The sequence below is a fragment of the Barbus barbus genome, assembly GCF_936440315.1.
Source record: "Barbus barbus genome assembly, chromosome: 38".
Classification (NCBI taxonomy): Eukaryota; Metazoa; Chordata; class Actinopteri; order Cypriniformes; family Cyprinidae; genus Barbus; species Barbus barbus.
This window is the reverse complement of record NC_136716.1, coordinates 8,323,582-8,582,080: the sequence shown is the minus strand read 5'-3', so window position 1 is coordinate 8,582,080 and position 258,499 is coordinate 8,323,582. Positions and strand designations below refer to the sequence as shown.

At 38.5% G+C, this 258,499-nt stretch overlaps 12 protein-coding genes across 26 annotated transcripts; 4 read left to right on the top strand and 8 right to left on the bottom strand.

Moving 5' to 3' along the window:
* Positions 1-17,838: 17,838 nt before the first annotated feature.
* On the bottom strand, positions 17,839-41,055 carry LOC306857400 (ribonuclease 3-like). Its single transcript, XM_079397323.1, has 8 exons — positions 40,917-41,055; positions 29,669-29,988; positions 29,354-29,498; positions 28,552-28,712; positions 24,929-25,015; positions 24,746-24,832; positions 18,325-18,371; positions 17,839-18,140 (listed from the first exon to the last, which is right to left on the bottom strand). Exons 2-7 carry the CDS (start codon positions 29,678-29,680, stop codon positions 18,357-18,359), a joined length of 507 nt encoding a protein of 168 aa, XP_079253449.1. The 5' UTR covers positions 29,681-29,988; positions 40,917-41,055; the 3' UTR covers positions 17,839-18,140; positions 18,325-18,356.
* Positions 41,056-41,158: 103 nt separating this feature from the next.
* Positions 41,159-47,042, top strand: LOC306857923 (U6 snRNA-associated Sm-like protein LSm5). The gene is made up of 6 exons (XM_079398202.1): positions 41,159-41,197; positions 42,697-42,770; positions 44,303-44,398; positions 44,695-44,722; positions 45,997-46,069; positions 46,608-47,042. The coding sequence occupies exons 2-6, from the start codon at positions 42,725-42,727 to the stop codon at positions 46,638-46,640; spliced, it is 276 nt and encodes a 91-aa protein (XP_079254328.1). The 5' UTR covers positions 41,159-41,197; positions 42,697-42,724; the 3' UTR covers positions 46,641-47,042.
* A 7-nt stretch (positions 47,043-47,049) lies between these two features.
* On the bottom strand, positions 47,050-50,858 carry psme2 (proteasome activator subunit 2). The gene is made up of 11 exons (XM_079398201.1): positions 50,491-50,858; positions 50,167-50,199; positions 50,011-50,073; positions 49,324-49,410; positions 49,197-49,242; positions 48,526-48,623; positions 48,373-48,441; positions 48,186-48,253; positions 48,008-48,062; positions 47,433-47,519; positions 47,050-47,275 (listed from the first exon to the last, which is right to left on the bottom strand). Exons 1-11 carry the CDS (start codon positions 50,536-50,538, stop codon positions 47,195-47,197), a joined length of 735 nt encoding a protein of 244 aa, XP_079254327.1. The 5' UTR covers positions 50,539-50,858; the 3' UTR covers positions 47,050-47,194.
* A 732-nt stretch (positions 50,859-51,590) lies between these two features.
* On the top strand, positions 51,591-55,323 carry LOC306857438 (ER membrane protein complex subunit 9-like). Of its 2 annotated transcripts, XM_079397383.1 has the most exons (6): positions 51,934-52,106; positions 52,926-53,120; positions 53,924-54,000; positions 54,100-54,169; positions 54,258-54,352; positions 54,430-55,323. In XM_079397383.1, the coding sequence occupies exons 2-6, from the start codon at positions 52,926-52,928 to the stop codon at positions 54,608-54,610; spliced, it is 618 nt and encodes a 205-aa protein (XP_079253509.1). In that variant the 5' UTR covers positions 51,934-52,106; the 3' UTR covers positions 54,611-55,323. The 2 variants fall into 2 exon arrangements, with proteins under 2 accessions (XP_079253510.1, XP_079253509.1); XM_079397384.1 differs by having other exon boundaries at positions 51,591-53,120.
* Positions 55,324-56,910: 1,587 nt separating this feature from the next.
* On the bottom strand, positions 56,911-66,213 carry LOC306857860 (interferon regulatory factor 8-like). 2 transcript variants are annotated; one of them, XR_013783146.1, is made up of 11 exons: positions 66,084-66,204; positions 65,423-65,479; positions 64,457-64,579; positions 64,044-64,224; positions 61,323-61,462; positions 61,009-61,093; positions 60,843-60,893; positions 60,336-60,740; positions 58,634-58,746; positions 57,571-57,975; positions 56,924-57,101 (listed from the first exon to the last, which is right to left on the bottom strand). XR_013783146.1 is itself a non-coding variant. In XM_079398097.1 (10 exons), exons 2-10 carry the CDS (start codon positions 65,477-65,479, stop codon positions 57,880-57,882), a joined length of 1,251 nt encoding a protein of 416 aa, XP_079254223.1. In that variant the 5' UTR covers positions 66,084-66,213; the 3' UTR covers positions 56,911-57,879. The 2 variants fall into 2 exon arrangements, 1 of the variants encoding a protein (XP_079254223.1); XM_079398097.1 differs by having other exon boundaries at positions 56,911-57,975; positions 66,084-66,213.
* A 12,341-nt stretch (positions 66,214-78,554) lies between these two features.
* Positions 78,555-89,888, bottom strand: LOC306857344 (sarcoplasmic/endoplasmic reticulum calcium ATPase 1). Its single transcript, XM_079397250.1, has 23 exons — positions 89,603-89,888; positions 88,702-88,719; positions 88,484-88,566; positions 86,902-87,006; positions 86,643-86,781; positions 86,224-86,304; positions 85,906-85,991; positions 85,343-85,640; positions 84,982-85,148; positions 84,314-84,402; positions 84,108-84,210; positions 83,883-84,014; positions 83,670-83,786; positions 83,227-83,445; positions 82,615-82,726; positions 82,297-82,520; positions 81,976-82,196; positions 81,690-81,892; positions 81,513-81,598; positions 81,295-81,428; positions 80,454-80,571; positions 80,250-80,367; positions 78,555-79,048 (listed from the first exon to the last, which is right to left on the bottom strand). The coding sequence occupies exons 1-23, from the start codon at positions 89,718-89,720 to the stop codon at positions 79,038-79,040; spliced, it is 2,982 nt and encodes a 993-aa protein (XP_079253376.1). The 5' UTR covers positions 89,721-89,888; the 3' UTR covers positions 78,555-79,037.
* A 24,010-nt stretch (positions 89,889-113,898) lies between these two features.
* On the bottom strand, positions 113,899-126,272 carry LOC306857967 (serine/threonine-protein phosphatase PP1-gamma catalytic subunit B-like). 2 transcript variants are annotated; one of them, XM_079398279.1, is made up of 7 exons: positions 125,954-126,272; positions 124,113-124,244; positions 123,781-124,011; positions 120,196-120,300; positions 117,786-118,009; positions 115,874-116,008; positions 113,899-115,560 (listed from the first exon to the last, which is right to left on the bottom strand). In XM_079398279.1, the coding sequence occupies exons 1-7, from the start codon at positions 126,006-126,008 to the stop codon at positions 115,444-115,446; spliced, it is 999 nt and encodes a 332-aa protein (XP_079254405.1). In that variant the 5' UTR covers positions 126,009-126,272; the 3' UTR covers positions 113,899-115,443. The 2 variants fall into 2 exon arrangements, with proteins under 2 accessions (XP_079254405.1, XP_079254404.1); XM_079398278.1 differs by having other exon boundaries at positions 125,945-126,251.
* Positions 126,273-127,663: 1,391 nt separating this feature from the next.
* LOC306857927 (protein pelota homolog) lies at positions 127,664-136,006 on the top strand. Of its 2 annotated transcripts, none has more exons than XM_079398206.1 (14): positions 127,664-127,836; positions 128,136-128,228; positions 128,335-128,485; positions 128,747-128,837; positions 129,657-129,820; positions 130,061-130,121; positions 130,208-130,369; positions 131,572-131,618; positions 131,711-131,784; positions 132,221-132,292; positions 132,390-132,464; positions 132,567-132,598; positions 132,677-132,798; positions 135,004-136,006. In XM_079398206.1, exons 1-13 carry the CDS (start codon positions 127,796-127,798, stop codon positions 132,769-132,771), a joined length of 1,158 nt encoding a protein of 385 aa, XP_079254332.1. In that variant the 5' UTR covers positions 127,664-127,795; the 3' UTR covers positions 132,772-132,798; positions 135,004-136,006. The 2 variants fall into 2 exon arrangements, 1 of the variants encoding a protein (XP_079254332.1); XR_013783152.1 differs by lacking the exon at positions 135,004-136,006 and adding an exon at positions 133,431-134,752 and having other exon boundaries at positions 127,677-127,836; positions 132,677-133,033.
* Positions 134,145-143,648, bottom strand: LOC306857928 (progestin and adipoQ receptor family member 4-like). Of its 3 annotated transcripts, none has more exons than XR_013783153.1 (4): positions 143,292-143,648; positions 137,810-138,028; positions 136,086-136,908; positions 134,145-135,026 (listed from the first exon to the last, which is right to left on the bottom strand). XR_013783153.1 is itself a non-coding variant. In XM_079398207.1 (3 exons), exons 1-3 carry the CDS (start codon positions 143,455-143,457, stop codon positions 136,475-136,477), a joined length of 819 nt encoding a protein of 272 aa, XP_079254333.1. In that variant the 5' UTR covers positions 143,458-143,642; the 3' UTR covers positions 134,146-136,474. The 3 variants fall into 3 exon arrangements, 1 of the variants encoding a protein (XP_079254333.1); XR_013783154.1 differs by having other exon boundaries at positions 136,153-136,908; positions 143,292-143,642; XM_079398207.1 differs by having other exon boundaries at positions 134,146-136,908; positions 143,292-143,642.
* A 30,377-nt stretch (positions 143,649-174,025) lies between these two features.
* LOC306858115 (protein PAT1 homolog 2-like) lies at positions 174,026-186,382 on the bottom strand (the record flags this gene model as incomplete). The annotated part of the gene is made up of 19 exons (XM_079398510.1): positions 174,026-174,619; positions 176,670-176,810; positions 177,266-177,363; positions 177,488-177,628; positions 177,700-177,856; positions 178,120-178,262; positions 179,350-179,400; positions 179,492-179,589; positions 179,672-179,792; positions 179,995-180,118; positions 180,201-180,275; positions 180,451-180,596; positions 182,564-182,641; positions 182,768-182,923; positions 183,003-183,056; positions 183,141-183,206; positions 183,295-183,572; positions 183,813-183,972; positions 186,260-186,382. 19 exons carry the CDS (start codon positions 186,380-186,382, stop codon positions 174,586-174,588), a joined length of 2,244 nt encoding a protein of 747 aa, XP_079254636.1. The 3' UTR covers positions 174,026-174,585.
* An 8,024-nt stretch (positions 186,383-194,406) lies between these two features.
* LOC306857788 (uncharacterized protein) lies at positions 194,407-199,713 on the bottom strand. Of its 9 annotated transcripts, none has more exons than XM_079397938.1 (6): positions 198,644-199,713; positions 198,237-198,386; positions 197,841-197,914; positions 196,486-197,417; positions 195,544-195,642; positions 194,407-195,360 (listed from the first exon to the last, which is right to left on the bottom strand). In XM_079397938.1, the coding sequence occupies exons 4-6, from the start codon at positions 196,714-196,716 to the stop codon at positions 195,064-195,066; spliced, it is 627 nt and encodes a 208-aa protein (XP_079254064.1). In that variant the 5' UTR covers positions 196,717-197,417; positions 197,841-197,914; positions 198,237-198,386; positions 198,644-199,713; the 3' UTR covers positions 194,407-195,063. The 9 variants fall into 9 exon arrangements, with proteins under 9 accessions (XP_079254064.1, XP_079254059.1, XP_079254066.1 ...); XM_079397933.1 differs by having other exon boundaries at positions 198,237-198,306; XM_079397940.1 differs by having other exon boundaries at positions 198,237-198,306; positions 199,335-199,713.
* Positions 199,714-211,843: 12,130 nt separating this feature from the next.
* Positions 211,844-245,458, top strand: LOC306858114 (serine-rich coiled-coil domain-containing protein 2-like; the record flags this gene model as incomplete). Its single annotated transcript, XM_079398509.1, has 4 exons — positions 211,844-211,932; positions 242,305-243,693; positions 244,516-244,700; positions 245,417-245,458. The coding sequence occupies exons 2-4, from the start codon at positions 242,340-242,342 to the stop codon at positions 245,456-245,458; spliced, it is 1,581 nt and encodes a 526-aa protein (XP_079254635.1). The 5' UTR covers positions 211,844-211,932; positions 242,305-242,339.
* Between the last annotated feature and the right edge of the window lie 13,041 nt (positions 245,459-258,499).

Sequence of the window (258,499 nt, the reverse complement as noted above, 5' to 3'; positions counted from 1 at the left end):
TAGTCAGAGACGGATCTCTCCCCCTGTTTGAGATCCGCCAGAATCCGCGCGGCTTCTCTCCCAGCGACCGCGCGGTCAAACACTCTCTTCATCTCGGCGAAGTGTCTGAAACGAGGCGCAGCATGGATCATGGTTCTCCCACACCGCTGTTCCCCATAGTGCTGCTCTCCCAGTCAGCAGCGTGAGCACGAACGCCACCATGGTCTGCTCACTGGCAAAGGTCTTGGGCTGCAGGGAGAAATGCATAGCACAGCGAGTCAGAAAGGCACGGCAAAAGTTTGGCTCACCGCTGTAAAGTTCCGGAGTTGGTAGGCGGGGCTCTGACTGGGAGACACTCTCCGGTGGTACGAAGGGAGCTGGCGGTGTGGGTGGCGCAGCGGGATTTTGCAGATGTTGCATTTGCTGGGTGAGCTCAGACACCTGCGCCACAAGAGCACGAATCGCCTGTCCCGACTCCTTCATGCTCTTTTCCTGGGCATCCATCCGAGAGACGCTGGATCTTAGAAAATCCTCCCGCGAAGAAGTAGTTCCACCTGCTGCTTCCATTGTAGGTCAGATCGTTCTGTCACGATAAGAAGGAGGAAGCAGAGATGCAGGTGAAACAATAGTAAGTATTTATTGATAGTCACATGACAAGAACACAGCACAGTCTCTCGGATGGGTTGGTGGCGCAGGGACACGATGAACAGCGTGCTGGTGACGAGTGACGACGGTGAATCCAGTGCCGGTGAATATCCAACGAGTGATGACGGTGAATCCAGTGCCGGTGAACATCCAGACGAGACGAAACCATAAAATGGAATGGAATGTAATGGAAATCACAACATGGGCTCAGGAATACTTCCAGAAAACATTGTCGGTGAACACAATCCACCGTGCCATTCGCCGTTGCCGGCTAAAACTCTATAGGTCAAAAAAGAAGCCATATCTAAACATGATCCAGAAGCGCAGGCGTTTTCTCTGGGCCAAGGCTTATTTAAAATGGACTGTGGCAAAGTGGAAAACTGTTCTGTGGTCAGACGAATCAAAATTTGAAGTTCTTTTTGGAAAATTGGGACGCCATGTCATCCGGACTAAAGAGGACAAGGACAACCCAAGTTGTTATCAGCGCTCAGTTCAGAAGCCTGCATCTCTGATGGTATGGGGTTGCATGTGTGCGTGTGGCATGGGCAGCTTACACATCTGGAAAGGCACCATCAATGCTGAAAGGTATATCCAAGTTCTAGAACAACATATGCTCCCATCCAGACGTTGTCTCTTTCAGGGAAGACCTTGTATTTTCCAACATGACAACGCCAGAGCACATACTGCATCAATTACAACATCATGGCTGCGTAGAAGGAGGATCCGGGTACTGAAATGGCCAGCCTGCAGTCCAGATCTTTCACCCATAGAAAACATTTGGCGCATCATAAAGAGGAAGATGCGACAAAGAAGACCTAAGACAGTTGAGCAACTAGAAGCCTGTATTAGACAAGAATGGGACAACATTCCTATTCCTAAACTTGAGCAACTTGTCTCCTCAGTCCCCAGACGTTTGCAGACTGTTATAAAAAGAAGAGGGGATGCCACAGAGTGGTAAACATGGCCTTGTCCCAACTTTTTTGAGATGTGTTGATGCCATGAAATTTAAAATAAACTTATTTTTCCCTTAAAATGATACATTTTCTCAGTTTAAACATTTGATATGTCGTCTATGTTGTATTCTGAATAAAATATTGAAATTTGAAACTTCCACATCATTGCATTCTGTTTTTATTCATAATTTGTACAGTGTCCCAACTTTTTTGGAATCGTGTTTGTGTATATATATATATATATATATATATATATATGTAAAAGAGCATAATAGGACCCCTTTAAGCCTCTGCATAGCACAGAGTCTGCTTTATAATGGGTCCTTAATGATACTTTGTTGGCGACTGATTCTGGTGACTCTGTTATCTTAATTCTGTTAGACCTAACCTCGGCTTTTGATACAGTTCATCATAAAATTCTATTATCTCGACTAGAATATTTTGTGGGCATCCAGGGAACTGTTCTTTCAAATCATATTTAATAAATATAAGATTTAATAAAAATATAATATTCTCTGTCAGATTGGGTAATTTTTCTTCGTTGCCTGCTAAACTTTCCTGTGGATTGCCGCAGGGTTCTATTCTCGCACCCTTTTTTTTTTTTACTTTGTATTTACTTCCTTTGGGCTCTATTTTCAGAAAGCATGGTGTTTCGTTTCACTGCTATGCAGATGATACCCAAATTTATCTACCTCTGAAATGAAATAAACATGCTGGTCTGGAATCTCTTTTTGCATGCCTTAATGAAGTGAAAACGTGGTTCTCTCAAAATTGTTTTTTATTTCTGAATGATTCAAAAACCGAGGTTATTGTCTTTGGCCCTATTGAAAATTCAGGGTGCAGAAGTATCGATCTGGACTACTTTGCTCCGTTTACTTCTTCCTGTATCAAGAACCTGGGATTCTGGAATTCGTGTTTTCTGGGATCAGAGTCTTAAATTTGATAAACAAATAATTGTGTTTATTAGTTCCTGATTTTTTTCAGCTATGTCTTCTAAGCCAAAATTAAATCTTTTCTCTCTGTGAAAGTTTTAGAGATTGCTATCCACGTGCTCATTACATCTCGCTTGGACTACTGCAACTCTCTTTATCTTGGCATTTCTAAAACTTCCATCGCTCGTTTCCAATTAGTACAAAACGCCACTGCTAAATTCCTCAAAGCACAACGTAAATTTTATCACGTTACTCCAATTTTGAAATCGTTGCATTGGTTACCTGTGCATCTTAGAATTGAGTTTAAAATTCTTCTCTATGTTTTTAAATCTATAAATAATCTGGCACCGAGCTATCTATCTGATCAACTTTATCCATACAATCCTACACAAAATCTGGGGTCTGGTGATCAAAGACTTCTCTCTGTCCCCAGATCACGGTTAAAGCATAGAGGGGATAGAGCCTTTGCAGTTGCTGGCCCTAGGCTGTGGAACAGCCTTCCAGCCTATATCAGATTGGCACAGTCTTTAACTGTTTTTAAATCATCTCTTAAAACAATCTCTTTCTTTTTTTTTTTTTTTGTGGCTTTTAATTCATTGTGAGTTTATGGAATGAATCTGTGAGTTGCCCTGTGTTCTATGTCTTTGTTTGTTCAGCACTTTGGGTCAGCCATGCTTGCTGCTTTTAAATGTGCTATATAAAAAAAAACTAACTTGAAACAAATTTGAAACTTGGAGTGCTAATCACTCTAATTCAGAGTGTTTCATTCATACTCAAAGCTGGAGGGCGCTTGAAAGTCCAAAACAGATTTATAGAAGTAATTGTTACGGAAGTATACTCGGAACACAGAGACAGCGGTTAACAGGAAGTTTATTGACAACACCGTAGAATGAGCAGGGAATCAGGCGAGTAAACCGAGCAAGGTTTCTTTAGATGAAACAATGAGGAATGTAATGGCAGTCTTTGTCTTACAGGACCAGGAGATCGTGTTTGAATGGAATGGATGGATGAGCATACACACACGTAAATCTTGCAGGTAGTTAAGAGAGACACGGAGACGATGGAGGACAAGGACGATGAGAACACGCTGGAGAAACACTGGATAGTTTCCTTGGAATCGTCGTAGGAGTAGGAAATGAGTCCTAAACGTATAAATGAGACCGGACACTGGAGTGAGGTGATGCGTGTGCTTTTGAAGTCAGCGTGATGAGTGAGCAGATGAGAGGCAGGTGTGTGTGATTAGTATTCTGGTGAGAGGGTGCGCTGAGATTGGCAAGGAAAGGAGACCTGGCTGTTCTGTTTCAAATAACTTGTAAAGTGGCAAAAAATATCTGTAATAACTAAATAAATATACAGTAAGAATAATGCAGTGCTAATTGACAAAGCATGTATTATAGTATAGAAATTATTCTGCCTTATTCTGTGATTAAAAAAGAGAAAAAAAGTGTCTATAGTATAAATCAATCATAAAATTGTCCTTATGAAAATACAGGGAAAATTATAGAATTATTGCTTATTGTCCAGAACTGTATTTGATTTAAGAGATAAGAAAAAATAAAATGTGTCAATTAGACATACACACTTACATAAACAAATAAATTAAAATAAAACAAAATGGTAGGTCTATTACATTTGGCATTACTATCCCTCTTCTAAAATTATGGCTATGCCCCTAATAGTTCCCATTATAATGTCAGGGCACCAGCATCCTGACAGCCCTACAGCGAAATAGCAGTTGTATGGATAGTTAGCTTCACTTCATAGAAAGTGTTACCAGACATATTGTGAAAATCATGATTAAAAACACACCAACAAACATACCTTTTTTCTCTTTCTATACAATTTCTAGAACTGTGATGTAAAACATTTGTTATCTTTGAAAAGCCCAGGATGTCTCTTAATGATAGATTTTTCACATGTATTTTGAATTCCCTATTGACTTCATTATCACATATATATTTACATTTATGCATTAAGCAGATGCTTTTATCAAGGGAATTGAATGCGTGTGCAAGGTACTGTATGTTAGTGTCATGCTCTATGGATGACTCAGCAACAGGAATGTGATGCATATTCCCTATCATCCCCAAAAGCTAAAGCTATCGAAAATGTGTGGGTATAGGTATCCATCACTCTTCACAGAAAGCCAGAAATTTGAGTTCCACAATTGATTTAAGTTGCTGAGATGTAATTATGATTATGTGTGGGCATTCCTTTGCCTTCAAAAGCCATTTTGAAACAAGAGAGGCTAGACTAGAAAACTGCTCAGAGTGCAGAGGTGCTGAGAGATGATCAACAAATGTGACAGCTTTATTTATTAATCTCCTCTAGAACACCAAATTAACAGCCTCCAGAAACCCCCAAAGAATCATTAGCATGCCAAAGCTGACAAATATGACTTACATAAGCTTGGATTTCCATTTATTCACTAAAAAAGTATGGGTATGTACAGGGGCGTAGCCATCATTTCAAAAGTGGGGGGGGCGGAATGTCTAGTGTTATACCTGTTTGTTTGTTTTTCAGTTAACCCTTGTCTAATTGACAGGTTTTATTTTTAATCATACCTTATTGCTTAATATGCTTTATGATTATATTATTATATATGATTATAAAATAGAAGGAAAGAAAGATAGAAAAAAGAAAAAGAAAGAAATACAACAGCTTGTCACTGGGACAGTACCCTTAAAAGCACATCTTTGTACCTTATTTACCCCAAAAAGTTTCATAGTTGTACATTACGGTACACATTGGTACTCTATATGTGCACCTTTTTGAGTATAAGTTACAAAGATGTCCTTATAAGGGTTCTATTGTTTACATATTTCAGATTGTATTTTGTGTGTGTTGTATGTACAGTACACGGCACACAGTAATGGATACTTGCACATTCACATACTTCTTTATTCTGTTCTGTTCTATATTATACATTAGTCTGATTAGTCTAAATATCTTATAGACAATGCTGTAAATAATCTTTACCTCTGAAGCCTCACTGAAACTTTCTGCCTCATTCACTCTCAGCTCTGAATTCACTTCTGCCTCTGTCTACAGCAAATAAAGCAGTGTTTGAAACATGTACATACAGGGAATAGTGACATACAGAAGAAAATAACTAATTAAGTACACTGCTGGACAATAACCAATCATTTGTATCCTATATTAATTTTTAACACTTTAGAATGATAAACACATATTCACTATTAACTATGACTTTTGCCTCAGTAAACTCTTCATTTACTGCTTATTAATAGCTTGTAAGGTAGTCGTTGTAGTTGTTAAGTTTAGGATTATGGGATGCAGAATATGGTTATGAAGAATACAGAATTAATATGTGCTTAAGTGCTAATAAACAACCAATATGCAAGCTAATAATTACATACTGTAGTTAAAAATGATAGCTGAGAAGTTGTTCATCATACTAATGTTATCTTTTTTATTTTTCTATATTTGAATAATTATGTGTTTTCTATGATTGGTCCATATATAATCCTACAAACGCTTGTGTATTAATAGATTTTATACAATATAAAAACAGCCAGGTGTTAAAAGCCACTCTCAGTTCTTCTCAGCTGTGCAGTTTGTTTTTCTTGTGTGTCATCCTGATTCTGTCCTAACAAACCTAGGCTGACTGTTTCTTCTTCATTCTTGACAACACATAAAAACGTAAAATTAGTGCAATAATGACAGAGCAGCCCTAAATGAAGATCGATCCTGTATCAGATCAGTGCTTGCATACTTGATTGAAATACATCATGTAGAATTGGCAGAGTGTCACAATGCTGCAAACGCTGTAAAATCTCAGTTCAACATTATCTTTATTCTTATTTGAAGGGTTCTGATAACATACATATGTGTTAAAATAAAAGACGTTACAAAAGAGTTACGGAAAATTACACTGAAAATAAATAAGTGCATGTTTGTCCAGACAGCTTTTTTTTCTCCATATAATGAACATCAAAACTTGCTAATTATTCAACATGAGCAATAGGCAGAGTCACTCAACATTGTGCAACACTTTTCGGATGCCACATGACAACTTACGTTTCTTGCCTTTTTCGTAAAAGAGGAGTGAAGAGTTTTTTGCCGCTTTGAACTCATCTCGACCGAATGATGGATACAGCGCGGGACCGTGGGCGCGAGCCTGGGCATGTCGTGACGTCACAAACTGAGTGACTGATTGCCATGGAAACGTAAACGTCATTTATATCTTGTCTCTTTGAATTTTAAATCATTCTGCATTTAAATACATTGCTCCATTAAAACCTCAACATGTCGAGAACACAACTGTCCAATGAAAAAGTGCGGGGGACGAATTTACTTTTTATAAAAGTAGGGGGGGGGGGGGGGGGGGACACGTCCCCCGCGTAATCTACGCCCCTGGGTATGTATTTGATACATGAAAATTGCAGTGATTACTGAACTTAACGAACCTTTATAATTACTATTATACTACCCAATGTACTGTATAAAACATGCATTTCTTAACAAAAATCCTTTTGTCAGTTGCAAAACTTAGCAAATCGAGATGCTAATAATATTTATTGTCTCTCCAGTTATACTGTCTTCAAAATAAAAATGGATGATGAAATTAATAATGAAGTTTACCAAAAGTCATGACCATATTTCAGACTTCATGATGCAGTGTTAAAGCACCAATGACCTGCAATTCAATATTGCTACTACCATAAAAATTTAGGCTGATCAGCTATTTAAATGTATTTATTTAGCAAACAATTTATCAAAAGTGACTTACAAAACAAATGCTGAATATAATTAGTTTGACTCTGAGGAAGCAATAACAGAAAGAACTATAAAAGTACCAAATTGTTTTAGAGAAAAAGAGTAAGAAAACTATTTCACTTAGAAACAAATCTGCAAGGCAGTAAAGCCAACATTTCGGAGGAAAATCCTCCATCTGTTCAGATGAGCCAAAGATAATTTCTCTAAGGAATTTCCCAGTATTCCTCACTCACAGAAAGAAATGTGCAACACAGATTGATTCTGAAATCCCTGGAAGCACTTTGCACAGTATCCATTGACAGATGCACTCTTATAAATCCTCCCTGGGTCACTAAAGGATACCCACACTGTGTGCTCAGGACACTCAAACTCGCCTCATTTATACACCAGATGAATCCTATGCAGAATGAGAAAGTTCATTGCAAATGAAAGTTAAAGGCATGACCAAGGTCAGTGTCAAATTAATTTATATAGCACAGTGTGGAGGACTGTGGTGGAGCTGAGGGATTGAAGAATTAGCATCACCCTGATTTTTCCATTGACTTTTGGATAACTGCAGATAACTGAATGCACATCACTGGGCACTTACAGTCAAATGGAATGCACCTAAACACCTTTGGTCCTTGGACCCCTAATAAATTCACAAAAATCACCTACCATTAAACATTAAAAACAATCTGTTAATCTTCCTAACATCTCTAGATGTTTTGCCAATAATTGTTGTTTTTGCAACAAATGGGGGGTTTATTAAAGGCTGTTGTACACACCCTGGCATATTTAGAGAACTATACTTAAACCAAGCCCCCCACACACACACACACCTTTAACTTGAGTATTTGCACATTCCATCCACTGGTAAAATAAAAATTTCTCGCTGGTTCTTGTGGCGGTAAATTTAGCCAGGGTCATTTTTATCAGGGTTTTGTCTAATCACAGAAAGCAACTAGAATAACGCAACCATCAGAAATAGGGCACTGCTAAAAATATTAACCCACATACAGTGAAGAACAGAGGACAGACCTCAGCCAGCAGAAGAACAAGGGCACAAACCTACTGCACACTCATCAAGGTTTCTATGCAATTTCAGAGCATTATTTTTCATCACTATACTGTACAGTCTCTTTGTTCGTGTACTTGTTCTGATTAAAAAATTCAGACAACTCATATTGTAAATCATCTTTATAATCTTAAAAAACAAAAAACAAAACAGATTTCATTCCTACATTTTCGTACGATCTTCATTCGCACCACTGGTGGCTGGATGTGGATTATTTTCCGCTTTCTATATAAAAAAAAATACAACTGTAAAACTGTTTTTGTATGATTTCATATGAAATCGTTGAATAGTCTCATCCCCAAAAAATAATAGTCTTAAATAGTATTATCCACAGAAAAAAAAGAAAAAGAAAAACCCCCCCAAAAAAACAACTTCTGTAGGGAACCTTTATTTATGTCATAAAATCATTTTTAGTTCTATTTGTAAAATGTTTACTAATATAAATTAATTATTATTTACCCAATATTTTTTTCAGACAGAAAACACTGGGACAGGAAGGTTTGAGAAACACTGCAATAAAGCCTTTTTGAATTTGGAATGGATTTTGCACACTCTTGTGGAGTTTGAATGGGTTTACGTTCCACTGGGACATTACAACATCTTTATCAAGAGAGGGCTGACTAACAGCCAATTAAGTATATGATAAAATCGTTTGATATTATCACATTTCTTAAGCTCTCTGCTGCATTTTAAACCAGCACGACTTCCAGTAGCACATTATAGTAATCTAGTCTTGATGACCACATTAATACGTTTTTCAGCATCAGAAGAGACAAGTGTCTTAATAGCAAGGTAAAAAAAAAAGGCTATTCTGCAAACACTGGAAATATGACTGGCAAAGCACAGATTGCTATCAAACATAACACCCAGCTTCTTAAATGTAGAAGACAGCATGAAAGTAATTCCATCCAAAGACAAAATATTCTATCCTCTAAGGGTTTTGATTCAATAACTAATGCTTTCATTTTTCTCAGAATAGAAAGGAAGGTTCTATCCATCCAGTCTTTGATATCACAAATACACTCAGCTAACTTGGCAAGTCTAGTCTGGTGTAAATATAAAGCTGAGTACCATCTGGATAATAGTGAAAACTAATGTCACGGTTCCTTGTAATGTCTCCAAAGGAAAGCATATACAGTACAGTGCAAGGACAGAATTAAAGGACCTAATACTGAGCACTGTGGCACTCCAAAAATTTTACTTTTTTTTGTCTGACACTTCATCATTAACAAAAACTTGTGATTGATACAGTAGATAGGACCATTTTTGTGTCATCATGGCCACAGTTGTGTCTTACAGTAAATTGCAAGTTTTTTCCAAACATGTAACAGATTTTTCTGCCTTACTGAAAGTATATAACTACATTTCTAAATAACCTATTTACCATTCAGGGTAACACTTTAGAACAATTTAGACTGTTCCATCATTAATAAATAACTACAAAGCAGCAAATGAGTAAAACAATATTTATATTATATTCTATACTTAACAAGAAAATCGTATTAACAAATTATTAACTAGCACTCAGTTGAATGCTGTAGTTCACTATTAGATAATCAGTAACTTACTTACTTATGTCATTTAGCAGACGCTTTTGTCCAAAGCGACTTACAAATAAGAAAAAGTAACTAAAACTAAAAAGTTACAACTCTATAAATACTATCTACCCACATATTTAAGAAAATAAAGAAATTAAATAAAATTGACACATGCATATAACAACAACATTTCAATAATAAACATATCAATGAAAAAATTAAATAAAAAGCGATACTACTATCCCTTGCCTTAAGTAAGTAGTAGTTAAGTAATTACTATTTTTCCATACCTCCCAGATAACTACTATACACTACATAGTTTCATAATGTGAAACTAATCCATAAAAAGCAAGATAAAAATTAACCATTATTTTAATGTTATTATTGTTAACAATAACAATTTTATCATTTACATAATCGGTAGTCTATTAAATCACGCCGCCATTAGAAGGAATTACTATCTTACATAAGCCGCAACTGAGGGTTATTACTTACTTATTCATCTGCAGCACATTAGCACAGAGATCTTATAGAGGGAACAAAGACTTCTTAAAGTGAACCATCTCAGTGCCAACTGACCTGTTCAGTTATTTCATGACATGATAAAATACAGCCTCTGATTGACATACAGTGGGGCGAATAAGTATTTCATACACTGCCGTTTTTTCAAGTTTTCCCACTTACAAAGAATGGAGAGATCTGTAATTTTCATCGTAGGTACACCTCAACTGTGAGAGTTGTGATGATACATCTTCTGATGCACCAGGGCACATCATCAGTGATGTATCCTGAGGTCATCGGGTGTTTCGGGTCTCTCGAACATCAGACACCCTCACTCAGGCGACCCAGCTGAGGTTGATCAAGCCTCAGCTTGTGCCCTGGCAGCTCAACCACGGTTCCGCTCTCTTAATCCAGAGCCACCTAGAGGCTTTCTCCGCTGCCTCTGTGCTGTTACAGATAGCTCTTCTCCTCCTTTCGCCTGTGATGCCGAGTGCAGTATATGCCCTGCAGAGGGACTGTCCAGCAAAGCCTCTGCACCCTACCTCTACAGGCAAGCACCTTGCCTTCCAGCCTTGTTCGTGGCAGTCGCTGACTAAGTCCTGATATTTCCCCTTTTTCCGCTCAAAGGCCTCCTCCATTCGCTCCTCCCATGGCACGGTGAGCTCCAGCATGACAACATTTTTTGTTGCCTCAGATACCAGGATGATATCAGGTCTGAGTGAGGTCTTAACTACATGCTGGGGGAACTTGAGCTGCTTGCCCAGGTCTACTGATAGCTGCCAGTCCTGTGCAGTTTGGAGAAGCCCTGATGTTCCTTTCTTTGTTCCTGGCTTTTCTCCGGCTCTAATGAAGCTGATGGTTTGCTTCCTAGGTCTGGATTTTTGGCAGATGGAAACAGCACTAGAGATGCTCTCTGCGATAGTCTTGAGCACCTGATCATGACGCCAGCGGTATCGGCCTTCCCCCAGAGCTTTTGGGCAACAACTCAATACGTGCTCCAGGGTCCCCTTGTTCTTCTGGCAGAGGGGGTATGCTGGTGACTCGGCCAAGCCCCAGCAGTGCAGGTTGGATGGGCTGGGAAGAACATCATAGACCGCCTGGACCAGGAACTTGATGCGGTGTGGTTCTGCCCTCCACAGGTCAGTCCACGAGATCTTCCTCTCCACAACTTGCTCCCATCTAGTCCATGCGCCTTGCTGTCTCATCCCCACCGCTCTGCTGGTCCTCTCCTCCTCCACAGCTGCTCTAACTTCCTTCTGAACCAGTTGCCGCCGCTCCTTCCCCCGCGCTTTGTCATAACGGGGGGCTGCAACGGCTCCTAGTCCAGCCCTTCCTCTGGCCACAGTTCCCACAAGGACTCCATGGCGCAAACGGGACTCTGCCTGCTCCACTGCCACCTCTGCTCTCCACTTCCTGCCAGTCTTGACTACCACCCCTGCCCCAGAGACTTTTGGGTCTGTTGATTCCCGGAACTGCAGCACCTCTCTTGCACGCAAAACCTTGAACTCCTCCTCGATAGATTTCAGAGGTAGTGTCAGTTTGCAGCTGTTTCCATAGAGTGCGATGTTGCTTAAGCTCCGCGGTAGACCCAACCATCTCCTCAGGTAGCGGCTGACTCTCCTCTCCAGGTCTGTAATGGTGGAGATCGGGAATTCATAGAGAAGCAGTGGCCACAGTATCCTCGGCAGAATCCCGTGCTGATAGATCCACGCCTTGAATTTGCCGGGTAGGCCTGTTTTGTCGACACTCTTCAGCCATTTCTCCAACTCCTCACAGGTGTTCTTTATTGAAGCTGTGTCCCTGAGGCTGCTGTCAAAGTACCTCCCCAGGCTTCTCACAGGCTTCTCGGAGATGGTAGGGATCGGTGTTCCTGAGATCGAAAACCGGAACTTATCGACCACTCTGCCCTTCTTCAGGACCAAGGATCTTGACTTTGCTGGCTTAAAAGACATCCTGGCCCATCCCAACAGCCTCTCTAGGCCTCTCAAGATCCATCTGGCTCCAGGCACTGACTCAGTGGTTACTGTCAGGTCGTCCATGAACGCACGGATTGGTGGTTGGCGGATCCCGGACCTGGACTTGGGGCCTCTACACTCTGGTTCAGCAGATTTTACCAACATGTTCATTGCTAGTGCGAACAGGATCACCGAGATAGTGCAGCCTGTGATAATTCCAACCTCCAATCTATGCCACTCTGATGTTACTGACCCTGCTGAGACTCTCAGACTGAACTCGCTGTAATAATCCAGAATGAGGTCTCTGACTGCAGCTGGAACATGGTGCCTCTCCAGTGTTTCCCACACCAGCTTGTGGGGCATAGAGCCATAGGCATTGGCCAGATCTAACCAGAGGACCACCAGATCTCCCTTGTTCTCCCTTGCTTCTCTAAGGAGCTGCTTGACCACGCCTGTGTGTTCTAAACACCCCGGTACACCAGAAATGCCGCCTTTCTGCACTGAGGTGTCGATGTACCCGTTCTTAAGGAAGAAGTCAGCCAGCCGCCTAGCCACAATGCTGAAGAAGATCTTCCCCTCAACACTGAGTAGTGAGATGATTCTGAACTGGCTGATCTCTTTAGCGTCCTCCTCTTTAGGGATCCACACACCCTCAGCAAACCGCCACTGTTGCGCTGCTTTTCCTCTTCTCCAGATGACCTTTAGGATCCTCCAAAGCCGGTGTAGCAACTTGGGACAGTGCTTGTATACCTTGTAAGTGGTTCCACTTGGTCCTGGTGCTGACCCGGTTCTTGCCCTCTTTACCACATCTTGAACTTCTTTCAAGAGGGGTTCCCTCTGGTCAAATGCCACCGTTGGCTCTGGTGGTCTTAACACTGTATCACACTGTCCCAGGTCTTGGTCTCTGGTGGCGTCACTGAAAGTGTTTTGAAGGTGTTGCTCGACATCCTCCTTTGCACAGGCTAAGCGTCCGCTGCGTCTCTGTCCGAGGAGCTGTTTGGTGAACCCGAATGGGTTGCTGATGAAGGCAGTGCGTTTCTGAGCTCTTTCTCTGCGCCGCCTCCTGTGGTATTCCGCCCTGCGCAGGGTAAGGAGTCTCTTCCTGAGCACAGTACGAAGCTCTACCAATGGCGCCCGCTCCTCTTGTCTTGCCACCTTGTACTGTTTGGTCAAGGCTTTCAGCTCTGTCCTGATGTTGTGGATTTTAACCGCCCGCTGGTTCATGCTGTAGGGCTGCCTAGCTCCTCTTTCTTCCTCAACTCCAAACCTTTCCGCAGCCATACTCACTATGATAGTTGTCATAGCCTGCAGTCTCCTCTCCACATCCCCTTCGGCCGTTGTTTCTAGCACTGCATCCACATCCTCGTCGAACTTCTGCCACTCTGATGTTTTAGAGGCTTGAGGCCACTTGATCCTTCTCTTCTCCGATGGCCTGCTTGGAGGGACTAACGGCACCACTTGGAGGCTCTGGGCTCTGTGGGGTGCTTCCGGGCCCTGCTCCTCCTCTGTCTCACCAGGCACTAGTCCTGAGCATTGTGATGGTTGTAGTCAGAATCTAAAAAAAAAAAAAAAAAAATCCAGAAAATCACATTGTATGATTTTTAAATAATTAACTTCCATTTTATTGCATGAAATAAGTATTTGATCACCTACCAACCAGCAATAATTCTGGCTCTCACAGACCTGTTAGTTTGTCTTTAAGAAGCCCTCCTATCCTCCACTCATTACCTGTATTAATTGCACCTGTTTGAACTCGTTACCTGTATAAAAGACACCTGTTCACACACTCAATCAATCAGACTCCAACCTCTCCACTATGGGCAAGACCAAAAAGCTGTCTAAGGACACTAGGGACAAAATTGTAGACCTGCACAAGGCTGGGATGGGCTACAGGACAATAGGCAAACAGCTTGGTGAGAAGGCAACAACTGTTGGCGCAATTATTAGAAAATGGAAGAAATTCAAGATGACTGTCAATCTCCCTCGGACTGGGGCTCCATGCAAGATCTCGCCTCGTGGAGTATCAATGATCCTGAGAAAGGTGAGGGATCAGCCTAGAACAGGGGTGTCAAACTCAGTTCCTGGAGGGCCGGAGCCCTGCAGAGTTTAGCTCCAACCCTAATTAAACACACCTGATCCAGCTAATCAAGTCCTTCAGGCTTATTTCAAAACTACACGGTTTGTGTGTTGGAGCAGGGTTGGAACAAAACTCTGCAGGGCTGCGGCCCTCCAGGAACTGAGTTTGACACCCCTGGCCTAGAACTACATGGGAGGACCTGGTCAATGACCTGAAGAGAGCTGGGACCACAGCCTCAACGGTTACCATTAGTAACGCACTACACCATCATGGATTAAAATCCTGCAGCGTGCGCAAGGTCCCCCTGCTCAAGCCAGCACATGTCCAGGGCGGTCTGAAGTTTGCCAAAGACCATCTGGATGATCCAGAGGAGGCATGGGAGAAGGTCATGTGGTCAGATGAGACCAAAATAGAACGTTTTGGTATAAACTCCACTCGCCATGTTCGGAGGAAGAAGGATGAGTACAATCCCAACTGTGTAGCATGGGGGTGGAAAGATCATGCTTTGGGGGTGCTTTTCTGCAAATGGGGATGGAGGATGGATGGGGCCATGTATCGCGAGATTTTGGGCAAAAAAGTTGTCCCTCAGTATGAGCATTGAAGATGGGTCGTTGCTGGGTCTTCCAGCATGACAATGACCCCAAACACACAGCAAGGGCAACTAAAGAGTGGCTCCGTAAGAATCATTTCAAGGTCCTGGAGTGGCCTAGCCAGTCTCCAGACCTGAACCCAGTAGAAAATCTATGGAGGGAGCTGAAACTCCGTGTTGCCCAGCGACAGCCCCAAAACCTGAAAGATCTGGAGAAGACCTGTATGGAGGAGTGGGCCAAAATCCCTGCTACAGTGTGTGCAAACCTGGTCAAGAACTACAGGAAACGTCTGACCTCTGTAATTGTAAATAAAGGTTTCTGTACCAAATATTAAGTAAAATTTTTCTATTGTATCAAATACTTTATTTCATGCAATAAAATGGAAATTAATTATTCAAATCATACAGTGTGATTTTTTTTCTGGATTTAAAAAAAAAAATATTCTGTCTCTCACAGTTGAGGTGTACCTACGATGAAAATGACAGATCTCTCCATCCTTTGTAAGTGGGGAAAACTTGAAAAATCGGCTGTGTATCAAATACTTATTTGCCCCACTGTATCTGATTCTAACCAAAGAACAGCAATTTTTTTCCTGCATAGTATGGTTAAGCAAGAAGTAACTAGTAAGATGTAAATACTAAGATGACTATGGTCAGACGCTATTTCTAATTAATACAAATCGTTTTGAAACATTGTTTTTGGTCACTGGTATTATCAATATTATCTTTAGTTTTATTACCAAAATTAGCATTTTCTGACCAGGATGAATGTCTTTAAATGTTGTTTTTTGGTTAATTTAAACTGATGTTACAGTAATAATAACAGCAACAGTAGTCACAGCAGAAAATGCACTTTGGCACTAACATCAAAACCTTGATGTAAGATCTATATTGTGATTTCATTGTATTTTATCAATACTTGAAATTTCTGAAATTGTTCAATGATCTTGTGTCTGCAGTATTCTCTCTACGAGTCCGTTTACAATGATATAAATGAATTAATTACTTCAGATGCATTTCTGATCAGTCTGGAAACAGTCATTGATTGTCTCTTCTCAATTGTACTTCATCCTGGTCTGTTATCAAAATTGCAAACACACACTTCGACCATTTGTATTCATCATCTGAGATAAATGACTTACCCTATGAAATGAATTCATAATATTTTATTATTTGATTGTAATAGTAATATAAGCCATTAATGAAGAACATCCAATCTTCCTATATTATAAGAACTACTATCTGTCCTCAGGATTCTACTGGACTTGTCTAATTTGACCTTTGACACTGTAAATCACCAGATGTCTCAGTTCTGGTGACCTGCCCATCACCGGTAGGATACTTTGGTCAGATTTGGCCATGCTGTTTCCAAAGTTTCATTTGCTTTCAAAATATCCAATATGTTTGAATTTGCATATTTTCCAAGGTTATTCCCTTTTGGCAAAACATTATGAATGAAAATTAACTGACAACATCAGATCCTGTATCAACATACCAATGAACAGAAAACCCTGAACTAATGTATAGATGCCAGTACACATCAAGCTCTTCTTGTAATTTTGCAGCCTGTCATGTGTACATGTCTTTTTCAAACTCTAAAAGAGTGTTCAAACCCAGATAACAATACAATTGACGTGCTAACTTATGTAAACTAACTTTTATTTGAAGAATTCTGTTTATAATATTGAGTTTGTACTTATTGGTCTTGCACTGCCTACTGAGGAAGAGGAAATGTAATGTACAATGATCATGCAAGTCAAGCACATCACATGTATATGACATTTTCATTTTCAGCATCATGTATGATTCATAAATTATGTAAGGCGATTTTAAATGGATCGTTAAAAAGAATGTTTTTGCCTGTTTGGGTGATTGTTAGTCTAGTCATCTAGTCAGTTACAAAATTTCCATTCAAACATTAATGAAATTAGTTGTGGCCGGTGTTGGGGAAAGTTACTTTTAAAAGTAATGCATTACAATATTGCGTTACTCCCTAAAAAAAATAACTAATTATGTTGGTTACTCTTTATGGAATGTAATGAGTTACGTTACTTTTGAGTTACTCTTTAAATCTGGGCAGGGCTTGCTTGTTTATTTTTAATATAAAAAAGTTATTTTACAAAAGTAAAAGCCCTTTCACACCAAAAGTGAAATGAATACGCCTCAGGCTGAAGGACGCAACTCATATAAATTGCATGAATAATATGGCGCAGGAGAAGAAAGTTCGACACTATTCAGCAATAACAAAAATTAAACAAATGTAATTTTTGCTTGTTAGTATGGCTGAATTGGATCATCGAAGGTCAGTAGCAAAGACAATGGTCAATAAAATGGGATTAAATACATAAATTATATTTGTCTTAAATTAACATTTAATTATTGCAGGTTTGTCAAATATTCTGTTTGCATTTGGCTGTTTTTTTCATTTTGAGGAACACTGAATCTGTTTTTGTGCAGGTGAAATGAGTAAATGCATGTTGACATTTAGTTTAGAACTTCAGTAACATGTTCACACAGCGCACAACGCCTCTGCACTTCCGTGCACTCTGCATTTCTCTCAACATCCGAACAGGAGAGCTGTCAGTCAAGACATGGGAAACAAAGTAACTGGCATTACTTATTTGAAAAAGTAACTCAGATATTTCCTTCTAAATTAAAAAGCAATGCGTTACTTTACTAGTTACTTTAAAAAAAAGTAATCTGATTACATAACTCGTGTTACTTGTAATGCGTTACCTCCAACACTGGTTGTGGCGCACATCACTAGTATGTAACGGCCATTTCTCAAATCAAATCTGATTAGATTATGATTACTGTTTCATGTTATGATGTGCTCTGTGGTTTGACCAAATTATGTACACAAACAAATTTTGATGGTTTGATTTATTTCACGCAAAGCTTCTCTTTTTAAAACATACCAAATGTATAAAATGGATTAACAAACACAGATTTTTACAGAGATGTATATACAAAACAACAACAAACAGATTCTTGCTTTCTTAAGCTTGCTGTTGTGTGACTCACTTCATGTAACATCCTGCTTTTTCCTTCACTTTCTGCTTTTCTACCCTTCATCACTATCTCTCTCCTGTCGCTCTCTTCTCATCTCCTTCAGTTCTTGTCTGTACTTTCTTTCGATGAAGCGTTTCTGATGAGCCATTTGAGGGAAGTTATCTGCAGAAGACAAGATGGAAAGAGCTTGTAACTTGTAGACTTTCATAACCTTTAGCATTATAATAGCTGCTTCAGAAAACCAAAAAACAGCACTGTAACAAACACACGTACGCCATAACGTGTGAAAATGTTTCTTCTAAAACCATTGGCAGTTTTTTGTGAGAAATGCTACAATGTCACTCACATTTCTCCAATGCATCCATGGCTGCACCCATCTCAGCTTGCTGAATACTGTCGGAATAAAATTAAAAGTTATAAATGTTCAACAACTCAAAATCGTCATGGAGGAGTGGAAGAGGACTCCAGTGGCAACCTGTGAAGCTCTGGTGAACTCACACAAAATATTGACACTTTGGGCCCAATTTGGACATTAATGGTGTAACAGCACGGCCAGGCTCCCCCGTCACTCAACTCCCAAGATCTGCCTCACCTGACTTCTAATCATGCACACCTGCACCTCGTCATCACCCTCATCACAGACACTTCATAAGCACTCACCCCAGCCACCACAGTTGTCCGATCTCGTTGCTACCTGCCGGACTCTACTCTGAAGCTCTCCAGTCGATGAGTATTACCTCTGATTATTTACCTTGTGTACTAACCTGCTGTTCTCCGTCCCGTCTTCCTCTCAGTCTTCAGACCCGTCTGTGTGTGATCATCTGTCTGGGATCCGACTCCTCTCCGATCACGCTCCACCCGCCTGCTAGGCAGCAAGACCCGATTAGCACTATCACCCAACACCTGCAAGATTCACGACCAAGAAGCTACTCACCTTGTCTCACGATCACCAGCACCCAAGTCCTGTAAATAAAGACACATTATTGCACTTACCTTCTGAGTCCGTCTGCATCTGTGACAGAAGATCGGACCAAGACCGTTAACAACATGAGCACGCCTGACCCCTTCCAAGAGCTAGTCGACTTAGTGAAGAGGCTCCTCACACCAGCTACCACCTCTTCACCACCTCCCGTTCCACCGAATCCACCAGCCATCAGCTCTCCTTCTCCGGTAATGTTCGCCAGTCCCATGGCCAGACCAGCGCCCTACTCAGGTGAACCAGAAGAATGCAATGGTTTCATTTTGCAGTGTAATTTCACTATCGATCTTCACCCACAAATGTTCACCTCAGATAAGTCCAAGATAGCGTTCATCATCTCCTCACTCACCGGTCCAGCGCTCAAGTGGGCAGAAACTATTATGTCTCAAGCTGGTCCCGCGACTCACTCCTTCTCCCAGTTTATGAGCCATTTTCGCGAAGTTTTCAGCCACTCACCAGGCGACTCCACAGTTGGCGAACAGCTGTATCGGCTGCGGCAGGGCTCTTTATCCACCCGTGAGTATTCCCTCAAGTTCCGTACCCTCGCGGCTGCGAGCGGATGGAACGAGCCCTCGCTCCTGACTGCCTTCCGCCAGGGCTTAAACCCCTCGGTACGCTTACAACTTGCAGCTTACGATGACAATTTCGGCCTGGAGAAATTTATCCAGCTGGCAGTACGCTGCTCTAACAGAATGCGAGCCTGCAGCCCTGAGTCCCACCAGACCAATAACCCCCGCACTGCATCCACGCTGCCCTCGTCAGAAAGTAACCCACCTGAGCCTATGATCACTGACTCCTATCACCTCACTCCCGGAGAACGCCGAAGACGTCTACAAGGGGGTTTGTGCCTATATTGTGGAAGCAACTCTCACCTCATCCTGGATTGCCCTCTTCGTCCCTCACGGCTGACGGTGAGTGGACTCCGACCTACCTTCCCGAAGATGCAACCTCTTACCACTCAGGCTCAGCTAATCACCGATTCCTTTTCCCTGTCAGTCACCGTCCTCCTCGACACCGGCTCTTCGGGGAACTTCATCTCTGGTCTCCTCTGCAAGCAGCTCCAGCTCCAGACCATCAACACCGAGACAACTTACCAAATCGAAACCATAACAGGTAAAGCCCTTTCCCGTCGTCTGGTGAAACACTGTGTGGGGCCCTTACTACTGCAAGTGGGCAGCCTGCATCAGGAAGAAATTCATTTGCTGGTGATAGAGGAGTCACGGGTGGACATCATCTTGGGTCTCCCCTGGTTCATTCAACATAACCCGACGTTGTCCTGGAGTACCGGTGAGGTTTTAAAATGGGGTAGTTGCTGTTTCCCAAGATGTTTCCCATCATTGCCGTCGCCCACCGCTGAGACCCAAGTTTCTCTTCCCCTCTACTCCACCTCCATAGAGAGCCCTGTCGCCCAGCAGTCTATCGACATCCCAGCCGAATACAGCCAATTTCAGGACGTCTTCTGCCCAAAAAGGGCTTCTCAGCTACCACCGCATCGGCCATGGGACTGTGCAATTGATCTGCTACCGGGTGAGTCAGTACCGCGGGGAAGGATTTATCCTTTGTCACTACCAGAGCAGAAGGCCATGGAGGAGTACATCGAGGAGGCGTTGCGACAAGGTTACATCACACCATCTACCTCCCCTGCTGCGTCCAGCTTTTTCTTCGTGGCCAAGAAGGATGGTGGCCTTCGCCCATGCATCGACTACCGTAAGCTCAATGACATCACAGTCAAGTATCGGTACCCTCTTCCTCTTGTCCCTACGGCCCTGGAACAACTCCGCGGCGCAACTATCTTCACCAAGCTGGACCTCCGCAGCGCCTACAATCTCATTCGGATCCGAGAGGGAGACGAATGGAAGACCGCTTTTGTCACGCCCACCGGCCACTATGAATATAGGGTTATGCCCTATGGACTCGTCAACGCTCCCTCGGTCTTCCAGGGATTCATGAATGAGGTGCTCCGGGAGTACCTCCATCGTTTCGTCATCGTCTATATTGACGATATTTTGATTTACTCCCGGAGCCTGGCCGAACACCGCCAACACGTTGCGGAGGTCCTTCAACAGCTGCGGAGGTTCCATCTCTACCTCAAGGCCGAAAAATGTACCTTTCACCAACCCCGCGTCCACTTCCTGGGCTATATTATAGAAAGGGGTGGTGTCCGCATGGACAGAAAGAAGGTGGAGGCCATCACCTCTTGGCCACAACCGTGTACCATCAAGGAACTGCAACGCTTTCTCGGGTTTTCAAATTTCTACCGTCGTTTCATTGCTCAGTACAGTACCATCACCAGCCCTCTCACAGACCTCCTCAAAGGGGGAACCAAAACTCTTGCATGGAACTCCAGCGCCACAACAGCTTTCCTGAACCTAAAGAAAGCCTTCACAACCGCACCACTCCTAGTTCACCCTGACCCGAATCTGCCATTCGTCGTGGAGGTAGATGCCTCCACCACAGGTGTTGGTGCGGTTTTGTCCCAGCAGCAGGGGACGCCTCCCAAGCTCCATCCATGTGCCTTCTTTTCCCGGAAACTCAGCCCGGCGGAGAGGAACTATGATATCGGGAATCGAGAATTGTTAGCTATCAAGCTCGCCCTGGAGGAATGGAGGCACTGGTTGGAAGGGGCCCTTCATCCCTTCCTGGTTCTGACGGACCACAAAAATCTTCAGTACTTGCGTGAGGCCAAACGGCTGAACCCCCGCCAAGCCAGATGGGCTCTATTCTTTACCCGGTTTAACTTCAAGATTTCCTATCGCCCAGGGCCCCGTAATTTGAAAGCAGACGCTCTCTCTCGAGTCCATGCCCCTGAGGAAGGTCCGGAGGAGCCAGAGGGCATTCTGCCGACGGAGATGTTAATCAGTCCCATCCAATGGTCCTCCCCACCAGTCGCCTCAGAGAACCCTCCTGCCAATCCGCCAGGCTGCCCTCCAGATCGCCAGTATGTACCTAGAACTCAACGAACCCCGCTCATCTTCTCGTCTCATACCTCCCTCGGTACTGGCCACCCCGGGGCCAACGCCACCCTCTCGCTGCTACAAGATCGCTTCTGGTGGCCCAATATGGCCAGGGACGTACGAAGGTTCGTTCAGGGCTGTCCGGACTGTGCCATCTCCAAAACCTCCCGTCACCTCCCCACTGGCAAACTCGTTCCACTTCCCACACCTAACCGCCCATGGTCACACCTAGGAGTGGATTTCATCACCGACCTGCCCGTCTCGGACACTTTCACCTGCATCCTTGTCATCATAGATCGATTTTCCAAGTTCTGCCGCCTAATCCCGCTCACAGGCCTACCCACGGCTCTCCAGACTGCCGAACTACTCTTCAATCATGTATTCCGCCACTATGGCATACCAGAAGATATTGTGTCCGATAGGGGACCCCAGTTCATATCACGTGTGTGGAAGGCCTTCTTCACTCTCCTAGGTGTGACCGTCAGCTTGACATCCGGCTACCATCCGCAGTCTAACGGACAGACTGAACGAAAAATTCAAGACATCAGCCGTTTCCTAAGAACCTTCTGCCATAGCCACCAGAACTCTTGGAACCAGTTCTTGGGCTGGGCCGAGTACGCGCAGAACTCCCTACGCCAAAGCTCTACAGGTCTTACACCCTTCCAGTGCGTACTCGGCTACCAGCCCCCATTGTTCCCGTGGACGGGTATTCCCTCGGATGTTCCTGCAGTAGACCACTGGTTCCGGGAGAGCGAGAGGGTCTGGGACGCGGCACACCACCAGCTGCAGCAGGCAGTGCGCAGGCAGAAGATCCAAGCCGATGCCCACCGCGCTGCCACACCCTCCTACCGCCCCGGACAAAAGGTATGGCTGTCCACTCGGGACATCCGCCTGCGCCTGCCTTGCCGGAAATTGAGTCCCAGATTCGTTGGCCCCTTTACCATCCTAGAGCAGATCAACCCAGTAACATACAAACTTCAACTACCCCCTCAGTATAAAATTCACCCTGTTTTTCACGTGTCCCTGCTAAAACCCTTCTACCCTTCTGTCTCCCCAGAGCCTGGTCCGGTCGAGGAACCCCCTCTCCCTCTCATCGTAGACGAAGGCGCCATCTACAGGGTGCGAGAGATCCTACATTCCCGGCGCCGTGGGGGCAGGTTGGAGTACCTTGTAGATTGGGAGGGCTATGGCCCCGAGGAGCGCTCTTGGGTACCCAGAGAGGATGTTCTCGATCCAACCCTTCTTTCGGACTTCCATGCCGCTCACCCGGAGCTCCCAGCCCCACGTGGTCGGGGTAGGCCACCACGACGCCGGGGTCGGCCTTCAGGAGCAGGCCGTGGAGAGGGGGGTACTGTAACAGCACGGCCAGGCTCCCCCGTCACTCAACTCCCAAGATCTGCCTCACCTGACTTCTAATCATGCACACCTGCACCTCGTCATCACCCTCATCACAGACACTTCATAAGCACTCACCCCAGCCACCACAGTTGTCCGATCTCGTTGCTACCTGCCGGACTCTACTCTGAAGCTCTCCAGTCGATGAGTATTACCTCTGATTATTTACCTTGTGTACTAACCTGCTGTTCTCCGTCCCGTCTTCCTCTCAGTCTTCAGACCCGTCTGTGTGTGATCATCTGTCTGGGATCCGACTCCTCTCCGATCACGCTCCACCCGCCTGCTAGGCAGCAAGACCCGATTAGCACTATCACCCAACACCTGCAAGATTCACGACCAAGAAGCTACTCACCTTGTCTCACGATCACCAGCACCCAAGTCCTGTAAATAAAGACACATTATTGCACTTACCTTCTGAGTCCGTCTGCATCTGTGACAAATGGCTGTGTGTTGAGTTATTTTGAGGGGACAGCAAATTTACACTGTTATACAAGCTGTACACTCACTACTTTACATTGAAGCAAAGTGTCATTTCTTCAGTGTTGTCACATGAAAAGATATAATAAAATGTTTACAAAAATGTGAGGGGTGTACTCACTTCTGTGAGATATTGTAAGTGGTTCAACCATAATTTTATGAAGCTACAACAAAAAGTATTCTCGTAGCTTCATAAAATTACGATTAAACCACTGTTGTCTACACAGAAGAAAACAAGTCATATTGGTTTGGAACTACAGAGGTTTGTGAATGACAAATTTCACAATAAGGATCAGATTTACTAAACAGGGCAAATTAGCTTGAAACCACAATCCCATAAAAGCACTAATGGGAGTGGAAAGTTCTGCGGATGATCTACTGACAGCGTGCAAATTAAAGAACACAGACAACACATTTCCATAATGACTGACTATATTAGCCATATCGAGGGCAAAATGGGCGAAAACATTTTTGGGAGTTAAATAATGGCGCAAATACTAGTACATTGACTAAAGCAAAACTTAGTAAATGATAAATGTTGCGTCTGAAAGGGAAACTCCTACAAACGCATATGCGATAAGGACAGTCAACTGTTAGTGTCCATGCATTTTCTTTGCTAATTTTTCACTGCATACCTTTAGTAAATCCTGACAGTGTTTGTGCTGGCACAAGCTGTTAGTAAATCTGAACGCAAAAGTATAAATTGTTCTTTTAGCTGTTGAACTACTGTTATAAGCAGCTTCTGGTTATGTGCTGCTGATATAATTCTTATGAGTGGAGTTTATTTTATGAACAGTTACACCATGTCTTGTCTGCTGTTCTTTTCTACAAGTTAAAGCAGACAAGTTTGGATTAGTTATAAACAGTTTTTTTTTAATTGTTGTTTATTCACAAAAACTAAGGACCATGTAATAATCTAGTTATTAGGTTTGACTGCAACCATGCAGAAATCACATGCTTACATTAGTAAGTGGTGTGTGAGAGAAGCAGGAAAAGCCCTCAAACAGGTACTCATGGTCGTCATACTCGATAACCGTGGGTCTATCTGTCTGAGAGAGAGAGAGCACCAATTATATTCATAGCCAGAAACAATATAAGATCAGAAAACAAAAAAATCATATGCATAAAATGGCACAGAAACCTACTAGGAAGTTGGTGGGTGGGGACATAGTTATTCTGTAGTGGAACAGTTTGCCGGCATTGTTATTCATCGGCCGACATGATTTCACTGGCTATAAGAGAAAGAAAAAGTTGCTGACCAATCCAATAAGTCTGACAACCCAAACAGATTTATAACAATCAAAATCTTGCAATGGAAATGCTGGGTTTAAATAACTTTTCAAAAAAAGCATAAACGCAACATTTTGCTCAGAGAATAAAACTGAATTCCTAGTAATTCACAATTATAATAACGCTGATATCGCTACTATATTGATTAGAACAATTTGAAAATAGTAATTTCGTGTTGGGCAACCACATATCTAACACAAACTAAGAATTTTTTCAGAATTATTTCTGCTTTATACAGCAGTAAAAATCAAGGCAACAAAATTAGACATTAACAAAAAACAAAATAGCAAAAATTCTGTCACACCCTTCAAATAAACGAAGAACAAATAAAAAGCCTTTTAGACCAAATGTGACACAATGCACAAAAACAAAACAAATCAACGATGAGTGGTCCATTCACATAAGGAATGCACTTTCAGTAGGTGCTACAGCTTGGCTAAAATATTAAGTATACACCTCTTATAGCAGCCTATCAACCTAACTCTCCTTTTGGTCTAAGTGGGAGAACAAAAAGAGAACAGTGTCCACTTTCAACAGTTTTCCACTGACATGGGTGAGGTGTTAGTCTCAGGCACATTGGTTCAACTCTGGCCCTAAAAATGTGCTGGAACAGAATTTGACACACCTGACTCAGACCCACAGTCCACTATCTTTCTTTGGCACCTGCACTCCTCGACCACGCTATCCACTCCATAATGGCTCAATTACCTGCAGTTGAAAAATACTGTAATCTAGGCCTATACTTCTTTCATCACCACTCCAGTCAGACAAACCAACTTCAGAGTCCCTGCTCCTCAAATCTCCCATCTAAAGTTTTGTGTCAGATTGGTCCTCCCAGGCTTTGTTGATGCAAAGAAGCTCTAGATATCTTCTTGCTAATTAGGTACAAAATGGCTCAGGGCAGAGCAGGTGGGAGAACTTTGAATTCTGGGGAACTAACATCCAGAAAAAACATCCTACACAGACCCCAAATGACAGACGTCTTGGTGCATTCGTTTCAGTGATTGTTGTACAGTTAAAAATTAATCTTTGAGAAAAATGCATAATGAGATTAACAGATTTACTTCCATTACTCCAAATCTTTTGTTCTGTGTGAATGTCCCCTAATGCAGCACTTGGCTCACATAACACTTGTCAATGCAGAGTTTGAGTTCAACTGGAGCGCCACATGTGCAAATATTTACTATCCTCACCTCGCTATCCTAGGCCCATAAGAGCCTTCCATTTAGCCCATTCATGCAAAAATGTAAATACTTATCAGGAATATTCTGGGATTATACAGATTTTTTTAAACCCTTAATATTTCAAACTCAACATGGGCTTCCAAAGCTTCTCTCCTTCTGTTTGTGCTTTTCATATTGTACAGAATAAGTGTTTTTCCACCAGTTGTCTTATTAATTACAAATTTCAGATACTTTTACATTTCAAATGTTTGCATATAACAGTGTATAAGCAAATACAAATCTAAATATGGTTCTAAAACAGATCAAGTGATTGAATGAATACACGTATTCCTGTTCACCCGGATAAATACTGTGTCGGATTCCAGTTCGCCTGGCTTTGGCACTGCACTTGCATAACGGTCCATCGTTCATCTGAGTTTTAAACACAAGAATAACTGTAACTTTATATTAAGCCATAAAAATACACACATAAATCAAACAGTTAACTTAAGCAATTGTCATCATTTCAGAACTAATGGTTAATTTTAGGAACTCTTTTTTTCCCTCTTCAGATTTTTAAATCAGTTCTAAAAAGCATCACTGGATGTGACGATAAGTACTGCTGCTGAAAGAGAACGTTGCCAAACAAGTCAGTTAAAAGTAAGTTAAACTGTTGGCATGTTTATAGCTAGCTACAAGAATAACACATCTGGTTTAAGTGCCAGTTCACCCAAAAAATAAAAAATAAATAAATAAAAACTTACCTTACCTTCTCATTCCAAACATAAAACTTAAATGTTATTACTTTTTTTAAATAAAGCTCCTAATTTAGCTTACAAATGTCTAACTAGGGCCCGGTTTCACAGACGGGGCTTAGCTTAAGCCAGGACTAGGCCTTAGTTAAATGAAGACATTTAAGCAGCTTTTATAAAAATGCCTTGGAAGAAAATGTGACAGGTGTGCATCTTGAGACAGAACAATGTGACTGGCATGTTTTAAGATATGTCAGAGCAAGATATTTTTAGTTGAGACAGCTCATGCATTTTAGTCTAGGACTAGCCTTAAGCCTTGTCTGTGAAACCAGGGGTAGGAGTCTTAGCTTAAAAGTTATTCAGGACCAATCTGAGAGCAACTCTGAGCGAAGAAAATAACTTTTATCTTTGTGAGGAGGCGGGGCTGACCCCGTTGCTAGCTATGACACAGTCTTTTGAAGACTGTGATTGATTGGTTGTCCAAGAAGGAAATAAAAGAGCGCTTTTAAGAGTAGGGTCTATTATAAACCTTCACTTTGAAATTACAGGCATAATTTTTCCTGTTTTACCGTACTCTCTCTCTCTCTCTCTCTCTCTCACACACACACACACACACACACACACACACACACACACACACACATTATATATGTAGCCTATTATATACATTATTTTTTATTTACCATGCTGTCATACTTAACATTTTATAGGAAATGAACAATAAGGTTCTGAAAGTGCTGTAATTGTTTGTGTGATCACTTTACTTATAGAAGGTTGTGACAGACCCAAATCATCACTGCTGCACAGTTGCATTTTTCCAGTTGCCAAATATGTTAATGTAGTGATTACTTCCATTTTTGGCACTATGGCATTTCTGCACGGTGTTGGAGATGTTAACTTGTCTCTAATAAGATCGGTCACAAACATGATCCCTGCACGATCTAATGTGTAATTAACTCACTGTCATGCATTGTGTGCAACACATTTCTTCTCCCTATTCATGTTTCGTCCATTTTATCCACTGATAAAGAAACTCTTAAGCCTCTTAAAATTCCTCGTCCATACCCCTAACCATTTTGGACCTTAAGACCTCTTTTAAGGGTTAAGATGTGTTCTGATTGACTTTTTCTTTACTAGGATCTTTTCTTTAACTTCAAGAGGAAACAGCCACATTTCTAATAATTTTCTTAGAATTTTGTTACTAGGAGCAACACTTAGCACCAAGCTTTTTCATGAATACAGGCCCTTGAAGATTAATCAAATTCTTATGAGTTTCAAATGACATGAGGATGAGTATATGATGACAGAATTTTCATTTGTGGGTGATCTATCCCTTTACTACCACAAGCATTTTAACATTATTGTCCCCATTATTTGTCTGTGCCACAGCAATGCAAGAAATGCAGGTACAAAAGTCTTATAATAATATGATTTAGTTATTACAAATTTTAAATTAGCATCTCTGGATTTGTTTTTTTTTGGGCCTATAGGGTCCAGAATTGACTAATTTTGGATATTTTTATGTAAACAACCATAATTTCTCAGCAAAATGGTGAAGCGCACCTGTCCGGGGTCATTGTACCACAGCTCCTCGTGGAGGCGGTCAGGATGAGCTTTCTTTCTCTTGATCTCAGCAATGACATCAAACACCTCAGAGTCAGAGCTGCTGGAGCAGCTGCTACCGCCTCCATCAGAATCACATTCAGATTCGCTGGAGCTCTCATCTGCACAACACACAGCAAATTCATCTTTCTTTTAGAGTTAGGGTTGAGTGATATAGCTAACACTATTTGTGTATTTGCTTATTTTTATGCTCTGAAATTAAAACTAAATCAAAGGAACATTAACTTTCTACACTTTGAACGCAAACACAAAACTGATGATTAAATAAAACCACCTTGTCATGTCTTTAACCCTTCACTTGTACAACATTGCCCACCTCCACCCAACACTAAAATATTGTTAGAGAAACAGTATACATGCATCTAGAGTTGCGGACTGCCTTAAAAAAGTATTGATTAAAAAAAAAAAAAAATTGTCATCCATGTAAACAAAGAATGATTTATTTAATTTTCATTTCTACACAGAACTAAAATGAGCCCGTTTGTTCTAGTCCTCTAACCTGTCTGGCCCACAGACAGTCAGGTAACAAATATTTGTCATTAAATAGTTACATTTAAAAATGGACTTTTCACACTTTTGAGCCATATTCTGTACTATCGAAAAGCACAAGCAATTTTGTCATTGCAAAGAGATAAGATACATATAACAGATTAATGACTTCACTACATGATGTATGTCTTCATAATGTTGCAAATTTTATAAAATACACCGTACATATTTGAAATAGTAAAATACACAATACCTTGATCCTGGTCCAGTTTGGTCAGTTTGGGTGGTTCCCATTTAGGTCTACTGGATTTGGCCCGCTCCTGCCTCCGACCAAGCTCTTCCTCAAAGCGCTCATACAGATCTCTCAACTTACTGGTTCCCACGACTGTAGAATCACCCTACAGATGAATAAAAACACATGGAAGGTGAGAAACAGTTTCTGAGTATATGATATGGTTGGTCATGACACCTTCGCAATATTTAGTACAAAACTATATTTTAAAAGGAGAGTATAGTAAGTAAGGAGACTATCTGCTTGTCTGCAATTTGTGTGCATTACTGTAGTTACCACTTGGTCCATGGGATCATTGGAGTAGTAGTTCTCGGCATGTGTACAGCGGATCCAGGCAGGTTTGAGTAACTCCTCCTCTTCTTTCTCCTCCTCATGTCGGTCAGTGGACGTCTCCTCTGCATCTCTAGTCCTGCTGTAGTTCACCGATCTCTCTCGACTGCTTGAGCCGCTGTCTGTTCTCCTCTCTTTCTCCTCCTCCACACGTCGGCGCTTTCTCTCTCGACTGCCTGAGCGATTGCGAATGTGTTTCCTGTGTCTGTCTGAAGGGGGTGAACCTGCCTCTAGACCCTATTGCATCTCTATGCCGATAGCGTTCTCTGGGGGATGGAGGCAATATTATACGCTGTAACAGGCAACCCAGCAAAATAACTTACTGAACTCTATAAAGGTCTATGTGTGTTTGAAGTAGCGATGTAACGTATAAAAATTTCTTATCACGATTATAGTAACCTAAATTATCACGGTTATCAATATTATTCTGTCACTGATGGAGTTTTGGTTCCTTGCCGCTGTTGCCTCTGGCTTGCTTAGTTGGGGACACTTCATTTCAAGCGATATCGTCGACCTGATTGCACAGATACTATTTAAACTGAACTGAACTGGATGATTACATCATTGAATTCAATAATGAAATGCCTTTAACTGAAAATTGAGTGTTTAATCTAGGCATTTTACATTATTGACACTATTTTCCTATTTTGAAATTGGAAAGTTGCTTTGACACAATCTGTATTGTTAAAAGCGCTATATAAATAAAGGTGACTTGACTTGACTTGATTATCACGATGTTGTTAAAAGGCGCTGGAAATGTTCAAAAAGCACTGACACATAAATCATTTAACCAAGTTTTATATTTAAAATCAACAAACAACAAGTAAAATTACTTTTTATTACTGAAAGGAGTCATAATGAGTCATTTATTTTTCTTTTCTTTTTCTATGACTTTTTTCTATTTCTTAATGTGCCATACCATAGAAGTCAGTGGCTACAGCCAAATGTTTGGCTACCAACATTCTTCAAAATATATTTTGTGCTCATCAAAAGAAAGAAACTCATACAGTTTTGGAACAACATGAGGGTGAGTAAATGACGACAGCCTTTTAAATTTTTGGGTTAACTATCCTTTGAAGTGACATCATATTCAGCGATTATAAAGGGAAAGCTCTTTAAAGCTGTATAACCTATTCTATTCTGTATAACCTATTAATATTGTCAATAAAGTTTTATTTTTCTTTCTGCCAAATGAACATAAATTTTGGGAGAGCCAACCATATTTAAATGTGGAATTGAATCTGAAGTCATTATGATTAAAATTATGATTGCTACAGTCAACTGCTGTCAGAAGAGATCTGTGTATTAAATCTTGCCATTTAAGTGCAACACACATGCCATTTTTAATACTATATGCAACATTTTTTTGTAGTTGTTGTTATGATCTTTTTTTTTTTTTCTTTTTGCAAATTCTACTTAATTGAACCGTATTTACTTGCTATATGCTTTTTAATGTATTATTATTATTATTGTTAACATTAATAACTTAATTTAACATCAGTTTTTATCATATAGTTAAATTTTCAAAAATTTAATAACTTTTGATATGTTATTGAAATTGGTACAGTAAATCATGAAAGTTTAATGGTATTTGTACAGATTACTGAAATTTTGCTATCGTGTTAATTTATTATGTAAGGAATAATTGACAATGGACCGTTAAATTATTAGAAAAATAATGCTCACCTGGGGTGGTGATAAGGCCACGATGCCTTAGAACGTTCTTCATCCAATCAGATTCAAGAATTCAATGGCCCCATGTGTATAATTTATAGTTTCATCAAGACAGATAAATTTGTTGTGTTGCATGGTAAAGCTTTTCCTAAAATCTGGATCTGTGTGAACTAGCCCAGAGCAACACATTTAATGTCACCACTTGCACAATGAAAAAATATTAGGGGTTAAAGGATTAGTTCACTTTAAAAAAAAACGTTTGCTGATAATTTACTCACCCCCATGTCATCCAAGATGTCCATGTCTTTCTTTCTTCAGCCGAAAAGAAATTAAGGTTTTTGATGAAAACATTTCTCAATAAAATGGACTTCATTGGGACCCAAACGGTTCAAGGTCCAAATGACAGTTTCAGTGCAGCTTCAAAGGGCTTTAAACGATACCAGACGATGAATAAGGGTCTTATCTAGCGAAACGATCGGTCATTTCAAAAATAAATTAAAAAGTTTAAGTTTTATAAGCACAAATGCTCGCCTTGCTCTGTTCTGTGATGCGCGTTCATGACGTCAGGTAATACGCAATGACGTTGAAAAGGTCATGGTTGACTTAGGTGGAAGTACCGAGTCAGTGTTTACAAATGTGCGGAAGGAGGACCATATACACATATTCAAATGTCTTTGTGTCAGTGTGTGTATCCTGGGTGTTTTAATATTAAAAAGCCTACTGACTCGGTTGGATGCCTACAATGCCCGCTCACTACCGGCTTTTGGCAAATCGGACCATGCCACAATTTTTCTAACACCGGAATACAAACAAAGGCTCGTTCAGGAACCTCCGGTGCAGAGAGTAGTGACGCGCTGGTCCTCCCACTCAGAGACTATAGGCTTGTTTGAGATGAGCAAAATCTGCGCAGAACCGATCACCGGTGATCAGCGCGAGATGCATGCCGGTTAGAAATGTGTCCGAGTGCGGTCCGCCTTGCTCTGATGTCATGCTGACGTATGTCAAAAATCTCTCGCGAGCGCAAGGCGCACGTGTCGGATTCTGCAGTCGAGCGCAGTTGCTCTCCACCAACTGCGCTGATCAAAAGCATCATGGGAAACGACTTGCTGACGACACAGCTTAATGCTCATTGGCTGCGAATGTCATCTGATATATTTTCCCCTTAATCCTAAGAAGTCCATTAGCTATAGCCTAATACTATTTACTTTTTCTATAGTAATTTATTAGTAATTAGGACATGTGCTTTATTTATTTGCCCTTTTATTTTTATTTTCTTGGTTTGTTGTAATTTTCTCTTTATGTATTGTATGCTGGTGTTAATTTTGTACATTTACATTTTTGTACAACATTATTCCATTAAATAAATTAGTCAATACATCAATACATGCATGCATAGGCTACATCTAATGTGATGGTTTTGCAATTAGGCCTCATGTTTGTGTGTTTTTATCTGAGATCTTTATCTGGGTATGTCTTATTTCAGGAGTGCAGTAAACAAAGCCCACACATGCATGCTAATTTCTTAATTTAGAATGTGTTTTTGTTTCATATTAATTTTGAATGATAATTAGCTGTACACACTTTTCCAATCATTAAACATGAAATTCAAATTTACATTAAGGTGACAAACAATTGTGTAATATATTTATATGGAATATGTTTCATGTAAAAAAGGGATAGTTCACCCAAAGATTTTTTTTGGGGGGGGGGGGGGGGGGGGGTAAACTGTCCCTTAAGTAGGATACACATAATTAGGTTAATCAGCTGTGCCATATCCCACTCTGAAATGTTTAACCCATAACAGTGCAAATTTAGTGCAGCATCTGTGTGCTCTTCATTTCTCATTATGGCTTTGATTATAAAAGGCATCCACAAAGTGCGATAAAGAACGCGAACGCGATCTCTTCCATTGCTGACGTTTGCAGTCCAACAACACAACGAGATTCAGGAAGTGTCCGGCTTGCCTGCACTTTTTTCACTCCTCCCCTCACTGCAGCCGCCTACTCTCGACTAAATTACAGGCGAGTCAAGGCGCATCTCAAACAAGCCTAATGCTGCAGGCGGCGCTTGATGACGTCGACTGGGACATGTTCCGGGCGAGTTCTTCTGACGTCAGCGAGTTCACGGTTGTAGCATTAAGTTTTGTAAACACGCTAACCGAGCAAGCTACAGAAACAATAACGATAAGGACATTCTCCAATCAGAAACCGTGGGTGGACAGAACAATCCGTGCCGCGGTTAACACACGCACTGCCGCTTACAATGAGGCTCTTCTGTCTGGGAATACGAGCGAGTACAAAGCATCGTGCTATGCTCTCCGACGCGCAGTAAGAGCCGCTAAACACAGATACAGAGAGAGAATTGAGTCTCATTTCCAGCTCAACGACTCTCGACGGATGTGGCAGGGACTGAGGACCATCTGTGACTTCGGAAACAAATCCTCCGCGGAGGTGAGAGCAGATCCGTTGCTGGCCGACGAGTTAAACATCTTCTACAGCCGCTTCGATGGCAACGGCGGCGGCGCGTCAGGAAGCAGCAGGCAGAGCAGCGATGATCCTGTAATCACCGTATCGGAGGATGAGGTTCGGAGGGCGTTAAAGAGAGTGAACGTCAGGAAAGCAGCCGGTCCTGATGGGATAACCGGCCGTGTTCTGAGGTCCTGCGCCGATCAGCTCGCTGGTTTGTTCACTTCCATTTTTAATGAGTCCCTTGCTACCTCCGTGGTTCCCACTTCATTCAAAAAATCCATCATTATCCCTGTGCCAAAGAACAATAAACCCTCTTGCCTGAATGACTATCGCCCAGTTGCCCTCACATCTATAGTCATGAAGGTTTTTGAGAGACTTGTAAAGAGCCACATCTGCTCATCCATCCCTGATACTTTGGACCCTCTTCAGTTTGCCCAAATAGATCCACGGACGATGCCATTTCTCACGTTCTCCACTCTTCCCTCACACACTTGGACAGCAACAATGGGAATTATGTAAGGCTGCTATTCATTGACTATAGCTCAGCTTTCAACACTCGGCCTAAACTCCTCACTCTGTGACTGGATTCAAGACTTCCTCACCGGCAGACCTCAAGTGGTGAAAGTTGGCCAGTTCACCTCAAACTCCATCACTCTGAACATAGGAGCCCCACAGGGCTGTGTCCTGAGTCCCCTGCTCTACTCTCTCTACACGCATGACTGCGTGTCCTCTCACAGCTCCACATCCATTGTCAAATTCGCTGATGACACTGTGGTTCTGGGCCTCATCTCCAACAACGATGAGACCGCATACTTGGATGAGGTAGAGAGACTCTCATCATGGTGCCAGGACAACTGTCTCTCTCTGAATGTGGGGAAAACTAAAGAGCTGATCATGGACTTTAGGAAGAGACAGCAGCAGCCCTACTCTCCTCTCAGGATCAGTGGGACCCCTGTGGAGAGGGTGAGTAGCTTCAAGTACCTCGGTGTAAACATCTCCGAGAACCTGACTTGGACTACACATATCCAAACACAGGTTAAGAAAGCCAGGCAAAGACTGTACTATCTGCGACAGCTGAGGAAATTCAGGGTCTCACCAGCAATCCTGAAAACTTTCTATTCAGGGACCATAGAAAGTGTATTGACTCAGTGCATCTCAGTGTGGTATGGAAACAGCTCCAATCAGGACTGCAAAGCACTACAGAGAGTTGTGCGCTTAGCTGAGCGCATCTCAGGGTCTGCTCTCCCCTCTCTGCAGGACATCTACCTCAAACGCTGCAAAAATAGAGCTGTCAAAATTATCAAGGACTCGAATCACCCTGGTAACCGACTATTCACTTTACTTCCATCTGGTAAGCGCTTCCGTAGCCTGAAGGCAAAAACTGAGAGACTTAGGAGGAGCTTCTTCCCCCAGGCCATCAGGCTCCTAAACTCTAACTCTGTGTCATAATATCACTTGACTCCATGTAATATCACCATATCAATAAGTTATTCATAATTTTTCTCCATGTAAATATCATATATCAATAAGCTATTCATAATGTTTCTCTACCTCATATTGCTGCTATTCAAATACCCTGTACAACTTTTTGCACATTATTTTTTGCACATTCCTCTCATTACTATTTGTCAACAACATACTGACCTGCACATTTATATTTATATTTTTTTTTATCTTATCTTATTTTATCTTATCTTTTATTTTATTTTATGTTTGTACTTCTTCTTAATATTTGTATTCTTTATAATTGCACTGTCCTTGGAGCGGACCTGACCTACATTTCACTGCTGGTTATACTCTGTATAATTGTGTATGTGACAAATAAAACTCTTGAATCTTGAATCTTGATGTCAAACCCAAATGTTTACAGTCTACAGCAAAAATAAAGGAATTGGCCTTACTGTTCCAATACTTTTGGAGGACACTGTATATATATACACACACACACAGGTGCATCTCAATAAATTAGAACGTTGTGGAAAAGTTCATTTATTTCAGTAATTCAACTCAAATTCCTGAATGAATCAACCAAAATAAAGGTGCCTATTTATACTACAGATATCGATATTTTACGAGTGGCATCGATGCATCGTATCGTCAGACATCGAGGGATTCGTCAGACCAGCACCAAAAATAGAAAGGCAAGATTATAGTTTGCAAAAAAGCAAAAAGGTGACCTAGAAGAGTTTTGGAACTGTGTTTATGGACCGATGAGACAAAGATGAACCTTTATCTAAGTGATGGGAAAGCAAAAATGTGGAGAAAAAAAGGGAACTGCAATGATATCAAGCATACAGCCTCATCTGTAAAGCATGGTGGAGGTGGTGTCATGGCATGGGCATGCATGGCTGCTTCTGGAACAGGCCCTCTCAACTTTACTGATGACTTACTGTATGATGACAGTAGCAGAATGAATTTGGAAGGGTACAAAATCATCTTGCCTACCAATACATGTGCATTTTAATAAATTACAATGTTGTGGAAAAGTTCATTTATTTCATTAATTCAACTCAAATTGCGAAACTCGTGTAATAAATTCTGTGCACACAGACTGAAGTAGTTTAAGTCTTTGGTTCTTTTAATTGTGATGATTTAGGCTCACATTTAACAAAAACCCACCAATTCACAATCTCAACAAATTAGAATACTTCATAAGACCAATAAAAAAACATTTTTAGTGAATTGTTGGCCTTCTGGAAAGTATGTTCATTTACTGTATATGTACTGAATACTTGGTAGGGGCTCCTTTTGCTTTAATTATTGCCTCCATTCTGCGTGGCATGGAGGTGATCAGTTTGTGGCACTGCTGAGGTGGTATGGAAGCCCAGGTTGCTTTGATAGCGGCCTTCAGGTTATCTGCATTGTTGGGTCTGGTGTCTCTCATCTTCCTCTTGACAATACCCCATAGGTTCTCTATGGGGTTCAGGTCAGGCGAGTTTGCTGGCCAATCAAGCACAGTAAAACCATGGTCATTGAACCAGCTTTTGGTACCTTTGGCAGTGTGGGCAGGTGTCAAGTCCTGCTGGAAAATGAAATAAGCATCTCCATAAAGCTTGTCAGCAGAAGGAAGCATGAAGTGCTCAAAAATTTCCTGGTAGATGGCTCCGTTGACTGTGGACTTCAGAAAACACAGTGGACCAACACCAGCAGATGACATGGTAGCCCAAATCATCACTGACTGTGGAAACTTCACACTGGTCAGCAGTCTTCTCCATTATTGTGGTTTCAAAGAACAAGAGATACTCAGAATTTGTACTGTAGGGATGGTCATTAATTGAAACTCAAATGTAAATATTCTAATATTTTGAGATACAGATTTTTGACTTTCATGAGCTTTAAGTTCTAATCATCAAAATTAAAACAAAAAAACATTTGAAATGTTTTACTTTACATGCAATTAATCTAAAATATATGAAAGTTTCACTTTTTGAAATAACTTACAAGAAAAAATGTACTTTTTCACAACATTCTAATTTATTGAGATGCACCTGTTTTCAAGAAAATGCCACCAGATTCATTGGGAAGTGCTTCATATTGCATCAGGGCAATGACCCAAAACACCCTGCCAGTTCAGTCAAGGAATTTATAAGGGCAAAGAAATGGAAAGTCTTAGATTGCCCAAGTCAATCTCCAGATTTAAATCTGATTGAACATGAATTTCACCAGCTGGAGAGGAGAGTAAAGGCAGAAACTCCCCAAAACAAGCAACAGTTGTAATTGGCTGCAATAAAGGCTGGGAAAGCATTTCAAAAGATGAGACCAAGAGTCTGGTGATGTCTATGGGTCACAGACTCACTGCTGTGATTGTGCGCAAGGGATCTGCAACTAAATAATAGCTTTTAATCTTTTATATCTGCCTTATGTTAAACTGTCCCAATACTTATATGCTCCCATCAATGAGTGGGATAAACTCAAAAAGTGCTGTTCTTTTTATTTGGTAAAACACATATGTGTTGAAACGACTAATAATAAAATGTGAAATTATGTAGTTGTGTCTCATATTCATCTTTTAATCATATTTGCAAATGTCTTGACTCCACAGCCAACAGAGCAATTTTGTCTTTACTTTTCCAATACTTTTGGAGGGCACTATATATATACACAAACATATATCTATATACATATATATATATATATATATATATATTTATTCTGTCATCATTTACTCACCCTTATATATCGTTATATAATGTATGTTTTTTTCCCTGTGGAACATAAAGGAAGACATTTTGAGATGTCAAGCCAGCCGCAGTTCAGAAAAACACGGTCAAGCCAGCCGCGATTGAAATTAGATGCGCGCGTATTACTATACTTACGGTAATTGCAGGACCAACACAGAGGGAACGCGCATTCAAAGCGCTTTTCATTCTAGACGCCCAGAACTGAGATATAATGACATTTTCCGTTATTTTTTCTGTTTGTTTTATGTACATCTGCTTAATATTCGTGTTATTTATTGCTGTCTTTGTATCTGTATTAGGCCTACTATATTCTTCTACCTGCATTTCATTGCAAGATTAGTAGAAAAGGAGATGTGGGACATTAATCTATTTAGAGGGGTATTACGACCCCATTTCTAATAAGTACAAGAAATGAATGGTCAGTTCTTATATGGGACGTCCCATACTATATGTACACCTCATTTGAAACCATTTTACTGCAGCGTTTTCAAGATATGGGACATTATTACATTTAGAGGGGTATACAGACACCATTTCTTATAAGTAGAAAAAAGCAATAGTCGAGTCTTTTACGAGACGTCCCATACTATATGCACACCCCATATTAATCATTTTTACTACACCATTTTGAAGAAATGTTGCATTATTCAACTTCAGAGGGCATCTAATCTAAAAAAAAAAGATCAGTTCATATACAAGACGTCTCATGCTGTCTACATACCTCATATGAAACCTTTTTACTGCAGAGTAATGTGCTATTGTCTCGTTTCAGTGTCCCGAAAACACCCCATTTCTAATAAGAAGAAATGAACGATCAGTTCTTATATGGGACATCCCATATTTCATGCACCCCTCATATGAAAACAGCTTGCTGCAGAATTTTAGAGATATGTAATATTACAACACTTTAGAGGGCTACAAAGGGCCACTCATGACTTTTGGCTAAGTCGAAGTCATGAGTGGTCAGTTGTTATATGAAGCTATTTTGCTGAGACGCTTTAGAGAAAGGTAACACTTTAGAGTAGGGAACACTTGTTCACTATTAACTATGACTTTTCCCTCAATAAATTCCTAATTTGCTGCTTATTAATAGTTAGTAAGGTAGTTTTTAAATTTAGGTATTTGGTAGGATTATGAATGTAGAATAAGGTATTGTAGAATAAGGCATTAATATGTGCTTAATTAATACTAATAAATGGCTAATATTCTAGTAATATGCATGCTAATAAGCAGCAACTTAAGAGACCCTAAAATAAAGTGTTACCTAGAGAAATGTACCATTATATTTTACTTCAAAGTCTTATAGAGAGGTCTAATCCACGTGTAATCTAAGTACAAAAACAGTTGATTCTTATAAATCATTTCCCATTTTCTATACATACATCAGAGGAAAACATTTTACTATATAATTTTTAAAGTGCATGCTATTATTTCAATTATATAATTATACAACTGTACATGTATGCTTTCTAATAAGTACAAAAAATCAACAACCAAATCTTATAATGGACCTCCCATACTATCTTCACCCTTTATATTAAAAAAATTTTACTGTAGCAATTTGGAGTTCAAAGTCAAGAAAATTCTCAGACATTGCACAATTTGTCCAGTATTGAAAACTAGAAATATTATTTCAAATGAGTAAAAAAAATGCTATTTCTTCAAAAGTACCTCCTACTTTTTCAAATGAGAAGTCTGTGTACTGTGGCAGTTTGAAGTTGCATACATCCAAATTCAACAAAGTTCTTAAAGACAGTACATTATTTCTCCAATTTTGAGGCTTATAGAAACATCAATATAAATATGTAGATAAAAATAATGGCCTTTGCATGCAAGGTACCTCCTATTCTATCAGCACAGCTAAAATGAAGTCACACACTGGCAGAAATGTCACACTATACCTCACAGTTTCAGAACACTTAATATGGAGTCTTTGCTCTGTAGCAAGTATTATACTACGGGGCCGTTGAATGCTTGAATCTGATTGGCTGACGAACGTTCTGAGGTGTGCAATTATTTTCAGGGAAACGCACGGCGAACGTAGTTCCAGGCAGCTTTCTTGACCGCATTACAGTTCCATATCACTTCGCATCGTTGTCAGCGCTGCCCTGACGATTTTATCAGTTAGCCTAGTGTAGCAACTTAAAGGCTACACATGACATTTCTCACTAGCGAGGTAATAACAGCGCTGCATCTTAAAGCAGACTTACAGTTTAGAGACGGTGCTTCAGAACACTGTTGAGGGACACACAGAGGTAGCCTAATTCATACAAGCTCTCTCTCTCTCTCTCTCTCTTCTATGTGTCTTTCGTCGTGGCCGCATCACCACCTCGGGTGTGCATTATTTTTCTAATAATTCAACGGCCCGTCGTCAATTATTCCTTACTTATTTAGTTGCAGATCCCCCAGATAATTTCAATCGCGGCTGGCTTGACCGCGGTGAATTTCTATGAGAAGTTATTTTATTCCTTTACGAGTATACCGAAACATAATAACATTTATTTAGTCATAGTTGCAGTTTGTAATTATGAGGCCAAAAGACAACGGCGTTTCTAATGTCTTGGAAGCCGCGATTTACATAAGAAATTATTATTTTATGCTGTAACGTTAGTCAGTGAAAATTCTGACACGGCATTTAAAAATCTAAACCACTGGCCTTGCAAGCCTGCTTCGTTATACAGGTCTTTGGCCCATTCGTCGTCTCAAATCAGTGTTTTATCCCTCTCAAATGCATCTTGTATTTCCAAACGGCGTTTAAAAACTAAAAAAATCACCACTCTAAAACTGATATAACGTTACAGTTTCTGCAACAAACAGAACACGACTTTTATTATGAAGTCAAACATTTTATTCCTGAAGAATACAACTTACCTTTAGGAGGCTTTTCTAACGCTTGGAAGCTAAGCAAATAACCCACTGATGCTGTTTATTGTGTTTTTATGTTTACTGCGATAAAAAATGGTCAGTTTATGATGCAGCGCTTTAGCTCGTTCACGACGCGGTGTGTGCTGCAGCCAATCAGAATGAAGCTGTATGATATGTAGCCAATCAGAATGAAGCTGTATGACATGTAGCCAATCAGAACGCGAGAAATAGACCTCTTCTGTCCCTGCATCACTGCCACCAACTGAGCTGGAGAGGTCATTCAAAAGGTCAACACTTACTTTACTTGATCATTCTAGTAAATGATTACTTTGTCAACAATTTTTCTGTGTACACCAAACTTTATATGTAATAAAACTAATTCATTATTAACTTCAACCATTGCTTCCAGCTGTAATATGATGTTATGTTTGTCGTCAGAGTTTTATAGTAACATAGCATATCAACATGATGATGATGAATTTGTAAGTAAATGTAATTAACATCTAAATAAATTCACAAGAGCAAGTATATTGTTTGCACATGTTTATTTATATTAAAGGCAAAATAACTGAAATAATAAGAGCACACGTATAGATCTGGAACTTATTTAAGTCTGTCTAAATATCAATGTCGTCTGGTCCATATCCTTTCCCCAGGAAGGTGTGCTAGACACTGATTAATGTAATATAAAAATACTATACATATTTATATATTTTGCTATTGTATTGTGGAGTGACACTTTCATAAACTTTTCTATGCTCCTCTGATTATATAATGGTAAATATTACAATATCATAGCACAACAACAGTGATCAGCAATAATGATAAGCCTAATACTGACAATAAAAATAATAAGGTCATATAGATCTGAAGTGGATTATCCTTCACCTGAAATGTTTGTCTTTTCATCCTGAAATGAGGCAAATGTTGGATCTCAATAAGTAGGAACCACAGTTTCCACAAATCCCTTCACTCGATTGGGATCTCTTTTATTCTGGACGGCAGTGACTGTAACATCGAGCGTATTTTGCAGCATTCAAAATTTATTTAACGTTATACCGATTTTATCAGGCTCCGGAAATTCTTCAAAAAGAACACAAAGAATGGCCTTCTCAGCTGCCGTAGTTGCAACACTTGTGTCATCAGAACAAGGTGTTCAACGAACCACCGTTTCCGTTTAATAAACGTTTTGCACCGTTTTTTTCGGGGCTGACCGTGGCCCAGCAGCCTCCTGTGTTTATATAGCCATCGATGGCTTCTAATATCGATTTCTCTACAAGGGAAAGTGGGTGAAATAAGAAATGCAGGAAAAAATAGAAAAGATGAAATAATAATATCAAGATTGAGATTTGGGCATACAAGATTAAATAGCACACTTCATAAAATGGGTAAACATGAAACGGGGAGGTGTGAGTTTTGTGGACAGGAAGAGACCGTAGAACATGTCATACAGTATTGCCAGAAATATGACAATGAGAGGAGAATTTTAATACAAGAATTAGGTAATAGGAAAATACAATTTATAATAAGATATATTTTACAAAATAATTCGAATAATGAATGTTTTAGTCTAGTTTTGAAGTTCCTTAAAAAAACTAAATTGTGGGATAGAATATAAATATACATTTAAATAAAAAGGGGGAGGGAGAAACTCATTTTGATTCACACTCCATACCAGTAGGTGGCGGAAATACACCATTAAGTTGTTTGTCAACCGCCAATAAAATCACATGAAGAAGAAGAAGAATATCGATTTCTCATGTCTGTTTTTGTTTTGTTTTTTCAGTGGTCGATTACTAAGATCTGTTTTCAAAATGGCGGCAATCGCGGCAACGAATCCCTCACAGCTTTTACCTCTCGGTATGTGCGACTTTCGTTTTAATAGATTATTTAATTTACTAATTAAACATTTGTAGTTTTTGTAATGGGGCATAGAGTTCCCAGTTCCCACTGAGTCCCATTCAAATCTCAGTTCGTTTTATTATTTTTATTTTTATATTATTGGACACACGTGTATACTAAATGTATAGGTCTAATCATTTTTTAAATAAGTGGTTCAAGATATAAATGTAAGTCCGTTCCTGCAGTCAGTATGGGCGAATTCTGTTACAGTGAGCATTACTCCATAACGTTATATCTGTTCAATTCTATTGTCATTCCCTTCCCTTCATTAGTTCACTAATGTTGTGTCATCTTCAGTTATAGTCAGAAATCTCGTAATTACAAGTTACAAACACACGAAAGACCAAGTCATTTTAAAAGTGGAAACCCCAGAATTTTAGATGATAGAATTGCTGAGTTTAGATGTTGCGTGTCGATTTAAATTATATATGAATGGTAATGAATTATTTTAATTTGACATGCTGTATTTCAATCATTGTGAAGACGGGGACAGCTTATAGATAAAGTTAATCACTTAACCTTAAAATATACTTACCTACCTGAAAGAAATGAATAATTTTCATAATTTTTTAATTTAGAAGTACTTATTTTGGTTTATTGCTCATAATCATTTTGTGTTGTTTAGCCTACTTATGTTTTATGTTTCTTACTTAAGTGCGGGGGACATAAATGTCGACACAGGGCCTGTCCCAACTGGAACCCTAAAAGCCCAAAGTATATTTAAGTTTTACACGTACACTACTAGAGTACGTTGCGCGTGATGTGAATTGTGTCTCTACAACAAAGATAAAACTTGATATACTCATTTAAGTTTTGTTTTGTTCTTCAGTCAGGGGTAAAAAAAAGAACTTTGCTTTACCTGATGAATGACATACACAGGAATTCAGAATTTCACTTATAAGTACAACTTTAATTGAAAGAAACTCTCCAGTGTGTTCATGTTTTTTATGTTTGACCTCGACAGAATAATTGTTAAAAATGAAATTGAAAATATTTGACTTCAAATAAGGTAAAGCCTCAAAGCACACCCAACTGCCACATAATCATCATGGACCAATTACAGACTTAAGTTGTTAAACAGTTTCATGGAAAGTTCACTCTGGCAAGCTTTTTCAAACAACCAAAACATACTCCAATAGAACTTCATTTTGGCCAGATTTAGTTTGAAATTACGTCACATCTGTTCTTTGATTTAAAGTTTGAAGTATATCTAAACCTTAATATTCATTTGACTCTTAGCTAACTGGCAAGCTTCAGTTTTAACAAAATAATCTATCTTGAAATATGTAAAACTTGAGTTTCAAATGTTTTTTGTCACTTCTGCTTCATTCGCCACATTTATTTGGAGTGTCAAGCACATTGTACTGTATGTGTGCTGTAATCTGGAACATTTAGTAGATTTCACACTGTCCACACCATGTATACTTCAGGCATGAACAGCCTCAGTTGTTTTTGGTTGTGTTTGTCATGGCTTCTGTGATGTCTTTCAGAGCTGGTGGATAAATGCATTGGCTCACGGATTCACATCGTCATGAAGAACGATAAAGAGATTGTGGGAACTCTACTCGGATTTGATGACTTTGTCAGTATCCTTTTACGTTCTGGAAAAACCCTGGCTGGCACATATTTGTGATGGTTAATGTTTTAGGATTAGATTCAGTTTTATTTTACAATATACAGGTATAGAGCCGATGACACTGTTACACATTCACTCCTCTGGACATAGTAACACCTTACAATCATTTATTTGTACTATGAATGTAAGAGACTCTTTGTTATAATACCATTATTACAGTTTTATTTCACATGATGTAAAGAAAGAGAATTATATTCAAAAAGTGTGACAGGACTACACATACATTTTCTTGACTGTTTTAATCAGACATGGTTCTTGAGGATGTGACAGAGTTGTAAGTATATGTTTCTACCTAAAAATATGCTTATTAATTTCTTTATATCTTTACCTGATGTATGCATCCATCTGCTTTGACTTTAACTTCTCCTCAAACTTATGACTAAATATATATGGGACACGTGAATATGTATTTATACTCTAATATAGAATTAGTTTTTTTTACTGGGATCTAGACACCATGGTGTGCTTGCTATTAACAAGGTTCATACAGAATTTGCAATGTGTCTTAATTTTATATTTCCTTAAAACATCTAGGTCCAGTTTCACAGACAGGGCTTAGACTAAGCCAGGATTAGGCCATAGTTTATTCAATTAGGACATTTAAGTGATTTTTATAAACATGCTTAGAAAAAAAAAACAATAAAAAAAATATTACTGGTACTTAATATTACTTAAGACAAAACAAAGACACTGATATATTTTAAGATCAGTCAGTGCAAGTTTATTTCAGTTGAAACAGCTAAGACTTACATTTTAGTCTAGGACTAGGCTTAAGCCTTGACTGTGAAACCAGGGTCTAATGTTATAAAAGTTCAAAATAATTGAACATTTGAAATCAAAAGAAATGGCATCAATGTGTCCTGTCAAGATGCCAGATGTTCAATAGCATAAGTATTGCAAAAACTGTAAATAAAGCAGCCTTTCCATTCGATGTGTTCGATTAGATTTTTTATTCCAGATCAAATGGAGTAACCCCATGGGAACTTCATTATTATAGTTTATGATGTCATAAATTGATGATAATGTAATTTAATAATGTTTAAAAAATTACTTAAACAGTTCTGAATTGTACACTCATGTATTCAAGGTGTAAGGAAAATATTTTATAACTTTTTACGTGGCTCCACCACGTTTTGTCAAACCGGAAATCTGAATATATTGAAATTGAATTCTGAAATCAATTATATGTTTGGAAAAACATTTTACAAAAATGTTTGATATCAACATGAATGTGAGATTACCTTTCAGAAACATAATTTCTGAGGTTTCACAGACGAGGCTTAAGCCTAGTCCTAGACTAAAATGTAAGTCTTAGCTGTTTCAACTGAAATAAACTTGCACTGACTGATATATCAGTACCTCGGTTTTGTTTCAAGATGCACACCAGTAATGTTTTTCTCTAAGCATGTTTATAAAAAATTACTTAAATGTCCTAATTGAACTATGGCCTAATCCTGGCTTAGTCTAAACCCTGTCTGTGAAACCGGGCCAATGCTTCTTCATCTCAGATATCACTGAGCCATAACAACAGTTATTTTTGTGTCTCAGTGAAATCACTCCAGAAGGAAGAAGAATCACAAAGCTGGATCAGATTCTACTCAATGGCAATAACATCACAATGGTATGATCAATTATTGAGTTCACCTTTAATCACCAACAATCAACTATATATATATATCACGCTTAATGAATTGACAACTTTTGCTTCTAGATTAGTTTAGTGTATGAATATGAGTAAAGCTCTTATGTAAGTTTATTGTTTTAGCCAGTGTTTTATGAAAATCGCAATGCTGTACATCTACCAACCCAACTGTTAGGATTCAGTAAAGTTGGGTCATATCGAAAGTTGTCTCAACATTTTTTTTTTCAGTATTTTGACTACAACTTTTTACTTTATTTTACTAAAACTTAAAAAACAAAAACTTTTTTTTTTTCTAAATCTGTCATTTTTACTGCTGTTCTTTAATACAGACTCTTAAAACGTCAAACTAAGAAATTAGGAGGAAGCCCACAGATCTAAAAACATGCCTTAACATCCCAGCCTATATTAATCCATTTCAAATATTACCAAACTGTCATTGCGTTAATAGATGAATGCTAATCAAAATGACATTACTTTGTCAAATGCAATGAAATCATGTGTTTGTTTGTTTTTTCAGTTGATTCCAGGAGGAGAAGGACCAGAAGTGTGAAATATGTAGCACCTTCCACAAAATAAATAGACAATTTATGTTCCTGTTTCATGAAAGAAACCTGAAAATTGATCACTTATTGTTTTCAAACATTCATTTTCCTTTTATGAGAGGAGTTTTTCCACATTAGTTCTTTCTATTCTTTAAGTGATCCAAAAAGTTTTTGTAAACATTTGTTGCTTGTTACAATGAAATAAATAAAATGAATTGGACTGAGTTGTAATTATGTTATAATAGCATTTGGTGTGATAGACTCCTGAAGTGTGAATGTCATCATTTTTGGTTTTAATGTGGTTCTTTGCTATAAGAAAATGTCACATTCGTGAATTTGTGCGTTTTCCTGATTTATTTTGTATATGCTGAAATAAATGTACATTTATTTGAACTCATCATTTGTACCACAACACACTGTATGTTTATGACTGATTTAATAAGTTTCCTAACAAGCCACTTTAAAGATGTATCTGTAGAGTGTCAAAAATCATGTGAAGAAAAGAGAAATTCTGAAAACTGGTCTAGTTGTAGAACTGCGCTGGTCTCAGTAAGCATCTGTCTCAGTACATGGAGGGCTTCTCTTCTCCTTTAGGATTCGTCACTTTCTCCAGGTTCTTGCTGATGACATCATAGAGTTCAGCCTGAGAAACAACAGACATCTGAATCTTCAGCCGTACAGTTGTGTCCACAATTATCATGATTAATTCGTAAAGGCCATATCTCCAGGATTAATAACTTGTGTGGTAGCATTTCTTATTTAGAAGCTGTTTGCTGAATGAATAAATGTAAGCAACTCACATAGAAACCGCGTATATCGAGCATAATCACTCTAATCTCAGAATATGCTGCTTCATCCTTCTCATGCACCAGAGAACGATAATCCATCTGCCAAAATAACATTTTTATTATTACACAAAAAAAAGGGTATGAAAGTATATTTCGGAACTATAAGAGTGAATTGAAACTAGACTAAATGTTTCTGAAGTGTATGAGGTCAGTGTAAATCTGTTTAAAATCACCAAACTGTTAAATATGTAATAATAATTAATATTTAAATGCATTTAATAGCTTTGCTCTTGCCTGTTCATATTATTAAAAAAGGTGGGGGATGTTTATTATGCCTGAACATTGCAAAAATGTGAATTTCTGAAATAATTTCATTGTTGAGGGCTACAGAATGCTCAGAGTTGTACAACTTTTGTTTGCACAGAGTACTCTAATGACTTTTTAACTCATGAATCAAAGGGTTGAATGGCAAAAACCGAGAACATGGTATTGAAAGCTCTATTTAATAACTTAATATTAATATTTAATAACTTTGGCTATACAAAAAAGTAATGAAACTAATAGTTGATTTGACAGGTCATACTCACCACGTGTGTGTCTTTGGAAGCTTTTGCCACTGCATCTCCCCTCTCTGAGAAGTACCTGCAGATAAACACAACTTTATTACTAACATGACAAAATGAATAAATGTGGGGAGTGTAAAATATACTGCAGTTTTACAATCTTCAGTAAACATAATCAATGTACTGAAATAGTTGGTCATACTTGTTAATGTTGGTCTGAAAACCCTCCACCTTGGTCTTCACAGCAGTAATTCTCTCAAGGATTTTTTCCTAAAATATCAATATCAGTCATGTTCACTGCTGCTTATCTTTGAGATTCAGAATCAAAAACATTATGTGGTATAAAGCATGCATTTAGAAGCAGTCTGAGCCTTTTAAGGTTTAATAACCTGAATTGCAACTCCAAAATCATTTCCATCCTCTATTTTTGGAATTAGATGAGAAATCCAGCAAGAAACCTGAAAAAAATAAAAGAATAAATCTGTCACTACTGCATTTCTGGGAAAATTCTGAAAACTTATGAGTTATTTTTTCTCACTTACAGTGATGCAGGTCTCCTTCAGAGCCATTATCTCTGGTTTTACAATATCCAGCAACTTCACAATCCTCTCATTTCCTTTGATAAAGCCACACTTGGGAGCTGGCACAAGAAACATGTAACATTGCAAAAACATGCCATATTCCATATCACAACAATATATCACAGTTATGGTTTGGTGCACATATATAACTTTAGAGCAGTTTTATCCACATTTCTTCTTTAAATCACTAGTAAACATTCATCTTCATTTAATCTGTTCATAACAATTTTGTCTGAAGTACATTTAGCTCCTGTTCTAATTTAATAATTATTTTAGTTAAGTTTTTAATTTACAGATCAACATATTTATAGATCAGTGTTTATATCGTGTTTCAGATAAACGTGCCTTTCTCAAAATCAGTTATTTGTGTGTCATCTTTACAAATTTCCCATTCATAAACAACTTTACTCATGATTGCATGAGGAAATCCCCATGAGGAACACAGCTTATACTGTAAATCATACATAATTCAGTTTTTGAAAATCTAAAAATGTTTTGCATTGGGGTGGGGTAAGGGGATAGAAAATGCCGTTTGTACAGTATGAAAATCATTATGTCTATGGAATGTCCCCATAAAACATGGAAACCCAAAGTGTGTGTGTGTGTGTGTGTGTGTGTGTGTGAGAAATTACCTTTCTTCTTTTTCTCATCATCTTCATTTTTATCTGTCTCCATCTCCTGTTAAAATATTTAAATACACGTTTTAAATCTTTTTAATTAATACATTTTTTTTAAATTCTACCCCCCCTGGATGCCAACCTCATCTTCTGGAGCAGGGGGGTCCGGAATGGGAATGTCCAGGGGTGCATGGAGAGATGAGAGGTCAGTGATACTGAAGTCATCCCCCTAAAACCATAAAAGAAAAGTATTTAAATTCAGTTGTCACTGAAGCCAAGGTATTGCTCAAATGTGACCCTGGAGCACAAAACCAGTCATAAGTAGCACGGGTATATTTGTAGCAATAGCCAACAATACATTGTAGGGCTCAAAATGATAGATTTTTCTTTTATGCCAAAAATTATTAGGATATTAATGATCATGTTCCAAGAAGATATTTTGTGAATTTCCTACCATAAATATATCAAAACTTAATTTTTGATTAGTAATATGCATTGCTAAGAACTTTGGACAAGTTTAAAGGTGATTTTCTCAATATTTCGATTTTTTTTTTTTTTTGCACCTTTAGATTCCAGATTTCCAAATAGTTGTATCTCAGCCAAATATTGTCCTATCCTAACAAACCATACTTCAATGGAAAGCATATTTATTCAACTTTCAGGTAATGTACAAATCTCAATTTCAAAGAAATTACCCTTATGACTGGTTTTGTGGTCCTGGGTCACAAATGGTAACCTGGGCAGCAGAAACAAGGCCGCAAGTTCATTTCCCAAGGACACACATACATGAATACTCAGATGTATTGATATACCAAATGAACAAAGGTACCTTCAGCAGGTTGTCAAGCTGTGAGATCTTCAGAGGTATGTGATTGGAGAACAGCTCTTCTGCCTGTCAACGCAATGAATATTGTCAACACAAACAACCATAATGCAACGATCTCAAATTTAGCCTGTGTTTGTATTATTTCAGTTGAATTCATACCTGCTTATACAGTGACTGGCGGTAGTTTTCTATCTGGATGAAGGCAATACAAATATACAATTACAATTCAAACACCATGAACATGATCGCGCCTTCCGTGCTTACTTTCACTTTCAGCATTCGTGGAGGATGAGGAAGTGTGACTCAGGATATTTTTTTTTTAGCAGAGGTCGCCAACAACGTTTTATGTTCAATACTACCAAACAAACAACACAAACCCTTTAAAACTTCACCGAGGAGCCAACAGTCGCAAACGCGTTTACTTTTACTGCACTCTGTAGAGAGTGGAAATACTTAGTACAAATTCTACAGAGACGAACTTACCCTCACTGCATTATCAGAGTTTATCTTCAGTACTTTAGTTTTGGACATAATGAATGTAAATGTTGGTTATTTCCAGACAAAGAGCTCGAGGTACTGTGAGCAGCAGACGTTCAGGTGCCTCGCGCTCTAGCTTCTCTTAACAATACTTTCGATTTCTCGAAGACGCCCACAATCCCCGAAAACATCCAATGACTGCTTTATGTTTTAGATCACTGCACATTACTCTTTCATTCGCCGCGTCAACCTATTATTTCTGTTATTATATTAACAGCTTTTCTTTTCTAAAATGCAAAAATATGATTATTTCATTTAAACACTGGCAGTGGCAAAAATGGCCACCTATTGTCCTAAGTAACAATAGAGGACGCAGTCAGGCAGATATCAGCATTAGAGAGAATTAAACCTCCCGGATTTCATCAAAATATCTTAATTTGTGTTCCGAAGATGAATGAAGGCCGTACGGTTTAATTAATGACAGAATGTGCATTTTTGGGTGAACTATCCCTTTAACATTGATTGCAACAGTATTTATTGAATTGCAGTTTAAGCCTTTGAAAACAGGATATGTTTGTCCACCATGAAAAGTTAAAGGGATAGTTAAAAACAAAAACAATTGATTATGGATGTGTTCCACTAAGAACCTGCAGGAAAATAAGTAAGGTTTTAATTGGTAGTGATTCATTATCAGCACTGTACAGTCTCAGGACAGGTATGTCCAATATAGCAATATATGCAAGAGTAAAGGAAAAAGGCAATGAGATTCAATTGATTTGGACCCCAGCTCATGTAGGCATTTTGGGCAATGAGAGAGTGGATAATTTAAACAAGCAATTAAAAAAGAGAATATTGAAGCAAATATAAAAATATCAAAATCTGAAGGGAAGAGTATTGTCTGGAAAGAAGCAGTTCGAGAATGGCAGCGTAAGTGGGACAGGGAAGCTAAAGGAAGACATTTGCATGCTATTCAAAATAAAGTTGGTACATTGAGGAACTGGGGAGGGACTAGGAGAGAAGAAATAGTGATGACAAGATTAAGAATAGGACACAGTAATTTAAATAGTACATTACACATTATAGGGAAGCACCCTACTGGTTTGTGCGAGTACTGTCAGTCATTAGAAACCATAGAACACGTACTTATAAGTTGCAGAAGGTATGAAGAACAGAGGAGAATTATGATGGATGAATTAATAAGAGATGGGTTGACAGGGGCAGGTATAAAAGATATACTGCAAAATGGTGTAATTAAGCAAGGCAAGAAAAATATTTGTAATTTTTTAATTAGAGCAGGTTTGATGAAGAGAATATGATCGCGGAAAACAAGCTGGAGGGAATAAGCTGGAGTAACATCGCAAGAAAGAAGATGGCGGTAATGCAACGCTCATGGATGCAAGCCGCCGTTAAACCTCAAAGAAGAAGAAGAAGAAAGAACCTGCAGGCGGCAGTAACGTGCGACATATGCAAGTGCACCGTCGCCACGAAGAAAAATACGCTGCAGTTCTCCTCATGTCCGTTTCTTTCGAGTTCTTATGAAGTCAGATATTATTGTTTTAATGTGTTTGATTTAATTATTGGGATTTCGTATTTGATAACTGAAAAAGGAAAAACACACAACGGTAAGTGTATTCTTCTTTGGATTTCTGTGAACATGGTGAATAAAGCGGCTGTGATCAACGATTCATAGATTAAATGTTTATCACTCAATCGTTTATCGTCATATCACGCGATTTTAATCCCGTACTCACGTTTCTTCATAGTGTGGAAAGGCTTGGTTGAAATCCAGCTGGAAACCCTTTAGTGGCAGATCTGCACATTTAAAGACCACGCCTGTTTGAATGAAATGTTATCTTCAGATGATATCAAGGCGAGCAGCCGACTAGCCGTTCACACACGAGAAGTGTTTAAACTGTTTCTACTTTCATAAGCAGGTCATTCCTTTGCTGGCCATATATTTTGAGGATTGCAGTATCAAAATCTAGAAAGACATCTTCCTGGATTGATTTAGTGGGCAGTTTGTTTTGATTTGCTTGGACTTTACATGTTGTCATGTTGCATCCTTTCACTCTTTCCCAAACAAACTGCTTGTTCAATGTTTAGTAGCAGGGATGCTGGAGTATCTCGGGCCGAAGGCAGGGAAACACCCTGGAAAGATGGCCAGTCCATCACAGGGCTAACACACATTTTCACTCACACTCTTACTGTATTCAATTTCATCTATCCTTTGTCATTGGATTGTGGTGTTAAACTTATTAACCCAGCGCTAGGTTGCTAAATAACTCAAGTTGGGTTGTTTTTAACCTAGCATTTTAGTGTATATTTACATGCACAAAAATATTCCTTAAATGACCCGGGTAACCACACCTGCTTGCAAGTAATAGTTATGACCTAATAAAATGATGACCTCTTTTCTACCACACTGTGGGGGTTTTTTTCAGATGGGTGAGGTGGAGTTGTCCTGTCTGGCTTACGCCAAAATGTACCTACATGCAAGTCAGTTTCCTCGCTGCAGTGTGAACGGCCTGCTGTTGTCCTCCAGTCCAGCAGGCGCAGCTGTATGTATCACAGACTGTGTGCCGCTGCTCCACTCGCACTTGTCTCTGGCTCCAATCACACAGCTGGCGCTTACACAGGTGACTGCACCTTTAATAAATATATGCAGTTGGAAAATGGTCATGCTGCTGCACTTAACTCCACGAATGCCATTCAAGTATTGCAACAATTGTTGTTTTTATCTCTATGATTTTTCATTGCAGAACTACAAACATAGGGAATCAGTATAAGAATGTCATTGTGTCATTAGCTTTAAGATTTAAAAAGGTTTGTGAAAGCAAAATCGTTCAGTGAGAGAGTAGGTGAGACATTTGGGACTAAATAATTTTGCTTTGGTGACCATATCCATTAAAGGGCTAGTTCACCCAAAAATGAAATCTGTCATAATTTACTCACACTTATGTTCTTCTAAACGTGTATGACTTTTTTGTTAGCTGTATTTGAAATCTTCAGGGCGAGGGATGCAGTGTCACTTGCTGGTCACAAATTGTTAAAAAAAAAAAAAAAAGGTCTAAAACTCAGGCTCATTTAATGGGCTAATACTAGTTTTGTTAGGTAGTGACTTTTTTTTTTCAAATCGTTTAGCCACTTCCTTATAGAAATAACTGTATAAATGATGGTTTAATATTTTGCTTATTATTATCTGTTAATGATTTTGGTTCAAGTAGATTTACATATTCTTGTGAAATATCCAATGTTTACAGTATATTTGCAGTTTGAAAGAATTGAATATAGAATAATCTATATTATAGCAGACCGCATGACATTGAATTCCTCATTTGTAAGTCTCTTTGGATAAAAGCCCCTGCTAAATGATTAAATGTAAAAATAATGAAATTTAAATGCTTTTTTATAGAATACATGTCAATTTTTCCTGTTGTAGGTCGACGTTTGGTGTTCACAAACGCAGCAAAGGATTGTGGGATATTATCAAGCCAATGCTTGTGTCTCAGACAGCAGGTACTCCTCCATCTTTTTTCATCTTACTGCCCGAGTCCCTTATTTTCTCTGCATTTTACTTTTCTCTTACTGTTTTTTTTGTTTGTTTGTTTTTTCCAGCCCTACTCCATGTGCGTTGAAGATTGCAGAGAAGATCTTTGAGCAGTGTAACAATGCTGTTTTGCTTATGGTAATTTAGAAAATGTCACCTTGGTACAAAAGTTTATTGGAAAAGTCATTTTTTTTTTAATGGGAAATAAATGTTCCCCCTGTCTCAGATTGATGGTGAAAAGATGTTTCCAGGCTGCCGTGTTCCTCCAATCGTGATGTATGAGCGTAAAGATGCCCGCTGGGCTCTCAAAGACAAACACACGTAAGACAAATCTCAAAAAATGTGTTGATGATGATAACGCTGCAGTGTAGTTAATTAATGACATGTGTATTCCTTAGAATAATGCTTCGACAGTGGGAAGAAAGCTGTTCCATAGTTAATCAGCTGTTCAGCTCTGGTGATCAGATGCTATTGGTGGACTTTGACAGCCATTTGGATGACATCACAAAAGATTGGACCAATCAGAAACTCAATGCCAAGATCATGGAGCTGATCTCCCCAGCCAATGGAAGTGTTTAACTATATATAGACTAAATCTTCTCACATCATAGTTTTCTTCCCCTCTAATTGTGTTTTTAAGATTATTGGACTCATTTATATGATATAAATGATGTCCTCAGATATGCAAAAAGAAACATTTTCTTTTGTTTGGCGTGATTTTGTGCTTTGACCCTAAAAATAAACAAACTTGCATTAAGGTGGACTCGTAATACAAGCAGCATATTTTTTCTTACTTTGATAACTTTAATCACCTGTTATATTTTAGTAATTTAACAATAAGCTATTAATTGGTTTGTTTTTTAAGATCCATCTCAACATTAAAGTAATCTGTAATAAAACTATGTATGGTTGTTCAGGTGCTGTCATAACATGGGGTTCTCCATTTTACAGACTTCATACGGGAAAAAAATGTGAAGAAAAAAAAGAGATTTTGTTGTCATGAAGTAGTCTAGTATTTAGCTTTAACTATATGAAGGTTAGAAGTCTCTAATAATTTAGATGATTCCTTCCAGCAAAGAGTAGTGTTAGTGTATGGTTCATGTGAGGTGTGTCCCACAATATGTGGATCTTCAGGTCTGTCTGTAGCTTGTATTTGTTCTGATGCCTTTTTCCCCCACTGCAGCACTACTAACCTGTACGAATGACTTTCTTCTGTGGAACATAAAAGTAAATATTTAGAAAAATTTCTCAGTGATTTAATTTTTTTGTCCATGCAATGAAAGTCAACTGGCAATGACACGGTTTGGTTAATAGCATTTTTTAAATGACACCCCCCAAATTTGGTTGATTCAAGTAAAACCAAAGTGTTGTTTTGGAACCAATAGCCTCAAGTAAGTTTATTTTAATCAAATTGCAGTTCAATCATTTCAGCGTTACTGTCACAATAAATTAAGCCTGCTTTAATGGGGGCATTAAATCACAAACATAACATTATTGAGGCCTTATAGGTTCAGTTCTGATGCAACTTGGAGTGTGTCCTCAGAATGTCCTGTGGTCTATGTATGTCAAGTTTTAAGTTTCTATGTTGAAGTCAGGAGATTCAACATCGCTTTGACAAATCAGTAACTTTTTGATAACTTGTTGACTGTCGTAAGCTACTGTGCGTGAAATTTGGTGAAGATCAGATCAAGGGCCTAGGAGGAGTTTGAAAAAGTGGGTTTTTCAGTAAATTGAAAATGGCTGAATAATTTTATAGACGGAAGTGTAATTGGAGGTATACTGGTAAGATATTTGGTAGGGCTTGACTCAAGGATTCACGGGAAATTTGTTTATATTCTTTAGGGTTCCAGAGTTATGAACCAAAACATAAACTGCCTTAATCACTACTGCGCTCTAAGTATTTTTTGTAGGGGAACCCGAAAGTTGCCTGGTTCCTTGATTAAAAACCCAATAGGATGCTTCCATGGGCTGTTAGATTATTGCATAAAATTAGTTTTTGTGGCCAGCAAAAATGACTGATTCTTGCATGTTTTGTTCATCATGATAATCTTCACAAATTAACACAACTTTTACGAATTTTGACATGTAAATACAATTGGCTATAAATATACTACAGTACCATCAGAAGACTACAGTGTCACCATCACTTAACTTCAGACAATTCTTTCAGTCTTTATTTTAAAAAGTTTCCCTTTTGAGTTGGAATAGTTTGCTAGTGCACAATTATAAACACCTGGCACTGGTGGTGATTGAGGAAAGACCCCCCATATGATTGTAAAATCGCTTTGAGTGTACAGCAATACACAAAGCGCTATATAACTGCATCATTCATTCATGATGACGTTTAATGTCCCAACTACCTCTAGTCCCGTTTAACCACTTATTATCAATTGCCTTTTTGCATGACATATGAAAGAATAAATCATAACTGGGTTATTCATATATTTTATGCCATATATTAAAACTTGATAATATCTTGAGCTTGTTTTGACCAAAGATCTTATTTCCGCTATATAGCCAAAAATAAATAAATAAAAATGAAACATCCACTGATTTCAGAACTATGTAGCTGGAAGTGCTAAAATACTCCTTTCCAGGTTATGGCCTACACAAATATTTCATCTTTACAGGTCTCTATAGCGCCACCTACTGTCACAGATGTGTTTCTATGAGCCTGCGCAGATGCATATGATTGGGACCATCCTTTCATGTTACACCCCTGATACCTGCATGGTAATTGTGTTTGCATGACTAGTGGTGACAAAATTCTTAAACAAGTAGCCTCAAACTAATTTTTCATGGATAGAATGCAAGAAAAGTGAAGTTCTTGGTATCTGCCATTATGACTGAGACAGGCAACAACAGAGAACAAGGCAAGTGACGACATCATTAATTGCCATTGATTAATTTATTTCATAAAACAAGTGATGAATTGAGTGAAACATTAGCGTTGGATGAAAATGTACAGGGTAATTTAACAATCCGCTTGTAGATAACCATGTACATTGTTAATGCATTTAATGATTTTGAAAATCTTTACTCAGACTCCCCCAGGTGAAAAACAAGTGCACTTCCATAATGTACTTAAAGTGCTCTATTTTCACGCACTAATTTTGTACTTATACTAAAAAACATTCTTTAGTACTTCTTAAAATAAACCTAAGATCATGTACGTGTACTCAACTGTGCAATTTTGGAATGCTATGAATATGAACTTAAATGCACTTTTAACATACTATCTCTGTTTTTAAAAAATGTATTTAGTTACCACTTGTAGTACACTTGAACCATCTTTCGTACACTAGAACACTCAAGTGCACTAAAAGTGGTGACTAAATACATTTTTAAGTACAGAGATAGTATGTTAAAAGTGCATTTTAGTTCATATTCATGGCTTTCCAAAATAGCACAGTTGAGTACACTTAGATGATCTTAAGTAGAAGTACTAAATAATCATTTTTAGTATATTAAGTACAAAATTGGTATGCGAGAATAGAGCACTTTAAGTACATTATGGAAGTGTACTTTTTTTAGGGCACAACTAGAGCAGTAAAAATGACAATATTTTGTGTTCTTACACATTTTGCTGTGAAACAAACAAAGCTATATTGACTAAAGACATTTTATTTTACATATAAATATGTGCATTTAACTAATATATGGCTACATATTTTAAGCATTTGAAGCAACTAATACCATGCATTACCTACAAGAAAGTGTTTATACAAGTTGTCTCAAGTCATGTCATATATAGTTGTTTTTCTTCATTTTGATCCTTAATGTCAAGAATGCAGTAAGTGTTATCTTAGAGGTTTGTTACTGCTGCAATACTTCAACCATGTTTAGCGTCACTGCCCCTGTAGGAGACTGGCTGGCCAAACTTTTGCAACTCTTGCAAGTGTCTTGACCTCATCTATCTGCGACTCAACCCAGGGGATAGAGATCTGAAGAAAAAAAAAAGAAAACTATAAGAATAGTGCACCCAAAAATAACAATTCTGGTGGAAATGTAAATGTTTTCTGTCTATCCGTATCTCAAAAACTCTTATTCATGCTTCTGCCCAATTCAAAACATTCAAATATATTGCAACACAAAAGGTCTCAATATGCAAGATCCAAGTGTCAAGGTGGCAAGTTTTCTTATGTACTAGTGTGAATAAGATGATATGTTCATATAATTTAAACTCTTTTGTTGTTATAACACTTTTTTTTGTTTGTTTTACCTGTATTTTCAATTTTGAACTTGCGTTGTGTTTTAGGGTTAACAGAAATGTCTATAAAATTACTGGACAATGTTCTGGCAGAAAATTACCAGTACATTTTCCATTATTTTGTGTATGATTTGAAGATTCAAATCTGCTGTCATACTTGCAGCTGCTTTTATTTATTTTTTGGAAATTACTTTCATGGTCTCACAGAAGTAGCCTGGACATTATGCAAAGCATTTTTTGTGTTTGAAACGACATAAGGATAAAAAAAAATGGCTGAATTAACCTTTCACAGCTGCTAAAGTAGCAAAGGTTGCATCCACATATAGCACAAATGTAGCATAGCATTTGATCCACATACAAAATTGATTGCTGCATTGACATCAGGTCTGTACCTTAATGATGATGTGTTTATCATCGATGTTATCTCCATCATACAGCTCTTCTCCAAAACACAGCGTGGTCTCACTTTGAGGTTGTTTTCCTCCACTGCGGAAAGCGTCCAACTCTGAAAGGAACAAAGAAACTTTAAAACTAATGCTGTTATCAATTTTAAAAAACTTTTTTCAACTTTAGGTGTAAAGATCATTTAGTAAACTTTAAAACGGTTTGTCATTCCTTGCCACAGTCACCTCTGGCCTGCTCATTGGGGGGCTAAAAGACTAACGAATTATGGAATAACTTTCTAGAAGAGAGGTGAGCATTATGACCAAAATCTTGTGCCATGAGATGGGTCATCTTCTATCATGGTAAGGAAATAAATTAAATGATTCTGCTGACTTCAATATGTATCAATCACTATTCTCACATTTTTTCTTTTCATTTTTTGTAACAGTTTCCACACAATGATGCAAACACAAAGAAATTGTTAAAAATATGAATAAAAAGGAATTTATCACTGTAATCAATAGTGCACTCAGACAGCATCCAATTCCCATGTACTGACTGTTACACACACGGTACACACATTTTTATACAATCTACAAATGCACACTTCAGGGCATCTCGCAGCTGGGTTTGCTGAAGTTTGTGCAATTAAATGTTTATTAAATATTCAAAGACTTGCATATTTGCTGAAAGCTGACTGTAGGTAATTAAGTATTATAGCATTTGCCTTTCAATGGCCAAACAGAAAAATGCATCAGTCAATGTTGATAATTAAAAAATGCAGATATATCGGTCAACCACTATTTAGGACCTATTATTACATTTGTGCCCTAAATTTTAGCACAGCTAAATCTTTCATTAAAGGGGTCATCGGATGCCCATTTTCCACAAGTTGATATGATTCTTTAGGGTCTTAATGAAAAGTCTATAAAATACTTTGGTTAAAATTTCTCAATGGTAATGTAAAAACACCTTTACCCTGTCAAAATCAGCTCTGTTTGTAACACGCTGTTCTAGATCATGTTGCTTTAAATCCTAGTGAACTCTGCGGACTTTGCCCCTCTCTTCCGTGGAGTGACGTGCAGACCATAAATATGTGTAGATTCCCTATTCGACCGCTCGAGATACGTTGACGCGTTAGCCATCTGGCATTCACCATTATAATCAATGAATATTCTAAGATATAAAAGCGTATAACTTGCTGTTGTAGACGTACAAAGTCAATGCGCTCAACGATTCGCAGACCGTTCCAAAAATGGCAGATGGCTTATGTATCGTGGCCCATAGAAACAGTCCATAATGAGGAATCTAGGTATATATATCTATGAAGCCAGGACTATGTCATTTCGACAGGGCTCTCAGAACAGCCTGATTTGAGAAAGGGGATTTTAAAATAGGGATTTAAAAAAAAAAACACTGGGTGGATTTTTATTATTATAAGATGGATGTGTACACACACTTCCAACACACATTTATGTTCAGACAACTTGAAAAGTGAATTTTGCATCCAATGACCCCTTAAGGATTTAACATTCAGTCTTATTAGCTAAAATCATATGGATTCAACAAGTTTCTAGATATTTCTGGTATTTTGTCCGGTACTAATCCGTTTTAAATGAACATTCAAGTCAAAGAACTATATAAAGCATAGAAATTTGAATGACCAGTTTTATTTATACAGTGCACAAAATAAGCTTGTGAAACACTTACCCTGTTTGAATATATCCTTGCTGAACAGCTGGGTGGGCTCACTTGCTCTTTCCATTTTATAGGGTCCTGTGGTGGATTTATGTGGTCCTCTCCAGAACACCGGTCCCTGACAGAAGTGCTTGGCATACATGCCTCCTCCTGTCGAGGTCAGGACTATTCCACTCTCTATGAAGGGCAGCAATTTGTTTAGAGCGGTCAAACGTGGGGCGAGGCTGGGGTCGGAGCTCATGTCTGATGTGGGGTCTGGGAGAGGGATTCGATGGAAGCCAGTGGGGTTTAGAGATGGTGGAGATGGAGGGACAGGTGAGGGAGGCAGGTAAGCGATCCGAACATCGTTACCCATTATTTCTCGCCGCAGAACCTCCTGACCAATGTAGTGCACGGTTATGTGGAAAGAATGCAGCACTGAAAGAACAAGAACAATAGAGTTTTAGGAAACCGTTTGGCAAGAGTTTGGAGAAATTGGATTATTTTCTAATCAATAAATAAAATGTTATTTTTAATCACCTTTCTTCTCAACAGCTTCAATGGTGACGTTTACCTGGATATCTTCAGTGACTCAAGAAAGAGAAGAACGATAATAAATCATTCACCCATTGCATTATCAGCATCAAAAAGAGCCATGCAAGTTGCACATCAGGGTCAAATTCATAGAGCAAAATTCGATCATTACTGTTGTCAGTCTTTAAGGGGTTTGTCTCCACGTCTGCTTGGAGTGTGATCTCTCTTCCTATGTGTAGGATGATGTCCTGTGCGCTCTGTAAAAATAGTGCCCAATTAATTGTAGACTCATACAGTACTTTACACTGCAAAACCAAGCTGTGGAATGCATATGTCTCTTAATGCATGTTCTTGACTCAGTGTTTACATAATGCTTTTGTAACACAGGCTTTCACTATTTACATGCATGCTGCAAACTGCAATTTAATTAAAGTATGAACAGCATAGCTCCTCAATGATTAGTTATGATGTGCTGGATTTTTTTACCATGTTGATGGACTGAGGCACAGTAACCTCCTCTTTGATCTTTTTGCATGCAATCTGCGCCTCATCTTGCTCGGATTCACTGCGTCTCCTTCTGCTGCTCCTCGCTGGCTTTTGTCCATTCTCTTTTTTCACTTTCACCACTATGGTGAGAGAAAATTAACTAAATTACAAAACGTAATTCCTTTACATATTCACTGCAGTCATCACAGACATTTTGCTGGTAATAAATGAATAAAAATAAAAATACTATTTCTGCATTCAATAAATCAATCAATCAATCAATCAATCAATAAAAATAGTTATTAATGTTTTAGGGAGTGACTAACAGAATGTAAACAACAAACAACAGAATCCAGAAAGACACCTTGCAAACAAAGCCAACGTAGACATCTCTAGTAAGTGTCTTAAGAGTCATATTGGATTGACTGTATCAGGGTTGCCAACTTTGGTTGCCAGGCTGGATTTTGATGACATGGACTGAATCGGACAGTTTTTTTTTAAGGTTTTGATTATACAAAAATATCATTTTTACTCATTGTTTTACAGTAGCTTTTCTTCGAGCTATGAGTTTCCGGCTTTAAAAAAAACAGTCTAATAAATTACTAACTGTTTTTCTTAAATTATTGCTTTTATCATTTTATTTTTGTGCACACTCTGAAGGGGAACCCCCAGCATGAGGGGGATTTTTCTATGCAATGTACAAATTGTGCAAACTGCTTAAAGATCGAAGATTTGAGATAAGACTGCTTGTGTAACAATTCCTCCCATGACCGTGTAGACCAATGAGAGGGACTGAAAAGCAATTGTTACTTGAAGAATATGAGAAATTTAAATCCTACAGGGTATCACATAATTTTACAAACTCTATTATGACAAACTCATCTGTGAAATGTAAATATTTATATAAGAGTAATGTACTGCTTGCTCTCTTGTATTGTCCTGTCCTCTTAAGAGACTCTCGCTGCACTATTTGCAAAACCGAAATTATGGATCTGATCAACTGGTCTCTAAATGCAATTGACACCATCTTCTCGACTAGGAAAGCGGGATCTGGAGAACCGGAATGTCCCGCTGGGACGTTTGCTGCTGGCTACACGATGGACGCATGGGAGAGATGGCGGGTCGTGTGTCTAGCGGCTCTCTCCGTGGAGGACATTGAAGACATCTTCTTATTCGGAACAATGATAACTGGGTTTCTGCTATTTGGATTAGGCGTTGCCCTAAATTATCAGAAAATTAAGGAGACGGGACTGGCTGTCCAAAACCTCTCACGGCTGCCCGTCATGATGGAGTCTGTGGGCAGAGCGGTCGCCTCGGAGACTGAGGCGATTAACCGCAATATGGATTCAATCACGGCTAAGCTCTCGGCTTTGGAAAGAAAAATCGACGGACATGGAGATCAGAATGGACAATGAGAATTAGCTGTGAAACTGGAAGACAGCTGTTCGCACTAAGACAAAACAATCTTATCTCTTTCCGGCTTCCCACAACAGATCGGCTTGGCAAGGCCGCTCTGGTATCAACTCTCCGGTGAATACTGCAGGGAGACGCTCTTTCTTCCATTCCCTCCTCCCAAAAACACCTTGTTATTGTCGGGCGCTTGTGCTCTGTCCAAGGACGTTTCCATGGCAATTGCTATGTCGCATCACAACCTGCGAACTGAGTCGACTGGTTTGGAGTGCTGGCGAAACGGATTTCAAGACATACGAACTCACACGAACTTACACATACACAAACTCATACACCTCCCTAACCCCATCCCACGCCTTCGTCGCTTCATCCTGTCAGGCGTTAACGGGTCCGTGGGTTTGCGCTGTACTGGCGGCTGGCCGGATGGCTGTTTCGTCTGAACTAGGATTACTATGCAAGTTATGTTCCTGTGTTGATTGTGCTTTATGCTGAGGTTTTTTGTCTGTTCTCGCGCTGTGTTCTCTTCCAAGAACGCAGTGCGAGGACACTTTTTTTTCTCCTCTCCTTCCTCATGTTATGCTGTATTTCTTCTTCTCTATTGCATTTCGTTGCCTTGTACCTACATGTGCAATGACAATAAATTGAATCCAATCCAATCCAATCCAATCCAAGAGTAATGTAATTTATGCGCTGAAGGAAAGAATCTCTCAAGCGCATGAAACAGCACAAGTACTGTTTTGGGTACCTGATGTAGTAAGCAGCCCAAATTAAACCTATTTGAGGTTCAAGACAACTTGGATTATATCTCAATGCGATTAGCTCTGTGGCCTCTTGTCATTTTTTTCAAATGTGTCTTTTATCATACTAACACGTTTTTCACTACTATAAGTGACATAACTGAGGTTTTTCATGCCACAGCGCACATATTCAACAAATCAAAAATACTCATCCACCAGAGTGGCCTGTAACATTGTGAAATTTACAGACCACACAGAACATGCAAACTGTGTTTGGTGACACCTAGACAGCTAGCTCTTTAATGGTTACCTTGTGAAGAGTGGGGAAAAGTTTCACTGGTGGAATATAGCTACTTTAGACCAGAATATCTGTTGTAGACCAATCAAGCCACATGCTAGTGGGGAAAATGCTATGAGCAGAGTTAGGGATTTATTTTGTGTCATTTTGTTAATTGTCAAGAAGTTTAGAGCCTGAAGAGGCGTGAGAAAGAGCCTGAAAGCGTGACTCGTGCCAAATGCATGAAAGTTAGCAAACTTGCTAATATCCATATATTTTTCCACATCCCTTGGTTACCTTGTTCTTCTAGTGGTACGAGGCGGTACACCTTGTAGGGTTCGGAGATGTCTAGCTGTGACCTTTCAGTGACCTCACAAAACTCTGGACTTTTGTTGAGGGCACAGCGAAGGCGAGTTTTCCAGTTTGCAGGGTCTGAATTTCCATTCTCCAAAAGCTTCCCTTTAAACTCTGCCCAAGCCTTAAATGAAAACATTTCAAATGAACAATTTTCAAATGGAACTCTAATTCATTCTGAATATAAATGTGTAAATTATTTATCATCAATAGAAGTCTAGAAAACATTGCTTGAGTTTGCAAATGACTGCACTAAGTGTTGAGTGCACTAGGTAACACTCGCACTTGGGAAGTTGTTCATTGTGTAAAAACTAAGAAACAAGGACACAGAGAGAAAGATAAAGACACATTTGGACCTTGAAAATAGCTGCATCCTCCTCAGTTCGGAAATCTTGTTTTCCAGCATGCTTCCATGGGATACGAAACATGGTTTTCTCAGGGTTGTCCCAGACTAGGCCATTATACATCCCACTGTTAACCTACATCCCAAAGCACACACACAATAGAGAAACAAACCAAAAGTCATCAACAACAAACAACAACATACCATGAAGCACTGGAGATTGTTATTAGATAAAACATTTGAAAGAGAGCAAACTGCAGCAGAAAAAGTGAATGTCTCAAAACATGAGAGGTTTACAAGAAATGCGTTGCATGATTTCTTTCAACTGGTCACCTCAAACATCCATTCATCTATCAAGAAATGTTCAGACTTCATGGATTCAATTTAAGACTTTAGAAAAATTATGAACGGGAGAGTGCACCTAGTACAACATTAAACCATAAAGGATGCATACCTCCAACATCGAAAGAGCATAATCTGCCTCCTTCAGTTTAAGAAAGTCTGTGCCTATGGCTAAACTACTCTCTAGGTAGGCAGCTCACTAGATTTGGAGCCAGTGGATCTCATAGCATGAATGGCTCTTCCATATGATCTTCTGCATTCATACAACTCCATAAATTTAGATCTTCCGAAATACTCAACATACTGCGCACACACACACACACACACGTTGGTTTTTGTGGTTTATGGGGACTCTCCATAGGCGTAATGGTTTTTATACTGAAAAAACTGTGTGTGCTATTGCCCTACACCAACCCTACACCTAAACTAAGCCCTCACAGGAGACTTTGTGCATTTTTAGATTTTCAAAAAAACACCATTTAGTATGTTTTTTAAGCCTTTTGAATTACGGGGACATAGGCAGTGTCCTCATAAACCACATTCATATTGTAATACCCCTGTCATACCCATGTCATTATACAAATTTGTGTCCTCATAAACCACATAAACATACACACACACACACAGACACACACACCTGTTCCACTATCCAGGAACGCAGGCGACGCGTGGAACGAATCCTTCCAGATGCCATCTGAAAAACACATTGATTGTCAGCTGCTGATTTGTCTTAAGAAAGTCAGGCATATCATACATTGACAGTTCAGGGATGTGAGTAATTGTTAAAAATTCACTAATAAAAGTACCATGTTTTGATGTATTTAAATGTAAAATGAATAAATACTCTAATTTTGATAATTTTTTTGATTGGTCAGCCAAACTAATTACAGAACTGCTAAACAAACTGAAACAAAAGTGGATTGTAGTTCTAATGTTTGACATTTTCAGCACCGATTCAGCAGTAACTAAACATGAACCATAACCAAACATACTGATCAGCCTCTGGGTGTTTCTTTAATCTGGCCATGGTCCCTTTGACCTGTTCTTTTATTTTACCTTATGAAAGTCCACAATCTCAATGACTCTGTGTTCTCTGGCAGGACATCTATCAGGACTCTTTATTTCACTTCTGTCACATCGTATTTAATAATGTAGCCTACAACGATTTCTTCTAAAATCACCCTCTCCAAATCAATGTAGCATAATAGCTGTGTGTTTAAATAAATTCGCGCATAAAACAGTATTTTTGTTCAAACTTTGTGAAAATCCTCATGTAGTTTGTTTGTAGTTTCGATTACCTTAGTTTCGGTCCTGTACACTGTCAGCTGTGGAGCGATAAATAAATGCTACATCTGCAGGAGGCGCTCGGCGGCTCACAGCGCCGAATTATCACAGCATATCAATTAGTTTATATCATATTTCTTTTTCCTACAGAAAATACAGCATATTCTTGAATTTGTAAATTATTTATGAAATATGTAAATATATATGCATAAGGCCAAGGCGTTCTATAAAAATATTGGCAAAGTTTACTGTAAAATAATCTTAAATCCTCTCCCTTCGTCCACCCTAAACGATAGGGATTGGGTCGCCTTCACCAGCGATGAGAAAAGTCTTACGTACCACGTGACGTTATTTATAGCCCACTTTCTGCGTAATCTACGCCACTTTCAGGAAATAATGTTTATTATTTACTACAACATGAGTAGGTGTTATGTGAGCCATCACAGCATAGTAAATGCAAGTAACGATAAACCCCTCCCACTTTGGTATTTTGATCCAGCCAATTTCCCTTCTGCCAGTTTCAAACATTTCAACTAAAGAGCTGCGCTTCCCAGAAATCACGTGATAAAACGGAGATCTCATTTAAGGCAAAAAACAAGCAAACAAAAACCCTGATAGACTGTAGAAATTTGTTCATATTCTATTAAATGTGATGCATTGTCCACAACATGTAGTAGAAAAATAAGCAAAAAATAATGGAAGTCTCAACTGAAACACTATACGTCTTGATACAGTTTTGATATTTTTGAACCTATAGAATTTTGACAATAATAGTGTCATCATAACACACACACACACACACACACTGTTTGTTTCTGTGAATTGTGGGGACTTTCCATTGACTTCTATTACTTTTATAGGCTACTGACCAAACAATATTTTCAAGTCAAGTCACCTTTATTTATATAGTGCTTAACAATACAAATTGTGTCAAAGCAACTGCACAATATCAAATTAGGAAAATAGTGTGCCAATAATGTAAAATGACCAGATTAAACTCAATTTTCAGTTAAAGGCATTTCATTATTGAATTCAGTGATGTCATCGTCCAGCTCAGTTCAGTTAAAGGCAGGCCCGGAGCTGTGGGTGGGCCTGGACGGGCCTGGGCACGCCCACATTGACAGCTGGCCCGCCCAATCAGAAATAAAAAAATAAAATACTACTCTGTATTGTTGAACATGGATACTACTTTATGTGGTGTATTTCATCTATAATATGTTATGTTAAAAACAGTAAAATTATAAGCAAGCCTGATAACTTTAAAATTTAAATGTGTTGGTGACGTGTTTTCATTGGTCAATGCAACATCAACGTAGCACGCTCTATTGTAATCTGGCGCGAACCATCTATGACGCGAACAACCAACGGTTATAACGTTCGCTAGAAGTTTACGGTATCTTGATTTTTCTTAGTATGGCCAAACAAGTCACCCTCATTTTTTTTAAAAACCTCGTATTGAGATTAATAATTATTTGGAGGACCAATCTGTGGATCGTAATGGAACAACCGCTGGCTCTGAGAATGGAGCGGAGATTAACTCCGAACCGACAACCTCCACTGATGCTAACCGGCAAGCAGATCTGCCTATGGCTAATCGACGATCACTGCTACACTTAATTGCACCATCGGATCTGTCAGCTCTGGGGGAACCTGCTACCCAACCTCATCTACAGGCATTCCCGAGTACCATAATTGATGGGAAATATCGAAGCTTCAACGCCAAGTGGTATGAAAGGTTCAACTGGATTGAATATAGCCAGTCGAAAGACCTGATTTTTTGTAAAGCCTGTCGGCATTTTCCTGAACAGCACACTGAGGGGACTTTTACTAAAGAGGGTTTCAAAAATTGGAAACGTATTGGCCAGGTCTGTGAGAAGCATCAGTCTAGCAAGCTACATGCTTCTGCACTTGTAAAATTACTCTCCTACAAACAAAGTCATGCGCAACAAGGCAGCGGTACTGTATTAAATCAGATGCACGGAGATTCCATTTCGTTCATTGAACGTAATCGACAGCACGTCAAAGTTGTGCTGGATGTTGTCATGCAGTGTGCCAAAATGGAGATACCCCTGAGAGGGCACCGGGAAACTCAGGAAGCGTTAAACAAGGGGAATTTTTTGGAGCTATTCGAGTTTATATCGAAGTACGACCCAGAAATAAAAAAAAAAACTTGTTGAACTGCCACGAAATGCTACACTCATGTCCCACCACATTCAGGACGAGCTGCTTGAGGCTGCCGCTTCACTTCTACTCAGGAAGATAAAAACGGAGATGCAAGGACAGCCTAGGCCCACATATTTTGCCATACTTGCAGATGAGTTTAAAGATGTTTCGAAACGCGAGCTAGTTGCTGTCTGTATTTGATTTATCCATAGTGGGACAATCAAAGAACGAGCGCTGGGCTTTGTCAAAACAGCTGACCTGTCTGCTCAAGGAATATCGCAGAGGATCCTTGAAATTCTAGAACCACTTGGTTTGGACCCTTCTCTCTGTGTCGAGTTCTGTTTTGATGGGGCATCGGTCATGTCTGGGCACAGAGGAGGCGTTCAATCTATCTTAAAAGAGACATTTCCCAAAGCTGTGTATGTACACTGTAATTCCCACAGAATTTTGTGCTTTGTGCTGCTGCGGAATCATCTGGACACGTCAGTACTTTTTTCACTGTCATCAATCAGATACACAACTTCTTCACTGGGGCCCAGAGGCACGCTCGGTTTGTGGAACTTCAGAAGGAAATGCATCCAGAACGCCCATGCAAGGAACTGGAAAGGTCATGTGACACCAGGTGGAGCTCTAAATCAGGATCTGTTCATAAAGTTTTAGAAATGCTAGACGTGTTACTTGAGACTCTTGCTGAGTATTCTGAGACAAGCGGACTGACAAAACTAGATGCAGATAACCTATTACAACAGATGCAAACAAAAAAAGTTCATTTTCATGCTTGTTGTGTTTTGCAAGTTGTTTCAGTGTAGCGATTTTGCCACAAAGGGGCTGCAAAGTCCAGCAATCTGTGTGACAGACTGCATCTCCTTAATTGAAACATTGAAAGCCACCCTTGCCACTTTTCGAGATGATTCAGATGGTGACTTTGACAAAGTTCTCAGATTGACGGAGGAGTTGATGGATAAATACGAGATAGCATGCTGGGATCTGATAATGTCTCGTGAGCAAAAGCTGCCTGCAAAGTTTAGTCAGTCTATTGTCACCACAACATTGGGAAAAACATCCGCTATCAAGAATAATGGTGATCTGAGAGCCCTCTGGAACTGTATTCTGGATAACGAGATTTAAAGACGACACCTACGGAATAATGCGAGCTTCAGCTGCCCTCATCCCAGGATCCACCACTTTTGGCACACAAGAACTGATCAAATCTCCTTGCAGCTTGTATGGGATAACAGTCTGTGATGCGGAATTTGCCTTTTTTACCCAATTCATCAAGGGCAAAGCTGACAAAGACAAAATGCCCTCACTAATTGAATTGTTGGATGCCTGCGCTGCTGATATTTTCCCCGGAATGAACCGTCTGTTAAGGGCCATCATCACACTACCCATGACGTCCTGCAGTGTTGAAAGACTTTTCTCCGCTACTCACAGGATCAACACTCGCTTGAGAGCATCAATGGTGACTGAATGCTTGAACAATTTGACCCTGTTATCTTTCGAAAGAGAACTGACAAGGTAAGGTATAGGCCATGGTTTTCTTTACATGTAGGCTGTGGCTTGATAGCAGGATGAGACTATTAAGTAGGCTACTTTGAGCCTCTGAGCTCAAATAATGTTGATTTTTTAGAAAGCTAAACGTGTACGTGGGGGTTGACCTCAGCCTCTTGTTCAGGGCCTAAATATTCGTTCAGTTAACATGTCATTACTTTAAATGTTCACTGAATAGAGTGTTATGTTGTGGTTGTTTTTTTGTTATTTTGTTAGAGCTACGTGCTCTCTAATTGATCTTCCCTAAGCACTATCACAATGTTGCCTTTTTGTGAATGATATATTCCTGGCTCGATAGCCATAGCCTATGTTATATAGGCTTATGTATTTAGCTCAGTTTTGACAGTAGATTAAATTTAAATTACAAAATAAGTAGGCTAATAAACTATTTTTGTACCATTATAAAGCAGTTTGAATGTTTCATTGTGTTACAGTATGGTTCTAATGAGAAAAGTATTCCCGAGCAGCTTTCAGCTATGATCACTTTGAGAACTTTTCTTGCAAGCACCCTGAACTAGACAAGTGGAAAACGTATTTTGAATAACACCATGTTATAACCTTAATTTTTTTTCGTTTTGAATTATTTTGTTTAAAGACATTTCAAGCTTTGTGCATTTGATGTATTTCTCATGTCTGTGTGTGGCATACACTGAGTTTCGTTAAGTTAGGATGAGATGCGCTCCAGTTAACGTGCAGTGCAAGTGACCGCGCGGGCGCCTCCATGATTATATTGTCTGGTATATTTGCTTCTTATTCATTAAATCCAGGCAATTGGTTGATGAAAAATTGATTAAAATTAAGATACAATTTATACAAAACGAAATTCACTTTAAAGAAAGTCTTTCTACAAAACAAACCTATGAAGTGGTCATAATCATGTCTGACCATGTCATATTGCGCCTCTTATAATGCTGTTCAGTGTTCACTTTTCATAACCAAAATAGATTAAATAAATAAAAACATATATTATAATATTGAACATATATATGAACCTAAATACGTTTTATTTAATGGCTACAGCACCTAGTAACGTCAGAGGACTCAAGGTTTCAGCGTTTCCCGAAACCTTCTTATTTAGGCTACACTTTTTTTTTTTTTACTGAAATGCTGGAAAGTATTTACAAGAACAATATTTCATCGCAGCTTCATCACAACAAACAAAAAATGTAAACTAGAAGAAAGCACGTAAAAAATTTAAATGGTTATTGTGGCAGCAATATATGATACAATTTTAAAATATGTAGGCTAGACTATCCTAATACATGCAATTTCAACTATTTCTGAAGTGATTATTTTATAAAGAACACCGCTTTCTCACATAATGCAGTGAAGCAGCCCGTGCATCAGAGAATAATTGATTCTGGAGCCGTGGAATCGATATCAACCAATTCAGCACTATCACCACGGACAGCACTTGGTAGAGTCGCACGTAAGAAGGTATATATCTTAAGCAGCTTCCTAATGTATTGTTCGGGGAACACGCCTAGAAATGGTATGCCTTTATAAGTTATACCTTAAGAGTCTTCGTAGCGCGCTAAGAGACAACGTTATCGGGAAACCCAGCCTTGATTTCGGAACACCCATAGATTCAGGCCCACCTCGACTTAATCCAGGCCCACCCATCTGTCACGTTCTGCATCCGCCACTGGTTAAAGGGGTCATATGATGCTTTTTTTAAAGATCATTATTTTGTGTATTTGGTGTAACAGAGTATGTTGATATGCTTTAATGATCAAAAACCACATTATTTTTCAAATACTTTGCATTATTGTAGGTCCTCATGCTTCTCTCAAACGCATAGTTTTCTACAAAGTCCCTCCTTCCGACAAGCACAGTCTGCTCTGATTGGCCAAATGGCACAGTGCATTGTGATTGGCCGAACACCACAAGCCGCGTCAGAAATGTAACGCCCCTTTCCATAATTGCGAGCTTTAGCTTTCAAAATAAATGTAAAGACCGGGGCTGTATCCGAAATTGCCTCCTAAATGGACAGCCATTTTAAGTGGTGTTCGAAACCATAGTGGATGTTCTCGAGTGCACTCATTTAATCCCACAATGCACTGCAAAAACGAGTGTACAACCGATGTACACTGAACGGCTAGAGAATCTCCAGAATGCACTGTGAGAGTCGCGCGCCGAATGAATTCCCGCGTCTCGCCAGAAGATGGCGCCCGCAGCTGAATCATCCATCCATTAATTTTAGAAGCGCTTGTCCATGGCGTAATACAGCATAATACAACACAGGTACAAATTAATTGTAAATTGACTATTAGGGTTTATACATAATTTCCGTGACAGAGTTCAAAATCAATCCTTCAATCTTACTACTGGAGCTGCCCGTTTCAAATGATTATTTAACAGCAAGTAAACTATGCAAAAGCGGCAGTCCTTCCAGTGCACCGAGTGTCCAAATTCACTCACTCGTTTTCATTCACTCCTTCAAGTGAACTGTATGAGTGGACTAATGTAGGGAATATTGAATGAGGGTATAGGGGGCTATTTCGAATACAGCCCGGGTGTGCCTCACTCGTACTGGAAAGTGAAGCTGCGGGCACTTTGATCGCCCCCTGGTGGCTGGCTGCAGTACAGGTCATAAACCCCGCACTCTCCATGTAAACGAATGGGACTTGAGTCATAACAAAAAATTTAATTACACTTCCAATACGATTTTCCAAAATCTGATTTTGGTCATTTAAGGTAGTTGTTATCACGCTGATATATGTTCAATTGTTCGTTTTTGTGGTAAGTTTGATTTTAGCTAGTAATTTGATGCTATAAAAACAGGGCATGTCGTTATGGTTGATTTGGTCTGCGGGAGTTTGATTCCGCAGCTCGACCTCACGACTTGGGCTCCAAATGAATCTCTACTGCGCAGACTCTGGCTCCAAATGAATCTCTACTGCGCAGACTCTGGCTCCAAATGACGTCATTTGCTCACGATGGCAGCGGCCATACTGAGATGTTTTGGCTTCACTTTTCTATAGTGGAAGGAAGCAGAGACGCATCGTCCATCTTTTTTTACAGTCTATGGTAAGAGAGTTAATAATGTCCTTTGTTTTATCATCAGTTCAAGCTCGAGAGGGGAACAGAGTCGTGTGACAGACACAGTGATGACGCTTGTATATGTTTGCAAACAAGCCGCGATTAAGACTATTTCTGATGGGCTATACACTCTGCTGTGATGCGACTGTGTGTGTGTGTGTGTGTGTGTGTGTGTGTGTGTGACCTGGTCTCCCTCGCTCACACACGCGAGCACACACACACACACACGACGAGAAAAACTCCGCATTTGAACAGACAATAGCAAATTCAGAAGTGACAGATTGTCATAGCAGAGTCAGAATTATCTCCTCTCCTAGGTTCACGAAACTGTCCTCCATAAAATGCGTTGCTGTTCTGTTGCATCTACTTTTGGAAGGCCAAATAAAGTGCTTTTGCTTTCGCCTAGAAACACACAGCTTCTCCCCGTCTTGGCTGCATCAACACCTCTGCAGTTACTGAAACCACGCCTTATGCAAATATTTCCACATTGTGACGTAGACATGTGGGGGCGTGTTTGAATGAGCCGTTTTAGGGGGGCGTGGCAGAGTCTTAACTTTGATAAAGAACGTCTCTTTGGTTTTGTCTCTTTTCTAAGAATGTCTCTTTGGAGATCTTATCTATGCACAATCAGCTTGTAACACTCCAAAGAGATCGTCATCTCGCATCATATGACCCTTTTAAAATAGTGTCTGTGCAATCAGGTCGACGATATCGCTGGAAATTAAGTGTCCCCAACTAAACAAGCCAGAGGCGACAGCGGCAAGGAACCAAAACTCCATCAGTGACAGAATGGAGAAAAAAACCTTGGGAGAAACCAGGCTCAGTCGGGGGGCCAGTTCTCCTCTGGCCAAACGAACCAGCAGTTCAATTCCAACTGCAGCAAATTCAGATTGTAAGGGCTCAACTGGTTCCAGTGGTCTTTTCCCGATGGCTGTCTAAGTGGTGGGGTCCTCACTAGGGATCTGTCGCTGGCTCTCATCTCAGTGTCCTGGTCTCCGCTGACGTTCAGGGCTGTAGAGGTCGTCACTGGGTGCTGATCCACCATCTGATCTGGATACGAACTGGAACTGGATCTGGTGACTGCAGTGACCATCTGGGCTGGATACGGACCGGATCGCTACGGTGACTGGGGATATGACCCCAGGGCTCATCCAGGTGTCCGCCCTCTGCCGATGATCAGGGCCACATACATCTCCCGGTGCCGATCCACCATCTGATCCGGACACGGACTGAGAAACAGAATAGAAACAGACAAATATTAGCGTAGATGCCATTCTTCTTATGATGTAACGAGTACATCATGTGTTATGGGGAGTGTTCCCGGTTCCGGGTGATCTAATTAATGCAGCCTAACAATCCTTTAATGGATTTGAATAATAGAAGTGTATTAGTGTGTTATGTGTGAGCCAGGTTAAAGAAATGTGTCTTTAATCTAGATTTAAACTAAAAGAGTGTGTCTGCTTCCCGAACAGTATTAGGTAGATTGTTCCAGATTTTGGGAGCTAAACAAGAAATGGCTTTCAAATGAAAGATTGCTATAAAACAGCACACCTAGGTTCCTAACTGATGAAGAAGAATTGACAGAGCAGCCGTCAAGTGTTAGATAGTGTTCTAGATTATTACATGTGGGGTTTTTAGGTCTGATAATTAACACCTCTGTTTTTTCAGAATTTAGCAGTAAGAAGTTACTCGTCATCCAGTTTTTTATATCGACTATGCATTCCGTTAGTTTCTCAATTTGGTGTGTTTCACTGGGCCGCGAAGAAATATAGAGCTGAGTATCATCAGCATAACAGTGAAAGCTAACACCATGTCTCCTGATAATATCTCCCAAGGGTAACATGTAAAGCGTGAAAAGTAACGGCCCTAGTACTGAGCCTTGAGGTACTCCGTACTGCACTTGTGATCAATATGATATCTCTTCATTCACTGCTACGAACTGATGCCGTTCAGATAAGTACTATTTAAAAGAATGTTGTGGTCGATAGTGTTGAACGCAGCGCTAAGATCCAGTAGAACTAATAAAGAGATACAACCACGATCAGATGATAGAAGTAGGTCATTTGTAACTCTAATGAGAGCAGTCTCAGTACTATGATACGGTCTAAATCCTGACTGGAATTCCTCACAAATACTTTTTTTTCTATAAGAAGGAATATAATTGCGAGGATACTACCTTTTCTAGTATCTTTTACAGAAAAGGGAGATTTGAGATCGGTCTGTAATTAACTAAATCTTTGGGGTCAAGTTGTGTTTTTTTAATGAGAGGCTTAATAGCAGCCAATTTGATGGTTTTGGGGACATATCCTAATGACAGTGATGAATTAATAATAGCCAAAATTGCATCTATGACTTCTGGAAGCAGCTCTTTTAGTAGTTTAGATGGAATAGGGTCTAACATACATGTTGTTGGTTTAGATGATTTAACAAGTTTATACAATTCTTCCTCTCCTATAGTAGAGAATTAGTGGAATTGTTCCTCAGTGGATCTATATCTGATGCGATATTGTAGCTGACGGCTGCATGGTTACAATTTTATCTCTGATAGAATCGATCTTGGAAGTAAAGTAGTTCATAAAGTCATTATTGCTGTGCTTTCGGGAAATGCCAACACCTGTTGATGCTTTATTTTTTGTTAATTTAGTGACTGTATTGAATAAATACCGGGGGTTATGTTTGTTTTCTTCTAGAAGAGACGAAAAGTAATCAGATCTAGCAGTTTTTAATGCTTTTCTGTAGGATAGGGTATTTTCCCGCCAGGCTATACGAAATACCTCTAGTTTTGTTTTCTTCCATCTGCGCTCCATTTTCTGGGCTGCTCTCGTTAAGATGCGAGTGTGCTCATTATACCACGGAGTCAAACTGTTTTCTTTGATCTTCCTTAAGCGTAAAGCAGCAACTGTATCTAAAGTGCTAGAAAAGAGAGAGTCCATCGTTTCTGTTTCATCATCAAGTTTTTCTGCGCTGTTGGATATGCTGAGGAATTGATCAGGAAGATTATTTACAAAGCAGTCTTTTGTGGTAGAGGTGATGGTTCTACCATACTTGTAACAAGGAGTAGAATTTACAATTTTAGCTATATGGAGTTTACACAAGACTAGATAATGATCTGAGATATCATCGCTTTGCTGCAGAATTTCAACACCACTAACATCAATTCCATGTGACAGTATTAAATCTAGAGTATGATTTCGACAATGAGTAGGTCCGGAAACGTGTTGTCTAACCCCAATAGAGTTCAGAATGTCTATGAATGCTGATCCTAATGCATCTTTTTCATTATCGACATGGATATTAAAATCGCCAACAATTAAGACTTTATCTGCAGCCAGTACTAACTCAGATAGAAAATCAGAAAATTCTTTATTAAAGTCTGTGTGGTGCCCTGGTGGCCTGTATACAGTAGCCAGTACAAACATCACAGGGGATTTATCACTAACACGTGTTTCTCTAGATAATGTTATACGCAGCACCATAACTTCAAACGAGTTATACTTAAAGCCTGCCCTCTGAGAAATACTGAGAATATTGCTATAAATTGTAGCAACACCTCCCCCTTTACCTTTTGGACATGGCTAATTTTTATAGCTGTAATCTTGGGGGGGGGGGGGGGGGGGGTGGACTCATTTAAAGTAGTGTATTCATCTGGTTTTAGCCATGTTTCTGTCAAACAGAGCAAATCTAGATTATTATCATTGATCAAATCATTTACAAAAAGTGCTTTTGTAGAAAGGGACCTGATATTCAGTAAGCCAAGCTTTATCAATTGTTTATCTGTATTGTAAACATTTTTTATTTGTTGAACATCAATTAAATTGTTACTCTTAATTTGGTTTGGACGTTTTCTGTATTTTCTAGTTCGGGGAACAGACACAGTCTCTATAGTGTGATATCTGGGTGAAGGAGTCTCTATGTGCTGAAAATTAACTGACTTCTGTGACGTAAGGCGGCTAGCAGACAGTTGGTTTAGCCAGTCTGTCTGCTTCCTGACCTGGGCCCCAGTTAGTCAAGTACGAACTCTAAGACTATGTGCCATATTTCTAGAGAGAAGAGCGGCACCACCCCAGGAGGGATGAACACCATCTCTTTTCAACAGGTCAGGTCTGCCCCAAAAACTCGTCCAATTGTCTATAAAGTCTATGTTATTCTGCGGGCACCACTTAGACATCCAGCCATTGAGTAATGTCAGTCTGCTATGAATCTCGTCAAGCAGGGAGCCGACCAGAGCATATTATAGTGTCTAACATCGTACTTGCAAGTTCACACACCTCTTTAACATTATTTTTAGTGATCTCCGACTGGCGAAGTCGAACATCATTAGCATCGATGTGGATAACAATCTTACTGAATTTACGTTTAGCATTAGCCAGCACTTTTAAATTTGCCAAGATGTCAGGCGCTCTGGCTCCCGGTAAACATTGGACTATGGTGGCTGGTGTCTCTATTTTCACGTTCCGTACAATAGAATCACCAATAACCAGAGCACTTTCATCAGGTTTCTCAGTGGGTGCGTCACTGAGTGGGGAGAACCTGTTTGATGTTCTGATCGGAACGGAAGAGCGGTGTTTTGACCCGCGATTAGGCCGCCTTACACTCACCCAGCTGCCCTGCTGCACGGCCTCTACCGGAACCGAACAATGTACAGGACTCCCTGAGCTAGTCGCATCCAAAGCAGTATCTACAGCCCTCACATTCTTACTATCCTCAACTAAAATTTGGATGCATGTCTCTAATTCTGAAACCTCTGTCAGCCTAACTATTTCCCTGCATTTATCACATGTGAATCCCTCGTCGCCGACAGAGACAGATTATACATGTCATTATACAACTATAGCAGGAGAAGAAGCCATTACTCACATGCAGTGACTGATGAATGATACCAACTTAACTTAACACTTACCACTGTTGTTTGATGAACTCGTGAAAAACGGAGCGAGAGAGAAATGAAAACGAAGCGAGAAAATAGAAAACAATAACAGGCACGAATAGAAACGCGAATGGAACCGCGAGTAACAAGCTAACCAGCTGATGCGCTGTTTTAAAAAGCGAACGATCAAATTAGTTAGATTAGTTTGATAGATAATACCAGAAAGATGGTGGGAATTAAGTTATATATTATCACTGTAAACAACAGAGAGTGAAAGTAAGGTAAAGATTAAATAAAAAAGCGGAGCTACAAACGCAAACCTCTCAGCAGCACAACAGACAGGAACAGACTGAAGCAATCGAAAGTATCACTGGTAACACCTGCTGACTTTTGAAAATTTACCACTTGGAATACTGTGGGAGAGAGGAAAGAGGTGGAAGACAGAAACGAAAAGAAAGTGGAGGTGAAACGGAAAAAGAAGGGGAATTTTGATCCTGATGAAATATGAAGCATTCTAGGTGATCATGTTCTTGTGCAAGGACCATGACAGAAGCAGCTCATTCTAGTTCAGATGGATGTGAGCAGTTTGTACATTCAATACATGTAGTTGTAGAAATATTGATTTGTAGCCAAATATTTCTATTATGTAGTTTTATGCTAATGCAAAGGTTTCATGAACTACATCCATTTTAATTTTATTATGCCATTTCTTGGGTCCAAAAATAGGATTGAAGTTAACAGGTTAATGTGTAAAGTGATTTGTTTTTTTTTAATGCAACACCTTCACTTCACCAATGAAGCAAAGGCATGTAAATCAATTTGTGTGTAAACAACTGCATCGTCCATGAAGAGAATTCATATCAAATATTAAATCCAATTAAATTACTTTTATTGATTAACAAGTAATTGTTATGTTCATGACTTAATTGGGGGAAATGCCTCTATGAGGTAATTAAGGAATGGAATTAAAAACACAAACCTGTGCAGGTATGTATATGTAGAGATAGAATGAAGAGAAATAAATGGAGACTGTAAAATGGTATACAATTTTAACAAAAAATGTTTAATTCACTTATTAGTCCATTCATAAAACAATTTGGCATTCAAACACTAATTTGTAAGGGCTGACCTATATATTCATCTCTGTTACTAAACTTAGTTTTTCTGTGTTTTTTATTTGTGGGGGGGATTTTGTGCTCTCCATTCTGCAGATGGGCTCATGAGAGCTTCTGTCTCAGCGGATATAAATACTCTCTTCTCCCATTCTTCCTCATTCATTCTCTTGCTGTTCTCTTCTTCTTTATCTCCTGTTTTTTTTTCACTCCCACGTTGTTGTCTCTAAATTTCACGCTTTAGCTGGGAATCACAAAAAGATGAGTTTTAATAAACATAAGAACACTGAGCAAATGTTAAGCAGCACTAAACATGATTTTTTAAACCCTGTTTTGGGTATCAGCAGGACTGTGTATTGTCCACTACCTCACAACATGTGTGTATCTTAATAAATGTCACTTTACAATATTGCGATATTTAGCAAAGCATCATATTATTTTTGCATTGCAAATAATAATAAAAAAAAAAATTTTTTTTTATTTTTATAAAATTGGTCTTTAAAAAATGACTATGTCCACAATTGCATCTGTTTGTTAAGTAACCGTTTCATCTTTATTGGAGCTTAACATCCACATTTCCTTAAATTACAATACATAGTATTGTAATATAAACTAATGTATTAATTCACAACACTGTATCTTGAAACTTCAAGAAAATAATGTATTTGTGTTAACTTGATTTACACAAGCAGAGCATGTTCTTGAAACATGATTTACCCAAACAGGACATTCCTGGATCATCCTTAATGGTTCTGGAACAACATTCCTCTATCTACAATAAATATTCACCATGCACTTTAGCAAGAAGTTAGTTTATATCATATAAAATAAAATGTCTCCAGTAGTAGAAATAAGCCAGTTTTTCTATTGGGCTGACAATACAAGGGAAGACAAGAAGAAAGTTCATCATAAATTTCACTGGAGCTCCATGCATGCATGGCTGAATCACAGACAAGTTTAAGACCACATGTTCTCTCAAAGCAACACCAACCAAAACAGTAAACATGCAAAAGGATAGAGACATGTAGACATCCATAAAGACAGGTACAGCACGGCTATTATTGGATACCTTGCTTCTGTTACTTGAAAACTGGGAGGTGAGGACTGTTTAGGCTAGAAAATAATATAGTAGGTTAGTGTGAAATAAATGAAATTAGCGTGAGAGATAAGAGAAAGGTAGGAAGAGTGTGGAATTAAAAAATAACTTTTTAGTGCAAACAAGTTATATGAAGAAAAATATTAAATGCAATTAATCTATAAGAAATAGAAAAATGTAAGTTTAATGAAGAAATTATATTAAGTTTCATTCATAGAAACAAGTCAGCAAGTTTTTAATAGAGTATAAGTATGAATGTAGTTTGACAATGAAAACTGTGTTTACTTAAATGCATGCTATTTTATAATTATGTAAATACATGCATATTTACATATGTTTGAGAACTCACCCTCTAGGTAGTTGCGGGCAACAAACTTCAGCACTTCATCAATGAGGATAACAGGGAAAGAAAGCTTCAGCACCACCATCCACTGTTCCACGTTCAAGTGAGTTAGTTTGAAAACCATCTGTAATAGGAAAAGAAAAGTTGTAGCCAGTGTAAAAGATATAGTCAAATATAAAGAACAGGATGAAATAAAGATGAGAGACTTACGGGCAGGGGGTCCACATAGATGATCATGAAGTGGAGGGACATGGAGAGGGTCATGGCAGACACTAGCCAGAAATTGCTCCATGGAGGCATGCGCACCAAGGACTGATTCTCAGACAAGCTATTGAGAAATACATAGAAATCAGTGTCGGGGTAAAATTAGCTCAGTTGCATAACCTGACAGTATTGTATGGCATCACTGGCCTCAATTACACCTGTCAAAAACGTGTCCCCTCTGATCACCTGGGATTGTATTTCGATTCTGAAGTATTTTAAAATTTTAGGAACTGATTTTTTCCCTTTTTGTCTTAGGAACTGTTTTTCTTTTTAAATTCTGTGTTTTCATGTATTCAGTAAATACGCACAGTAAATACACTTAGTTCCAGATGTATAACATAGATAAATGTTAAAAAATTTAACTGCTAATTTGTAGGTGGTGTGTTGTGGTGGCCTCAAAAATGGGTGTTGTTTTAGGCACTGTTTTAAGATGCAATTTTTTCGCCAAATTCTAAGGCTGTGATGTATTGTATCTTCCACAGAAATATAAAAAAATAATGATTTAAGATGCTAGACAGAGTTAAGGGAAATTGTAATTACACGGTACATACACTTCACAAGTTACTATTTTAGTGATACATATAGGTTACTGTTAAGAAAGTTGCTCTCAGTGAAGAACGTTACAAATCAGTTACAGTTACTATAGGGAAAAGTTTGGTTAACATACTGCCTTAGACTTTAGATTAGTAAGGCGGTTCCCTAGATTTTGGAATATAACTGTTGAGTTACAAGAGCTGCAACTTCAAGACAAAATCATGTATGACAAAAACGGCAGTTAAGATGTAACCTGTTGAGAGCGTTGAACATCTCAATTGTGACCAGGACAGAAAGGGCCATGGTCATGGGTGGAGCAGCCTCAAACACCTCACACTCAATGCCAGTGAAGTCCTCGTTCTCCTCGTGGCACTGCATGAAGTGAGACTACAGCAGGAAGAGAATTTAGCAGGTGAGAACAGATGTGCTAAATACAATAATAAATAATAATATGATGGAGATATTACTTACCAGCTGGTAGTAGGTGACATGAGGACCCTCCTCATCATACAGGAACCAGTGGGCAGCGCCAGCCACAGTAGCAGCACCCACATAACCTGAGGACGGTCAATTCATTAGACTAACACCAAAACTCACATAGAGAATTTGAGTAAGCTGACATCCCACAGAAATAACAAGGATACCAACCACCAATGGCCATGTATCTGAAGAACAGCCAGCCAGAGATCAGGGGCTCTTTGGCAGAGCGAGGAGGCTTGCCCATGATATCAAGATCAGGGGGGTTGAAGCCCAGGGCAGTGGCGGGAAGACCATCAGTCACCAAGTTCACCCACAGCAGTTGGACTGGGATTAGAGCCTCAGGCAGACCGAGAGCAGCAGTCAGGAAAATACTATGAGAAAAGAAGAGAATGTCAAGCGTGAACATACTGTACTGTACATTAAACATACATTAAACAAGGCCATGGATTCTCACCAGACGACCTCCCCAACATTGGAAGAAATCAGGTAACGGATAAACTGCTTCATGTTGTTATAAATTGCTCTGCCTTCCTCAACAGCAGCCACAATAGAAGAGAAGTTGTCATCGGCCAGGACCATCTCAGAGGCTGACTTGGCAACGGCAGTGCCAGAGCCCATGGCAATGCCAATTTCTGCCTTCTTCAAGGCAGGGGCATCGTTGACACCATCACCAGTCTAAAGGAAAGATAACAGCATTACTATATCATCTTAAAGGCAGGGTTTCATGTGATATGGTGTTGTGGAAGCTGGCTTGTAAATTGTATTTATGTCTCACCATAGCAGTAATCTCATCGTGGCTCTGCAGGAACTCAACAATCTTAGACTTGTGGGAGGGCTCAACACGGGCAAAGCAGCATGCCTTACAGACAGCTTCGCTCTGTTCACTACGGGGCAGGTCATCAAACTCTCGGCCGGTGTAAGCCCTGCCAGTTACATCCTCATCCTCAGTAAAGATGCCAATACGACGGCAGATGGCCACAGCAGTGCCCTTGTTGTCACCTGAGGGTTTTTGTGGACAGGTGTCAGGTTTGCAACAATAAAAGATTAAAAGGTTGAGGAAGATGACTCATGAAAGGATGGATAAAAAGCATACCAGTGATCATGATAACACGAATGCCAGCAGCCCTGCACAGTTCAATGGAGCCAGTAACTTCTTTACGGGGGGGATCCAACATACCGACACAGCCAACAAAGGTCAAGTCAGTCTGAACAAGACAGGAAAGTAATAAGACAAAGATTTTATGTAGCTTAGCATTTATTAAACCTTATCCATTATCAATGCTGTACCACCATAGCTGGAGCATATCATCGCTGTTGAATATCTCCATATTTTGCTATTATCCATACTGATATTATAATAGTGATTGTTTGGATACAGTCTATGCTTTGAGTGAGTACAGCATTTTCTGTACTCTAGAAACCAGAGAATAGTGCAGCATTTACGCTAGCATTTGCCATCTAGTCTTAACATTGTCTTAAATAGCCTATGAATAGTACAATTTTTAACATGAAATTCTGGCCAAATTTATTCAACAAGAGGAAACGCTGAGCATCCACATCTAAAGTTTCCGATATGGAATGTTTTGGATGCCGGTTTCTAGCATGGGCTGACAGCCTTACTGATTAGTTTAACTAGTAAGACTTGCTGGGCAATATGCTTTACCAGCCAGACATGGGAGAATGGAGAGATGTTTTTCATATTCACCTCATAGTCACCAAATTTAGTAGAGTCCTCAAGGTTCATTTCTTCAACCTTCAGGGGATTGTCTCGGGTGGCAAGTGCCAGGCAACGCAGAGTGTCACGGCCAGTACCCCACTCCTTGATGACGGACATGATCTTATCTTTTACAACGCCAGTCAGGGGTAGCCGAGTAGAACCAACACGTACATAGGAACACCTGTCAATCACACCCTCTGGAGCGCCCTATATTAACAAAATGAGGAGTCATGAAATGCATCTATTATTTTTTTGAAGAACCCCATCAATATTAACATTTTTTGTGATCATTTACGTCTGAAATCCTTACAAATAACGTTGTGACAGTACCATGGTACAATGATGCACTAGATAACATATACTTTCACATACCATGTTATTTTCAAGGAACTTCCAAGAAACCATGTTACTATTTTGAGTGGGACACATACCTTCACAAACATTTTGCAGCCTGCATCACCCTTGGTAGGGCTACAGTACACAGACATGGATTTCCTGTCACGGGAGAACTCCAGAGTGAAGTTCTTCTTCATTAGCTGCTTCACAACCTACACAGGATAAAGATGGAAACAAATTTGAGTTACAGAGCTATCAGTGCCAAGCTACATTACTGATGTTTTAAGAAGGTTTACATTTCTACTTACACTACAGCAGGCATTTGCTCTCTCAATCTTGGACAGGTTGTTGATATTGCTCTTAAAAACATTCATCTTCTCAACCAAGCAGCACAAAGCAGTTTCAGTGGCCTCACCGACCTTCTCATAGATCTTCTTGGACTGTAACACAGAGGTAGATGACAGTTATTGTCTTCAGACAAACATAGAAAAGAGAACAAAAGAATGAAGTATAAAAGAGTATGTATCTCTCACCTCATTGTAGTCAAGGGAGGAATCGTTGCAGAGGGCGCAGATGGTGGCCAACTCAACTAAACCATCATACTGACTGCAGTCAACACGAGCACCCAACTTTGTGCTAAGAGAAAGATGCCACTCAGATTACATTTGTGACTTTAACATGCTGATAGCCTGATAATAAAAAGGAGCATTTTAGGGGAAGTGTTTTATTGTGTACTTACACCTCACCCTCGGGTGTGTACTTGGAGCCAGAGATATCAAAGGATTCAAGTTCAACGTGATCACCATCAACTCTATCAATGATGAACATCTGTAATAATACACAATTTCATCTTAGTGTACAATTAAAAATATGCCATTATTAATATAAATGTATACATGCACAATACTTTTTCCAAACACACCTACTTCCCCCTCCATTCTGCCATTTAAAAAATAAATAAATAAAAATAGTCCTTCCCCAAACTCTCAAACTTGGTTGATCTTGGTTGATAGTGCGCAGCAGTATATATATAGATATAGCAGAATCTGTCCTAATGGCGACCCGAGTTTGATTCCCGTCTCTAGGTCCTTTGCCGATCCCGCCCCCCTCTCTCCACCCAATACTTTCCTGTCTGCACTCCACTGTCCTATTTAATAATAAAAGGCATACCCCCCCCCCCCCCCCCCCCCCCAAAAAAAGCAATTATTATTTTATCTTATCCAAGTGAACTCTGAAAGTCAGCCTACCGATGGCTTACAGTTGTTTCAGCAGATTAAACTGGGAGAAGAGTATTTCCTCGGTGAAATAATTACACACTTCACCTTTAGGATTACAGTATATCAGTATTAGCAATAGCTTTATTATTTCTTAGTTGACGTGTGTACATAAAGATAGCTGAACACTTACTTTGGTCACACACATCTGATTGGTGGTCAGGGTGCCAGTCTTGTCGGAGCAGATGACAGAAGTACAGCCCAGGGTCTCCACAGAGGGCAGTGAACGGACAATGGCATTTTTCTTGGCCATACGTCTGGTACCAAGAGCCAGACAGGTAGTGATGACAGCAGGCAGACCTGATGAGAGTAGAGTTTATGGTTGGATTAATATCTTTTAATAATATTGATAATCTCAAAAGGTTAGATAATATGCTTTATGTAAAGTATAGATAAAGGTCAAGCTTTCAGCCCTGTTCTGGACATAATGTGGTGTGTAGTGGGAATTACATAATTAACTTTGGGAGATGTGTTGCACATGTTATCATGCTCACCCTCAGGGATAGCAGCTACAGCCAAAGCAACAGCGATCTTGAAGTAGTAGACAGCGCCACGGATCCAGGATCCACCATGGACGGGGTCATTGAAGTGGCCGATGTTGATCATCCAGACAGCGACGCAGATCAGAGAGATAACCTTAGAGAGCTGCTCACCAAACTCATCCAGTTTCTGCTGCAGAGGGGTCTTCTCCTGCTCTGTGGCGGCCATCTGGTCACGGATCTTACCAATCTCAGTGGATACACCAGTAGCGACAGCAATGCCAATAGCCTTGCCAGCAGCAATGTTTGTGCCCTATAGGTGGGAAAGGAAACTTAAACTACTTCTTGTTCTTGGAACAATACTTCTTTCTACCATGAAGACTTTATGATCAGGCTGGAGTTGGGGTTAATGGTTAGGTTTATGATTACGTTTGTTGTTCCAGTACCAAAAACCATTAGAGCTAAGGTTAGAGCTATCATTATCTGATAGGAACTTTCTTCCAGAAACTTGTGTGTATTGAGGTACGAGTAGAAACCAACTGATGAGTAGTTGGAGGAGTTTGTGGATGAAAACTCACAGAGAAAAGCATGTTCTTTTTGTCCTGATTGACAGCTCTAGGGTCGGGGACAGGCTCGGTGTGCTTGATCACACTGACAGACTCACCTGTACAAAGGTTTAACCTTATTTATATACAATTACAATAAAATATAATACACAATAAATATACACAGGAGAAGAGAGTGCTGCTGCTTCACAAATTAATTTTAATTAAAAAGAAACCACTTGTCATATTTGCAGCATTTGTATAGTTTTAATGTTCTAATAATTTATATATCAGTTTTAACGATCATTGTTTGAGTAAAGAGTAGAGGTGAACACTGTTAAAAGCACTAACCAGTCAGGATGGACTGGTCAACACGAAGGGTGGTGGAACGGATAGCAGTAATCCTGATGTCAGCAGGAACTTTATCTCCAACTAGGAAAGAGGAAAGAATGAGTGAGCAGTATACCAAAACACTAGTGACTCATGACCAGTGCTACAACAAAAAGAACCTGAACAAAAATCAGACCTACAGTAAACTTACAAAATATATTTAGCTATGGACCCAAGATTATAGTGTATGTGGTGGGTATAGTATTCTATGCAATGTGCTCTGTTGTATTACTGCACATAGCGACAAAAAAAAGTAGGTCACCATGGGACTTCTGTATATCTGTATAGAAAATTAATATGTTTATTAAAAAATACTAAGTATTTCTATAAGCTATTGCAAAATGAATAGACTAAAAAAAGAGCAGGTGAAAAAGACGTACCGGACACCTCCACAATGTCACCGGGGACAATCTCTCTGGCCTTGATCATCTGGACGTTCTTTCTGTCAGAACGGTAGACCTTACCCATCTCAGGCTCATACTCCTTCAGAGCCTCAATGGCGCTCTCAGCATTACGCTCCTGAATGACAGACAGCCATTTGCTTGGTTTACATAACAGATGCAAGTGAGTTATGCATTCACATAATTTACTTTATGAAAACAGTAAAATCTACATTTATCTGTGTATTTGGTGCATTACCTGCCACACACCGACGATGGCATTGGCAATGAGAATGAGCAAAATGACAAAAGGCTCAACAAAGGCAGTGACGGTCTCGTCACCTTCCTCAAACCAGGCCAGGACCTAAAGGCACACAAAGAGAGAAATTAGAGACCAGCACAAGGTACATATTGCTCTTCATTCCATTCAGGATATATATTAAAACAAATATAAATACTTATTAAGACTTGACATCTTTGCTGTATCCTTTGAATTTTCTATGAATTATTTATGAAGAAAAATATGTTATATATATCTATATATATATATATATATATATATATATATATATATATATATATATATATTAATCTGATTTATGTATCATCCATGAAAGATATTAAAAAAGGTGCTTAAAATAATTTCAGAATGTACTTCAATACAGAGTTTTGTACTTCAGTATACAGTTCTGCTAAATAATGTGTTATCACACTCAGTAGTGTTTTATGAGAGGATGAGAGGAAACACAAAGTAATCTGAAGTTAAATCTTACAAAATGTAGAAAAATGTATAGGCAATTACACCATTAATATAAAGATTTTAGAGACTTTAAAGATTTTTTCCAACTACTTTCGAATACACTTTTTTAATTTATTTATCAGTGGAAGGCTTAGAGGCTTACTGGGCCCACCTTAAATATTACTTCTGAAATTCATGATGCTATTGGTCTGGTTGCTTAATTTCTTCTCTTGTGCAATACATGCATATAAAAACCGGTCAAAACATTATTTCACAATATTGTTGCACAACAGTCCTGCTGTTATAACTACTTTCGCTGGTGCTTTCTCTCATGCATCTCTCCTGACCTTTCAAAAGGATAGAGTTTCTGTCTTCAACTTGAGTCCTTCTTAAAATAACCCCTGCTCCCTCACTCACTTCTTCTGAGCCCCTTAATATTTTCCTTCTAAGGCTATTGGAACAGCTGGTTGAGGCACAGTGTGGAGGGTGGCAGACATTAATATCCCCCCATGTTCACCTCTAACCTCCCAATACCCGCTGAACCCCCTAAACATCCACCTTACGGAGTCTTTCCTGCTTAGAAAGCTGTGAGATAAATAACACCATTTATATGGCTTCCTGACACAATAAATTAAGATCAATCAGCTCTATAGGATACTATTTGATTCTACATTGCAGTAGGTAATACTGCCAACATCATAATGCTGATGCTGTACTCTTCTCAGTACTATGTAGACTTTTGCACATAACCATAACGCTAAAATAAATGTCAAATTAACATATGTACCTTGTTGCATAACACCATAAATGGTCGTGGTGTATGTTACAGCATGAAGTGCAGTATGGCAACCTATACTGTCACAACAGCTGTTCATACAACACACTGCTAAAGTTCAAAGGGTATGTTTAAAAGTATGTGACATGCTATATCTATATGCTGACAGGTTCACTTTATGCGTGTTTACAATTATTATTATATTAATATTTATATTCAGTAAATATCAACATTTAGATGAACACCTCAAACGTGTTTATTGATTTTTCTCTGTAGTTGCAAACTATCTGCAGTGTTTTCTGAATTGTCCACTTGTTAGTAACTTACGAAAGAGATGCAGGCAGCAAGCAGCAAAATTCTGACCAACAGATCTTCAAACTGCTCAATGATCAGGTCCCAGATGGATTTTCCTAAAAGGAATGGGAATTTAGTTCAATCCTTACCAGATTTAAAGATTCTATTGATACCATAGTGGCTGGTGAATATGGACTTAATTTATTTCCCATGATGTCACTTTTTTTTTTTTGCAATATGTTTGTACTTACCCTCCTCAGCTGGCAGCTCTGAGAAACAAAGTATAGAGTGAGAGACGAGGAAAAAAGAAAGAAAGAAAGAAAGAAAGAAAGAAAGAAAGAAAATGAACAACTGACCAGAATTCAAGACAGCACAACAACATTACCCTGGCCAGTCTTTCATTGTACCTCAGAGGCGCTATTAAGCCATAACATTTCCAACTGATTTTTATTTGACACATATGAAAAAGGAAGTTGAGGCATTTTAAGAACTTTGCAGATGACTTACTTATTAGTAAAAAGGAACATGTTCAGTCTCACAGAAACAGCTATACAGACATTGTGCACTGTATTTATCAATTTTGAATGAACATTTATAAAATATGAACGGTTTACAATACTAAACATCTACAGTCCCAGCTTCAATATTCAGGAAAGTTTCGGGAACACTTCGGATCATTACATTTGAGTTTTTTAAAGACTTGTGCATGCCAAGTTCTCTCTGTTCAAGAGGGCCTGTTTTGAATATCATTACTTGGTAATCAGCCAGAACCTAAGAATCTCCCTCCCCCATCTGCTTGAAATACTGCTAATCTAATAAGACCTCTCATATAACCAAGCAAGGCCACTGTGCCATCACCTGTCTTTCTTCCCTTTTCCCCCTCCGCCAAAGTCTATTTTCAGTACCAGCCTCTGCACTACAACCTGTTGTTGTCCCTTGAAATGCCACTGAAGAGTCTGAACATTTGAGAAAATTCTAAACCATCTATGCAATTGCATCTTCTGTTTTCACAATTTAAAAGTTTAACCCAAAATCACTATTGTAATGCTATCTCCGTGCTTTCCTAAAAAGAGACATTTCCACCAGTCAGAGTGTTTGGTTGTCTTTCTATGAAACCCCACATGCGTCTTCAAGACATCTCATGAATCTCACCATTGTAGCCGTACTTAGCCAGGTTCTTCTTGACCTGATCCGGGGAAAGACCTGTGGCTTCACTAACTGAGAAGTAGGCCAGACATTCGGCCGGCTTCTTCATATGGGAGTCCTCCATCCTGTCAAGGGTGAAGGATCTTCAGAAGTGGCAAAAGCTTAGTTAAACAGGTCTATCCGTGCCTTTTATTGATTGTCCCTATTGCTCTTGTTGCTCTCTGTACTACAAAATCTGCCCCCCGTTACTTGGACCCCCTCCTCACAGGAGTGATGGACTGACAGAAAGAGCAAATAAATTCACACATGTGCAGTGTTTTATACTGCTGCCAGCTGCCCTATTGGTCAAAGTTGCATTCGCCACACCCCAAAATTCCAATTAGTTGCGTATGGCTCTGCAGGGCCGAGTTATAGTCTAGGGGTTGAATGTCTTCGGCATCTCAGACTTGAGGATGTGGGGGGTTATTTGGTGGGCAAGGAGCATAAGGTATTAGCATACATAGGGGGTAGCACTGAAATTAAAAGTTGATCTGTTTTTGGAACATGCATGGTCAGTGGAATAAGGAGAGTGGAGAAGGTGAGAGAGCTAGAGTGAGTGATGGGCCAAGTGGCATCTGATGGGAGGGGGCAGTTAAAGGAGTGCTGGAAGGTTAATTTGGAACAAGTATTAGAGGAGTGTGGTCACATGGGAGGCTTGAAGTGTCACTCTGACATCCACACATTGGTTTGTCATGAACAAGAACACAATCATTTCCTATGATCCTTTTCAGATGTGTCTTAGCATTAAAATCTGATTATGAAACTAATGATGTAGTCCACCACTAGGTATTTTAGCCAAGTATCCATGGCTAATTACTAAAAATATATTTACAGTATTTCATGTAGAATAATTTATATGAATTCATATATGGTCTCATATATAGTCTCATTTGTTTTCTTACCATCTGGTTATGCGCCACTGACAGTTAGGTTTAAGGGTGGGCCTTAATTCTTACTTTTTGAATTACATTATACAAATTCGTATGAAATTGCCAAGTCATCAAATAGTTATGTTTCTCATTAGATTGGGATACCATGCCAAAGAGGCACAAAATCACTTTCACAGACTTTCACAATAACTGTTCCCTCCTGGTGGAATGACCTGGCCAACTCAATTCAAGCAGCTGAGTCCCAAGCCATCTTCAAGAAACGGCTAAACCACATCTCTTCTATCTTTATTTGACCCTCTAACTTTAGCACTCTCTATTCTAATTCTAATTTATCTATTTGTTTTCTTTCTTTAAAAAACAAACAAACACTTGACCCTCTAACACTTGCACTCTCTATTCGTTTTCTAAATGCTTGTTTTCTTTATAAAAAGGCCTCTAACACTAGCTTTCTCTCTTCTTATTCTATTCTATCTACGTCTTCTTTCTATTATATATATATATATATATATATATATATACATATATATATATACAGTGTCTCACAGAAGTGAGTACACCCCTCACATTTTTGTAAATATTTTATTATATATTTTCATGTGACAACACTGAAGAAATGACACTTTGCTACAATGTAAAGTAGTGAGTGTACAGCTTGTATAACAGTGTAAATTTACTGTCCCCTCAAAATAACTCAACACACAGCCATTAATGTCTAAATTGCTGGCCATAAAAGTGAGTACACCCCTAAGTGAAAATATCCAAATTGGGCCCAATTAGCCATTTCCTCTCCCCGGTGTCATGTGTCTTGTTAGTGTTACAAGGTCTCAGGTGTGAATGGGGAGCAGGTTAAATTTGTTAAATTTGGTGTTATTGCTCTCACGTCCTCATACTGGTCACTGCAAGTTCAACATGGCACCTCATGGCAAAGAACTCTCTGAGGATCTGAAAAAAAGAAATGTTGCTCTACATAAAGATGGCGTAGGCTATAAGAAAATTGCCAAGACCCTGAAACTGAGCTGCAGCACGGTGGCCAAGACCATACAGCGGTTTAACAGGACAGGTTCCACTCAGAACAGGCCTCGCCATGGTCGACCAAAGAAGTTGAGTGCACGTGCTCAGCGTCATATCCAGAGGTTGTGTTTGGGAAATAGACGTATGAGTGCTGCCAGCATTGCTGCAGAGGTTGAAGGGGTGGGGGGTCAGCCTGTCAGTGCTCAGACCATACGCCGCACAATGCATCAAATTGGTCTGCATGGCTGTCATCCCAGAAGGAAGCCTCTTCTAAAGATGAAAGAAAGCCCGCAAACAGTTTGGTAAGGACAAGCAGACTAAGGAGATGGATTACTGGAACCATGTCCTGTGGTCTGATGAGACCAAGATAAACTTATTTGGTTCAGACGGTGTCAAGCGTGTGTGGCAGCAACCAGGTGAGGACTACAAAGACAAGTGTGTCTTGCCTACAGTCAAGCATGGTGGTAGGAGTGTCATGGTCTGGGGCTGCATGAGTGCTACCGGTACTGGGGAACTACAGTTCATTGAGGGAACCATGAATTCCAGCATGTACTGTGACATACTGAAGCAGAGTATGATCCCCTCCCTTCGGAGACTGGGTCGCAGGGCAGTATTCCAACATGATAATGACCCCAAACACACCTCCAAGACGCTGAAGATAAAGGTGTTGGACTGGCCAAGCATGTCTCCAGACCTAAACGCTATTGAGCATCTGTGGGGCATCCTCAAACAGAAGGTGGAGGAGCAGAAGGTCTCTAACATCCACCAGCTCCGTGATGTCGTCATGGAGGAGTGGAAGAGGACTCCAGTGGCAACCTGTGAAGCTCTGGTGAACTCCATGCCCAAGAGGGTTAAGGCAGTGCTGGAAAATAATGGTGGCCACACAAAATATTGACACTTTGGGCCCAGTTTGGACATTTTCACTTAGGGGTGTACTCACCTTTTGTGGCCAGCGGTTTAGACATTAATGGCTGTGTGTTGAGTTATTTTGAGGGGACAGCAAATTTACACTGTTATACAAGCTGTACACTCACTACTTTACATTGTAGCAAAGTGTCATTTCTTCAGTGTTGTCACATGAAAAGGTATAATCAAATTTTTATAAAAATGTGAGGGGTGTATTCACTTCTGTGAGATACTGTGTATATATATATATGTGTGTGTGTGTGTATGTATGTATACAGTGCCCTCCACTAATATTGGCACCCTTGATAAATATGAGCAAAGGCAGCGGTGAAAATAAATCCGCATTGTTTATCCTTTTGATCTTTCATTCAAAAAATTCTAACCTATCATTGAAGTAAAATAATTGAAAGTGGGGGGGGGGGGGGGGGGGGGGGGTCTCATTGTGAAATAAATGCTTTCTCTAGTTCATGTTGGCCCCCAGTTATTGCAACGTCCATTTCCCAAGATAGCAGCTCTGAGTTTTCTCCTATAATGCCTGAAGAGTTTAGAGAACACCTAACAAGATATCAGAGACCATTCCTTCATACAGAATCTCTCTAGATCCTTCAGATTCACAGCTCCATGTTGGTGCTTCTTCTCTTCAGTTTACCCCACTCATTTTCTACAGGGTTCAGGTCAGAGAACTGGGGCAGCCATGTCAAAAGCTTCATTTGGTGCTCGGTGACACATTTTTGTGTTGATTTTGATGTTTGTTTTGGATTATTGCCCTGATGGAAGATCCAACCATGGCTCATCATTAGATTTCTAACAGAGGCAGTCAGGTTAAGATTTTTTATCTGTTGTTATTTGATAGAATCCATGATGCCATGCATCTGAACAAGATGTCCAGGACCTCCGGCAGAAAAACAGGCCCACAGCATTAAAGATCCTGCAGTATATTTAACTGTGGACATGGGGTACTTTTATCCCCATTTGTACAAAACCCATCTGGTGGGTTTGCCGCCAAAAAGCTCTTAGTTTCATCTGACCATAGAAGCCAGTGCCATTTGAAGTTCCAATCGTGTCTGACAACTAAATATGCTGGAGTTGTTTTTTGGATGAGCAAGGTAAATTTTCTTGAAACCCTCCCGAACAACATGTGTCTCGTATGGGAACGACGGAGACGTGGATCAAAGGAACAGTATTTATTAGGATCCAGCAGACAGGGTAATCCACACTTGGAACGGCAAATAACACATGTATAAGACGAAGTAGACCCAACAAAGACAGACAACACAGACTGGGACTTAAATACATGGGGTAATGTACATTGGGGCTGGACTTGTGAACGGGAGCCCTCTAAGGGCCTAATTTAGGAACGGGAGCCCTCTCTGAGCTAAACTCAGGAACAGAAACTCTCTCTGGACCAATCTTGGAAACGGAAGCCCTCTCTGGGCTGAACTTGGTAACAGGAGCCCTCTCTGGGCTAAACTCAGGAACAGGAGCCCTCTCTGGGCCTAATTCAGGAACAGGAGCCCTCTCTGGGCTAAACTCAGGAACAGGAGCCCTCTCAGGGCCGATCTTGGGAACGAAATCCCTCTCTGGGCTGAACTTGGGAACGGAAGCCCTCTCTGGGCCAAACTTGGGAACGGAAGCCCTCTCTGGGCCAAACTTGGGAACGGAAGCCCTCTATGGGCCAAACTCGGGAACAGGAGCCCTCTCTGGGCTAAACTCGGGAACAGGAGCCCTCTCTGGGCCTAATTCGGGAACAGGAGCCCTCTCCGGGTCAGACTCTGGAACAGAATCTCTTTCTGGGCTGGATGGGGAAATAGGAGCCCTCTCTGGGTTTGACGTGGGGACAGGACTGACAGAAGGCTCCGACGAAGGAAGGAGGAGAGAGGGCAAGTCGGCCCATAAATCCAATTTGGGATCCCCTTCTGTGGTCCACAGTCCCTGATCCAAAAAAAGCTCACCCTCAGCCATGGTGCGGTGGGCGGAGCTCCTCTCCGCGCTCTCGCTGTCCGTGGCAATGGCTGGTCAGTCACGACGGTTTCATACTCTCCATCAATGGTGGGCTCGGGCTTGAGCTCCGCGCAGCGGGGTGACAGTGGGCAGGGCTCTGGGTCTGGAGTGGAACTGGTGAGATCATCCTCAGAACAGATGGTGAACGGAGATCCATTTCTCACCAGAATCCACTCCACAAAGGCAGCAAAATCTGCTCAAGGGCCATCTTCAGACGACAGCACTCTGCGTCGTCTGGGTTACTAGTGAGATGAGCGATGAGCGATGTCCAGAAACTTTGTATGGCCCTCGAGCGATCTTTCCCCCAGCTCCAGCAGGATGAGGAGGTATCCCGGACGGAATAAGGGGTCGAAGGGATCCATGGGGGAAAAGGGAGGAGAAAAAAAACACTGAACGAGCCACGGAAGTGGATCAAAGGAACAGTACTTATTAGAATCCAGCACACAGGGTAATCCACACTTGGAACGGCAAATGACACGTATAAGATGAAGTAGACCCGACAAAGACAGACAGCACAGACTGAGACTTAAATACATGGGGTAACGAGGGTAATTACAAGACACACCTGGATGACATGAACACAATCATGCAAGGGAGAAACTGGGTCACGGAGCACATGAAAACACAACAAAACAGGTCCATATTCCTGACAGTGGTGATGTAGGAGCTCTTTGATATTTTTTTTAGACTTTCTGAGCCCAAGACTAAACTAATCTCTGCAATTCTCCAGCTGTGATCCTTGGAGAGTCTTTGGTCACTCAAACTCTCCTCCTCACCATGCATTAGGATGATATATAGACAGGTCCTCTTCCAGGCAGATTTGTAACATCTTTAGTTGAAACTTGGAACCTCTTAATTATTGCCCTGATGATGGAAATTGGGATTTTTAATTCTTTAGCTCTTTTCTTACAGCCACTTTCTATTTTGTGAAGCTCAACAATCTTGTTCTGAACACCAGAACTATATTTTTTGGTTTTACTCCTTGTGTTGGATGATTAAGAGAATTTGGCCTTTGTGTTCCTCATATTTATAATCCTGTGGAACAGGAAGTCATGGCTGGACAATTTCATGCTCCTAGTCACCCTGATGTGCTAAAAAATGTAAAAATGAATGGAAATATACTTCTGAGATATTTTACTCAACATTATTTCTAGGGGTGCCATTAATTGTGGCCAACATGCATTGGAGAAAAACATTTATTTAATTATGGGATTTTCTCCCCACTTTCAAATGTTTTACTTTAATGAAAGGTTAGAATTTTGTGATTTTTTTTTATGAAAGATCAAAAGAATAAATGATGCAGATTTATTTTCACATCCGCCTTTGCTTATATTTACCAAGGGTGCCAATATTAGTGGAGGGCACTGTACTTGCTATGTGTACAGCGTTAGGCTAACTGAGACTTTTCATAGCACTGGCACATTATTGCTCTTTTGTTGGTTATGATCACTTCTATTATCCTCATTCGTAAGTTGCTTTGGATAAAAGAGTCTGCTAAATGACAAAGTAAATGTCTACAGAACCTAATTCTCTGAGATCATTTTTTTTTTTTTTTCATTTTGATTTCTGGAGATGTAAGAAATAATGTTTCTTTCAATTACACTGCCTCTAATAAGAAGCCAGGGCCTAACGTTTAAAAACAGGATACTCAAATGCTAGAGACTAATAGTTATAGAGAGCTTAAGATGGACAGGAAACAAAAATAAGAAGAACGGGAGTGAGCTTGCATAATATTTGATATATGTTCACGACAGACATACTAATAGAACATAGCCATGGAGTGAGAAAAGGATGGGAAGAAATGCAGATTCCAGCTATAACAAAGGCGATGCTTTTTCCATGTAGCAAAAAGGAGAATAATATTGGGGTAAATTCAGTGAAGCACAGTTGGACACTCAATGCATCTCAATTGATCAGACTGCTATAGGCCACATAAGTATGTCTCTGTAAACCTACATCAGGGATCTCTACCCTGCTCATAGAAAGCTACCATCAGACATCAGTTCTAATCCTGCTCCAACAAATAGACCTACAGTGCCCTCCAGAAGTATTGGAACCGTAAGGCCAATTCCTTTATTTTTGCTGTAGACTGTAAACATTTGGGTTTGACATCAAAAGATGAATATGAGATGAGATATTAACATTTCAGCTTTTATTTACATCTGGATCTGATACACAACTTAGAAGATAGCACCTTTTGTTTGAACCCACCCATTTTTCATGTTACCAAAAGTATTGGAACATGTGACTCACAGGTGTGTTTTGTTGCCCTGGTGTGTCCTATTAATTGATTATTCAAACAATAAATAGCACTGAATGTCTGCGCTCAAGTTTCAGATCCGTGCAGACTGCATTTATAATTAGTTAGACGTGTAACCAACATGAAAACCAGAGAGGTGTCTATGGGTGAAAAACAAGCAATTGTGAAGCTGAGAGAAGATGAAAAATCAATCAAACCATTGCACAAACACTGGCAATAGCAAGTACAACCATTTGGAATCTCCTGAGGAAGAAAAAAAAAACACTGGTGTAGTGGTGTACTAAATAACACACCTCAAACGGGTAGAACAAGGAAAACATCTGCAGTTGATGACAGAAACATTGTGACAGCTGTAAAGAAAGACCCTAAAACAACTGTTAGTGACATCAGCAACAACCTCCAGAGGGCAGGAGGGAAGGTATCACAATCTACTGTTCGCAGAAGACTTCATGAACTAAAGTACAGAGGCTACACCAGAAGATGCAAACCACTCATTCGCAAGAGGAATAGGAGACGAGCCTCAAAAATTCTGGGACAAGGTTTTATGGACTGATTTTATGGACCAAAGTGATGGAAAGGCTAAAGTTTGGACAAAGAAAGGATCTGCTCATGATCCCAAACATACAAGCTTATCTGAAACACAGTGTACACAGGTGTACATTATAGTACACATTACACAAGTAATGTAATGGCTTGGGCTTTCATCGCTTCTTCTGGGACAGGCTCATTAATCTTCATTAATGATGTAACACATGATGGCAGCAGCAAAATTAACTCAGAAGTCTACAGAAATATTTTGTCAGACAATTTACAGAAAGATGCAACCCAACTGATTGGGAGATCCTTCATCATGCAGCAAGATAATGACCCAAAACATTAGTGCCAAAACAACAAAGGAGTTCATCAGGGGCAAGAAGTGGAAGGTTTTAGACTGGCCAAGTCAATCTCCACACTTAAACCCTGTAGAGTATGCATTTTACCTGCTGAAGAAGAGACTGAAGGGAGTAACCCCCCAAAACTGAAAGAGGCTGCGGTGAAAGCCTGGAAAATCATCACAAAAGAAGAATGCAAAAGTTTGGTGATGTCAATGGGTCACAGGCTTGATGCGGTTATTGAAAGCAAAGGATTTTCAACTAAATATTAAGTCATTTTCACTTTAATATATGTTAATTCTATCTGTTCCGATACTTTTGGTAACATGAAAAATGGGTGGGTTCAAAGAAAAGGTGCTATTTTCTAAGTTGTGTATCAGATCCAGGTGAAAATACATAAATAAAATACTATTAAATAAAAGCTGAAATGTTAATCTCTCATCTCATATTCATCTTTTGATGTCAAATCCAAATGTTTTCAGTCTACAGCAAAAATAAAGGAATTGGCCTTACTGTTCCAATACTTTTGGAGGGCACTGTATATAGTTCTGAGTTGCCCTCTTTACTCTATATGTTCTCACTGACTGGATGACTATCTGGGGTGCGTTTCTCAAAAGCAACTAAACTAGTCACAAGTTCTGTTGATGTCAACAGAGTTCAATGGAACTTGCGACCATAGTTGGTTAATGTTTTTGGGAAACGCACCACTGATCTGTAGCCCTCCACAGCAAGAGCATAAACAAGTAATAATAGGTGCATGTCCAAGTACACTGTTTTTTGGAAAAAGCTGATCACTTATGAATGAATTTATAGTCTGACTGCTACTTTCGGATGTGTTGAGACACAAGTCATGATAAAATAGCTAAACGACTTGTAGAAGCAAGTTAAAGTTGTATCAGCATATCTCACAATTCTTTCAGTTAGGTTTAGATTAGGGTTTGGTTTAGCATAAATGGTAAATTATTTTCAAATACGATAAAACTTTAAACTTTTAGCTCTAAAACATGGCCAGATTCACATTTATCTGTTTTGGATAAAACCGAATGTGCTTCTTGTGCTGCTCACTGGATATTTCACCTTGAATGTGTTGCGAATTGTGCTAGAAGCCACATAATATAATTTTGTAGAAATTTCACCATGGGTATGTTTTTCCAATGAGCCTGGATTGGTTATATTAGGCGTTCATAACAGATTAATAGCTAACATGCTTATTTATCAGCTCTGTACATTCTCTCTTATAACTAACTTCATGATGTGCATCCTCATTTGTTTTTTAAAAGGCATTCTAAACATAGGTTCAGGAGGAGCGAGTCATCTAATTTTTCAATATACTGTAGTATATAAGCTGATAAGTGTGAGTTGATTCAGCCAGCTAATCAAGGTGTTCAGGTTAACTTGAAAATAACTAGTAGGTGTTTTGGAACAGGGTTGGAGCTGAAGTCTGCACGAGGAGAACCAGGAGCAGGATTGCCTATACCCCTGTTTTAGGAATTTTGCTTAGGTATTTTGCTCTACCCTCCTTGCAAAAAGCATGCCAAACACACTTACCTCAACCACAATCACTTAAAGATTATATGCGTAAATTAATTCATGAAACAATATTAGTGGACCTCCCATGTATGATGCACACATGATGCATTTACACTTCTGCAGGCTATGTTGAGCATCTTGCTCTTGTCGTATTCAGTTTCTGTGCCATGCGTTCTTTTATCAGTCCTATGCTTTGGTATGCTTCTCTGTGTGATGTGGTCTGTCTGTCCCCTGCTGGGTTTGAAACCAGACCCTACGTTTATCTGATTGTTTGTTACCTCACCTGTCTGCTTCTTGACTTCTGTCTCCATTTAATCTCCATGTGTGCTCTGTCTTATGTGATTTTATTTGAGTTATTACCCTTTTGATATGGTAATTTAACTCTGCATCCCCCTCACTCTTCTTGACTGCATGTAACAGAACAAACTGGCCCTAAAGAGGATTTTAGAGAATGCAGAATCTTCCTTCTTCCATTTCCCAGCTTGTCTAGCTTTATAACAACCGTCAAAGAAAGGCTGAGGGACATTTGTTGCCTGGCCATGTGCTCTCCTCTTGGTTCTGTTGAAAATCTTGTTCTTTTCTCTGTGTGGCATCTGGCTCAGTTTCTTTGCAATGTGCCTTTTTTTTTAGTCATGTGTTCAGAACATGGCATCCGGATCTTGACACTTCTGTTATAGCTGAGGACCTGTTGCTGGATCCCGACACTCATGCTCCATGTTGTGGGTCTCTGTTGTGAGTGCATGGCTTCATTTCCGTTAACTTGTTTGTCACCTTTTTTTCAGTTTGAGCACATGGCTTATTCATTTTTCTTTGCCATGTGCTCTTCTGTCTTGTCTCAGTGTTGGTTTGAGCATGTGGCTTTTGTTAGTGTCACACTGTTTGTTCCCCAATGCATCTGAAACCCCAATCCCTTATTGACCAGTTATCTGTCTAGTTACTTCACCTGTCTGCCTCATTTGACTCTTGAGTTCTGCTTCTGTTCAACCTGTCTATGTGGATCTTGTGCCAGCTCATTTTGGCTTTTACTCAGAGTGTTTTTTCCTGTGTGTCTTCTTTTGCTCCAGACCATCGGTGCAAGTCCTGGTCCTGGGACTGAGTTCTGCTTTTCAGGTAACTTTTTGTTTGTTTAATAGATACAATTCAATATATTTGTTAGATTTGACCAATGACATTTAATCCAAATCTTGTGCACACAAACCTTTTTACATATAGATTTTACACTGTCAGATGTGGTCTAGGAGAAAAAGCACTCAGATGCAGAGTTAAATGAACAGTTTATTTAGGTCAACCATAAACTTTAAGCAATTTAATGCATTAAAAAATATACATATTACTCTTTGGTGGTCTAGAGCTGAGTTTGGTGAAGATCTAATGAAATTCTGAGGAGTATGAAAAAGTAGTTTTATCAGAAAATTAGAATGGCGATTAATAAAACTTGATACACACAGATGCACACCAAGCTGCATCATAATTTTAAAACTTTAAAAAAAAAATCTATTATAAATCTATTATCTATAATCATATATATATTTTTTAAGTATTGGGTTTAGGAGATATAGATACATTTGTAAAACAATAACAACAAAAAACAATTCCAGATGGTTGATAGCTAACATAGCTAACAAGATTTGCTTAAATATCTTCACAATGCTGAAATAATAATAATAATAATAATAATTAAATCAAATAAAGATGCTATTTGCAAAATTTTGTGATAATAAAACCAATGGCCTAGTAGGCATTTGAAATAGGCGGTGTGTCCGATAAAAAATGCGTCCCGGGCCCCCTCTCCCTTGGAATCATCCTAACCTTGCCCCCCATTATGGCGAATCTGATTAGGGTTAGGATTAGGGTTTGGTTTAGGGGTACTTGCATGTAATTATGCATAATTTATTGTTATTATAATAGTAAGTACATGTACAACAAAGAACCTTAAAATAAAGTGTTATTGAATGTTTATATATTTAAACTGGAAAAAAAAGACAAAATACTAAGGAAGGGGTTTGGGGTTTTTCTGAATTTTGAGAATGTGAAGGACAATCATATGCTGACACCATACCATGGCCAATTCATTTTTTAAGCAAGCATAAAAATCAAGAACATGAATTCAAATGCCGTAACCTGCAAGTTATTTGATGTATCTTAAGTATTCTCTACTTTGATGAGAAAGCAAGGAAAGTTTATACTATGCATGGTTTAACAGATTACTTTCACCCAACCTGACATGAGCCTCGAGTTCCTCTCACGTTCATAAACATGAAACTTGTAATATGGCCTTTAGTGGGAGGTATGCGTGAACAACTGCGCCAACTGGTGCAGACTTTAAATAAATAAATAAAAGTATCTACAAAAAGCTGGAATGCAACAGTCTCCTATGACATCTAAGATCCATGGTACAGTGTTTACTAAATCATAATAGAAACCTGTATTAATTAAATAAACAGAAAACTGCATCCTTGCATGGACCTATCCAGCTAATATTTAAATTATTGTTTTAAGTGATGTATTTTATTCTGAGTAAAAGTGAAAGAATAGATTCTACATTGTGAATATCAGGTGATTTTTAGTTAAACACCAATACAAGTGTCACAAATGTAGCCATTACCACTATTTTAACTATTCTTGGAGTTTCCTTGATCCACAGCCTTCACAATGCCGCTAATTATATAATAATCCTGTGGATATGTCAGATTACAACGATGTCTACAAATGTAAAACTGGTCATGTTTGAAAGAGTTTTTAAGAACTTCAGAATGATAAATATGAGAGCATAGCTCTGTGTCCTGTCAGAATGTATATGTGTAGCCCAGCTGTTCTAAGTCAGCAGAAACAGGGAACACCAGCTTAAGCAACTCTAAATGTGTCTGTGTCAAGTTGTAGAAGGTGAAACAAGACAAGATCATGGTGTCCTCACTCAATATGAATTCAATGAATTATTTAGAAGCCTGTCTAGAACATGTCCAGGTCATGTTACACCCCAAACCAAATAAGGCAGAAAGAAGAGAGAGAGAGAAAGAGAGATTATATTTTGTAATTAATAAAATAATAAGATCATCTCAGGTACTCAGAAACAAAGTGTCAATGTTTGATTCTGTAATTAAAAGTAGATTACATTTAACTTTGTGTGTGTTTAAACTTATCAAGAGGAAAATACTGGAATAAAATAATAAAGAACATAATAAAGAATAAGGTGTACTCTGTTCATGTAAGTGTGAAAGAGTAAAGTAAGTTTGATGGATTGGTTACAGCTAATCCCCTGTGCTGTGAATGCTAGGCAAGGAAGAGGATAGTCTGTCCTGTGAGATATTGAGTTAAATGTCATTGGGTTCTCGCAGGAAGGCTACAGGAGAGTGTGTTGCTCTTACATCATAGAAAGCATAGACACATATAAGACTCCAAAGGCCTTTTCACACTGCACTTAACCCTGTGTTATGGGCTTTTAAAGTTTTTTTTAACCCTGGGTAAAACATTTTTTCACACATATCATTTTGAAAGGGGTTTAACCCAGGGTTATGACCTAAATTGTGTGGTCTTAATCCCACATTACAGTATCAAAGCTATACAATGTGAAACGATGCAGTGTTAAAATTTAACAAGCACTTCTTATTTAGCAAAAACAAACAAAAAAGCCAAACCAAACCATACAGTGTTTGCTTCATTAAACATTATATGCTTTGTACATGCTGTATTTGACAAATTCATTGAGTGTCTGAAGAAAAAAAATGTAAACGTCAAACGGTAACATGTTAATGGGAATGGAGCAGGAATCTATAAACTCAAATGATGCTCAATAGATATCACTACAGAAATAAGTGACCTTGTCTGGAAAAATGCAATCAAAGCTCATTGGTAAAAAAGCCTTTTAACTAAATTTTTGCAAAACTCCAAATACTTTCATTGCAGATTCCAGCTGAAATAAAACATCTGGGGCAGTAAAACCCCAACGACTTTCCTTCCATTTTACACAAATTATGATTATAGAGGCAGATGATCAATTATAATTATAATAAATGCACAGTTCTTTGTGCAATACTATGTTATGGCCTCAAAACACTTACATAAGTGTATGTGAACTAACAAATTTTGATGGTTGCGTAACATCACCAGCCCCATATATTGCTTTTCTGACATAAAGTACACTTGCATGGCTACTCAAGTGGTACAGCATTGCACATGAGATGTGGACTGCTTGAGTATGAGTCCAGTGAAACATGAGTCACGATAAAAGAGCTCGAAGACTTGTACAGGCAAGTTAAAATAGCATAGTTGTCTCAGCAAATGCGGTTTTATCTCATGTCTGCATTTGTTTTGTTTTAATGTAGGTAGTAGGTTATTTTCAAATGCAGTGAACCATTCATTTTGTAGCACCACTCACTGGACATTTAATTTATGAGCGCCCACAATATGTAAAACAAACAACATAATAAAAAGTTGCCAGAATCACATTCATTAGTTTAGGATCAAATTGAACATGCTGGACATGCACAGATTGCACATGCAGTCTGCACAGGACAAATTTATTTCATTTTTGTGCATTTTGTACTAAGCACAAATACCTCAATTAATCAGGAAAATAATCATGATTATGATTACAACTGTTGCAATTACCTAATCATGAAAAGTGTCAATTTACTCATGTTGCATCACTCTTTTTGCAAGAGTGCAGAACTCAGTGAGGTGATATACAACTGAAGTGATTTACATCTTCAGTGATTATAGAGTGACAAAATACTTAAGTGCTTTTTAAAAAAACATAGCACTTTACTGTCAGGTAGAAGTCTGGCATAGAGCTTGTCTCATTGTGGGCTTGGCAGAAATGTGCACTGAGGGGGCGGCCATGAACACACTTCTGAATTTTAAAATGACAAATGGGACACCAAATGGTAGGGGTTCCCAACTCTGGCCCTCAAGGTCCACTTTCCTGCAGAGTTTAGCTTTAATCAAATCACTTTCCTGTAACTTCTGCTGCTTTCAAATGCATTTGGAAGATTCATACCTTTGTTGGGTTTTTTTATGACACGTCACACATTCAAGTGGATACCATAACATGGGAGTAGTCTGAACAAAGATTTATCATGTGAACAATAAACCCAAATAACTACATCCGAATTAAAAATGATGAAACAAAAAATTACTTCTATTTCTTATTTCTGCATGGTAAGTAGGGCTGGGTATTGACACAGACTTTTTAATCGATTGATCGACAGTGGTCTGGTACAGAACCGTTACTGTCAATGCTGCCCCACAACTTTTATTAATAAAATAGATTTGCTAATGCAAATCTTTATTTTTCAGCAACTAGAGAGTACCATTGCTGATTTTTAAAGTAATTAATCTCATGTCTTTAGAGAGATGTTCAGAGGACAGTCTCTCTCTCTCCCTCCCTCTCTCTAGTTCTTTATATTTCCGGAGTTATTAGCAAAAACAAATTTGATTATTATAGCCACACTTTGTTGTTAATTCTTACAAAACTGAGTGAAAACTAGCACTGGTTCATTTAGGTAATAGTCATGTATATTCAGAATCTAACTTACTATTAATTTTAATTGGTTGTTGGAAGTTATTTAGTTGATTTGTTTTATTATTTTATTACAAGCCAGGGGTCTCCAACTCCACTAAAATCCAGATGTTGGAGTGAGTTGGAACTGTAGTCTGCAAGAAGGTGGTTTGCAAGAGCAGGGTTAGAGACATATACGCTTAAAAAATGCCACAAAAGAATCTGCAGGTACGTGCTTTAAAAAAAATAGTTTTATACATCATCAAAGCTGAATAGATAAGCTTCCCATTGAAGTATGGTTTGTTAGGATAGGACAATATTTGGCTGAGATACAACTATTTGAATATCTGGAATCTGAGGATGTAAAGAAACAAAAAAACAAATCAAAATATTTAGAAAATCACCTTTAAAGTTCTTAGGAATGCATATTACTAATCAAAAAATAAGTTTTGATATATTTACGGTAGGAAATTTACAAATTATCTTCATGGAACATGATCTTTACTTCATATCCTAATGATTTTTTGGCACAGAAGAAAAATCGATAATTTTGACCCATACAATGTATTGTTGGCTATTGCTACAAATATACCACAGCTACTTATGACTGGTTTTGTGCTCCAGAGTCACATCCAAACACACTGTTAGGTTTGACTCAAGGATTCAGAGAAAAAAATCTGGATAAAGAGGTCGGGCAGGACCAAGTGTTATAACAGCGCCACCTAGTGTAAGACAGTGTATGTACAGCTGAGTAAGGGGCAAGGGGATTTGGGACCATTCTATTGTATGGGGTCCCTGCATGCATGTTCTCTGGATGCCCAAACAGTTTTAAGGCATACTACTACTACTACTAATAATAATATAAATACCACTAATAGCCTAATAATCCTAACAAAGACAATAGGGTAGAGCACCTTGGACTTCTTATGATCCACATAACATATGAAGTGCAAAGAAAGTAACATTAAATATAAACTATTGTGAATGTTGGAAACAGTAATGAGGGAAGCAAAAGAGATATAAATGAACAAAGTGGCGTATTGTGTACAGCAGTATAAGCAGTGTGAGGGGTAAGCTAAATAAAGTATGATTTGTTTACAATTTTTAAAACTTGTATTGAGTTTGAGACATAAAATGTAGCACTGGCTTTCTCGTGTTTCTAACAAAAACAAAATCCTTGCATGTGACACATGCATTTCTGTAAAGAAATATGGGGTTAGTTCAGGTTAATTGTGACATTTTCAAAGATATCTCAGCTGTAAAATATGTCTCAATTTACCTGCACAGGCCGCCTAAGTGTGCCCAAGAGTATTTTAGAAGATTTTTTTTTCTACAATGCATTTTAGCAAAGGCTATAAAATACTCTTAAAGTAAGTCTTAAAGAGACTTTGATTTTAGGTGCTTACTTTGTGCCTAGTAGGGAGTTTAGTGTTATCAGCAGTGTTTACAGTGTGTTTTCAGTTGTTGATAGTGATTTATCATGTTGATTATGGCCAGAGCTGGGTAGATTACTTATAAATTGTAATCTGTTACTGATTCCAAATTACATGACAAAAATTGTAGTTAGTACCGTAATCCATTGCATCACACATTTTAGGTAATATAATTAGACTACTTTTAGATTATTTTCAGATTACTTTTGACCAATCTCGTTTATAGCATTTGATTTAAATAGGATAATATTGTACCATAATGATATAAAAATACAAACAGTAAGAAAATATATTCCATTAGCAACATGAAGTGTATTAAACATTATATTACATCTAGGTTTCCCATGGGGTTTGTGAAGGAACTGCAGGGGGTTAATGAGATTAATAAAAAGCTAATAATTAATCAATTCATAAAAATGTAAAATTACAATAAATCATTTTAAAATCAATAAAAAAACTGTGACCATAACCAACGTGAGAGAACCAATGAACATGCAAATGTGATACTTAAAGTTGCAATAGGTGATTGTCTTCAGAAACATTTTGTTTGTTATTCTGGTTGAAATTCTCTTCACATCCCTATAGCAATCATTAAGTTAAGCGGTCTAAATTTATTTATCTGTATTTATATACTCTGTGGAAGGTGTAGGACCAAGAAATGTTCGTCCAATCAAAACGCTCGGTCCAAGCGTTTTAATTGTCTTTCCTACCTGCCTGTCAACGTATGTATTTGCATATATCTGTGCACCCTGTTCGTGCAGACACGATACGTCATCAATTCGTTCACGTACGCTGTGCAGACAGAGCGAGAATGGCAGGCAAACATCAACAACCCAATCTTCCTTCCTGGTATTGTAGTACTTTTACTAACTGTGCTATAAAGTTTTCTCACTGGTTAATGACACATGATGTAGCCCAGCGGTTCCCAATTCCAGTCTTCGCGCCACCCGTAAAGACTGTAATTGGGAACCTTTGATGTATTTTTGATGAATTGGACGTTGCATACGTATGATGGCACACTATCCACGCCCCTGCACTTTTCCAGCATTTTTCAAATATTGCCAGTGGGTGGAGTTAGGCTCTGACCAGGGGTTTAGTTACCCTTTAATATACCATATTTGCTGCTGGAAATATTATTTTAGCAAAAAGATGGCGGTAGGATACTGTGCTCCGTCTTTGAAGGCACCCGTTGTGAGGACAGCCTTTAGGTGGCTGTAAAATTCACAGCAAAGATGAGCAAGGTGCAGGACCCCTGCAAAGAACAAGATGGGGCCCCTCCTACCAGCATTGATGTCATGTATGAAAATGTATTGTGCACCTGCTTCCAGATACTACCGAGTCTACACTAAATGATAAGTCTATAATTTTAATGGTAGATTTATTTGAACAGTGAGAGATAGAATAACAACAACAACAAAATTGCAAATCAATTTATAACTTTTTTGAAATGCGTTCTTCTGGATTTTTTTGTTGTTATTCGGTCTCTCATTGTTAAAATTAACCTACCATTAAAATTATAGACTGATCATTTCTTTTTCAGTGGGCAAACGTATAAAATCAGTAGGGGATCAAATAATTTTTTCCCTCACTGTAACGGAATTAATAGTAATGAATGTGGTGAATTTTCATTGCATTGATGCAGTTGATGTTATTATTATTTAGGGGTGGTTGTACACCCTTTTTAGGTGGGCTTCGGCCCCCTTTTCTGTCATCTCAGCCCCCCCTAAAACTATAATCAGCTAGAATGATCGGGCCGGTGCTGCTTACTCAAGAAAGTTTGTCATTTGACGTGATTTAAGTCTTTTCAGTTTAAAGTCCACTGTGATGGATCGTTTCTGTGCTCACACAGAAAGACGCAGCTCATACAGCAAGCGAATACCAAATGAGTTCTGTTTCATGTGTTCTTGAGCAAATACACACAAAAATATGTCAGAATGGCTGTCTTGACGATTATCCATGTAAATACAGTCGGTTACGTCTTACTTTGTATCTTTGTATCTAATGGTCTCTGAGGGCTAATCCCCTCTGAGGAAGAAATCAGAACCACCCCTGCTGAAATAAATATTTAGTCAATGAATGTGGAGGCAAGACTAAATGTAAGGATAAGAACAGGTAGAACATAACAATTGCATGTTACAACTTTTTGCAGTGGGAGGTAAACACTTAACATAAAACCTAGCACTTTGTGTCCATATTCTGGACTCTTCTGCAGAATTAGAGTTGTTCAATAACACTGTCTAATGCATAAGCCACGTTAACTATAGTTTTAGAACATTAAGCCACGTTAAGAGATTTTCATGTGCTTTTCCACTCCACTGCACACCTTTGCGCTCATGTCTTGCGCCTTCAAAAGAAGTTTGAAAAAGAGTGTTTTTTTCCAAATTCCACTGCGCTTTCAAAGCAAAAACAGGTTCTGTGTGATTTGTGAATGCCTTTTGGAATGTCCTGCAATGGGGCCCACTAAAGGGGTGGGGACACAGCTGCGGGGGTGTCCCATATGCCACTGCCAACGTGCCATACAAAGGCCAGAGTAATATGACAGAGTACAAATATTTCAATAGACAAACAGTCTTCCTGCCCTCCAGCTGCATTTCACACCACAGCAATGACGTCATGTGCAAACAACATACAGAGCTGCTGGACTGGAAGGACCATCCCGACCAGTACATCATGGTCCTAGAGCACCCCTCTCCCTGCATGGATATGTACCAATTTTGGCAGCATTATGACAGCCTCTTCAGTGAGGAGATGCCACGGGACTGATGCTGCTGCCATTTCCTGAGACCTTGGATTTCAAGTTGTTTGATTTTAGCTGCAGGAACCTTCTGAAAAGCTTGTCCCATAACACCTATAATGGTATGTATTATTTTTCAAACATGTAGTTTTGGACCTGTTAATTAAATAATTAGACCTAATTAGACGGGACAGAACGAGATATTAACAATGCACTAACAACATTCTCAGAAGAAGAAAAGCGAATCATATTGTTTTTGTTGAATAAAATGAAATGACATTTCAAAGTAAAGTGAGAAAAACATGCGGTGCTAAAGCAATCCAGGGACAAGTAAAGTCCTGAGTGTTATTGTCCCTAAGTACTTTGAGAGTACCATGCGAAGCTTCCAACTGGGGTTCTAAGTTAGGTACAGCGCAATCCAATCATATTTTTTAATAATGGATTCACTCAGGACTCCTAGTCAACCTTCCCCACAAGTTCCTCTCACTGCCACCCCAGAGGTCCCTGTAATGGCTCGTTTCCACTGAGCGGTACGGTTCGGTACAGTATGCAATTATTTCCATTTCCACTGTCAGAAGTTGTGAATGGTACCAAAATAGCAAACCGTACTATGGAGTCAAAACAATGCCGCATATATTTGAAGAGAATTGAAGTATTGAAAAAAATAATAAAGTTTTGCAAACGAAAAGTGTTGAGATAAAATAATGTACTTTTTGTAAACAAAAATAAAGAATTGCAAAAGAAAATTAAGTATTGTGAGAAAAAAATAAGTTTTGCAAATAAAAACAAAGATTGCAAAATTGCAAAATATAAATGAAACAGAGCAAAAGCAATGATTTTGCAATACATATTTTCCATGGCCATATCTACTAATTTATTTGCAAAGCTGCTTTTATTTTGCGCGTCAGTCAAGTTTGAGCTTGCGATACCGTTTTCCCCTTTGCGCTTCAAGTTTCTCGCGTCTCACAATAGGTGCGTTCGACTTGAAGCACGGCTACAGACGGCGATCAACGAGAGTAGCCGCTTGCAGTCAGGGGCAGAGTTGAAAACGGATGTGTCAAGCTGGACACTTTCTGCTCCCGTTAGTGACACTCACGTGGTGTTTGCATACTCTATCAAAGATGAAGTGAATAAAATGCAATATTTGTCAAATACACAGACGTTTCAGAAACGTTTTCATGAGCAACAGAAACACTTTTTATATACTGCTTAATACAGTGCCATCTGCTCAAGAATAAAGTTCAACGTAAACTATTTAAATACTAATAAAGTGGGGGTATGTATGCTTTCATCAGTGTTTTATGATAAACGTGACTCAATATAACATTGCGACTACAGTAAAAAAGCTTTTACTGCTCTAAAAACAGATTTGTGAGCTGTATTAGATTTGAAGACGTTAGAAACACATATCATTGTTGTCATGTGGTGAATTTGGCCAATCATGAAACAGCTGTGTCGTCATCAGCGCTCCCGCAGTCGCTCTGGAGAAATTGCGCCGGCTGAGTCAGCCGGCTGCTCTCGAAACGCTATCGCGGTACTTTGATGCCACACGTGACAGTGACGTGTGGTCGGCGCCGGTTCAAGTCGGACTAAATTTCTAACCGGCATGCACTGCTTCAAGTCAGCCGCCGATCGGTCTGCTAAGTGCTGCATGAAGTCGAACGCACCTTTTGTGGCACTGTTTTGACATGGGGGTGGAGTCAAGGGACGGAGGCGTGTCCAACAGGCCTGGGCATGCCTCCCTGGAAGTGACGTCTTGGACCCGAGACACAGATCACAGTTGATCCAGACACCGTCATTGAGCAGAGGCATGCGGGTGGATCGTTTCCTTTTATTTACTACCTTGAAAACAAACATGCATGTTTTCATTTTATTAACAAATGTATATGTGTATTAGCAGCGTTTGCTCAAGTTAAAGAAGTTGTTAATATGAATTTCTCTCAATGTGCACACTTTTATAGCATTAAAATGTGTATTGTTTCATTTGGTTAACTAAAAGTGTACTAACAGTGCTTGTTTAAAATCTCTTAACCTGTGGGAGGAAGCCAGAGCACAGCGTTAGTTCAGAGTCTGCTAGTTTTAATGTACAAGAATGCAATTAACTTCATAAACTATACATCATTAAAAAGGTCCAAGACTCGAGCTTCATATTGATCTCGACTTCATTTTTATTTTACATAACTCTTGGCATAAATTAAGAAATCACTGGAAGATTAAAAAACGAAGCTTGAGTCTTTTTGGTTTAGTTTTGTTGTGGCCACGAGATATTAATGGGTAAACAAACCCGCGTGACCATAGCAACCTGGGATTATCAGAGATGTATTTATTAATATTTTATTTTGAATTAATAAATTATAAATTAAAAAAATATATATTACATTATTAAATTATTATATTAACACCACCACGGGGTAATTTTACCCATGGCTGTTTTTCAAATAGGCTACATAATATATTTTACTTTTACTTTTGTCATTTAGCAGACGCTTTTGTCCAAAGCGACTTACAAATAAGAAAAAGTAACTAAAACTAAAAGTTACAACTCTATAAATACTATATACCCACATATTTAAGAAAATAAAGAAATTAAATAAAATTGACACATGCATATAACAACATTTCAATAATAATATAAATGAATAAACTAAAATAAAAAGCGATACTTCTATCCCTTGCCTGTGTCCCTGCCCGGTGGAGTCGCACGGTAGAGTCGATGGTCTTTACACTCTTTACTTTTTACTTCTGTCATTTAGCAGATGCTTTTGTCCAAAAATATTTTCAATAAAAAAATATCCAAGTCTTACAGTCATTGACTTTTACTAAAATTGTGTTATTTACAATCCCCTGTTGTTAAAAAAAAATTGTTTAGATAACAAACCAGAATAAAAATGGGGCATTCATACCTATAAGCGCCATCGGGACAAATTTACGCATAATTCCCTTATCGTTGCGCTGCCATTGTACGTGTTACACACATTCAAATGAAGATGTTTTAGATGTTTATTCTTCTACTCATACATGTTCAAACTTTGGATTAATAATTCATTTTTGTTTTGCAATTGTTTATTGTTTGCTACTGTGTTGCTTATTTATTCCTGAAAAAAATAAATCTGAATTATGATGTAATGAATAAAGCAATTTTTTTGATTACCCGAAGTTTATTGGTGTTGTTCTCTTATTCAAATGATAAATTATATAACTAAACAAATAATTAATTAGGTGAATGTGTGCTTGAATTTGTCATTGTTTCATACATTCTTTGCAGTGTGGTGAATTACATAATAGTCTATTTAGGGTATTTTAGTAATTTAAATAACATGGATTATCTTAAAATATTTTATTAGCTATAATATTACACTATCCATATGTATTTATTTCTTTGCAATTCTCGTTGTCATTGCAGGCTGGTTTATATTCATCATTAAGAAAAGTGATTAGTATAACCTGCTTAAAAATAGCTGTGAACTTAAAACAACAGGACAAAAACATAGCTGATGACTAAAAATAATCATTTTATGACTCTAGACATTGCGAAGACAGTGGCATAATACAGTGACATAATACTTTTTAGCCATATCAAAACAGTAGTCATGGCATAGGTCAATTTTCCCCGCTGGCGCTTTTAGGTATACAGCGACCTCTGGTGGTTGAAGTGTTAACCGTAGGCTACCGGAGTCTATCAAAGACTATAGAATATTTACATTTGAGTTTCTATTAAACGACCATCCCTACAGTACAAATTCCGGGAAGACGAAGACTACTGACTTGGCAGTGATCCAGAAGACGAACATTGACGCCCTCCACAAAGAGGGTAAGTCACAGAGGTTCATTACTGAAATGTATGGCTGTTTATGGGTAGGAAAAGGTGCACAAGTAACAGGGATGACCGCAAGCTTGAGAATACTGTCAAGCAAAGCTGATTCAAACACTTGGGAGAGCTTCACAAGGAGTGGACTGAAGCTGGAGTCAGTGCATCAAGAGTCACCACACTCAGACGTCTTCGGGAAAAGGGCTACCAAGCCACTTCTGAACCAGAGACAACGTCAGAAGCGTCTTACCTGAGCTGTGGAGAAAAAGTTCTGGACTGTTGCTCAGTGGTCCAAAGTCCTCTTTTCAGATGAAAGTAAATTTTGCATTTCATTTGGAAATCAAGGTCCCAGAGTCTGGAGGAAGAGTGGAGAGGCACAGAATCCATGTTGCTTGAAGTTTCCAGTCTGTGATGATTTGGGCTGCCATGTCATCTGCTGGTGTTGGTCCACTGTGTTTTCTGATGTCCACAGTCAACTCAGCCATCTACCAGGAAATTTTAGAGCACTTCATGCTTCCTTCTGCTGACAAGCTTTATGGAGATGCTGATTTAATTTTCCAGCAGGACTTGGCACCTGCACACACTGCCAAAGGTACCAAAAGCTGGTTCAATGACCATGGTGCTACTGTGCTTGACTGGCCAGCAAACTCGCCTGACCTGAACCCCATAGAGAATCTATGGAGTATTGTCAAGAGGAAGATGAGAGACACCAGACCCAACATTGCAGATGACCTGAAGACCGCTATCAAAGCAACCTGGGCTTCCATTACACCTGAGCAGTGCCACAGATGCCGCATTGATGCAGTAATTCATGCAAAAGGAGGCCCAACCAAGTATTTAGTGCAGAAATGAACATACTTTTCAGAAGCCTGACATTTCTGTTTAAAATATCTTTTTTTTAATTCATCTTATGTAATATTCTAACTTTCTGAGACACAGAATTTTGGGTTTTCATTATCTGTAAGCCATAATCATCAAAATTTCAAGAAATAAAGGCTTGAAATATTTCACTCTGTGTAATGAATCTATATATGGGTTTCACTTTCTGAAATGAGTAACAAAATTGACCTTTTTCACGATGTTCTAATTTTTTTAGATGTACCTGTATGTTCTGATCTAGAAGATCCCCCAGGCCACCATCTGCAATCTCATCAAGAGCATGATTAGACATTGACATTATTGACTTACATCGAGTTGCTTCGATTAAATGTATGCAGCCCGTAATTCTATTTATTTTACTTTGATTTTCAGGTTGATGATTTTGGAATCCATTGACCATTGTCACCATTTTATTCTCAATGAATTAAACAATGAACGCAAGTAAAGATTTTCAACTTTAATATTTTGTTCATCGAGATCCAATGTGTGATTTAAGTGTCCATTTATCTTTTCTTGAGCGGTGTCCTGTTCAGTCTTGATTTAAATCTCATTGAAAATATTTGGTGGACTTTAAAGCAAGCAGCAGCAGCAATGTGGAAGCCAACAATGATCAGTTTTTTAAGCAAGGAATGGGCCAAGATTGTAGTAGAGAGGTGACAGAAGCTTCTAAGCACTTACAGGTCGTGTTAATTGGCGGTTATAAAGAATAAGATTCAGCACAAAATTTTACTTTTGTGGGTTGAATAAATTTGTACATTAATAATTTAGAACCAATTTGATTTTTTCCCCATCAACTTTACATTATCAAAATTATTCAAATGTGTTTTAATAAACTTTCTATAATAGTTTACAGGTGCCTTTGTTCGATTGGTTTCTTGACATTTTGATTACAACTGTACCTCTGTCCTGGGAATTAACTTTCCATCATAATTGATGAGTAAGATGGCCAATCAGAACGAACTGTCCTAAACTCTGGAAATTCTGTCCTCATCTAAACATTTACAGATAGAAAAAAATAAACAAGATAAATTTGCACCAGATTCTCACTTTATTGGCTAAATTAATGACTACTTTAAAAAAAACAAGTCATTTTAACAGAAAAAGGTGAGCTTTGCAGTTTACAAAGTGGCACACAGCCACAATCACTCGAAAAAAGAAAAGAAAAAGGGAACAGTGCATTTCTGTGCAAACTGAAACAGCGATGGCACCCACTTTGCAGACATTCGCACTTGGTTTTCTTTGCACACCATACATGATTTTAATAATAAAAAAAAAAGCTAGCGAAAAATTAAACAACCAAATTTCCACAGGCCAGGCTAAATACTACCTGAGTGTGCAGTTTGAAGAAGCAAAGGATGCGCCAAATTAGGTATATGACCAAATGTGCAGGATGCCGTCAATAACTACTGTAAACAGACACGCACTTGGATGAAGTTTCACATTAAAGAGACTGGCAGTGATTTGCACAGGTTCAAGAGCACAATCACCTCCTTTCAGATTGCTTTAGAGCTAAAGGGGAATGGAAAAGTCTGTCCCCACAGCGGGGATCAAAAGCTGGACCCTGAGGCTTGGTCTGAAGAGAAGGGCATCACATAGGTCCAATAAATGGCCTAAAAAGGATTATCACGTTATGGCTGAAGACATGAAGATATATTAGAAGGAAATCAACCAGAACATCTAAAAACGCAGTAAAAGGTGCGCAATTACCAAAGAAAGAGAGAGAGAGAAAAAAAGAAAAGAATCCCTCACACACAAACTCACAACAAAACCATTTTCTACAAATACACACTTTGTTTCACATACAAAAACCAACACTCTACAAGGGCATTTCAGTCAAGCACACACATGACCGCTCAGATTCCCAGCAGTCTCGTCTTGATGGAGACAGCTAAAAAAAGCCCTGCACTGATTTGGTGTTTGGAGTTGAAGAGGAGAAGGAGAGGTAGAATGATGGAGAGGATGTATAAGCGTGTTGCAGTAGTTGATGTTATTTCTTTGCTTTGCCGCCCTTGGCTGCGTTTCGTGGAGGAGTTACAGGTCTACCAGACCCAAATCCTACTGCACCACCATATGACAGCATCTTCTTCTCCGCTGGTTTCAGAATCTAACAGAAACAGAGAGCCTTAAAAACCATTCATCAGGTACACTGCATAACGAGGCTAGGCTTAGGAAATCTAAATATTTAGTAGATTTAATATTTTGTTGCCAATGTAAATAAATCAAGATTGCAAATATTCAACCCAATCTTGTCATTTGGCAAATACTTTATACATTAAACTCACATTTACAGTACATGGCATTCAGTATAGAGTTAAATTGATTTTCTGTAGGAAACTTTTTGCTTTCCAAACTGTGAATTTTGCCCAAAAGGCGAGCAATTTGCACCCCTAATAGCTACTAAAAGAGCACATACAAACCTGAAATGAGCACATCAGAGTCTCATCAACACTCATCATAGCACCTGCGTTGTCAAACTCTCCGCAGTAGTTAGGAGCTGAGAAAAGTGTGACTAACTGCCTCTTAGCGAAGAACTCATAGCCATCCTCCACCACCTGTTCAGAGAGCAGAAGATTGTGTCACAAATGCTGCACAACAAAATAACATGTGATAAGCACTTTCAAAACGCTGCTTCATGAAGCTTAGAAACCTCTGCGACTCATGTTTTGAACACACATCAAAATTAAATCAGTCTTTAATGCCATGTCAGCATCTGAGATGGCAACTGGTTTGTAAAAAGGTATCTTTAATGCATACTGTATTTGGACTGAGTTTTCACTGCATTTACACTCTTCTAATCAGCAATCTTCACCAGAGTGTGGCATTCAGAGTGCTTCGAAACAGTGAATCATTTTGTGAAGCAATTGGTTCAACTGATTCAAAGTTTTCACAATCAGATTTATTGCCAGGTATGTTTGCACTTACAAGGAATTTGCTTTAGTGACAGAAGCTCCACAGTGCAACAGAATGACAGTAACAAGACACAGACAATAAAAAGAATAATATACAAATATACAAAACAGACAATGTACAAAATAGCAAAAAAAAAAAACACAGACAATTATGTATGTACAGGCATGCTATGTGCAAATTTGAAATGTAAATAAGTATGCATCTTAAATAATGTATAATAATGTTGTGTGTTCCACGTTATTGTCAAGTGTTCATGAAATGGATTGCCTGAGGGAAGAAACCGTTCCTGTGCCTGGCCGTTTTGGTGCTCAGTGCTCTGTAGCGTTGACCAGACGGCAACAGTTCAGAGATTGTGCAGGATGTGAGGGGTCCAGAGTGATTTTGCCAGCCCTTTTGCTCACTCTGGATGAGCACAGTTCTTGGAGAGTGGGGAGGGTTTGGTCGGATTTGGTAGCTGAGCTGAACCAGACAGTTATTGAAGTGCAGAGGATGGATTCAATGATGGCAGAGTAGAACTGTTTCAGCAACTAGATTAGATTAGATTAGATTCAACTTTATTGTCATTTATGCAGAGTACAAGTACAGAGCTAATGAAATGCAGTAACCAGGTAAATTAACACTATTTTCCAAAATCTGGTAAGACGCTGAGCCTCGCGATGTGTTCGCGCCGCCATCTTGTCTATCCTTGTCTAACTACTGTGGCAGGTTGAACTTCCTCAGCTGGCGAAGGAAGCACAACATCTGCTGGAACTTTTTAACAATGGACTCAATGTGAATATTCCACTTCAGGTCCTGAGAGATTGTGGTGCCCAGGACTCCTCTGTTGTTACAGTGCTGCTCATGATAGAGAGTGAGAGGAGTGCTGGGGGGTTCCTCCAGAAATCTACAATCATCTCCACTGTTTTGAGCGTGTTGAGCTCTAGGTTGTTAAGACTACACCAGACAGCCAGCTCTTTAAACTCCTGTCTGTAGGCAGACTCGTCACCATCCTTAATGAGGCCGATCAGTGTGGTGTCGTCTGCAGACTTTAGGAGCTTGACAGAGGCGTCTTTAGATGTGCAGTCATTGGTGTTCAGGGAGAAGAGTAGCGGGGAGAGGACGCAACCCTGAGGAGCTCCAGTGCTGTTCGTACGGGTGCTGGATGAGAAGTTTTGAAAATCTTTTCTACCATCACCGTTTACCATAACTGGTGAATAATAAAGACGCATGATAAACAAGAATGCATCCTTCTAAATCAACGAAAAGAAAATCATGATATTTCTGGTTTGTCACATCGATCACAGCTTATTAGGCAAACCAAACAAATTTATCTGAACTGAAAATGTTAAAAACCTTTTCAATCCAGATATGGTGCTTTTGACTACACAGATACATATACGCAATGCGATGACACTACATTCAATAAACTACATTACGTACCTGGTGGGCCCTACATATGAGGTCCATATCGTGTTTGTGGAGGAACTTGGCCACAACATCAGACCCAAAGGTGAAAGAGACACCACGGTCGTTCTCTCCCCAGCCCATGACATCTTTATCTGGGTCAGCCCAAAGCAGATCACACAGCAGACCCTGGTCTGGGACGTCTGTGGGCCTCATCACACGGCGAATCTGTTCCATAGACTGCAGGTCTGGAGAAAGACCTGGGTAAAGGATCATTCAACTGCAGTTTAGAAAGAATATTTTGAATTCATCCACACTTGTAAGCACATCAAGAACGTCATGTCCACCATTCCCTGACTACAAACCTGCCCATGGGATAAATGCACATTTTTCAAGAAAATAAGATAGTATGCTTACAACACTGCAGACCTTAAAGTGCCCCTATTATGGATTTTTGAAAAATACCATTCATGCAGTGTGTAACAGCTCTAAGTGAATGAAATTATCCTGCAAAGTTTTAAATCTGAAAGTGCACCGTGTTTAAAGTTATTGTCTAACAAAGAGTCGAATCTGAATCATTAAAATCATTCGTTTTTAAAACGAATCCCAAGCCATTTCATGTTGATGTTAACATGAAACATTAGCATATTGCCTGCCCACTTGTTGCGTGCTCAGACCTGCGAAAACTTTATTTTGGTCTGAATGAAAATGCAAATTCATTCTTTGCCACCAGGTGCCGCTTTTGGAGCAAAAATAGCTGTTTCCCCAGTAACGGCTGTACACAAAGTAGCACTGTGCTCACAAACACTGCTTTAAATGAAATCGACCAATTGACCTATCAGTAAGCCCCGCCCCCCCTTAGTTACTGCTGCTCCCTCAGACAAACAAACGGAGTTGCTCACTGTCTAAGAAAGACCGTGATGGTCTAGGGAGGAATAAAACCTCCCACAATGTTTTACCCAATTTTGGACACAGAAGGCCACCAAATGGGAATTAAATATTCCATGGAGTGATTTATAAAATATTTAAAAATGAGTACGGTGTGTAAACTGGAAGCGAGGGTTTACAGATCACAATGCAAGTGGAAGAAGTCTCACGATCGCAGATGACAACAAGCAGTATCAACACTGTTCATGTATCGCAGGGTACGATTAAATTAATGTACATTTAACGTTAACCAGTTTAATATGGAGAGGCACTGAAATGTAAACTTTACATTTACTTTTTTCACTGTACAAGACGCGAGAACAGCCCGCTATTTAGGTTTGTACATTAGCATGGACTCACTAACTTTAACGTTAGCTAGTTTTAGCCAGAGATACCTTGCTAAAGCACAAGATAACATTAATGTTCTGCTTGGAATCAGTGTTACAAGTACCCCAGGCACATAATTTTTCCATTTTTGGAGGCATAAACGTATTGCAGATGAGCAAACACCCTAAAGAATACGTCTTGCATATGTAAATGCAGACATCAAATAGACATCTCCGAGATGTACATGTGCGTTAGGGCGAGTGCTTTACTGTCAGGTGCTGGTGCCCCCTTCTGTAGAACTTAATGGCACTGGTGTCCTCAAATGTTAGTCTGGAGCCCTACGAGGGTTCTCGAAGTCAGAAAAGTTATAACAATGTTAGAAGAATGTTGCCCATGGTATATTTTCACTGCAAAACAATAAGAAAAGCCGCAAATATCAGCCGCAGCAAAATCAGAAAAAAATCCTCCAAAACTTTGCTTCAAGAATGAGCCACACTGCTGACGTGATCTAATCACTAGCACACCCTGAGCACATGCGAGTTAATGTATTCCTCTTATCGGCAAGACATATCAGCACAATTTTTCATATCAGGCCGATGCTTACATTTAAAGCCATTATCGGCCGATTCCAATATCAGTCCGATAACATCGTGCATCCCTAACGTAAATTGTAATGCACAGATCGAAGGTGGATTTCCCTCATATATGAGTGAGAGAGAGAGAGATCTTTCTTTAGATATTACAAGTGCGCGTTATGCAGTGTGGGCACAGAAACATAAATCTGCACCTATGGCATGGACGACGAAACACAACCTTGTCAGAGCCGTAATGCGCCGTAGAAGTGTGCTTGCTGTACGTCTACATTTGAAATAACGAACTTGAGCACGCAAAAGATGCGATGCGAATATAAGTCCTTTTAATAAGTCCAACAAAAAAATTATTTACTTAACATTTTAAATTTGATTTAAAGAAATTTTTGTGCTGTTTTCTAACAGTTAGGCATTTTGTTTTCATAGATATCGTGATGTATCATTATAAGATTGTCTAGCAATATATCGATTATCGCAGAATAGCTGTATTCGTGATATTATCATATCGTGTGATATTATCGTATCGTGAGGTACCCTGCGATTCCCACCCCTAATCTTGTAACAGTCTGTGTAAAGAAGACATTCCAGAAAACTTGACTTACCTCCATGACAACAAAAAATCTTCTCATCCACAATAGCAGCTACTGGTAAGCAATTGAAACAGTCTGTGAATGTCTTCCAAAGCTTGATGTTATACCGCCTTTTACCTGCCAAAAAACATGCATGTTCAGATTGCCAAACGGTAACATTCATTCAGGCATATGCCTCACACTTCTATCTTGGTTCTTTTGTTCTGTACAAAAAAACAAAACAAAAAACAAATGGGGGAGGAAAAAAAAAAGAAAAGAAAAAAAAAAAGTTAATATTTTGTCATGGAACTTCCCGAATATCCAAAACAATGCTGTGTGTTCGGCTAAGTGCACTCATTGGGCCTCATTCATGAAACATTCGTAAATATGGGAGTAAATTCTGAGTAATTTGTGTGCAAAACGTACCTTCCCGAAAACTCTCCTACGGATTCACAAACACTTCGTAAACTTCCGATTTGATAGTTAAACATGCGTATGCTAATGAATTTCCAATCATTCGTAAATAGGGTACTTGTGCACGCTCATTCACAATTGGCATGATCCCTGCCTATCAATTACAGCATGTCCAGGAACACAGTGGAATATTCTGGTCTACTTTCTCAGGTTTGGCTCCAGTATATTGCACAAATGCAAAAAAAGACTAATATGCCATATGTCTAACACATCAATATTTATTGTTAGATATATATATATATATATATATATATTTTAATACAGAGCAAACGAACTTGTAAAATATTATGATGGCAGTGCATCAAAATTCAGTGTCATCAGTTTGCCAAAAAGAACACAGAACCATTTACCAACTAGCATTTTGAAAATACAAACACTTATGAATCCGAAAATTTACGTCAGAACAGCTTTACGAACGATTTATACAATTCATTCTGCTCGTGTTTTATGAAAGAGGCCCATTGTATGTGCGTACATGTGGTATTTTTATTAGCACAAAGCTTAGAAAATGTGTTAAGGAGTCAAAACAGTGGCAGGAATTTCTCTGTTGCACACAAATGAAGATGCAAGATGTGTTCTTCTGACACCTGTACTGAACTTTAAATGGACAACATTGCAACTATGACTGGTAGAACCAGGTATACTTAATTCCGGTTTTCGATATTGTTTAGATGTCTTTGGTCCATGCTGCATTCATATTTGAATCGAACCACATTTTCAGCAGTCTTGGTCCGCTTGTTTGGTGCGCACCAGAGCATCAATTGGCAGCATTCACACTCTCTCAAATAAGGTTTTGCTGAAATCAAACCAAACCTGACAAATGTGAACGCACCTTAATTCATCTCTTATTCTTGTGGTTATTCTCCATTTAGTCTGTCTGCAAGTTGCATTCCTAAATGCATCCACTCACAGCACATGCAGAGATGGAGGTTGCTGGAAGTCGTGGCCTAATGGTTAGAGAGTTGGACTCGTAATCCAAAGATTGTGGGTTCGAGTCTCGGACCGGCAGGGACTGAGGTGCCCTTGAGCAAGGCATCGAACCCTCAACTGCTCCCCGGGCGGCGCAGCATAAATGGCTGCCCACTGCTCCGGGTGTGTGTTCACGGTGTGTGTGTGTGTGTATGTGTTCACTGCTGTGTGTGTGCACGTTGGATGGGTTAAATGCAGAGCACGAATTCCGAGTATGGGTCACCATAGTTGGCAGTATGTCACTTCACTTCATTAATTGTGAACTGAGCAGCCCTGAGACACTGAAAACACCAGATCGCAATCTGCTCTGCTCGGATGAGACAGTATCCCCTCCTCTCACACACTCCCCCCATTTAACATGGTAAACGTGCTGAATAATAAATTAAATATATATATATATATATATATATGTGTGTGTATATATATATATATATATACACATACACACACAGTGAGGTCAATAAGTATTTGATCACCCTGTGATTTTGCAAGTTCTCTTACTTCTAAATCATGGAGGGGTCTACAATTTTCAGCATAGGTGCATTTCCACTGTGAGAGACAGAATCTAAAAATAAAAATCCGGAAATCACATTGTATGATTTTTTAACAATTTATTTGTGAATTACTGTGTCAAATAAGTATTTGATCACTTGAGTCAAAATTTTTTAATATTTGGTACAGAAGCCTTTGTTAACAATTACAGAGGTCAAACGGTTCCTGTAGTTCTTCACCAGGTTTGCACACACTGCAGGAGGGATTTTGGCCCACTCCTCCATACAGATATTCTCTAGATCTGTCAGGTTTCGGGGCTGTTGCTGAGCAACACGGAGTTTCAGCTCCCTCCAAAGATTTTCTATTGGATTTAGGTCTGGAGACTGGCTAGGCCACTCCAGAACCTCGATATGCTTCTTATGGAGCCACTCCTTGGCTTTCCTGGCTGTGCGCTTTGGGTCATTGTCATGTTGGAAGACCCAGTCATGACCCATCTTTAATGCTCTGACTGAGGGAAGGAGGTTTTTGCCCAATATGTCACAATACATGGCCCCGTTCATCCTCTCCTTAATACAGTGCAGTCGTACTGTCCCCTGTGCAGAAAAACACCCCCAGAGCATGATGCTTTCAGCCCCATGCTTCACTGTAGGTATGGTATTATTGGGATGATACTCATCATTCTTCTTCCTCCAAACACGGCGAATGGAGTTAAGACCAAAAAGTTCTACTTTGGTCTCATCTGACCACAGGACTTTCTCCCATGACTCCTCTGGATCATCCAGATGGTCCCTGGCAAACTTCAGACGGGCCTGGACATGGGCTGACTTAAGCAGGGGAACCTTCCTTGCGATGCAAGATTTTAAACCATGACGTCTTAGTGTATTACTGATAGTAGCCTTGGAAACGATGGCCCCAGCTCTCTTCAAGGCATTGACCAGCTCCTCCCGTGTAGTTCTGGGCTGATTCTTCACCATTCTTAGCATCATTGATACCCCACGAGGAGAGATCTTCCGTGGGGCCCCAGTCCGAGGGACATTGACAGTCATCATTAGCCTCTTCCATTTTCTTACAATTGCTCCAATAGTTGTTCTTTTTTCACCAAGCTGCTTGGCAATTGCCCCGTAGCCCTTTCCAGCTTTGTGAAGGTCTACAATTTTGTCTCTTGTGTCTTTTGACAGCTCTTTGGTTTTGCCCATGTTGCTACTTAGACTTTGGCTGATTGTGGGGTGCACAGGTGTCTTTATGACAGCTAACGACCTCAAACAGTTGCTACTAATTTAGAATCATGAGCAGAGTGTAGCTGGACTATTTAAAAGCAAAATAACAGGTCTTTGAGGGTCAGAAATCTGGCGGATAAGCAAGTGATCAAATACTTATTTGACACAGTAATTCACAAATAAATTGTTAAAAAAAATCATACAATGTGATTTCCGGATTTTTATTTTTAGATTCTGTCTCTCACAGTGGAAATGCACCTATGCTGAACATTGTAGACCCCTCCATGATTTCTAAGTAAGAGAACTTGCAAAATCACAGGGTGATCAAATACTTATTGACCTCACTGTATATATAAAAAAAATGCTTCAACTTAAGCAAAACATAGACTTAATAAATGGTCATACACAGTCAGACCATGACCTAAGCTTTTGGTCATACTATCCACCCCCATATAAGCATACTCACATTCATCATAAAATCCATATATCCTGTTGATGGAGGCACATTCATGGTTTCCTCTGAGAAGAAAGAAGTTCTCTGGATATTTGACCTTGTAGGCAAGCAGCAGGCAGATAGTCTCCAGTGACTGCTTGCCTCTGTCTACATAGTCTCCCAGAAACAGGTAGTTACTCTCTGGAGGATATCCTCCATACTCAAAAAGCCTGAGCAGGTCATAGTACTGACCATGAACATCACCTGCAGAAAGCAATAGAGTTAAATTATTTTTTATTACTTTAACTAGCTTTTTCAGAACCATTTAAAATAAAAATGGAGCATAATGGTTATCAGAACTTTACCACAAATCTTGAGTGGGGCCTCCAGTTCCAGCAGTATCGGCTGACTAAGGAAGATTTCCCGAGATTTCAGACACAATCCACGAATCTCTTGTTCAGTTAACTGAACATTTTTACCAGGTCTGGAGCCCTTCACTGAAAATTGAGACAGAAATGCATTCATAAAAGAATTACGAATACACATACATATGTGTATATATCTGTATGTGTTTAAAAAACAGTGTTGTGTTGTGAGGTCTGCTGTTGCCTGACAAAAAACAGACAACAGGGCCATGAAACAGTAGCTCTCTCATCCGCTTACAAGACTGATGTAATAATAAAATAAAATATTAAACAAATGTGGTGTAACACTAGGCCTATACTAATCTAATGCAGTATTTTAGATTAACTAAACAAGCATGTTATTTTTTTGATGCTACAGAATTTTTATTAATATTTTTGCAGTGCTTAATAATTTAAAACCATTAATATTCTTGTACGAATGAGTAAAAACATTAGGCTAATTCTCCACATCTAGCCGACATAATCTAAAAACCTATATATAAAAAAAGGTCAGCAAATAGCATGTAACTTATGTATGAACTTAAATCATTCTTCTGCAGACAGCTACATGTCCGTCTATAGATAATACATTTATATACACGTACAGACTGGGTTGTGCTTGCAGGTGTAATTGAAGTCACCATGAAATCCCCATTGCATGAATTTTCAAAGGCGCGACTTGAGAGAAGAGCTAATAAATCACAGTTGCCCGAGAGATATTTAGCAAGTTAAATATCCAGACCTGTCTGTGATCTAGCATCTACAATGGCTAGTACTAGAATATAGCTTTATGACACTGAGCTTTATGAGTTTGAATTCCTTTACTTAGTTATTTACAGAATGTGCCCATTATTACTAATCACATTTGACATTTTCAGCTTCACCACAATAATTACAATCCATTTGGATGTTTTAACATAGATTTGCATTGAATCCTAAATATGCATAGTCTGGTTATAATTTTTTCTCTTCTTCCTAGTAATACTGTGTCATCTTACTACATAGTACAGAACCTATTTTCCCTTGTATATTAGCCTCTTTGCCTACCCCTTTGTTACCCTCCACTAGACTGATTATTTAATCTGTAATAACACCTAACATATTTTTTATGTTATATGCCTTGTTTTATATACACATATTTCATATACCATGGGCAGCAGCGAGCCTGCACATATTACTCCTATCTCAATGTTTACCTCCTCCAACCACTGAAGAGACAGATAAATTGCAATAACTGACATAATACTCTCTTTCTTGTGATAGCCTTTTGGTATATTTTTGTTTGATATATTTATTAACGATATATTTACCGGAAAGATTTTTATTTCCCTTAATTTGAACTAATAGGCTTGTGGCAATGTTGGACATTGAGGAACGCAGGCAATGGCACTTTGGTTGTATTTCCTATCATCAAGACTGTTGTTGATGTATTACTGTCAGAGGCATTTCTCCCTCCCCTAACGTTCCCTCTCAATCGAGTATGAGCCTCAAAGAAGGGGTAATAATCAAGGAGTCAAAATTTGGCACAACTGTGACATCTTCCTGGTGGCATTCTCTATTTCCGAACGAGACGACTGATGCACTGCGCATGCGCTGAAGTTTTGTTCGGATTTACAATTAAATAAACATGCGAATGAACATTTGAATAGGATTGAGTGTTACGTTTTTACACCCAATGCTACATATACGTTCGACTACAGATGAAATGAACACGATTAAAATCATACATTTTCAGTCGTATAATCACTATTTAACACGATAAAACGGCACAGTATGTAATAAGAAAGAATAACCTTTATTACCCTCCAAAAGGCGCTGGATGATCGAATCGATGTTTAGCTTGTCCGAATCAGCCATTTTGTCGCTCGCTGGAGATTAGCCGGCTAACAGAGACAGGAACAAGACGACCCAGGAAACCGCCCAATACAATTACACGACAATAACTTAAAAACTAACCTCTGTTTTAAAAAGTCACACTACTGATAATATTCCTGAGTTCAGATTATGAAATTATTGCCGCGAAAGGTCCCTTCAGTAGCTCGTTGTTTTAGATAAACTAGCACCACGACCGCAGACGGTTGTAGGAAACGCCGAAGGGGCGGGGCAGACACTAAAGCGCGCATCTGATTGGTTATTCTCAGTTTATGACTTCAAATGCAGATCCGAAAAGCCAATAGGATATTTTTGTGTCAATCTTTTCTATATTTAATTGTTAACAAGCAAATTAAAACCACATTCATCAGTGTGTAATCTCAAATTCACCATATAAACGCGAAACACTGTTAACCCTCGTTATTATAGCGATGTAAAACATTTCTCAGGTTGGATGGTTTATATACTATATTAACAACGATTGCTAATTATTAATAAAATGTACTGTTAAAGAATACATTCGAAATATAAATGAAATATAATGTATTCGTTCTTCCAACTTTTTTTTTTAAATGCTTTATTGATTCAATGCCACAAAAACAAGAGGTATTACATATTCACATAATCAAATTAACATTAGCTGCCAGAGAGAGAGGAAAATAAAGGAAGAAAATTACATACATTTTAGTACTTTCAGAGCATTACATGTTTTCAATGCTTTTTTTTTTTGTTCCAAGAGATTTACATATGATTTAAAGTCATTTATAAAATGTGCAAATTTGGTTTACATTGAGCCCACTTCTTATGTATATGGAATTTTCCTAACATAATAAACAAATGTATAATATGTTGTTCTTTACCATCCAAATTTTCATTTTCTGTATAAAAAGTACATAAAATATACAAATTTCTATAATACACTCCATTTTTCTAGTCATATAGAATTCCAAATCCTTCCAAAATAATCTTGAGTAAATACAATGGGGGAAAAAGAGGCAAAATAGTTTCTTTTTATTGACCACAAAATTCACAGGAATACGAAATATTAAGCTTAAATCTTTCCAAAACGTGCTTAGAAGGATAAATTCTATGAAGTATTTTGTAAGACACTTCCTTAATTTTGTTATTGATACACAATTTATTTGTCAGTTTCCATGCTTTAACCCAAGATATATTACCAAATAAAGAAGACCAAAAACATCTTGCTGCCGATAAGGACACAGAACAAAGAGCATTCCTTATAATCTTATTGCTACACTGTTTTAAAACATCAACATTTTCACAAGGATTAACCATGTTGATTTCTTCTGAGATACAGTTTTTTAAAAGTAACATTACACTCTTTGGAACTGCTTTAAAAACAATAGCAAATTCTCTTGGTTTAACTGGTAATTCAGTAGAAATTCAGTATATAACAAGCACCCATGGGAATTAACTAAAAATAATACCTTCCTTGAACCAAGTATGATAGAATAAAGATTTGTTTTTAAATAATATGTCCTTGTTATTCCATATGAAATAGTTGTGGGGTGAAAAATTGTGCTTATACCCAATTTCCATGCTAACAGGGCTTGTCTGTGAAAACAGGCCTCGTTCTTCCGACCTACGGAAGTAACCAAAGAAAGAAATGACGTAATGTCGCAATCTCTCAGCTATCTGACGCGATCAGAAAGCGACGTCTGATTCATTCTAAAGAACAGAATGCGCCACTGCTGATGCGGAACTCACAATTAAATATGCATTTTGTTTTTGAATAGCAAACCTCTTTGACCATGAAGTTGGTTCATAAAGACATCGAAAAGGATAATACCGGGTGAGTGCTTTCTGTAACGTTACACCACTTTTGGACACCGTGTGCGCATTCTGAGTTCTGTTAAAGTACCATGATGCAGTGCTGGTTTCATACGACAAAACTGGGTACTTTGGTATGAATAAAATTACGTTAGTGTAAAAATTTCTTCGAACTGACTTGAAAAGCGCCTGTTATAACGTTACCTCAGATGCCGTCACTGTCAACCCAGAGCTTTGTAGGCAAACTTGGCATGATTGAGCAAAGTAGGCAACACAAAAGTGAATATTTATGTCTTTTGTTTCTGTTTATTTATTTTTCAGTCAGGTGACACTAATACCTGAGGAAGCAGAGGATATGTGGCACACCTACAATCTGCTGCAGGTGGGCGACAGCCTAAGAGCCTCAACCATCAGGTCTGTTTTTTTGTGCCATACTGACCACCATCTTTTTCCAGTTTTGTTTTATCACACTTATTATCTGAGATTGTTCTACTCAATGAAAACAATCTGTCACAAACAGGAAAGTGCAGACAGAGTCCGCCACAGGAAGTGTGGGCAGTTCACGTGTGCGCACCACACTGACTTTATGTGTGGAGACGATAGACTTTGATTCCCAGGCCTGTCAGCTCAGAGTCAAAGGAACAAACATCCAGGAGAACCAGTATGTGAAGGTCAGAGTGCATTTAGAATTGTATAGAGTGCTTTTTAGAATATTTAACTTCAACTTTTTTCATATTTCAAAAGTGTTGCACGCATGACATGTGAATGTATGTAAAATGTATGATATAAATAGTGTTGACATTTGTGCCAACTTTACACCTAAAATAGAATATATATTTTATAAATTTGAATATTAAGTATAGTAATTTGTAATATTCCGTATGTTAATTTAGCCTAAATGTGAATGCTTTTTTCTCTTGTGTCATATGTAGATGGGTGCCTATCATACCATTGAACTGGAGCTCAACAGGAAGTTCACTCTCGCCAAAAAAGTCTGGGACAGCGTGGTGTTGGACAGAATTGGTAATGTGTTGGTGTTTTTTTAGTATATTTTCTGACTAAAAGTAGCTTTTCTGGCTAATAACAATTTCACATACTGTGTAACAAAATGTAAAAAAAATGATCAATGACATTAATCTTTATTTTTTATTATTTTATAATATTTATTAGATTTTTATAATTTAATGCTGGCAGCCAGGTTTGAAAACAGGAATTTATTTTTTTCTTTGAAACACAAAAAGATATATTTTGCAAATAAATCACACTGCTTTCTTCTTTCATGCAGTGAAAATGGATGTTGATCACCTATATTAAGCTCAATTTTTAATTTTTTTTTGTAACTTGTCCCATCTGTTTATAATTACTTAAGACACATCTCGTATCTGGGATCTTTACAATAATTTCCCACCCAAACTAGATAAATACATAAAAAAAATAGATTATTAAAATAGATAAAAACGTGCAAGTGACTTTTTACAGCTGCCATGGTAAAAAGTATGGTTTAATGCTTTCCATATTGGTCTGACGAGAAGTGTGGGTAAGACCTAGAAGGCAAGTAGGTACTTTTTATTATTATTGTTATTATGAGTTATGTTAGCATTTACAGGCACTTCAGCTTCATAAGGACGCTATGTAAAGAAACATGATGTGTGTCTTCACATTACTGTGTGAGAAACAGAGCTGAATTTTGTAGTTGTACTTCATCTTAATGGCTTGACAGCTGCAGTCACCATTCAATTTCACTGCATGGCAGAGAGCAGGCATGAACATACTAAAATGTTAATGAATCTGATCCAGATCATCGCTAGGTTATTTGAACCCTGATTCTTCATTCATCTATAGAGCAGGCATGTGACCCCGCTCAGAAAGCAGATGTTGCTGCTGTTGTGATGCAGGAAGGTCTGGCCAATCTGGTTCTCGTGACTCCAGCCATGACCTTACTAAGGGCAAAGGTTGAGGTCACCATCCCCCGCAAGAGGAAAGGCAGTTGTACTCAACATGACAAGGTGAGCCAATAAAACCTTGTGACGATGCATTTAAGTGTTTATCAACATATTGAGCAAATAACAATGATTGTTACCAATATATGTATCTCTTTACTGTAATCCATCAATGCAATCCATTAGAAATACAATAGATATACAGTAGATGCAACTATTGTTTCTGCATGTGCTGCAATAGATGCTTCTCAGCTGCTGCATGTATATTTCAAAATATTCATACAGTGACACTGTGTTCTCTTTCAGGCATTGGAGAGATTTTATGAGGCTGTCATGCAGGGCATTCTTAGACACTTCAGTTTTGATGGTACGTTTTTTTTTTTAAATTCAGATAATAAGGATGGACAATGAACAAATAAATACTGATATTTTTGTTGCATTTGTGTTTTTCAGTGGTGAAGTGTATTCTGGTGGCCAGTCCTGGATTTGTGAAAGATCAGTTCATCTCATACCTGTTTAAAGAGGCTGTGAGGCAAGACTGTAAAATTCTCCTGGAGAACAGATCCAAATTCATGGTGGTGCACTCCTCATCTGGACACAAGTATTCACTCAAAGGTCAATACTCTGTTCACTTTTCAAAAGTAAAGATGTGCAAAACTTTCATAATTGACTAGTAGGCTTGCCAGATTTTACTGGGATAGGGGAAAACATGAATAAAATGTACAGTTCCTCAAGGAATAGAACAGCGTTACATAATGTAAAGTCACCTAATGAAAAATTTGTGACTCATAAAACTAAAAAATAACTAAACATTACAATTAATCTGCTTTTCAAAGTCAGGACTATTATCGGATGAAAAGAAGAGATCTCTCTTTTGCAAGACGGCTGACGTCTAGTGAACAATACACAATTTGATCTTATCAGTTTAATCTTTGTTTCATTTTTAGTTAATAAAAACTACATTTTCAAAGTTTCAAAAATTAAGCTGTCTTTTGTCATGTAGGCTCTTGGGCAATTAATATTTTCCTTGTAGCACCATCTTGCGTTCAACCTTTGGTATGACCGCCGGTATATTTGGCTTGAACATGGGTACTGTACCAGCTATATATGGCAAAATATAATGCTAAGTGTTGTTTTAATATGATAACTAACAGATATTATGCAAATAACTAAGCAAAATTATTTGTATTATTTGTTACGTAAAACATTCATATGTTCTTATTTAAATGACGCTTCAATACAGTGGTGCAAAATCATGGAATATGTTTCATTTCGACTGCATCTATTTTTTTAAATGCTCTTCTATTTGACAGACACCAAGTGAGCAAATAACACTACATCATTCATGCCACAGAACTGTGGATTCAGCATTGAAACACTAAAAATTGGTGAAATTGGTCTCATTCACTAAACAAGTGCAAGCGCAGATTTGTGTATGATCTATATACTTTGCTGTAAATTTATGAAACTATAGGAACAACTGAAACTGCTCATTGGCAAAAAAAAACAACACATTCTCGTGGTGCCTTTATAAATGTTACAATTATGATTTTATGCATAGATATTAAATCTTACATATATCACTGTGGCAACCCCTTGTATGGATATAATTTGTACACATTTTATGTGAATTATTAACATTAGGCATGTATGAAAATATTTAATATGCTTAATATGCAATTGAAAGAGCAAAAAAAGTACATACTGAGAGGGCAATTATCATAATTTAACATTTACATTTTTGTATCTGCATTAGTTTTTTTCCCCTCATTGTTGTTTTAATGTGACAATATAAATGTGAGATATTAATTCTACAGAAGTGCTGTGTGATCCAGCAGTCACGGCCCGATTGTCTGACACCAAGGTGACTAAATTTGGATTTATACATTTGCACATATAGCTTGTAGCATTGCCATCACAGTTGATGTTTAATGCTGTGTGATGTATTTTTTTTAGGCAGCTGGAGAAGTTAAGGCTTTGGAAGATTTTTACAAGATGCTTCAACAGGAGCCTGATCGAGCTTTCTATGGGTGATCAGAATCACTACTATTTAAATGAGTCATTCCTTTCAGTATCACACACCATTTCTCAATGAGAAAAAACAACAGTCATAACACTTTATTTTGATAGTGCACTTTAGACATTCTACTAACTGTAAGCAACTTTGCAACTATGCGTCAACTACCAGTCAGAGTATTAGAAGACTGTCTGTGTAATATCTGTTAACACTTTATTTTGATGGTCCTCCAACAGATATTCTACTAACTGTGAGTAACTTTGCAAATATTTGTAACAGTCTATTAATACTCCAATGAGTTAGTTGACATGTAGTAGCAGAGTTATTACTATAGTTAGTAGAATGTCCGAAGTGGATTTTGACATAAATTGTAACCAAAACATGTAACACATTCTTGATCATTTATAACAGGTATTTGCATCTATTAAAAAAGCTTTTGCTCTGTACAGATTGGCTCATTTGGAAAGAGCGAGTGAAGCTTTAGCCGTTGACATCCTGCTGATCAGTGACAAGTTATTTAGGTACATTTAAAAAGTAATCAAATCCATATGTAATGCTCTATCCTGTATTAATTGTGTACTTCATATAAAAATATTTATTTTTTCTTCTCCATGACAGACATCAAGACATAGCCACTCGCAGCCGATATGTTAGGCTTGTAGACAATGTGAAGGAAAATGGAGGAAATGTCAGGTATTCAAATGATTGTGTATGGTCATATTCGTACGTTATCTGTGTTATGCAAATTATTTAGCTCTTATTTTTTTTTTTTTTTCTTCTGTTTAATATTTTTAGAATATTCTCAAGCCTACACGTATCTGGAGAACGTAAGTTTATTTTCTATAGTCTTTGTTTCAGAGAATTATTTTTGATCGGACTTGTGACTGACATGGTGTGATTTGTAGAGTTGAATCAGTTGAGTGGTGTGGCGGCCATCCTGAGGTTCCCCATCGCTGACGTGTCTGAAGCTGAGGAGGACAGCAGCTCTGATGAAGACTAACATTATGCTCTCACTCAAAAGGATTTGGTATGAAAGAACGGAAATGATTCAGAGTTAGGACTAAATGGAATGACACTCTTTTATGGCCTTAATAAAGGATTTGAAATCAGTTGAAACATCACAAAACACCAGGATAATTATGATTATTTGAAATGATTATTAAGCATAAAAGCAGAGCTCTGAAGAATGTTAAAAAGTATTGAACATCATTATTAATCCTCGTGTGCTGTCTTATCAAAGATGCATAATAATCTGCAGAGCTGTGGATGATTTGCATAGGTTGGACACAGGTACTTAAACTGCAATGCATTCTTGCAGTGCACCCTTTTTAGAGAAGAGTATTTGTAAATGAAAAACCAACCAAACTAAGCAAGAAAATGTGCAGGTTATGATAACAAACACTCCCAACAAGCCAGGTTTGAAAACTCCCCTTAGTGAATGTTCAACTGTTTTTCCTGTATGCACTACTCCGAACACCCATTAGTTCCAATTTTGAAATTCGTTCTCGGAGGTGTTTGGAGTGTATTTAGAAATTGGTATGCATATTTGACCAATCATCAACGTCACCTTTTGTATTTAAAATTCTACATGAATTTAGTCATGTAGTTCATAAATCTTTCCTATATGACTTGAACACACAAGTTATCTCAAAAAAGAAGCTACTTTAAGTCTAAACTACATATTGTCTGGAAGCTGCTCCTGCATGGCTAGGTAACTTGTATTTGTATTAGATATTTAGATATTAGATATTTTCCCCAAATCGCACACACACTAGGGCTGTGCGATTTGGGGAAAATATCTAATACAAATACAAGTTACCTAGCCATGCAGGAGCAGCTTCCAGACAATATGTAGCTTAGACTTAAAGTAGCTTCTTTTTTGAGAGGACTTGTGTGTTCAAGTCATGTAGGAAAGATTTATGAATTTAATGCACATAAATGGCACCACAAAGCCCTGCATTTTCAAGTTGGTGAAAAAATTTAGAATACAATAGATGCGGCATCTATACTGACTACAGTTATTTCATTACAATAAAAATAGCAATGGTGCATGCAAAAAATATGATTGTACTGTGCAATTACGATAGAATATATAATATTCAATTTACAGCATCTTCATAACTGAACAAAACCATAAAAAAAGCAAAAATAGACCTGGCGTGCAATATTCATTTAGCACTTTGTAGTCTAGTTAATAAATCTTGCTTAATTGTTTTGTAGATAGGGTTCATTGCTATATTGCGCCAATCAAAGTGACTTGATTGCACCAGGCATCGTAATTACAACTTCCCAGGAGGACTTGAACACATCATTACACAGTACTGTCATGGCAGTAGCTCTGATCACAATAAACAGGTTGCCATGCAAATGTTTAAATAAGACATCTCTCACAAATCAGTTTATTTATATAGTCTATACGCGTAGTTGCAGTTTCACTACAGTAGCAGGCTAATAGCACAGACAGTGGACAAAGAAGATACTTTCTAGTGGGCATGTGTTCACTTGCATTGTGTTTACTTGGATCAGTTGGAGTATACTTTAAATGGCTGTGCATTTGGCTGTAGTCTAGCATTTGTGTCAAAACTGAAGTATACTTAAACTGGGCATAAAGTGGTGCCTACATTGAGTAGTCTCTTATAACATACATGAATTAAAGCTAAACCTCAAATTACATCTGAATTTAGTCATGTTTACTGAACATAAAATGTGTTTAACTGTCACTGCCATAAAATCATGGTCCAAAGGACCTCTTTTTTATTTTAAGGAATGTGCGATTAGTTGACTTCATTATTTTGTGCTTCTTCACAAATGACTGAATTTCAAAAGTGTTTGATTGTTATGTTCATAGCTCATTTTTCATTTTATGTACATGTCAGGAGGGTGAATTTGACTGTCGGCCTCCTGTGAAAGTGTCACCACTGTGATGCTAAAATGTTCCCGGGTGACTAAATGATTAAAAGAGCAGATACTCCGATCTTGACATATGGCATGGGTACCACTTTATTTTATTTTTTCAATGTGTTGTCAGATTTTACAGTGTTGAAAATTTAAAATATAAATGCTTACTCTCAAATGTAAACTGATTTCCCCACGTGTGCCCAGATGGTATACTTCAGTGATTTACAGAGAAAGACTTTCAAAAACCTTCAAGTCCAGCTTGTTTAATTCAAGTAATATTTTATGCTGATATACATTTCAAATTTGACATACATTGCCAAATTTTTGTCTACAGGAAAGACAAAATTGCTCTGTTGACTGTGGAGTCAAGACATTTACAAATATGATTAAAAGATTAATATGAGATACAACTACAGAATGTAGAAGACATTCTACAGAAGACCTGATCGGCTGAGAAAACAGCAGTAGTTGATGACAGAGAAATCATAAAAGCTGGGAAAATGAATCCTAAAAGACATGTCTGTAAAATCACCAACAACTTCCAGAAAGCTGGGGTGATGCTCTGACAATTTACTGTCCTCAGGAGACTTTGACACAGAATTACAGATGCTACACAGCAAGATGCAAACCTCTGACCAGCACCAAAAATAGAAAGGCAAGATTAGAGTTAGCAAAAAAGCACAAAGGTGAGCCAGAAGAGTTTTGGAACTGTGTTTATGGCCCTTTATGTTTATACAGCCTCATCTGTAAAGCATGGTGGAGGTGGTGTCATGGCATGGGCATGCATGGCTGCCTCTGGAACAGGCCCTCTCAACTTTACTGATGACTTAATGCATGATGACAGTAGCAGAATGAATTTGGAAGGGTACAAAACCATCTTGCCTATCAATATTCAAGAAAATGCCACCAGATTCATTGGGAAGTGCTTCATATTGCATCAGGACAATGACCCAAAACACCCTGCCAGTTCAGTCAAGGAATTTATAAGGGCAAAGAAATGGAAAGTCTTAGATTGCCCAAGTCAATCTCCAGATTTAAATCCGATTGAACATGAATTTCACCAGCTGGAGAGGAGAGTAAAGGTAGAAACTCCCCAAAACAAGCAACAGTTGGAATTGGCTGCATTAAAGGCTGGGAAAAGCACAGACTCACAGCTGTGATTGTGCGCAAGGGATCTGCAACTAAATAACAGCTTTTAATCTTTTATATCTGCCTTATGTTCAACTGTCCCAATACTTACATCAATGAGTGGGATGAACTCTAAAGTGCTGTTTTTTTATTTATTTGGTAAAACAAATATTTGTTGAAACGGCTAATAATAAAATGTGACATTCTGTAGTTTTGTCTCATATTCATCTTTTAATCATATTTGCAAATGTTTTAACTCCACAGCCAACAGAGCAATTTTGTCTTTACTGTTCCAATACTTATGGAGGGCACTGTATGTAGCACCATGTAAGTAGAAAGAACCAGATTTGTTAACAGTAGTGCCATCCAGAATACAATCATCTGGATCTGATTTCCGAAATTTAAGTGCATTATAATAGTAAAATATTAGATTATCAACCTTTAAAAGCTAATAGACTCCTTCCCAATCTTTTGTTGTTGACATCCAAGGTTGTGTGCAATTAACATTTGTAGTGCAAATTCATGTCTCTTGGTAGCTGTAAATGATACATTTCAAAGAAAGTATCATTGCATTAACAAGTGATATCACCACTTTACCATAGTACACTCACACTTTGGGTTTACAACAATGACCCTGCAGTTCTTCAAATATCATGATGAATTATCAGTCTCAAAGTTTATTCATCGGGACAGTGATATCCCTTTAACCATGTTAAATCCTCCAGCATGCCCCAGTGTAAGTACATAATGGACAGGATGACCATGATGTGCATAATCTGGTGACTATTAAACCAGAAGTCAAACCGCCCAGGGCTGAAGCGCTCTGGCAGGCGGGAAATATTGACTAGTCCTCCTAGCAATGCAAGAATATCCATGGTGAAGTAGAGGCGAAGGGAAGCGGGGCTTCCTCTGCCTGCCCCAGTCAGACGCAACATAAAGAGAATGAAGCGGAACATTGCCTGCCAAGCGAAAGATTGCAGGCGGAGCACGTTATTCTGTGCAGTGACAGCGCAGTGAACGCCATAGCCAGAGAGGAGGAGATATGCCAACATCGCCACACGGCGGGAGGATGGGTAACACAACAAAGTTATGTGAATGATTGGCAGAGCACCTGCAAAAAGAAAAGTACATGGAATTCATTGAACCCTGGCCCTTGAAAGAAGCAACAATCAGTGTCCCCTGCTGGAAAAAAACAACCAAAAAAAAGTTAAAACCATCCTAAGTTGGTTGCTTTTAGCTGGTCTCCCAGCCTGGCTGAGCTGGTCAAGCTGGTTTTAGTTGGTTGGTCAGCTAGTCTCCCAACCAGAAGTGGCCAAAAGCCTTTTAAAACCAAAGGTGACTCCCCCTCTAGAAATACAAATACTTACTTTACTTGGTATATTCATGCAATACCTTGAATGAGAAAATGTATTTAAAATCTACAGCGTACTGTAAAAGTCCATCATACAGTTTCATTCCTACTTGTGGCATATATTAATTTTCTTTAAAAAATCTAGGTTATATAATCTGAAGATGTGTTAAAGTCGGCATGAAATGAAAAGCAAACTATTTTGTTATAAACATGCAAGTGTTTGTATTGTTTGTATCTTGAACAAATGTTTATGGTTTTATTTTATAGATTTTTTTAGCTTGACCATCATGTCCTGGTGAAAACAACAGACTTCTCTCTGGTGATGTGTGAGACTTTTTTGATCATGCGCTGCACTTGTATTTTCATGTCACAATACAGAAGAAAATATCTTCAACATTTTTGTTGATTCATATTTAACTGATTCATATTCATGACTGTCCAGGGAGTTTCCCTACCTTCAGCCAGAGATAATAGGATAGGCTTCAACATTCCTGCAACCCTACATAGGACAAGCTGTTTGGAAAATAGATAGATGATGGATGGATATATATGTAGCTGTATTGCATGAATATATCTGTGTAAGGAACCATAATTCTTATAGGCTCATCAATATAGTGAATATAACAGGAATATCTGTATAGTCCTAAATTTCATAGCTTACCCAGAGTGTTGACGAGACAGACGCCAAACATATCGAAGCTCAGCAGTATGTCATAAATTGGTGCTCCACCCTCATGGTTCATGAAGAGATGGTAAAAGACTGAAAAAACAGTGGGAGACAGACAAGCCAAATAATGCACCACCCCTATCCACCACTCATCGACTTCAGCCCATGGGATACTCAAAGGCAAAAACAGCAAAAAACAGATGAAGGGGATACCTGATGGACAAAACACAGAAGAGAATGTGTTACAATTTGAGACTGGTTTGATATGAAATTAATTACTGTGGTAAGAGTTAATACAACGAGCAAGCCAAATGTGTTCACCAACATTCTTAATACTAGTGTTTTCAACCAAGTGTCTCCTGTAAATTGGAGAAGTACAGATTACGGACATTTAACATTTCTTGATAATATTCCATTAATATTCTATGCTACTGCGATGGGATGCCACAATTTGCAAAAGTTTGTGAAATTTTATCCCTGCTAGATATTCCATGGTCAAGTCCAGAGAGGGATGACCGGGTGCTGGAGAGCATGGTGCGAAAAAGTTGCTAATGCTCTGCTGATTCAATAGCTGAAGAGTTCCAAACTTACACTGGCATTAATATCAGAAAAAAAAGTGGGAGCTTCATGGAATGGATTTCCATAACTGAGCAACTACATGCAGACTTCGCATCAACAAGTAGCCTACAATGGCAAGCGTTGAATGAAGTAGACTTAGAAGCAGAGGAAATGAGTTCTGTGGAGTGTGAATCATGCTTTTCTGTTTGGCAGATTGATGGGTGACTCCAGGTTTGGTGGATTCAAGGAGAATGTTACCTGCCTGACTGCACTGTGCTAACTGTAAAGTTTGTTGGAGAAGGGAAAATTGTATGGGGCTGTATCAGGGCCGGCGCCAAGCGGGGGCACTCGCGGGCCGTGCCCCCCCCAAACGAGTTGCTGTGTCCCCCCAAACGAGTTACTGTGTCCCCCCCAAACGAGTTACTGTGCCCCACCACTTTCCATCCTCCCTCCTCCTTGCTGAACGCGATCGATTTTGAAAGCGAAAGTACTGATAAAACAGCGCACATAAGATAGTGTGCGCTGTTTTAGCACTGTGCGGTGTTCCATCCCCACCCCGGGAGAGACATCGTGACTGCGTGATTTGTGCCCCCCCTAGAAATTGAATTGCCCTCCCGACGGAGGTGACCTGGCGCCGGCTCTGGGCTGTATTTTAGGGGTTGGTCTAGGCCTCTTAGTTCCAGTGAAGGGAAATCTTAATGCTTCAGCATACCAAGATATATTGCACAATCCCATGCTTATGGGAACAGTTTAGGGAAAGCCCTTTTCTACTTCAGCATGACTGCACCTCAGTGCACAAAGTAAGGTCTAGGTTACGTCTCGTCTAGATTACTGCAATTCTTTATACTGCGGTATATCAAAGTGTCAAAATGCACGTCTTGAGCTTGTTGAGAATGCTGCGGCCAGACTGCTTTTAAAGTGTCGTAAACATGAACACATCACCCCAGTTCTTAAATCCTTACAATGGTTGCCAGTTTGTCAGAGAATAGACTTTAAAATTCTCCTCTTTGTATATAAATCCCTACACAACCTAGCCCCTGTCTACCTCTCTGAACTTCTTCATCTCTACACTCCGTCCAGAAGCCTACGATCCTGTGACCAGGCTTTGTTGGTAGTCCCTCACGTTAGGCTTAAGCGTAGAGGTGAGCGTGCAATTGCAGTGGCAGGGCCTCGAGTTTGGAATGCCCTGCCTCTAGAGATTAGAATGGCCCCTTCACTGTCTGTTTTTAAGTCCCTGCTAAAAACGTATTTGTTTTCCTTAGTGTATTGACTACTGTGATATGGCCATTTTTTATTTTTAATCGGGTTGTATTAAATTTTGTCTGGTCTGTTTTCTGTGTATGTGGTATAATCTGTAAAGCACTTTGGTCAGCCTGGTGGCTGTTGTATATACAGGTCCTTTTCAAAAAATTTGCATATTGTGATAAAGTTCATTATTCTCTGTAATGTACTGATAAACATTAGACTTTCATATATTTTAGATTCATTACAACACAACTGAAGTAGTTCAAGCCTTTTATTGTTTTAATATTGATGATTTTGGCATACAGCTCATGAAAACCCAAAATTCCTATCTCAAAAAATTAGCATATTTCATCCGACCAATAAAAGAAAAGTGTTTTTAATACAAAAAAAGTCAACCTTCAAATAATTATGTTCAGTTATGCACTCAATACTTGGTCGGGAATCCTTTTGCAGAAATGACTGCTTCAATGCAGCGTGGCATGGAGGCAATCAGCCTGTGGCACTGCTGAGGTGTTATGGAGGCCCAGGATGCTTCGATAGCGGCCTTAAGCTCATCCAGAGTGTTGGGTCTTGCGTCTCTCAACTTTCTCTTCACAATATCCCACAGATTCTCTATGGGGTTCAGGTCAGGAGAGTTGGCAGGCCAATTGAGCACAGTAATACCATGGTCAGTAAACCATTTACCAGTGGTTTTGGCACTGTGAGCAGGTGCCAGGTCGTGCTGAAAAATGAAATCTTCATCTCCATAAAGCTTTTCAGCAGATGGAAGCATGAAGTGCTCCAAAATCTCCTGATAGCTAGCTGCATTGACCCTGCCCTTGATAAAACAGTGGACCAACACCAGCATCACTGACTGTGGGTACTTGACACTGGACTTCAGGCATTTTGGCATTTCCCTCTCCCCAGTCTTCCTCCAGACTCTGGCACCTTGATTTCCGAATGACATGCAAAATTTGCTACTACTTTGGACCACTGAGCAACAGTCCAGTGCTGCTTCTCTGTAGCCCAGGTCAGGCGCTTCTGCCGCTGTTTCTGGTTCAAAAGTGGCTTGACCTGGGGAATGCGGCACCTGTAGCCCATTTCCTGCACACGCCTGTACACGGTGGCTCTGGATGTTTCTACTCCAGACTCAGTCCACTGCTTCCGCAGGTCCCCCAAGGTCTGGAATCGGTCCTTCTCCACAATCTTCCTCAGGGTCCGGTCACCTCTTCTCGTTGTGCTGCGTTTTCTGCCACACTTTTTCCTTCCCACAGACTTCCCACTGAGGTGCCTTGATACAGCACTCTGGGAACAGCCTATTCGTTCAGAAATTTCTTTCTGTGTCTTACCCTCTTGCTTGAGGGTGTCAATGATGGCCTTCTGGACAGCAGTCAGGTCGGCAGTCTTACTCATGATTGCGGTTTTGAGTAATGAACCAGGCTGGGAGTTTTTAAAAGCCTCAGGAATCTTTTGCAGGTGTTTAGAGTTAATTAGTTGATTCAGATGATTAGGTTAATAGCTCGTTTAGAGAACCTTTTCATGATATGCTAATTTTTTGAGATAGGAATTTTGGGTTTTCATGAGCTGTATGCCAAAATCATCAATATTAAAACAATAAAAGGCTTGAACTACTTTAGTTGTGTTGTAATGAATCTAAAATATATGAAAGTCTAATGTTTATCAGTACATTACAGAAAATAATGAACTTTATCACAATATGCTAATTTTTTTAAAAGGACCTGTATGCTATACAAATACATTGAAAAGGCATGGTTGGATGAGTTTGAGGTGGAAAAACTTGACTGGTCCAAACAGAGCCCTGAACTCAAACACATCAAGCACCTTTGGGATGAACTGAAATGGTTCATCCCAAAGCTAGGCTCTCTCATTCAAAATCAATGCCTGACCCCACAAATGCATGGGCAAAATAAAAAATCCCACTTCTTTCAAAATCTTGTTGAAAGCCTCCCCAAAAGAGTGTAAAAAGTTATAAAATCCCTGTTGGTGTAAGAGTCAGGAGTCCCAATACTTTTGACCATATAGTTAACTTGATACATCAGGCATTTTTGGCGTATATAGTAGAATATGGAGATCAATAATTTAGAAATGTAGACTTAAACATTCCCCAGCCTGATGTATCATATTTGATACATTTTAAAATTATTAAAAAATGTATGGATCATCAGGGATATCTTAAGTTGCTTCAGTCCAGTAAGTGTTCATCTTATATTACTAACAATATAAAAGTTATGGTCCCACTTTATATTAAGTGTCCCTAAAACCTGTGTACTTGCATAGTAGATGTGTACGTAGTATGTAACAGTGTAAGTACACATTGGTACATAGTATCTACAGCTCTAATGTTTGTGTAACTACACATATGTAACAACCCACTGAATGGTATGTGTAAGTACAAATGTGTAACAGGACATTGGTAACAACACTTTTTGGTAATGAAAGTACAAATGTGTAACAGGACTAACAGCACTTTTTGGTAAAGAAAGTGTTACACTTTATATTAAGTAGACAATTCCTATGGATTTACCATGTAATTATTTTGATGTTACACAGCAGCGGCCAGTAAGTTATGCTTTTCATATAAATTGTGGTTGGTGTCCAGAATGTTACACTTTATATTAAGTGGACAGTTCCTGAGGAGTTACCATGCAAGTACACGGGTATTACAGTGGTGCACCAACTCGAGATCCAACTCCTCCTGCTTTACATATCCCTAAACCTACCCGTTTCCACCCCCTGGATCAAATTGTTCAAATTACTCTTTTACATAGTTGCTACAAAATGTAGTTATATAATTCCTGTTACACGAGTACTTAGTGAAGTGAAAGTGTTGTTACCAATGTCCTGTTACACATTTGTACTTATACCATTTTGAAGGTTGTTATATGTGTGTAGTTACAGAAATATTACAGCTGTAGATACTATGTACCAATGTATACTTACACTGTGGTTACATACTACGTACACATCTAGTTACTATGTAAGTACACAGGTATTATGGACACAATATAAAGTGGGACCAAAGTTATTTTTAAGTTTACTAGGATTTCACTGCAAAAAGACACATGCACCACAACCTGAATGGAGACGTTTTTAGAACTACACTAAAATTTGTGTATCAAATATGATACAGTAGGCTTCAGGGTTAACATGACTTTTTAACACTGAGACATGCCTCAAAAATCCCAAAGAAAATCTATTACATTTTTTTTTTCAAAAACTTCCAAAATATTGGTCTCTAGAATCTTTACTGCACTTTTACCAGTCACAGCAATTACACAGCATCACTTCCAAGACAGCAATTCCCTAACGAGGATTAGATGTAATCTCATGTAATGCTATTTACATGCACTTCTGAAGAGTGTCACTGGGTGAATAGAGGAGAAAGTAGCCCCAAATTACATATTCAGAAGCTTCCCCTCTGTAAGTGACGTGACATACGGCCAAGTATGGTAACCCATACTCGGAATTCATGGTCTGCATTTTATCCCATCCAAAGTGCACCCACACAGCAGAGAACACTAAGGTAACCACTGGATTTCCTTGTTTCCCATTAGTGGAATAATGCAGGCATTCTAAATGTAATTTTTACATCCATATAATTCATTTACAGCAGATAGTATGTTAAACAAATTCCAGCTGTTACAGTGCAAATTATGGAGAATACTTTTCATACCATGTGTATAGATGTTCCCAAATTCATTGTGCAGATAGAACAAACTTCGCAGACAGTCTCTGTAAGTGGATATAGGCCGGTATCCTGTCAGGACATACTTGTTGAACTGAAGATGTGGCGGTGAATTCTTAAAATCCAGAAGTTTTGGCCCAGTAAAATAATCCATTGCAGGAAATGTAAAATATGCTCAGGTCTCCTTGACCACCTTCCTCACCTTCCCTTGGGAGGAAAGTCTGTAGTCTCTTCAAATGCTTTAAATCAAGCTATAAATACATATTTTCTAAGAACATTAGCAAAAGTTGTAACTCTAGGAAATACTCGCGTGTAGAACTGCAGCAACTTGTTGCTTGCAAAGAAGCTGTGGGCCAATTTACTGCTACTTAGTGTCTTAGCCAATCAGCAGGCAGCAGTCAGACTCAGCAGAGGTCAGCTCATGGAAGATTACAGTTCCTTAAGTACAAACGCTTACCTACTGGCAGACTTCGACACATGCTTTTTGTTTCTTATTCAAATATTGATATGATAATCCTAGTACATCTTTTGGTGCTATAAAGCTTTAAAGATTTAAACAAAGCTTAGATTTAGAGTTTATTTGTATTTATTCAAAACATACATAGCATTGCCACAGGACATTAAAAAGAAATAAATAACAATGAGTTCTAGAAACAAAATAACACACATCTACACTGAAATTAAAATTACATAAAACAAAATACATTTTTGTATTTCAAAATTATGGACAAATATGGAATTTAAATGAACATTGAAAAGAAAGAAAGATGCATAAGCTATAATGATTTATAAAGTAAAATGTCTTAATTTTTACAGCCAGCTATTTAATTTCAAGCAGGGTAACAAACATTAAAAAACAAAACTAGAGGTTGAGAACAAAAGACACAAATAAAACCATAGAAAATTTACAACATTCACAGAAACATTAAGTGTCAAGAGAAATCGAGTGAACATCATTTCTGCAATATGAACCTCCACTTCCAAATTATCCTGAAAAAAAAAAAAAGGTATTAGTTGGAAAAAGCCATAATATAATAGCCACATTGCTATTATATGATTTAATTTGTATTAATGTTAAATGTATATATGTATTATCCATACCTTGGTATTTATTTCCAAAGAATCCATTCAATTTGTATTTGCCTTCATTTCCTGTTAAAAAGAACCAACTTTTAATGTACAAAGTTTGGAAATTTTGCAAAATTTAAATTTTTAGGTTATTTTTGTTTGTTTTATTTTGATAGAAAAGGCATTAAGCATTCAATTGTTGGAAAGTGTTAAGTAATGTGTGTAGTATATCAGAGACCGAATCAGACAAAGTTAAGATTCGATCAGAACATCGAAACATGAGAAGCTGAAATTCCAGAGAGGCCCAAGAAAACAGGAAAATGTCGTAAATCAGATCCCTAGCTTCAACTAGTCTGAAGCAAGAACTAACCAACTCTTTCCCAAAACAGCTTGCAACATTGAGACAAAAGAACACATTGATAATTCCAATTCAGGAAGGAGACCGTCAGATTTGGGGCAAGTAATCAAGACTGGTGGTCAAAGAGATGGCTATCACATGGGTTAGACTGACTTCTCCCCCGCATAGAGGACAGACCAAACCGAAATTCCTTTGTCTAAAGAACATTCCTTCGTTCTCCATAGAACTACACAAAGACTTTCTTTTTCATATGCACATAAAATCATCCTAAAAGGACATTTCTATGCCGAACCCCATTTTATGTTTGTAACCCACATATTAGACTATCATGTTTTAATCAAATATTATGAATGTCTTTTTAATCATTGTTTAATAGCGGAGGGATTTATATGCGTGTTTGGTATGTATGAGTTTGAAAAATCATGCTTTAAATGTTTCTTCCAATCAATTATTTGTCAAATGCATCATAGTCTTGTAATAGAAATCATGTTCAAAAGTATACTTTGCAAGAGCCTGTAAAGTTCGGACCTCTGAATGAACAGATAACATGTTGATTTATTGATTGGATGGAGGAACAGAGCAACACCCCAAGCAAGGACAGTATCTAATTGGTCAAGACATCCAGATGGGATGCTCTGAAAGCCGAGTTTAAAAACTCAGGACACAAACTTTTTTTCTCTCTCTCCTTTTTGCTTCGCTTTTGCCACCGTGTTTTGACACTGCTCTTTGAGCGTGCTCTGGTCCACGTGCCAGCTGCTACCATAATGAGAAGAAAAACCACCTAGTCTCGTTATATCCTTTTATTCTTATTCTTTTTACTTTAGTTTCTTTTCTTTCTGTGGAGTTTCGTGTTCTAATGTAAGTTGCTGCAAAGTTCAGCTCTGACTGCACTCGCTTCAAACTTCAACCAGACCAACTCCGCATTTTCAGCCAACGCCCAAGATGTCACTTCAAAGACTATTGAACTTCCAGCCAATCAGCAACTTCGGGGAACCCCCTGTCTGCAACGACGACGACACAAAGGAAACCCCTTAACGCAGGCAATGCAAGCAAGTAACACCTCCAGGTTCTAACTGAATTGGTGTATTTAATATCAATTTTAGCCTCATTGAGAAACTCAATGCGAGGGTTAATTAAGTGATTGATGGTTGTTAAGGTCTATGCAATTGCACATATTGCTGTAAACTTGGGATTTCACATTTTCATTCTCTTAAACTCATCCTTTCCTTACTTTCTCTCTTTCTGCAACGTGTGAATGTGTGAATGCTTGTGTTCATGTGTTAGATTAGTTTATGTCTTAGGTTTATATAAATAAAATCTTATTTATATTGAAAAGAGAAGTATCTTGTGTTTTGTGCTTACAAGTTAATGTCTTAATCTGCCGATCTTGTTACGGTGCTATTTACTGTGCTAATAGTTTTCACTATGTTTTGGATTTTAATATCCAGTGCAGAGTTTGTTATACGGCTAGTTCAATGAATCGCCGTAACAGTGAGTCTGTTCAAATTCCCTATAAAATCATAAAATGATTCCCTTTGAGCTAAATTAAACTATTTCTTTAAATTACATATTAATATTACGTTACATGTGATAAATAATGGATAATAGTTGCATATTTATAATGTGAATAAGAAATTATTCTAAAAAAAATTATATCTTTCAATATAGTCCAGCTGTTTTCAATTGCAAATCAACACAATTGTGTTACACAAGTCTTCAAGTCATCACAAGTCTATTAGCATTATACCTGTCTGGGAGTTGCCCTGTGGGTGGAAGTGGAACTTGAGGTGCTGCTGGATCTGGATCTGTTGTGGTGGTGCTGGCTGCTGCTTTAGAGCGGGCAGCTCAGGCTGAGGGAATGTGGGTGAGGCAGGCACCTCGGAAACAGCAGACACATCAGGCACAGGGGCCAGGGAGGAACCGTCCAGTGTGGTGTCATATGAGCTGACAGCAGGGATGTGAGGAGCGGGGCCCACAGTGGGAACACCAGGGAAAGAGACAACTGCAGGGCAGTCAAGAAAAAGTTGGTGGAATGATTGGATTTGACTCATCTCTCAATTTATTTAGAATAGAAGAATATGGGGCAAGGGGTGGAAATTAATGGAAAATCAAGACAAGGGGGCAAAAAAAATGAAGTCGGTACGCCCCTACAAAACGTCGGTAAATACTGAATGTATAACATTCATAGAAATATTTATTTTACCTTCTGGTTGTACTCTTCCATCGGTATAATCACCCGTTCCTTAACAAAGAGGGTGAAATGTGAGGGATATTTAAATGCATATTTATACACTGTATTCCTGTAGATACATTTAGTGTCGACAAATGCTTGTACCGTATTTGTCTATGTATTGTGTATTCGCCTCTCCAGCTCCTGGAGTATCAGGATGGGCTGGAACCTCTCCATCCCCTGAATCAAGATACACAGAAATACTCAAAGAACTAGCTATGTGTACAAGAATTAATTATTTTTGTCACGCCTGTTTACATTCATATAAGACATTTACATTAATCCCTGCCCAAACTAGAAGGACTGTATGGTGACCACTTGCAGTGACCCTCTGGTTTTGAATGGGTGTAAATAAAATTTATTATAATTCACATCAAATGGTTATTTAACCTTAATTTACACCAGATGTAATTATCCCACTTACACCATGACCACTGACCAGTATGGACAAGTTAAAGCTGCAAAACTTGACAGAACAGATCATTTAAAAAAAATAAAAATAAATGTATTCCCGGTATGGAATTATCGTTGTAGGTAAATGCATTGCCCTCACCTTGCAGTGGCTTGGAATGGCCAATCGGTTATATGTTTATACATGGGTCACATGTCCAGATATCGGATATGTATCTAATTTAAAACCACATTTGGAAGTGGCTCAGAATGAAAATTACTGAATCTCACATAGATTTTTGTGTTTGCATTTAATTTACATTTAATCATTTAGCAGACGCTTTTTTCCAAAGTGACTTACAAATGAGGACATTAGAAGCATATTGTGTATGTTCTGTCAGATATAAAAACTTACTTGAACAGAGATACACATATCTGAAAGAGCATAGACAAACATGACTAACCAAACTGGTCAATGGATTTCTGTCCATCAATCTCAGGACCTTGGTGCAAAGCTTCCAGGCTTCTGTTTTCTGTTTAAACGAGAAAAAAAGGATGACAGAATTATGACTTTCATGAGTTTAAATTCAAATGATCAATCTTTTTCTCTTTCGCTAAATAAAACTTTTCTAATGAAGAAAAAGTTTCTTCATTAAACAATAGACAATAATGTAATACCAAAATAGTATTTCAATAGTTCTTGCTCGATTAACAATTGGTATACTAAAAAGATGATGTACCTTCAACAGATTGGCCATCAGTCACAGGGCCGAGGAGCTCATATGACACTGCTGGATTACCTGAAGGCCATGTAAACAAAGTCAGAATATCATGCATTATATACTGTGTATTACAGTGATTTTACCATGGTCAGTACAAAACAATTATTAGCCTAACTGTATGCTATGTGACATGATTCATGTACAGAGGAATAATAAACAGGGTCTTTAAACTTAAGTATGAATGAATAAAGAAACAAGTGGCACCATATTTAGCTGGTTTGGCATCGCCACTGAGAGATTCTGGATTATACAAGGATTCTGGAGAACCTACAGAAAGAGGAGAGGAGGTACGTACTTATCAGTACAATATTTTTTTATATAGTTTTGGCATTGTCGTGCAACTTCTGTACAAAACATTGGCTTTTACCATATTTCCCAGACATAGCATCAGGCCTGAGATCAAATGGCTGACCACCATAATGAAGACCCTTTTGTCCTGAGAGAGTATTTCAGAAAAAAAAATAATAATAATTCACTTTTAGAATTTGTAGAAATAACAATTAAAAAATATTAATAATAATAAATAACAATCACCATTTTTTCCAGACAACTTGTCACCACCATATCCAAGTGGCTGACCATTGTAGGGTAACCCTCCAAAGTCTGAAAATACAGAAACTCATATTTTAAAATACCTTCAAAACAGATGTGCGGTATGACCAGTCAAAATGCTTTATTAACTCACCATATTTACCAGGTGATATGGCAACAGATTCCGGTAGAAGAGGTTGAGAGTTGTACGGTAAACTACCATATCCTATTTTGAGGTCAGAGTACAGTGGTATTAGATAAAGAAATACACAATATGTATTAAACAGCATTTTAGATAATGCTTTAAGATCCAAGGGCTAGGCATCCCATCAATTATTTATTTGAAGTTTAATATTATTTCACAACCACATATTTTAGTGAAAATAAATAACAAAAAATTGTAGGGAATTATCAAAGCATTTAATGAAATCTTCACCGTGTTTTCCCAGTGCTTGAGGATTGTAGGGTTTGGCTCCATAGCGCTGACCTTCATTACCTATAGGAAAGACATATAAATCAGTGTGTCCATTTAGGGCTGCTGTTGTGGTCAACATTAACCCTAAATATTACAGTATGAAGATGATAACTTGCCATATTGTCCAGAGGGGTTGGTTTGATATCCATTAGGGGAACCAAATGGAAGTCCACCAATTCCTGACAAAATAAAACTGCAGTTATGAAAACTGAGTAAAGGACAACGTGCAGCAATTGGACACTATTTGATGAGTTCTTATGAAATTAGTACATAGGATTTTTCTCAGACTAACCATATTTTGCTTGAGATTTTCCCTTAGATCCGAATCCTATTGGCTGCACACCTTGTGGTCCAGCTATCAGAAAGTAAATGAATGAATGAATGAAAAAAAAAAACAACAACTACAAACACATTCAATTAAACAGGTAAATAAAACAATACCATTTTATCAAAAAGTCATATGTCATTGATGTCTGTATAATTACTACATTTTAGAATTTATTTACAATCAAAACATGATAAAAACATTTATATCCAAATTGAAAAATGTGGAAAAAATAACACTGGTTTGAATGATTTACTCTATTATTTATTTACTTGTAGGTAGCATGGGTATGATCTTGCACTAATAGGCTAAATCTTGGACTATTGACACCCCAGCATACAAAAACATCAGATTAAATATTTATTAAATGTACATGTGAATTGTGTCTATGTCAACAAATGATATAAGAAATATTTTCCTACCTGGCTTATTGAATTTGTTTCCATACCCTTCATAACAACAGAAAACAAAAATCCAACTTTTAGACAAGTAGCTTGATCTAAAATTGTTTTCCAAAACAAATAAATAAATTATAAAGCTGAAGCCAAATAATAAGTGATGTAAATTACAATAAAATAGTTTTAAAAAAATGACCTGCTTTGTAGCCATTGTTAATGCCATGAGCTGGATAAGCACCAATTCCTGCTCCAAAGCCTAGGGACAGAATTAAGACATAATAATCTTATGCACAACATAAAGAAATGTAATATGTACTCCTTTTGTTTTGTTGTATAGGCGTAAACAGTTCTATATTTTTTTTACCCAAAGTAACTTTGTATCCTTTGTATTAAAATGCTATGTACTGGATGCATGGATGGAGTTAATATTTATTTTACTTTACCTGGTTGTGATGACACTTCTCCTTTTCCGTTGGGGTACCCTGACCCTGCAAACCATATTTTGTGTTTTAGTCTGACTGCTGTCTTCATAAAAATTATGGAGTCAATGCTAAAAATATAGACTAAACTTCAAAATTATCTTATTTATATTTAATTGTGCCTTTTAAACATCAAGCTTTTGGTAAGCATGACATGAGTTTGGTCAGTCTTTTTAATTGTTTATATGACAGCAAACAAGTGGGGAAAAAACTTAGAGCTCACCAGGACTTGGAAGTTTGACCCATTGTCCATTTGGTCGTCCACCAGGTCCACAATCTAAAAAACAAATAGTAATATATATAAATGTAAACATTTTGTAATAAACCAAAACTTAGTTTTAAGTTACAATAGAACATATAATTTAAATATGATTTAATGTTATATTAGATGAATTATTATTTATATTTTACCAGGCTTTGAAGGTATGGCTCCCTGCACCTGTCCATTAGGTTGTCCTAGACCAGTGAATTCTGCAGAACACAAATTCTTTTTTAATTATTAAATCTCTTAAAAATAAAGGTTCTTTATTTGCATCTGTGGTTACCTTTAAGATCTATGAAACTTTTTCAATGCAGGATTTATTTATTTTAAGAGTGCAGTCAAATCTTTAAAGATCTGCTGTTGCACTTTAGTGGTGGAAGGTAAATCAGCACATTGTACTAAATCAGTACTATAGAGGTTTACCGGGATTTGCTTTTGTTGGATTCTTCATTTGAGGAACAGCTGCATTTGGCCCCAGAGGCACCTGTGAAAAAAAACTGCCTTGTGGCGTAATTGGCTGTGGTATCACTGGAGTGACGGTTTGTTCCTGTGACAGGACTTGTCCCTGCTCTAGTGCAGCTGTCTGTGATGTTTGAGGAGAACCCGTCTGAGGAATGGGAGCTAATTCTGGTGCAGGATTTGCTTGAGGGGCTGCTGGTGCAGCTGGTTTTGGAGCTTTGTTTTGTGGAATTACAGCTGTGGGTGGTTTATACGCTTTACTAGGTTTATAAAAACCTGGACCTTGCATAAATGGCTTTGCAGCAGGCTGAGGTCGCATAGAGTTGGGGTCTTTGCCCTGTTGAAGTGGTGCATTAAGACTTTGTCCTTTCGTTTGTTGCAGGACCGGTGGAAGGTCTTTAGTTTGTTCTGGAAGCAATCCTGTATTTGGCACACGCTCAGATAGTGGTAAAACACCCTTGGTGTTAGAGGTTAGCGGGAGATGACTTGGTGCGTCAGGCCTTAAAATCTTCCCTTTAGGTCCTTTTCCACTGGGAACACTCTCTTTCCCAGCTGTTACAGGCATATATCCTAGAAGCCAAAGCAGTTTTACTACACACTTTCACAAACCAAAATGACAAATTCACATGCAGAGACATACATGTATTTTTGAATGACAGATTATAAAACTACATCTATTCATGTCATGTGGAAGAAGTAAATAAAATTACTTGCAGTACTTTCAATATGATTTACCTGAATTAGCTGCTTTATAAGGTCCTTCTGACATATGTCCAGGAACACCGTAACCTACAGATAGAGTTTATTTAAAAAAGCTACCCACAAATGAATGGTAAAATTCTGTACACACTGGAAAAAAATGCAAAATTTTAGAAATCACAACAGGTGCCAACTGACCTGCTTTACTACTAATAAACATCTCCTCAACCAGTATCATGGTTTATTTAATTTAAATGGGGCCACACTACAATTGGAGTTATTAAAAAATAAGTTATTCAAACAGTTTTTAGAGTCAATATGTGACCCTGGACCACAAAACCAGTCAATGGGTCAATGTTTTGAAACTGAGATTTAAACTGAAAGCTAAATAAGAATAAATAAGCTTTCCATCGATGTGTGCTTTGTTCGGATAGGACAATATTTGCCCGAGATATAACTATTTGAAAATCTGGAATCAGGGTGCAAAAGAAATCCTAATATTGAAAAAATGACCTTTAAAGTTGTCCAAATGAAGTCCTTAGCAATGCAAATTACTAATAAAAAATTAAGTTTTTATATATTTACAGTAATAAATTTATATATTATCTTCATGAAACATGATCTTTGTTTAATATCCTAATGATTTGTGCCATAAAAGAAAAATCTATAATTTTGACCCATACAATGTATTGTTGGCTATTACTACAAATATACCCCTGCTACTTATGACTGGTTTTGTGGTCCAGGGTCACATATATGTTTCATAATTGTAATAATCACATGCTATTTACCAGGCTTGGCTCCTTGTCCATTTGAGGGTCCAACTTTAGCACCATATCCTAAAGCAGAACCAACATACATTCAAATGATATGGAAAAATCAGACAAAGGAAAAAGAAACACACACCATATGCATTACACAAAGTTTACTTGGTTTAGGTCCTTTAGTTCCACCATTAGGATACCCCATATATTGAAGAAAAGAGCCTAATTAGAGAAAAATACTTCAGATCAGTGTAATATCCACAGTTCTTTTCAGAATTCAGTATTATCCACAATGTAATAATTACACTGTAGAATCTAATTTAACAAAAAAAGATGACATCCAATATATTACCTGTATTAGGTTGCCTAGCTGCTCCTCCATTAGCATATCCTCCATATCCTGAACAAAACCAATCCCAAATCAGGGATTTAGAGATGATTCAGTTACTTAACCCCATAACTGTCATCCCCATTTTTTTAAATTCTTTTTTTGAAATACTTGAAATACTTCATGAATGCTTTTGAATACAGACAGGTTGGTCTCTTTTTAAAGAAGACAATTAGCAGATTATTAAAGAAGTGAAATCATTTAATAAAAATAAAGTATTAAAAAGTTATAGACGTTTAAATTTACTGTAAAACAAATGTATTATACTATTTTTATTTTATTTTATATAAAATAAATATTAAAGAAAATAGTTAAAAACTTAAAAAATAATACCACATGCATTACACAGAAAAGAAGTTTACCTGGCTTAGGCCCCTTGGTTCCACTATTGGGATACCCCATATTTTGAAAAGAGCCTAATTAGAGAAACATACTTCAGACCAGTGTAATATCCTCAGTTATTTTCAGAATCCAGTATTTCACAATGTAATTACACTGTAGAAACACACACATATATACACACACACACACACACATATACATATACTTATATATATATATATATATATATATATACACACACACTGAACAAAATTATAAACGCAACACTTTTGTTTTTGCCCCCATTTTTCATGAGCTGAACTCAAAGATCTTTTTCTATGTAGACAAAAGGCCTATTTCTCTCAAATATTGTTTTGAGTGGCCTTTTATTGTGGCCAGCCTAAGGCACACCTGTAAAATAATCAGGCTGTCTAATCAGCATCTTGATATGCCACACCTGTGAGGTGGATGGATTATCTCGGCAAAGGAGAAGTGCTCACTAACACAGATTTAGACAGATTTGTCAACAATATTTGAGAGAAATAGGCCTTTTGTGCACATAGAAAAAGTCTTAGATCTTTGAGTTCAGCTCATGAAAAATGGGGGCAAAAACAAAAGTGTTGCGTTTATAATTTTGTTCAATGCACAATATTGTCAAAACATAGGCCAAAAATATCAGCACCCTTGGTAAATATGATCAAAGAAGGCTGTGAAAATTAATCTGCATTGTTAATCATTTTGATCTTTTATTAAAAACATTAACAAAAATCTAACCTTTCATTGGATAATAAGAATTTAAAATGGGGGCAAATATCATTATGAAATAAATGTTTTTCTCTAATACACATTGGCCACAATTAACGGCACCCGTTTATTCAATACTTTTTGAAACCTCCATTTGCCAGTTTAACAGCTCTAAATTTCTCCTATAATGCCTGATGAGGTTAGAGAACACCTGACAAGAGATCAGAGACCATTCCTTCATCCAGAATCTCTCCAGACCCTTTAGATTCCCAGCTCCATGACGGTGCTTCTTCTCTTCAGTTCACCCCACTCATTTTCTACAGGGTTCAGGTCAGAGGACTGGAATGGTCATAGCAGAAGCTTGGTTTTGTGCCCAGTGACCCATTTTTGAGGTTTGTGTTTGGATTATTGTCCGGTTGGAAGATCCAAACATGACCCATTATAAGATTTCTAACAGAGTCAGATTTTTTATCTGTTGGTATTTGAATCCATGATGCCATGTGTCTAAAAAAGATGTCCAGGACCTCCAGCAGAAATATAGGCCCACAACATCAAAAATACAGCAATATATTTCATTGTACACCTGGGGTACTTTTTATCCCTATGTTCACCAAACCCATCTTGAGTGTTTGCTGCTAAAAAGCTAATTTTTTTAGTTTCATCTGACCATAGAAGCCAGTCCCATTTGAAGTTCCAGTCCTGTCTGATAACTGAATATGCTGGAGTTTGTTTTTGGATGAGCTAGGAACAATTTTCTTGAAACCCTCCCAAACAACATGTGGTGATGTAGCTGCTGTTTGACAATTTGTTTTTTAGGTTTTCTGACCCTGAGACTCAACTATTTTCTGCAATTCTCCAGCTGTGGTCCTTGGAGAGTCTTTAGCCACTCAAACTCTCCTTCTCACCGTGCATTAGGACGATATACATCACACATCCTCTTCCAGGCAGTTTTGTAGCATTTTATGTTGATTAGAAATTCTTAATTATTGCCCTGATGGTGGAAATGGGAATTTTCACTGCTCTAGCTCTTTTCTTAAAGCCACTTCACTAATTTGGGAAGCTCAATTATCTTTTGCTGCACATCAAAAATATATTATTTGTTTTTTCTCATTGCGATGAATGAAAAGGAGAAAATTTAGAGCTGTTAAATTGGCAAATGGAGGTTTCAAAAAGTGTTGAATAAAAGGGTGCCGTTAATTGTGTCCAACGTGTATTTGAGAAAAACATTTATTTCATAATGATATTTCCCCCCTCCATTTTAAATTCTTATTATCCAATGAAAGGTTAGATTTTTGTGATTTTTTTAAATAAAAGATCAAAAGGATTAACAATGCAGATTAATTTTCACAGCCTTCTTTGATCATATTTACCAAGGGTGCTGATATTTTTGGCCATGACTGTATAAAAAAGCTGGTGACATTTAATGTACTACCTGTGTTAGGTTGCCTAGCAGCACCTCCGCTTGCATATCCTCCATATCCTGGACAAAACCAGTCCCAAATCAGTTCAGAGGTGCTCTTTCACAGTACAGACTTTCAGTGTTTTACTCCTAATAAACAATTCCTCCACCAATCATATAGATTATTAATTTAAATGGGGCAACACTACAGATGGTGTATTAATATAGATTTCAATTAAGGTGCAATCAAAGGTGTGCATATATCATAGATTTTACAGTGGGTTTAAACGTGGACAATCAAACTATATTTTAGAGCCCTAAACTATATGTTTTATAATCATATGATGTTTAGCATTAGGCTTGGCTCCTTGACCATTTGGAAGTCCAGCTTTAACACCATTTTCATTGAAGAAGACTGAACACACACATGATTCAAATGATAAGGAAAAACTAGACAAAGGAACAAGTAATACCGTATGCATAACAGAAAAAAAGTGTTTACCTGGTTTAGGTCCTTTGTTTCCTCCATTGGGATACCTCATATTTTGAAGAGAAGAGCCTAATTAGAGAAAAAAATACTTTAGACCAGTGTAATATCCCAGTTCTTTTCACAAAGTTGGTGACATCCAATATATTACCTGTATTAGGTTGCTTAGCTGCACCTCCGTTAGCATAACCTCCATATCCTGAACAAAATCAATCCCAAATCAGACCAGAGGTGCTCCAGTTACTTCAGTTTACAAAACAGACCCTGCTTTACCCCATCAAAGAACTTGTCCACCCATAATGTACATTATTAATATAAATAGGGCTACACTAGAATTGGTGTTCAAGTCAATAAATGTACAAAGATGTGAGTATAGTATACCTATATTTTACAGTGGACTTGTGTGTGGAATATCAAATATTATTTTAAAGCCAAAAACTATGTTTTCTAAAAGTAATGATCACATGCTATTTACCATTAGGCTTGGCTCCTTGTCCGTTTGAGGGTCCAGCTTTAGCACCATATCCTGTAAATCAGACCAAACAGATAAGATTTATATATGGAAAAGCTAAGACAAAGGAAAACACACCATGCATTCCACACACACGCACACACGCACAATTTACCTGGTTTATGAGAGCTTTCCATAGGTTTTAATGGTTTTTATACTGTAAAAACTGTATAACCAATGCCCTAACCCCACCACTAAACATAACCCTGGAAGAAAACATCTGACATTTTTTAAAGCCATTAGGTTTACGAGGACACAAAAAGTCATTACACACCTTTGTATTTAAGTACACACACCCCCCCCCCCCCCCCCCCCCCCCCCCACACACACACACACAATTTACCTGGTTTAGGGCCCTTGGTTCCACCATTGGGATACCCCATATTTTGAAGAGTAGAGCCTAATAAGAGACAAATACTTTTGACTATCCTCACTTCTTTTCAGAATTCAGTACTTCCAATATTTGTAATAATTATACTGTAGAATCAAATATATATATAAAATTCCTAGTAACATCCAATATTTTCAGGTAGTATTAGGTTGCGTGTTTGCACCTCCATTAGGATATCCTCTATATTCTGAACAAAATCAATCCCAAATCAGTTTAGAGGTGCTCCAGTTACTTCAGCTTACAATGAACTTTAGTGCTTCACCCTTACTAAACAACTCCACCAATAATACAGATTATCAAACTGAGGCTACACTATTTGATGTATTAATGCAGAATTCAATTAATGTGCAATCGAAGATGTGTTTATATCATGTGTATTTGAATGCATCATATTGAACCTGATTTTAGAGCCAAAAATGATGTTTTATAATAGTAATAATCACATGCTATTTACCATTAGGCTTGTCATCTTGTCCATTTGAGGGTCCAGCTTTAGCACCATATCCTTTTGAAGAAGAGCCAATACAAATAAGATACAAATGACATGGAAAAACACACCATATGCATAACACACACACACACACACACATTTTACCTGCTTTAGGTCCTTTGGCTCCACCATTGAGATACCCCATATTTTGAAGAGAAGAGCCTAATTAGAGAAAAATACATTGAAGGGGTCATGAACCGAGAAACCAAAATTCCCTTGATCTTTTCTCTTTTGGAAGTGCACTGGCATGGTTCAAATCGTACTTATCTGACCGCCATCCATTTGTGGCAGTAAATGAAGAGGTATCATATCAATCACAAGTGCAGTATGGAGTACCTCAAGGCTCAGTACTTGGCCCCTTACTTTTCATGCTTTACATGTTACCCTTGGGAGATATCATTAGGAAACACGGTGTTAGCTTTCACTGTTGTGCTGATGATACCCAGCTCTATATTTCTTCGCGACCTGATGAAACGTACCAATTTGCAAAACTAACGGAATGTATAGTTGATATCAAAAACTGGATGACTAGCAATTTCTTACTGCTAAATTCTGAAAAAAACAGAGGAGTTAATTATTGGACCAAACATTTTTGCATGTAATAACCTAGATCACTGTCTAATACTTGATGGCTGCTCTGTAAATTCTTCGTCCTCAGCTAGGAATCTAGGCGTACTTTTTGATAGCAATCTTTCCTTCGAAAAACATGTTTCTAGCATTTGTAAAGCTGCATTTTTCCATCTTAAAAATATATCTAAATTACGACCTATGCTCTCAATGTCAAATGCAGAAACATTAATTCATGCATTCATGACCTTGAGGCTAGATTATTGTAATGCTTTATTGGGTGGTTGCTCTGCACGTTTAATAAACAAACTCCAGCTGGTTCAAAATGCAGCAGCTAGAGTTCTTACTAGAACCAGGAAGTATGACCACATTAGCCCGGTTCTGTCAACACTGCACTGACTCCTTATTAAACATCGTATACATTTTAAGATCTTGCTAATTGCCTATAAAGCCCTGAGTGGTTTGGTACCTCAGTATTTGAGTGAGCTCTTATCGCATTATAGTCCTTCACGTCCTCTGCGATCTCAAAACTCTGGCCATTTGATAATCATATATAATATAATAATATCAAAATCAACTGCGGGCAAGAGATCGTTTTCCTATTTAGCTCCCAAACTCTGGAACAATCTACCTAACACTGTTCGGGAAGCAGACACACTCTGTCAGTTTAAATCTAGATTAAAGACCCATCTCTTTAACCTGGCTTACACATAATACACTATCGCATTTCTATAATTCAAATCCGTTAAAGGATTGTTAGGCTGCATTAATTAGGTCAGCCGGAAGGTGTTTTCCCAAAACACCTGATGTACTTGTTACATTGTTAGAAGAATGGCATCTACGCTAATATTGGTCTGTTTCTTTCCTATTCCGAGGTCACTGTAGCCACCCAGATCCAGACAGTATCCAGATCAGATGGTGGATCAGCACCTAGAGATGACCTCTACAGCCAGGACACCTAGATGAGCCCCAGAGACTGATCCCCAGTGAAGACCCTGTCTCCAAGGCGGACAAGACCACAGGAACTAGATGAGTCCTTTGCACAATCTGATTCTGCTTTAGCCTAGATTTAAACTGCTTTTGTCTGGCCAGAGGAGAATGACAATATTTCGACAAACTATTTCCCCGTCTAAATACTGTAAAGCTGATATAAAGCCACCCAGCTTTATATCAAGCCGATGTAAAGCTGCTTTGACACAATTTGCATTGTTAAAAGCACTATACAAATAATATTGACTTGACTTTTTTTAAAAGAGGTCATTGTACTATAAAAAACATCCTGTAAGTTTCAAAACTCAAAACTTTCTCATTAGTCTAAAAACATCTTATATTGAAGCCAGTCTGCCAAAACGATAGCTTGTGGAACTCCTCCACCGCCGAAGAATGTTTGGGTGTCATCTTCGATAGTACTTTGTCATACAAATCACATATAAATAATGTTGTTCGTTAGGCATATTTCCACATAAGTAATATTAATCCACTTCGCCACATTACTCCATTATTACAACACTTCCATTGGCTCCCATTGGATCCAATAGTAATGTCACAACACACAAGTGTGAGCAACTGTTTTTATTACATGATCACTATTGCTTTGTCGGTTAAACAGATCATTTGATATGAGTATTTATGCGGTTTCCACACCACTGCCACCACCACATTCCTTGGCTACAACATTAGTCAAAAAGGAGTGAAAGATAGACCAAACCAAAGTAAAAGCATCACAGATTGGCCAATTCCCAAAGTTGTCAAGGATCTCCAAAGATTTCTTGGACTTGACTTTTTTATAGAAGATTCATCAGGAATTTCTGCACCGTTGCATCTCTTATTACCTTTCTACTCAAGACTATGTGCATGACAGCCCCAATACTCAAACATTCAAGTTCTCCTTTTGTTTTTGAAGTGGATGCTTCTGATTGTGGCACTGTAGCAGTTTTCTCTCAGAGATATGGTACTCCAGGTAAACGTCAACCTTGTGCTTTCTTTTCCAGGAAGCTTTCTCTTGCCTATAATAAGGATCTACAATGTTGGCAATAAGGATTCTTTTATCCAACAAGGCTATGTTAGAAGAATGGAGGCGCTGGTTGAAAGTAGCTCACCACCCATTCTAGATGATCACAGAACATAATAAATTAGAGCCTATCTAGCTTCTGGATTCAAGAGGAGAGGAAACCAAATGCAATACCAAATGGATCGGGAGGGATAGGGTCCAGAGGTGAGATCATGGATTGCAGCCAAGGACATTTTGGATCCATTACTCATTAGAGACCACATCATTGATACCATCCAGATCATCTGGCACCCAGACCTAATGGACGACCTAGCAAAAGAACACCAGGAAGTGTTCCTAGGAAGAGAGATTCTGCAACATCTAAGGCTATGGACCATACATCCAGCCAAAAGAGAGAGGTATCACCTGAATTCTAGTTCAGTTTCACTTCAGGGTTCATGTGTTACATTTCTTATGATTCTGTTTTGTCTCATGTATATGTGTAATCTGGATTATGTTTTGTGTCATCTTTTCCTTTCAATAAACTTCAGCAATGTGCAATCAAATGTGTGCGTATAGTGCTGCTTGAAAGTTTATGAACCTTTTCGAATTTTCTATATTTCTGCATAAATATTAATAATTAAATTACTAAACAATTATTATTAAATTAAATCAACAAATCCATCTTATTTGACCCTCTAACTCTAGCACTCTCTATTTTAATTCAATTTTATCTATTGGTCTTCTTTTTATAAAAAAAACAAACAAACACACACACTTGATCCTCTATCAATTGCATATTTATTCTCTAACTGCTAGCTTTTCTTGAAAAACTAACACTAGCTTACTTTTTTTCTTAAAAAAAAAAAAACCTTGTTACATGTATTGCGTTAGGAGACTTGTCATAGCACTTGCATGTTGTTGCTCTTTTGTTGGTTTTGATTGCTTCTGTTGTCCTCATTTGTAAGTCTGCTAAATGACCAAATGTAATGTAAATGTAATAAATATGACCCAAAACATAGTCAGATTTTGATATAAGTCCTGAAAGTAGACAAAGAGAACCGAATCAAACAAGTGAGAGAAAATTATCCAGTGTTACATATCTGTGCATTGCAAAAGTATGTGAACCTTTGCTTTCAGTATCTGGTGGGACCCCCTTTTGCTCCATTAACTGAAGGTAAAGTTTCTTGTAAATGCTGATCAGTCCTGCACAATAACATGTAGGAGTATTAGCCCATTCCTTAGTGCAGAACCACTTAAACTCTGTGATGTTGGTGGGTTTCCTCCAATGAACTGCTTGCTTAGGTCCTTCCACAATATTTTAATTGGATTAAGGTATGGACTTTGACTCAGCCATTCCAAAACATTAACTTTGTTCTTCTTAAACCATTCTTTGATAGAATGACTTGTGTGCTTGGGGTTGTTGTCTTGCTGCATGACTCACATTCTCTTGATGTTTTCCTTTAGAATTCAGAATTCATTGTTCCATCAATGACGGCAGGCTTTCCTGGCCAAGATGCAGCAATACAGGCCCAAGCCGTGATACTACCACCACCATGTTTCACAGATGGGATAAGATTCTTAAGCTGTAATGCAGTGTGTTCTTTTCTCCGAACATAATAGCTTATCATTTAAACCAATAAGTTCTATTTTGGTTTCATCCATCAATTCAACCTTTCTCCAATAGTCCTCTGGCTCGTCCACATGATCTTTAGCAAGCAATTTTCTTTTTGGAGAACAGTGGCTTTCTTCTTGCAACTCTCCCATGCAAACCATGGTTGCTCAGTGTTCTCCTGATGGTGGGCTCATGAACATTAACATTAGCCAATGTGAGAAAGGCCTTTAGTTGCTTAGAAGTTACCCTGGGAATTTTTGCAACCTTCCAGACTATTACACGTTCTGCTTTGGAGTGATCTTTGTTGGTCGACCACTTCTCGGGAAGGTAACAGTGGTGTTGAATTTCCTCCATTTGTACACAATCTGTCTGACTGTGGATTTGTGGAGTCCAAACTCTTTAGAGATGGTTTTGTAACCTTTTCTAGCCTGATGAGCAACAACTCTTTTTCTGAGGTCCTCAGTAATCTCCTTTGTTCGTAACATGATTCACTTCCACAAACATGATCAGACTTTGATAAATCCCTGTTCTTTGAATAAAACAGGTCACGTATTGACATTTGATTGGTATTGCACTGACTGTAAACACCTCTGCTCAGATGTACTCTAATTTCAACTTTAAATTAACTGCTAATCCAAGAGATACACATACTTTTGCAATGCACAGATATGTAACACTGGATCATTTTCTCAATAAAAATATGACAAAGAAAATATTATTCTCTCGCTTGTTTGATTCGGTTCTCTTTGTCTACTTTCAGGACTTGAAAATATGAAAATCTGATGATGTTTTGGGTCATATTTATGCAGAAATGTAGAAAATTCTAAAGGGTTCACAAACATTCAAGCAGCACTTTATATCATATATTTTACAGTGGATTTTAACATGGCTTATTCAAACAGATTTTAGAGCTAACTATGTTTTATGTTATACTAAAAACTGTTTTATAATAATGTTTTTTAATAGTAATAATCACATGTTATTTACCATTAGGCATGGCTCCTTGTCCATTTGAGTATCCAGCTTTAGCACCAAATGCTGTAATGCAAACCCAACACATTAAATTCAAAATCAGACAAGGGAAAAATAAATACACAACATACAAATTACACAAAAAGTTTACCTGGCTTAGGTCCCTTGGGTCCACCATTGGGATACCCCGTATTTTGAAGAGAAGAGCCTAATAAAAAAAAAGGAAAAAATATTTTAAACCAGTGTAATACCCTCATTTTATTTCAGAGTTTAGTATTATATATACTATAATAATATACAGTATAATTAATTTAAATGTAAAAAAACTATAAATAAATAAAAATGGTGACATTCAATATATTACCTGTATTAGGTTGCTTAGCTGCACCTCCGTTTGCATAACCTCCATATCCTGAACAAAACCAATCCCAAATCAGTTTAGAGATGGTCCAGTCACCTCAACTTACAATACAGAAGTTTGGTGCTTTACCATGTGTGTGTGTGTATTACAGTGACGACATATCCAACCAGATTTTAAAGCCAAATTACATAATAATCGCATGCTATTTACCATTAGGCTTGGCTCCTTGTCCATTTGAGGGTCCAGCTTTAGCACCATATCCTTTGAACCAGACCCAACACATATAAGATTCAAATTATTTTTTTAAATTAAGGCAAAGAAAAAATAAATAAACACCAAGCGCATTACACAGAAAAAGTTTACCCGGCTTAGGTCCCTTGGGTCCACCATTGGGATACCCCATATTTTGAAGAGAAGAGCCTAATTTTTTTTTTAAAGAAAAAAAATATTTGAAACCAGTCTAATACCCTCATTTTATTTCTGAGTTTAGTATTATCCACACTGTAATAATTACACTGTATAATTAATTGAAATAAAAAAATATATAAAAATAAAAAAATAAATAAAATGAATTCTATTTAATTTCTTTTTATTTATTATACAATTAACAAAAGCAAAAAAGGCCTCTTGCTCTGTTCTTTTTCTATTTTGTTTTCTTTTTATTATATAATTTATAAAAAGCCTTGCTACGTGTACTACGTTAAGATAACTGAGACTTGTTATAGCACTTGCATATCATTGTTCTTTTGTTGATTTTGATTGTCCTCATTTGTAAATTGCTTTGATAACTAAATGGAAATAGAAATGCATTACACACAGAAAAAGTTTACCTGGATTAGGTCCCTTGGTTCCACCATTAGGATACCCCATATTTTGAAGAGAAGCGCCTAATTAGGGAAAAATACTTTAGATTTGTGTAATATCCTCAGTTTAGTATTATACACACTCTAATAAATACACCGTGAAATCACATTTAAACATCCAACATATTACCTGTATTAGGTTTCTGAGCTCCATTAGCATATCCTCCATATCCTAACCAAAACCAATCCCAAATCAGTTTATAAGTGCAGTTTAAAATACAGAAAAGGTAGCAGAAGGAAGTTGACTAAATAGAATTATTACGTACCTTGTTGTGCCTTGGTCGCCCCACCATTGGTGTAACCTGCAGAGACGACATATTCTGTAAATTAGATGAAAATGAATTTTTCACTCAAACCAGGGCCCTGTTCTTCGTACCAATACATTATATCATATAGGCCTATGTCAGACCTTCTAACATGAGTTACATAATCAGATTACTTTATTAAGTAACTAGTAAAGTAACACATTAATTTTTAACTTAGAAGGAAATACTCCAGTTTTGATTCCTATGCATTAGGGGCAGTTGTGGCCTAATGGATAGAGAGTTGGACTTGTAACCCGAAGGTTGTGGGTTCGAGTCTCAGGTCCGGCAGGGATTGTAGGTGGGGGAGTGACTCTCTCCACCTTCAATACCACGACTGAGGTTGGAGAGAGTCATTGGCTGCCCACTGCGGTTGGAGAGAGATTGGCTGCCCACTGCTCTGGGTGTATGTTCACTACTGTGTGTACACTTGGATGGGTTAAATGCAGAGCACAAATTCTGAGTATGGGTCACCATACATGGCCATACACCACTTCCCCCCTTTGACTGACAGCTCTTGTGGTGCCATGTTGAGAAAAAAGTGCAGAGGCGTGCTGTGTGAACATGATGCTTACTATAGTTCTCTAGACTAAATATAAACATGTATTTACTCATCTCACCTGCACAAAAACAGATTCAGTATTCCTCAAAATGAATAAAAACAGTCAAATGTTATTTGAATACCTCAGAATATTATACCTATTATAGAACTTTTTTATATTAAAAACAAAAAAGCAAGCCCGGATTTAAAAAGTAACTCAAAACGTAACATTACTTTCTATAAAAAGTAAAAAAAAAAAAAAAAGGTAACATAATAAGTTACTTTTTTAGGGAGTAACACAACATTGTTATGCATTACTTTTAAAAATAACTTTCCCCAACACTGATTATTAATTTTGAGATAATACAGATTGTTTCAGTACGACTCTGCTTAAAGACCTGCAATCTATTCCTGTTCACGTGAATAAATTGTGCTTAGGCTACTGAATTGTTGCCAATTGCCATGAGTCTGATGAGTTTCAAAAAACATTCCAGGATTGACTGAAATCATCAACAACTAAATCTAGATAACCAAGCAATCCTTGTACAAAGAACAGAACACGATAATATTACAACAAATATTATAATGATAATATTATAACTTTCCTAGTAAAACTAGATGTTACTATTAATTTCGGGTCCATTAAAAGTACCAGCCCATTTCCTGACAATGAAAGAAAAACTGGATTATTTTTTCCCCGCCATATTGGCTTCTGTGATAACATTTTCTTTAATGTAATAAAAATCATTAAAATGATCTGTAAATGCTATATACAGAAAGAATTTACCTCCAGATTTTAAGCCTTGACCCTTTGTAGCTGCAGACCCAGCACCTAGTGAACATAGTAAACCAAACACTCTTAATGCAAATACAGTGCAAATACCAATGTGGTTAAAGGATTGTTATGCATTTTTTTCATCTCTTTAGCAATATCAAATGATAACTAACTGCCAGATGTTGTATTAGATTATCCACTTCAATATGTAAATCATCAGTTTCTCTAATATCTAAATCTCCACATTTAATTTCAAACTGACTTTCTATTGAGAAACACAAACATGACATTTTGAATAATACACTGCTCTTTTTAATGTGATTAAAGTGAATTTTAGACAATAAAAATACAGTTGCAAGAAATATTTGTGAATGTTTTGGAATAACTTGGATTTCTGCATTGCATAACATTTCAAGTCCTCTTCAGTTTCTGGTCAGGTCATATTATGGTCAGGACTCTGGCTTGACCATTCCAATATACAGTATATATATATTATACAGAAAAAATATTTAACAGACTCACCTAGACTAACTCCTTTTTGGGGATGAGCACCCATTAAATTGCTGTAGCCTTCGAACAACATTAAACAGACAGTGAAAGACAATTTTAATGAAAGTAAATACAAAATGTCACTAATGGTATTTGTACACATTCTTAAAAAGAACATTTTATACAAATCTGTACTACAGTAACTTTAACAACTCTTGACATTAAACTCACCCCCATACGATGGAGCTCTATAGCCATTACCATTTCCATAGCCTGGAAAGACAAATGATAGGAATTTAGTATAATTAGAAAGCTTTGCACAAAAAAGTCTAAATAAGTGATAGCCACATGGAAAAAGAACAGGCTTTTAAGTCTGTAACACAGTGTTGTTTTGAAATCCCTAAACTGTGTAAATGAGCATACAAAGTGTTGAAGGCCAGTTTTTTGAGGGGGAAAAATCTAAATGGTCAATTATGCACTACTACTACTACTAATAATAAACATTTTTTTGTTTTTTTTGTTTCGGTGTACATTAGGTCACATACCTCCCCTCTGCTTCAATGCATGTTGGTTCATCATTCCCATGCCTGTTCCACCTGATAACAATCAAAAACAAGTTAAAATAGAAAAACTTGATTATTTGATTATGTGCATATTCTACAAGCAAAGTAAACTCATACCATATGGGGGACGACCTCCGTATGCAGGCTTATTTTGTGCACTCCCATAGGCACCTGAAATACAGCACACAGCTGTATGATGATTCAAATTTTAAGATATGATTCACTACATGATATCGTATATTACATATTACATGGTGTGGTTGCTTTTCTCAAGCGGGGCTTACCTGTACCTTTGTTAACAGGATAACCTGATAATGAAGAAAAACGTTCAAGTTAAGAATTATCTTTCATTATCCATCCATCCATCCATCCATCCAAATCATCGTTACAAGAAATTTCTAAAATAAATAAATATACTTACAACAAATACAACTGCTGTCCAAGCACAGAAATATGCTAAATATAAAAATACTTTAACTAAGCAAAATAAAATAACTTGTGAATAAAAAGCAATGATTTATTTGACCACATTTCATTGTTAATATTTAATGAGTGAAGTGATGAGTGAAATGAGTGAAAATGTGGCTTCAGTACTGAACAATGCTTGTTAGCAGTTGAAAAAAACTGTAATACCTCTATTGTTTCAAAGCATTGTTCAGAACTGAAGCCACATTTTCAAAACTGTTCACACAAGATGTCTATGCGGACCAAACTGTGAATCATTTTTCATTGCTTTCAGACAAAATGCTTGCAATGACCACATTATTAAAAATCCACAAACACTTTTGTCATACATACTCCACAACTGGCAAAACACTATAGATTTTCAGCACATTTTACAAATACACTGCTTTCAAAACTGATAAAAGCACATTCAAATCAGAACAGCAATGGCAAACTCTGTCCATTTCTGCAGGAATTATAATTATTCCAAACACAACTAAATCCAATTTCAGCTGAAAGGCAAGCCAGATGTCCTAGTCTTGTTTCTTTCTTTCTGCTTATCTTTTGATAAATGGATGGCTTTGGAATGATTTTGTTTGGAAACATGGATCAAGAAGACACATTGGTGGGGGAAAAAAAGAATGGCAGAGAGAGGGAGGACTAGAACCCTCACAGCACTGAACATCCATCCGTCCATCCATCTATTCCATACATTTTCCCTAGCGTTTGTCATAGGGTCATGAGGCTGGAGCCTTTCCTGTGTCATAGGCAGGACAAGCCCCTGGACAGATGGCCAGTCCGGCACACACTCACTACAGTCTCCAGTTCACCTGTCCTGTATGTCTTTAGATTGTGGGAGAGAGGAAACCAACGGCAACATGGAGAGAACATAAAGTCCACATAGAAAGACTCCTGGAGCAGCTGGGACTCCAATACTGCACATACAGCAACTCATTATACTAGACTGATGTTTTATTTTATTTTTTGTAATTATTGCTTCAGAATTCATAATTTTTTTTATATGTATATTTCTTTCTCAACTTTTTATATTTATTTGTATGTGTTTTTATTTTTCACAAGTAAATGTTGATGGGTTTTTTGTTTTGGTATGTAAAGAAATAAGGGGGAAATGCTGCTTTTCTCCTTCATTCTTTGTGCTGTAATACAGTCAGTAAAATGAAAAGATGTTATTCTTATCCTATAATGAAATACTTATGTGATAAATCATTCAAACTTCAAATAAAAAAGTTAATCATTATGTAATGCTTCCTGATGTTAGTATTTTTTAGATCAGTGTGTTATGAATGAAATGTATGTTTTCTGAATGAGAATTGTTCCCAGTGTTATGATGAAACAAGCTTATTTTGAGACCTAAATGAAATGTTTTGTTAGTCTGAGTGAGTTTTGGAGGTGAGGTCAACTGTTTGGCCAAGTTACATGTTGGTAATGCAGACTGTATGAACAGTTTTGAAAATGTGGCTTCAGTATAGAACAATGCTTGTTAGCAATTGAAAAAACCTGTAACACTGTTTTAGAGAGGAATTGAATACTTTCAATTTATTTTTAAGGTGAAGAAGAAATAAAACCAGTCCAAAAGATCAAAAACCATGCATATTAATGTAAATTCTGTTCTTGCTCACCGTTTCCATTCATATTTGCTGAGTTGCTGTTTGGACCCAAACCATAATCTGAAAATAACAGATGTATTAAGCTATGTATTTCTCTAAGATGAACATTCACAATACCAGAAAATCAAATTATATATTTCATGACTATTAATAAAAAAAAATAAAAAAAAGTTCCAAATAACTCATGCATATAACCCTGCATTGAAACGGTTAAACATCAATATAGAAAAAATCACAATACCTCTTGGTGACATTTGTGCTGCACCACCATTTGGATGTTGAGGTTTGTACCCTTAAATAACAATGGAAACAAATCCTGTCAGTGGATAAGCTACTGTACACAAACTTACAGAATCACAAAAATCAAAGAAAAAAATATATAAATATAGCTGAGGTTTATGGACGCTCCATTGCTGATTAAGAATGAAAAAACAGACACATTTGTCACATGTTCAATACAGCATTGCTATATACAATAACTATAAAATGCTTTATACCTGTAGCTACTTTTATCATGAAAAGTTCATTATGGATCTATTATGAATTTCCATGAATGATTTTCACAGGTAACTGTGAAATTGCTGCATAATACAGTGGTGTGAAAAAATGTTGGCCCCCTTCCTGATTTTTTTGTTTTTTTGCATGTTTGTCACACTTTAATGTTTCAGATCATCAAAGAAAAGTAAATATTAATCAAAGATAACACAAGTAAACACAACATGCAGTTTTTGAATGAAGTTTTTTATTATGAAGGGAAAACAAAATCCAAACCCACATGGCCCTGTGTGAAAAAGTGCTTGCCCCCTAAACCTATTAACTGGTTGGGCCACCCTTAGCAGCAACAACTGCAATCAAGCGTTTGCGATAACAAGCAATGAGTCTGTTACAGCGCTGTGGAGGAATTTTGGCCCACTCATCTTGGCAGAATTGTTGTAATTCAGCCACATTGGAGGGTTTTCGAGCATGAACCGCCTTTTTAAGGTCATGCCACAACATCTCAATAGGATTCAGGTCAGGACTTTGACTAGGCCACTCCAAAGTCTTCATTTTGTTTTTCTTCAGCCATTCAGAGGTGGATTTGCTGGTGTGTTTTGGATCATTGTCCTGCTGCAGAACCCAAGTGCGCTTCAGCTTGAGGTCACGAACAGATGGCCGGACATTGTCCTTCAGGATTTTTTGGTAGACAGCTGAATTCATGGTTCCATTGATCACAGCAAGTCTTCCAGGTCCTGAAGCAGCAAAACAGCCCCAGACCATCACACTACCTCCACCATATTTTACTGTCGGTATGATGTTCTTTTTCTGAAATGCTGTGTTACTTTTACACCAGATGTAATGGGACACACACCTTCCAAAAACTTTTGTCTTGTCAAACACTTTTTCACACAGGGCCATGTGGGTTTGGATTTTGTTTTCACTTAATAAAAAAACCCTTCATTTAAAAACTGCATGTTGTGTTTACTTGTGTTATCTTTGATTAATATTTAAATTAGTTTGATGATCTGAAACATTAAAGTGTGACAAACATGCAATAAAATAAAAAATCAGGAAGGGGGTCAACACTTTTTCACACCACTGTATATACTGCATATTACAGTACTGTACTTTTAAAATATAAGATATAATAATATTAAATATTTAAAAAAGAAAAAGTTGCCACATTCAGAAAAAAAACATTGCCTCAATGAGCACAAATTCTTTTACCTGTTCTCATAAATATGTAGATTACACACCTCTGTGCATACTGTATGTGCCAGGGACTTCTGAATCTTAATAAGAAGCTAGTCTGATTCAAAGGTTTATGTGATCAATATTTTCCTATTTAAAATATTATTTACAATCTATACTATTTCTTTTGATCTGAACAAAAATGTCTAAAGACAGTAGTGATGTCCGATGTCACTTCCTATCCCCCTTTATACTGCACTATATTGGATGTTTATTGTTTATCATTTTGTGGTGATGTCTGAATTCTAATTTGGTGTTTCATGAACCTGTCACACAGGTGAGACACAGCTCTGGAGCATTTCTCATTTCCTAAATTGTGTGTCCGTGTTTCGTGTCTTCAAGCCTGTGAGCTGGAAGTCATGATAGACACATCAGTTCATCGTGATCTTACTGCACCATGAAGAGCCATGGATTTAGGACAGAGAAAACTGGTTGAAAGCTAAACAACTTTCATGCACCAAGAATTACTGAATGAATAAATAAATGAACACAGAAGTCATCCTGAATGATTCAGTGTTTTTAAAGAAATCACTAGTTAAAACTTGATTAATTGGTTAATATTAAGTTCCCTTACTCTGTATAGATCTAACAGGAAACTGCACACAATTTTACAGTTCTTGGAAGTGAATTAGAGACTTAAAAAAAGTAAACAGACATCTCCCCCCCAACCCCCCTTGTAAATTATGTACATGAGGGTTTTATGTTACAATTTATAACTGATTCATCATGTGGCTTTCGCTTTACTCACTGCGTTTTTAAGTTGGTTATCAGTATATTATAAAGGAAAAACAGACTTTAGTAATTTGGTATATCAACAATATTTCAGCTAATGACATTTTTTAACTAAATTTAAGAACAATCTGCTACTAAACTACCACAAACTACTGTTTTTGACATTTTTATGAAATGCTTATATCACTGTTACTGTTTATGACGCTGGTTACCAGTTGGTTTACAAAATGGCAATCCAGTAAAAAAAAAAAAGAAAAACTATATTTGAACATATTGCTACCATCACAACTCAACTATGCACGCTATATCCACATGCCTTAAGCTACAACATTAAATTAGTACTTTTTCTGGTCATTTCTGGACAGTGTTGAATCTCTGCTAACATCTCAAAAGTCAAAGAGCTCTACACCATGGACAACACATAAGACCGGAAACACAGTTTGTCTCACAACAACTTGAGGGAAAAACTCCTGTAATTCTGTTCTTGGAAGGTTCAGCTACAAAGTACTGCATCCAAATCCCCAAACAGATTTATGAGCATTGTTTTCTTATCAGCATGCTTACCTGTGCCGCCCTGAAGTGTTACGCTTGTCATCCAGAGGAATAACATCATCCTTAGAAGCATCCATCTAAACATTGTAGATATACCTAGAGGGGGAAAACAGAAAGACAAAGAAAAGCCAACCTAATGTGCACAGGGAATAGCTCATAGACAGAAGACACATAAGCTGTCCGCTGAGTTTTTAAACCATTTTGTGAGCAGTGGCACCTCCTCTTGTGGGGTCATCCACAAAAAAACCAACAAAAAAGCGTTCATTTCCCTCCTGTGGGGCCCCATAAAACTTTATGTACCTCACCACATGTGCTAAATAGCTGCATTGTAGATATTGACTGAGACGCGCTGATTTGATATTAGTTTAATATTGATTTATTAGTGAAGTGGTTTCAGCGTAATTTCACATTTGCATAGATAGCTATCAGCTGTAATAAAAGTTACAATCATATTTTACTAAAAATGCATTTTAACCATTTGCCTGTTTTAACATTTATTGCCTGTGCCGTGTATAAGACAGAGTCAGGTCCTTGTTTATTAGGGAAGCATCTAATGTCAAAAAGGTTGATTATTAAGATGAAGCTAAAGCAAGTACCAACATGGTGACCAGAGAATATCTCTATGTGAATGTTAAACAAAGCAAAAATACATTCATCCAAATAGCAGTTCACTGTATGCTATTCAAATAAACCATCATATCTGCACTAGCTAGTGAAAAGACTTATGTCTGGCAAAGAGTTTGAAGAGACACTGTTTATAGGTTTGACTTGCAGACGCAGAATAAAACCAGCTGACAGTCAGACACTATGTAAACTATGAGTCTTGTCACTCAAACGCTAATACACTTGAAACACAATGCACAAACACACAGGGTCAATAACAAGTCAATAACATTACGCAATAGCAGCTCTGTTCAACGCAAGTAATCTGAAGTGCAATATCCAGAAGAAAAAAGGTAATATGATATAACTAAAAAAAGTTTATATGTTGGAACTATAAAATGTTTCATGATACTGGATGATTACAAAATATATTTTAATTCATATTTCTATAACCTAATATAAACCTTTCAGTAAGGCTAAGAGATATAGTTATAGCCTTTTCACAATATTCATTCTAAATCATAAATCTATACAATACAAATGTGTTTGTTGTAAAATGGTTCCAAACACCCTGTTTTCGTTTGAAAAGTCAATATTAAAGAAATATTTGGCGACGCCAGGAATCTCCAAGTGGGTGAACCTTTGTGACATAGCCTGGATTTCTATTCTTGTCTATATCTAATTACACTATAAATTTATCAGTTTTATTTTTTTGTGAATTTAATGAATGAAAAATCCCAATCAGGACAACAACTTCAAAATTCAAAATAAATAAAAAGCGATAAAATATTCATATTAAATATATAGTCTATATAACTGAGGCAAAACTACACTAATAAACAAACAAATCAATTAATAAATTCAATATAATGACTTGATCAGATTCCAACGTCTGCTTTAGATGAATCAATTCACAAGAAAAAAAAGTAAAAAATTACATTTCCACAGCTACATATGAAAGAGGGGTCTGTTTAGGATGAACCGATTCACTGGAATGAATCATTTTCCAACACTACATATAAGTAGATAAGTTTAGGACAAAATTATTTACTACACTGAATCCAACTTTTAAAGGTTGGCTGCATTGGAGAGACTGAGATTAACCAAATTAAGTTTAATTGCCAATAAGCGTACACACTGGATAGCTTCTTTCCAAAAACAGCTTGAGTGAACATCCTTTCAATATGCAAAGACAGCTCATGAGAAAGTAAAACAATGTGGGTGCAGTAAAAGCAAAAAAAATCCTCAGTGTCTCACTTCAGGCTGACATTCCACACACAGGACCAAAATCCTCATGTCAAGAGGTGAAGGGGAGTTGAAAGCTTGACCTTTAACCCCAGAGCCTACTCTTTTCCGATACACATACACTGATATGTCAAATTACATCACCCTGACTCACCCCAAAACAAACACACACAAAAGACTTCTGTTAGTTAGAAAGTGAATGATCTGAAACCATAGGATGATCACTTCATGTCTTAGTTTAGTAAAAGAAAGTAGACAGTAAAAGTTTATCAGGCATTACAAATAAGCTTTACGTTACAGCCTACGACAAATTAATAATAATAAATTCATATTAATGTTCACATTAATACAAAGTGTGGCAGGGCACTCTCTCTTTCAATACATTTCTGTACATAAGCTACACTGTTTATTTAGAGTGCCGTTTAGGGATGTGAAGAGTGGGAATTAAATCGAACACTTTTTAATTGAACTTTACCACCAGTGACAACCATGTTTCTTTTTGTCAGACAAGTAAAAGAACACTCTACAACTCACGAGTATCAGTGCAAGTTACAAAAACTCAGAGACAATGATGTTGATAGACAGCGGGACAGTGTCTAACGCCATTGTAACATTCACAGATTTGCTTAATGATAATATGCCCAAAAGCATTTACCTTTAAGTGGCACTCAAGGCCATGCTATATTATGAATAGCACAAATCAAAAGATAAAGTCCAAAAACAAAGTGGGTTTCACATCTTTGATTTAGGCAATCTACATAGTTCCTTTCACAAATTTTTATTTTTATTGTTTTTTTATTTGCATGTGCTCTGCAACAGTGAAAAGTACATATTCGATATGACACTGATTGAACAGTTACAAAAATAAAACAAATGAAACCATACCGCAAAAACCATTTCATACAAACATACATATTTTGAAATTAACAGTTATCCAAATTAACGCCCAAAACCTTTCTTTGAAAGACATAGTTGGATTCAAAACAAAAGATGTTTCTATAAATCACAAATTAAACCAAACACCTTTAGTGCAACTGTATAATTACATCAACCCCAACAGCTCGCTCTGAAGACCACAAATCTAACATGATCAGCTTTATCTGCGAAACACTTCATATAAGGTTTTATATGGTCATTATTAATGACTGAATATCAGCCACGTCAAAAAAGTGCCAATTAGTGTGCAAATCTGACCTCGATAGGACTTAACGACTAAGAATTAGGAGAAAAGAAGTTTAGGGTGATAGAAAGAATACAGATTTGGATGAACGTGGTCGGTCACAAAATCCAGTTTAATTTAGGCTTAGCGTCGTCCTACGTTTCAGGTCAGTGTAGAGAGAGGTCATAGGGTCAGTGCTCCTTTATGATGCTACAGCCAGATATCCAGTAGCCGATCTGAAATTAGAGAAAAAAAAAAAGAAAAAAAAAAGAAAAAAAATGAAAACTACACACTTGGGTTTTATCTCTAAAAGAACTCTGACATTAAAAGTTCAAGTAAGCCATGTGTAGATTGATATACTGAATCCATCTAAACATTGTGATGAAAAAATATTACCAAAATATATCTACTAAAATTGGGGCAAAAGGACACCCATTTAGTAAAAAAAAAAAAAAAAAAAAAAAAAAGCATTTAAGACCATAAAAGCATTTAGTCCTCAATCTGGATACATTGATACAATCTGCTAAAAGATTAGATTTTACTGCAATTCACCACACTAAAGTTTTAGTATTTTTCACGTAAAGTTACTTTTAGGATACTATACAAAGTTTCTTTAACAACAGCCAAAAGTTATAAGAGTTTTGGAAGTGGGAAATAAGAACTATTACAAACATGACTGCCATTAAACCACATGTAAATGAGTATGAGGACCATATTCACAATGGTAAAATTATTCATACCCCAGATTTGCAGAGTGTTGGCTTCTCCAATCATCTGCATGTAGAGTTCAAATGTTTTTGATTCTGCATCTTTTCTAGTCTCACTTTATAGAGTGGTCAGAGCTGCTGAGTTTAGCGAGTCACATGCTAAATAATAGTAAATGAACTAGGTGCATTAAGATTTTCATTTCCTGAAGTGCTAAAACCATTTAAACTCAAACAACATCAATTCATACAAAGCATGCAAAAGTTTAGATGAAAAAGGTTCTGCTTCTCACTAGGACAAACTGCACATTTGGAGAGTTGATAAAATTGTCTGCACTGCATTTAATTTTTCAAAAGGACATTTTCCCCAAATTGGAGTAATTTATTTACCCTCACATTGCTGCAAACCTGCATGACATTCTTAGGTGAATCACCAAAATGTTCGCCCATACAAAGTACATCAATGGCCTTCAACATTGTTTGGACCTCAGTGTGTTCTCAAATGTGTTGTGGTTTTTCCACACCTGGTTTGGAGCATTTGTTTAATAACCTAATGCATTTTGTCCATTAGATTGGTTTGTTCAGGCATAAGGACACACATTGTGTAAAAATAATTGGTCCAAAACCCCCTCAACGAAGTGGTTCCAGCCAGATTAAAAATAAAACACTGGAGCAGTTGACTTGTAGTGAAATATTATATAAGAAATGCGGCTAAATACAGCGTTCTGGCATGAAACTAGACTGCACAGTCCAATAGGTATAACTCAATCTGACCTAATGACATCATTATCACATGGCAAAGCTAATTGGTTCTCTCCTGTATCAGTAGCCAATGAGTTCTCTGCTCAACATTCAAATGTATGACTAGTGCTCGTTTTAGCAGTTCGCAGCGTGCTTCAGAAACCCTCCACCTTCCCCAGCTCCACCTGTATATTTCTGCTACGAGGTGATTCAAGCACGCTATATTTGCAGCAGCAGTATTTCTTATATGCTCACAGCAGGATGTTGTGGATGTATTGGCAGTAGCAAGTCTCAGTACTTGCTCTGCTACAGCAGCATAGCAGATCTATTCCGCCAAGACCAAATACATTAATATTGTCATATACATTACCTTGCCAATCCCTCCGAGAGTTGTCATGACAGACTACAGGTATTCTACTGATCACTTCATCTTAATGGATGACAGCTATGAGAGCAATCCCAGAACATAAACAGGTGCACTCTGACCAAAGAGAGGATTGTTTTCTCACACAACTTACATAAATTGATAAGCTTTAAAATGTTGCCTTGTGAAAGCAAACTGAACCAAGGAGAAAAATGCAACACTGTACCAATTAAAGTCCCTGTTTTGTGAAAAAACGCAATCTACAGGTCTGAAAATGTCCTAAGACGGGGTGCCCAAAGCTGTTCCTGGAAGGCCAATGTCTTGCAGAGTTTGGCTCCAACACACTTGTTTGGAATTTTCTAGTGAATCTGAAGAGATTAGCTGCAGGACAATGGCCTTCCATATGAACGTGTTTGGACACCCTGGTCTTAAAAGAAAAGCCAAGTGCAAAGTACTGAGTGGCGCATTTGGACTCACTCCATGTTGTTCTTTAGTTGGTGTACCGTTCGCTTGTCCAGATATCGACAGAACAGTGTTAGCAGGTTGGAGGGCAGAAGAAGTGGCTCAACAAGTGTTGTCTGGGATAACTGCCTGGCCACATGGAATACGGTGTCCGTCCTGAATGGGTGCCAAAGAAACCGTTTACATTAACATACCATTGAATTAAAAACAAAAGGAACAAATTTGTTGCCATTCACGGAACACGTATAGATTTCAAACTAAATAAATTTGAAAACTATGAAATCTTAAATATTACCGGTTCTCATTCAGTATCTACAGAACTCTATATTTTCAATTACACACTGTAGTTCTTAAAGTTGGGTCCATTTCTCATAAAGCTACCATATAATTTTTAGAGACTTTCAAAATCGTGTACATGATATGAAATACATTTATATTACTTTTTTGTCATTAACAAGAGGCTGCCAAGCTCCAGTAAAGTCTACTTTCATTGCATGAAAAAACAGCAGTATAAACATTCTGCTGAATATCTTTCACAGAAAGTGAGTGAGATAAGTGGGGGAACTTCATAGTGTTTTTTCAAGCAATTTGAGGGCAAGCACAAAAAATACCAGGTCTCAAAATCGCCAATGCTTGGCTCCATGGGAAGGTCAGACGATAAAAGCCTTTCTCCCTGCGAGAGCAGAGCATACAACAGCGACAGACCAAACTGCAAACAAAGAGTTCATTTAACATAGCAATACAACTAGGCAACCCTGAGAAAATGTAAAGCTGTTAAAGATCCAAATATCATCTAACCGTCGTCATAATAAAACAACGGTGTAAAACCTGACCTTGTTTTGGCAGGCCAATGTTAACCGCGTGTCTTTTGAGTCAGGCAGTGATGCTGTGAAATCTTTGAGAATTCCGATTAGTTGACTGAATGCAAGTCGATCAACCACAGCACGGAGAGATGGATACAGAACAAGCAGAGCCTGTGAAGAGGTTAGAGCTTGATCACATATTCAAGATATATACAGATAAAACAAAATTACATGTTCCAGACCTGATCTGTATCTTTGCTCATCAGTACTGGGAGGTTTTTGGTCATCACGCTCAGGATATGCAGTGATGCATCATGTGACAGGAAGGGGAGGAGTCTGGCCAGCATCCTCTTTCCTTTTGATATTAGTAGACAGGAAAGAAATTCCTCTCCAGAGTTCCTGTGATATGGTACACCATAGGAGTATATCAGATCAGAATCTTACACCGTACACTCACAACTGCCTAGATTTAAACTGCTGATTTTGTCTGGCCAGAGGAAAATTACAATTTCGACAAACTATTTCCCCATCAAAATACTGTAAAGATGATATAAAGCCACCCAGCTTTATATCAAGCCGATGTAAAGCTGCTTTGACACAATTTGCATTGTTAAAAGCGCTATACAAATATTGACTTGACAACAAAGTTCAGAGTTTCTTACAATAGATTAGTGCACCGCAGCTCATTGTAAAGCTGATCCACCTTCTTCTTAATGTTCTGCATCAACCGCCTTTCCTCATCTTTGTCAGACACTGTTGTCTTCATCTTGTTTGCCTCTTCCACTTCTATCAAAACTATGTACAACTAAGAAAGCAAAAGGGTTGAACAAAATCATATAGGGTTCACACTAAATCTTACAAATTACCTAATTGTTGGGTACTTAATACATTGTGTTAAAATGAAAGACAGTAGTAGTGCATTGGCACTTTCGAAGTACTGCTAATTAATTGGTTTTTAATCAGTGATTTGGAGCACTTATCAAACTGCCAGAGTCACATGATTTCAGTAAACCAGGCTTCATGTCAATTTTGAAACTGCAGTGGTTAGCCCCTAGGGAGCAACCTCTGTAAACCTATTAATCTCAGATTAGCGTCATTCATTTGTAGTTTCATTTTTAGTTAGTCTCTTATTTACCCTTTTTTAGCCAAGCCCCCCCATAAAACAAAACAAGCCTGGCAAATTAATACAAGAACTCATTGTACAGACACTCATAAATGGTATTTGATTTGTAATTTATCAAATTACACTTTCAACATACATACATACACATACTACACACACACACAAAAAAAAAGTTTGCGCACTCCTCTGATTCTGGGCTGTTGCTGGTCACATGGCAAAAACATAATTTGGTGGAAGGAGTTTTTGTAATTCTTCCCCCACATTATGGAATTCTACTCCAACACATTTGTGATTTAATACAGAATTTCAAAACCCACATTAAACCATCTTTTTTCTTTTTGTTTCTCTGATCCCTAACTATAATCAGTTTCATGTGATGTATTTTTTTCTACGCTCAGTGTAACTATTGAGTCTCTGCCTGTTGTCGTGTTTACTTCATATTTTGTAAAGCAACCTTAAGTTTGCAGAAACAAAAAATAGCATACAAAATATGCTGCGATCCTAAATACTTCACTCTAAATGATCAATTCAGCATTCATTGAGTGGTAAGATTTAATTAGATTTCAGCAGAGTTGCACCCCTAGAGCTAGGGCATTTTCAGGCGTTTCTTGGTTGCAGACACCTTACAGTAAAGGAACGAAGAACGTTGTTTGGCGTGACAATATTTCTAGTTAGGACACCATAAGAGTGCAAATTTACAGCCCAATCCAAAAATAACTTTACGATTCAAAAATAAACTGGAATCAAATAAAACAAGCGTTTACGATACCTTCTCGATTGTGCTCAACACCTCCAACCTTTGCTGTCTAGTGTCTTTGTGATCCTGCCACAAAAAAAAAAAAAAAAAAAGTCGTCATTTAAAGTCTAAAATTACTAATTATTATTGCAGCCTCAAAGAAATCAAGTCTCACCTCATCAGATGTGTTTGCATGAACAGCATCAATTGCTCGTCTAGGAGAGAAACAAGTAGACACTGCAACCTGCCCGAGCGAACCTTCAATGTGGACAACTGAAGTAATGCAAGAATTACTGTCAACTATTAATACTGTAAATTTATAAAATGGGTATTAAATTAGCTCAATGCACCACACCTGGGATATACGAGAGTGCTTTGGTAACATAAGGGGTTGTGAGTTTAGGTGGTTCCTTCTTTAACCGGTCACCCAAAAACTCCTCTTCAGCAAGTTTGGCATCCATCCTCTGATAGAACTCCTGCAGAGATGAACAACTATGCTTGACATCCAACCGTTTCTCTTTGTCTTATCCTTCAAACATTTGCAAAATTATCAAATACACTTAAACATTAAAAAAATAAACGTACCATTTAAAGCAAATACAGCCACTGGGATCATGTTGTGAAAAAAGCAGTTAAACCTAGCTAAGGATGGCTAAGCAGTTCAGAACTGATACAGACCTGGTAATAGTAGTCATCCAGATGTGGATTTTCACTCTGCAGCTGAATCATCTGCAACCGGATTATCCATTCCTTCTCTTTATCAGTCATGATTTGGGAATATGAGTCCCCGCTCACTGGCTTTCTGTGAATTACATCTAAATTCAGATAAATAAAACTTAGATTTCCAAGTGGAGAAAAAAAAAAGCAATGCTCTTTGCCCTCACTGGTGAGGTCTCTGCTGTCGTTGACTCAAAAGCCGCTTATGCTGGGGATGGAACTGGGCAACAGGACCTGGTGCTCTAAAAGTTGACAAAGAAAACTATTGTCGGAACAGACCATACAATAACTAGTAAAGTCTATATTATGAGATTATACTTTTTTTTTTTTTATAAAAATCTCCTTTGTGTTTCATAGAAGGGTTTGTAACAAAAGGGGAACATTAAATCTTATTCCTTTATGAAGTAGATCACTAACCTGAACCCCTGCGTGATGTTGACAGATGGGCTATAGAATGGAGCAGGCCTGGGGGAGTCAGTCCCAAACTGCAGATGCATGAGTTTGGGGGTGTGGGGCATTGGTGTAGAGAGAGGAGGACGGGAAGGTGAAAGAAAACCTCCAGGCTGGAAAAGTAACAGAACAAACAAACATAAGCCACTGGAACAAAAAGGCTTTATTCAGGAACAGAACCTTCCAAATTAGCAGTTGTGGTACAGTATCTCATAGAAGTGAGTACACCCCTCACATTTTTGTAAATATTTTATTATATCTTTTCATGTGACAACACTGAAGAAATGACACTTTGCTACAATGTAAAGTAGAAATAACTCAAACAGCCATTAATGTCTAAACCGCTGGCCACAAAAGTGAGTACACCCCAAGTGAAAATGTCCAAATTGGGCCCCAAAGTGTCAATATTTTGTGTGGCCACCATTCAGCAGCAGCTCGCCCATAGAGGGCGCTGGGGCGCCGACCTCCCTGCCAGTTTTTTTATTTTTATTTATTTTTTTATTTAATAATAAGAAGTTTTTAATAATCTCTCATTTTGAAAAATTATCTGTGTTAATGACATGCTATTAATGGTTTTACTTTAGAATGCGTTTAGAACTCTCCAGAATGATATTTGCATTCACTTCATGTTGGTGTAGTAGTAGCCAATAGGCTGTCTTCCCTGGGCTCCACTTCGCTCAGCCCTACAGTGCTGGAATTTAATTGGCAGCGCCGGCGAGTAGCATTAATGTAAAAAGAAAAAAAAGAAAGAATCCTTAATTCAGATATTTTTGTTTAAAAACATTTTTTGTAAATTTTACTCATTTTAAATGGTTAACTTAAGGAATTAATTAGATTAATTACTCAATTCTAATTTGTTAAATGTATTTAATAATATTGCTTGTAATCTGTTGCCACAATTTTGAGTGAATATAGCGTATTCATTTTTATGCTGTCATTCTCTTACTCAGTCTCTCTCTCTCACAGTCACACACCACGTTTCACACACATTTGCCATTAAAATAGTGATCTCAATAGGAATGTAACTATGTTTGCTTTGCTTTTTCTGTTTCGAAGTTCTGAGCTGGATTACTGTGTTTCATACTAGTTAAAATAATTTTTCTTCTCATACTTTGTGTTCTTCAAGAATGTTGTCCCACCCTTTCTTTGAGAGCCTTCTCTCTTTCTCTAGTATCAACACAGACTGTTATCCATTATCCAATTTGTCTACAGTGAACTTTAAAGATATGTAGTCTACAGCTGGGGATTGATTAAAGAACTAGATTGTTTTATTATATGGGAATTATATGGGAGAGCCGATTAGTCACCAGAAGAGACGGACTACAGCTGCGTAAGTGTTTTGAATAACTTGGTTGCAGTTCTGTTGTTTAAATAATTTACTTGCTACTAGGAAGGAATAGTTCGTTTCCTACCTATTTCTACTCACCATTCCTGGCTGGTGGAATAATCTTCCCACCCCTATCCGGAACGCCGGATCCCTGGCAACCTTCAAGCAACAACTGAAAACTCATCTCTTTCAGCAGTACTTGACTTCATCCTAAACGCAAAAAAAAAAAAAAAAAAAAAAAAAAAAAAAAAAAAAAAAACTTTCCCTCTATCTTTCTCTCCACCTACTAGCTTGTACTTATTTGAACAAAGACTGAGACTTGGTGTTACGAGCACTTCCTCTGTCTGACTGCCTCTTCAAGATGAATCGCTTTTTGTATTCCCCAATTGTAAGTCGCTTTGGATAAAAGCGTCTGCCAAATGACTAAATGTAAATGTAAATGTAACACTAACGAGTCACATGACACCAGGGAGAGAAAATGGCTAATTGGGCCTAATTTGAACATTTTCACTTAGGGGTGTACTCACTTTTGTGGCCAGTGATTTATACATTAATGGCTGTGTGTTGAATTATTTTGAGGGGATAGCAAATTTTATACAAGCTGTACACTCCCTACTTTACATTGTAGCAAAGTGTCATTTCTTCAGTGTTGTCACATGAAAATATATAATAAAATATTTACAAAAATGTGAGGGGTGTACTCACTTCTGTAAGATACTGTATGAACGGGGAGGGGGGGGGGGGGGGTGTCACCTGGTTGTATTGTTGCTGGGGTGAAAAGAGTCTTTGGGGACGAAAGGGAGAGCAAGGAACCATGGGATTCTCTTGTACCTAAACAAGAAAGAATGGATACATTTAACACTCTGGTGTTGTCACAGCTGGCTTTGCATAGACCAACACCACTCATTTACAGAATGTAAAATGTTTACAGTCTCCATATATTAGAAACCCCACTACCTGATAATGACATCTCTGATTGAAGGACCCAACAAAAGGATGTCCTCTCCTGCCCCGGCTAGTGGAAAAAGGTCTCATAGGAGATAGAAAGTTTGGCGAAACTGGCGGAACCCTGCCATGTCTTGATCCATCAATGAATCCCACAATTGCCTGGTCCTAATTGGTAAAAAGATCAAAGTGATCAACAGCTGTGTTGCATAACTGCAAGATATACATTTGAGATTTGCTTGAGCACCTGAAGTATAGATGCCGCAGGTGGCCTACTGGACTTTTGAGGTGCTATCATCCACTGTGAGAAAGATGAATATTACATCCCAGGCCAAACCAAAAAAGCTAAATATTGCTAAATACTGAAGCAAAAGAAATTACACACTGTATTTGAATTGAGGTCCTCCCAGTAGGAGCTGAGGCTGCAATCCACAATGGCACTATCAAGACTCTAGAAAAACACCCAGTTCAAAAATGCTGGTTAACACTCAATTTAATTTCCCACCAACATTTCTGAAATAGATATCAGGCACATAAACCTTTAGGCTCGGTCGTCCTTCCACAGTCTTCACCACAGCTGGGTCATCAAACAGCTGCCCTCGACCTGCTCTCCCTCTCTGAGGCCGGCCTGTTGGAGTGTGGGGCCAAATGCGAGATCCCAGTTTGGAGGGTGAATGGGAACTGTGAGGGGAAGGTGATATGGGACGTGGAGGTGGTAGAGGAGGTGGTGAAGACTGTGGTGTTGGGGAGTTGTCGCTACACAGCAGCAGGAGATCCATAGGGTCAGCATCTGGATTATCACCACTTGTGGCTTCATCTGGGTTATTTTTTTTGCATAATGAGTGTATAAAGTGTTAGTTAAAAAAAAAAAAAAATGCAGTGAAAATGCTTCAAGGATTAAAATCCACCTAACAAATTCTCATCTCCCATACCCATCCCAGAAAAAAAAAGATACACAGGAAACTTTCTGCTTCAAATGTATTATCTATTGGATTCCAAACCAGTCACAATTTGTCATCCAATTCCAGTAAGCTCACGTATTTTTATAATATAATACCCAAGCCAAATGTCTCCTCATTGTAGAGATCAATCTCCTCATCCTCTTCAGCCATTTCCTGCAGTAGTCCACATTCATCATCCTCTTCTTCTCCTCCGTCACTCCACTGATCCCCATTCTCTGGCCAACTGGCATCAGGAACAGATTCCCCGGTTTTCTCCTGATAACACAGAGAGCAAAATAAAATGCATAACAAAACATTGCTAACAATACCCAAGTCAGTGTAAACACAGCATGACCTGCTATTCTCCAGAAACATCTTATAAGAGATACATATTAAACTGTTTAACATACAAATATTAAAACATTTAAATTACTATCAGTATTAAAATAGACATTTATCTGAACCTTTTTACACCCATTTAGTTACGGTGCATATAATCTTTTAGTAATTAATTACCAAGTTTGTTTTTGTAACGTAGAAATAAATTTAAGTACAAATAGAGCATTTAAGTAAACTGCACCAAGGCTACAGATTACAATCACGTTAACAAAGGGTAAAAACTAATTGTAACCAGTGACATACAAATATACACTCGTATAAATACATACATTTTCACCTAAAATGTCACATGAACACCTCTTTTTTTGTCAGCTATAAAGCTGAAAGCTACGGAGCCCTTTATGTGACATGGTGGTGAGAAAAATTTGGGGTGGGAAGAAAAAAAAAATATTCTCAAATGTTTGGCGTCTTCTCTCGCAAAACTTTTGCGTTCTCTCGCAAGTTCGGACTAACTCTTCCTGTTTCCTTTACAGCTTGCAGTGGTTCATACAGCTCCTTATGTTTACAATGGAGCGGTTCATAGAGTTTTATTTTGAACTTGGACTCAAAGAAATATGTCAGTGTTTAATTCAAGGCACGGTTTTGGTACATTCTATGCTTAATGCTTTAAAACAGTGATATTGGACGACCAAATTTGATAAAAAAAAAAAAAAAAAAAAAACAAGCTGATAAAATGATTAGGCTAATATTAATAACCTTATTAGTAATATTACGAAGCAGAATAGCCCAGAATATGAACGCAAGGCCCTGCACGTAAGCCTTTTCTCCCCAATAATACTAGGTATATTAGGTAGGCTAATGAATGAAAACGGTGATTTAAAATCCGTTGCATTCATATTCTGGGCTATTCTTTATTAATAGTAATATTATTAATATTAGCCTAATAATTGTATTACTATTTATCATCATCAAATTTGGTACTCCAATGTCACTAATACATAGTTTCTCGAGAGAACGCAAAACATTTGAAAAATATTTTTTCCTCCCACCCCGAATTTGTCCCACCACCGTGTTGCGTAAAGGGCTCCGTAGAAAGCCAATACCAGAATTGTATTTCTTAAATTGCATACAAAGAAAAAAACAACAACACTTTACACTTAATTAACATCAGTCAACTACATTAGTTAACAAACTACACTTCTGAAGGATCTATTAAAACTAATTTAAACATCAACAAATTAGTCACAACATTAACACGTAATTAAATTAAAAAAAAAACTGTATATGTTAATGCTATTTAATGTGTCTGAGAAAACATGAACCACAGCAGCACATTTTTAATCAACTAACGATAGCAAAGACTTATACTGTAACAGATGTATTGAGCTTTTTTTTTTAGTTATTGTTAGTAAATGCATTAACCAGCACTAACAAAGAGTACTACCGAAAATATTACGTGAATGCGTAAACGTGGCTTTCCTAACCAAAAATGTTCAATCAATTCACAGTGTTATTGCTTCATGTACTTACGGGATGTTCCGAATCATCCATTTAAATATGTCAGTATTTCAGAATTTTGTGAAATATTTCGTTAAGCTTCCACACTCGCTGAACGTCTACAACTACCAGTTCTGTTCCACGTGCTTATCAGTGTTTGGAAATGAACACACCTGCGTGCTTGGAGGTGGTGCTTTACGCAAGGGCGTAACTACCATAGATAGTTGCCAAGTCAATTGATTTTGGGTTTATTTCCAAAATACAGTTATGTATGGTCATTTTGGCACTTGAATAACATAACATGGGTATTTTGTGAATGGGATGGAGTTTAATGGTTTACAGAATAAGGTCAATGTTTTGGCGGAACAAAATCCCTTTTAAAGGCGTGCCTATGGAGTCAAAACAATGCCGCATATATTTGCAAGAGAATTGAAGTATTGCAAAAGAAAATGAAAGTATTGAGAAAAAATAATGTGCTTTTCGTAAACAAAAATAAAGAATTGCAAAAAAAAAATGAAGTATTGTGAGAAAAAAATAAGTTTTGCAAACAAAAATAAAGAATTGCAAAATATAAATGAAACAGAGCAAAAGCAATGATTTTGCAATGCATATTTTCCATGGCCATATCTACTAATTTATTTGCAACGCTGCTTTTATTTTGCGCTTCAGTCAAGTTTGAGCTTGCGATACCGTTTTCCCCTTTGGCTTCAAGTTTCTCGCGTCTCACTTTGTGGCACTGTTTTGACATGGGGGTGGAGTCAATGGACGGGGGCGTGTCCAACAGGCCTGGGCATGCCTCCTTGGAAGTGACGTCTTGGACCCGAGACACAGGCTGTGTTCGAAATGGCATACTTGCTTACTGCATACTGCTTACTGCTCAGTATACAGTGTATACTGCCTACTATTTTTTAAAGAATAGTGTGTGAAACAGTATACAGTAAGCAACAAATGTTTCAGAGTAGTATGCTTAATTGTCACATGACAAACACAAACAATAGGTGCGTTCGACTTGAAGCACGGCTACAGACGGTGGTCAACGAGAGTAGCCGCTTGCAGTCAGGGGCAGAGTTGAAAACGGTGTCGTCAAGTCGGACACTTCGGGGCTCTCGTAGTTTGCTGCATCTACCTCAGTCATGGCAGATCACGTGGCGTTTGCTTGCTTTATTGCAGACGAACTGGAAGCTATAGAAATGCTGTTATTGTTGTATGAAATTGAGCACAATGAGCAACGAAAGTGAGTAAAGGTTCAATGTAATAAGTATTGTTTTTATATATCCAAAGGGACATGGGACCATACCCAACACCAGTGTGACTCGTTATTTCTAATACTAACCAATCAATGCAATTACACTTAACAATTTTCATTAGAAGTGATTCTTTTTTTATTACTATGTTGGTTTATGTTTTAATAAACCTTTAAGATGTATGTAATATTTTGAAAGGGTGTCATCACGACAGAAACAAGTTTTAAGTAAATAAACAGAACATATTGAAAATTTGACTTGTGCAGTATGATTCATTATGTGTGTTTTTGCTACTGCAACTTAATAAAAATAATCTATGAAGATAATAATTGTATGTACTAAATGTGGTTTTCATTACAGATAAAAGAATTAGGATGTTACATATTTGTTTACTTATTTTACTATTTCTCCAGTTAGGTAAGCACATTTTAGTAAGACAAAACACCATGAACATTCATACGTGAACACCATGAACAGGCCTACGGATAAACCCAATTTATTTGCCTTTCTATTATGATTTATACAAGCTTATGAAAGTGATCTGAATGTTGTATTAAGTTGACATCCAGCCAGAGTTGTTGGCAGTAATCACATGCAAGTGAAGATGGATGAACCCAGCAACTAGACAATTAGTAGCCTATCAATCAGAATACATGATGACCACATTATATTAAAAGTCTGTAAGATTGACATTTGATTTATTCCATAAAAAAATGATTATCTAAATAGGTTATGCAGCTTAATACTGTAAAGGGTCTGTATGAAAAAGGTCCAAAATAAACCTATGCACAAAACCTATATAAACAAATTAACAAAAAAGTGATTGCAGTAAAAATAATTGTAATCTTTTAATAAACATGATTTACGAGATGAAGATGACATGAAAAGTTAATTTATTTTTATTTTTATTTTTTTGAAAGTCCATATATGAGCATTAGTGGGACTGAAGTTGTCAGAATAAACCCGAAATACACATCGTTGTTGTCATGTGGTGAATTTGGCCAATCGTGAAACAGCTGTGTCGTCATCAGCGCTCCCGCAGTTGCTCTGGAGAAATTGCGCCGGCTGAGTCAGCCGTCTGCTCTCGAAACGCTATCGCGGTACTTTGATGCCACACGTGACAGTGACGTGTGGTCGGCGCCGGTTCAAGTCGGACTAAATTTCTAACCGGCATGCACTGCTTCAAGTCAGCCGCCGATCGGTCTGCTAAGTGCTGCATGAAGTCGAACGCACCTATTAATTCAGCACAGCTGTGAAGGTTGTTACTTTAAATGTGCTAACTAGTCTTTTTACAAAGGCTTGTTATTAAGGCTTCATACTAGTAAACAATATTGGCCAATTGAACTCATTTCATAATTGAATAACTTTACATAGGCTATGGACTGAACTGAATGAGCTGTCTTAAACTGAACAATATTTTTGGCAGTTACACTACGTGGAAAAAGTGATATAATCTAATTACACTAAGTGCAAATAATGATAAATTATGTTTACAATAAAATAGCAGCATTTTCTTTAGCAACAGGTGTGTAAAGAGTAGTTAGGTGGCAGATATTTATACTGTAGTACATTATAAAACAGTATGCAATAACATATTAGACAACAACATTTTAGTGTAAATTGTCATAAATTTTATTTGATGAACACCACTTTATTGGGACAAAAACCTACTAACAGCTAAGCACACTGTATTATTAATGAGGTGTTTAATCTCCACTTTTCAAATATTTACTGAATTTTTTTATTGAAAATAAATGCCTTTCTGATCTGGTATGTGATGGGAAAAGGAGTTGCACGAGTTTGACAAAAGCTGAAATCGAACTCGGATCACTCGTATCAACAGCAGCTCGTATCTGTTACTCTCTCCGCCACTGATTCTACAGAAATACACGTGTCTTCTGCAGAGCTGTTTATCACAGGCAGGCATTGGTGGGCGGAGTTAATGTAAATAGCCTCTGACAACAAATTGGCCTATTTGTCCTTAGAGTAAATACATTCCATTTCTTTTTAGAGCTGTTTGCATCTGAATTTAATTCTGTTTGCTTAATTGAAATATTAATTCTAGTTATATATATATAATTTATTTATATATTATATTACTGCAATATTAATAGTATTATGTAATATCTTTGAAACAATAGGCTTGTTTGAGATGCACCTTGCCTCGCCTGTAATTTAGTCGAGAGTAGGCGGCTGCAGTGAGGGGAGGAGTGAAAAAAGTGCAGGCAAGCCGGACACTTCCTGAATCTCGTTGTGTCCTTGGACTGCAAACGTCAGCAATGGAAGAGATCGCGTTCGCGTTCTTTATCGCACTTTGTGGATGCCTTTTATAATCAAAGCCATAATGAGAAATGAGGAGCACACAGATGCTGCACTAAATTTACACTGTTATCCCTAATTATGGGTTAAACATTTCAGAGTGGAATATGGCACAGCTGATTAACCTAATTATGTGTATCCTACTTAAGGGACAGTTTACCCCCCCCAAAAAATCTTTGGGTGAACTATCCCTTTTTTACATGAAACATATTTCATATAAATATATTACACAATTGTTTGTCACCTTAATGTAAATTTGAATTTCATGTTTAATGATTAGGAAAAGTGTGTACAGCAAATTATTATTCAAAATTAATATGAAACAAAAACACATTTTAAATTAAGAAATTAGCATGCATGTGTGGGCTTTGTTTACTGCACTCCTGAAATAAGACATACCCAGATAAAGATCTCAGATAAAAACACACAAACATGAGGCCTAATTGCAAAACCGTCACATTAGATGTAGCCTATGCATGCATGTATTGATGGATTGACTCATTTATTTAATGGAATAATGTTGTACAAAAATGTAAATGTACAAAATTAACACCAGCATACAATACATAAAGAGAAAATTACAACAAACAGGACTTCAAACCAAGAAAATAAAATAAAAGGGCAAATAAATAAAGCACGTGTCCTAATTACTAATAAATTACTATAGAAAAAGTAAATAGTATTAGGCTACAGGTAATGGACTTCTTAGGATTAAGGGGAAAAAATATCAGCTGACATTCGCAGCCAATGAGCATTAAGCTGTGTCGTCAGCAAGTCGTTTCCCATGATGCTTTTGATCAGCGCAGTTGGTGGAGAGCAACTGCGCTCGACTGCAGAATCCGACACGTGCGCCTTGCGCTCGCGAGAGATTTTTGACATACGTCAGCATGACATCAGAGCAAGGCGGACCGCACTCGGACACATTTCTAACCGGCATGCATCTCGCGCTGATCACCGGTGATCGGTTCTGCGCAGATTTTGCTCATCTCAAACAAGCCTATTGTTTTTTTTTTTTTTTTTTTATGAAATTCTTGCTCAGAAATACAAATGTAACAGAACATATGCCAAGGCAAACATCCAGGGGTTCAAGGGTAGCCAAACAATACATAGCGATTACAAATCATAAGAGAAAGAATAAAGAAAAAAAGTAAAAATAAATGAAAAATAAATAAAGGAGATAAATAAATGAGAAAAAATAAGACATAAAATAGATAAACAGATCACATAACAACTAATATACTCTTTTCTCACAACATAAATAAACAAATACAAATTATACAAAAACACCAAAAAGTGAGCATACATTTAAAGTTTTAATTGCCTTTTTGTTATAGGAGGTAGATAAAGATTTAATATAAATTTTAATATCTTCTTGAAAATAAGAAAAGTTTGGGGTAACTTTCATGACCTTGCATTTGTGGATAAAAAACTTTGCAAGCAAAATAATTAAATTGCAGAGAAAGTAAGCATTTCTATATTGCTTCTCAAAAGTGAAAATTCCAAACAAAACATCCTTAAAGAAAAGCTCAAAGTCATTGTGTATGAAATTTACAATGAACTGGCAAATGTCTTGCCAAAGTTTTCTTGTATGAACACAATGCCAAAAAAGATGCAAGACAGTCTCTGGTTGCGAGTCACAAAAAGTACAGTTCACATCTATGCTTAGATTGAATTTTGACACAATAAAGGTTTTAACAGGATAGTACTGATGAATAAGCTTAAAAGAAATCTCTTTAATCTTATTTACCAATAAATACTTGTTAGGAAGCGTCCAAACCTTTTTCCACAAAATATTTTCCACTGATCTATTCCATTTTGAAACAGCTTGAGGAGTGGAAACAAAATCATTAAGAAAAAGAAAGCGAATATTTCTGTTATTTTTCAAAGTAGATTTAAAACATATCCCACCTACGTACGCGTCAACTGGGTTTGGAAGAGGCATTTCAGAACTTGTCAAAGCACTGTTATAGCCCTTAAATAACATAATTACACCATTCGGAATAGCACCAAATACAGTGGCAAACTGTTTTGGCGTAACAGGAAAATTATAGTGAGAAAGAAATTCTTGATAAGTAAACAAGTAACCATTCTGATGAAATAACTGACTAACCCGATTGATACCATTCTTAAACCAGTTCTCAAAAAATAGGGACTTATGCTTATAACATATATTCTAATTATTCCAAATGAAGTAACTAGTTGGAGAAAAATTGTGCTTGAAAATCATAGACCATGCTAAAAGTGCTTGTTTGTGGAAATTAGAAAGAGCAACAGGGATCTTCTCAATACTGTAGTTACATAGCAATAGAAATTTCAAGCCTCCCAACTGTGAAAAGACATAATCTGGTATAATATTCCAAATACTGGATGTGTTTTTCAAGTAATTCCTCAACCAGTTAATCTTAAAGGTATTATTTAACGTTGCAAAATCAACAAAATTAAGACCACCGTTACTATAACTGTTGGATAAAACAGATTTCTTGACATAATGAGTCTTATTTTTCCATACAAAGTTACATAATTGTTGATCAATCTTTTTACATATTACTTTATCAGGTTCTAAAGAGATGGCTGCATATGTTAGACGTGAAATGCCTTCAGCCTTAGAGAGGAGAATCCTTCCTTTTAGAGATAAGTCTCTCTGAAGCCACTGATTGAATTTTCTTTTAGTTTTCTCTAAGATAGACAAGAAGTTTAAATTGCACCTAAGTTTTGGATTTTTGGATATTACTATTCCAAGGTAGGTAATTGTCTCTTTGACTTGGATATTACATACACTGGAAAGAGAGAGTTGTTTAACTGGCAATAATTCACATTTGTGCAAATTAAGAAGAAGCCCAGAAGCATTGGAGAACAATTTAATAGTATTAAGAGCTAAGGGAATCTGGTCTGAATTTTTAAGGAAAAGGGTAGTATCATCAGCCAATTGGCTGATGATGATCTCCTTTCCCATGACACTAATCCCTTGCAAAGTACTATTCTTAATGTGATTGGCTAATAATTGAGTAGTCAAAAGAAATAAATATGGCGAAATGGGGCAGCCCTGGCGTATTCCCCGTTGCAGATCAAATCTTGGAGAGGTACCGTATTTAAGCTTAATTGAGGAATTACCACGAGCATATAAAGTTTTAACAGTTTTAATGAACAGGTCTCCAAAACCAAATTTTTCTAACGTTTTGAATATAAAGCCATGTTCTATAGAATCGAAGGCTTTGTAAAAGTCCAGAAAAAGCATATAACTGTCATCCTTCACTAACTCTGAATAATCTAACAAATCAAGAACCAACCGAATATTGTTTGAGATGTGTCTGTTTTTTAGAAAGCCTGATTGTGTTTCATCTATTATGTCCTGTAAAATAATTTTTAAACGTTTTGCAAAGATTGTAGCAATAATTTTATAGTCGCAATTTAAAAGACTGATTGGACGCCAATTGTCTATTAGTAATAAGTCTTTTTTAGGCTTGGGGATGAGAGTTATTAAACTTTGAGTTAGGGTAGGTGGGAGAGACTCCACCCTAATGCTTTCGTATATAACTTCTAATAAAAAAGGGGCCAAATCTTTTGCAAATTTTTGGTAAAATTCCGAAGTAAGGCCGTCTATGCCTGGCGATTTATTAACCTTTAAAAATTGGATTGATTCAAGGACCTCAGCTAATGTGATGGGACGATCACAAAAATCTTTATCAGGATCACTAATATAGTTTATATTATCTATAGAGTCCATAAAGGATATAGTGCTGTCATAAGAGAACTGACTGCTATAAAGATTCTTATAGAATTCAGAACAATGTTTGGCAATTTCTTTTGGGTCTTCAGAGATAGAGTTACCTATTTTCAACTGATGTATATTATTTTTAGTTAGAGATTTTTCCAACCTAAAAAAGTAAGCCGAATTTTGTTCTCCTTCTTCAAGCCAGCGTCTTCTGGACCTTACAAAAGCACCTTCAGCTTTTAGTTTATAAAGTTCATCCAATTTGTACTGACACTCAACAAGACTGTTACTTTCTTCCACAGATAAGCTATCAGGACTTTTAGATGACAGGTATGCAATGGTGGAAATTATGTTCTCTTCTTGTGCTCTGTTGAGTTTAGCAATATTACTACAATAACTTCGGAAAAACTTGCCCAATTCAAATTTAAGCAACTCCCAATGTTTCCCATAAATCCTTTCTGCTTTAGCTTTAGTCCAGAATAAATTAATTAACTCCTTTACCTTAAGAGTAACAGTTTCATGCTTAAGTACAGAGCTATTAAGTTTCCAGTAAGAGTTATGAATTTTAGAAGTAGACATTGGTAGTAAATCAATATGGATACGTATTGCTTTGTGATCAGTTAACGGGGTAGATAAAATATCAGTATTCAGATTGTCTTCAAGTGTACGGGAAACTAACCATAAATCTATTCTCGATTGCTTAGACCTTGAGTTATTACACCAGGTAAAGGCTCTGGTGTGAGGATGCTTAACTCTCCATGCATCAATCAGATCAAATCTTTGCATTAACATTTTTAGCTTTATATTCGTATTAGTACAAGAACCAGGAGGCCATCTGTCAATCAAATTATCTAATGTGATATTAAAGTCACCACCTAAGAGTATATGTGCATCAGGGTATTTAGCTAACCAATGAACAATTTTTTCTTCTAACTTATCAAAAAGAACATCATTCTCTGTTTTTAAATTGTACCCATAGATATTCATAACAATGAAATTAAAGTTCTGAATTTGAATAACATGACAAATAAAATGTCCATTGGTATCAAAGTCTGTATAAGGAAGTTTGCCAGCAAATAAGTTTTTGAGTGTACAAACACCTGCTGACCGTTGAGAAGCATGAGAACAAAAAATGTCATTTCCCCACTGCACTGTAAAAAGTAATACCTAGATCTAACTTATAAAAAGTGAGGCAAGTGGCTGCATTGGATGTTTTAAGTTGAGTCAACTTGCAGCCTTTTTTAAGTATCATAAACACTGCAATATTACTTAATACAAACGCAACAAAATCAAGTTGAGTTAACTAATAGTACTAGTATTACTCAGTTAGATAAACCTACTTTTCTTGGTACAGGTAACTTATTTATGGGTTGCTACAAGTAACCTATACTCATTTTAATTAGGTTTTATGAACTTTATGTTCTTAGTAAAATTAACCTAATCATATGAATAAACATTTTAATTGAGTCCTGGCTATAACCTCAGAAAAGAAATCTAAATATATATATATTCTAAGCACTACAGTAATTAACTTTACATAAACACTTTGTCAATAACAATTACAAATTCCTTTGAAGAAGAAAAAGATGGGAAGATAGATTGAAGACAATAACATTTATTCAATGTCAACCAGCGTCACTTTTAACAGTGACTACGAAACATGTACACAATAATATAAAACAAACACTGTATAAGTGTATTTTCAACCTGTTCAGAACAGTAAAGTGAAATATTTATACTGTCCAATCTGCAATGTTTAGATAAAGGTAAATGTGAGCCATAATATCACATTGTATCACAGTGGCACTGCAATGTCAAAAATGATTATTTCCATATTTTGAACAACTGTTATTTTTAAGAACTCCCAAATTGTGCACACAACACTGTTGAGTATATACCTCATGAGGTAAGGATCGGCACAGAACACAGTCCAAAGTCCACATTAATTAAGGCACTGAACAATGAACACAAAAGGAAAATGCCATGGAAATTATATTACCTGAGCAACTTGTACCTGTCTTAAGGTCCAAAAAAAAAAGAAAAAAAAGAAAAAAGAAAAAAAAAATCTGTAAGACCAATTATTTTAAATCAAAATACTGGTAAAATTCCGAGACAAATATTTATATCACCCTGAAGATTGTCAAATTATCTGATTATGTTACAGTATGTTTAAGTTTGTATTTGGTAAACTCGCCTACCAAAGATTGCATTTTTTCAAATGATGGCAAACAATGCCAGATGCCATTGAGAAATCATCTAAGACAACTTGGTGAGGAGATTTGCATACTTGGATGATGGTTTAGGACACATGGGGTCCAATCCCACAAAGAGCCTCTGATATATCTCAAAAGTATACACCAGTTTGGAGGGATACTTGAGGTCGAGGGCATAGGTAAGTCCAAACAGGAGGCAGCATGCTTTCGACAGGTTTGGGAGACCTCTGACCACGGGCTGTCCTTCTATGATAATCCCAATCGTGTTGGGTTGATGGCACATGTAAATTTTCAGTGGGCAACTGCCAAGCTCAGCGTGCACCTCTGTTTCATCACGACTCTATTGGTGGAGACAAAAAAGAAAAAAGTGTCCTTGCCTGTACCTGATTGGTCATCACATTATTGTTTATTAAGCTACAGTGTTTAAATATTTTTCAAGAGCAAATGTAATTATCCCATATCATCACAATATTCATACATACAGACAGAAAAATAGACAAGTAGCTTTAAGCCCAATACATACGTGGTGGACACTGATGAGGTCTTCCTGTCTCTCCCCCATGTACTCAATTAGGCATCTCAGGACCACTTCTCTCCTTTTGTCCACAGAGGCAGATGGATCCTGTCAAAAAGTAAAATCTGATCAAAATTCACAGCCTGATGACAGTAGCACAAACCACAGAACCTCTTTATTTCAACCATTCAATTGCTGTAAAAGGTCCTACTATACATACACCACTGTACTACAAGATCTCATAATATCACCAGCATCCCAGCATGTTGTTTACACAAAAACGTTAAGGGGGACAGTTCACAAAATTGAGATTTAACTGTCCAAGTAGGCTGTGTTCATCAGTATGAATCAAGCTTCTATTAGTACACTGTCTATTTCTCACCTCAAATACTTTCTTACACATGTTTTAGTGGACCTTTTATGTGTAAAGAGACTGCTTAAGAGCAAGGCACACTCTTGGAAAACGGTGATGAGGGAATTGCATCACTTATACACTTACATACATATGCAGCCAACATTTCTATTAACAAAAAGAACAGTCTTGGAGTACACAGAAGAAGTGTAACTTCACTGAATGTTCGGGCATACATTCTCACACTAGATCATAAAAATAGCAATGTCATGTTAACGCACTGTCGCTAACTTTGGGGCTAACTATCCCTTTAAACTACGCTACTCTTAGAACAGTGCCTTACATGTAGTTTTCCTTTAAAGAATGAGGGTGGTGGGGGGTTCTGACAATGTAGGGTGTTATGGTCTCTGGGTAGTATGAATGTGCTCACTATGTGTCATAACAACTGGCTCAGTAGATTTCAACATATGCTGCAGATACACCATCCTTCCCATTAGGAACACGGTGAAATATTGATATGATCGTATTGATATCAGAACATTATAGAGAATACATTTTGGATGGAAAATGCTTTACATAAGACCATTTTTTCCTCTTACCTGGATGAGTATCATCATTTGGGACTTGATTCTTTGACCGACGGCTCCTCCTTTTGCGTTGAAAAGTGACAACAGCTTTGGAGTGTGCCTGTCCAACCGAGACATAAATGTCGACTCAAGTGATATGCTACTGATTCTCAGGAACTCTTCACAGATCTGTAAAGAGAAGCATACCATCTTAGTTACATACCAGAAGTGATATGTTTGTTTTTTCTGTGAATTAAACCACATGAGAGTTTTGGATACAAATTAGTTTTCAATCAAATGAAAATCATGGACGGTGTCAAGCAGTAAAGGAATATATTCACTTTATAGTTATTTTTAAGTATGAAAAATGCAAGAATTAAATTTAATCTTTAGTCAAGTTTGTTGCCTTATGTGCCCCGACTTCACAACTATGGGCCATTTACCATAATTGAGCAATGCGAAATTCAGCTGAATGTGGCACAGCATAAAAGAAACAGAGTCTGATGGTGAAGAAAGTTTTGTGAATTATAATTTGAAAAAGATACTGTTGACAGTACTGTTGCATACTGCACTGTATTTTTTTAGCCATACCAGTAGATGACAAAGAATTGGATTTTAGCTAGTCAACTTTGCTGAGTTTACCTTACCTGTGATGGTTCAAAGAGGGCAGGCCATCTCTCTAGAAGATCTGCAACACTTGGGGCTTGACCTACTATCTCCTGTCTTCTCAAACTGAAGGTTCTTGACATCATCTCATTTATAACTCTGCCATTATTCTTTTTCTTTGTCTCAGAAATTAACTCCAGCCTGTTACTCTCAAGCGAATCTTCTGTTTGAATTGTTTGCAATTTTACCTATGTTTTACTTACCTGGGAATAGTTATAGCTGCAATTGTATCTATTCTGAAGTTTTTTCTTACCTGAATGTGAAGCTTAAGACCCCGGGAAACAAAAGTGCTTGGGTATCTAAAGATAAGGAAAATGCATGTTAGAATAAGGTTAAAAATCAATGGTAAATGTAACTTATTTAAGTAATAGGTTAGAAATAGTTTTAGGGTTTTTTCAACCCAAAATCTGTCATCAATTGACTATGCAGTATTAAAAAACATGGATCAAATTTCTAAAATCAGACAGACTACTAAGCATACATCTCTACATTCAAATATGTGCATCTGCTTTAGTAATGCTAAAGTATACTAATTATTATTTATTTTTTATCTGTTAGGTGTGCAGATACCTTAACACTGTGCAGCCAACTTAGCTTGCTATGTGTGCAGGATAGCTAGCTATACAGTACAATTTGCAAACCTAACCTCATCTCCTTAGTGGAGTAAGCGATTTCGCGTGACTTTACATCACCAATAATTAGGCTAAATTTGCTTAACTTACCGTGTTAATCAGTCACTGAAATTCAGATCCGCTGGAACGAACAAACAGTTGAAGTGCCGAGGAAGATGCTGCATCTGCCCGGGAAAGTCCCCACCAGTGAAAAAGGGATAATGCCAACTTAAATATTTTAAAATATTTACGTTTGATGAACACACCTGCCACATCTACAGCTACTCTAATAAATTGTGTATGTGTCAACTCACTTTTATAACATTTCTTGGACACAACATCCACATACAAATAAACTACCCAAATAAACTGCAATAGTTTTATTTAAAATATATTGTTATATAAAAACTGACATATTTTAAGTAAAGAGGAAGTATATTGATACTTTTTAGTATAAAACAAATAAAATAGACTAGATTACAACTATTTAAATTATATAAAACCTACTCTGTGGCTGTAGCACTTTTTACAGTGTGGGATTTCCAAAAAGGCACATCCTCAGAGATGCTGTGAGTCTCTTGAAGAAAACAAAAGTCTGTTTTATATTGTTTGGCAAATAAAAAAATGGCTTTCCGTTTTAAACTGTTCCTTAGTCCCCTGGCATTGAGAGAAGTTATAGATAAAGACATCAAAATAACAAGATTTGGAAAAAATAAAAAAATAAATCACTTGAACAAGTTCCTTAGAACAAAAGCTTAAAGACAGCTATAAACTGTGGTGAGAACATAGTGCTGCGTCAACTATGACTGCTTTGGACATTAACGGACGAAGAGCCCAAGAAATAAACTATTTGTTTCTAAAGAAAAAAAAAAAGTATATATATATATATATATATACTATGTATATATACGTACATAAACATGAAACCTTATTTCAAAAATGAGATTAATCAGCCTGATGGAAAAATCTCCTTTTTCTCCACGAAAGCACGACCGGCTACAAAATAGGCAATTTTTCCTGCTTTACGTGCCTCATCTACTAGTGGCCACAACTTCATCCTGCTTTCTCTGTCGGCCTTACAGAGATCCTCTCTGAAACGCAGACCTTTTTCCCGTAGATATGCGGAATTTTTGGCTGCCGCCCATACTGCTGCTCGGAGTGTACGCGAGGAGAACTGGATGATTATACCACGGGTATAATTCACTTTCTTCATTCCAACACGATGCACTGTGTCAATCACATCCGGAAGACGATCACTGTGTTCTGGCAGTAAATTCTGACAGATGCGAATCACTTCTTTCCTCACATTCTTCTCATCGATGTTTTCTGGCACGCCCTGTAATTTCAGATTCCAGCGTCTAGAGTACCGCTCCAATTCAGTGATGCGTGACTCCAAGACGTCGATTCGATTACTCTCCTTCAAAAGTGATGACTCGACCTGGGAAACTTTGGTCTTCACTTCATTCACATCTTCACATACAGAGTTCAGCTTTTCTTTCAAACCAGCAATGTGAGAAGTATTCGCCGCAACCATTGACTCCAGTTTATCAGACCTCATGTTGATTAGCTCAGAAAGTTTCGTGATAATGTCGTCAGCGGACTCACCACGTCCTTTTTTGTGAGGAGGCTTCAGAGGAGTTGAAGGAAGCGAGGGAAAATCTTCTACTGACAACACCGAAATTTCCATCTTCTCTTCAGACTTATAGTAGTCGTGACAACTGTCAATTAAAACGTTGCAGGCAGTTTCAGAGTTAGCTCTCGTCTCCTTGTCAGCAGCCATTTCTTTCTTCTTCGTCACAGAATTCTTTCTTTTCTTATCAGCTGACATGTTTCTGAACAGAGTGTGGTACACGAGTAACACTTAACATCCAAATAAAGCGTAAATTGATAAAGAAATGTCCGTTTTATTCCTCAGATTCAACTTTGTTGATGAGCGCTATAACTCAACACCTGTGCTCACGGCGCCATCTTGCGCGCCCGCCCCTTTGAAACAATGTATAAAGCGCTATAGAGCTAAAGGTGACGTCATTTGACTTGATCGCCGTAGAGATTAAAGTACAATTTATGTCCTACTACAAATGATATTGTTTTTAAATGCACAACGATAGTTTGTAGATTACATGTATATGTATAAACGTGCATATACAAGTGTAACATTTATAATTATTATTCCCCGCCTCCAGTTCACTTACGCGTTTGAAGATGAAAGGTCACATGGAGCGCATTGCATTCTGGGAAACAGTACCCCACGCAGCGTCTTCAGATGCATACATCAAATTTCAGCAAATGTAGCACGTAATCCGGGCATTCCATGCATACAGAACATTCACATATTATTCACAGTATTCACACAGCATACTGCAGTATAGTAGGAGTTGTATGATAGTATGCCATTTAGAACACAGCTTCTGTACTGATTTCAGTATACTTGAGTTATATTTAGCAGATTCTGGCAAATATAGTAGGTCATCCGGGTATTTCATGCATACAGCAAATGTGCATACTATGAGCAGTATACATACTGGATGCTGCAGAAATAGTAAGAGTAGTATGATAGTATGGCATTTCGAACACAGCCACAGATCACAGTTGATCCAGGCACCTTCATTGAGCAGAGGCATGCGGGTGGATCGTTTCCTTTATTTACTAGCTTTAAAACAAACATGTATGTTTTCATTTTATTAACAAATGTATATGTGTATTAGTAGCATTTGCTCAAGTTAAAGAAGTCGTTAATATGAATTTCTCTCAATGTGCACACTTTTATAGCATTAAAATGTGTATTGTTTCATTTGGTTAACTAAAAGTGTATTAACAGTGCTTGTTTAAAATCTCTTAACCTGTGGGAGGAAGCCAGAGCACAGCGTTAGTTCAGAGTCTGCTAGTTTTAATGTACAAGAATGCAATTAACTTCATAAACTATACATCATTAAAAAGGTCCAAGACTCGAGCTTCATATTGATCTCGACTTCATTTTTCATTTACATAACTCCTGGCATTTAAGAAATGACTGTCACTGGAAGATAAAAAAAAAACGAAGCTTTGGTGTTTTTGGTTTAGTTTTGTCGTGGCCACAAGATATTAAGACGTGGGAACCTGATAATACTGTGTCGTGGCAATGAGGGAACATACATTTTTCGTGGCGACCAGTTTAATCATGCCCCAGATAGCAAAATTTGTCTGGCCCATCTCTGGGCCACAACCGGTATGTTGGCCGGGTCCCCAGACTAAAACTGGTCTACACACTGAAAACCGGCTCAAATAATTTCCTCTGGCCCAGATGCGGCCCACGCCCTGTAAAATGACCATTATGTATTGATGTGGCCCAGATCTGGCCCGACATACTGTAGAGTGACTTCTATTATTTTATGTGGCCCAGGTCTGGCCCAGACAACTTTAAGCCAGATCTGGCTGAGACTCGGCTTGGTCCCCGGGCCAATTGTGGCCCAGAAACTGCTAAATGTAATTCAGCAGTGAAACACAAATTTGACCATTTAAAAACATTAAAAAGGCTTTAATTATAAAAGTACCAAATACTTTAATATAAATATTAACAATGAACAAATGCACTACAGTATAAACATTAACCCACTTTTTAAACCACAAAGTAACAGGTAAATTATATTTACTGTATATTATATATATATATATATATATATATTAGGGCTGCCACTAACAACTATTTTTATTTTGATTAATCTATCGACTAATTTATCGATTAATCTAAACGATTCATTTCCCACAAAAAAATCTACAATTTTACTTAATATTTTATTAAACCAAATGAAATCCAAATTTCTATGAAATCCTTTTTTTAAAGCAAAAGTAAAGTGCAACATAGAGTGAAAGAAGCAAGTGTCCATCTCAGTCCAAATCACTGAAATCAAAGTTCAGTATTATAGTGTAAGAATGACAACATATCCACGTGTTCTAGTCTACTAATAATGAAATTATAATCAAAAAACACTTTTTAAAGGAGTATTTACCAGAATTTATTTAGGTGAAAAAAGTAAATGTGCAGTTCAAAAAAAAAAAAAAAAAAACTTAAAATTAATAAAATCAATTAATTGGAGATGCTTTTGGTTATTAAAATTTAATGGAACCATTAAAATGGAATCCAGAAAATAATGGAAAACAGAATTTGGTAAAGATAAAACTGTAAAACTTAATTAATTAGACAGGCGTTTTGATTAATATTGACCAAGCACCATTTAATTCAAATGTCCACTTAACCTTTAATATTGGGCCATTTCTTTAGGACAGAAATGCTACAGCTGCTGTAATTACATGAATATGTGGACATGAAACCGTGTAAATTCAGAGTGAGGGGTTGAGCATTTATTTTGAAATTGTGATGTATTCTCCTGTTTGTGTAGATTTATAAATTATTTACCTTACAAACCTGATAAAATGGCGCGCGTTGCATTCCCAGATGAGCGTTATAATAAACACAAACTCACAACAGCATGCAGAGATGAGTTTGAGTCGCTCCACATGTAAATGATAACAGTTTCTGTGGAGCTACTGTGAATGGAGCGCTGTGAGACGCACGATCTTAACTACATGCATGTAAATAATTAAAGACCACATAATTATTTAATTAAATCATAGCGTTTGTGAATTCACAATTATGCTTAATTATGATTTTTAAATGGGTTTAATATATCATGCAGCCTTGGAAAATAGTCTAATAATGTGTTTTATGGATTCTCGTCCGTTAAATGCGCCACTTCCGGTATTTTGCCGGTTAGTCAACACGAGCAAAATGAAGTCGACGATTTTTAAAAATCGACTAGTCGACTAAAATCGACGAATCGCCACAGCCCTAATATATATATATATATATATATATATATATATATATATATATATAACATTGTGTGTCATAATTCAGTTCAGTTCATCAAATGGCGTCAGTGCAGTCAAGTGAATAATATTGCTGAATAATAAGTGTCTTAAACTAAGCAAGACAAAAGGCAACAATGACAAGGAACCCAAACAAGACTAGACTCAGTCAGGAAACCATGTTCTCCTCTGACTAAATGAACGAATGTGGTTTGATTATTCCAGGCTGCATCACAAGTCAGATTGTGAATTGATATCATTCAGAATATTTCATACAACAACATCTGCTTGAAGAAACATCATGCCAGTAGGTGAAGCTGGTAAAAAGGGGCTGTGCAGAGGGCTTGTCTGGTTCTCGTAGTCTTTGCTGAGGATCTGTGCTGGGGCCATCAATGAGCTCTTAACAGGGATCTGTCATCTAGTTGACATGGTCTCCGCTGACATTCAGGGATGTGTTGTGGTTGTTCCTGGGTGCAGGTCCACCATCTGGTCTGGATACCGACTGGATCATCTGATTACTAGGGATTAGGGTGAGACAGTACAAGCAACTAATATAAGCATTGATGTCATTCTTCTTACAAATTAACATTAGTACATTAGATATTATGGGAAGTGTTGCTGCTTACCCTAATTGGTGCAGCATAAAAATCCTTTAAGGGATTTGAATTATACAAATGTGATATTGTGTCATGTGTATGGAAGGTTAAAGAGATGGGACTTTTAAACTCAGAGTGTGCCTGCCTCCTGAAGATCTGCCAGCTGGAGCCACCTCTTCATAGTCCCCTCGACCTCCATTTCAGCAGCATCAGCTTGAAAGGTTTTCCAAATTGCAGCCTTACTCAGTTTGATTCACAAACAAATGACTAATTTGAATGGTTAAGTGAATCAAATCAGAGTCACACGTATAGAGATTTACTCCTATGATTCAATAGCAATCACTCGTTGAAAAAGACGATCGAATGAATTCTAGCAAACAAAATTGAATTTAACTCCTTAAAATTTAATTAGCTAACATTATCGTGCACTGGATACAGCTAATCAGTTTTTTTATATTAAAAAAATCACATATTATTTTTTCTAAAGAGACCGCGCCAACAGGCCTCATCAACACAATATATCTGGGACCGAATGGTTTTTCTGACTCGGTTATCATAGCAAACCATCTAATAGAAACCATCTAAAAACTATTCTTCGTGGCATTTATAACATCAAACAACACGAGATTGAACAGTAAATAAATTAAATAACTTACCTTTTTGCAGCTGAAGTATTCCTCTTGAGAACTGTGTCCACCGAAATCTCCTGGTTTAACCACCAGACCTTTCTCTCAGGCGCTGATCTCCTTCATTCTACCAGCGGCCCTCCGGAGATCGGCCCCAATAGAAAAAGCCGTCTGTCAGCCAGAAGTATTTGGTAGAGTCGGCACGGCTCTGGCCCATTATCTTCTCACCGATGTCGAGATTGAGCCGACAGTGCCTCATTTCAGCCAGAATCGGCCCGAGTGTGCTTTTTATCTAAACAAACCCGCGTGACCATAGCAACCTGGGATTATCAGATTGATCAAATATATTAATCCATCCCACAGTCCGTTTATCGTGTCTTTTTATGTAATATATGTGTATATTAGGCTATTATTATTATTATTATACAGCCTTGAACGTTAAGAGATCGAAATGAAGGGAAAATAAATCAAATACATAACAACAAATATAAAAAAATATTACAAACAATAATAATAATAAAATACATGGACTTACAAGACTTGTGGGATGGATAAAATGTTCTTGTCAGCCTATTTTATTAGCTTACTTTTTGTAACATTTATTCATAATAAACTTAATTCGAATGCTGTCTACATTGCGTCCGGTCATACAGTCCGGTAGCCTACGGTTAACACTTCAACCACCAGAGGTCGCTGTATACCTAAAAGCGCCAGCGGGGAAAATTGACCCATGCCATGACTACTGTTTTGATATGGCTAAAAACGTATTATGTCACTGTATTATGCCACTGTCTTCGCAATGTCTAGAGTCATAAAATGATTATATTTAGTTATCAGCTATGTTTTTGTCCTGTTGTTTTAAGTTCACAGCTATTTTTAGCAGGTTATACTAATCACTTTTCTTAATGATGAATATAAACCAGCCTGCAATGACAACGAGAATTACAAGGAAATAAATACATATTTGGGTCGTGCAATATTATAGCTAATACAATATTTTTGTTATTTAAATTAAATTACTAAAATACCCTAAATAGACTATTATTAGTAATCGATCACCACACTGCAAAGAATGTATGAAACAATGACAAATTCAAGCACACAGCTTCACCTAATTAATTTGTTTAATTATATAATTTATCATTTGAATAAGAGAACAACACCAATAAACTTGGGGTAATTATATAATTCAGATTTGTTTTTTTCAGGAATAAATAAGCAACACAGTAGCAAACCATAAACAATTGCAAAACAAAAATAATTATTAATCCAAAGTTTGAACATGTATGAGTAGAAGAATAAACATCTAAAACATCTTCATTTGAATGTGTGTAACACGTACAATGGCAGCGCAACAATAAGGGAATTATGCGTAAATTTGTCCCGATGGCGCTTATAGGTATGAATGCCCCATTTTTATTCTGGTTTTATCTAAACAATTGTTTTTAACAACAGGGGATTGTAAATAACACAATTTTAGGTCAAGCCAATGACTGTAAGACTTATACATTTTTTTATTGAAAATATATTATGTAGCCTATTTGAAAAACAGCCATGGGTAAAATTACCCCGTGGTGGTGTTAATATAATAATTTAATATATTTTTTTAATTTATAATTTCTTAATTCAAAATAAAATATTAATAAATACATCTCTGATAATCCCAGGTTGCTATGGGTTTGTTTACCCATTAATATCTTAGTTGAAACCTAGTTGAATGGCGACATACCTGACAGCGCGATCCATCTGCCTAATTACCAGCTGATAAGAGCAGATCGGGACACAGAATCAACGGGGAAATCGCGCGGCGGCGGGACATGCTTTTACATCAATGAGAGGTGGTGTACAGATGTAACTGTGTTAAAGAAGATGTGCCGTTCAGATCTAGAAACGCTCTTCATTAACTGCAAGCCGTTCTATTCGCCGCGGGAGTTCTGCTCGTTCATTCTCGTGAGTGTTTACATTCCACCGCAAGCGCACGTGAGCACAGCTCTACAGAAACTCGCTGATCTGATCACAGAGAGTGAACAACAACACCCGGACTCTGTTTTAATCATTCTCGGGGACTTTAATAAAGCAAATCTCTCCCGTGAACTGCCAAAATACAGACAGCACATCACATGTCCCACCAGAGACAGTAATATATTGGATCACTGTTACACAACAATAAAGGACGCATATCACTCGGTTCCACGAGCAGCTTTAGGACTCTCTGATCACTGTTTGGTTCATCTTATTCCATCCTACAGGCAGAAACTTAAGTCTGCGAAGCCTGTATTAAGATCTGTTAAAAGATGGACTAAAGAAACAGAGAAGGATTTACAAGCCTGTTTCGACCTCACTGATTGGACTGTTTTTGAAGCTGCTGCAAATGACCTGGACGAGCTCACAGAGACTGTAACATCTTATATCAGTTTCTGTGAGGACATGTGCATTCCTACCAGGACTCATCTATTCTACAACAATGACAAACCATGGTTCACTGCCAAACTCAGACAGCTCCGTCAGGCCAAAGAAGATGCTCACAGAAAGGGGGATAAAGTCTTGTACAAACAGGCCAAATACACACTGGAAAAGGAGATCAGAGTGGCAAAGAGGAATTATTCTGACAAGCTCAGGAACAAATTCTCTTCCAGCGATCCGGCTTCAGTATGGCTAGGATTAAAGCTACAAAACACCACCCCCCAGCACTCTGGAGAATCAACACCTGGCAGACGACTTAAACGAGTTCTTTTGTCGTTTTGAACGATCACCCCACACCCGCCCAGAACACCCCTCCACACAACCATTCACACCTCCAGCAACCCCTCTCTCCCCCACACCTACAATTCAAATCAGCGAAGACGATGTGTGCCAGGTCTTCAGGAAGAACAAAAGAAGGAAAGCACCTGGTCCAGATGGTGTGTCACCAGCCTGCCTAAAAATCTGTGCTGAGCAGCTGGCCCCCATCTTCACACAGATCTTCAATAGATCACTGGAGCTGTGTGAAGTCCCCTCATGCTTCAAACGCTCCACCATCATCCCCGTCCCAAAGAAACACAAAATTACTGGACTTAATGACTACAGACCTGTGGCACTAACGTCTGTAGCCATGAAATCATTCGAAAGACTGGTTCTGGCTCATCTGAAGGACATCACTGGACCCTTACTGGACCCCCTGCAGTTTGCCTACAGAGCAAACAGGTCTGTGGATGATGCAGTCAACATGGGACTGCACTTCATCCTGCAGCATCTGGACAGACCAGGGACTTATGTGAGGATCCTGTTTGTGGACTTCAGCTCTGCTTTTAACACCATTATCCCGGAAACCCTTCAAAATAAACTAACTCAGCTCTCCGTCCCCACCTCCGTCTGCCAGTGGATCAACAGCTTCCTGACAGACAGACAGCAGTTAGTAAAGCTTGGCAAATTCACATCCAGCACTCGAACCATCAGCACTGGAGCTCCTCAGGGCTGCGTACTCTCCCCACTGCTCTTCTCCCTCTACACCAACGACTGCACATCTAAAGACCCCTCTGTCAAGCTCCTGAAGTTCGCAGACGACACCACACTGATCGGCCTCATCCAGGACGGTGACGAGTCTGCTTACAGACAGGAGGTTAAGGAGCCGGCTGTCTGGTGCAGTCTCAACAACCTGGAGCTTAACACGCTCAAAACGGTGGAGATGATCGTGGACTTCAGGAGAAACCCCCCTGCTCTCCCCCCACTCACCATCATGAACAGCACCGTGACTGCAGTGGAGTCATTCAGATTCCTGGGCACCACCATCTCTCAGGACCTGAAGTGGGATATTCACATTGACTCCATTGTCAGGAAGGCCCAGCAGAGGTTGTACTTTCTTCGCCAGCTGAGGAAGTTCAACCTGCCACGGGACTTACTGAAACAGTTCTACTCTGCCATCATTGAATCCATCCTCTGCACCTCAATAACTGTCTGGTTCAGCTCAGCTACCAAATCTGACCTCAGAAGACTACGGAGGGTAGTCCGGACTGCTGAGCGAATCATTGGTACAACCCTCCCCACTCTCCAAGAACTGTACTTATCCAGAGTGAGCAAAAAGGCTGGTAAAATCACTCTGGACCCCTCACATCCAGCACACAACCTCTTTGAACTTTAACCATCTGGTCGACGCTACAGAGCTCTGAGCACCAGAACGACCAGACACAGGAACAGTTTCTTCCCTCAGTCAATACATCTCATGAACACTCAATAAATAAACGTAGAACACACAACTAATACATTATCCATTCACCACACTCACTTATTTTATTTTCTCATTTCTAATTTGCACATACTTGACCTGTACATACATAGTCGCCTATATTATATATTATATATTGTGTATTTTTTATTTTTTTTGCTGCTTTGTACATTGGTCATTGGCTATTTCCTGTTATTTTGTTTCATTACCTGTGTCCTGTCCTGTTACTGTCCCTCTGTTGCACTGTGGAGCTTCTGTCACTACAACAAATTCCTTGTATGTGTAAACATACTTGGCCAATAAAGCTCATTCTGATTCTGATTCTGATATCTTGTGGCCACAACAAAACTAAACCAAAAAGACTAAAGATTTGTTTTTTTAATCTTCCAGTGACAGTCATTTCTTAATTTATGCCAAGAGTTATGAACAGATAAGTTGTGAGTGACTCTTGAAGAACCAGCATCACATCCTCTTGAACCACTGTTTGAAGAATTTATCTTCCAGAATCTGGCAGTAAGTTTTGGGAGCTCATTTTAGTTCATCCTGAAAAGTCTGTCTTGCAGGATTGATTAAAAATGAGCTCCATGTATTTCACAACACTTCAGCATGTTATTCTTATTAAGTGAGGGCCATATTAAAGAATTTTTTACCCAAGCAAAGTCTCTGAGAACCTGACACATTGCACTTGTGGAGACTCCAGGAAGGTTGCAGTTCTGGAAAATGATGGTGCTGAAGACTAAATGGTTCCTGATGGTTTCTCACCTAATTCTTCACATTAATTCTTAATTCTTTTGCAGTTAACGTGTCTTTTCTTCTCCACCTGTTTTTTTCTGACCGTGCTGACCCAATGAGCATTTCGCTATCCAATGGTCATGCCTTAACTTTGCTAATTCTATTATTGCATTAGTATTGCATCCTTCTAATGGCCATTTAATTTTTTTTTTTGTTAACTTTTATTCTTGAGTTCAATCTCTTTTTGGCTCATTTTATCTGTAAAAGAAAACATGCCTAATAATTCTGCACACCTGAAACAAGGAGTTTTTGACTTTCAGCCTTTTTGGACAATTATATATCACTTATAAATGATTAAATACAAAATCAATAGTAGTTATTAAGATTGATGTGGTTTGGAACTGGTAAAATGTTATTGGAAAAAAAATATGACCAGAATATCAACTTGCCTAATAATTCTGCACACACTGTAGTGGTAGGCTTATACAATCTATATTGGGATCAGAAGGATATGGGTGGGCAAGTAATGCCAGTGTTAAGTGATGCCACAACACTTTGGTGTTTCTTCTCACAAAATCAATGTAATGGCAAAATTCCATCCGTTGAATGTAAGCTTTTCCATATTCCAAGCCTGCTTGCTGCTCTGGTGATTTCATGTGTTTATGAGTCACGAAAATAATGAAAATAAATCTAGGAATTATTGGATTGTTGGACTTCAAATCAGTAGGGGTTGAGGTATCAAAAGTGAGTAACTAACTAGCTGTTTTATGGATGGTAACTGTAATATTAATACTGAAATCCTATTAGTAATTAGTTACACTACTAGTTACTGCACAAAGTAATATCATTACTGTAGTTACTATTAGGTTACTGCCCAGCACTAAAATACTTTCAATGTAAGTAGGCCTATGATTAGTCAAAATATATATATATTTTTTTTTTGCAGATATATCTTCAGTGTACATTATGACTAGCCAAAATAACATATAGAATATCTTAATGCCAATTATGATGAGTCAAAATATCAAAATAGGTATTTGGAATCAGAATTTTCTAACTACTCAAACTAAATTACAAATTGTAGAACTAGGGACATTAAATGTTAAAGAGATATGCTCTTCAGCATGAGTAGGGCATGATATCAGCTTTTGAATCTTGAATCAATTGAACCAAATGGTTCACAAAATGATTCACTCTTTCGAAGCACTCGAAACACTGCATGCTGGCGACACCTGCTGTTCGAGAGGCAAATGTAGGCCTGCAGCACATTCAGTCCCACGTGTTTTGCATCCTTATTGTAAAATTATTAGAGAAAATTCACACCAATCTACACTCCATACCCCTAATGACAAAGCAAAAAACGTGATAACTATTAAGCCTCTCAACGCAGTACTTATTTGAGGCTCCTTTGGTGTCGATTACAGACTTTTTGGCTATAATGAGTATTTAATGTGTCCTTTTAGGTATAACGTGACAAGCTTTGCACATCTGGATTTTTTTGCCATTCTTCTCTGCATTCTGAAGCTCAGGACGGATGGGGACTGCTGATAGACAGTTGTTTTCAGGTCTTTCATTGTAAATGTATGGACAAATACAGACAAAATTAAGTGAAAAAAAAAATTGTCAACGGAAGAAAAATTATAATTTGGAATTACATGAAAGTGTGTACTTAACAGAATTAATGAGAAAGCACAAATTGCGATCAACAGCAAATTAAAGAAGTAACAACTTAACAAATTTTAAGCTTCCGAGCTTTCAAGTCCATAAGGAGATAAGGCACCACTTTTGGATCCGAGATTTAAGACTTTAGCTTTTGGTCTTAATGCCAAAGCTGATGCTGCGCCCGCAGTCAAGAACTGAATAGGTTATTTTCTTAATGCGGAGCACAGACCCATACCATCTACATTGCTAAAACCAGAATCACCCTAAACACTTAATTAAGAAGACAGGAGAGAAGACAGTCTACTAACTGAATAAATGTAAAAAAATAATAATAGGACTAATAGATGAGATACAAAGAGTCCACTGTGCCACAGTTCTTGGAGTATAATAGTATGTTTTTGGTGATAATTTAAATTATACTTCATCATCTGGTCCAACTAATAAATGCCTTTCAATTCCTGCAGTTTGTTTCATGTGAAATAATATTTCAGCCTCCCAAGCTGAGGTTATGAATATGAATAAACACAGGAACGATAGATTTTCTTTAAACATTTATAATCACACTACTTTTGTCTGCTAGTTTTAACGATCGACGTGCATAATAAGAAAGAGTGAACTAATTGACTCTAACTAGCCTGATTAGCCAAGCTCTCCCTAAAAATAGCTAGCCTACATGAAACCAGCACTAAATTAATAAAAGAACACATTATGTGAAAACATGAATTAGTTAAAAGTTGTCACCGAGCACTTTTTTTTGACCAGCGTAGAGTCAGAGAACGGTGTTTACCAGCAGCACTGGTTCTCCAGCGCTCAGAAATAGTGAATTGCTTAAAAAAAAAAAAGAAAAGTTAATTTTATTGCTTTTGAGTTTCTAAAAGCACTGTTTCTCCACTAAGTAGGTACTTCCCTGACCGTTGCCAGACGGGGGCACGTACTTGCAACCAAATGCGGTCTCTTCTTATGATAAAGATAGGCCCAAAATCAGAAACGACGTCCGCGCAGTGTTGCCAACTTCTTTCGATGGAAAGTAGCTAAATGTCGCCAGATGACGTCATGCGCTAATTACCATATTAATGACGTCATCGCGTCATATTGCCTTTTACATTTGTCTCTCTGTGCTCATACTGTATTTTAATGCAGCCAAATTCTCAATACAACTGTTTTCCTTTATATATTTTACTGTTTATGTTGTCAGTCAATGGGATGAAATATGAAATAGTGACTGAAACGCAGCCCTTTAAGAATACATAACCAGCTCTCCCTTCCAAGAAGTTAGTCTGCACAAAAATCCTAATTTATAATCGAGCCGTCGTCTGATGAAATCAAATAATACACACAAGATATGATTAGACAATTCCTGTGCTGTGGTTTCGGCTATATTTGCATGTAAAATTAGAGAAGCAACATAATATCTATTTGAACTGAACGCGCTGCTCCTCTCAGCCGCTCACTGAACAGAGAGAGAGAGAGAGAGAGAGAGGTGCGTGCGCGCTGACCTCGCGCCGTTGCGGCAGTACCAGCGATCACAGAGACTCGCTAAGGTTTGTCAAAGCAGTCGCTAGATTTGTCGTTAGTCGCTTAAAAAAAAAAAAAAAAGTCGCTAGGGGGGTCTGAAAAGTCACTAAATCTAGCGACAAAGTCGCTAAATTGGCAACACTGCGTCCGCGCCGCTAAGCCACGCCCATTTCCGGGTATACACGCAGTATGAGGAATGCTGACGTCAGTGTCAGCTGTTTTCATACAACATGCTCTCATGCCGGTAGGACGTTACTTCACAATAACATAGGATGCGATGAGAAGAGCTAGTCTTCCTATCTATGCATGGACAACTGTATATCCCGACTAATCGGCGGATCAGGTGGAAGCAGTAAACGGGCTTGACTCCTGTGGTGGATTTCCACGCCCAGCTGTATTCGCCTTCAGTCGGATGAAATCGTGCAGGCGGCCACTCAGATAAGGTGTGGGTTTCCTTCTGACTGTGCGTTTTTATCATTTTTCTGTTGTTCTTATTACGCTACGTTGACTATAGTTTTCTCACAGTGGTTTGATCACGTGAGTTGACGTGCTTTTGACTTTGTTTACATTCCCCGGTCACTCTACACTTGCAGTGGAAGATGCGGTCACTTACATTATTATGAAAAAAACCTCGCTTTTGAGCACACGAACGCGTTTACCTTAAGTTTGCAATTATAATCTTGTTTTTTTATTTAGTTATCATTTAATCATTGAAAGTCACTTATGAAGATAATGTAGCCTAAATATGTATTTTTCTTTTAATTCAGCAAAGCACACATTTTGCCAGTTAAACTTCTGTTGTGATAGTATATAAATAGTGTATTTGACTAAAATGAAATAAGTGAAAAGTGAAATGTCTAAAACTTAAAACAATTTACATATAAACGTTCTGTATGAAATATACTTTTTAAATAATCATTTTGTATTTTCAGTTACTCTGTTATTTGGTTGTTAATCAAAATGTTGTGTTCTGAAACAAGAACACCATGTAAACCACTTACCAAATAATGTGACAGCCATTTATTGATATATTAAGCAACTGAAAACCCTACAATTATTTAGTTTGACATCAAAAAGATTTATTAATATAGCAGGATAGATTTTACTTTATCATCATTATTTTAATGGGGGAATATATATATACAGGTCCTTTTCAAAAAATTAGCATATTGTGATAAAGTTCATTATTTTCTGTAATGTACTGATAAACATTAGACTTTCATATATTTTAGATTCATTACAACACAACTGAAGTAGTTCAAGCCTTTTATTGTTTTAATATTGATGATTTTGGCATACAGCTCATGAAAACCCAAAATTCCTATCTCAAAAAATTAGCATATTTCATCCGACCAATAAAAGAAAAGTGTTTTTAATACAAAAAAAAAAGTAAACCTTCAAATAATTATGTTCAGTTATGCACTCAATACTTGGTCGGGAATCCTTTGGCAGAAATGACTGCTTCAATGCGGCGTGGCATGGAGGCAATCAGCCTGTGGCACTGCTGAGGTGTTATGGAGGCCCAGGATGCTTCGATAGCGGCCTTAAGCTCATCCAGAGTGTTGGGTCTTGCGTCTCTCAACTTTCTCTTCACAATATCCCACAGATTCTCTATGGGGTTCAGGTCAGGAGAGTTGGCAGGCCAATTGAGCGCAGTAATACCATGGTCAGTAAACCATTTACCAGTGGTTTTGGCACTGTGAGCAGGTGCCAGGTCGTGCTGAAAAATGAAATCATCTCCATAAAGCTTTTCAGCAGATGGAAGCATGAAGTGCTCCAAAATCTCCTGATAGCTAGCTGCATTGACCCTGCCCTTGATAAAACACAGTGGACCAACACCAGCATCACTGACTGTGGGTACTTGACACTGGACTTCAGGCATTTTGGCATTTCCCTCTCCCCAGTCTTCCTCCAGACTCTGGCACCTTGATTTCCGAATGACGTGCAAAATTTGCTTTCATCTGAAAAAAGTACTTTGGACCACTGAGCAACAGTCCAGTGCTGCTTCTCTTGTAGCCCAGGTCAGGCGCTTCTGCCGCTGTTTCTGGTTCAAAAGTGGCTTGACCTGGGGAATGCGGCACCTGTAGCCCATTTCCTGCACACGCCTGTACACGGTGGCTCTGGATGTTTCTACTCCAGACTCAGTCCACTGCTTCCGCAGGTCCCCCAAGGTCTGGAATCGGTCCTTCTCCACAATCTTCCTCAGGGTCCGGTCACCTCTTCTCGTTGTGCTGCGTTTTCTGCCACACTTTTTCCTTCCCACAGACTTCCCACTGAGGTGCCTTGATACAGCACTCTGGGAACAGCCTATTCGTTCAGAAATTTCTTTCTGTGTCTTACCCTCTTGCTTGAGGGTGTCAATGATGGCCTTCTGGACAGCAGTCAGGTCGGCAGTCTTACCCATGATTGCGGTTTTGAGTAATGAACCAGGCTGGGAGTTTTTAAAAGCCTCAGGAATCTTTTGCAGGTGTTTAGAGTTAATTAGTTGATTCAGATGATTAGGTTAATAGCTCATTTAGAGAACCTTTTCATGATATGCTAATTTTTTGAGATAGGAATTTTGGGTTTTCATGAGCTGTATGCCAAAATCATCAATATTAAAACAATAAAAGGCTTGAACTACTTCAGTTGTGTTGTAATGAATCTAAAATATATGAAAGTCTAATGTTTATCAGTACATTACAGAAAATAATGAACTTTATCACAATATGCTAATTTTTTTAAAAGGACCTGTATATATATATATATATATATATATATATATATATATATATATATATATTTATTTATAACAATTGTAGAATGACCCTCCTAGTCTGTCAGAGAATTAATCCATTACTCATTATATGTCTGGCAATTCAACTCTTTGTATATTTTAATTTAATTATCCATCCCTTTTTAAGTTGGGTGCTTATTTCTTATTAAACTTTTTGATGTTTTGTTCTTTCGATATGCTTAATTTTCCCCTGATTAAAAAAAAAAAGTGATTAAGTGGCTGCATGAAATTTAACGCATCTTTTGAAGGATTTTCTAGGTAAAGTATGTCAATTGATTGTTCCAAAGAGCAACAACAACAAACCAATTAATGTTATTTCAGCATTTCTGCAATGCAACTTGTCAGTGTGATAAGAGCGATTCCAGTAGATGATGTAAACACTTTTGGGGTGTTTCGAAAGGTCAGACAGGTAATGTGACACTACCTCACTACAAAAAGACTAATACTGATGTGGCCAAAATCTTGAGGGCAATAATGATCTTTCATAATCTTTAATGATCCATGAGCTCTTGCATAATGAACTTAGATGACTTTTAGTCTTGTCTGTGTGATACAAATAATGACCATGCTGATCTTTGCTTACTCTTTCACATAGCTTTCAGGATAAGAAGGGGATTAGACCGGTTTTTGTCTACTATGATTAGTCAATTATTTAAACTTAACTGATACTAGTTAATAAAGTGCTTCAGTTTTGTTTGCTGTGGTTCAGAACATACAGGATAAAAAGATCCATGTGCTAAATATAATTACAATGTGTTCCCCCCCGCCAATATAAACTCTTCTCTGTGCTGTTCTTGGCTTTCTCCGATATCTGATCTCCATAGATAATTCATGCTTTGACCTCTCTGGCAGGGTTTGTGATGGTTGGGTGTGGTTTGTGCAGTCTGGGCAAGCCAGAGGATGTCTGTGCATAGTGAAGAAATGTACTTGTAATATCAGTGGATAGATGCTCCAGTGTGTGGACTGCTCCGGGTGTGTGTTCATGGTGTGTGTGTGTGTTCACTGCTGTGTGTGTGCACGATGGATGGGTTAAATGCAGAGCACGAATTCCTGCAGAGCACGAATTCCGAGTATGGGTCACCATACTTGGCCGTATGTCACTTCACTTTTCACTTTTTTCACTCACTTTAGATACATGCATCTTATATCACATTGTATATTATTGACATGATATACTGTTTTACAGTTCTCAAAGACATAAATAAATGAACCACAAGAAACTTTAGCAGCATTGTTCAAGAAAGAAATTCAAGATGCAATCAAATGTAAAATAAAACATTGTATAGTCTATGAATTAAAATGAATTGAAAGTTATTCAATCAAGACTCAAGTCACCTTTATTTATATAGCGCTTTTATCAATGTAAATTGTGTCAAAGCAACTGCACAATATCAAAAACGGAAAATAGTGTGTCAATAATGTAAAATGAAAAGATTTTCAGTTAAAAACATTTCATTATTGAATTCAGTGATGTCATCATCCAGCTCAGTTTAGATTTAAATGGTGTCTTTGCAATCAGGTCGACAATATCGCTGGAAATGAAGTGTCCCCAACTAAGCAAGCCAGAGGCGACAGCGGCAAGGAACCAAAACTCCATCGGTGACAGAATGGAGAAAAAAACCTTGGGAGAAACCAGGCTCAGTCGGGGGTCCAGTTCTCTTCTGGCAAACGAATCAGCAGTTCAATTCCAACTGCAGCAAAGTCAGATTGCAAGGGCTCAACTGGTTCCAGTGGTCTTTCCCGATGGCTGTCTAGGTGGCGGGGTCCTCACTGGGGATCTGTCTCTGGCGCTCATCTCGGTGTCCTGGTCTCTGCTGACAGTCAGGTCTGTAGAGATCATCTCTCGGTGCTGATCCACCATCTGATCTGGATACGGACTGGATCTGGTGACTGCAGTGACCATCTGGGCTGGATACGGACCGGATCGGGTGGCTACGGTGACTGGGGATATGTCCCTGGGGCTCATCCAGGTGTCCGGCCTCCACCGACGATCAGGGCCACATACATTATCTCCCGGCGCCGATCCACCATCTGATCTGGACATGGACTGAGAAACAGAATAGAAACAAATATTAGCGTAGATGCCATTCTTCTTATGATGTAATGAGTACATCATGTGTTATGGGGAGTGGTCCCGGTTCCGGTTGATCTAATTAATGCAGCCTAACAATCCTTTAACGGATTTGAATAATAGAAGTGTATTAGTGTGTAGGGCTGTCGCGATTCGTCGCGACTAGTCGATTATTAAAAATCGACTTAATTTTGCTTGTGTCGACTAACCGGCAAAATACCGGAAGTGGCGCATTTCACGGACGAAAATCCATAAAACACATTATTAGACTATTTTCCAAGGCTGCATGATATATTAAACCCATTTAAAAATCATAATTAAGCATTTTGTCAAATTCACAAACACTATGATTTAATTAAATAATTATATGCGATGCAGTTCTAACACAGTATATGTGTCACGAATCCTGGCCATGCACTTCCACTCATTCACCACCAGAGGTCACCCGTTCACCACATGGACTTTTCACACTACACAGCACATTGGACTCCATTTCCCATAATCCATTGCACTGACGAAACACGCACAGCTGTTCACAATTATCACGCCCACACCTGATATCCATCTCGCAATCACCATCACCCAATCACTCACTATTTAAGGCTGGTTCTTGCTCTCTGCCGAGTATTGTTAGCCTAGTCTGCATACAAAGCGTTTCCTTAGTAGTCTTGTCTGGTTTATCTTGCCGTGTCTGACCCTGCCCGTGTTTTTGGATTATTCTCTCTGCCTTGCCCTGTCTGGATTAGGTACGCCGATCGTCGACCCACGCTTGCTCCACGGATTGCTCTGTCTTGCCTCTGCCATACCTGTTTGCTGTCTCTCGACCCTGCCATCCATACCGAACTTCGGTCAGGTATGGATGTAGCCTTCTTATTATTGACCCTTAAGCAAGGCACACGATCCCTAGAGCATTACATCGCTGAGTATTTGGCTTTGGCTAATGACTCACATCTACCGGACTATCTGTTAATAGATTTTTTTTGTGAGGGCATTAATCAGCCACTCAAACAGCAGTTAATCCGTGAGGGTCCTCGTGCTTCACTCACTCAATTTATGGACTATGCTTTGCTGTGTGTGGGCTCTTCAATGTCCAGCGCTCTCTCCACCCTCAATACCACGACTGAGGTGCCCTTGAGCAAGGCACCGAACCCCCAATTGCTCCCCGGGCGCTGCAGCATGGCTGCCCACTGCTCCGGGTGTGTGTTCACGGTGTGTGTGTGTGTGTGTGTGTGTGTGTGCATTTGTTCACTACTCACTGCTGTGTGTGTGCACTTGGATGGGTTAAACGCAGAGCACCAATTTCGAGTATGGGTCACCATACTTGACAATACGTCACGACTTTGACTTTGACTTCATTCACTGTAGGTGTCGCAGAGGAACTCAACACCGCACTCACTCGCAAACTAGCGGCCACAACACCACCCTGTAGCATCATTTCTGCCAGTCACGAGCCAAGTCGAGTCCCAGCCTACTTCAAAGAGCCAAGTCAAGCCACAGCCTGTGTTAACCAGCCAGAGTCTGCTCACGTCATGCCTGCCAAGCCAGAGTCTGCTCACGTCATGCCTGCCAAGCCAGAGTCTGCTCACGTCATGCCTGCCAAGCCAGAGTCTGCTCACGTCATGCCTGCCAAGCCAGAGTCTGCTCACGCCTCCGCCGAACTGCCAGAGGCTGTTACCACAGATTCAAGGTCAGTCCTTCGAGTTCTGATATCCAGTGTGATGGACCCACCTCTGATGTCGGTGCGAGTAGCTGGCATTCCCAGGGCCTCAACCCTGGCTGTTACAGAGACTGTTCCCCTGACCTCAGTGCTTCCCGTTATGTGTGGGCTGCACACTGTGCTCCTGAGGACTCTCCTGTCCACGAGTCTGTTCCTGAGGTCTCTCCTGTTCACGAGTCTGCTCCAGTGCCTCCAGAGGTGGCGGCTTCGGCTGCAGAACCTCTCGAAGTGGTGGCACCTACACCCGTATCCCGAGAATCCAGTTCTCAAGTCACGGCCAGGAGTGCCGATCCCGTATCGCGAGAATCCAGTTCTCCAGTCACGGCCGGAAGTGCCGATCCAGATACCCGAGAATCCTGTTCTCCAGTCACGGCCAGGAGTGCTGTTCCCGATCCTCAAGCGTCCGCGCTGCAAGAGCGCCCTCAAGCGTCCGCGCTGCAAGAGCGCCCTCAAGCGTCCGCGCTGCAAGAGCGCCCTCAAGCGCCCGCTCCTCCTGAGCGCCCCACAGAGGCCACTCCAGAACTTCCGGTAGCTCAAGTCACGACTAAAGTGGCCGTCTGTGAACTCACGCCCTGTCCTGTCACGGCTAAAGAGGCCGTCTGTAACTCCTTGCCCTGCCCTGTCACGGCCAAAGAGGCCGCCTGTGAACTCACGCCCTGTCCTGTCACGGCCAAAGAGGCCGCCTGTGAACTCACGCCCTGTCCTGTCACGGCCAAAGAGGCCGCCTGTGAACTCACGCCCTGTCCTGTCACGGCCAAAGAGGCCGTCTGTAACTCCTCGCCCTGCCCAGTCACGGCTATGGAGGCCGTCTGCGAATCCTCGCCCTGCCCAGTCACGGCTATGGAGGCCATCTGCATATCCTCCTCCTGTCCTGCCACAGCCATAGAGACCGTGTACGAGCTCTCGACCTGCCCGGTCCCAGCTCCTGAGACCATGAGGACTCTCTGTGTTGTCTGTCTCTGTTCTCCCCAGATCCCTGATCCTGCCCTGGCTTCCTGGCCAGTCCACTCTACCGTGGAGATTCTCTACCCAGTCTACGTCACACTGGTGGGCTCTGGCTTTGTCTGTTCAGCGGTGGTGGTCAGCTGTCTGGTTCTGGGGGTCTCCTGCTTTGCCCAGGTGCACTCTGGTCCCGTCCTGCCCTGCAACAAGGACTCTCTCTGTGTTGTCTGTCCCTGCTCTCTCTGTGTTATCTGTCCTTGTTCTCCCCAGATCCCAGTCTCTGTCATGGGTTCCTGCCCTGTCTGCCTCCCTGTGGTGGTCCTCTGCCCTGCCATGGGGGTTTTCTGCTCGGGTCTGGTGGTTGTCTGCCCCGCCGTGGTGGTCTTATGCTCGGGTCTGGTGGTCATCTGCTCCGCCGTGGCGGTCCTCTGCTCCGCCCTGGTGGGCTCCTGTTCCGCCTGCTCCGCCCTGGTGGGCTCCTGTTCCGCCTGCTCCGCCCTGGTGGGCTCCTGGTCCGTCTGCTCCGCCCTGGTGGGCTCTTGCTCTGTCCTGGTCTCCGGTTCCGCCGGGGTGTCCTGCTCTGCCGGTTCTGCCTCAGTCCCCGGTCTTCCCACTTCCTCACGAACCTGGCCCTCCATCCCTCCCCCTGTTCCGCCTCCGCTCCACCGCCCTCCTGGACTATAGAGGAGCGTCTGGAAGCCGCTCCTTGGGGGGGGGCTATGTCACGAATCCTGGCCATGCACTTCCACTCATTCACCACCAGAGGTCACCCGTTCACCACATGGACTTTTCACACTACACAGCACATTGGACTCCATTTCCCATAATCCATTGCACTGACAACACACGCACAGCTGTTCACAATTATCACGCCCACACCTGATATCCATCTCGCAATCACCATCACCCAATCACTCACTATTTAAGCCTGGGACTTGCTCTTGCTCTCTGCCGAGTATTGTTAGCCTAGTCTGCATACAAAGCGTTCCCTTAGTAGTCTTGTCTGGTTTATCTTGCCGTGTCTGACCCTGCCCGTGTTTTTGGATTATTCTCTCTGCCTTGCCCTGTCTGGATTTGGTACGCCAATCGTCGACCCACGCTTGCTCCACGGATTGCTCTGTCTTGCCTCTGCCATACCTGTTTGCTGTCTCTCGACCCTGCCTGTATGACCACGTCTTTTAATAAAGCTTCGCAAATGGATCCGCACGTCTCGTCACTCCCGTAACAGAATGGTATTTAATTATTTACATGCGTGTAGTTAAGATCGTGCATCTCACAGCGGCTCCGTTCACAGTAGCTCCACAGAAACCGTTATCATTTACATGTGGAGCGACTCAAACTCATCTCTGCATGCTGTTGTGAGTTTGGGTTTATTATAACGTTCATCTGGGAACGCAACATGCGCCATTTCATCAGATTTGTAAGGTAAATAATTTATAAATCTACACAAACAGGAGAATACATTGAGATTTCAAAATAAAAGCTCAACCGCTCACTCTGAGTTTATATGGTTTGATGTCCACATATTCATGTAATTACAGCGGCTGTAGCCTTTCTGTCCTAAAGAAATGGCCCAATATTAAAGATTAAGTGTACGTTTGAATTAAATGGTGCTTGGTCAATATTAAACAGTAATGCGTAAAAATAATCATCAGGCCGTCGGTGCCTCCTGTAGGCCTTTGTTGTAATGAATGATCTACATTAGCTCTATTGTTTAAAATACATTATGTATTTTAACAGTTTAGTTCAATAAAACCATATGATTTCTTGCTTTTGATACTTTATTTGAACTAATTATTATTGCAGCATTGCTATTATATATGTATAAGTCATTTTAAAAGCTATTGTTCACTTAAATCCATTTTTATTACCACACACACAAAAAATATATATATATATAATTATATGGCCCTATGAAATCCATTTTATTTCCAAATTCAGTTTTGTTAAATTTTATTAATCAAAAAGCCTGTCTAATTAATTTAGAGTTTTACAGTTTTATCTGTGCCCAATTCTGTTTTCCATTATTTTCTGGATTCCATTTTAATTGTTCCATTAAATTTTAATAATAAAAAGCATATCCAATTAATTGATTTTATATTAAAAAAAAGTATTTTTTCAGAAATACTGCACATTTACATTTTTCACCTAAATAAATTCTGGTAAATAATATTTCTGGTAAATACTTCTTTAAAAGGTGTTTTTTGATTATAATTTTATTATTAGACTAGAACACGTGGATATGTTGTCATTCTTACACTATAATACTGAACTTTGATTTCAGTGATTTGGACTATGAGATGGACACTTGCTTCTTGCACTCTGTGTTGCACTTCACTTTTGCTTTAAAAAAGGATTTCATTTGGTTTAATAAAATATTTTTAAGTAAAATTGTTTATTTTTTGCGGGAAATTAGTCGTTTAGATTAATCGATTAATAAAAAAATTTGTCGTTCGATTAATCAAAATAAAAATAGTCGTTAGTGGCAGCCCTATTAGTGTGTTATGTGCAAGCCAGGTTAAAGAAATGTGTCTTTAATCTAGATTTGAATTTACAGAGTGTGTCTGCCTCCCGAACAGTATTAGGCAGATTGTTCCAGATTTTGGGTGCTAAATAGGAAAAGGATCTGCCGCCCACAGTCGATTTTGATATTCTAGGTATTATCAAATGGCCAGAGTTTTGAGAACGCAGCAGACGTGGAGGACTATAATGTGATAAGAGCTCGCTCAAGTACTGAGGAGCTAAACCATTCAGGGCTTTATAAGTAATTAACAAGATTTTAAAATCTATACGATGTTTGATGGGGAGCCAATGCAGTGTTGACAGAACCGGGCTAATATGGTCGTACTTCCTGGTTCTAGTAAGGACTCTAGCTGCCATTTTGGACCAACTGTAATTTGTTGATCAAGCGTGCTGAACAACCACCCAATAAAGCATTACAATAGTCTAACCTTGAGGTCATAAACGCATTAATTAGTATTTCTGCATTTGACATTGAGAGTATTTCGCAATTTAGATATGTTTTTGAGATGGAAAAATACAGTTTTACAGATGCTAGAAACATGGTGTGGCGAAACGTAACGTGTAGCCACTAATTAACTGGTTGTCTTGACAGCAAATTGACATTGACTGTTTAAAAGGGGAATGGAGAAGTGACGAAGAGATGTGACGACAGCAGAGGTGGTGCGAGTGCGTTTCCAGCGCACCTGATGTGAGAGCGTGGCTCGTTATGAGAGGTGGCGTAAGAGACTGTGGGTGGCTGTGTGCTCTATTGCTGTGTGCTCTTTTGCTGTGATCTGCCGATGCACAAGTGAATTCGTTCTGCTACGGAGATCGAAAAGGGGAAACAAGTAGCAGTGAACGGAACAGGTGGTTTGATTTCCTGAAGCGGACAACGAAGCCGGAGTATGAGTGGCTGATATGGTTACATGCCGTATCTCTGGTCCAGCTGCCGGCACGGGTTTGTGCTTCCAAGGGTTTGACGCCACAGTGATCGTTCTGGGATCTATTGCGCAAACAAAAGGTACTCTCCAGAAAAATCCGGGAATTTCGAGCGAAGACGAAGTCCAGGAAAACGTGGTACAAATCCCATGCACTCACCCCAAACACAAACGCCATACATGACTTTTTGCACCGCACGTATATATTTGTTCACTCTCATAAGCAGTTTTTTTTTTTAATGTTTTTTTTTGTGAACGGGATTGTTTTTTTTTGTTTTCCCATTTTGAACTGTTTTGAAAAATATTGAAGTGCGCTTAAACTTGCCAGTGGCTCGTGTGGGACTGAGTTTTCGTCATCCTCTGGAAAGAAATTGGTGAATGGTGCATTGATTTGTTTTTGTTTATGGTGTAGTGTAAATGACAAGGATTAATGTTATGTGTCTGGTGGATAAAATTAATTGTCGAAGGAATTAAATGTACACTTTTGAACATGAACTATGGGTTCTTGGTCTGATGTGCTTCATTGTCTCCCAGACTGCATCTTTTGTAATCAGTGGTTTTTAATTCTGAGCTATCCGGAGGAAAAAATTGACAAAGTTTTATCTTTGTCTGGCGCCCGAACTTAAAAACTTAAATGAAAATTAATCTGGTAGAAAGCCAGGGGGGGGGGGACCACCGTTACAGAATTGGCGCCCAAACAGGGACCTTGAACTAAAATTAAACAGACATCCTAAGAAATTAACATTTCAAGAATGTATAGGTTGTTTTTGAAGTCTGGGGAAAGTGAATCACATTAAGCTTTGAAAATGTAACCTGCGTATTGAATTTAAAGTGTTTATAAAAAAAAAAATGTATAAATTTCTGAAATCTGCACTTAATTTTGATCTGCCAAACGAATTGTGAACTTGGGGGTTGGTATGAACTTTTGAATCATGCCTATGGTGAATGTGAACTGTGCAGCTAAAATTGTGCAACTGAGTTTAATGCTTACAAAAACACTTCAAAGTGGTTTGCTGTGAATGTTGTACATTTGTAAAATTGAACTGCTAAGTTTGAGGGTGATCTTTACCATTTTGTTGTTGCCTATTGGACTTGAGGTGCATTGTCAAATTTTTTTTTTTGGTTCATAGTTGAAACGTGACTTTTGTTGTTTTGCCCAAGTTTATTATTTTTGACACTGTTTGTTATTTTGACCCCAAAAAAAAACAAGACCCAAAGACCATTGATTATCTACTGATTTTTATTTTTTCCCTCACACACTGACATACTGACATGTCTAATACATCTTCCCCCTCAACATTTGTTGAGATGGAAGTACCTGAAGTGGAAACTCCCAGCTGGCAGCCACCAGTCCCTATTATCTCTCGAGCATATTCCCCAAATTACACTCAAACATCGCAATCGGGTACCCAAGTGCAGGTTGTGTCATCCATTCGGTCTGGCAGTACTCCAATACAACATCTCACCTGGGACCCGAATGCAAGTCCCATGCAGATTTGTACCACTCCTGAGTTGTCTTCATCTGTGGGGCAACAGGAGTTACCACGTGAGTTACAAACACCTGGAAAAGGGATACAACAACTGATGAAACGAGTACAAGAAGACTTGGACACAGTAAAGAAATCCTTTCAGCGACAGGAGACCACAGTTTCAGAATTCACCCAAGAGGTAAAAGATCAGTTTGTTTATCATTCAACTCAAATGTCAACTGCAATCGCTACGATGGAGGACAATCAGAAACAGTTGTTCAAGTGCATTGCTGATAACCAACAAAAGATGGAGACCGAGATGGATCAATGGACTAAAGTCACACACCGCGTCATCACAGAGGAATTAAACAAAAGTGGGGCTACTCTTGTGTCTGAAGTTCATTTCCTTATCCAGCAGTTTCAATCAGAAGTTCAGCAGGATCTTAAAGTCACTTTTCAGAGTCTGAAAGACGATCAACAGCAGCTCACAAAAGAGTTTCATCAATGTAAAACCCAAATGGATGACTTGTGCAGGGACACTCAAAAGTTGCATTTAGGTCTATCTAAAGATCTTCAAACACCGATCAAGGAGTTGACAACTTCTCAACCTCAACCAGGAGTTTCATCTATTAGTGTGCAAGCCTCATTAAGCCCAGTATCTACTATTGCAGATATCCCCTCTTCTATAACTAAAAGGGATTATCTAAAACTCACCTTCCCCACATTTGGAAAACCAACTGATGATACTGACCCATTAAACTATCTGACTCGATGTCACGATTTTCTGGCATTGCATCCTTTAGCAGAGGCAGATCTTTTAGCTACATTTCGCACAGTCCTGTATGGAACTGCTCGCGATTGGTGGGAAGTTGCACGTGCCTCCGTATTCACCTGGACTGAATTTGAGGCTGGTTTTCTTTCTGCGTTTCTCACGGAGGACTATGAAGATGAGTTGGCAGAAAGGGTGAGAACAAGAACTCAAGGAGAGAATGAACCTATTAGAGACTTTGCTTTTTGTTACAGAGCTTTGTGCAAGAGATGGAAATCAAACTTGACTGAAAACGAAATAGTAAAGATGATTCTGAAAAACATTAAACCTCACCTTGCCAGTCAGCTCCGCAGCAGAGTATTCACCGTAGAGGAGTTGGTGAAACTAGGACATCAAATTGAGAAGGACTATGAGCAGCAAAAACGGTATGAAAGCAGTTTACCTTATAAACCGCAATCTGTCTCACCACAAACATCTCTAAACCGGCAATCGGACAAGGCTGCAGTTCAGTGCTGGCGTTGTAAAGGACATCATTCCCCAGGAACCTGTCCGCATTTCACTTCATCCGTCACCCAATCATTCCCACAAATGCAATCTTCTCAAAGTAAGAGATCTAAATCACATCTACCGAATCACAATTCTGCAGGTTTATCCACTAATAATGCGGTTTCCGCTATAAAGAGTGCATTTCCTTTTAAAAAGAAACATGTCACCAATAGCATTCAAGGCACAGTACCCCAACAACTGGTTATTCCAATAAACATTGGTACCTGGAAAGGAAAAGCCATTCTTGACACCGGAGCCAGTTACACCCTTTTGCATGAGAGCTTGTGGAAGGAACTTACCCCGCAAGAAAGTCTTCAACCGTGGACTTCTGGACCCCTCTATTTGGCAAATGGTCAAGCTGAAGTTCCCATGGGATGGATCAACCTTTTGATAACACTGCATAATCAGAGTTTTAAAACACGTGCAGTAGTACTCACCTCAACGTCTTTGACCTATGCAACTGTCTTGGGTCTGGATTTTATCTTCCTCAGTGAAATTCAACTTAATATTGCTGAGGGAAAATATTTCTTTAAGAGTGCTCCTGGAACTGAATACTATTTCCAACCAGGACCTGCTAGTATTCCGGCAAGCAGAACACATTATTCTCTGAACTCATTGAGCCCCCAGCAGTTAACCAGATCTCAACAGAATCTGACCCTTCTAAGTGCTGTTCCACCACCCTTACCTATAATAGTATCAAGAGATATGGTTTCTACACTTGCTGAGGATCTAGTTTGGATTGACAGATTGATCAAAGAAGCTAACTTGCCAATCAACGAAGACAATCAGCTTCGCCAGATCCTGGAATTCTACTCCACTGTATGCACCCTTCGACCAGGACGAACTAATGTTCTGGAACATTGTCTGTACCTTCATCAGCAAGTGCCTATTAAACAGCGTCCCTATCGACTCTCACCTGTCAAGCAAACTATAGTTAAAGAGCACATTAAAGACATGTTGAATGCTGGTATTATTGAACCATCATATTCTGCTTGGTCCTCACCAGTCGTCCTAGTACCAAAAAAGGACGGAAGTCTCAGGTTCTGTGTTGACTATCGGAAAGTCAATGCTATCACTGAATGTGATGCATATCCACTACCAAACATCACAGAAATTCTGGAATCCCTCTCTGGTGCAACAATATTCTCAACTTTGGATCTCAACAGTGGGTATTGGCAAGTTCCGATGGAACCGGCAAGCAAACAGAAGACCGCATTCATCACGTCAGGTGGGCTATATCATTTTAATGTTATGCCTTTTGGACTTAAAAATGCACCAGCAACGTTCCAGCGACTTATGGAAATTGTCTTAAGGGAATTGTTGGGAGTCATATGTTTCGTCTACATTGACGACATTATCATTTATTCTTCCACGATGGAACAACACTTTGCAGACATTCAGGTCGTTTTGGAAAAGTTGCAATCTGCTGGTTTAACACTGAACCTGAGAAAATGCAAACTTTGTCTTCATGAGATTTTCTTCCTGGGTCATGTTGTCAACAGTCAAGGAGTGACTGCTGATTCAAGCAAAGTAGAGGCTATTCATACTTATCCAGTCCCGAAGAATCTTAAGGAAGTCCAACGATTCCTGGGATTAGCCGGCTGGTATCACCGATTCGTGCCAAACTTCTCTCAGATTGCTGAACCGCTCAATGCTCTGAAGAAAAAAAACAAGTCATTCCAGTGGACGCATCAATGTCAACAAGCCTTTGATCACTTGAAAGCTTGTCTTTCATCACCACCAGTTCTGGGGCATCCACAGTTGCAGTTGCCATTCACTGTATATACTGATGCAAGTGATAATGGATTAGGCGCTATCCTGACTCAACGAAAAGAACAAGGCAGTGAACAGGTGATTGCGTATGCCAGTCGTAGCTTGAATAAAGCTGAAATAAATTACTCCACTACAGAGAAAGAGTGCCTTGCTGTAGTCTGGGCTCTTGAGAAGTGGCAACACTATCTGGAGCATCGACTGTTTACCGTTGTCACAGATCATTCTTCTCTACAGTGGGTAATGAATTCCACCAAAACAACCAGTCGACTCATTCGATGGGCACTTCGACTACAAAGGTTTGATTTTGTGTTGGAATACCGGAAGGGAATGTTGAATGTTGCCCCCGATGCTCTTTCTCGAGTACATAATGTACCTGAGTGTAATATGTACACGAATAAGAGAGAGGATTCGGTATTCCCAATTTCTCCTGAAACTATCTGGAGTGAACAACATAATGATTCTGAAATCACTAAGGTTTTTCAGCTTTTAGCAGAGCATCAAACTCCTGAAAACGGACAGTATGCAGTGTTGGAAGACAAGTTATACCACATCACTCACCTGTCAGAAGGTAAGAGTCGGTATCGGGTAGTTATACCTCAGAGTCTGGTGTCCACCCTTCTTCAGTATTACCATTCCAACCCGTTGAGTGGTCATCTTGGTATCTTTAAAACCTACAAAAGAGTGCAAGATGTTGCATATTGGCAAGGTATGTGGACTGACGTAAAAAGATATGTCAAGAACTGCATTAAATGTCAAACCATAAAGGGTGACAATAGGAAACCTGCTGGTAAAATGCAACCCATTATCACTTCAAGGCCAAGTGAGATGCTTGGTGTAGATATCATGGGACCATTACCTAAAAGTTCCAAACAATATGAATACCTGCTCGTCTTTGTAGACTACTTTACCCGATGGGTAGAGCTGTTTCCTCTGAGACATGCCACAGCATCAGCCATTGCTGAAATTCTGAGGAAAGAAATACTTACCAGATGGGGTGTGCCTGATTACATTTTGTCAGACCAAGGAACACAATTCGCCTCATCCCTCTTCACTGCACTATGTAGCCAATGGAGTGTGATCCCTAAACGAACCACAGCTTACCATCCACAAACCAACATGACTGAAAGAGTAAATAGAACCTTGAAGCAAATGGTATCTGCCTATGTAGAAGACAATCATAGGAGTTGGGATCATTATTTACCAGAACTACGTTTTGCTATCAACACTGCTGTTCAGGAATCTATTGGAATGTCACCTGCTGAGCTCCAGCTGGGTAGGAAAATCCACAGTCCATTAGACAAAATTTTACATGGATGCAATCTTACTCCCTCTGGTCCTTCATATGACGTTGTGTACCAATTGTCAGAACTTCAAAGGAAGGCCAAGGAGAACTGTAAGAAAGCACAGACCAGACAGTTACGAAACTACAACAAAAACAGACGAGATCTATTCTTCCATGAGAAAGATCGAGTCTGGGTCCGGAATTTTCCACAATCCAGTGCTAAACGCCATTTCAGTGCCAAGTTAGCCCCAAAGTGGAAGGGCCCATATCGGATCGTCCAACAGATGGGATCACTGAATTACAGAGTAGCACTGGAATCCTCAGGAGAGGATGTGCGAATAGTGAATGTGTGCAACCTAAAGCCCTGTTTTCCCACAGCAGAGGAGTTAGAGTTGAGAGAGCAGAAGAAATTGCAGGAGATATTCCTGGAGTCCTCAGATGAGGAAGATTTCTTGGGATTCTAGTCAACACTTATGTGTTGTTTTTCCAAAGGGGGGGGAATGTGGCGAAACGTAACGTGTAGCCACTAATTAACTGGTTGTCTTGACAGCAAATTGACATTGACTGTTTAAAAGGGGAATGGAGAAGTGACGAAGAGATGTGACGACAGCAGAGGTGGTGCGAGTGCGTTTCCAGCGCACCTGATGTGAGAGCGTGGCTCGTTATGAGAGGTGGCGTAAGAGACTGTGGGTGGCTGTGTGCTCTATTGCTGTGTGCTCTTTTGCTGTGATCTGCCGATGCACAAGTGAATTCGTTCTGCTACGGAGATCGAAAAGGGGAAACAAGTAGCAGTGAACGGAACAGGTGGTTTGATTTCCTGAAGCGGACAACGAAGCCGGAGTATGAGTGGCTGATATGGTTACATGCCGTATCTCTGGTCCAGCTGCCGGCACGGGTTTGTGCTTCCGTGGGTTTGACGCCACAGTGATCGTTCTGGGATCTATTGCGCAAACAAAAGGTACTCTCCAGAAAAATCCGGGAATTTCGAGCGAAGACGAAGTCCAGGAAAACGTGGTACAAATCCCATGCACTCACCCCAAACACAAACGCCATACATGACTTTTTGCACCGCACGTACATATTTGTTCACTCTCATAAGCAGTTTTTTTTTTAATGTTTTTTTTTTGTGAACGGGATTGTTTTTTTTTGTTTTCCCATTTTGAACTGTTTTGAAAAATATTGAAGTGCGCTTAAACTTGCCAGTGGCTCGTGTGGGACTGAGTTTTCGTCATCCTCTGGAAAGAAATTGGTGAATGGTGCATTGATTTGTTTTTGTTTATGGTGTAGTGTAAATGACAAGGATTAATGTTATGTGTCTGGTGGACAATTAAATGTACACTTTTGAACATGAACTATGGGTTCTTGGTCTGATGTGCTTCATTGTCTCCCAGACTGCATCTTTTGTAATCAGTGGTTTTTAATTCTGAGCTATCCGGAGGAAAAAATTGACAAAGTTTTATCTTTGTCTGGCGCCCGAACTTAAAAACTTAAATGAAAATTAATCTGGTAGAAAGCCAGGGGGGGGGGGACCACCGTTACAATGGCTTTCAAATGAAACATTTCTAGGTTCCTAACTGATGAAGGAGAATTGACAGAGCAGCCGTCAAGTGTTAGATAGTGTTCTAGGTTATTACATGTGGGGTTTTTAGGTCTGATAATTAACACCTCTGTTTTTTAAGAATTTAGCAGTAAGAAGTTACTCGTCATCCAGTTTTTTATATCGACTATGCATTCCGTTAGTTTCTCAATTTGGTGTGTTTCACTGGGCCGCAAAGAAATATAGAGCTGAGTATCATCAGCATAACAGTGAAAGCTAACACCATGTCTCCTGATAATATCTCCCAAGGGTAACATGTAAAGCGTGAAAAGTAACGGCCCTAGTACTGAGCCTTGAGGTATTCCGTACTGCACTTGTGATCGATATGATACCTCTTCATTCACTGCTACGAACTGATGGCGTTCAGATAAGTATGATTTGAACCATGCTAATGCACTTCCACTAATGCCAACAAAGTGTTCTAGTCTATTTAAAAGAATGTTGTGGTCGATAGTGTCGAATGCAGCGCTAAGATCCAGTAGCACTAATAGAGAGATGCAACCACGATCAGATGATAAGAGCAGGTCATTTGTAACTCTAATGAGAGCAGTCTCAGTACTATGATACGGTCTAAATCCTGACTGGAATTCCTCACAAATACTATTTTTCTCTAAGAAGGAATATAATTGCGAGGATACTACCTTTTCTAGTATCTTTGACAGAAAAGGGAGATTTGAGATCTGTCTGTAATTAACTAAATCTTTGGGGTCAAGTTGTGTTTTTTTTTAATGAGAGGCTTAATAACAGCCAATTTGAAGGTTTTGGGGACATATCCTAATGACAGTGATGAATTAATAATAGCCAAAGGAGGATCTTTGACTTCTGGAAGCAGCTCTTTTAGTAGTTTAGATGGAATAGGGTCTAACATATATGTTGTTGGTTTAGATGATTTAACAAATTTATACAATTCTTCCTCTCCTATAGTAGAGAATGAGTGGAATTGTTCCTCAGGGGATCTATAGTGCACTATCTGATGCGATACTGTAGCTGACGGCTGCATGGTTACAATTTTATCTCTGATAGAATCGATCTTGGAAGTAAAGTAGTTCATAAAGTCATTACTGCTGTGCTTTTGGGAAATGCCAACACCTGTTGATGCTTTATTTTTCGTTAATTTAGTGACTGTATTGAATAAATACCAGGGCTTATGTTTGTTTTCTTCTAGAAGAGACGAAGAGTAATCAGATCTAGCAGTTTTTAATGCTTTTCTATAGGATAGGGTATTTTTCCGCCAGGCTATACGAAATACCTCTAGTTTTGTTTTCCTCCATCTGCGCTCCATTTTCCGGGCTGCTCTCTTTAAGGTGTGAGTGTGCTCATTATACCATGGAGTCGGACTGTTTTCTTTGATCTTCCTTAAGCGTAAAGGAGCAACTGTATCTAAAGTGCTAGAAAAGAGAGAATCCATAGTTTCTGTTACATCATCAAGTTTTTCTGCACTGTTGGATATGCTGAGGAATTGAGATAAATCAGGAAGATTACTTACAAAGCAGTCTTTTGTGCTAGAAGTGATGGTTCTACCATACTTGTAACAAGGTGTAGAATTTACAGTTTTAGCTATATGGAGTTGAGAATCAAATTAGTTAGATTAGTTTGATAGATAATACCAGAAATATGGTGGGAATTAAGTTATATATTATCACTTTAAACAACGTGAGTGTGAAAGTGAGGTAAAGATTCAATAAAAAAGCGGAGCTACAAACGCAAACCTCAGCAGCACAACAGACAGGAACAGACTGAAGCAATCGATCAGTGGGTGATTTTTCTCTTTTTATTTTGTTGTTTGATTAGAATTAAGAACATACACCAACAGTTTCATGACTTTTTTTTTTTTTTTTGCAAATTTGTGAAAAATTATATGAATTCGCACAATCCATATTTTCCTACAGTCTGCTTATGCCCCATTGTCATGTGTTTTTTCACAAATCACATTGTGAGAATTCATACAAAATAGCCTATTGTTTAAAAAAACCAATTTTTTTTGCATAGGTCCAATATTTTGACATATTCATTCATATTTTCTTGCAACAGTTTACACTCTTTAAGTGAATGCTTACCAAGATGGGTCAAATTCTCATCATCTTGCCAATATTTTGACAATTTTGTGTGCATTTGACTGTTTAAGTCTAGTAAGCTACGAAAGAGACCTTGATCATCTGGTTCATGTGTGTTTATTCGCTGCTACAGAGCTAAACTCTGCTGGAAGGTGCCTCCAATTAAACTATACAGCACCAAAAGTGGTTCCCCTATGATTACGAGCCAAAGAACCACTTTTAGTGCTATATAGCACCATTTTTTTTAGAGTGTATAATATTCTGTCTCTACCCCCAATATTCAGATTGGAAGTTTGGATGTTTAAATATAATGATATTTGGTCTTCCAATTCTGAATATCTGGTGGCATTCTTGCCAACAGCCACAGCTACAATGGACTAAACAGTTTAAGGGCATAGAGGTGTGTAATGAGAATGAAGCAATGAAGTTTATTAAGTCAGCATAGATGGTGCTTGTTGAAATGCTTCTGTGGTGCTGAGTAAGCTGAAAGAGAAAATGAGTGCTATTTTTTTTCTTTGCCCCAATTAGATTAAAAATAGCCAGTGAATAATTTTATACTCGTTTTGCATTGCCTTAATGTAGTTCACCTAAATATTAACATTCTGTCATAATTTATGCATTCATCCATCCATCAAATAAATAAATTAATAAATAGTCTGTAGTTTTTGTGCATTATATTTTTCTGTAGCTCTGTGAATCAGCTGAGTAATGGCCTTCATTATAAAAAGTGTTGGAAGATGATGGGATGAACAGCCTCTGGAATTATGTTGATTTTAAGTGTGTGTGTGTATGATATAATAATCTTGTGACTGTGGGATGATGTATACTTCCTTTTTCTTGGAGGCTGGTGTGTGCATCATCAGATATGTTGACTTCTACAGTGGGATTTCAGGCAGTTCAGTGGAGACAGATATGCTGTGTGGTAAGTAACACCTCAAAATGAAGGTGACTTGGGTCTTCTACCCTCTGTTTAGCATGCAGACTCTAATGATTTGTCAATGTTTGCATCTTTAGCAGGGCTCTAGGATTACATTTCACAGTGTTCAATTTTTCATTTAGTGAGTTCTCATCTTCTAATGAAAATGTTCTTTATGTAGTCAATATTTTAAAGTGTCATGTTTACAATATGAAGTCAATTTTATGTATAAATTCTATAGTAATTCTACGAAAATAGCATTTTGTGAAGTTATCACACAAATGTGTCAAACTGTAAAAGCCAGAACATTCAACATATTTTAAAATGTATAAACATTATTGATTTGAACATGTATCAAAATATAAAAGATTGATCAACATAAATATCTAAAAGCAGCATTTGTTGAAAAAAAAACAGCTGTCTGTTCCTGCCCTGCCCAGTCTAGCTGCCGGTTGTAACAGCACGGCCAGGCTCCCCCGTCACTCAACTCCCAAGATCTGCCTCACCTGACTTCTAATCATGCACACCTGCACCTCGTCATCACCCTCATCACAGACACTTCATAAGCACTCACCCCAGCCACCACAGTTGTCCGATCTCGTTGCTACCTGCCGGACTCTACTCTGAAGCTCTCCAGTCGATGAGTATTACCTCTGATTATTTACCTTGTGTACTAACCGGCTCTTCGGGGAACTTCATCTCTGGTCTCCTCTGCAAGCAGCTCCAGCTCCAGACCATCAACACCGAGACAACTTACCAAATCGAAACCATAACAGGTAAAGCCCTTTCCCGTCGTCTGGTGAAACACTGTGTGGGGCCCTTACTACTACAAGTGGGCAGCCTGCATCAGGAAGAAATTCATTTGCTGGTGATAGAGGAGTCACGGGTGGACATCATCTTGGGTCTCCCCTGGTTCATTCAACATAACCCGACGTTGTCCTGGAGTACCGGTGAGGTTTTAAAATGGGGTAGTTGCTGTTTCCCAAGATGTTTCCCATCATTGCCGTCGCCCACCGCTGAGACCCAAGTCTCTCTTCCCCTCTACTCCACCTCCATAGAGAGCCCTGTCGCCCAGCAGTCTGTCGACATCCCAGCCGAATACAGCCAATTTCAGGACGTCTTCTGCCCAAAAAGGGCTTCTCAGCTACCACCGCATCGGCCATGGGACTGTGCAATTGATCTGCTACCGGGTGAGTCAGTACCGCGGGGAAGGATTTATCCTTTGTCACTACCAGAGCAGAAGGCCATGGAGGAGTACATCGAGGAGGCGTTGCGACAAGGTTACATCACACCATCTACCTCCCCTGCTGCGTCCAGCTTTTTCTTCGTGGCCAAGAAGGATGGTGGCCTTCGCCCATGCATCGACTACCGTAAGCTCAATGACATCACAGTCAAGTATCGGTACCCTCTTCCTCTTGTCCCTACGGCCCTGGAACAACTCCGCGGCGCAACTATGTTTACCAAGCTGGACCTCCGCAGCGCCTACAATCTCATTCGGATCCGAGAGGGAGACGAATGGAAGACCGCTTTTGTCACGCCCACCGGCCACTATGAATATAGGGTTATGCCCTATGGACTCGTCAACGCTCCCTCGGTCTTCCAGGGATTCATGAATGAGGTGCTCCGGGAGTACCTCCATCGTTTCGTCATCGTCTATATTGACGATATTTTGATTTACTCCCGGAGCCTGGCCGAACACCGCCAACACGTTGCGGAGGTCCTTCAACAGCTGCGGAGGTTCCATCTCTACCTCAAGGCCGAAAAATGTACCTTTCACCAACCCCGCGTCCACTTCCTGGGCTATATTATAGAAAAGGGTGGTGTCCGCATGGACAGAAAGAAGGTGGAGGCCATCACCTCTTGGCCACAACCGTGTACCATCAAGGAACTGCAACGCTTTCTCGGGTTTTCAAATTTCTACCGTCGTTTCATTGCTCAGTACAGTACCATCACCAGCCCTCTCACAGACCTCCTCAAAGGGGGAACCAAAACTCTTGCATGGAACTCCAGCGCCACAACAGCTTTCCTGAACCTAAAGAAAGCCTTCACAACCGCACCACTCCTAGTTCACCCTGACCCGAATCTGCCATTCGTCGTGGAGGTAGATGCCTCCACCACAGGTGTTGGTGCGGTTTTGTCCCAGCAGCAGGGGACGCCTCCCAAGCTCCATCCATGTGCCTTCTTTTCCCGGAAACTCAGCCCGGCGGAGAGGAACTATGATATCGGGAATCGAGAATTGTTAGCTATCAAGCTCGCCCTGGAGGAATGGAGGCACTGGTTGGAAGGGGCCCTTCATCCCTTCCTGGTTCTGACGGACCACAAAAATCTTCAGTACTTGCGTGAGGCCAAACGGCTGAACCCCCGCCAAGCCAGATGGGCTCTATTCTTTACCCGGTTTAACTTCAAGATTTCCTATCGCCCAGGGCCCCGTAATTTGAAAGCAGACGCTCTCTCTCGAGTCCATGCCCCTGAGGAAGGTCCGGAGGAGCCAGAGGGCATTCTGCCGACGGAGATGTTAATCAGTCCCATCCAATGGTCCTCCCCACCAGTCGCCTCAGAGAACCCTCCTGCCAATCCGCCGGGCTGCCCTCCAGATCGCCAGTATGTACCTAGAACTCAACGAACCCCGCTCATCTTCTCGTCGCATACCTCCCTCGGTACTGGCCACCCTGGGGCCAACGCCACCCTCTCGCTGCTACAAGATCGCTTCTGGTGGCCCAATATGGCCAGGGACGTACGAAGGTTCGTTCAGGGCTGTCCGGACTGTGCCATCTCCAAAACCTCCCGTCATCTCCCCACTGGCAAACTCGTTCCACTTCCCACACCTAACCGCCCGTGGTCACACCTAGGAGTGGATTTCATCACCGACCTGCCCGTCTCGGACACTTTCACCTGCATCCTTGTCATCATAGATCGATTTTCCAAGTTCTGCCGCCTAATCCCGCTCACAGGCCTACCCACGGCTCTTCAGACTGCCGAACTACTCTTCAATCATGTATTCCGCTACTATGGCATACCAGAAGATATTGTGTCCGATAGGGGACCCCAGTTCATATCACGTGTGTGGAAGGCCTTCTTCACTCTCCTAGGTGTGACCGTCAGCTTGACATCCGGCTACCATCCGCAGTCTAACGGACAGACTGAAAGAAAAATTCAAGAAATCGGCCGTTTCCTAAGAACCTTCTGCCATAGCCACCAGAACTCTTGGAACCAGTTCTTGGGCTGGGCCGAGTACGCGCAGAACTCCCTACGCCAAAGCTCTACAGGTCTTACACCCTTCCAGTGCGTACTCGGCTACCAGCCCCCATTGTTCCCGTGGACGGGTATTCCCTCGGATGTTCCTGCAGTAGACCACTGGTTCCGGGAGAGCGAGAGGGTCTGGGACGCGGCACACCACCAGCTGTAGCAGGCAGTGCGCAGGCAGAAGATCCAAGCCGATGCCCGCCGCGCTGCCACACCCTCCTACCGCCCCGGACAAAAGGTATGGCTGTCCACTCGAGACATCCGCCTGCGCCTGCCTTGCCGGAAATTGAGTCCCAGATTCGTTGGCCCCTTTACCATCCTAGAGCAGATCAACCCAGTAACATACAAACTTCAACTACCCCCTCAGTATAAAATTCACCCTGTTTTTCACGGACTTCCATGCCGCTCACCCGGAGCTCCCAGCCCCACGTGGTCGGGGTAGGCCACCACGACGCCGGGGTCGGCCTTCAGGAGCAGGCCGTGGAGAGGGGGGTACTGTAACAGCACGGCCAGGCTCCCCCGTCACTCAACTCCCAAGATCTGCCTCACCTGACTTCTAATCATGCACACCTGCACCTCGTCATCACCCTCATCACAGACACTTCATAAGCACTCACCCCAGCCACCACAGTTGTCCGATCTCGTTGCTACCTGCCGGACTCTACTCTGAAGCTCTCCAGTCGATGAGTATTACCTCTGATTATTTACCTTGTGTACTAACCTGCTGTTCTCCGTCCCGTCTTCCTCTCAGTCTTCAGACCCGTCTGTGTGTGATCATCTGTCTGGGATCCGACTCCTCTCCGGTCACACTCCACCCGCCTGCAAGGCAGAAAGACCCGATTAGCACTATCACCCAACACCTGCAAGATTCACGACCAAGAAACTACTCACCTTGTCTCACGATCACCAGCACCCAAGTCCTGTAAATAAAGACACATTATTGCACTTACCTTTTGAGTCCGTCTGCATCTGTGACACCGGTTGTGTTTTCCCCCAGGGTAGTTTTTGTTTGTTTTTGTTTTGCCATTTAAATGATGCCCATTCAAGACTGCATTTGAGTCCTTGCCCATTCCTTACCACAAAACCTGACAGATAATGTCCTGGCAGAAAATTGCCTGCACCTTTTCCTTTTTTCCTCTTTTATTCTTATAGTGCATGTTTTAATGATTCGTTTTTAATTATTATCATAACATGGCCAACCTAGGCTCTTTGAGAAAACATGCCTGCAGTGACATTTCAGCAAAATTACATCACGTTGCTTTGTGTATTGTTTCGTGACGCATTCAAACTGAAAGTGGTGCTTAAAGCATGTAAACAAAAGCAAATTTGCTAAAAACAAAAAGCTTAATTAAAGATTTTATTGTGACTTGTACTTCATGAGACTCATGCTCAAGCGGTTTGCGTTGCGTTCAGTGCTGTACCAGGTAAGCTACTGAGCAAGTTTACCAAGTTAGTGTAGCCACACATGTGGAGCTGGATATTTGATGCAAATGTCAAAATGTGTTCAAAAGTTATTGGTGGTTTAATGCCAGTTATGCCACTAAAGTCTTTATTACAGCTGGAAACTGCAGTGAATTTTTTAAATCTATTTCATGAGGATGCATGAGGATAAGTCTAAACATTTTTTATTTTCGTTGATGATGAGTTGTGTTTGTGATTTTTTTTTTTTTTTTTTCTTGAAATATTCCTCATCACTTTCATTATTAGCATGGTTTAGGCTAACCTCACACTTGTGATTGAAGACAAACTGTTTGAGACAGCAGGGCTGTAACAGTTTAGCTGGTTGTGATTCTGTAGTCCATGCCTTTTTTGGTTAGCTTTGTGGTGGTCAGTGGACTGTGTAGATTGAATTCTGTTATGCTGTCTTTACCACAGTATGTATTTGGGCAGGGATGCTTTACATTACACATGAGAGTGTCAAAGAGTGAGATGAGCCTCAAACAAGTAAAGACAAGGAAGAACTTTTTATTAAGGGTGTGATGTAAAGCAGAGTTTAGTTAATTACAGTTGCTGAGCAACATCACAGTTAGCCACATGAATACAGAATTGTATTCTGAATCAGATATGTGTGTCACAGGTGTAAATCAATTATGCTGCTTTCACGTGCTGCTTCTAATGCGCCTCATCCCATCAGAATTTAGAGTAGCTACTTTTATTGGCACCTTTTGAATTGGGGACCTTTTGATTTTTTAAAATTTTTGTTTTTTTTTACATGAGGGTTACATAATGCCAGACTTATCATTCATTAGTTATGAGTAATCAAAAGTAAAATTTATTTGTTTTCAAGTAGTTATTTCATCAAAATGATGAAAATCAAAATGATGATTGTATCTCTCTCATTCTCTCATTCTCATTCTAATTGATACTGTTGCCAGATGAGGTGTCCCATTTTGGTATCCACATCAAATTAAATGTACAAAAGTTATTGTATTTTTATAGAAATCATATTAAATGCAAGTAAATGTCTATTTAACAGTTCGTAATCGCACACGTGCTCACACACACACACACACACACACACACACACACACAGATCGATAGTTACTCATACTGTTTTAGGCCTTTTATATTTTTGTCTTGTAAATGATACAGATGTGTGTGGGTAGGCAAGGTTCACTGTAACAGAAATCATTACCATTTGCCTCACTGTTCGTATTTCTGACATTTTACAAGTGAGTCACATCTGTCACAGCTATATTTGTCTGTCATTTTGTCTTATTATTGCTTATTATTATCTTTTACAGACAATATTTGATTTCTCAAGCTTGCAAACCTCATGTGTCATGTGTAAGCATAGGTGTGCCTGGGAGTTTGACTGCAAACACACTGACTCAGTTAGCACAACATACAGTACAAATGCAAATAGTGATGGGAAGCAAATGTGTGTCTTACAATTAAGTAAATAGCTAAAGAAGGTGCATAGACTATTCTGTTAGATCATTACTTGTTCAGTCCACTGGGTTTTAATCCAGCTTCACTCTTTTCAGCGACTCAGCAGGATCAAAAATAACTTCCTGGAATTCTCATGAGAGTATTCCTTGTCACGTGGGTTCTTGTAGGCTGTCTTAGCACTTCTTTCTTGTATATAAAATACATGCGTCACAGTTTCCACAATATTAAGCATCACAACTGTTTTCAACATTAATAATAACATTAATAAATGTTTTTGAGCACCAAATCAGAATATTAGAATGATTTCTCAAGGATTATGTGACACTGAATATTGGAGTAATGGCTGTAATGGATGTAGTGAATGGCTGCACCATCATTTTAGACTCTATAGATATTGGCATGGTGTTTGAGGTGGACAGCTCTAATGTAGAGTTGTTGTTCCTCCAGATATGCATTAAAAATATATATTTTTTCTCTTGCCTCCTAAAAACTTGTGCTGAAGAGCTTGGCCCAGTCTGTTGCACACTTTTCCAGTGCTCATTCGATTCACATAAGGTTTCTGCATTGTGGAAAAAAATGGTGATTGCCCCATTACTACAGAAGTCTTGCCCAGCTGAGAATAGTGATTTTAGTGTTATTACATGTTTCTTCAGTTATAATGAAATATTCTGAGAAACAGTTCATGTCTTTATTGATTTTTGATCTTTTATTGATTTTAGTTCAGCTTTTAATACTCTTCAGTCATATTTGTTATTGGGTAAGTTAAAGAAGATAGGTGTTAACCTGTTCATTATTATTAGTTTTAAAATAAAAAAGTACAAATTAGAGTACAACAGGTAAAGGCAATTTCTGATCGCAAATTCATTAGTACTGGATTTTTTTGTTTGTTGGTCACAGAGCATAGTTTCTGCGAAAATCCTAGGCCAATTGGAAAATTCTGTTAGTTTTTGGAAACCAGGGCAATTCTAACTTCTGTGTTGGCCTACAAAAATGAAGTCATCACGGCAGCGCTCTATTAATTCCGCATATAAAATTGCTTGCTCAGCAACCCTAAAAGACTAAACTCTGCTAGAGCTTTTCATAAAATTATTCCTATAATGAATGATTGTAAAATTCAAGTACCATGATAGTTTACTTACCATGGTATGTCCCGAAGATCTTTGTAAAACCATATGACATATGCATAACCAGAAGAGGGCTGTGCAACCCAAACAATGTTGATGGACTGAAACACATTTGTAGAGAGGAAAGGTCCAAAATTTATCCTCAATGTTGTGCAAATCCTATTAGCAGCTGCTAAAGGATACTTTAAGTTACTAAACTCAATGGCTCACTTAGTTCTTTGGTTATTTGTGTGTAGTTAGTTTAGTAAGATTGTTAGATCAAAAAATGCTTTATAGACTTTTCATTGCAACTATACACAAATTCTTTAGAGGCTTGAACATAACATGCTTCCAGTACTGATGAATCTCAGTTAGTCACAGGGCATGTTGCTCTATCTTGCTCCTGAATAGATACTTTGTATCCACCAACTCTTGGCAATACAGCATTATCTCCACTTGGTCATACTTTATCCCTCCAGTGAATCCATTAACACGGACAGGGCTTTTGAACATTTGTAACATAATGAATGTGTAATGCTTTGTACCCCTGCATCAGGTTAATCTCCATCCAAGCGCACACGTGGCTTTCACCTCTCTGATCTTAATCAGAGTATTGTCTGGAAGGTTAGACCTCTCATATGATGTCTTCTTAAAAATATCAAGACACTTTTAAATTCCTTGTACATAATTTGCCTGTAATGTCAAAGCCTCGAGAACCATGTTCTTTTAATGGTTTTATTGTTGAGATCCTGATATCAGTTCCTTCAAACAAGGGGAAGTTTGAGGACAAGGAATAAGGTGGTTCTCAATTCTGTGTCTTTCTGATTAAGATCTGGGGCCGGTTGCATAAACTGTTTAGACTAGTCTTAAAAAGTTAGTCATCTAATTTTTTTTCTTCAAGACTGGTCATAACTTTTTTAATTCAGTTATGAAAAGGTAGATTGGTATTATTTATATTGGAAAAGTAAGACTTATTAGCCCTTTGCAACTGCTAGTTGGTCAAACTAGTTCTTAAGACACAGTCTTAACATGGTGGCTAAGTTTACGCAACTGGCCCCAGAACTCTTGTTAAAAGAGAACCCCATGAACTAAACTGGGGTGAGTTCTTAAAAGCATTGTTAGCCCTAAGCCCAGTATGGTTAATTTCATCGTTACCAACATTGTTCACTGATTTGCTGTTTCCTGAAACCATAGTTCAAAATGAACATTCGCAAAAATAGTTTTTTGCGATTAGCATTTCCAAAATGAGATGTTTTTCAGAATGCTGTTGTTGTTATTGTCCACATACAGTACTAGTACTTCTAGTCCATGATTACCATGCTCTAATTGAAAGTCTTCTGAAGGCAAAAAAGCTATTTTCTTCTCCACTATGCCCTTTCAAATTATGATATGATGAAACTTAATTTTGCCCTCATTTGCATCATCACTTTATCAAATTTGAATGTATGTGAAAGATTATATATATTTTCTGGGTCTTTAAAATCACACAGTAGAACAGAATGTATGTGTAAAATAATAATAACGGGCCCGTCAGTTGTTAATGTGATATTACATATGCATACCCTGCATATGCCCAATCCTGTTCCAGGAGATGTACTAACCTGCAGAGTTCCGTTCCAGCCCTGATTGAACACACCTGTCTGTAATCGTCAAGTGCTTCTAAAGTTCTTAAATAGCAGGTTTGGTTGTTTGTTCAGGGATCGAGCTGAACTTTACAGAAAGGTAGATCTCCAGGAACAGGATTGGCCACCCCTGGTGTGCAAGTTACTTGGTTCATATTTCATCCTCTCTTTCTCTCATTTTTGCAGTTCTGTTCTCACATCCATGGTGGTGAACCTATCTGATGGAAAGGAAGGCTGTCAAACAGCTCAACATGGTCTCCAGGCTGCCCAAGTTTGCTTCCCGTCCCTCAGGCACCACCAGGACCGCCCTACCCCAAGGATCTGCCCTCCTGGTTTCCTCCTCAGAGTCTAAAGGTGGACCTCTAGTCAGGCACAATAATTTGACACGTCTGCAATCCCTAAATTGGAGAAAAGGTGAAGAGGACATTGGAAATAAAGTTCAACACTCTGACAGCTTGGATGAGGAGACTAGTGTGACTAGTGTAACACCAGTGATGGTGACTGAAAAGCCTTCCTCTGCAGCTGCAGTTAAATGTAAAAGTGCAGCTCCCACTTCACAAAGTAGTTACCCCAGGAGCATACCCCAGCTTAGCAAAACCTTTCCCCGCATGACTACTCCCAAACGCCTCTCAACAGGGAATCCCCTGTATAATGACATGGCTTCTCAGAATGGAGCAAGTGTTGGTAATGGACGATGTGGCTCCTCAGGGCCGGGTGTTGGTCATGTATCCCAACAAAGAACCCTGCAGAGCAAACTATCCCTGTCCAACGACAGCATCAAGTCTGACTCTAAAGACAGCATAGTGTGCTCTCAGAGTTTAACCCACTCCAAGAGGGCAACGTGCACCACCAACCCACCTATTACACGTTCCTTCTCCTTTAACAAAGCTACAGAGCTTGCTAAAGAACTTCCCAGACCATTAGCTCAGTCTCCAGTGGCTAAATCACCCCTCATACAGCCAAATACAGTATTATCCGAAGAGAAAGTAAATAAATATGTAATTCCAAGGCCTGCTGTTACTACTAGCAGTCATTTTTTGCAGACAAACACAATAAAGAAATCCCTTTTGCCCAGCTTTTCAAGTAACAAACCTTCTGTGCTCAGTTATAGACTTACACGTCCAACACTAACCAAACATCCCCGTCCTGTTCTCCTTGGAACTGTCCAAAAAGACGCAGAATTGAGTAAAAATGTCCAAGACACTACAAAGATAACAGAAACCAGTTCAGAACCAAGTAGCAACATTGAAAGTATTGAAACTACCCCAGATGTGACTAATTTTGAAGCCAAGGAGGCTGAGGGAAGTCTGAGCCCCTCCTTGGAGTATATGTCGCTATCATCGTCCTCCTCTGTGGAGCACAATGACACTAGTGAAGAGTACATCGATGACTTTGATAATCTCGGGAATGGAGGTGAAGCCATTCTGCTGCCTGTCCTCAACGAGGGGTTAGACCACTTCGGACTATGTAAAGATGACAGCGATCTAATTAGCAAGTGCAGTGAGGAATCATCTGTGACCAGCCTGCACACCTTCTTATCCGAAACTGTTGACTGGGCAGGGATGGGCCTCGCAGGTATGACTGAGAATCAATCTATTTCCATTACACCACATAACAACTTTTTGTGTTTCTGTGTCTGACATTTATCTGTTCAAACCATAGTTAGTTGACTTGCCGTCTGCAGCCTACATTGGTTACTACCTTCAGAGTGTGATACTGTACATGCCCCCTTCATTCACCACTTGTGTCCTGGGGCCAGATTCATGATCATTTTTTTAAGAAAGAAGTTAAGAAATCTCTAAAGATGAATGCAATAACTGAATGGTTCTCAAATATATTCTTAAGAAACATTTAAAAAAAAATTACAGGCTTATTTTGGTTGACGGTTCTTTGCTGAAGACTCATTGAATAACTCATGGAAAACACCTAACAAGACTTTTTGTGCTGCCTGCAGATTACTGTAATAACCATAATAAGTGCACAACTATTTCAGTTATGCCTGGCTTGACGGGAGTTCAGCACTTGCTGTCAGGGTTTACTAATGACAGGTTGATGTTACATTACACAAGTCAGTGTGATTTCAGCTTGAATAGCTGTAAAATTATACAATAATATAGTGTTGAAAGATGAAGTGTGTCATTTTTTCATAGTTAAAATAGTTTTGGTTATCTCAGTAAGTACTTTACATATATATTGTGTATATTTTTATTGGTATTTCTCAGCATTGCACGTAATGCTGTATTGTATTTCCTCAAAGGATATATTTGATGCTACCTTAGATTTTGCCAAAACAAGGTACCTTAGAAGGCAGCATAATGATGTAATTTTTGTTACTAAGATTACATTAAAATACATCTCTATTTCCCTTTCTAACTCCGCTTATTGTCTTTCTTTCAGCTGGTGAAGATTGCTTTGAGCATGAGACGTTGTCTCCTGTAGGTGATTTTCCTCATGGATCGTCTTTGGACCTGTCACCCTCAGACAGTTCTGGAGGGACTTACATGTGGGACGAAGAGGGAATGGAGGCACTGGGAGGCTCTGGACACCCCTGTGGAAGCTTTGCCTCTGATCTCAACAGCATGGTGAGTCCAAAGACATTGACTGACAACAACACAAACATTGTTTCATAAACAGTTTCATAATTAGTGGATTATTGGGTCCCACTTTATATTAGGTGGCCTTAACTACTATGTACTTACATTTAAATTAATCATTTGGTACGATGCACTTATTGTGTGCATACATGTTCTTACATTGTACTTATATTTTTAAAAATGCCTATATGTAGTTACATCTAAAACTAATTTCTGTAATTACATTTATAATTACACTTTTAACCCATCCCTTACACCTTAACCCACCCTTAAACCTACCCATACCACCAAACCTGTCCCTAACCTTACCCGTATCCCACCTCAATAGCAGCAATAGTGTGTTGCAATACAATATGAGCACAATAAGTACATTGTACTTATTTTTTTATTTAAGTACATAGTAGTTAAGGCCACCTAATATAAAGTGTGACCGATTATTGTTTTAAATGTTTAATATTCGTTTCTAATCTTGCTTGCACAACTCCTTAAGCAGTCCCCCTTAATGGTCTTTGGCCCTGCGGTGAACAATTACTCCTCAAGACAACTTTCTATAGTCTTGTTTGCAAGCTCCTGAAATGCACTGCCAAAGCTTTTCTGGATCGGTGTGCTTTATGGCTGCCATTTAAAATCTCAGTTATTGTGATGTTGACAGCACTGCTGATTTTTTTGTGTGTGGTTAAAGTGAATTTTTCTCGTGTTCATAGCCCAGAGACGGCTTGGATAAGGCTGTCAGGTTGAGTTATTGAATGTGCATCTGTGATTATGCATCATAATACTGAGTGTACTCCAAATTGGCTCCTGCTGATATTCATTTGTCTTTCCCCTGGAAGCAGATGATCAGATTGTCAGCTTCACGGCAGTCAGTAAACAGTGAGGTGAAATCAAAGTCAGATGAGAGAATGACTCTGCATTTATGCTTACAGCGTTAGCCTTTAACCTAATATAATGATAGATTGTTAATCGCCTGTCCCTATAAAGATATTTATCTTTCAGTATTTAAGCCATATTCCAAATCAAATTTAATTAGTGTAACTATATGTTTTGTGAAATAGTTTTTGTAAACATGGCACTGATTAGATGAGATGAACAACATTTGCATATTCCTATCATTACTTTTCATGATTTAGTTTTATTATAGTAATACATTTTACTAACTAATATTTAATAATATTTATATTTAGCTCTGATGACTACCACTTACAGTAAGTAACTGGTCTGAAAGAGACATCTTGTGGAAATTTGATGTCACAGTTTGATATGTAAGCCTACTTTTAGGCTTAATTTACACTGGACATGCGTTTACAGCGCATTGTGTGTCACATTACATACAGGTTATGTATCAGTGATGAAAAAAATTATGCAGTTATTCTGATTTTGCCATTTAGATTAAAATGCTATTCAGCATTTTTTTTATTGTTTCAGATTTGATGATAAACTAATGCATGAGTTGTTTTTGAGCATATAAGAGAATTCAAGCCAATTTTATTTGTATATTTTATTTTTATTGACCATTTAACTGTCTCAAGTATTTGCTTTAGACCTATTTTATGTTGTATTTTTTATTTTTTTGATATTATATTTTATCAAGAATTGTGAAATTTCTAATAATAATAAATAATGTATTGTAACTAGTATATTGTGTGATACATTGTGATATACAGGGATTGGACAACATAATGTGAACATCTGGTAAATCGGCCTGGTAAATGGGTGTTTTACCACCATTTGCCCTTAATAAAGATTCTAACCTTGTTAGAATATATTCATACAAGTTCTGAATAGTCTCCCTTTGAATGATGTCTATCAGAACATCTGTCAGTTGTTTCAGAGATGATAAAGGGGGGAATTGGCTTCTCACACTTCTCTCCAAAACTTCCCACAGTGGTTTGATAATATTCAAGTAAGGTTCATCTTGGTACTCCAGCTGTCCAGGTTTTATGATCTTGACACCATCTTTTTGCATTTTAAGAAGTTTTAGCAATTGCAGCTTTTCAAGCTTGTTGGCATTGTGGAGTTCTCGTCGGAAACGTAGCCTTCAAGGTGAATATTCAGGTTTGCTGTAACTTTTGCTGTTGTGGTTTCATTTTTTTGTTGCAGCTTTACATTATTTTTTCACAGATTTGTGATAAATTTAGTTAATAGAAATAACTGAAATATTACATTGACATAAATATTCAGACCTTTGCTTCGACACTTGATGTTTAGCACAGGTGCATTCCATTTCTCTGGATCATCTTTGACATTTTTGTAGATTTTCAGTGGAGTCCACCTATGCTAAATTCAGCTAATCGTACACGATTTGGAAAGGTACACACCTATATACAGTGGTGTGAAAAAGTGTTGGCCCCCTTCCTGATTTTTAACTTTTTTGCATGTTTGTCACACTTTAATGTTTCAGATCATCAAACAAATTTAAATATTAATCAAAGATAACGCAATTAAACACAACATGCAGTTTTTGAATGAAGTTTTTTATTATGAAGGGAAAACAAAATCCAAACCCACATGGCCCTGTGTGAAAAAGTGCTTGCCCCCTAAACCTAATAACTGGTTGGGCCACCCTTAGCAGCAACAACTGCAATCAAGCGTTTGCGATAACTAGCAATGAGTCTGTTACAGCGCTGTGGAGGAATTTTGGCCCACTCATCTTGGCAGAATTGTTGTAATTCAGCCACATTGGAGGGTTTTCGAGCATGAACCGCCTTTTTAAGGTCATGCCACAGCATCTCAATAGGATTCAGGTCAGGACTTTGACTAGGCCACTCCAAAGTCTTCATTTTGTTTTTCTTCAGCCATTCAGAGGTGGATTTGCTGGTGTGTTTTGGATCATTGTCCTGCTGCAGAACCCAAGTTTGCTTCAGCTTGAGGTCACGAACAGATGGCCGGACATTAGGGATGTCCAGACAGATCCGATCACGTGATCGGAAATCGGGCCCGATCACCTGGTTTCAGATTCGATCGGAATTGGACGTTACCTCCCGATCAGGACTCAGAAAAGAAGAGGGTTGCATTGACAATCCAACACAATGGGCAGCACATTGAACACATTTTATAAGTGGTCAGAAACTTGTAAATAACTCATGAACGAATAAAGTTACGTTGAAACCAAGCACACCATTGTTTTTCTTGTGACATTACCAAAAAGTTTGATGTGTCACATGGCCCTCTTCCTATTGAAAAAACAAAAGTTGTATCCAAGATGGCCGACTTCTAAATGGCCACCATGGTCACCACCCATCTTGAGGAGTTTGCCCCCTCACATATACTAATGTGCCACAAACAGGACTTTAATATCACCAACCATTCCCATGTTATTACGGTGTATCCATATAAATGGCCCACCCTGTATATATATTCTCATTATTTTTTTTAACACATCTATAGTTATGCGGTGGCACAGAGTTAGACCTTTTGACTCCACACAGAAACAGCAACGCGTGCGGCATGACATCACTTTGTTGCAGAGACTCTATTGGTTAAATGCCGGCAAAGTAGAACACAAGTAGAACACAGAAGCAGCTTGAAGCGGAAAGCGCGAGTATGTCTGCGGTCTGGACGTATTATAAAGTTGATGACAACAACATTGCCATAGCAAACTGTGAGATATGTAAACTTGGGATTGCAAGAGGTGGAAAGGAAAAGGCTACATTTAACACAACAAACCTGATACGGCACCTCAAGAACAAACACCCGACACAATACAGCGAGTTTACCCAGGCAACCCAGCCGAAGACGAGTCAGCTCATGCTGCAGGAGAGTTTGAAGAGGAGAGAAAAAATGCCCCGTGACAGCGCGAAGGCGCAGGACATCACAGCCAAGATAGCACAAATGATCGCAATGAGTGACCTGCCATTCGCCTTTGTAGAGAACCCTGGATTTCTTATGCTTATGGAGCACGTAGAACCTCGATTTGAAATGCCGTCTCGCCACTATTTCACCGAGAAAGCTCTGCCAGCCCTTTATAAGAAGATTTCTGACAAACTACTTGTCCTGTTATCAGATGTACCCCATGTTTCGTTCACCACAGACATCTGGAGTTCGTCCGTAGCTCCCATGTCTCTACTAAGCCTTACCGCACAATGGATTGACTCCAGTTTTGTTTAACGCCGTGCGACCCTACATGTCCAGGAATTTCGCGGATCGCACACCGCAGAGCGCATCCAGCAATCGATGGAAAAGATGCTAAACAACTGGGGAATAGACAAGCAATGGGTCCACGTAATTTTGCGTGACAATGCCACAAATATGAAGAAAGCTATGAGGGATATGGGGGTGCCGAGTGTCTGTGTCGCCCATTCCTGTCAACTCTGTGTGCATGAGGGCCTGCTGTCTCAGCGCAGCGTGACAGAGACCCTGGCCAACGCAAGGAAGATTGTAGGCCATTTTAAACACTCCCCGTTGGCCTACTCTCGACTAGAAGACATACAGATGGACCGAAATATGGATATCAAGCGCCTACTGCAAGATGTACAGGTGAGATTCCTCTCGTAACATTCTTTAATGTATTTCTATTTTATTATTAATTCCCATACACTTGATTTAGTAAGCCACTAATACATTACGTGCTCTGCACCTAATTTGCACAAAAATAAAGTGAATCATGTTCTCTTATGTGCAGACACGATGGAACAGCAGCCTCTACATGCTGCAGAGCCTACTGCAACAAAAACGTGCTCTTAGTGTCTTTGCAGCTGAACGCACTCTACCAGCAACACTGACAGCTCACCAGTGGGAGCTGATGAATTAGACTGCTGTTGTGCTATCCCCCTTTGAAGAGCTGACCAGGGATGTGAGCAGGGAGACTGCAACTGCAGCTGATGTGATCCCTGCCATAACAGGTAATTTGTATTTTTATTTATTACTTTATACTGTAACATTTATTGATGTTGTTTGAAACAAACTATAATCCCATGCATTCATTAAGTCATTCATTCACTCATTAGTCCTCAGACGTGTTCTGTCTCGGGAGGATGATGATGACCAGGGAATAAAAACAATGAAGAGGACTCTGCTGGAGGCAGTGGAGAAGCGCTTTGTTGATGTTGAAACTGAGCCACTCTTCTACATCGCCACTCTTCTAGATCCCAGATACAAAGATGGGCAAGTATAGTAAAATTAAAATGCACCTTTTGTACATCATGTTTATATAAAGTCAAGTCATCACCAGACACCAGCATTAAGACAATTTATTTTTTACTTCCTTTTTAATTTAGTTTTGGGTAATTTAGTTAAGGTTAGATTTTTATTATTGTTTATTAATTGAGTACATGTGTAGGCAGTTGCCTAACTGAAGAGCTGTGCTATGTGGGGTCTCTTGTCTTATTGTTTTGAATTGTGTGTTACTTTTATTTGTTTCTAGCTTTTTCTAGCAAGTCAGCCAACCTGTTGCTTGCAAAGGAACACCTTATCCAGGAGGTGGCAAAGACAGAGGGGAGGAGGGCTGTCAGTGCAGTGCCAGAGGAAAATGAGGCTGCAGCAGAGCCAGTGAGCAAGGCACCACATCATGAAGCATGTAGCAGCCTGGACATCGCCTTTGAGGAAATCTTACAAGAGAGGCAGTCACAGGGACGGTCCGTGAGTACCACATCAGCAGAAACTCAAGTGCAGACCTACCTCTCAGAAAAAAAACACCCCTAAGAAAAGCGACCCACTTCAGTACCCACTTCAGTTGCTGTTGCAACCCAGTATCTCAGTGCCCCCTGCAGCTCTGTGGACAGTGAGAGACTTTTTAGTGTCGTTGCAAACGTCCTTGATGAGAACAGAAACAGGCTCAAACACTGTGGCACTTTTATTTTGTTTATTTCTTTACATGCCTGCCGGGTATTTTAAGTTGAGGTGCTATTTGTTTTTATATTAGACTTTTTTTATATTTACTGTTGCACTAAAGTCCAAAAGTGAAGAATTTGTTATTTATTACTTGATTGTTAACAATCAGAGCACTTCTGTGAGGTAGCTTGAACAGAGTTGTTGAATGTGAAAATAAGGTGAATTAAATAAAAAATAAGGAACATCCTGGATCTGTTTCTTCGCTCTTCTTTATTCTTTTTTTTTTAATGTATTATAGAAGTATCGGATCAGGACTCAGTATCGGACTCGAACTCGAGGGCAAAAAAAACTTTCGGTACATCCCTACCGGACATTGTCCTTCAGGATTTTTTGGTAGACAGCTGAATTCATGGTTCCATTTATCACAGCAAGTCTTCCAGGTCCTGAAGCAGCAAAACAGCCCCAGATCATCACACTACCACCACCATATTTTACTGTTGGTATGATGTTCTTTTTCTGAAATGCTGTGTTACTTTTACGCCAGATGTAAACACTTTTTCACACAGGGCCATGTGGGTTTGGATTTTGTTTTCCCTTCATAAAAAAAACACCTTAATTTAAAAACTGCATGTTGTGTTTACTTGTGTTATCTTTGGTTAATATTTAAATTTGTTTGATGATCTGAAACATTAAAGTGTGACAAACATGCAAAAAAATAAAAAATCAGGAAGGGGGCCAACACTTTTTCAAACCACTGTAAGGTCTAACAACTGAAAATACATATCAGAGCAAAAACCTAGCCATCAGATCTGGGAAAGGCTAAGAAAACATTTCTGCTGCATAAGGTTCCCATTCTTAATGGAATGAAGTTTGGAACAAGCAGGACTCCTCTTAGAGCTGGTGGTTTGGTCAAAGTGAGCAATGCAAAGCACCTTGGTAAGAGAGGTGACCAAGAACCTGAGATCATTTGTGGAGATGGGAAAAACTTACAGAAGGTCTACCATCATTGTAACACTTTGCTGATCTGGGCTTTGAGGCAGAGTGACCAGACACTGTGAAGACACATGAAAGGCCACTTGCCCAATTTGCAAAAACACGGCACCTGAAAAACTCTCAGAGAATCAAAATTCTCTAGTCTGATGAACCTCAAATTTGTTTCTGAAGGAAACCAGCAGAACACAGTAGCTGAACTAGTGCTCTACAGCTTCTATAGTACCTTCAAGGACCACAGGGGGGCAGCAGAAACTAACAAATATTTGCTCTAAAGAAAGAGCCATCCATTTGAATAAGCTTATTTTACAAAACATCCTACAGGAATAGTTCATTTACACACCTCTGTGTTCCAAACCCATATGGCTTTCTTTTTTTCTGTGAAACACTGTTTTGCAGCTGATCTTTTGCATAAAATAAAATGGGGATTAGGGATTGCTGATGAATGCGTCATAAAGGAGCTCTTATGACTCATGCACTATTTTTAAGTCTTAAGAAGTCATACGATAGCTTTGTTGGAGGAGTAGACCCAAATTCAGTTTCTTATTCACTTGTTCTCCTCTGTCACAGGAGTCAAATATGTGTTTGCATTGTGCCTGGTTTGATGTTGATGTCCTACCGTTGATGCTGAAACTTGGCGTAAAGCATGAAGGTGAATAAAAGGTTATTGAACTTTTTTCCCCCCCTGACACTACAGCCACTGTGTATCTGTGCAATTGTGTATTACAGATTAATGGGATGTCACCCCTTTCACTTCACCACTCTGCCAGGTGGTTTCATCAGATGTGTGATAAAATACAGGCAAATTTGTGACAGTACAATGTTGTGTCCACTGTGAAGGTGTAAATTAGGACGAAACATCTCAAGGTGTTTGAAGTAGGTGACAGTATTCACCTCTCTCGTGTATGGCTGACAGTTTTAAATCAGTTGTTTCCTATCAGATATGTAATTTAATAAGAATATATATAACTTCCACATATGGCACATTTGAATAAATGATCTAACTTTACTGTAGGACAATCCGACTGACATGTAAACCGATTCCTTTTTTATTTTGGGGCCTATATCTTAGATATTCTAACAAAAACATGAACAAAGCAGTAGTCTCAAAATGGTTAGAAAATGTGTGTAGACTTAATCAGAGTTTTCAATCCAAAAATAATACTGTATTTACCATATTCAGTTAAATTCATTTTTCATACAAGATATTTTTTATACAAAACATTTGTTTGTATAATACTTTTTACAAATGGTTTCAAATCAGCTTAAACGGAAAATGACTGTTTCTTCTTTACAGTTAAGAATGATTTGTTATCAGAGGTAATTGTGTCAAAGTAATGTCCATATGGTAGAAATGTAAAGTTCTAAGACTATACAAATCTATTAGGTATTTTACGTCACATTCATTTAATCAGAAACAATGAATTAGAGCAATGATTGCATGATGTGATCTTAATGATTGCAACATTAGAGTAATTTAGCAGTTTTGTTTCAGTTTCAGCCATTATTTAAACATTTTCCCTGAATGGCATCATGTCCTGGAGACGCTGTGTGTCGTTGTGAAAGCAAAAGTACTTTGTTTGGGCTTCCAAAAGAGGACACAACTAGAAATCAGTGGTTAAGTTGTATTTACAACACTGTTCCAGAACAGTTCAACCCAAATATTAGAGTGTGTGCAGCGCATTTTACGGAGGACTATATCCTGAACCTGGGAGAGTAGCCTACAATGCTGGCTTGCACAAAGGCTCTTTCTATAAAGTGGGACAATTCCAACTTTGCAAGGATAGTCTGGCGCTTCTGACTCACAGCCTGTACGTTTTCTTATTTAAAGAATTTGCTACTGACTATTCAAACGTGAGTTTTGAGAAGTGTAGAGTAGTGCTTGTTGTTTGTTGTTTCTCCGATCACAAATGCAGATATGGTAATGTTTATGTGGCGTGATGCAACGTGACGCGTAAAAAGCCAGTATAAGTCATTATAATCAGTAATTATGTCCCCAAAGGATGCAACAAATGCCTAGTTTATAATGGCTTTTATTGTTTTTGTGTCGTCGCGCCGGGACACGGCATCACAATACGGTAAGGGGTGTAACATTTCCGTTTCACGCTTGAGGTATTCGGCCAATCACAACGCACTGGATAGCTGGCCAATCAGAGTACGCCTCGCTTCTCAGAACGATGAGCTTTGTAAAAATCGGCGCGTTTCAAAAAGGCAAGGCATAGAGGAGAAACCATAATGTACAGTATGTGGAAAATGTGTTTTTACTTTACTTACTTTACTTTTGTCATTTAGCAGACGCTTTTGTCCAAAGCGACTTACAAATAAGAAAAAGTAACTAAAACTAAAAAGTTACAACTCTATAAATACTATCTACCCACATATTTAAGAAAATAAAGAAATTAAATAAAATTAACACATGCATATAACAACAACATTTCAATAATAAACATATCAATGAAAAAATTAAATAAAAAGCTACTACTATCCCTTGCCGGTGTCCCTGCCCGGTGGAGTCGCACGGTAGAGTCGATGGTCTTTACACTCTTTACTTTTTTACTTTTGTCATTTAGCAGACGCTTTTGTCCAAAGCGACTTACAAATAAGAAAAAGTAACTAAAACTAAAAAGTTACAACTCTATAAATACTATCTACCCACATATTTAAGAAAATAAAGAAATTAAATAAAATTAACACATGCATATAACAACAACATTTCAATAATAAACATATCAATGAAAAAATTTAATAAAAAGCTACTACTATCCCTTGCCGGTGTCCCTGCCCGGTGGAGTCGCACGGTAGAGTCGATGGTCTTTACACTCTTTACTTTTTTACTTTTGTCATTTAGCAGACGCTTTTGTCCAAAGCGACTTACAAATAAGAAAAAGTAACTAAAACTAAAAAGTTACAGGTTTTTTGAACCTTAAACCGCATAAACACATTGCATTACACCAAATACACAAAATAATGTTCTTTTTAGCAACGTCATGTGACCCCTTTAAGGCAACCAGCTTCAGCAGATTTTTGAGTTCTCAACTTATTTTTGTAGGAGATTTTTGAGTTCTCTCAACTTTTAAGTTGTATAAACTTAAAAAGTTGAGAACGCAAAAATCTCCTAAAAAAAATAATTGAGAACTCAAAAATCTGCTGAAGCTGGTTGCCTTAAACTTTTAAGCTTACTCAACTTTTTTTTTAAAGTGTAGATGAATTTGATAAGCACGAGTTGTCTCTGACAACCTGTTTTCCCATTTAGCCACTTGTTAACAACCAGCATTTTCAAGACAAGTAAAAACTTGTAAAAACAAATCTGATGCATTTTATGTTGTAGACTAAATTATGAATCTAAAAACACATATTGACTTCAGGATGATGGCAATGGAAGTGCTAAAATGTATAATTCCTGAAGCACCCCATAAGCAAGTCATGTGAGCTAACAAAAAAATTGACCAAATATACCATTTCAATAAAGTTGGCATATAATTTATCTGACAAAACAATCTACTTTGGAGAAACCTTGGTCAAACAGAAATTAATTAGCAAATATAGCATGCACACACTGTGACTTGTCAAATGTTAAACCAAGGCACAGAAATGACTCTGGATGTAACCAAGGGAGAGAAATCTGAGCGACGATGTTCTGCTCCCTCTCTCTGCCAGAACGTCTGCCATGCTCAGATATCAGCGCTCCTCGTCTGATTGGCTGAGTCAGAAAGCATGATTTTGTTCCCCACTGCTTATGTATATTTCTTCAGAAAAGTTCAGCTGTGTCTGCACCTGCTCACTGACCTGGGTTATGATGATAGCAGGATGTTAAAGTCATGCAAGTTTGTTTCAAAGTGATGTGTCTGAGACATTGAGTAGCCAAACCAGCTGAAATTATAGATTTTTGTTGCCAAAAATTTATAGATGTATTTTAAATTAAGTCTTTATATTCATGAACATGAACTAGACTTTGGTCAAACTGATTTCATATAGGACGTGTCAAAATATTGCTGTTGTAATTAATAAACTTTAAACAACAAAATAACAGTCAGCAAACCTGATCCCCTCAAACCTGAACAAGTACTAAATAACAGGTCAGAAGAGGCAGTGCTCCACTAGAGGGCAGCATGTTTCCAACATGGGAAATTTCTACAAGATAGTTGAAGCAAGAGAGATGCTGACATTATACGTGACTTTGTTCTTTTCTCTTTCTTTTACTTTCTTATTCTCTTTTTGGTCCCTTCTCACTTTCGCTCTTGTCATATGGGCTTTCAATGCTACTTTCTCAACATTGTCTATTCATTTGGGCTGTTTAGATGTTTGATGCATCTCCCTAGTTCTCCAGGACCGTCTGTTGTTGTTGCTGCCTGCCAAGCGTCACTTGAGGGCCCTCACTATGGCACTGAATCCATTAAGATAACACGTTTCTCTCTTTTTTTTTTATTTTTTATTCTTTCCTAAAGGCAAAACCTAATCTATAACCATTTCCAAAGGACTCTGCAAGTTTGCTACAGCATTTGATTTTAATTATAAACAACAGTACAAAAGGTGTAACTAAGTAACTTTTTTCAGCACTGTATAAAAGTTTTAGGGTACCATAGGGCTAAAAGCACACCTTAAGGAAAACAACTTTTCTGTAGTGCATGATTGCAGACAATTTTATTGAACAATGGAGGAACACATTTTGTGAGAAAATTATAAATCCTAAAGTAATTTGTTTTGTTTAAAAATCATTTACATGTATGAGATGGCGAGGGGGGCCTTTTACCCCACACTCGCGGCAAAAGGCTCATCAGCATGGGACCCTCAGCATTGACCAAATAATGTAGCTTGCATAATATCTAAAATCCTTAAAACCGTAATTTCAGAAAAGTTTCTACGATATTTGTTTATTTTGATAATTTTTTTTTTTTTTAAATTTACTTTTTTGTCATTAAAATGTTCATTTTAAAAATAAACGCAATTTAAAAAATTAAGATTCCGAGAGCTTCTTAAAATGCTTGAAGGTGATCCCATAATAAGTTAATATGACTTCACAGAAACAATCATTTATATTATATTTGATTTAATATAATATTAAGTGTAATTGTTTCATTATAAATGATTCATATAGCTTATATTCACCCCTAACTTAATAAATAATATTAACCATTTGAATCGAACCATGTCACGTCAAAAAAGCAGGAAAGTCAGCCATTTATTTATCATCATGTCAATTATTTTGCTGTTTTCGACCCCAACAATAAGGGCACTTTTACCCCAAATACTATACTTTAACTTTCTTCATTCTATTAAAAACTCATTGATCTAATTAAGTTAAAGAAAATAGAAAATCATTAACTAACGCTTTGACTCGAAATATATTAGGAAACTTTAATAATTCTCATTTGCTACGTAAATTGACATTATAAATGAATTAATTCAACTTAGATCTACTTGATGCACCTTTAAAATGTAATTTATTTAATAAATAATTTGTATAGGGCTGGACTTACTTTGTGAGGTCTCTCTGGCTTGTTCATTAGCTAGTAAAATGAGGTCAACTTTTAAGTTGCTTTGGTTGAGTTGCTTTTACTCAATAAGATAAGGCTTAAAGAAAACCAGCCTCTGGAACAGTGCTAGATTATCAATATTTACGGTGCCTTAGGGACCTGACAGAGCTGAGCAAATGGCACTGTGCACAGTACAGTAGTTTCACAATTTCAGATAAGCAACTATTTAACTTGAGTAACTCTCCTTGTAAATACAGCAAACAGGGAGGATATGCCATACTTTATGACAATAATGCAAGTAGAATTATTTTTTTTCATTAATGGAATACTTCACCCAAAGTGACAAATCTGTCAGAATTCATAGCTCATAAATCATTCTCATGTCATTCCAAACCATATTTTAAATGGTAATTTTTAGAGCCTGACAGCCTTAGTCCCAGTTTGCATCTATTTTATGGAAAAGAACAGCGTGAATGACCTCCATGACTTCTCTCTTTGTGTTTCATGGAAGAACAACAGGCAATGCCATAGGCAATATAGGCAGCTGCCTAGGGCGTCACAACAGGGTGCTGCCCGAGCACAGAGCTGTCAAGGTGCGCACTGAGCTAGTGCTCATTTTCACTGCATTTCTCTAATCCTGTTTTCCACATTGTGCCCACATCTATCATCATCATCATATATATATGTATATACAGGTCCTTCTCAAAAAATTAGCATATTGTGATAAAGTTCATTATTTTCTGTAATGTACTGATAAACATTAGACTTTCATATATTTTAGATTCATTACAACACAACTGAAGTAGTTCAAGCCTTTTATTGTTTTAATATTGATGATTTTGGCATACAGCTCATGAAAACCCAAAATTCCGATCTCAAAAAATTAGCATATTTCATCCGACCAATAAAAGAAAAGTGTTTTTAATACAAAAAAAAGTCAACCTTCAAATAATTATGTTCAGTTATGCACTCAATACTTGGTCGGGAATCCTTTTGCAGAAATGACTGCTTCAATGCAGCGTGGCATAGAGGCAATCAGCCTGTGGCACTGCTGAGGTGTTATGAAGGCCCAGGATACTTCGATAGCGGCCTTAAGCTCATCCAGAGTGTTGGGTCTTGCGTCTCTCAACTTTCTCTTCACAATATCCCACAGATTCTCTATGGGGTTCAGGTCAGGAGAGTTGGCAGGCCAATTGAGCACAGTAATACCATGGTCAGTAAACCATTTACCAGTGGTTTTGGCACTGTGAGCAGGTGCCAGGTCGTGCTGAAAAATGAAATCTTCATCTCCATAAAGCTTTTCAGCAGATGGAAGCATGAAGTGCTCCAAAATCTCCTGATAGCTAGCTGCATTGACCCTGCCCTTGATAAAACACAGTGGACCAACACCAGCATCACTGACTGTGGGTACTTGACACTGGACTTCAGGCATTTTGGCATTTCCCTCTCCCCAGTCTTCCTCCAGACTCTGGCACCTTGATTTCCGAATGACATGCAAAATTTGCTTTCATCCGAAAAAAGTACTTTGGACCACTGAGCAACAGTCCAGTGCTGCTT

Coding starts and splice junctions, on each gene's coding strand:
- LOC306857400 (XM_079397323.1), bottom strand. Junction 28,713..29,353: donor CAAACTGGACCAGGATCAAG/GTATTGTGTATT, acceptor TGTGTTGTGCAG/ATGAGAGCTCCAGCGAATCT. Junction 25,016..28,551: donor GGTACAATGACCCCGGACAG/GTGCGCTTCACC, acceptor TTTCTCTTATAG/CCAGTGAAATCATGTCGGCC.
- LOC306857923 (XM_079398202.1), top strand. CDS start 42,725: ATGGCGGCAATCGCGGCAACGAATCCCTCACAGCTTTTACCTCTCG. Junction 42,771..44,302: donor CTCACAGCTTTTACCTCTCG/GTATGTGCGACT, acceptor GATGTCTTTCAG/AGCTGGTGGATAAATGCATT. Junction 44,723..45,996: donor CTTGAGGATGTGACAGAGTT/GTAAGTATATGT, acceptor TTTGTGTCTCAG/TGAAATCACTCCAGAAGGAA.
- psme2 (XM_079398201.1), bottom strand. CDS start 50,538: ATGTCCAAAACTAAAGTACTGAAGATAAACTCTGATAATGCAGTGAGG. Junction 48,624..49,196: donor TGATGAGAAAAAGAAGAAAG/GTAATTTCTCAC, acceptor TTCTTGTGCCAG/CTCCCAAGTGTGGCTTTATC. Junction 48,254..48,372: donor ATTTTGGAGTTGCAATTCAG/GTTATTAAACCT, acceptor TTGATATTTTAG/GAAAAAATCCTTGAGAGAAT.
- LOC306857438 (XM_079397384.1), top strand. CDS start 52,884: ATGATGACCTCTTTTCTACCACACTGTGGGGGTTTTTTTCAGATGGGT. Junction 53,121..53,923: donor CACAGCTGGCGCTTACACAG/GTGACTGCACCT, acceptor TTCCTGTTGTAG/GTCGACGTTTGGTGTTCACA. Junction 54,170..54,257: donor ACAATGCTGTTTTGCTTATG/GTAATTTAGAAA, acceptor CCCCTGTCTCAG/ATTGATGGTGAAAAGATGTT.
- LOC306857860 (XM_079398097.1), bottom strand. CDS start 65,479: ATGGCATCTGGAAGGATTCGTTCCACGCGTCGCCTGCGTTCCTGGATA. Junction 64,580..65,422: donor GTTCCTGGATAGTGGAACAG/GTGTGTGTGTCT, acceptor TTTGGGATGTAG/GTTAACAGTGGGATGTATAA. Junction 61,463..64,043: donor CGTACCACTAGAAGAACAAG/GTAACCAAGGGA, acceptor CTCTCACCATAG/TGGTGAAAGTGAAAAAAGAG.
- LOC306857344 (XM_079397250.1), bottom strand. CDS start 89,720: ATGGAGGACTCCCATATGAAGAAGCCGGCCGAATGTCTGGCCTACTTC. Junction 86,782..86,901: donor CCATCGTCGGTGTGTGGCAG/GTAATGCACCAA, acceptor TCTGTCATTCAG/GAGCGTAATGCTGAGAGCGC. Junction 81,893..81,975: donor AATGTTGGGGAGGTCGTCTG/GTGAGAATCCAT, acceptor CTTTTCTCATAG/TATTTTCCTGACTGCTGCTC.
- LOC306857967 (XM_079398278.1), bottom strand. CDS start 126,008: ATGGCTGATTCGGACAAGCTAAACATCGATTCGATCATCCAGCGCCTT. Junction 124,012..124,112: donor GGCCCCACTCAAGATTTGTG/GTAAAGTTCTGA, acceptor TGCTTTCTGCAG/GTGATGTTCATGGTCAGTAC. Junction 120,301..123,780: donor ATATGGATTTTATGATGAAT/GTGAGTATGCTT, acceptor GTTTTTTGGCAG/GTAAAAGGCGGTATAACATC.
- LOC306857927 (XM_079398206.1), top strand. CDS start 127,796: ATGAAGTTGGTTCATAAAGACATCGAAAAGGATAATACCGG. Junction 128,486..128,746: donor AGGAGAACCAGTATGTGAAG/GTCAGAGTGCAT, acceptor TGTCATATGTAG/ATGGGTGCCTATCATACCAT. Junction 132,293..132,389: donor ATCAGTGACAAGTTATTTAG/GTACATTTAAAA, acceptor TCTCCATGACAG/ACATCAAGACATAGCCACTC.
- LOC306857928 (XM_079398207.1), bottom strand. CDS start 143,457: ATGGATTATTTTACTGGGCCAAAACTTCTGGATTTTAAGAATTCACCG. Junction 138,029..143,291: donor TGGGAACATCTATACACATG/GTATGAAAAGTA, acceptor TTTGTCCATCAG/GTATCCCCTTCATCTGTTTT. Junction 136,909..137,809: donor CTGTCTCGTCAACACTCTGG/GTAAGCTATGAA, acceptor TTCTTTTTGCAG/GTGCTCTGCCAATCATTCAC.
- LOC306857788 (XM_079397933.1), bottom strand. CDS start 199,557: ATGTCAGCTGATAAGAAAAGAAAGAATTCTGTGACGAAGAAGAAAGAA.